Source organism: Artemia sp. Qi Xiang Cuo, chromosome 4, assembly GCF_049724085.1.
Source record: "Artemia sp. Qi Xiang Cuo chromosome 4, ASM4972408v1, whole genome shotgun sequence".
NCBI classification, from domain to species: Eukaryota; Metazoa; Arthropoda; class Branchiopoda; order Anostraca; family Artemiidae; genus Artemia; species Artemia sp. Qi Xiang Cuo.
In genome coordinates, this window is record NC_142797.1 from 36,333,100 (window position 1) to 36,618,165 (window position 285,066).

Below are 285,066 nucleotides of genomic sequence, written 5' to 3' on the forward strand. Positions count from 1 at the left end.
TGCCCCCAGGACATAACTTACAACCCTTGCCCTGAGGGCTGTGGGGGCGTTGTCATCCTCAAAGACTTAATTTCCGGTACTTAAAACTATGTTGAACAAAATGGCTATCTCAAAATTTTGATTGGATGTATTTGGGGATAAGGTGGACGTGAGAGGAGTGTTAGTTGCCCTCCAATCACTTTTGACTATTAAAAAGGGCACTAGCCCTTTGAATTTCCAATCAAATGAGCATTTTTTGAAGCATCTACGACAACGCTTTCTATAAAAACCTAATAAGGCCCGGGGCATAATTTACAACCCTTGCCGTGAGGTCTGTGGGGGAGTGTCCTCCTCAAAAACATAATTTCTATCTTGAAATCAACTGCGATGAAAAAATGGCTATCACAAGATTTTATTGGTTGTGTTTCGGGAAATAGTGGGCGTGGAAGGGATGTTAGTTGCCTTCCAATCACTTCCAACTATTAAAAAGGGCACAAGCCACTCCAATTTCCAATTGTTCGACAAGTTCTATGACAAGTTCTTCGATACGAAGTGCCCTGCTCTAAAGGATAAAAAAAAATAATACATTGTGCCAACATCGTTCTTATGTGCCCATAGGGCATAACTTAAAACCCTTGCCCTGAGGGTTGTGGGGGAGTGTCCTCCTCAAAAACATATTTTCTATCTGGAAATCAACAACGCTGAACAAAATGGCTATCTCAAAATTTTGATTGGATGTGTTGGGAGAAATGGTGGGCGTGGAAGGGGTGTTAGTTGCCTTCCAATCACTTTCGGCTATTAAAAAGGGCACAAACCACTCCAATTTGAAATCAAATGAGCTCTTTCCGAAGTTTCTACGACAACTCCTTTGATACGAAGTTCCCTGGTCTAAAACCAAGAAAAAAAGAGAAAAATAATACATTGTGCCAACATCGTTCTTTACTTAGGCAGTGCTATTGCGCTGCCTATAATGACCGTTCTCTTCGACTTAAGCTGCTGACGCGCATGACATACGAGATTAGCCGAGGAGAAAATTTTTTCATTGCCCAATTTGTCATTCTCGCAAGAACATCAGGTATATCGTCTTATCGTTTTTGGGTAAGAAGATATTTTACGAGCTTTGTAGCCAGGGTTGCCATCGAGGTTACGTTCGTACCATTTTTGGTACGTTTTAAATAAAACGGTATGTTTTACGTTACAGTCTTAAAAATGTTACATTTTGTTACGTTTTTGAATTTATGTTACGCTTTTGAATAATGAGTATTTTTTTCCCGCTTGAAAAAATCTGCTATTCCCATTTTAATTACACTGACATGAGTATCGACATTCTTTCACATTGCGGACATTTAATCTTATTACCAAATCACTCAGTTTTTAGGATGAGAAAATACCCACTTCGCTTACTCGCATAGTAAGTTAAGATAACATTCTCTCTCATGAGCATAAGATTATCATTTGTTTAGTGACAAGTGACAATAGTCAGTTAGTCACCTCACCAACTTTCAGTCTCATCAGTGTTGAGTTTGAATCTTGTTCCGTCAACAGTCATACTGAAACTATATGGAAAAGGAGCTAGCTGAAGTCAGGAAGGAAAATCTATAATTAAAACATGTAAATAATAATAAAACCTATTTTCTTTATAATTTCTTTTTAAAGTAGTGATTATAAGATGATTTGGTACTTGTCAATTAACCGGTACACACGCGAGAAGTCAAGTTTGGTTAATGCTAATGAAATAAAACAAAATAAGCTTATGATGAAAATATAATAGTTTAGAAACAAATTTTGGCTATATATTCGCAAATTAGGGGGTTTGGGGAAGGGTTAAAGCATAGTATATATTAAATACGTACCCTAACCTCGGTACTTTTTTTCTCCTAAACCCCAAAAAACAAAAGTTTAAATATTGTAAACGCAATGACAAACCACGCTTTGCGATCCAATTTTCTATTGACTGATACCCGTTTGACTAGTTTCCTTTAGCATCTATCTTGCGTGTGTACCAGCTAATTGACAAGTGCTGAGGATATATATATTATTCTTTGCGTAACAACCTCGCCCCACTCCTTCTGATTGGTTGGACATAATATGACGTTATATACAAAACTTGCTCTTTTTATATGGGATTATGAACAGCTGATATTGAGAAAATATTTGAAACTGTATAAATGAGCCATTTTTTGGTTATATCTAAGCGTTAGCATCAAGGAGCGGGGTGTGTTAGTTGAGCCGGAATTTTCGATTTTATGCTAGACTTTTTACAAATACCATGGTCCCTTTTTTGTCATCATACCCTCCTCCCCATCTGAGGTCCCAGATATAATTGTATAAATACATTTCATCGTTGTGTCGAATCTTGCGATGACATTCTTTCTTGTTGTATTCTTTCGTGTTCTTTCATATTGTAAAAATTGATCTTTTTTTAATATATTCCTAGAGCTATATCCTGAACCATCAGGGGGTGGGTGTATTTTCAGAAAAGGGCCCATGATATTTGGAAATAATATAAAATCAAGAATTTAATGGTACTGTTAGTGTGTTTAGCATGTTCTCTTCAGAAAAGGACAATCACTAAATATTTGGCTTTAGAAAAAGACAACTAGACTAATGGCTATATGTATGAAGAAGATAAACAGTCTTGTATCTGTATAGGGTAAGCTTACAGGCTACTTAAAAACTGATTCATAGGGATCATGCAGGTTTGACTGGGGCCCCAACCCCCTGAAAATGTAAATTTCTTCGAATTGCTCGGCATTTCTTTATTAAATTATAGGTTTTTTTAATATCCCCCCTAACTTTTTTTTATTAAATCATTTCCAGTTCACTTTTATTAACTCACTGATCTTTTTGTTCCATCTTCCATCAATTTCTTAGTCACAAGATTTTTTTTTAAGTTGTGAATTATTTTTCAACTACTTCTGAATGTTCAGTTACTTCCCACTTTTATGAGTATAGCACAATGGTAAGAGCACTTCCCGAGGCGGTGTTAACTTAGTTTGTAATCTTGGATGAGACATTATATATATTTTTTTTTAATTGGAAAATTAATATATTTAGACATTTTTTCCAAAATCTATAAATATAAGTGAAAATTTGGGGCAAAAATCAATTCGTTTTTGCATAATTTGATCTTTTTTATCGGTTTTCCTCAACTCATCGACTTTTTCTGTTTATGCATTTGAAACCTAGGTAAATTTGGTGTTTATGTTATGTAAAACCCAATGCTTTTTGTGCCCCTTGTGTTCGATTATATTCATATATTCTTTAGAAAAAAAAATAATTCTCTACTTTTTATTTCATTTTGAAAATGAGTTTTTTTTTATTGTTTGACCTCCTCCCCTAAAAACTCTATGTACGTGCCTGGACTAGTGAGACCCATCAAAACAGCTTTAGGATAACATTCCTGGGGTTGAATTGTGTGAACTATTTTTTTATTTCTTGCTTTCTTTCGGTTGGGAGTTACGATTCAAATTACAAACGGAAAAATGCATTTTATGTAAAATAACTGCTGTTTGGTATACGAACTGAAGACAACAATTGAAATATTTTTTGTTCGATAAAATAAAAACAAAAAAAAACTCTTTCACTCTGAATTGCTCAAATCTTCATTTTGGACCGATGCAAATTTGAAGTTTGAAGAGGTGATATTGAGACCAAGCCGGTTTAAAATACTAGACGGGAAGGGAGCGATTAAAATGATTTTTTGGGTGTTTTTAAGAAGCTGGATTAATTAAGATCGTTTTTATTGAAATTTAACAAAAAAAATCTAGTCGTTTATATTCTTTTCTGAAAAAACTCTAAATTGTCCTGTGTTTATTGATTTGCTTTTATCTTGTACGTATTACTCATCAACTTTAGGTTAAAACACCAATAATGGCAATTAAAAACAACAACAACAAAATAAGCAAAATAGTATCCTGTGTATACACACATCGGGGGGGGGGTGTATTTCTGTTGTGCAGGTAAACTGGAAGCAGCACTTACAGTTGAATAAATAAGAATTTCCTGAAGGTAAAGAAGCACGAATTGTTATTATTATATACTTTTTAGAAACATTTTAAAAGTTGGAGGGAGGATTTTTGATGACAGGCAACAAATTTCGCCTCCCCCCTTTAAATAAGGCTCTTGATAGTAAAATTAATGCACCCTGCCTTGAAAAGAGACTTTCCTATCAAAAGTTACGAAAACGTTATTTTGGAACCTAAGACGATCAGAAATCATTCTATGATACGTCAAACTTATGTCAAGCAAAAATTACTATTAATGAACAAATCAATCCTAAAACTAATATAAATTAGTTAACAATGGAGTCGAACTTAAAACAAGCAGATACTACTACCACTAATTTGGTCTGTACTTTCTTTACAGTACCCTAAAGGCTTAAGTATCATTTGTGCTTTACTAAAAGTTATAAACTAGGTGACGGCTTACGCCACAACCATGACGAATATATATTTTGAATATTTTCTTTGGAACGAATTTCCAAAATATCTTAAACCAAATATTTTTGCGAGATTTACTTTTATCATTTTAAAATTCTAGTCACTTTTGCCTCTATATTTTCGTTTCACACCTTTTTCACTCATATGCATAGAATATTTGGTATTTATGCATTATATGGTACACAACGCTATATGCTGTATAGGGAAATGCTACAGGAAACCAGTCAAACGGATATTTGCAGCAGATAAATTGATGGAAAAGCGGAGTTTGTCTTTGTTTTCACAATATTTAAATTATTGTTTTGGGAGTTTAGGGGGGGAAAGGTACCTAGGTTAGGTATTTAATATACCCCCACCCTCCTGTAATGTGCAAATATATAGCCCAAATTTGTTTCTAAACTATTATATTTTCATCCTGTTTTATTTTATTTCCCTAGCATTAACCAAACTTGACTTCTTTCGTGTGTACCATATAATGCATAAGTACCGAAAATTCATATCTAAATGAAACTTTTAAAACATGCAACGACGATTTTTAAATCGATAATTTCCTATCAAAGCACACACAGCGCAGTCTTTTTTAGTTTGGCATCAATAAGACCAACTTTCGTTGTTGGTAATTTTCATTCTTTTTAATCTTGACTTTATTAAATTTCTTATTTATATTCATGTAGGTTTGATTTGTTGATTTATATTAACTTCTGTTTGTCCACTTCGACATATTATGTGAACATTTGAGCACCTTTCGGGTTTAATATCACGCTGTTCTTTTATTTAAAACATTTGTTTTAAACAAGTTTTTTAAAATTAACTTCTGTATAGTGTTAATTAACATTTTGTTAATATGATCTAATTGCAGGAATAATTCACCATATTTATCATGTCACACCTGGAAACACATTTTCATGACCTTTAATAAAAATTGCTCAGTTGAAATTTTCATCTGATGCCTTGGGTTTTGTGGGGGCATGTGGGACAATTTTCTTTATTGTTTTTGTGGATTTATTTGCCTTTGTCCCCCTCTTCTCCATTTCATGCCCTAAAATATGAAGCATTTTTTTTTTTATAACAAATGACACTGAGATCAAGTTAGAGTAGCTCAGTGTACTTTTTCATGTAATAATTTCTAAAAAAAAAAAAAATACAAGTGGTAGCTTTTATTTTCTGTATTAATTACTCCCAGTAATCACCAGAGGTGCTAAAATAAACTATTCTAATTCTAGCATTAAGATATACTAAATTTTGAAGCTTTTCATAATCTATGCCACATACGAAAATAAGACACAGCAGCATTCAGTAAAACACTGTGAATTTTTGGGCAGTTTTTATTATCTAAGTACTCTAAGTAATAACGATAATATTGCCCGCTTAAAAATATTAGCACCTCTATTTTCGTTAAAATTGGGGAAACTCCTAGTTCGCTTTTATCTTGGGTCCAACACCTATTTGACTTACATTAAACACTTTCTTAAGAATGCCTTATGAGAATGATTCAATTATGTTTTTTTAGTGTTCCTGCATATAGTAAATACTTAAAATAAGTTATTGAATGGCTGAAAAAAAAAATCGTTAAAGCGAACAGAGCTGTTCTAAGTTTAGAAAAGTATCGTGTCCACTAACACCCTCTTTTCTGAGTATGCTTATTTTGGTTACTTACTTGGGCAATTGTGACAACCTACCTTTTTTATTTCGCATTTTTCCACCATCCTTAGCTTCAGTCACACTCAAATTTCTGCTGAAGACTGTTCCAAAGCAAGAGAGATATTTCTATCCAAACACAAAACTGTTGAATTAACTACGTTGAGATCTAGTAATCTCCAACTTGAGTTGGTCGATCGATAGCGATTGCCTCTCCCACAGGCAATTTTAATGTTTACTCTTTCGAAGAAGCAGAATACTTGATGAAAGAAAACAGACAAATTGATATTTGATAGAAGCAATGGAGATGTTCCCACCAGGGATATCACTTCTCAAAGCTCAGGGGAAAGCAAGTTAAATCCTGCAGCACGGAGTTTATTTCTTACCAAAGAAAGAAATTAAAAGGAAAACATAAAAACAGCAATGAATATGAATCTAGGATTACACCAGATTTACGAATAATTTAAACTAGTCAGAGCTTAGTTAACTCTTAAAAACGATGAAAAAAGTAGAAAAAACTGCGCAAAAAGCCCTTTACTGCCATTATGCACTGAAAATATAATACTAAAAAATAGTCTTTCAAATTATGGTCAAGGAGTGTCTAAGCTCTCTGAACCCTCCAGCTTGATAAGGCAATAACAACGGCGTTCAAAGTTAAGATTAATTTCAAAATTGATTTCGAAACAAAAACTTTTCAAAGAAAAGAAAAGAGAAACATGAAAACCTAAAATAAATTGATTTCACATATTATCCAATGTTAACTTCAGGTGAGTAATGACCAAGCTCAGAAGCCCTTCAATACCAATTTTGTTTGAAGTCAACTACAATTTTTGAAGTATTTACTTAGCATATTTAGCTTTGGCACTTATTCAACACTGTTATAAAATTTTGTTAACTATGTAGTTAACAGTTTTTGTAAAAACCTAACAGCCTTTGTGAAATACCCAGTTAGTGTCTCTTTATTTGGAACGTTCATCGTGCAATATTAGTTATTGCAGGTTTATACAATGACTAGCATATAATGACTTTGAAAAATTTGGTAAATTATTCCTGAACGATTATGAGTTGAAAGTCACACCGTACTTTATGTATGGAATATCAGGGCTTGGAAAGGCAACCCCCTTTATCGTGCATATTGAATATTCTTCTATGACTCTGATCTCACAAGGTTTAGTAATTCTCAACAATTGCTGTTTGATGGAAATCCAATGTTTGTGGAACATTTACTAAATGTGCTTCGATTCGAAACTCCTAGACTACAGTTATAGTCTCAGGTTTGTAATCAACAAGGTCCCCTTTACAACTTTGATAGCAGCCAAATTTTATTCCTGAAATACACACTTTATTTTAATTTAGGACATTCAGAAATTGATCCCGACCAAAAAGGGATGGAGAACTGCTTTGGTCGTTTTGCCAGACTTTTAACTAAAGGGAGTTGAATACATATTGCACACACTGTTAAAGACAGAGGGTCGGAGACGGATGATTAACACTGTTTACCAAAAGAAACCGTAGATGTAACATATTCACTGTTTACCAAAGGGGGTTGGAGGCGGAGAGGTCGCACTAAAGGCCAAAGGAGTTTGAAGACAAGAAAAATCAAACTTCCAATCAAAAGGGTCGAAGACAATGCGTACGAGCTGCTCCCATGGGGTCAGACATGGATCAAGCACTTTGTTTAAAAAAGGGTGTCGGAGACGCAGATTTAGCCCTTTTGATATCCTTTTCAGCCCATCTTCGAATTAATTTGAGCTATGCGAGCGTCTTCAGCTCCTGCTGGAGCCAGAACTAAATTATAAGAACTCATTAGAACTTACAAGCCCAACCCTTGAAGTTCTCACCGGGTATACCACTGAATTGAATCCTTTCCTCTCGAGAAGCTCCCCAACATACTTTCTGGGGTGTCCTTAATGTCTACACTGAGTTTCCCCATGACCTCCCCCTTCATGAAGAGTTTCGGTCATTAATGAGTTTCTCAGCTTTTCACATCCAAACTGAAGCATTAAGTTGTCCCAGAGTTGTCATTAAGTTTTCTTAATGAGTCTGGCTTATAATAATATTTGTAAAAGTACGTTTTTTAATGAAGCTTTAATCCAGGTCTAACAGTATTCAAAAATATTGCTTCTATTGTGCAATAAGGGTAGTTAGTGATTTTGTAAAGGATAATTCACCAAAAGTGTGTGCATCCTCTTTTCTTCATGTCTGACCTTTGTAGTCTAAAATCGAATACTAAATTCCAGCAGAAAGTCCTAAAATGAAAATACTAGGAAACACAGGCTACCTTGAAACATGTAAACAATACTGAACATACAATACTGAATTAGAGAAAAAAAAATCATAGTGAAACATGGAATTTTTTTTTTAATAAATACTTTGGGTAGTTGTACTAAACTGGGAAAATGGAGAGTAACGTAAGAAATATGTATATTGGTGGTTAAAAATAACACCCATACACTTTCTCCAGGTAAATAATACTAGCGTATTTTTCACAATAAAGTGATTATTTTTTTTTTTATGGAAAGACGGCTTGATTTTAGAGCCTGCTTAAATATTTAATACAATATATGCTTAACAACGGGATAATTTCCCAACGACAATAAATGATAAAATAAAGTAAGAAAATCAGATACTCCTCGATTAGTTCTAGAGCCTGTTTTCAATGTCAGAACCTTGATATAAAAAAAAGCCAGTTGATAAAGAATAAGAGAGCCAAGAAGAAGAAAACAATCATCAAACGAAAAGTAATTTATATGAAAAACTTAGTTCCAGAGCAACAAAAAGGCGTTTCCTCGACAGTAAAAGACTAATAAAGTAAGATAATCACGAATTTCTCACGATGGTCAAAGGATATGGTGTAAGTTACTGACAAACAATACTCAAAGCGCAAGTATCCTCTTCACTTTCAAATAGGTTTGTTTTTATTACAGAAACATTGTATAACCGTAAGTTTACATAAAAAATTAATTTAATCAAGTATTTTTTCTTTTTGAGTATACTTTCCTTGAAGATTACTTGCTAGAAAAAATTTGGCATCAGTTAATTTTTCTCAGAAACAAATAATGACAGATTCGTCAAGGAGAGAATCATAAACAAGCGTATCATTAACCATCTTGAGGCCAACTCACTTATCAGCAGTAGTCAGCATGGTTTTCGCTCAATGAGATCGGTGGACACAAACCTTCTTGAGTCATATAGTCTTGTAACTGACCTACTAGAGAGAGGATTACCTGTGGATGTAATACTGTTAGACCTAGCTAAAGCATTTGACAAGGTTTGTCACCGATACCTCATTCACAGGCTACATACTCTATCTGTTAGTCCACAAGTGGTCAGTTGGACAGAGGACTTTCTGAGGGACAGAACACAGCAAGTGAAAGTGATAACTGGACCAAATAGCCATGTCCTTTCTGACGAAATCAAAGTCACTAGTGGGGTTCCCCAGGGCAGTGTCCTGGGCCCCACCCTGTTTAACATCTACATAAATGAGCTACCCCTCATCACCAGCAACAAAACCACCCTATATGCGGATGATTCAAAACTCATAGGTCCTGCCAACACCTCTTCTTCCATCCAATCCCTCCAAACTGATCTCAACCACATGTGCTCCTGGGTCAAAAGATGGCTGCTGGAATTCAACGCAGAAAAATGCAAGGTCATACACTTCGGACACAAAAACACCAAACATCAGTACCTCATGACCCAAAATTCTGGAAGTCACCACATAATTGAGCCTGTCCAGGAGGAGAGTGACCTTGGCGTCATCGTTGACTCCCAGTTGAAATTCAGCTCCCACTCACAAAAAATCTCAGCCAATGCTAGTAGAGCCCTAGGCATCATCAAACACAGCATCACCAGTAGGAGTAAACACGTAATCACCAAACTCTACAAAGGATTAGTAAGACCTAGACTGGAGGTGGGGACGATACTGGCCACCCCTCGATTCAAAAAGGACAAGGCAGTTCTTGAGCAAATCCAACGAAGAGCCACTAAGATGATTGTCGGCATGGAAAACAAGACATACAGTGAACGGCTGAAGGAACTCAACCTCCCCTCCTTAGTATACAGACGGAAACGTGGAGACATGATCCAGGCGCACAAACTCCTCTCAACCAATTGAGAAAATGAGATCCTGGAGATCGACACGTCCCACAAAACACGAGGACACCTTAGACGAATCCGCAAACATCACGCTACAACTGGAGCAAGATGCAATTTCTTCTCGAATTGGATTGAGAACCTCTGGAATAACCTCAAGGAGGACACTGTTGCTGCTGAATCAACAGATGCTTTCAAACGCCATCTGGATGCTGAGTGGAAAGATACACCATGGAAGTTTGACTGGGAAGCACCAGAATCTTCCACCAGAACTTAACCAACTACAACAGTCATCATAAGGAGTGATTCAACAGGATCGAAAGTCCTTATTTCACTCCAAGCTGTGATTTAAGTTAATTTAAGGTAATTTTGAGGTTATTTATTTTATCTACCATCGATAGTATTTGCATTAAACCCCTAGGGTGTACCTGAAGTGACAGACTGCTACTACTAATACTACTTCTACTACTACTACCACCACTACTACTAACTGTCGGTCGATGCATCATTGATTGTTATTTATTTACTCAAACCTATCATAAACCTTAAAAGAAGACAAATCAGATCCCAAAAATTACTTAAACAGTTTCTTTGTTGCGACAAATAAATAACAATCTTCATATTCAAATCTGTCATAGCCATAATATGTGTCATGCGTCTTAATAAATAACAATCTTCAAATGTGTCATAGCTCCTTTTAATATCAAGATTCATTAAACAAAAGCTTGAAAAAGGAATATTTTTTCAAGAATGGGGGAAATATAGAGCTATGTTAGGTTTTCATCCTTTTGAAAAATTATTAGCTCCCTCCCCCTTCTTCCCTATTGAAGAGATTTGGATAGGGTTTTTCTGGTTGATAATTCGTATTCTCTATAATGTAAGGTTCTGATAGGCGGAAATCACAACCAACATTAAATGAACAAAATATAACATGATTCCATAATCAAAATTAAAGATTTATACCCGACACTTTAGACAATTAGAAACTACTAAAATTACTCAAGCTTCAAGCTGATGTAAATACTCAATTTGAAGGATTCATTTCTCCATTGACAATCTTGACGTTTCAGTTCAGTTCGTGCTTAGGTGGAAATGAAAAAGATTTATTGACGCTTCGAAGTTCACTGTCTAAAATTTGTTTAGTTTCAGTTCTTCGGCTTCTGAGTTTTCAATGACGCTAAATTGTGCTGATGCTCTTATCACTGTAACTCGTTTCAGTATTTACTTTGTGGTGAATAGAGAGACGCATTAAAGATTATTATGAAAATACTAAAAGGAAAATAGTTGCCAGAAGCTGTTATTAATTGTTTTTCAAGGCAAGTTGAAATTTTGAATGCGATTTTCTTTAATTTTTCACATGGTTTCTAAAAAAATTCTTATAAGGTTTAGCCTTGCCATTTCTCCCTAGGTTGTTGAGATTAAAGATAATTGATTTTTTTATATGCATCTAATAGAGAACTTTTGGCCGTGTAACTATTATACAATTAAACACTTCTTGGCATAAATAATTTCACAATTTCTATTTGTTCACTATATATGCTTTGAACTTGGAACCAAAGGCGTTGTAGTCTCAAGTCCCAAGTTTAAAAAACCTGTTTTATCACTTCACCAGGCGATTTATAAATTTAACTTAGCAAATTGTGTAGCGCAAAAGATGCTTAATAAACCCAAATTACCCTCCTATCTTCGTTCTGACACTATATATGTTTTAATTTTATCATCTCTCATTTTTCTTTTGTTACAGATATTACCCAGAAACTACTTTTAATGAAATTCCACAGCTTTTGTAACTTTTGTGATGCTTTTTGGATTCCTTCTTATAAGAATCAAGTCGTTTTGAGGCGATGTACGTATCAGCTCATTTTTTGGTTCACTGGCTTTGACAGTTGCCTGAAAGACCTTCAAAAGGATGTCTGCACTTGCATATGGCCAAGTTGTGACCCCGCTTGTTAAATTCAAGTTTTGAACTTGTAGGCCTTATAAGTGTCATTTCTAAATTCAGAGTAGTTGTTGATTGTTTTTAAAGAGCATTGGTATTTTTTCTGTTTTCCGAGCTAAGTGATTCTCGAATAATTCGAAGAAAGTGCAAAAATGAATGAAAAGTTTTATTACATTTATGTAATATTCTAATATAATATAATATTCTAAGCCGTTCTTGAGGTACTGCCGATGAGTCCTTTTGACAGTCTGCATTCACACAGCGTGTTTCAATTTAATTGAACACTCCCCTCAACATTTGCTGAAAATCTATTCGCAATAATCTCAGCCTTAGTAGCAGTATTAACAGTAGTAGTATGAATATAATGCCTTTTGGTTGGTTTAACATCCCCTCAATATCCAATGAAGTTTAGTGTGTTTTAATTTAGATCGACTTCCCCCTCAACATTTCCTAATATTTTGAATTTAGTACTCTTGGCCTTAGTATTAGTTGCAATAGAAGTAGTATTAAGAGTAGCAGTAGTAGTAGTAGCAGCAAGGTGCACATGTTGCCTTTTGATCAATTGATCTTCTCCCAAAGCATTTCCAGAAGGTTCCAACTTAATAGCGAAAGCCACTCTTAAAAGTTCCTGGGACATCGATGATACGTCCTTTTGACAACCTGCAATCACATAGTGTGTTTTGGTTTAGTTCAAAATCCTCTCAGCATTCCCTGAAATTTTCACCTTAATGTCCTTAACCTTATTAGTACCAGTACTAGTAGTAGAGTAGTATTAGTAGCACCTTTTTTAGTATTAGTAGCATTTAGCATTAGTGGCATTACTAGCACAAGGCACTTTTTTTTCAACTTCTCCCCCAACACGCACTAGAAGTGTCAACTTAATACCACAAACACTTCCTGGGACATTTCTGATACGCCCTTTTCACGACCTGCATGCACTGAGGGGTTTGAATTAGTTCAATTACCCTTCCAATGTCCCCTGAAATTTCCACCTTCATACCCTAAACCTTAGTGGCAGTACTAGGGACATTAGTAGAAGTAGGTGTATTAGTAGTAATAGTACTAGTGGCAGTAGAAGTACGCAGATATTGTCTTTTAGTGAGTTAAACACCCTTCTTATCAATCCCTGAAAGTTTCAACTGGATACTCTAAGCCGTTCCTAAGATATTGCTCATATGCCCTTTTTACAGCCTGTATGAATATAGGGTGTTGTAATTTAGTTCACCATCACCCTAAAGATTTGCATCTTAATACTCTTAGCCTTAATAGTAGTCACAAAAGAATTAGTAGTAGCGGAAGAGTTTATATTGCATCTTCGTCAATTCATCATTCCCTGAAGGTTCTGGCTTAATACCCTAAGCCATCCCTGAGATACGCCCTTTTGACAGCCTGCATATCCTCAGCCTTAGTACTAATTGCAATAGAAATAGTAGTTACAGTTCAGCAATAATAGTAGTGGTGATAGAAGTAGTAGTAGTAATAGAAATAGCACAGTGCATATATTGTCTTTCGGTCAATTGATCGTCCCCCTCAGCATTTTTCTAAAAGTTCCAGTTTAATACTACTCTAAGTCATTCCCGAGATATGCTCTTTTGACAGCCTGCATGCATATAGTATGTTTTGACTTAGTTCAACACCCCCCTCCATTTTTCCTGAAAAGCTTCACCTGAATACCCGTGTTCTTTTTGGATACAGAAGGTCAAACATGCCCCTCTTTCCCGATAGCAAATGCTATACGTAAACTGTGGGCGAATTTTATACCTTACAGCCCTTGCCCCAAAAGTTGTGTGTGTGTGAGGGGGAGGAGGGGTGCCACCTCCAGAGACATAGTTATCGGACCTCTCAACTATGCTGAACCATATAGCTATTTTAAAATTTTGATAGGAAGTCTTTGGGAAAAAAGGTGCACAGGAGGGGGACTGGTCACCCTCCAATCACTTTGGACTTTTTAAAAGGGCACTAGGCAAGACCGTATCCAGGGAGGGGGGTAGGCGTTTGGACCCCCCTAAATGTTTGTCTAACTCGTAAAAACGTAACAAAAATGGATATAAACAAATTTTTATGCCTACTTTTGTGTAGACCCCCCCCCATCCGAAAAAACTCCTTGTGTAAAACGTCCCCGAAAAAAAAATTCTGGGTATTGCCCTGGCCCTAGGACTTTCAATTTACAATCGACCCCTCCATAGTTTCTACGACAACGCCTTCCATACAAAGTGCCTTGGTGAAATAAGGAAGAAAATAATACATTGCGTCCACTTCGCTCTTTACTTAGGCAGTGCTATTGCCTAACTGATCTAACTGATGCGAAAGGTATCGTAACTAAACCAAGAGCGAAATTACGTACCCTTAGCTACGATCTGCTAAGAGACTGATCCCTCATAGTGAAGAACCGTAGTATATCAGAACCTGTACAATACGTACCAGTGCTACTGTATTAGTATACTGTGCTAGATGATTTCTCATCTCAGGAGTCGCACCTAATATCTCAAGGATATGTCAATAATTTTGTACATTACTTCATTTTGTCCAAACAACAGACACAACTTTAGGGCCCAATGTAAAAGGGACGGAATTTGCTTCAGCCAAAAACAAGCGCAAGGTAATTTTACAATCGAGACGAACGGTTAAATTATTTTTCACAATATGATGAGTTAGTATTTTGTAATAATGTTTATGGGGTATTGATTTCCTTGGATATAGAATATCCAGCAGAAGAGTGGCAGCTATTTGTCAATGATTTAAAAGTAAGTTTAAAGGCTGTTCTTTAGCATAACGGTAATGAATTTTCCTCTGTACCATTAGCTGAGGTTTCGAATATGAGAGTCTTTCGAAACTTTTCAGCTTATCTTGGCAAAAAAATAATATGACGACCATAACTTAAAATTTGAAGGTTATTGCCTTAATTTTGGTATAGCAGCTTTGGTACGCAAAACAACTGTTGTTTTATTTGTGAATGGGACAGCAGAGACTAGCAAAATCAGTATTTTTGAAAAACTGACAAAAAGATAATCTCTTACTCCGGGAGCAAAAAAACAAAGAAAATTGCTATATTACTTCACCTTGATAATACATTACGTCACCTTTGCAAATCTAAGGCTCATGAAGCACTTCGCGAAAGCCATGGAGATGACTGGTGGTTTTTAATATTAAAAAAAATGTATAAACTGAGTGGTGCAATAATTAAACGAGACACATTTGTTGGTTCTAAATCACAAAGTTGATGAAAGATAAAACTCAAATAAAATCTTAGTGTTTCGGAAAAATCATCGAGGGTATCTAACATGACAGTGGCTCCAAGTTTTCTCGGAAACCACCAACTAAGTGAATAGAAAAATATTGTCGCACAGGGGTTTTCTACCTTTACGATTTTCGGCTGTAATAATCGTAAAGGTACGTAATCGGATTACGTAAAGGTTACGATTTTGGGCTGTAATACGATTATGTCTTTGAAATAAAACTTCTATATTCACGTTTAGATTCCTTTCCTGAAAATTTGGGTGCCATGAGTGATGAAAATGGTAAATTTTGTTCACGATTTCTAAGATAGATCTTACTCCAAGATGTTTCTAAGATAAAAACAATATCAGGGCAAGTGGAGTCCACATACGCTGGTAGATTACTATTGGACGTCACAAGAGACTTCCCTGAAGCAAAATACAGACGCGGCGCTGCAAATTTACATCAGTACTAAAATAACAGTGTAAAGAAATAATTTCATTTTGTTGATAAAACAAAAAATTTTCAAAAAAAAAAGAAATACATTCTATACATTTTAATGTATCTAAAAGAATGAAGTTGTGAAGTTCAGTATTTTTCGGGAAAATTTTTTTTTTTTCCTCATGTTGTACATAATATCAAAAGAAAACCTATATGACAAAATAAACTTTTTCCGAGCAATTTTTATGTCATATACCTGCAGAACATTAAAATATCTCTCTGAGAACTACAGAACAAAATTCAGTATCTCTTCTAGATTTTTTGGAAATAATTCAGAAAAATTCGACCTTAAATGCCAAATTCTGATTTTATGGATCTGAAATTTTGGATTTGACACCTCTTATACTTTAATCGGGTAATACTATAAAAAGTACGCAAGATGACATGAACTTTCTTATATACGATATTGCTTCATTCACTTAGAAATAATTTTCATGGTTGTCATGACGCATGAAATTTTTAACATCCCAGAGGCAAATTTTTTCCTTGGAAAGCAGAATTTATTTTCCAACGCGGATAGGCAGATCTTGATCTTCTAAGAACTGGAGCTGACATTGGTTTTCTTGCAATAAAATTCTTTCTGGAACTGTTTCTATTTTGATCACTTTTTTAGTAACATGTTCAAGCTTCGAAGCTTTGAATATTGATATGCACTCGTATTATCTCTTCGAAAACCTCAGCTAAATTCCCGTATCTGTTATAATTTTTTGGCAAATAATACCGTTAATCCTGATTTTGAAACACTGAAGTATTTAATTTGTTTTCTTTTTCTCTCTAAAATCTACAATTTTGATGCATATTATATTTCAGACGTTTAATGCCATGAAAAGTATGCAAGAACACAAAGACGCTTCTATATATCCGAAAATGAACTGAAGAGTAAGGAATAATTTCTAAATTTGTCATCGCGCATCAATTTCCTTGACATCCTAAAGACAACTTTTTTCTAGACAAGTTTTCCACACGTACAGACAGATCTTGATCTTCTAAGAACTGGAGCTTAATTGGTTTTCCAGAAATAAAAGTCCCTCTGTGACAATTCCTATTTTCATTCTGCGAATTCCCAATTTTTTTCCCTAAAAAAAATGCCCTAGCTTCGAAGCTTAACTTTTTATAATAATATAATTTGACGTACCGATAAAGCTTCACAATATCTCTTCGCCAACCTCAGCCAAAATCTTTGTGTCTCTCATAAATTTTTGGAAAATAATACCGGAAATCCTGATTTCTTTCAGAATTTCCGATTTTTTTCTAAAACTCTTGATTTTGATGTTTATTATATTTTAGACATTTAAAGTCATGAAAAGTAAGCAAGAAGACATGCACTCTTCTATATCCGAAAGGGAACCGTAGACTAAGAAATAAAAGTTTACATAACTAACCGTTTTACGGATGTTCGTTAACCGCAGGAAATAGTACTCTGTCATAGTACAGGCATAAAGAGACCAGAAAAAACAAAAAACAGACGGGAACGCTTCTGATATCTAAGATGCTTTCTTTTAAGGAGGGTATTTTAAGTTTTTGTTGGACCTTCCAGGGGGTAGATAATTTTGAAGACCACACTACCATAAATAAAAGTTCAAATAGGGATAAAATCCTTTTGATCGATAGTGTGATTAAAATCCTTTTAATCACAAAAATGTGTCCAGAGGGGCCAGCAAAACCAAAATCAAGATATAAAAATAACTTTTAAAGATATAAAACATTAAGAGCAGGGAATACCAATTTGAAATGCTACTGGTAAGAACCATTTATAGAAGAAACCACAAAACAGGACATACCTAATCTCTTAAGAACTCATGTAAGAGCAGAAGTAATTTATTTTAAAGAAAGTAATAACAAAATTTGTCCTATGTTTTCGCTGTTCCTGTGCCTTGGGCTCCTGCTTTCTTCTTCGCTTTGACCATGTCCACAATATGCTGGAAGAAAAAGAAGAAATTTGAGTTCACTTATTTTTATAAAATACAAAACAGACAACAACAGGAACAAAAGCAAAAAGCCGCAGTTTTACCAGCCTTTTCGGAAGATGTAAAAATTACCTGTAAAGTGTTTTAAAAACAGAGATCGGACAATATCTAAACCCAAATTTAAGACGAACAACTTGTATAAGCCAAAATATATCCACGCAGAGCCATTAAATAGCGCAGGAGAAGAAGCAAAGCGAAGACATAAATAGGTTCCAAGACCGGAATGGCTATGAATTTTTGGTACTGATGCTGCCCAAGTTTTGTATTTGATTGCTTGTTTTGTCCCCCCCCCCTTTTTTTAGTGTTCCCTTTAATTTGTTATATGTATTTTTTTTTTTTATTGAGTTTTAATGGTTTTTGTCTTTTAACTTATTATGACAGTTTCCAGTTTAATTTTTAACAAACGAATGATCTTTCATTCTAATATTTTAAATTTTGACATTATTTACTTTGTTTTTTTTTAGTTTTCGTTTTTTTAATGATTTTTGTTTGTTGTGTTTTTATTTATGAACTCCTAAATATAAATTCGGCCTTTTGGGGCTTGTGATAGCAATTTTTTGAAATAACTATTTTATCTTAAAAAAAAAACAAAAAAAAATCACGAACGAGAAAATAATTTTATAAAATGAAAAAAAGGACATTCAAAACAATGGCTGAAAATTATTCCTGTTGTTGCCTTGTCCTTATTTTTTCACTTTTTTCGTCTTCGCTTCCCGTACGTAAAGCAAATACATTCTTCAGATAGCTAATAGTTAAAGGAGTTACTTGTCTTAGTAGTTTTAAAAGACACTTATCGATGAATGAAGAGCATAAATGCTACAATAAATTTATAGCACACCACAATGAGTTTTGTTAGAGTTGATTTTGAAAACAAAAATACGTTATCAAAGCAAAATAAAGTTCATTTCTAAAATTTGACAATTATTTTTTAAATATTGGTACAACCGTCGCAATTAGCTTTTTCGCATCAACCAGTATATTTCCACCAGCAGAAAAAAAAATTGTAAAGTACTTCGGAAATCAGTTTTTGCCCATTAGGATTTCCTTAATACGAGTGGGACGGAGGAGCGTTTGCAAAGTTGAAAACTTAAAAGAAACAAAAATCACCACTTGGCCGTTCATTGTGTATCTGTATCTCTCTGTGTGTTTCTGTGTGTCTTTGTGTGTCTATATTTGTCCCAGTTATAAAGAAACCTGGGGGTCCAAGGCGACGAACAATAGCCAAGGCGTCTTCAAAATGTTCAGCCAAGTAGCGTGTAGAGCTATAAACTTTGCCCATTGTTTCAGACCCAGGGAATATAAAAATCAATTTTGAAAAAATGCGACACACGCTAGGAACATAAAGACCACAACACTATACTACCTAGCTGTATTTGGGTTTAATTATAAACAAGTTGCATCTCACAACAGACCCAAAACTGCCCCCCCCCCTCTTGACTGGAAGATAATGCATAGCGTTCTCCTAACAATTTACTTTCAGCGAAGAATCCAGAGGACGTGACAATTCCCTGCCAAGCAATTTTCACTTTACTTAATATACGGTTGCACCTCACAAACTAATGCATTTAATTACCTAACATCATCTTTTTTTCTGTTAGGGATTCGTTGACACACCAGCAGATCTGAGTTCTGTAGATACTTAGTTTTAGATTATTTCTACTTAACAATAAAGAATTTCGGTGCAATTGCAAACGTATGACAAAAAAAAATGATAAAGAATACTTTTAGTACATTGTACAATCCAGTCGAAGCTTAGGTCCCAGAAACCTTTGCCTCCAACAATCATAAGATAGGCTAAGTACGAGTATAAATGAAAAAGGAGATGAAGATGCTATCAAAAGCGGACAATCAGACAATTTGACTTCTTTTTTTTAATACGAGTTCTAAGCATCCAGACATTTTCTAAAAGGAATCTTTATCGTTAAGAGAGAAATCTTTACTTATTTCCAGAATAATTACTTTTAAAAATTTACTTTAATTAGTCTCTTCTTTTAATTACTATACCTCATTATATATTACCAGACGAGAAAATAATTTTAAGTGAGACGATAAAAAGTTCCTAGGAATATTTTCTACATAAATAAACGATAATACCAAAATATGGTAAACACTTCTTTACCATTTAACACTGAATATTTTTAAAGCCAATTTGACAGCATCTATATTTGAAAATATTTAATAATAATCTTCTGGGTATTTTCCGTTCTAAAGCGTATGAGAAAACAACAAATTTTGGAACTTCTTTTCCACATTAAAATGAGACACTTAAAATAAGGGTAAAACAGAAGAGACTGAATAATCTATAATATTACGAAACTTCAAGATATGCAGGCCTTACCAAAATAAGCTAAGATAAAAACAGCAGTATCTGATAAATAAAAATACGAAGATAACAATAATAACAGACAGTAGAGTGCTGACGACTCATTGTTGATATAAAAATAGTTTTGTTGACCAAAACAGTAAAATACGACAACCATAAATTACAAAAGAGACTTTCAAACGTCATATGTTCAAAGTTGACGAACAAAACTTGATATTATATTATCTCTACAAAAGGAAGATTCGGTATTAATTTGGGAGAAATCTAAAATCAAGTAACTTTCAAAATATAATTTACCAAAACTTAAGTGGTTGAAACTGAATCCCTTACATTAATGTATTGACATGTATTAACCATCTATTAACTGTTTATATTAATTGATTGAATTTACATTACTTTGTATTAACTGAATTTATGTTAATTACTTTATATCAAGTAAACATTTATTATTTTAAAGAAACACTATTAATTAAACAATTAATATTACATATAATAATTATCGTATCAATGTTGCATAGACAAGCATGTTAACTGTCTGGAACGAGCTATCAACATAAAGTGAAAAACATATTCAGTTGGATTAAACATATTCAGTTGGTCCATAACTGCTATGAAAAGAAACACTTTAGGAGCCCTTCAGCAACTGTGGTAAATATTAGCTTTTAAGCGAAATAGAACTTAGCTTATGAACGCACTCAAAACTTCGCGTTTCAGCAAAGTGTCGATGCTTTTAAATTGTCAAAAAAGTGTTTTTTTTAGTTAACTGAATCATCCAAATGCTAATTGACTAGCGCCATCTCAGTAACAATCATTCAATTTGCGAACTACGATTTTTAATGATCTTTTAGTAGACGAAGGAACACTTAAAATAGATTAGACATAATAACTAAGATCCATTATAAAAACAAGTATGAAAAATGCCCACTATAAAAACAAAAATGATACCAAACTTGAATTTAAGAAATATGGTCCGAACTTTTATTTATGTTTTAGGATTCATATTTCATTCTTTGTATTTCCTACCGTAAGTTATATTTTTATGGTTCGTTTTAGCATAAAAAGAAATAACCTCAATATTGTAAACAGATTAAAAAGGTAAATGGTCAAAATGAATAACAGATGGATAAATCATCACGAAAATATTAATCGGAACTTGCTACTCACTTTTTGAAAAAAAAGAAAAAAAACCGGAGCAGAGAAAAAGGGATATTTTTGTCAAATTTGTCTTTCATTTAACTCAATTCTTTAAAACTCATAAAACAATTTCCATATAAATGAAACATACCTTATATCTAATCATACACTCTTTTTTGGTCCTAGTTTGAACAGACTCGGAGATCTTTTCCCATCGTTCTGGTTCGTTTGGGCCAAAGCTCCTCAAAGCCTGCTCAAGTCGCTTTTGCTCATCAGGCAGCCATTGCTTATCTATAAAAACAGTTCTTTTAGCCGGGCTAGTCAATTTTACAATCGTTAAGTATAGGTTAAATACACTGCAATTCTGAAGTATATGTATATGCTAATTATATGGCATAATACAATTTTAGCTAAAAAAATATCTCTCCACTTTTTGGAGATTGGTTTTCTTTGTGGAAAAGGCACAGAAACTCATCCTAGTTAGCCCTCCTAATTTTGCTGCTTAAAGAAAAGGACAAACGCAGAAAAAGAAGAAAAACAGCTGACAACACTGTCGTAGCTCTCTTTTCGTTGTTCTAATTATATGGCGAACTCGGTCGTCACAACTATAAGTAGCAGGTCAGTGAATAAGCGGTTGGAGCTAATTAACGGAGGCGCAGGGAGAAAATTTTTCAATACAATATCCTCAAGCAATAGGCTCCCCCCCCCCCTACACCCCACAAAAAAATTGAGTTGGTGTCCTTTTGTGCAGTGAAGTCAAATGCATGGTAGTTCTGGGAAATAATATAGCAGGCAGTTTTCCTCGGATGACCAAACACATTCATAGGTTCTTATTCTAGTAATGTTTTATTCGTCGATAACAAGGTAATTGTTTTCTCACACAAAGCATTTGATTCAGTTAATTCTTTTCGATTTGATTATCTCCTTAAGTTCAAAACTGTGAAAATTAGAAAATAAGCATACTATTACTTTTGGATTTCTTAAGAGTTTTTCAGTAGTACCACAACCCATACCCCCCCCCCCTACCAGTTAGGGTACAGAGTTGCTTGCATAACCGGGAAATATGTGGCCCAAAATCCATCTTTTTCGTGTTTCTGACCTCCAAAGAGAACACCTCCCCTCTTCTCAATGATTGGACATGCATTATTTGAATATACCAGTATTCATTCAGCGCACAAGCAGTGAACATCAAACGGATTATAGTTATTGCAATAGCCCCAAGGTATGACAGTAATTTTGCTTTCAAATGACCGAAGGATAGTGGACTGATTTTGAATTACGAAATAGATTTGATGCATCGGTATTTTGCCTGGATAGTGAAGATAGTGAACTGATTTTGGATTACGGAAAAGGCAAGTGACTTTTGCGTTAGGAAAGAAGAATCGTATGAGAGAGTGAGTGATCAAATGTGACAATATACAATACGGCAAATTAAATATACCTACGGCAAATAAACTATAGCTTTCAGAAAGTCTATTAAAACTTTATTGACCTAGCTAATTCGCTCGCATTGATCTCACGCAACTAATATAACATTCCAGAAAATTATTGTTTATCATATATTATATTACATAAACCCTTCTGAACTACCACGTCTATTGTGCTTTAAGTGTTTTTTTTTTTGTAAAGCAGAAATTTGACAGAGAATTCATTCAACGCTCAAGCAGTGAACATCAAACGGAGTATAGTTACTGCAATAGCCTCAAGGTAGGACAGTAATTTTGCTTTGAAACGACCGAAGGATAGTGGACTGACCTTGGATTAAGAAAAAGATTTGATGCATTGGTATTTTGCCTGAAAAAGACTGAACAATAGTGGACTGATTTTGGATTACGGAAAAGAGTTTGACGCGCAAGTGAGGAATCTGCGACAGTTAACCAGGCAAATCTGGCTAAAGTTATAAAGGACATTCATGCGAAGTGGCCAAATCTCGATTCAATATCCAGGCTTGTCTTGAACGTGTCACCCATTCAGCAGCAGCTGAATAAAGTTCAAGAAGATATCTCGGGTTACGGTGCTGTGCATACATCCTTGTCCTCAGAGGGCAGCGATCTCAGACAGCAGTTAGCTCTCTCGAACCTAAGAGTGAACGAATTTGAAGCAGAGCTGAAGAGAGCCAACATTATTCTCTAGGATTTGGCACGCAGGAGCTCCCCGCTGCGGAGCTTAAAAGACGAAGTTCTGGCTTTCTTGAATCACGCCCTACCTGTCCTTCAGCTCGAAAGGACACAGATAAGAGATGTGCACAGGCTTCGAGCAGGCCCCGTTATCGTCAAGTTGTACGACACGGAAACAAGAGACTGCATTTTAAGAAAAACCGGGCAGTTGAAAAGGTTCGGAGTTTCCGCTGCTCCCGATTACACACGAACTCAGCGTAAGGCACGGGAACACCTGAAACCGATCATGAAAAAAGCAATCGAAGAAGGTTAAAGCGTCAAATTACGAGGTGATAAATTGTACATCGAGAGCTTGCTCCTCGTTTTTGATCCAAAGGATAAACAGTGAAGTCAGTTAAAGCCGTCCAGCAACAACCAATACCCGACGCGCCTTCCGGGGCTCGAAATGAACACTTAAACCCCCCAACTCCGGTGCGGCCAAGCTACGAAAGCCGTGCAGACGTTTCTAAAACTGAGAGTGACGATAGCCTTGACACAGTTGTCGAATCTTCACCATCGCTTTTCAGTATGGGAAACAACTCCAGAACGCCAGCTAAGAGGAAAAGGAGCGAGATTATAAGTCCGGACGACAAAAGTCGTGCTTGTTACCGCAACGTACGAGGTGGGCCATCGTTCCAACCGAGAACATCCTCGGATGTGAGGAAGTTTTGAATTTAAGGAAAAGCGTGTAGTTAAAAAATAACGAGAAGAAACTTTTAGTTGTTTGTATAAATTTGTTTTTTTGTTTTTAATAGTTTAGTTGAAGTTCGTTATTTTTGTTTAGTTGATTGAATATTCAAGTATATGGCCTTTGGCCTTTAAATACATTGTCTATTTATCTATCTATCTATCTATACCTTAAGTTTATATTTGGGTTGTCCTAAATTACAAAATTTTTTATCTAACCTGTACGTGACTAGAGATAAATTATAACCAAATAGGTCTTAACAGTCACTTATCACATACAGGGTTACACTGGTACCCTATATTTGCCAACACACACGTTTTCACTAGTCTTAGAAAAAAGGAAAAATAAGACTAAGAATTTTTCCCGAGAGGACTGCTTTAACAATGTTACTGAATAAGAACTGAAACATTCCATCATCAGACGATGTGGATAGTGCAAGCTAAAAGCAAATCAGTATTGAAGAATGTAAAACCAAGGTACGGTTTTCACGTTATGAGCAACGACTCATTATATGGGTATGATTTATAGTTCTTCTTCTTTTGTCGGAAACTAGACAAAGAACAAATGTATACGGTAATAATCTGTTACAGTTTTGCTAGTACAATATACCCCTACTCTTACTCTTAGTATTTGCACTAATACCCCTACTCTGCGGTTTTATACAAGCTTATTTGGTAGTGGTACAGTGCCAGTAAAAGCAAAATCTTCAGATTGTTTTTTTTTTATCCTGGTTGCAACTTTAGGTTATAGGTGTGTTTAATTATTAGTATATTTTAACTGAACAATGACAATATAAAAATTTCAAAGTTGTCTAGACCATCACGAGGAGCTCAGATTATTTTTAACCGATAAATAAAAGTTCAAATAAGGATAAAATTCTTTTAATAGACAGTGATAAATTTCACAAAAATACTAGATATTTTGGTTACGTATGCAGTGACGGTCATCAGTAGTTATACTGCATACGTGACCGAAATATCTAGTATTTTTATGAAATTCATCACTGTCTATTAAAGGAATTTTATCTCTATTTGAACTTATATTTATCGTAATGGAAAGGCAGTGTGGTCTTCAAAATTATCTACGTCATATTTTAAACCGATTTTTTTTTTCAATTAAGGGATGGGGACAATACTAATAATATTAGAAAAGTTTGTGGGGTATAAAACGTCGCTTCCTAACATATTTAGTGCTGCAATCCCTCCTTTCTTTGAGAACCATAGGTTAACAATGATTTCAGTTACCTCACAATTTTCTAGGTAAATAGTAATTATTAGAACAATCGTAGCGCTTATCCTTTCACGAATACTAACCTTCTCTTTGTTCAGCGGAGCTAATTTCGGCTGAAATAGTAGCATCTCTATTCTTTGTAACGACTCCTTTCTGTTGACTTGCTGTTCGTCGGAGCATCTCCTGAGTTCCGTGATTTTGCAACATTTTTGCCATATAAAGTACTTCTTTTCCCGATCGAGATATTTTGTGATGAGTTTCCAAATAATTTGCTATAACTTCCCACCTGGAAATGAAGTGGATGATGCCATTCCAAAACATATAGAAATAAGTTTTTACTATTTGCTAGATAGTCTACATTACAATGAAGAAGAAGAAGAACAAAAATGACAAAAAATCAAACCAGTTGTCCCCGTGGCAAGAACAGAAAGTTCTAAAGAAATGGTTGATCAAAGTTCTATTAGGTTCTCAAGGTTTAAAGATCTATAAAAATAGTTATCAAAAAGAGGGGATAAAACCGATAAACTGTTTCCGTTTCTGTTATACTTCTCGGAGAAACAGGAAACAGCAATTTTTGAAGAAAAAACAGCTGATCGAAGAGCTGTTATTTGTTAAAAAATTGTTAAAGTAGGATCTATGCACCATTCTGCAGATAGATATAGAGCTTGTTAAGTACTAATGCCTATGCCTAACTGTTAAGCACTTATGCCTACATAATAGACATTGTATATATCGTTTAAAAGCTGATTGAATTAGCTTATTCCCGGGTTACAGTACACGGGAATAAGAATAACAAGATTGTACCTATTTAATCCATCGCGAGTCAGAGATGGCCTTTTAACCTAAATTGATGTTAAAACATTTATCGTAAATTGTGCGATCTCTAATTGACTAATTCTTTCCCTTCACATGTTTGCTTAGCTCCTGTATCTGTAAACAAATTTTTATTTAGTAAAGTTGCATATTCAACGAAATTGTATAAAAAGTATTTTTCTTGGAGTTTTCAAAAACTGTTTTTCTCATAAAGAAATACTGGATGAAAACAAGATGTTTTTCTTATTCCTGCATCATATACACATAAATAATATGAGACACGATGAATTTTCCACGGAGCGTCTTCCCCTCGGGATATTTGATCAAGCCAGAGTAAGAATACCTATTCGTTTCCAGAATACAAATTTGAAATGGTTCTGCAAAACGGATTAACTAGCCACTTTGTCATTCAGAACTCGTTGTTACTCTTTTCCATTTTTTTTTTTTTTTTTTTTTTTTTTTTTTACAAACATCACCTTTGAAACATCATTTATTTTAGAGAAGACACATTAAAAACTAGAAAAAAAAATGCACAGATTTGATACAGACGACCGTACTTAGAGACAATAGAGAGTATTCTGACATCAAAATTGCATACCGTATCTTTCGCAGCTCACACCATTTTGATCACACAGATGAAAAATAGAGTGAAATTTTTAAGTTTTGAAGATTGGACTTTTGTAATATAGGTCTATTTTTAAGGTTACTATTTTAGTAGCATTTAAAGTTATTTCTGATGCTTGCTATTTTGAAGTCGGAAAACTCTATTCGTGCGTATAGAGAACACTGATAAAAGGAAATAGCAAAGAACACTGTCAAAAAGAAGAAAAAAGCAACAGCAGAAAAAAAATAAAAAAGATAATCCGAAGCAGAAAAGAATATTCAGTAGTCTCGAACATTCAGCTCAATGTCTTGAGCCTGATGTAAGTTTCTCCGTATTATGTCTGATTGTTGCGTAAATCTGAATTTCATTTTTTTTTGGGGGGGGGGGGGCATTTCAAGCTTTTTTCAGTAGTTACTTCCTACTGTTAAAAATATAAATTTTTGCATTGATTTTATTATTTACTTTTTATTTTTTTCTGTATTATTTTTTTTTTTTCTTTATTATTTATTTTTTTTGTTGTATCAGCCATAAGAAAAAAAAAGAAAAAGAAACAGGTTATCCGTTCAAACACCCCATACAGTTTCATTTTGCTTTTCAAAAAAAAAAAAAAAAAAAATACTGTTGGTTAGTCTCAGGAGGCTTATTATTACCTACCTACCCATACTTTTATGGGTAGGTAAAACCCACCCATTCTGTTTTATTTTGTTTCCCGAAAAGAAAATACAATTTGTTACTTCCAGGAGGTCTATTTTTGCTGCCAGAAGTTTGACAGTAAAAACCCTCAAAGTGCTAATCTGTCTTGAGCTCAAGAAATTTTAGAAGCTTAAAAAAAAGAAATTCTTTGAAACCTTAAAATAAAGGGTCCTTTAAAAGTTATACAAGATGTTTCTCCAAGACAAAACAAAGAGAACCCATAACTATCTCAAGCTGGTAATCTTCGTGGAGCGTATAACAAATTAAAGTAATATACAAGCTAATATATCGCTCATATTTTCATCCTGGTTGCGTAACCAAATAACGATTCTTTTCGATAAGCATTGGGCTGATTGTGAAGAAAGGATTTTTAACATTTCAAAGCTTTGGGGAACGAAAATAACTATTTTCATAAAATCTTCGAACCAAAATTAAATAACTGTTTGATTATAACATTTTAGACGAACTGAATCCTACAAACAAGGGAGGAGGAATAGAGTACAATTACTTCCATAGAAACGTCTTTACTTTCACAGAACGCATGAAAACTTCAGGTTTCTAAGATTCTTTTTGGCGGGAAACGTCATGAAATGAGGCTTTTAACCTTCTTAAAATTATATCATTTTTCACCTTTGAACTTACTTTTCTGCTTTATTGGTCCAACTAGCACAGTACAAAAGATGAACGCGTTACAGTAAGATTTTGGTGTAACACTTGTGGATACAGGACTGATGTTTGATTGGGGCCTCAACGAAACTTGGGCCCCACCATTTAGTACAGGCAAGCTAGACTTTGACCCTAAACAAATTGCAACAGAAATAATTTTTACACCATGTTGTAGAGAGAAAAAAGCTGAACAACATATCCAAAGTTGCACATTCTAGGTCGACACAAAACTAGTTTTTTTTTGCCTTTCCCGTCAATCAAAAAATGAACCGTCGGTAAATGTTCGTTTTTCTATATATGAAGTATAGTCCCGATGTAAAATGAAGAGCTGAGCCCGAAAATGAAAGCAAATTTGATGTACAATGTACCAGAAAAAAGTTTCATAATCATCAATATCCGATTTAACCCTTCTCATCATTGTGACCTCTTTTTCCCATACTATCAAAGATTCTAACATAAAATGATGGGCTGAGTCCAAAAATCAAATTAACCTGATGTAATGTCTACTAGAAAACCCGTTTCATATTTATCAATATGCACTTTTTTATATCCGTTTGACACTTTTTTTTTAGCACTTATTGTCCCCCAATTCGTCCATTGCTGGTAAAAATAAATTGCAACAGAATTGATTTTTACACCACATTGTAGAGAAAAAAAAAAGCTGAACAACGTATCCAAAGTTGGACATTTTAGCTCAACGCAAAACTAATTTTCTTTGTGTACTTGAATTATAATCAACTATTTTGCAGGCATCAAGACAAGGCTAATTGTAGAAAAAGTCAAGATAGATAGTCCGAGTGATACAGTGGCAACCCTGGGATAGGTCCTGGTTAGGTCTGTATTAAAATGATAGCATTCTATTTGTTAACAGATAAGTTATCTATCATCCATCCATAGACCGTTCCTAGGATAGAACTGGAACAAATAAACATAGAATCAAGTAATAAAAAGATAGGTTGATTCTGGGTCGATACATGACGGACAATGTCCACTGGACTTGTATGCAAAATCTGGGACTGAATTTGCTTTTACTCACAGGCAGCGAACAAATGAAACCTAAGCCTAATAGGCTTGGTCACTTGTAGTCTAAAGGTACCAAAAAGTAAAGGTACCAGGGAACCAACAAGTTCCCTGGACTTGCTGGCTAAATTGTCGGTTTCAAGATCTAATAATTGGTTAGCCTGAATCTGATTCTCGCCGGCTCCGTCACCTTGATGTTTATTAAATTAATTAAAAAAAAACTCTCCGAAAAATAAGTTTTTAAAATAAAAGTAAAGTCCATTTTAAACTTAAGCTCAGCATATAAAAATACATGCTAAAGTTCAAACCAAAAACGAACAGAAACTCTTATAAAAGAATAAATGAAACCCAAAGAAAACATAAAATAAGGTAACATTCATAGCAAAAACATAGATTAAAGAATAACACAAATGAATTAATAAATATTAAAGCAAGTAATGCTTATATTGAATAGGGAAATCAAGCTTAAAACGGAAAAAACTATTTTGCTATTAAAGTATAAATGAAACTTAAAACGAACAGAAATTAAATAAACAATCAATGCGAACAAACATACAATATATATTAATGTAAATGAATAAATAAATCTTAAAACGAGTGAAACTTAAATTGAATATGCAAATCAAGTTTGAATCGAATAAAAATAACAACAAACAAGAGTTTGGGTATCGTCTCACTGCAGAAGCCTAAAACCTACTGCTCATCAGTTCAAAATTTTACTGTAATTTTAATATTTATTTTCAATATTAAGTACAAAAGAAAACATTTGTAATATAATTCGTTTTCAGTAAAACGCCAATGACGCAGTAGGTTTTAGGCTGCAGTGAGACGATACCCAAACTCTTGTTTGTAGTTATTTTTATTCGATTCAAACTTGATTTTCATTTTCAATTTAAGTTTTACTCGTTTTAAGATTTTTATTATTACTTGTTGTATGTTTTTTGCTATGATTGTTTATTTAATTTCTGTTCGTTTGGGTTTCATTTATTCTTTAATAGTAATTTCTGGTCATTTTGAGTTTGAATTTCAACAGTTAATTGTGTCTGCTGAGCTTAAGTTTAAAATGGCCTTTACTTTTCTTTGAGAAACTTATTTTTCGGGAAGTTTTTTTTTAATTTATTTTTCTTCGTTTTTGATTGCAAAAAGTTTCAAGTTTTTAGGGCATGGGGGGGGGTGCCTACTGTCCGATTATTCTTGACTTTAAAAAGCGGATCAAAAACTTTCAATTTAAATCGAATGAGGCTTTTTTCAAAGTCTATACAATTACCTCTTTGATAAAAACCTTATATATGAACAATTGACAGCTTGCATAACTTGTGGACAGCGATTGACAACAATGAATGGATTGAAAAAATAGCTCCAATAAGGGGGTTTAGACCATTTCACTTGCTGACACAAAGGGGTCACGACTGTTTTGAATTGACCTTAATAGGAATTTGTGTACCAAAGCAATTTTGCATCTATCACAGAGTATGTATTTTAACCTTATAATTGGATAATTATAATAGATTTCCTATATGTTCTTCCCATACAAAACCCCTTCCCATAAGTTATAAACCCCCCTTAATAAGTTAAGCCCCAGGGCATAACTTACAACGCCTACCCCTGGGCCCTGGTGGGCTGTGTCGACACCGGAGTTTTTTGTTATCAGAACTTTGAACTATTTTAACAAAATGTCTATCTCAAAATTTTTATCTGTGTATTTAGGGCGTTGAGGAGGGAGAGGGGTTAGTTACCCTTCAGTCTCTTTTGACTCTTAAAAAGTGAACAAGAACTTTCAGTTTTCAATCAAATGAACCCTCTCTAAAGTTTATACCAGCATCCCTTCCATAAGAAATAATATGAAGGATTCGGAGAATCCTTAAATTACAACCCTTGCCCCGAGGGCTTTGGGGGAGTTGTAATCCTCAAAGACCTAATTTCCAGAACTTAAAACTACGTTTAATAAAATGGCTGTCTTAAAATTTTGATTGGATGTGTTTGGGGAAAAGGTGGGCGTGTTGCCCTCAAATCACTTTCGACTATTACAAAGGGCACTAGCCCTCGGAATTTCCAACCGAATGAACCTTTTTTGAAGTTTCTACGACACCGCTTTCTATAAAAACCTCGGATGCCCCCAGAGCATAACTTAAAACCCTTGCCCTGAGGGTTGTGGGAGATTATCCTCCTCAAAAAAATATTTTCTATGTGAAAATCAGCTACGCCGAACAAAATGACTATCTAACAATTTCGATTGGATGTGTGTGGGGGAATAATGGGCGTGGGGAGGGGGGGTGCTAGTTGCCCACCAATAAATTTCGACTATTAAAAATGGCCCAAGTCCTGTGTATTTACAATTGAATGTGCCTGTTTTGAAGTTTCTACGACAACTCTTTCAATAAAAACCTTATATGCCCCCAGGGCACAACTTAAAACTCTTGCCCTGAGGTTTGTGGGGGAGTGTCCTCCTCAAAAACATATTTTCTATCTGGAAATGAACTACGCTGAACAAAATGGCTATCTCAAAGTTTTGATTGGATGTGTTTGGGGGAATGATGGGCGTGGGGGGGGGGGATAGCTGCCCTCCAATCCCTTTTGACTATTAAAAAAGGCACTATCCCGTTAATTTCCAATCGAATAAGCCTGTTTTGAAGTTTCTACGACAATGCCTTCTATAAAAACCTTATATGCCCCCAGGGCATAACTTAAAACCCTTGCCCTGAGGGTTGTGGGGTATTCTCCTCCTCAAAAACATATTTTCTATTTGAAAATTAACTACGATGAACAATATGGATATTTCAAAATTTTTATTCGATGTGTTTGGAGAACTGATGGGCCTGGGGGGGGGGGGGGCTAGGTTCCTTCCAATAACTTTCGACAAGTAACAAGGGTACTATCTCTTTGTATTTACAACTGAATGAGCCTATTTTGAAGTTTCTACGACAACGCCTTCTATAAAAACCTTATATGCCCCCAGGGCATAACTTAAAACTCTTGCCCTGAGGGTTGTGGGGGAGTGTCCTCCTCAAAAACATATTTTCTATCTGGAAATCAACTACACTGAACAAAATAGATATCTCAAAAGTTTGATTGGATGTGTTTGGGGAAATGATGGGCGTGGGGGGGGGGGGCTAGTTGCCCTCCAATCATTTTCGACTATTAAAAAGGGAATTAGCCGTTTAATTTCCAATCGAATGAGCCTGTTTTGAAGTTTCTACGACAACGCCTTCAATAAAAACCTTATATGCCCCAGGGCCCAACTTAAAACCCTTGCCCTGAGGGTTGTGGGGGAGTGTCCTCCTCAAAAACATATTTTAAATCTGGAATTCAACTGCGCTGAACAAAAATGGCTATCTCAAAATTTTGATTGGATGTGTTTGGGGAAATGATGGGCGTGGGGGGGGGGGGGGGCTAGTTTCCCACCAATAACTTTCGAATATTAAAAAGGGCACTATCCCTTTAAATTTCCAATCGAATGAACCTTTTTTGAAGTTTCTATGACAAAGCCTTCTAAAAAAGCCTTATATGCCCCCAGGGCATAACTTAAAACCCTTGCCCTGAGGGTTGTGGGGTATTCTCCTCCTCAAAAACATATTTTCTATTTGAAAATCAACTACGCTGAACAAAATGGCTATCTCAAAATTTTGATTGGATGTGTTTGGGAAAATGATGGGCGTGGGGGGGGGGGGGGCTAGTTGCCCTCCAACCAATTTCGACTATCAAAAAGGGCCCTAGCCCTTTAATTTCCAATCGAATGAGCATGTTTTGAAGTTTCTACGACAACACCTTCTTTAAAAACCTTCTATTATCCCTGGGCATATTTCAAAACCCTTTCTCTGAAGGATCTAGGGGATTGTCCTCCTCAAAAACATATTTTCTATCTGGAAATCTAATATGCTGAACAAAATGGCTATTTCAAAATTTTGATTGGATGTGTTTGGGGAAATGACGGGCGTGGGGGGGGGGGGGATAGTTGCACTCCAATCACTTTCGACTATTAAAAAGGGCACTAGCCCTTTAATTTCCAATCGAATGAGCCTGTTTTGAAGTTTCTACGACAACGCCTTCTATAAAAACTTTATATGCCCCAAGGGCATACCTTAAAACCCTTGCCCGGAGGGTTGTGGGGGAGTGTCCTCCGCAAAAACATATTTTCTATCTAGAAATCAACTACGTTGAACAAAATGGCTATCTCAAAATTTTGATTGGATTTGTTTGGGGGAATGATGAGGGTGGGGGGAGCTAGTTGCCCTCCAATAATTTTCGACTATTAAAAAGGGCACTAGCCCTTTAATTTCCAATCAAATGAGCCTGTTTGAAGTTTCTACGACAACGCCTTCTATAAAAACCTCATATACCCCCAGGGCATAACTTAAAACCCTTGCCCTGAGGGTTGTGGGGGAGTGTCCTCCTCAAAAATATATTTTATATCTGGAAATCAATTACGCTGAACAAAATGGCTAACTCAAAAATTTGATTGGATATTTTTGGGGGAATTGTGGGCGTGGGGGGGGGGGAGGGGGGCTAGTTACACTCCAATCACTTTCGACTATTAAAAAGGACACTAGCGCTTTAATTTCCAATCGAATGAGCCTTTTTTAAAGTTTCTACGACAACGCCTTCTAAAAAAAACTTATATGGCCCAAGGGCATAACTTAAAACCCTTGCCCTAAGGGTTGTGGGGGAGTGTCCTCCTCAAAAATATTTTTCTATCTGGAAATCAACTACGCTGAACAAAATGGCTATCTCAAAATTTTGATTGGATGTGTTTGGGGGAATAATGGGCGTGAGGAGGGGGGGGCTAGTTGCCCTCCAATCATTTTCGACTATTAAAAACGGCACAAGAACTCTCGATTTCCAATCGAATGAGCCCCCTTTGAAGCTTCTACGACGACCCCTTCCATATGAAGTGCCTCTGGGGGGGAAAAAAAAAATAATAAATAATAAAACATTGGAGCCGTATGGCCTTTACTATAGGCAACGCTACAGCGTTGCCTCTGAAAACATGAAAAATATTAGAAAAAGGGAATCTTTTAGGGAACTAGTTTTCAGCGGCCAACATTTAAAATCACTCTTAGAATAAACTATTATCAACAAACTGACTAGTCTTCAAAACTGATAAAATTGTCGAATCAACTTCATGAACATTTGAAAGATAGAATCAAACTCCGACTAATACTCACAACCTATTCTTTTGATTCAGATATATAAGATTCGACGTTCTCATCATCGTTATAGCTTTCAATTCTTGAAGAGTTAGAACATGCTGTCCCTTTGCACGTTTTACACGCTGCAGTACAAGCTAAGCCGTTTTTAAAGCAGCTACAGCTCGCTGAGCTACATTCCAGTTGACAGGAGCACTTCACGATTTTCAGAAGCAGACGAGGGGCTTGTGGGACATCAGTAGTCAATGGATACAATAAGTCATCTTTATTTTTACAACCACATTCCTCGGCTTTAAGTTCAGAATCAGAAACTGCACTCCATACCTGAAGTTGGTAGAAAACCTTGTAACTGTTGAATTTAGCCACATCAGAAATTGGTGATAACTGTTCTGGGTGGACGAACGTGCTAGCAGTAGTCACCTTCTTTTTAAAAACTTCCCTGCAGAGTTTATTCAGATTTCTACCTTTTGATGAGCCATATATCATGAGCAGAGCGTCTTCTCGAACAACCCTTATTTCCTCCTTCGAAGCTGACTTCAGCATGAGAGACCAGTTCGACTTTGGCTCAGGTGCAAAGAATAGTTTCTTGCTTGATAGGTAACCATGACAACACAATAGAACCAAAAGATCAGTATCATCTACAATGACGGCAGTGTCGTAATAGCGGGAAGAATCAACAGCAGATTGCACAATTGGGAATTTTGCATCACCTTGTGCCTTGACTACGACAAAGCCCATTGATCGGAGATAAACAGCCAACGTGCAGATAAACCTGGCCTTGTTTTTCCTGCAGGACAAGAACTCATCCTTACCTTCAGCTGCATATCTGCTGTCAAGAAGATCTCACGGCCGATTATATTACTTCTCTTCGACTGGGCCATATCCTTTATGGTAGCTCCGCCATCGTAGCCGTCGAACCCAATAGTGGCAGATGGATACTTTTGGGTCACGTAAATAGCATAAAGGTCAAGGATTTCGGAGTATCGTTCGCTTTTGGCCCATGGAATACTGTGCAGAAGAGCTCCACCGTCGATTATATATCGAATGCCTTTGGGAAGGGTAGTAGAGCACTCCTCAAGATTGCAAGCCTATGCTATAGCCTTGGCAAGCTTTGGCTTGTTCGGAGACTATCAAAAAGTGATACCCGTAGGAACACAGTTCGTGTTGAAAGTACTCAGTTTCCGCGAGATTGATTATCTTTTCTAGCGTGATGAATCTCTCAAAAGGGAGAGTGGGGTCCAGTCTTTTGCGATCTCCACCTGGGTTCTGCTATGTAGCAATTTAAACTGCTTGTTGTTTTCGTCGAAACACAAAATCAGCGACCAGCTTTCTGGACATGGAGTCAATGAATTTTAGGCCTTAAACTCTAGCAGAATCGAAGTTGGTCGATTCGTAGGCTGTCAGACCGTTGGTGATGTTTCTTAGATGAAGATCCCCATTAAATGGTGATCCTTTTTCTAAGAGATCGATAACGATCTGGGCATCTTCATAGTCTCTTAGCTGCCTCGGCTTGGACGTTTCCTTATGTTGTTCACTAGTTCCATAGAAAAACTGTGATATACCCTCCATCAGAAGGTTTAATGCAGAGCAGAGTGGTCGAGACAAAACCCATAAAAACCTTTGAACCTCTGTCATACCACTTTCATCGATAAGACCACCAGCCGTTTTGAGACAACACATGAGCTCTTGCTCAATGACAAGATCCGCGGAGGGCCCAGCCCAGAATCTATCAGAACGTCTGATCACATGCATCCCATTCTGGAAGGCTTGATAAAATGATGAAGCGAAACTTGATAAACATTCTCAGTTAACTTTTTAGCTTGTTAGGTGGCGGATATATCGAATGAATTTTTTGTATCTATAGCTGGCAAGATATCAAACACGGGCATCAACGTGAGTTAATGAATGATTGCTGGGTTTAATTTTCAATTGTCACTTTTTAGCTTACAGCTTTATCCAAGAAATCACTTGGACAAAGCGTGGGACGAAACGTTGAAATAATTTATTGCATAAGAAGGTAATGAAAGCGGTGTAACTGCCTTCTATGCGTTAACTGGTCTTTTAAACGAGCCAACCATAATTTATCAGCCCACTTATTTTTTTATTTTTATTTTTTACCAACAACCGACGAATTGAACATGTCAAATGAAAATAAAAAAGTGCATATTGATGTATATGAAACGGGTTTTCCAGTAGACAACTTTTTTCTTGTACACTTTACACCAAATTTGCTTACATTTTCGAGCTCAGTTCTTCATTTTACACCGGGACTATACTTCATATACAGAAAAACGAACATTTACTGGCAGTCCATTTTTTTTTTTTTTAAAAAAACTGAAAAAATTTAAAAGAAAAGCAAAAAAAAAAAAAACTAGTTTTGCGTCAACCTAGAACGTGCAACTTCGGATACGTTGTTGAGCTTTTTTTTTTCTCTGCAACATGGTATAAAAATCATTTCTGTTGAAATTTGTTTGGGGTCGACCCATATTTTTTGCTAGTTTGCCTGTACTAATTAGTATGTTTCGCCTGTCTACTCTCGTAATAAGCACAATTTTCAATTTTCTGGGGTATGCACGTGTTCCCAAAGCCGCTTCCTGGTCCCGCCCCTGCCGCTAAAATGACAAGCATAAAATTAACAGCAAAGATATATACGAGAAGAATAAAAATGAAAAACCGAGTCCAATCTAATTTGGTGCAAAACGAGCTTAGTAAAAGCTTCAAACTAACTCAGTATAAACTGAGGTAGGCCTTGCTTCAAAGCCAAAACATACTGTGAATTGACTCAGTACAAAAAAAGAAGCCCTAACTCTATGCAAAAACTAGCTGAATTTTATAAAGGCTGCTCTTTTAAATAGAATGCTAAGAATTCCCTGGCTTTAGAAAACAAAGTTAATTACCTTTGGCTTGTTCCAGCCGGGATTATATTGACAGCTTTTATCAGGTTTGTCGTCTCATCATAGGTCCACAGCTCCCCTGAAGATGTTACTTCCTCCTTCTGAGACTTACTCTGAATGGTAGCTTCTGTAGACCGAGCATGTTTCTGGTCAGCTGCTTTATCTTCCAAAGCAGATGTTTCTTGATCAAGTAGCAACCAAATTTTTTCGGAAGAATTTATTTTCTTTAGCTCCTCGCTGAGTGTCTCTAATCTGCAAACAAGAAAAGAATTTTTGTATTCTTTACTTGTATTTTGTATTCTCGACTGAGCACAACACTTCAGGCCCTTGTTTACATCCGATTCTTGTTATCGTAGTAACATAATCAGACCAGCAAGAAATTGTCTATCTTGCTTGAGCCAGTTTCCCAAGGATTGATTGCAATACGTGCAACTGGGTAGTCAAGTGTATGCTGCCGGGCCGTGTGCCAAACTCATGTCAAAAAAGCTTCTCATAGCACCCAGAAAAGACTAATCACCCAAATTCAGTATTGTATTGATCAGTTCAGTATTGATTCAGACTTCGTTGTGTTAACACCAAATTTTTTTTCGGATATAACCCTGCTAAAGCTGTGAAATTTCCCTGTGCACTTTCATTGAAATTTGTGAAATTTTCCCTGTGGACATAATCGGATTACCGTTTTGCTGGCTATTTCAAATTCCCTTCGAACATTAAATTTTCATTGCCAGTCTTCAGAGTGTAAGCACCTGTTTTTAGACTTATTAATTCACTAACAAGAACTTAATTAATTCAGTGACCTTCAGTAATTATAAAAGTTCACAATTAAGATCAAATTGGACATACGATTTTTGTAGGCAATTACGCTGCGATTGAGGTTGGGGAAGGAAAAGTAAGCAGAAGAGGGGTGGAGAGTTGTTAGCAAGAGCCATGGTACCCGTTGGGCTTGCCCCTTAAATTGCGGAGACAAGGTAGACAGCCTTCAACGTTTCACTTACTTCTCTCGCAGGGAAACCACCAGAAAAATATCGAATTAGTTCAATATTCGGATTAGATTAAGTCGTTTTATATAAGGAACATTTAGTGCTATTTTTTTTCGAATTGCGTAGTATAAGGGAAAAGCCGCACAGTGTTGCCACGACTGTTACAGTTCAATATGCCAGAAAACGGCGAAATAAATTTGACCGTATTATCGCGGAATAGCATTGGAAAACTTACGGTACCTTTTTTGGGTGTTCTTCTCGAAAAACATGGACTAGGTACGTCCGGGAAAAAGGCAGACCTTGAAGCACGAGTGAAATTATTGGCTGCCAAGCTACAAACGGATGGTGGCGATGGGAGAGGGCAGGCAACTCTTCCTCCCAGAAATGTGACGGATAAAGAGTTATTTTTATCCCCTAAATCTACCCGGAAAGAACCTGCAGCTAAGAAAAGTCTCGAACCGATGCTTTTAGACGACGGAGGCGACTGCTCTACAGATCAAGATTTTGCTCAGGTAGAGTTGATGCAGCTCCGCCTTGCTATGGCCGAAAAAGACAAAATCATTCAGCTTCAACAAAAGCAAATAGATCTATTGCTAAAGCTTGTGGTACCTGAGCTGAAAGAGGATGTTGCCAACCAGCTTAAACAACAAAGCGTTTCTAAACAAGGTCACTCACAATTTACTAGTCGACCACACAAAGAACAGAAACAGAAAAGGACGATTTGTAAATATTTGGTCACGGAAAATGCAATAAAGGTAAAGCTTGTACTTATGTTCATCCTTGCAAGTTTTATGCAGCTAATAAGTGCAAGAGTCAGAACTACAAGTTTGATCACCCGAACCAGTGCAAGCATGGTTCGCTGCGCCAGTGACCTAACAAACATAAATGCAACTTTGTCCACACCACGAAACAGGAACTGTCTCCAAAGCAGCAACCAGCGAGGTCTCCAAATACCAACTATCCTAGGCGTTTCCCATTGAATAATCATAGAAGACCGGTTTCTAACGAGAGAAATATTCCCCCTTTGTATTTAATGTACCCTAGCCAAAATTTTGTTCCTTCTTTCTTCTCAGGTAAAGGCCAAGTTGTTCAACCCAGCCCAGTTCTCCCTCCCAACTGGAGTATGGCGAGCCATTGGCCATCTCTTGGGGTCCCTGCAGCCCCCACGCCCTTTGTCCCAACAAGTTCTAATAATTTAGGAAACTTCCAGCATTTTTCGGCAATCTACCCCAGGTAGATAAAAAGAAAGAAATAGTTAGTTCCTACGATCTCCCCTCTTTTCTCCTTGTTAGTGCCCAGTGTCTAAGCAATAAAGTGATGGAACTTTCGACAAGACTTAATGACAATAGAATTGATATTTGCTGCATAACAGAGATGTGGTCTGCCAATGAGTTTAACGCCCAGAAAAGTAACTATAATTTTCTCGTCAAGAGTAGACGAAACAAGGAAGGTGCTGTCGTCACACATGGAGGAGGAGTAGGTATGTACATTCGAAACGATATACCGCATCAGATATATGGAGGCTCTCAGACTACCGACTAGGAGCTGTTGTGGGTAATATTGAGACCAAAAGTTCTTCCCCGTAAGTTTTCCTTGATCATAGTTGGAGTACTCTATTTTCCGCCGCGGTTAAGTTACAGGCGGGAGCTCATAGCCCATCTACAAGCATGTTTGGATGAGATTAAATTGAGACACCCAAACAGTTCTATGGTTCTTATGGGTGACTTCAACAACCTACTACCCAGCTGGATTGAACGATCGCTAAGCTTGAAGCAAGTTGTTCGTGAAAAGACAACTCAAAAATCTGTCATTGATCTTATCTTCACAGATATTTCCGATTTCTATAGTGATTCAGTGACATTGCCGGGTCTTGGTAAAAGTACACACTTTTGTATACACTAATGTCCCAGGGAGGAAAAGAGAATAGGAACCAAGCGAATTTTTTCGAGCCGGGCTCTGACTAAGTCTGGAAAACAGCTATTCGCTAAATGGGCTATTTCGAAAAGCTGGAAAATTATTTACGAATTCTGCAATGTCAGCGACATGTATTGAATATTTTCCACTAAATTACGGAGTGCTTATGATATGTATTTTCTAGAGAAAACAGTCACTGTAAACTCAGCTGACAAGCCCTGGGTTAGCTAGCACATGAAAACGCTGATACGCAAACGCAACAGGTTCCATAAACAGCAGAAGACAGGTGAAGCTTCCGAGCTGAGAAATCAAATGGTCTATGAATGTACATTGGCTGAGAAGTCATATGGCTCAAAAATGAACGAGCTTATGACCACAAACCCAACCGGTTACTATAAAGGAATACGGCTTCTCTCTGGCTCTGTAAGGCAAAGTGTAAGCGTATACGACGAATCTGGGAATAAGCTCGACACAAACGCTATTAATGAGTATTTTGCTAGTATTTGCAGAAGCAGTCCCCCAATTCTTTGTGTTCCCCTCTTGATTGTTTCAAGGGAAATACATGTGATTTTCCCGCATAGAGTTACGAGGTTTGTTCATAGACATGACCCCAATAAGGTAACCTACCCTGGAGACATTCAAGAAACTCAGTATAAAGAAAACGCAGCCTTTCTAGCTGAGCCTCTGACTGCCTTTTTAAATTAATGTATTTTGAGTGGTACCTTTCCGGATGATTTAAAAAAAGCAGTCGTAACGCCAATGCCTAAGATTTCGAATCCAAAAGGGGTGAGTGACCTACGACCTATATTTTTAACCCCTATTGTATCCAAAGTTTTCGAGCATGTTCTAAAGAAATGGTTACTAGAAGATTTCTGTGATAAATTAGATCCCTGTCAGTATGGATTTATCAAAGAATCAAGCAAAGTACATTATTTCATCAAAATTGTGGAAGAAGCCCTAGAGCATCTAGAAAATAAAGATGCATTTGTAGAAATATTGCAAGCAGACTTAGAAAAGGCTTTTGGCAAATCAAGCCATCTGGATATTCTTGAGTCAATGACAGATTTTAGAGCTTTTTTAATTCAGATAGTTTATAGTTTTTAATACGGACAGCAACAGTTTGTTAGTGCTGATGGGGTACAATCAGATTTTCTTGAGGTTTACTGTGGAATACCCCAAGGTACCAAAATGGGACCTGTTTTATTTTTAATACTGTGTAACAAAATTGCGACTTGGCATGAAAACAGAGCGGAGTTTGCAGATGATTTATTATTGCTGATATTTCATAAGCTAGAATCTATGATTAGTACGGATGGCATTATTCGCCGTCTGGAGGCTGACTGTGAAGAAAAACGGCTTTCAATTAATAGGAAAATGTCAGCACTTATGAGAGTCTCGTTTTTTAAAAAAAAGTTCCTAGTCAAAGTGATGTAAATGTGCCAATTGTAAATAATATGACAATTTTAGGTTTGAATTTTAACTCAAAAATGTCATGGATGGATCATGTAAATAATTGTACTAAGAAGGCGAATATAGCGTTGCGTAATCTAGTCACAATTCGGAGATTCGGTTTTAGTCGTTTTTCACTGTTGTATTTTTATAAACTGTACATTCGGAGTATTTTAGAGTATGCTTGTCCTGTGTGGCATCCGGGGCTAAGCAAAGAGCAAAGAAATGACCTTGAGAATGTGCAGGAACGAGCTACCCGTGTGATATTAGGTCCGGAATTCACGAATTATGATGATAGCCTTAAATTTCTAGGCCTCGATGGACTTGATGCCTGGCGACACCAGCTTACAATGGCCTTTGAACAATAGCTTTTGGAGTCAAGCAGGCATCGAGATTTGCTCACTGAACCGGCAAGAACGGGGTGTAATACAAGGCACCAGAATAAACTCAAGCCTTGTAAGCCCGTCGCTACCAACCGATACACTTTGTCTTTTCGACAGTATTTTGTCTCATTTTAATAAGTAAGTGACAAGGAAGAGTGATTATTTAAATTATATTGTGTCTCATTTAATTCTTGTTATTTGACATAATAAATTCGTATCGTACCGTATCGTATCGTATCGTAAATACCATCTGTAATATAATAAAATGATCAAGAATAAAGTAACAGTTTATACGAATGAAGGCACATAAAAGGTTTTTTTTTGGGGGGGGGGGAGGCTCGAAACAAATCTGCTGTATACAGACAGTAACGATGGAACACTTAAGACCCTGAACAGCAAATGTCACAAAATAAAAAGATGATACAGTAGAATAATGGTTTATATGAACGCAGGTACACACACAGGAGTAATTTGTTTTTTTGAGGAGAGGGGGCAAAACCTAAAAAAATAAATAAATAACAATCATAAGAAAAATATATAGAGTTTGAAAAATCACGAAAGTTCAATGTCTCACGAAGGGGGCTTTGTCGCGAAGCCCTCTCTTCTCTGCACAGATTGCAGAACCAATGAAAAAAAAAAAAAAGGAAAAACGGTTTACTTCATTTCTAATTTACAAAGAACAATGGTCAACATTAATTTCCTTCGACGTAAAGCATCGCTTCTATTTAATTTTAGAGATATAGGAAATTTATCACAAATATTAAAATCACTTGAAATATATCCAAGTCTAAGAAGACTAACGCTAATATTTAAATACAGTTTCTCACCTTTCAAGGGGAAGTGTATCAGCAATTTTATTTGCTTTTTCAAGCCCAACAACATCATCTGATTGTATATGTTCTTTCAATAACGCCCAAATATCAGCTCTCACTTTCTTCAACTTTTTCTTATGTTGCTCTTTAGCCTTTTTTGCTTCAGCCATTTTCTTCTTTTCCTCCTCTTCTGCTTTTTCCTTTGCTATCCTTTCTGCTTCTTTCGCCTGCTCTATTTCCTAAGACAATGGTCGGACTTAGTAACTACACTAACCATAAAACTGATAGACAGTTTTTGACTAAAGAGCTATGCACGTGATCCAAACATAAGTTTTTTTTTTAGCTGAAATGTAAATACAACTTAGAATTTTCCCATCAACCGCAAACTTCTGTAGAATAAATTTATAGTCAAAATTTTTTCTGGGAAATTGGAAAATCTGCGAAAATTGGGACTGTAAAAAAAAGTACTAAGTAAGGTTCACTAATGCAGATTTTCAGGCTCCCAAATTAAAAAAAAATAATCATGATTTTCTGGCACGCAGAGTATTTGTACAACGATTTATTGATTATATAATTCAAGTCAGTGATCCCCAAAGTGGGCACTACCGACCCTTGATGGGCGCTGGAGTGATTCAGGTGAAGAGTAAAAGCCACAGGTGCATAATAGTGATGGCAAATAGTGAATCACTGTAATTAAAGATAAATGCAGACAAAAATACAGCCGAGGATGATCTAATTGTTAGCAGCACGCCAAGTTCATCCTCCTCAGTAATGTGATTTCGAATGTATGAGCTTTTTTTCAATTACCTTTCTATTCTAAGGTCAATAAATGGTTTCATAATTTCGAATATCAATTTACACCTTTCTTTACTATATTTTACGAAAAAGGTAGAAACATTAGTACATAAGCCTTTCGTTTCAATTGCTATTAACATTTTAAAAAGAATTAATTTCTAGGGGGCACTCAGTGATATTTCTTCAGGAAAGGGGCCGATAGGTCAAATAATTTTTAGAACTACTAATTAAAATGAATAAATTATTCATTGCAGTATAGTAGATAGACTGATTCGTATGAATTATTTCACTTAAGCATTCTTTAAATCAAAATCAGTTCGTATGGGACCGAGATTATGGACCAGTAGGGTCACACAAAACCGTGTAAGCAGGCATATTTTTCAGCGCTATTCAGCTATTGAGGATACAGAGCATATTTAAAATTCACTAGACAGAAATGCAAATAGTACAGATACACTTCTTCATACCCCGAACATGCTATTGCAATTTAATTTTGACGATTCAGCCTCAGAATTTAAGCAGTCAGTTTCAAAACTGATAAACTTAACTAAATTTGGAAAAGTACAACTTCACAATAGTATGTTTTAAAATTCACTTTCACATTTTTTAATCAAAATCTCATCACCAGGTGTTCCTGAACAGAAAAATGGCCTGCTATAACACTAAAAAAATGCAACTAAGACGGGTTTGCTTAACAGTGCTGAAATACAGCTATAATTATTAACTTGGCTAAATTACAATTAATAGCTTGGTTAGTTTCAGACTTGTCACTTTGAGGACTTCAATAATCCTCGAGCGACTAAGAATCTGCTTCACGGGACTTTTTTTTTTTTTTTATTGATTAAGAGAGTAAGTAAATTTGGTACTCAAGTTGCGTAATTAAGGTTTCCAGAAGCTATTCTAACCGAGAAGACTTGTTACTCTTCCCCAGAAATGAGGTTTTGGCTGCGTCCCAGCTACAAATGGCCGAAATGCAGAGACTCTTTGTTATGACAAATATTTTGAAATGTTTTGCATTTCGACTATACACAGGTTAATAACGTCTCCGAAAAGGCATCATTTCACAAATACTTTTACATCAAGGCGGGTTTTCCTTCTTTCATTTACCCTCGTCATGTAATAAAAAGACACGCTAAAGTCACAAATTCAGAATGAGGACACAACAGCCAGATAAAAATAAAGACAAGAAAAAAAGATTACTCTTTGTTTTTCTTCAATTTTGGCTCTAGCGGCTTCTTCTTTTGCCAATTTTTTGGCTAGTTTTTCTTTCCTTAAATCTTCTCTAAATTTGGCTATTCTGGGGTCACAAGCGTATGCATTATCCACTAGTGAACGAATTCTTGCACTTTCTTCTTTTTTTCTTCTAGTTCGTTCCACCTTATTTTGTTTTTCTATCCATCTTCTCTCTTCTCGGCTAGAAGACAAATTTATTATACTCCAATAATAATAAATATTAAAAAAAGCTAGGCTTATTCCAATAAAAAATTCTTTTCCTATTCCGAAACATCTAGTCTTTTTTTTTCCGACCATATTTTCATATAACACTAGACAAAGTGTCATTATTGCTAGTAACTACCAAAAGTCTCAGGAATTTCAATATTGTGTTTTGGAAAGCTATGCAAAAAAACCTTGTTTGGGACCGAAAAGATGGATTTCGCTTGTCATTGAACCAGAACCTACAGTGTGAGAGCTAAAATGGAGTTTCTATTCTACGTCAGAGAGGACTATTTGAAGCTATTTTGTCAAGCTTCAGTTTCTTTGAAACTTGTTCCTTCTTTTGAGTGGGAACCAATGTTTAAGCAGACAAGCTAGCATTCAGTTAGATGTTCAATGATCGCAGGTCTCATCGCCAATATATTTTCTCGGGATCTTGAATTGAAAGATTACAGTTCAAAAATAAGCATTTTCCCAGTCTGACCATTGTCAGACTTACCAAGCACACTAACAGCATACGCGAGTCCAAATTCAGATCGGTGGGGAGCTCTCCTCGATGCTCCAAATTCATTTTAGTGTCCGACAGGGATGTATATTGTCTCCCGTCTTATTTAATTTAATAAATAAACAGGTTGATGACCAGAGCAATGACGACCTTCTCAGGCGTTTAAGTAAGTCCCAATTTTGTGATCACCGATCTGGACTACGCCGATGATATTTGCTTATTAGCTGAATCTCGTTCAGATGCCCAATCCATGCTATCGAGCGCAGCTGAAGAATCCTCCCTGAAGATGAGCTCCTCGAAGACCAAAGTCATGGTGTCTGGTATATAATCTCAAGAGTCCCCAATCTTACAAGAACAGTCACCCATAGACTAGATATTTAAATTCAACTGCGTAGGCTCTCTGGTAGACCCAATTGGAGGATGCACATCAAAAATTCGGTCGAGTATTGTTTCAGCAACTTGAGTCTTCACCCAGCTAAACCACTCTCTATGGAAACAGAGAAGTGCTTTTGAAGACAAGAATAAGGATATATCAGGCCCTAATTCGGTCTATCTTACTATACAGCTGTGAGATATGGGCTCTGAAAGAATCTGACATTCAAGTCCTCAACGCATTTGACGATTCGAAGGACATTGTCATTAAACTCCGTGATCGAGTCAGCAACGATGGACTCACCAAAATTTGCCATCAACGTTTTGATTTGGCTACTATAATTAAAAAAAGAAGACTCCGATGAAGACTCCAAATTTTTAGTAAAAAGGTGGGCATATTGCACATTCTTTAAACCGAACTTATGCAAGGATTTTCAATCAGTAGTACAAGGAACCACAAAGTAGTCCCATGGCCCGCCTAATATTTCACCTCCCTTCTCCAAAGATTTTTCGCAGATCGGCAAGTATATTGCAACTTGTTTACAGAGGAGTTATGCAAAGATTTTTATCTATATAATTAGAGGCGTAAAGTGGACCCATGACCCATACAACACCACCGCCACTCCCATCACAAACTGCTCAGCAGAAAGTTACGCATTTTACCCTTATCAACTTATTAGCACATTGCCAGACATATTGCACCTTGTCTCAAGAGAACCCCACAATGATGTTCAAACTATTCTGACGGTGGAGCAATGTGCCCCCCCCCCCTGGATACGCTCATGGTAGGCAGAGATTTCTTTTGTCATTGGTGGGATTAAAATTTACGAGTACCCGCGGCCAGTAGGACATGAGAATGATGAATTTTAAAGGCGTATTAGCCTTTTCCTCCCGTCAATCCACTTAGGACTTATGAGTAAGAATTGCTGACAAACAAATTAAATCGGAGGACTTTTGGAGGCATCCAACACATCTGAATCCCACCTATCTTCGCACTAAAGAGCCCACATTCACTTGAGATGTGGTAGGAGGGTACCTACAACCAAAGAGATATTAATCAAGAAATCTTATAGTAGGTTCTATTCTGCTTCAACGTTTCACTTTTGAAGGCTTCTCCCCTATAATAAAGAGCAGCTCATAAGCAAGAATCGTAAGGCTTGTTCGTCTTCAAGGACGGGAGGTCACACACTTGTACTGATTGGTCTAACTTTTACTCATTCCCGATATATTTGTCTTAACGCGAGCGGTTACGCATCGGTTATAAATAATAATGAATACAATGCATTGACTTAGTTTTTCAATTGTTAGCAAAGTGTTTACGCAGCATAGAATCAGAATGTTTTACCATCAATTACACAGGAATCCATTGGCAGGTGTTATGGTTTGAGGCAATTTGATTTACCCTTGGCTTGTACATACTGCAATTTTAGCAATAAAAACATACTGTATTAGGCTTTATGCTTTGATATAAAGTAACGGAAGGAAGTTCGGAAGTTCGCTTAAAAACTAAAAGCATTGATTGAGTGTGAGAAAATATAAAGTTAGGTTTAAGAACACAGCGTATTTTGAGACCATTCTTAAAGAACCCTATTATCTTTTTATATATTATTTTGTAAAGGGGAGGGGGATTCTTCTTGGGACATGCCATTTTTAATGTTATGATGTGTTGACAACCACGGGATTTAACTGATGGTAAAGAAATAAAATCAAAGTGTTGCTCCTGCATGGTAAATTTCCATGATAGAATGGCTTCATAGGCCTATTGTAACTCAAGGCTAATTTAGTGTATCCAATATTAAAGGGTATAATTAAATAAGAAATTGTTACAAGCTCGCAATTATAATACTTGTGTCGTTGCTCATCCTACAAAACTTCCTAACAACTATTTTTTTCTCTGAAGCAAGAAACAAAATTAATTGTAATATGTTTTCAATACTTTTACCAAAGAATAAACCCGCCGTTTTTTACATTTATTTTAGTTTTTACTGATTTTTCAGTGCTTTTGTGTTCCTTAACAAGTTCGTACAATTCAACATTTCACAGATGGGAAAAATGGGGAGGGGATGCAGGTTTTCTTCAAACTTCCTGGGCAGTTCATTTAAGCTAATTTTCGAGAGGAGATAACCAAAACCTTGCGTGCAAGTAGAGTTAGACTCAACTCCATCATTTATAAACTGGAATTTTATGCCTAAGCCTATAGCAGATTACCATCTCTATTGAGATGATTCTGTCTCTAGTTAATTGTTTATTTCAAATAGGCAAAATAGTCAATTATACCAACCTTTCACCTTTGGATTTATCTTCTTCATCTAAATAAGAATATTCTCTCCATGAATCAAAATTGTACCAAAAATCATAAAAATGTTCAACTTCTTCTCTTGGAGTTGAAGCCTTGCCTAATTTCGGAACTGGTTGAATATTTGACCATCTTGCATTTGCTTCAAACACAGGACCAAATTCCTAAAAATAAATATATATATATATATATATATATATATATATATATATATATATATATATATATATATATATATATATATATATATATATATATATATATATATATATATATATATATATATATATATATATATATATATATATATATATATTTATATATATGATTTTATATATATAAAGTCATGGTTTTATAGTTCATACACAATGGCAAAAAGGAATCCTAGCCAGTTAAAGCGACCAAGGATAATACTGTAGCATCAACACTTTAATGACGGATACTGGGCAACAGCGGTTTTGACGCCACGGCTTTTGTTGCTGATTATATGCGTATTTAATGAATTGAATTCAAACCCTACATTAGTTTTTGGCTATGAGCAAGGCCATATCCAGGGGGATTCCGGGTTTAAGCCCCCCCCCTCCCCGAAATTTTTTTCTGACTCTTAAAAAAGTAACAAAATGCATATAAACAAATTTTTGATGTATTTGTAAGTTTTTTGTAAAAACACCCCCCCCCCCCTGAACAAACATCCTGGATACGGCCTTGCCCAGGAGTCCAAAATTCTAATATATTCTAGATTAATATAACAACTATTTCAACACATTAGTAAACTATAATCGTGGACGATAGTGCTATATTTTAAACAATATAGCTAAAATAGAAAAGCTAAGATCAGATTAGGATTCAGCATTTCAAAGATATATTAGCAAAATATATTCAAAATGGATAAAAATGCAAGAACTAGCTATTATATAATTTTACATCATTTATATATAGTGACTTTATATTAAATTTAATTGTGAATTATAGTACTATATTTCAAAAAGTATAGCTGATAAAGAAAAGCTGATTTCATGTTTGGATTCACCATCCCAAAAATAACATGAGTAAGCCTAAAAACCTTGGCACCAAAAACATTTTTCTTTTCCTGTCGGTCGAATTGAATGACTGTCACGTGCAATAGAATAAAAAAAAACGTTGAATAATGGTTTATATGGATGTAAAAAAAAACAAATAAATAAATAGCTAAAAAAATTTCTGCTTAAAAAAAAACAAATCATAAAACCACTTTTAAAGACTGGGAAGTAAATTTTCCAGTATTGCTATAAAAATTATTCAATTAGATAGACTAAGAGAGAAAGGAAAATGATACCGATACTACTTAAATTGGACTGATGCTCACTATAATAACTGTGCCATGGGTGTTTCATGTCTCTTTTAAAAATGTTATAAATATTTAAAAGACAACTGATAAGCTGGCTAAGACTTTTTATTTCCATTAGAGCCATTACAAAAACCTGAAGTTCCAGCTTTTTTCACTTTCCTATATTCCTGGTTTTAAATAAGTGGTTGAATGATCTAATTTGTTGAGACCAATAGGCATACCAAAATGTATTTAAATAGCGAGAAAAGTGGGGATTTATGTGACCAAGTTGAGTTTGATTTAGCATTACAAAGCCGGCAGACAATCAACATCTCTTTGACTTAACAAACACTATCAACCCATCCTCCATTTCGAATTTGTCGCTTGAATTTATGATTATTATGTTGACAAGGAAAACAAAGGACCTTCTTTTCTGGCATCAAAAGACGGCAAAAAGTTAACATTTTACAAAACGAACGTCCACCGTGCCAACAGAGAACATAAAAAACGAAAGAATTCCTTGTTGACAAAGATGGCAATTCAGGGTATGCAGTCACATCTCATAGGCAACCAAATTTCGACAAAGGTGTGACCACTTCATACAGCAACAAAAATTGATCTTCCAGCAGCATTAGTAGATGACAAAACCGTATTTTGGACAATGGAAGAAAAGAGCTGCAGACAAAGGGCACCGAACTTTGGACAATGGAAGAAAAGAGCTGCAGACAAAGGGCACCGAACTTTGGACAATGGAAGAAAAGAGCTGCAGACAAAGGGCACCGAACTTCTGCACTAAAAATACTGATACTTTTCAAAGAGCACCGAACTTCTGCACTAAAAATACTGATACTTTTCAATATGATCGATCCATCAATCACAATTCGGAGTATCGATATTTTTGCTATAGTATGGGGAACCAATATTTGTAGTACATAGCGAGCGCTAAATTATCTGTATAGTAATATTATATTAAAAAGTAGTTCGATTTATTAAAATGTCGGAAACAAAAATCTTTGCTACTTTCGTAGATATTAAAGCTTATAGTACCAACGGACATACAAATATTTTCCATATCCCTTATCTTTAGCTTGCTATATGAGTTTGATTAGACATTTAGGAAAGTATTGTCCAAAAAGAGGTTTTCAATGCAGAATTTCTAAAAATATTTGCTATAAAGGTCGAAGCTCATCAAATGTGATTTACTGTGCTTATTGATTTTCTTACCAAACAAATTTTCGTCTTTGAATGTCCAAGTCTTACTAATTTAAAATACACATCAGGACAGCAGCTATCTTTTCTAGAGCTAATTCCTACAAGAAAAAACTTCTGTCGAGCCCTTTAAAAGGCAAACTCACCTTGAAAACAATGTCTTTTGATTCTTAGTTGACACTTGGTATATCATCGTCAAAAATTGGATCTACAGAATCATAAGAACGTCGACTAGCTGAACTCCCAAGAATATCAAAAGCCTTAGCAATAGACGTGAAATAATCATTTGAAACGTCAACTGTTTCACCTTTGGCTTTCCTCTTATCAGGATGATGCTTCAAAACCTTGCGTCGATCTAAAATTTGTGAAAAATTAAAAGAAATCAGTAAAATATAATTTTAAGGTTACTCTAGATGGACAATGGAATAAAAACAGGTAACCAAGGATTAAGAGAGTGAACAAGACGTGACGATGAAAAAAAGTAAACGTTCTCTTCAAATCTCAGACATTTAGACCTCTAACGGATTCAATTTTTTTATCATCAGTACTTCGTTTTTCTACCAGCGAACAAACATTATGAACTGTGTATCAAAAGAGGTTGTTATAATTGCTATAAAATAAACACGAACTTTACAAGTAAACTTGCATCTATTTTTTTTTTCAGAGATTCCCGCTTTAGAATCCAAATAAAGTTCTCGGACCGGGCTTCAAAATCCACCAAATGAAGCTTCTTGTTGGTTATGTATATGTTGTAGTGACATGACAAAGTCAATAATTTGTTAAATTATTGAATCAAATTGCTGTAACACATATGTATAGTTAGCAGAAGCAGTGCAGTAGCGCTAATTGAGTAAAAAGCCATAAGCCTTCAACATGTTACTCGTTTTGCACTTTACTGAAGTGCAAAATTACCGTTTTGCACTTTTATTTACAAAATTTGCACTTTACTGAAAAGAAATACAAATGAATGTGAATTGTCAGTTTAATATACATATACTGATATTTAGTAATCAAATGTTAATATTATTCGATTTATTACAGTTATAAAAGTAAAAACATTTATATTTTTTTTCAGTAAAGTGCAAATTTTGTTCTGGCCTTGGGAAGGCATAGGGGTTTTGAGCCCAGCTTATGTTAATTTCTGCTCGTTTTGAGTTTTAATCGGTTATTTATTGTAATTTCTGTTCGTTTTGGGTTTCATTTATTTATCGATGCTGATTTGTGGTAGTTTCACGCTTGGTAGATTATTTTATTTTTGCTCATTTTTTGTTTAATGGAGTTCTTTGCTTTTCTTTGAAAACCTTATTTTGTGGAACAATTTTTTAATTAATTTCTGTTCGTTTTATATTGACATAGTCTTTTCAGGGAAATATAAAATAATATTTTAAGTCTTTTCGTTTTCTTTAAGAATTTATAGTTTGGCCAGCTATTTGTAAGCTAGAGAAAAATTTTCAGCAATTTTTAACAACATGCACCCTTTTAAAAACCCGGACACAAATAGAAGAGTTTAATTTAGTTTCATACCTCCTCTAGTTGACTTGAAATGGAAAACTTGATACCATTCGCAAAAAAATCTGTTTACTTTCTTTGATAGCTTGGATACACTTACGATGTTTTGATTTGGTTAAATTTTAAGAGCAGAAATAGCCCCGAAAGTTTGAACATAATACGTTCAGTCGTTCTTGGGATACTGCTGAGATGCTTTATTGGGAATTAGCATTAACACAGTGCATTTTGATTTAATCTTAAGGCAACATTTAGTTTTTAAACATAATGGGCAAATGGGAGGGTGGGCATTAGAGGGGGATTAGTTGCCCTCCAATCACTTTCGGCTATTAAAAAGGGCATCAGCCCTTTCTATTTTTAATCAAATGAGCCATTTTCAAAGTTCCCACGACAACTCCTTTGATACAAAGTGCCCTGGTCTAAACAACTACAACAACAACAACAACAAAATACATTATACCCACATCGATCTTTACTATAAAAATGGCAAGCCTTCCAATCACTTCCGACTACTAAAAAAGACACTAGGCCTTTCGATTTCAAATCGAAAGAGTCCTTTTTGAAACGACAACGCTTTCTATAAACACCTTATATGCCCCCAGGGCATAAATTACAACCCTTACCCTAAAAGCTGTTAGGGTGGTTGTTATCCTCTAAGTCCTAATTTCCAGAACTTTCAGCTACGTTAAACAAAACAGCTATCTCAAAATTTTGATTGGATGTGTTTGGGGATATGGTGGGCATGAGAGGGGCAGTTAGAGAGGAGGGGAAAATTAAACATTTTGGAACCATTAGTGCTTTAGATTTTGTTTGATTATGTTACCATTGTTAAAAGCAATCAATGACCAAACACTAATGCTACATTGCATATGAGAAATGTTTCTGAAATGGACATTAAACAAGTCGGTCTCCAATCACTTTCAACTATTAAAAGTGGAACTAGCTCTATTCAATTTCCAATCAAATGAGCCCTTTTGAAGTTTCTACGACAAAACTTTCAATAAAAATCTTATATGCCCCCAGCGCATAACTTACAACCCATTCCCTGAGGGCTGGGGAGGGGGGTGTCATTCTCAAAGACCTAATTTAAAAGAACTTTCTAGTGCGTTGAACAAAACGGCTATCGGAAAATTTTGATTGGATGTGTTTGGAGGAATGGTGGCCGTGAGAGGGGGGTTATTTACCCCTCAATCACTTTCGACTATTAAAAAGGGCACTAGCCCTCTCAATTTCCAATTGAATGAACCCTTTGGAAGTTTCTCAACTTCAAAGAACTACTCCATCTATAAAACCTTATATGCCCCCAGGGCAGAACTTACAACCTTTGGCTTTGGGGCTCTGGGGGTTTGTCATCCTTAATTACATAATTTCCAGAACTAAACTTTGATTGACTGTTTTTGGGGAAATGGTGGGCATAAGAGGGGGGTTAATAACTCCACTCACTTTCGACTATTAAAAAAGGCAATTTCAATTTCTAATCCAATAAGCCCTTTTTGAAATTTTAACAACAACTTTCTACATAAACCTTATATGCCCCCAGGCCATAACTTACAACCCTTGCACTGAGGAATCTGAGGGGGTTATCATCCTAAAAGGCCTAATTTCAAGCACGTTCAAATACGTGCAGCAAACTAGCTATCTAAAAATTTTGATTGGATGTGATTGCAAAAATGGCCGGTGTGAGAGAGGTGTTATTTGCTATTATTTCCATTTCGGCAATCGGACAAGGCATTATCCCATTCAATTTCAGACTGACTAAGTTCATTTGAAGTTTCTACGACCGCGCTTTCAATAAAAACCTTATGTGCCCCAAGGGAATAACTTACAACCCTTGCTTAGCTTAGTAAAAAATTTTATTGGATGTGTTTGGGGAAATGGTGGGCGTAGAAGGGTGTTAGTTGCCTTCCGATCACTTTCCACTATTAAAAAGGGCACTAGCTATTTCAATTTCCAATCGAATGACCTCTTTTGAAGTTTCTACGACAACGCTTTCTATAAAAACCTCATATGTCCCCAGGGCATAACTTACAACACTTGCCCTGAGGGCTTTGGAGGAGTGTCCTCCCCAAAAGCATAATTTCTATCTGGAAATCAACTACGCTGAACAAAATGGCTATCTCAAAATTTTGATTGGATGTGTTTCGGGTAATGGTGGGTGTGGAAGGGGTGTTAGTTGCCATCCAATAACTTCGACCATTAAAAAGGGAACAAGCCACTCCAATTTCCAATGAATGAGCCTTTTTCGAAGTTTCTACGACAACTTCTTCGATACGATGTGCCCTGCTCTAAAGGAAAAAAAAATAATAAATAATACATTGTGCCAACATCGTTCTTATATGGCCCAAGGGCATAACTTAAAACCCTTGCCCAGAGGGTTGTGGGGGAGTGTCCTCCTCAAAAATATATTTTCTGTTTTTGAAATCAACTACGCTGAAGAAAATGGCTATCTCAAAATTTTGATTGGATGTGTTTGGGGGGATGATGGGCGTGGGGGGGGCTAGTTGCCCTCAATCACTTTCGACTATTAAAAAGGGCACTAGCCACTCCAATTTTCAATCGAATGAGCCGTTTTCGAAGTTTCTACGACAACTCCTTCGATACGAAGTGCCCTGGTATGGAAAAAACAATACAAAATAAATAAATAATACATTGTGCCAACATCGTTCTTTACTTAGGCCGCGCGATTGCACTGCCTATGATGGGCAAATGGGAGGGTGATTGTGGGAGGGGGATCAGTTGCCCTCCAATCACCTTCGACTATTAAAAAGGGCATCAGCCTTTTCCATTTTCAATCGAATGAGCCCTTTTCAAAGTTACCACGACAAATCTTTCGAAACGAAGTGCCCTGGTCTAAACAAAACAACAAAAAAATAATACATTATACCCACATCGATCTTTACAATAAAAAGGTTGTGAAGGAGTGTTCTCATCAAAAACATATTGTCAATCTGGAAATCGACTACGCTGAACAAAATGGCTATCTCAACATTTTTATCGGATGTGTTTGCGAGAATGATGGGCGTGGGGTGGGGGGCTAGTTGCCCTCCAATCCCTTTCGACTATTAAAAAGGACACTAGAACTCTCAATTTCCAATCGAATAAGCCCCTTTTGAAGTTTCTACGATGACCCCTTCCATATGAAGTGCCCAGCTCTAAAGGAAAAAATAATAAATAGTACATTTTGCCAACATCGTTCTTATATGCCCCCAGGGCATAACTTATAACCCTTGCCCCACGGGTTGTGGGGGACTGTCCTCCTCAAAAACATATTTTTATCTGGAAATCAACTACGCTATACAAAATGGCTATCTCAAAATTTTGATTGGATGAGTTTGTGGAAATGATGGGCGTTGGGGGTTGGCGAGATTCTATCCAATCACTGTTGCCTATTATAAAGTCTACTAGACATTTAAATTTCCATTCGAATTAGCATTTTTTTTGAAATTGCTACGACAGCGGCTTATATAAAAACCATAAATTCCCCCAGAGCATAACTTAAAACCCTTGCCCTGTGGGTTGTGGGGGAGTGTCCTCCTCAAAAACTGATTTTCTATCTGGAAATCAACTACGCTGAACAAAATGGCTATCTCAAAATTTTGATTGGATGTGTTTGGGGGAGTGATGGGCATGGGGGGGGCTAGTTGCCCTCCAATCATTTTCAACTATTAAAAAGGGCACTAGCCATTCTAATTTCCAATCGAATGAGCCTGTTTTGAAGTTTCTACGACAACGCCTTCTATAAAAACCTTATGTGCCCCCAGGGCATAATTTGAAACCCTTGCCCTAAGGGTTGTGGGGGAGTGTCCTCCTCAAAAACATATTTTCTATCTGGAAATCAACTACGCTGAACAAAATGGCTATCTCAAAATTTTAATTGCATGTATTTGGGGGAATGATGGGCGTGGGGGGCTAGTTGTCCTCCAATCACTTTCAACTATTAAAAAGGACACTAGAACTTTCAATTTCCAATCGAATGAGCCCCTTTTGAAGTTTCTAAGACGAACCGTTCAATATGAAGTGCCCTGCTCTAAAGGAAAAAAATAATACATAGTACATTGGGCCAACATCGTTCTTATATGCCCTCAGTGCATAACTTAAAACCCTTGCCCCGAGGGTTGTGGGGGAGTGTCCTCCTCAAAAACATATTTTCTATCTGGAAATGGCTATGGCTATCTACGCTGAACAAAATGGCTATCTCAAAATTTTGATTGGATGTGTTTGGGGGACGGCGGGGCGTGGGGGGGGCTAGTTGTCCTCCAGTCACTTTCGACTAGTAAAAAGGGCACTAGCAACTCCAATATCCAATCGAATGAGCCCTTTTCGAAATTTCTACGACAACTCCTTCGATACGAAGTGCCCGGGTATGGAGAAGAAGAAGAAAAAAGAAAAAGAAATAATACCTTGTACCCACATCGTTCTTTACTTAGGCAGTAAGAACGCAGTATAGAACGAAGTGGGCACAATGTGTTTTTTTTTTTTCTTCAGTCTGGCACTACGTATCGAAGGAGTTGTCATAGAAACTTCGAAAAGGGCTCATTCAATTGGAAATTGGAGTGGTTTGTGCCCTTTTTAGTAGCCGAAAGGGATTATAGGGCAACTAGCCCCCCTCCCACGCCCATAATTCCCCCAAACATATCCAATCAAAATTTTTAGATAGCTAATTTGTTCAGTGTAGTTGATTTCCAGATAGAAATTATGTTTTAGAAGATTAACTTCTCTCACAACCCTCAGGGCAAGAATTTTGAGCTATGTCATGAGGGCATATAAAAACGATGTTTGCACAATGTATAATTTATTTATTTTTTTCCTATAGAACAACTTACACTGCGTCGAATAAGTTGTCGTGGAAACTTTGAAAATGGCTCATTCGATTGGAAATTCAAAGGGCTAGTGCCCTTTTTAATAGTCGAAAGGGATTGGAGGGCAACTAGCTCCCCCTACGCCTATCATTCCCCCAAACATATCCAATCAAAATTTTGAGATAGCCATTTTGTTCAGCGTAGTTGATTTCCGGACAGAAAATATGTTTTTGAGGAGGACACTCCCCCACAACCCTCGGGGCAAGAGTTTTAAGTTATGTCCTGAGGGCATATAAGAACGATGTTGGCACAATGTATTATTTATTTATCATTTTTTCCTTTAGAGCAGGGCAGTTCGTATCGAAGAAATCGTAGAAATTTCGAAAAGAGCTCAGTCAATTGGAAATTGGAGTGGCTTGCGCCCTTTTTAATGGTCGAAGTTATTGGATGGCAACTAACACCCCTTCCACGCCCACCATTTCCCGAAACACATCCAATCAAAATTTTGAGATAGCCATTTTATTCAGTGTAGTTGATTTCCTAATAGAAATTATTTTTCTCGGGAAGAAACTCCCCCACGGCTTGCAAGGCAAGTTTTGTATATTAGGCCCTGGGGGCATATAATATTTTAAAAGAAAGCGCTGTTATAAAAAGTTCAAAAAAAGGGTACTTTGATTGAAGACACAAAGAGCTATTGTCTTTTTTAATAGTCGAAAGTGATTGGAGGGCAACTAACCCCCCTCTCACGCCCACCTCTTCCCCAAAACACATCGAATAAAAATTTTAAGATAGCCATTTTATTCAACGTAGTTTTAAGTTCTGTAAGCTACGTCTTGGAGGATGACAACCCCCTCACAGCCCTCAGGACAAGGGTTGTAAGTTATGCCCTGGGGGAATATAAAGTTTTTATAGAACGCTTTGTGGTAGAAACTTCAAAAAGGGCTCATTCGATTAGAAATTGAAATAGCCAGTGCCCTTTTTAATAGTCGAAAGTAATTGGAAGGCAACTAACACCCCTTCCACGCCCACCATTTCCCCAAATACATCCAATCCAAACTTTGAGATCGGCATTTTGTTCCACGCAGTTAAAGTTCATGAAATTATACCTTTGAACAGGACACTCCCCCCAGAGTCTTCAGGGCAAGGGTTATAAGTTATGCCCTGCCTTTTCCCCAAACACATCCAATCAAAATTTTCAGATAGCCATTTTGTTCAGTATTGCGGATTTCCAAATAGAAATTATGGCTTTTAGGAGGACACTCCCCCAGATCCCTCAGGGCCAGGGTTGTAAGTTAAGTACTGGGGGCATATAACGTTTTTATAGAACGCGTCGTCATAGATACTTCAAAAAGGGCTCATTCGATTGGAAATTGAAATGGCTAGTGCCCTTTTTAATGGTCAAAAATGATTGGAAAGGAGTTAACACCCTTTCAATGCCCATCATTTCCCCAAACATATCTAATCAAGATTTTGAGATAGCCATTTTTTCCATGAACTTTAAAGTTCAGGAAATTATACCTTTGAGCAGGACACTCCTCCCACAGTCTTCAGGGCAAGGGCTACAAGTTATGCCCTGGGGGCATGTATAGTTTTTATCAAAATCTTTGTCGTAGAAACTTGAAAAAGGGCTCATTCGATTGGAAATTCAAAGGGCTAGTGCCTTTTTAATAGTCAAAAGTGATTTGAGGGCAATTAACCCCCCGCCCACCTTTTCCCCAAACACATTCAATCAAAATTTTTAGATAACCATTTTACTCAACGTAGTTCAAAGTTTTGAATATTAGGTCTTTAAGGATGACAAACCATCCCCCCCCCCACAACCCTCAAGGCAAGGGTTGTAAGTTATGTCCTGGGAGCATGTAAGATTTTTATAGAAAGCGATGTTGTAAAAACATCAAAAAGGGCTCATTCAATTGAAAGGGCTAGTACCCTTTTAATAGTAGAATGTTAATGGAGGCCAAGTAACCCCCTTTTATACCCCCTATTTCTCGAAACATACCCAATCAAATTTTTGAGGTATCCATTTTGTTCGACTTAGTCGACAATTCCGGACATTAGGTTTTATAGGATAATAACCCCATCAGAGCCCTCAATTTAAGGGTTGTAATTTATTCCCTTTTTATATAGGGCGCATATAAAATTAATATAGAAAGTTGTTGTAGAAATTCCAAAAGGAGCTCATTTGACTGGAAATTGACCTCTTTAATAGTCGAAAGTTAGTGAAGAGTAATTAACGCCCACCTGTTCCCCAAACACGTTCAATCAAAGTTTAGAGATAGCCATTTTGTTCAACGTAGCTGAAAGTTCTGGAAATTATGTATTTAAGGGTGACAAATCCCCCAGAGTCCCCAGGGCAAAGGTTGTAAGTTATGCCCTAGGAGCATATAAGGTTTTTAATGATAGAGTTGTCGTAAGAACTTCAAAAGGGGCTCATTCAATTGGAATTTGAGAGGGCTAGTGCCCTTTTTAATAGTTTAAAGTGATTGGAGGGTAACTAACCCCCCCCCCCCTCTCACGCCAACCATTCCCCCAAACACATCTAATCGAAATTTTCAGATAGCCATTATGTTCAACATAGTAGAAGGTACTGGAATGAAGGTCTGGGAGGATGACAACCCCCCCCCCAGCCCTTAGGGTAAGGCTAGTAAGTCCTCCTCTGAGGGCATATAAGGTTTTTAATGAAAGCGTTGTCGTTGTAACTTCGAAAATGCTCATTTGATTGGAAATTGAAAGGTCTAGTGCCTTTTTTAATAGTTGAAAGTGATTGGAGAAAGAGTAACGCCCCTCTCACGTCAACCATTTTCCCAGACACATCCAATCAAATTTTTGAGATATCCACTTTGTTCAATGTAGTTTAAAGTTTGGAAATTAGGTCTTAGAGGATGACAACCACCCTCTTAGCCCTTAGGGTAAGGGTTGTAATTTATGCCCTGGGGGCATATAAGGTTTTTAAAGGAAGTGTTGTCGTAAAAGATCGAAAAGGGCTCATTCGATTGGAAATCGAAAGGCCTAGTGCCCTTTTTAATAGTCGGAAGTGATTGGAAGGCTTGACATTTTTATAGCAAAGATCGATGTGGGTATAATGTATTATTTTTTTATTGTTGTTGTTTAGACCAGGGCACTTTGTATCCCCCTCCCACACCAACCCTCCCATTTGACTTTATGTTTAAAAACTAAATGTTGCCATAAGATTAAATCAAAATGCACTGTGTTAATGCTAATTCCCAATAAGGCATCTCAGCAGTATCCCAAGAACGACTGAGTGTATTATGTTAAAACTTTCGGGGCTGCGTCCGTTCTTAAAATTTAACCAAATCAAAATAGCGTAAGTGTATCCAAGCTATTAAAGACAGTAAACAGATTTTTTTGCGAATGGTATCAAGTTTTCCCTTTCAGGTCAACTAGAGGAGGTATGAAACTAAATTAAACACTACTGTTTGTGTCCAGATTTTTAAGAAGGTGTATGTTGTTTAAAATTGCTGAAAATTTTTCTCCGGCATAGAAATAGCAGGACAAATTATAAATTCTTAAAAAAACGAAAAGATTTAAAGTATTATTTTCTTTTTCTCTGAAAAGGCTGTTCCAATCGTCAATATTCCGTTGTTGGTTGTAATTAATTAAAAAAAACTTTTTCCACAAAATACTTTTTCCACACTTTTTCCCAAAACCCCTTTTAAAATGGTGTATGTTGTTAAAAATTGCTGAAAATTTTTCTCCAGTTTACAAATAGCAGGCCAAACTATAAAGTCTTAAAAAAAACAAAAAGATTTAAAGTATTATTTTCTTTTTCCCTGAAAAGACTATGTCAATATAAAACGGACAGAAATTAATTAAAAAAACTTTTTCTGCAAAATAAGTTTTTCAAAGAAAAGTAAAGAACTCCATTAAACAAAAAATGAGCAAAAATAAAATAATCTACCAAGCGTGAAACTACCACAAATCAGCATCGATAAATAAATGAAACCCAAAACAAGCAGAAATTACAATAAATAACCGAGTCAAACACAAAACGAGCAGAAATTAACATAAGTTGGGCTCAAAACCCCTATGCCTTCCCAAGGCCAGAACAAAATTTGCACTTTACTGAAAAAAAAATACAAATGAATGTGCATTGTCAGTTTAATATACATATGCTGATATTTAGTAATCAAAATGTTAAAATTATTTGATTTATTAAAGTTATAAAAGTATAAACATTTATATTTTTTTCAGTAAAGTGCAAATTATGTTCTGGCCTTGGGAAGGCATAGGGGTTTTGAGCCCATACTATTTCTGTTTCTGTTCCGTTTCTTGTTTGCTTCATACCCCGTGTTCTGATTGTGAATAGCATCCTAAGACAGTCTAGCGACATGTGCGAAGCTTGCCATCTAGCGAACAGTGATTTCGGCCATTCAATCATTAAAAACAGTGCGTTACTCACCACTCCTTCCTGTTAACTTAGCGGATGCGTAATTATTCTTTTGTGACTTCGATGATTACAGAAGGAACTTTACTGTAGTTGTGTCTTTTACCCAAAGACGCTTAGAAAATTGATGCTGCTTGGTCACAGCTAATATATCTACTGATTCAGGAGCTAATATAGCAAAAGCTCTCAGATATGGTGACATGAGGTGAATAATCACCTTCTGATTAAATGGAGAAACCAGGCATATTTCATGAGTGCTTCCCACCTACGTAGTTCATAACCCATTTCAAAATCTGGTGATAACACATATACTACCGAGCAAGATGACTTTCATGACCTAATGACAAGAAATTATGACATTGAAGAAACTGGATTCACCTACTGCAACAATGAATGATAACTTTAGCTATTAATCAAAATGATCCGGACCCTCACAATAACAGTGAGAGCATTACCTAGAGGAAGAGGCCTCTATATCGAAGTATTAACGCTGGTAGCAGCACTGTTAAAAATACAAAAGCTGTTTATTATCCCGAATGTTTCTTCTAAGTCCCTCTTTTGAAGCTATCTGAAGACATATAATCTTAGCCCATCCATCATCAAGACCGTGGATATTCAACGGACCAGCACTTTGACCATTACAGAAATATATTGCTGATGGTTAAGCTGATGATCATAGGACTGTAGCTGCTTTTTCAGACCCCAGATACTAGTGTTAAGGCTCAATAAATGGTAATTTGGTTTGAGGGTACTACTAGCTGTTTAGCTCAGGATAAATTTTTTGTCTAGTTTTGAGTTCGATATGATGCTTTTCACATGAGCTGACTTTTTGGAGCAGCAAATTAAGAAAAAAAGACCAATAAAGATAGAGAATCAGTTTGTCAGTCCATCTCCTCACTACTCCAGCAATTCATTTCCCAGCAGAGAAGTACAGAAAAACTTGCTCAAACTCAATTGAGCCTCACATCTTTCCCTACTGACCTCCCTCCTGCCAAGGCAGGGACTGGCCAGAATCTATCATCAGCAACTCCTGATCAAGAAGACAGCTTGTTTTGTAAGTTTCTCGATACAACTGGTTTTGCAGATGAACTCTTTGAGACAAAAGGTGAAAAATATATGCATTACCTGTGTAGCAAAAAAAAAAAGAAAATAAAACATATAATCAGGGGTATGATGAAAGAGTTCCTGTATATTTAAGCGAGAAGAATTAGGGAAAAACCATTCTGATCCGCTAGAATAAGGAGTGACTACTTTTATATTTACCCGGAGTTAAGTGAAATAGCATGCATGCATCCCTCAGTGCGCGTAACTCCAGTGCCTCAAGAGAGTAAGCTTAGCATTGCTGGGTACTTACGGCGAAACCTTACTCTCATTAATCTAAAGAGACTAGAAGACAAAATATATCAGTTACAGCGGTTTAACCTTCTTTTTTTTACAGGTTGTTTCTATTTTTCAATAAAAAAAAACTGACTGACACAGATTTCCATTAATTACCATTTCTGTTTCTGTTCCGCTTTTTAATTGCCGTTGTTATATCCAGAAACGAAATGGTGTCGATACCTATTTTGAAAACTGCCCTTAACATACTTACGAATCTTGAGAATTAGCTGCTAAAAAAAATGAAATTTTAAAGCTTTCTTTTACGAATATCTTACAATCAACCTTCTCTGCAGCACATAAAGCTGGAATTCTTTTTTCAGCATATTCGTCATTATTGTTACCATAAAAGTTTCTCAATAGCTATTAATTTTTGAATAGGAATTTCCCTGTAGTTTGTGTATGATTGAAAGTTGATAAAATCCTATTATCACGTGCTTTAAAGACAATTGATACTAATATAAAGCCCAAATCACATTACTGGTAGGAGAATACTCACAAGCTCTCTTAATGTCCTCATCATTTGCATTGACACGTTTGCTGTCTAATCCTAGTACCTTGTAATGATCTTGATCCTAAAATTGAAAACGAAAATATATCTATGCAAAAGAATAAGACATTGAAAAGCATAAGTAATGAGTTTATCAGAAAACAAATAGCAACAAAACTGGCAGACAACAAAGAGTATTATGCATTATCACAGAGGCGTGATCTAGAAAGAACAAAATATGCGTATTTTGTAATCTATCAAAGTTTCATTTTGCAACGAATACAACGTATAAACACATTAATAAAATAAACGAGCAATTCGCCAGCAGATCTTAAATCACTTTAAATCGTGCCCCGTAAGAATTTCCTATGAATAAAACATAAACATTTTGAATACTGAGTTGTAAACACCCGTACATATTTTTTTCAAAGCACTCTAGACACCTTTCCCCCAGATAACACTTACTACCTCTTACGGGCACATGGAGGAATGTACAAAATTCTAGTAATTAGTAATATGTTTTCACTTTTATGTGATTTCGCGTAGGTACTATGAGGGTTGTCTGAAAACTTTCTTAGGTAAAAATGTCACAAGACGTTTATATTTCTACGAGTCACGTAATATGTCTTCACAGTTTTCCCAGTGATGCTCTCACATCTTTAGCCCGTTCTAAAAGTAATCCACGTCTTTCTCTGCAAAATGACTGCTTATTTTAAGCAGTCAAAGACAGATTTTCGTCAGAAGACGAAAATCTTTGTCTCCTGATTGCTATTTTAAGATTAGGGAACAAAAACATGGGCCTAGGTACAGTGAGTAAGGAGGCCGGTAAAAAAGCCCAAACCGTAATCAGTGGATTCTTACCATGGCAATCACACAGTTGTTATTGACGTGGCAGTACGTTGTCTTGGTGAAACATTTTTCCTTTTTTTTTGCAAATATGGCTGTTTTCTCGCAATTCTGGCTTCAGCTTGTCAAACAATGATGTGTAGTAGGCTCCCGTAAAGTTTTTTTTTCTCGTTGAAGATAACTCTATGACGATCCCGAAAAAACAGTCACCATTACTTCCCCGCTGGAAAAAAACAGCTTTTTTATAGTTGATTCCCCTCTGCATTCCGCTGTTATGACTATATTTTTGTGCCGTGCGTTCTCTTGAAGGTTGACGACTAATTCGACGGATGTTAAGAACCATTTGTTGAACTTCATGGATACTGTCATCTGTTGTTAAAATTTTTGGGCGTCGTAAACAATCTTTGTGTCCTAAGCTGGTACGCCATGTTTACATTAATCTACTCAAAGCTTCCCAGAGGTAAACGATGGTGCAGAGTCTCTACATACAGCATCTCACAAGTTGCGTAGGCATATTGCCTCCCCAAAAAAAAATATTTGATACCAGCTCGATACTAGATATTTTCCATTTTCACAAAATATTCTTATATCAACTCACTCATCCGATTGCCAAACGAGTGTTGTACATCCAAAATGGCAAAGACTTCGGTGCATACCTGTCTAAAGACGTGCAACCTTATTCCCTAGCTTTTGTTTGCAGGAGCTGCCATCTCCAATCAAAGGTCAGAAACATTCCAAGTCACCCTCGTAAATTTTTCTTTCACTTAGTCTAAAATTATTTTCTTCAAAATTTGCCCTTAAAAATCTCTACATACAGCATCTCACAAGTTGCGTAGGCATATTGCCTCCCAAAAAAAAAATATTTGATACCAGCTCGATACTAGATATTTTCCATTTTCACAAAATATTCTTATATCAACTCACTCATCCGGCGTGATTCAATAAAGCAGGCAGGTAATTCCCTTTATAAACTCTTGTTTTACTAAGAACAGATTTTATCTATTCTATTATTACATATGTTTTGTTTTTCTTTTTACCTTTTCCCCTCTTTTGCTATCAATATTTTTTGTGATTTTCTGATAGTTACAAAGATACATTCTTTTTAAGTAAATATTAGATCTGATCTATAATTATCAGTTCGGTTGCAAGTCCGATTCATCCACAATCTGATGTGCGAATTCTTATATGGTCAAGCACAAAAGACATTTTAGCCTAAAGAGGTTTTAAGGGGGCTGTATCCCCACTCCTATTTACGGTGATTTCAGTTCTTTTTAAGTTTGACTTGACTATTCATTAGCAATTCTTGTTTAACAGATTGCTTGACCTGTGTTAAGGTTAAGCACAATTGACATTATGGCCTAAAGGTATTAAGGGATTTGTATCCCCACTCGTATTCATGGTGATTTCTGTTCGTTTTAAATTTGACTTGATTATTCATTAAAATGTCCTAATTTTAACATTGACTTAAATGTTGAAGCTTCGAATAATGAGGTCTGACAATTTCTGAATTTGATGTTGGGATATCGAATGCACCCTGAGGGTAATATTTGTAGGCTACTCGTGTGACCAAAATTTTGGCAATATTAGTACATAATGTGTTCTTCTCCTACCTAATATTGTTATATTAAACAAGGATCATTTATATGCATTGGAGATTGTTCCTCGTGTTCTTAAACTCATTGTTAGTCCTTTTATTTCTACTAGATCAAAAACCCTCATTTCATTCGATTAGTGTATTAAAATTACAAAAATACATCACAGCCTCTTAATTTTGCAGATTTAAGTCAAGAGAGAAACATGAATCGAAAGTTTAAGGCTTGGAATTCTACTTTAATGAGACTATTGTTGAAACATTGTACGCCTAAGCCTGGCTAGGAAATTATTGCCGAATAAGCCTTGGACACCCAAGAGTCTTATTGCGTGTATTCTTTAAAGACGACATTTGTATAAAAGGAATCTCTTATCTTTAAGATTTTCGAGATAAAAGTAAAACGTTTACTTCAGTTGATCATGATATTCTAATTCGTAAGCTTTTTAGTTGTGGGATTCAAGTTCCTTTTTAATTTAATTGAATGGTTTTTAATTAATCACTCCAAGCATGTGATATTGAATGGAATCCCTTTAGATGTTTTGCATGTAGGCCTACATAATGGGGTTGCTAATGAATTAGTTTTGAGTCGATTGTTGTTTCACGCATACATAAATAATTTTTTGGTATATCTACTTCGAATATAATTAACAATCGTGTTGATGTTAGAACAATATTACCATGCTTTACTGATAGCTCTCATTTGACCATTGCTGCTAGGACTAAAGTTGAATCGTTACAACAATTTTGACTTAGGTCGGGAAAAACGATTAAGAGTTTGTTAAATATTCCACCTCTCCCCCAAAATTTTGTTAACAGACGTCTTTGTTTCTGAGCAAAATAAATCTTTCAAAAAGGGCAGTCTCAAAATTATTCCTTTAGGAATTTCTATATTATTTCCTTTAGGTTTAACACACATTTCAATAATTAATTGTGCTTACAAAGACCTTGGATGACTTGGCTAGCTTAGACGGAATGAGCGTGGTTCTATATGTTGCCTCTACATGCTTGAGTTATATATGCTGCCACCTATTGGGAAATATACTCTTCTAAGATAATTTATAAGTTGTTTTGTTGTTTGTCTGCTGTTTCTTTTTTGTTAATTTTTCAGTGCAGATATTACAAATTCCAGCACCCCGAGCCCTTTCTACAGTTAGAATGTTTTTTACGATATATACCAGAAGCTGACTTTCTAACACTTTTACTAAAAGATAAAATTGTAACTACATATGATCAATTATAGGTAAGTCATTTGTATATGTTTATTTTTGCCAATTAATAACTAAACAGCAGATATTCCTCATATATTTATAGGGAACGGTTAAGAACATGATTCCCCTCCCCCGTTATGGGAGGAGTTTTTTTGAAGGAGTTAATGAATGGCTTTTAGGTAAGTTGTTACTTTTCTTTTTACTGTAGTAAGTATCTTGGAGTTAATTCATTTTCTATTCAAGACCACAATGAAAGGTGTACATTTCCAATAGATCTATAAATAATTGAAATTTTAAAAAGTAAAATGTCCTGCTAATGATAAAGCTTTCCTTGATAAATATAGGCTTAATTGAATAGATATAAAGAATTATTTTTCTCTCTAAATATTCAAGACCAAAATTGATAAGAAGCAAGACTATGGCTCTAGAAATTCAACTGTTGGTGCGATCTGCTATCATGTGAACACCATGGGTCTGAACGACAATGAAGTTCTCTAATTGATTAAGGCAAACAGAAAACCTGCCATATACATGTAATAAATAAATGGATAAAAAAATCTGAGGATGAATTGCAGAATTGAATTTTTTCATGTATATGCATGGCTTGGTGCTGGACCTGCAACCTTTTAGAGGTTCACATATTCCAGTGCTCAGCCGATATTTTTCCTTTGCAAGACAGCATTGCGACTTGGAAAAAGGCCTAAGGGCAAGAGGCCTCTTGCCCTCTATTGTGCCCTTATGTACTCTAATATTGGATTTGAATTTTAGTTACAATAAAGTATGATTTACTCCTTCTTCTGGGGATTTGCTTGAGGTTTCTTATCATAAATATGCAATTTTTTAATTTTGTAAGTGGGAACACTACTATCAGGTCCTGCTGTCAAGCATTCAACCAGACAAAAATAAAGATTTTTTTGTTCTGTATAGTAGCTTACAGTACAATTATTGATGCTAAATCATATACTGGTACCTTATCAAAGCATGTGGATATTAAGAAAAAAAAAGAAACCATACCTTCCATTCTTTGGGATCTAAGCTATGCAAGTAAGAAAGATCTTCTTCATCTTCTAGTTCATCAATTTCATCTGATTCACCAGGTTTTTGAGAGATTGTCAAGCTAGAAAATTTTTCATCTAAAGTGCCAGTACAATTGTAATGTTTCCAGTATTTTAGAAATGCAGGTCCCACTGGCTCAATAAGAATCTCTTCAAACATTTTCACCTACAATCAATGATAATTTATTAGCTGAAGTTTTTTAATTACTCTGAGGATACAGTAAACTTTTGTATGTATTCTATTTTTTTATAAAGGGGTAATTTAACCGACATGTGCATAAATAATATTGGAATGATACAGAAAAGAAGGTTGAACCTTGCAAATTTCAAATAAAAATATTTCTTGGAGCAAAACATTTAGAAAAATCTAGTTAAAACATATTCAAAATCCATCCAAAACATTTTTCAGAATGTATCCTAAAATCTCCCCAGTGCTAGAGTTAGGGGAGAATTCAATTTTCCTGTTTAGCACTATTTTTTTCTTGAACTAGTTGCTTCCTCACACTGCTAGGTCTTGTTTTGTATTTAGGTATAGTAATAATAATAATAATTTATTTTTGCCCTCTATCGATACATTAAAAATGCACTAGAGGAGTACAAACAAAGAGAGAGAAAAAAGAGAAAAAAAACACAAAAAGTTAACGAATACAGTACCAACATGTCTAACGAAAAAAAAAGACAAACAAGTGGAAGCTTAAATCAACTGTGGGAACTTAAATCAACACTAAAATACTGGACCTAATAATCCATCCATCCATATATATTAAAACAATAATGCACTAGAGGAGTAATAAAGAGAAAAGAACAAAACACGGAAAATCATCAGCTATACAACAACGTGGCAACCACCACTGACGAGAAAAACAACCAAAACATAAAAGACTGCTCAGACCGGGGACTAAATTTCTATTCCACCGTATAAAGAAGATGGTTAAGCGGAAAATCTGATATTTTTTTGCAACAGTTTTAAAATCGGGCCGATAATTCTTGCATCTTCTCAGATATATCAAAGACATGATATTTTTTACCAATATATGAGTTACAGAACCATAGAGGAATATCAATAAAAAATTTATCAAACCGGTAAAATTGAACCCTAATTTGTTTCTTTTCTGTTAACGAAAAAAGTATCCAAAATGGAGTTAGAAAAAACACATGCGGTGCAAACATAGAGTTGTAGAGCTTTCCTAATGTATACTTGTCAAATTGCCCTTTAAATTTTGCTAGTAAACCATATGTTTTGCGAAGTTTCTTTTTCAACCCATTAATAACCAGATTGCGTGTCGCTCTTATCGATGACCTAAAATGAACACCTAAATACTTGAGTGAATCAGACTTAGGAAGAGTGATCGAGCCTATTTTAAGGGACTCTGAAGGTATCTTTTCCTTCTGGTTACTATCATAAACTTAGTTTTCAACGGTTCAATAGCAAATCCAATTTTAGACTAACTAGCCCGAAGAGTCTCAAAAGCCCTTTCCATTGATGACAGGTTATCAGCGAGAAGAAGTGTGTCATCTGCATAAGACAAGTGACTAATATCGATATGACTATCGATAATATAGGGTGGGATGTTTCTCGTCGCAGTTCTAAGTGCATTGTTGAATATATTTAATGGACTTAAAACTAAGCCCTGCTTTACCCCGCGCTTTACAGGATTGGGACATGTCAAACCGTCACTAGAACGAACCCGGACTATTGAATTCTGGTACCAATTCCAAAGGCACGCGCAAATAAAGCCGCAAGTTCCACTATTCAACTGAGTAACTGAAGACTGTGAATACAAAATTGAATCAAAAGCCTTAGCCATATCAACCGTGCATACATACAGACTCGTCTTCATCATCTTGTGACGTTCCATTATAGACAAGAACACAGAATGTGCATTTTTGACTGCTAAACCATTCCTTAAATCAAATTGATAACCCCCAAAATTACACTTTTCCTGTACAAATAGTTAAATTACTTTTTCGAGTAGCCTGCTAAGCACAGAGCATATTGTTATAGGTCTATATGAATTGCAAAGCGTGGAACCCTTATTCCTTTTAGGCTTGTGTGTAACTAGCCCTTCACATACAGTCTTAGGGACAAAATTATCTGAAATAGCAGAGCTAAGTGTTTGAACAGCACGTGTGTACCATACTTCAAATGCTCTACTTGCAGACCATCTACACCAGAGGCTTTGCCTATTTGAAGAAGACGAATGTGAGTTAATAGCATAGAAGGTTTAATAGTGATGTAATTTTTTTTGAGGATTCAGCTTTGACAATTGTTTCTGCAATATTCCATGGAAATCTGTGTCAATTGGTGGTGGGTTGCAAGCATATATATATTGATGAGAAATGAGTGTGCCATTCAGTGTTAGCAGTTTGATTTGTCAGGGTTGAAGTGGAACGTGCAAGTTTATTAACCTCTTTCCACAAAAGCTATGAATTATCTTGTATTGACTATGATAAATTTTCAAATTGTCATTTTTTCCAATTTTTCACAACTTTCTGAAAATTCTTCTACGCCCTTTTAACTCAACCAAAAACTACACCTGAATGACGTTTATCGATCTCCTTCTAAATCTCATATCGACACCAATAAGAAACTTTGGCTTCCTTTAACCCAGGAAAATCAAATCATCCCCTTTTACGCGTGCTAGGTTTTATTCATTCAATGGGGACAGCTGCATATGCGGCAACCTTTAGAGAATGTGATATTTCAGCAAGGTAAAAAAATCAACATCCAGGGGGTCCCCATGACGCGAAGAACAAAGAAGGTGATATGGTATCTTAATTTTACGCAACATAGAATTTAAATTTTCATGATACAACTCTGTATCTATTTTATCCCACGACCTCTTTGTGAACCGTTTTCTCACGCCTGATCCGCCACTTAAAGACGCTGGAAGAGAACAGGACAGTTCTAGATGTGAATGATCACTAATTAAAAAACCTTGTGATACATGTACATTAAGGCTTGCTGATTCTTGAAGATCTGAGGTATAGATTTGGATAAAATCCAAATCTGATGCTATAATAGTATTTGGCTCGTTAGGTATTAACGGCACATCCGATGGATCAAGAATGACGAATTTGGGCAAGGTTTCATTGGCTCTCATTCGGGTATCAAGCAAATCAAAAATATCATTGAAAAAGGCAATTGCTTAGTGGGTTCCTCTACGTTTCTCTGCGATATCTGTCTGAAAAACAATTTTGCACAATTCCATCGTTTCCCCTAGGGAATCTTTACTAAAAACCTTTGATGCATGCTTTATAATTGTATCTTTATCAAGTTTGCTCATTAACTGTCTTTGGAAAAAAATCAATAAAGGTGATATAAAAATATTATCCTCCATCACTATCCGGCTAAATCGAGTTCGCAATCACAATCCAAAATTCAGTCCAAGGTCAATTAAGATTCTTTCTGGCAGGCAAAATAATATGTAAGTCAATAAGTATATGTAGGGATTATACGTCACTATAATCCCTATTGCAAAATTTTTTGTTTCTTCACCTAAAACTTACTGAATTAATAATGTTCATGCAATATTCAATTTAGATGTTGGCACTTTGAACTCTGAATTGAAACTGATGTGGTATGTGGGTGTTCCGGTTTGGAACAGTCTTCCGGAAAGCACTAGGATGGCTGAGAGTGTATCCTTTTTTACAAGTAAGATAAAGAATTTCTTGATGAGTAAGGATGGGTGAGGGGAGGGGGCTGTCTTCTGTAAGTATTGGTTCGCGGTTCCCACGAGGTCTATTTTTATTTACTTATAAAATTGCATTTTTCTAAATTTTTTTTCTGATATTTATGTAGTAAGTGAGTAAAATATTGAGTCCTGCCACAAACAAATCTGTATAGATTTTCACGTGTTAGGTCTGTTTGATATGATTTTTTTTTGTCAATATTAGTCTTTAATTAGAAATAAATTTCTCTCTCTCTCGCTCTCTCTCTCTCTCTCTCTCTCTCTCTCTCTCTCTCTCTCTCTCTCTCTCTCTCTCTCTCTCTCTCTCTCTCTCTCTCTCTCTCTCTCTCTCTCTCTCTCTCTCTCTCTCTCTCTCTCACTCTCTCCTATCAAATCAAGCATAGTAAATTTCAAAATTTTGAAAAAAAGAATTTTCAATGACTTGCTAGTTTGCTAGTATGGCTCCATTGCTAATGTGAAGAGGTCAAGGGGGAAGGGGGGAATCAAGTTTTTATAAGGGAATTCTTTAGTCCCCTTTTTTGACTGAAGAGTTGATGTCTGCCAAATCTGACTTAGCAAGTTCAAATATCATGTTAGAAAAAAAGTCCCCCCACAAAAAAAAAAAAAATTTCCCCACCCTCTTGACTGTCCTGTTTTTGGCACCAAATAAAAGGTGTGTTTACGTGGAGCAATCTATTACCTTAGTTAAATGACCCTTGTATTTTCTGTTCTGCAGTTAATTATTTTTTTTTCTTCATAATACACAAAAGGTAAAAATGAATATTTTGCTATCAAAGAAAAATTCATAAGTCTTTGGCTTGCTATGTTCATCATAGAAAGCAATCAACAGTAACAGTTATTTCCTGTTTTTATGTCAATGTGCTTATGCTTTCTGCTGCTGATTTTCTTATCTTGCTGGCATTGGCAGTTGCAGCCTATTAAGGAAGGATCCTCTGTCCCTTGCAACTGTAGCTTAAAAAAAAAATGTTTTCTATTAATCTGACAGAGCATGCAAACTCTGAAGACAAAAATCACGCAGAAACCTTTACTTTGAGATTCACTAAAGGCCTGGCATAAGAGAAAATTTGTATATATATTAGACTACTGGCCCATTTCAGACACACTATTCAGGCATTGAGCATAGTAAAAAGTGTTGGCACACCACTATTTATACATACAGAGGACACCAAATCTGTTGGAAAAAAGATTTTGAAGGATATGGAGGGAAAAGATATTGAAATGAGTTTTCATAGAGAGAAACAGAGCTAAGAAGTCCTCTCTTGTGATCAAAAACGAGAGAATAAGCGTTTGTATAATTACAATATTCTAGAGTCTTGACAAAGGTAGTATGCACCATCAGATCTGATCAAAAAATGTTGCAATCCTTTGAGCCCTTTACATCCATTGCCACTGCATAGTTTGTTGGAGGTAATGCAAATAAAAGGCAAGTTGACATATGTATTTTCAGTAGGCAATATGAACGAGGTTCACAAAACTAGGCCACCATCTACATATTGTTCCATCGTGGATGGAATATTGCTAGTCCAAAAGCTAAATCAATAGTTCCACATATGCCGAACCAGCACAACCATATGTGGTGTAAGCTACCAGGAATTTCGGTGGGGCAACAGTACTTATGGACTTGTACACTGACATTAAAACAGCAAACAGAAGGTGATAAAAGCAACCTGATACAGGAAGTAGCTGAACATCTCCTTTTCAACCAAACAGTTTCCAGATGTGATATCACATCCAAACTGTACAACATTGGGGCACCAGCCTTGAATGCTTTGGTGATGAAAGACACAGCTATAAAAAATGCTAGTAGGTTTTTTTTACTCCAGGATTAAGCCAGGAGCAGACTTTTGAAGCTGGAGGGAAGGCATTGCTTAATATCTACAAAGCTTAAGTCAACAAGATAACCTTGAACAATGAACGGATGCGTCTATTTACTATACACATAGGAGCTGTAAATGGTTTTGTTCAGACAGAGTGACTTGCCTAATATTACAAGCTACAAAATGTCACATGCATTAATGTGTGAAAACAAGACTGGATGTCACTCTAAACTTGATCACTGTAAATCAGTGATTTGCAAAGTGGGCGCTACTGTCCCATGAGCACAGGTGCATTTGGGGGGCAATGATTAGCTGTAGGTCAAACATTTATTGTAAGACAAGTCTCTCATCTTTGTTACTGTCTTTGTAGCTCTCCTTTTCACCCCTTCCAGAAGCTATACATTACCTCTGTATCCTGGTGATGCTATGCACATTCCGAAATCAGACACTGGTCTGACAAGGGCCTTGTACAACCTCACAAAAACATGGGTGGAGCTGAAATTATCTAAACTAGTTTACCAACAACAAAGAGCTGATATGCTCATCATATACAAGCTTACTTCCCAAGACCCCCCCCCCCAATTCATTTATCAACTTCCCAAAATATTGGCACTAACAGTAGGGGACATTCAAAGAAGCCATTCAAGCCATCTATCAGAAATCAACCCCAACAACAGTTTTTATCCTGCCATGTAGTAAACAAATGGAATAGTCTCTCAAATACAACAGTCTCATCACCCAATGATGCAGCTTTCAAGAAGTTATTAGATGTCAAATGAATGGCGTTCCCTGGAAGTACCAGTGGGGTCAATTTGATGTTTGATTATTCACATCATCAAGTATGGAGCAATTAACAGGTCAAAATGGATCTTAATTTACTCCAAAGTGAAAAATAAGGTAATAGAAGACAAAATATCTCAAATAATTGTTTTCCAAGAAGTAAAGAACAATATTAACACCTAAAACAAGCAGAAATTAAGTCATATAATAACTATAACTTAAAATGAGGAGAAATTGCTAAGATGAACAAATGAAACATAAAAACAAACAGATATTAATACAACACATTTCTTTATTTTAACCTACTAGCAAGAGAAAAGTAAACAGTGAAATACAAAAATTAGAAAAAAAGAAGAAAAACCCCATTTACCAACAATGTATGCTTTCAAGACACTGGGATGGTTCAATTTCTATTCTCAATAAAAATTCCAATTTCTTGAACAAAATAAGTAACTTCTGCTCATTTTAGGTTCAAACATTACTCTTTACCTCTTAGGAAAAAAATTGAATATGGTATTCACTTCTGTAAACTTATTTAACACCTTGGAAAAATTTACAAAATTCAGCAGTCCATATTGTATGGGGACTGGGCAAGCACTCTGCAAAAAAAAAAAAATTAGATCATTAGGTAGTTGACACATTTTATTAATATACCAAAATACCAATTCTAAGTCTTCTCTCTCTGTCCCCCATGAATTATAGATCTTCTTATTCTTTTATTTATTCTTATTATTTTTGGAAAAATTTCTCTTTGTAGATTCCTCACTATGAGTGTTAAACTGGTATACTTCAAAAGAGGGAATCCTGCAATTTGATTCCGAAATTCAGGACTGTTTTTGAAACTCCAAGTGAATAATAAGTTTCATAATTAGCCTAAACTGAAGTTTATGCTGAATGCTCCAACAAAAAGTAATAATGCTAATGCTACTCCCAGTGTCCTACTGTATTTTTGCTCCTGTTCAAATTAAATTATCTATACTCTGTTTTGAATTACATCATGGGTGTAGGCAGCATTTTTTCTAGGGGGGGGGGGCAGTCAATAGTGTGATGGAGGGCCTTTTATCAACTGCTTTTTCAGCCATATCTAATGTAAATTTGAAGGTCTAGGGGGGGCAGCTTCCCCCCTCTGCCCCACTCCCTACGCCAATGAATTACATGCTTTTTGAATTGCATTGAATTCTCTATTATGTCTTGATGATTGGCCTGTATTCTTAATGCAGTTTCAATGTGCTATGCTTTTAAAGCAATAACACATTTACACATTACATAACAATGGTGATGATAGTTAAAAAATCCAGCTTTGATAAGATACAAAAGTTCGTCGCATACTCAGTAATTATCATTTAAATAGGATCATTTCACTGTTCAGTCAAAAAAGGCTAGGTATACAAATAGGGTAAAGTTCTAGTTGAGGGACTCCAGGTTATCTTGGAAAGTTGTTGAGCTAGATGAGTGAACTTTCAGGAAATAGTCCAGGGCCTAATATAGTCCCTGGGAAGATGATGTAAAACTGCTATTTCTATCCTTTCCTTATTTCCAAGGATTAGTAGATTTTATTTTTTACAAGTCCTATATCTATTCAAATTTTGACACAAAGCCTTTACTCTAATTTCAGGTTTTCACCCTCTTTTCAGTGACTAGTTTTTTAAAATGCCATTCCGTTATTTCAGCAGGATTTTTAGCTGTATCAAGACTTTATTCCCAAATTTAAGAAATAGATTTACACATTTTTAACATGTGATATGTCAGGATTCAGCAAAGCTACAAGACTCAAAACACTTTCTCAATGCCTCAAATGAGCAGTAGATCTATTTCTCAAGGTTTCATACTCATAGCACATAAAATCGTCTAAGGTCATCAAAGATCAGTGGCCTTTGGAGACAGTAAAGGTGGACCTTCCTGGGGATCATTGAGGCTCTTAATGAATCATAGGCAGCGCAATAGCGCTGCCTAAGTAAAGAATGATGTTGGCACACTGTATTATTTTTTTTTTTTTCTTGGTCTTAGACCAGGGCACTTCATATCAAAAGAGTTGTCATAGAAACTTCGAAAACAGCTCATTTGATTAGAAATTGGAGCGGCTTGTGCCCTTTTTAATAGTCGAAAGTGATTGGAAGGCCACTAACACCCCTTCCATGCCCACCAGTTCCCGAAGCACATCCAATTAAAATTTTGAGATAGCCATTTTGTTCAGCATAGCTGATTTCCAGATAGAAAACATTTTTTTGTGGATGACACTCCCCCACAACACTCGGGGCAAGGGTTTTAAGTTATGCCCTGGGGGCATATAAGAACGATGTTGGCGCAACGTATTATTTATAATTTTTTCCTTTAGACCAGGGCACTTTGTATTAAAGAATTTGTCATAGAAACATCAAAAAGGGCTCATTCAATTGGAAATTGGAGTCACTTGTGCCCTTTTTAATAGTCAAAAGTGATTGGAAGGCAACTAACACCCCTTCCATGCCCACCATTTCCCCAAACACATCCGATCAAAATTTTGAGATAGCCATTTTGTTCAGCATTGTTGATTTCTAGATAGAAAATATGTTTTTGAGGAGGACACTCCCCCACAACCCTCAGGACAAGGGCTGTAAGTTATGCCCTGGGGGCATATAAGATTTTTATAGAAAGCATTGTCATAGAAACTTCAAAAATACTTATTCAACTGGAAATTGAAAGGGCTAGTGCCCTTTTTAATAGTCAAAAGTGATTGGAGGGCGACTAACCCCCCTCTCACATCCACCATTTCCCCAAGCATATCCAATCAAAATTTTGAGAGATAGCCATTTTGTTCAACGTAGTTTTAAGTACTGGAACTAGGTCTTTGAGGATGACAACCCCCCCCAACAGCCCTCAGGACAAGGGTTGTAACTTATGCCCTGGGGGCATATAAAGTTTTTATAGAAAGTGTTGTAGTAGAAACTTCAAAAAGGGCTCATTCGATACGAAATTCAAAGGGCTAGTGCCCTTTTTAATAGTCGATAGTGATTGGAGGGCAACTAACCCCCCTGTCATGCTAACATTTTCCCCAAACACATCCAATAAAAATTTTTAGATAACCATTTTATTCAACGTGGTTGAAAGTTTTGGAAATTAGGTCCTTAAGGATGACAACCCAAAAATTTATCAAAATTTTTAGATAACTATTTTATTCAACGTGGTTGAAATTTTTGGAAATTAGGTCCTTAAGGATGACAACCCCTCCACCCCACAGCCCTTGGGGCAAGGGTTGTAAGTTAAGCTCTGAGGGCATATAAGGTTTTTATAGATAGCGATGTTGTAGAAACTTCAAAAAGGGCTCACTCAATTGGAAATTGAAAGGGTTAGTGCCCTTTTTAATAGTCAAAAGTGATTAAAGGGCAACTAACACCCCTCTCACACCCACCTTTTCCCCAAACACATTCAATCAAAATTTTGAGATAGCCATTTTGTTCAATGTAGTTTTAAGTACTGGAACTAGGTCTTTGAGGATGACAACCCCCCCCCCCCCAGCCCTCAGGACAAGGGTTGCAACTTATACCCTGGGGGCATATAAGGTTTTTTATAGAATGTGTTGTTGTTGAAACTTCAAAAAGGGCTCATTTGATTGGAAATTCAAAGAGCTAGTGCCCACCCCACAGCCCTTAGGGCAAGGGTTGTAAGTTATACCCTAGGGGTATATAAGGTTTTTATAGAAAGCGAAGTTGTAGAAACTTCAAAAAGGGCTAATTCAATTGGAAATTGAAAAAGCTAATGCCCTTTTTAATAGTGAAAAGTGATTAAAGGGCAACTAACCCCCCTCTCACACCCACCATTTTCCCAAACACATACAATCAAAATTTTGAGACATCCATTTTGTTCAAAGTAGTTGAAAGTTCTGGAAATTAGGTCTTAGAGGATGACAACCACTCTAACAGCCCTTAGGATAAGCACTGTAATTTATGCCCTGGGGGCATATAAGGTGTTTATAGAAAGCATTGTCATAGAAACTCAAAAAGGGCTCATTTGATTGGAAATTGAAAGGCCTAGTGCCCTTTTAATAGTCAAAAGTGATTGGAAGGCATAACATTTTTACAGTAAAGATTGATGTGGGTATAATGTATTATTTTTGTTTATGTTGTTGTTTAGACCAGGGCACTTTGTATCAAAGGAGTTGTCATAGGAACTTTGAAAAGAGCTCATTCAATTGAAAGGGCTGATGCCACAACTACCACAAAACAGCATCAATAAATAAATGAAACCCAAAACAAAAAGAAATTACAATAATAACCAAGTCAAACTCAAAACAAGCAGAAATTAACATAAGTTAGGCTCAAAACCCCTATGCCTTCCCAAGGCCAGAACATAATTTGTACTTTACTGAAAAAAATACAAACGAAAGTGCAATGTCAGTTTAATATACATTTACTGATATTTAATTATCAAAATGTTAATATTATTTTACTTATTAAAGTTAAAAAAGTAAAAACATTTATATTTTTTTTTCAGTAAAGTGCAAATTATGTTCTGGCCTTGGGGAGGCATATGGGTTTTGAGCCCAACTTATGTTAATTTCTGCTAGTTTTGAGTTTGACTTGGTTATTTATTGTAATTTCTGTTTGTTTGGATTCCATTTATTTATTGATGCTGATTTGTGGTAGTTACACGCCTGGTAGACTATTGTATTTTATTTTTGCTCATTTTTTGTTTAATGGAGTTCTTTACTTTTCTTTGAAAAACTTATTTTGTGGAAAAAAGTCTTTTTAATTAATTTCTGTTCATTTTATATTGACATAGTCTTTTCAGGGAAAAAGAAAACAATACTTTAAATCTTTTTTTTTTTTAAACTTTATAGTTTGGCCTGCAATTTGTATGCTTGAGAAAAATTTTCAGCAATTTTTAACAACATATACCCTTTTAAAAATGTGGACATAAATGGTAGTGTTTAATTTAGTTTCATATCTCCTCTAGTTGACCTGAAATGGAAAACTTGATACCATTTGCAAAAAAATCTGTTTACTTTCTTAGATAGCTTGAATACACTTATGCTATTTTGATTTGGTTAAATTTTAAGAGCAGAACTAAACCCAGAAGTTTGAACGTAATACCCTCAGTTGTTATTGGGATACTGCTGAGGTGCTTTATTGGGAATTAGCATTAACACAGTGCATTTTGACTTAATCTTAAGGCAATATTTAGTTGTTAAACATAATTGGCAAATGGGAGGGTGGGTGTGGGAGGGGATTAGTTGCCCTCCACTCACTTTTGATTATTAAAAAGGGCATCAGCCCTTTCTATTTTCAATCAAATGAGCCCTTTTTGAAGTTCCTATGACAACTCCTTCAATACAAAGTGCCCTGGTCTAAAGAACAACAACAACAAAATAATACACATTATACCCACATTGATCTTTACTATAAAAATGTCAAGCCTTCTAGTCACTTTGACTATTAAAAAGGGCACTAGGCCTTTCAATTTCCAATCAAATGATCTTTCACATTAGAAAAAAAAATGCAAAGTTTCTTTGCCATTTTTCTAGGATTTAATCAAATAATTTCAAGATGAATACTTTATTTGGAAAACCCAATTGAACCTTTCAAACATTTTGTGGTAACAAACTGTAAGTGGGGAGTGATGCTGCTCAATAGTAACCAAAATTCTAAAAAAAAGAATTATAAACAGAGTTTACAATGGTGATTCCAATTATATAAGTTTCTTTAAGTTTAGTGTCACCCATTAAAGGCTACAAGCCTGATAGAATTTGCCTGGTTTTCAAAAAAAGGGGAGAAACATCCCATAAAACTTAAAAAATCTTAACAAAAATCAAATTATCAGATTAAGCATTGTAATTAAATTAAGCTTCTTTTTTTCAAGCATAGGATATAATATTCCAGCTAAATTGTGTTTTTCTTTGGACAAAAATAAGCCTGCAATGAGTTCTGGTGACAGTGATGATAGTTGGTGTTGCATTTATTGCCATGAAGCTTGGAATGGTTGTGGGTGCTTTGGGTTACTCTTAATTGGTATGAGGGGCATATGCATTGGCAATGTATCCCTGAAGAGCTCTCAACCAATTACGCCAGACCAGCAATGGAGCTAAATGAGTTATTAAAGTCAAGAGAAACAACGTTTACTGCAAGATATGTTTGGAAGAGTAGAAGCTCTGTTTTATTAGTTAATACTGTTGCTTTTTTATATTTTTTACATTTTGATATTGAAATTTTATTTGTTTCATTATCAAGCACCTATCTAAAAAAAATATGGAATTTTGTATTTTTTGCCAGAAGAAAGATCATGCATGTGTGTTTATTGTTTTTTTCTAGTGGTGATTGTACTGGCCCAGAGGTCCAAGAATATTAGGAGAGGGTTGATTCAAACAGAGATTAAACGTTTTAGTGCCCATTTTAAGTGACAAAAAAGATTGTAGGGCAACTAGGCCCTCTTCCATGCATCTTTTTCCCCAAAATTGTCTGATCAAGATTTTATGCAGCATAGTTGAAAGTCCCATTAGCTATACCTTTGCCAGTAACATGCCCACCCCCCCCCCAGCCCAAGAGGAAAGCTCTATAAGTTATAAAATTTACCCTTTGTTTACATATAATATCTATGTATAGCATAAATGAAGAGGATTTCTATGGAAAGGATTTTCCATTGAGAGGGAAGTTTCTAGGAGGTAAAATTCTTAGGGGAAATTTTACTCTGGGTAAATTTGCCAAAATTAATACTTGAATTTTTTTTACAGATGGTACCACAATTTTCATTTGGTTAAAGAAAATGATGCAATTACATATACCAAAACCTCAATCTTGGTTGGTAAATCCAGTGGTTTTATTGACTTTTGCATTGATTTAATGTATCATCTTTAAACATATAATATGCTAATTATTGGTACAAAAAATAGTTGGTAAAAATAACCAGCCATTTGGTAAAATCCCTTGCTCTCACCCCAACCATTTTGGCTACTAACAATCTTTTACAAAACTGTAATCTTCTATCAGAATAAAGCTCTTATATCTGGAAAAAATAGCCACTTAGCCCTCCCCCCCCCCCCATAACAAATTGTGTGATAGGGCAAAACCAACAGAATTCAAGAAAAATGTAAGAAATAAATATATCACTAATTCATGCCTGAAACTGAAAAGATTTTTAGTCTGGAACTTTGAACTTCCTTCAGGTTTGCAGTTGTAATTAAATTTAGCTTTTTTTTTCAAGCATAGGATATAATACTTCAGCTAATTTGTTTGTTCTTCTTTAGGTAGAAATAAGCCTTCAACAAGTTCTGGGGATGGTGGTGACAGTTGGTGGTACATTTATTGTAATAAGGCTTGGAATGGTTGTGGATGCATTTGGGTCACTTGTGACTGGTGCAAGGGGCATATGAATTGGTGCAGTATCTCTGAAGACCTATCAACCAATTACACTGGGTCATTGAAAGAGTTAGATTACTTCTCTCTGTTTTCTAAGTTAATACTGTTTCTTTCTATATTTTTTACTTTGGAATATTATAATTTTGTCTGTTTTCAATACAAGTATCTGAAAATTTAAATGATTTTTGTCTACTTTTTGATATCTTTACTTTTATTTGTTTTCAATATAATAACCTGAAGGTTTTGTAAAGGAGCTGGTCTGATCCTGGTTGGAAAACCAGGTGTGTCCCATGTCAGCCTTCAGATTGACATGTCAGAGTATGTGAATAAATTATAGGTTGGAAAACTGGTTCAGCATGTTTATTGTAGTGAGTATAAGAAAAGTAGTTTCATATATTAGCAATGCTGCTTTTGTTATGCTTTTCAAAGCATGTGAAACAAGCAATGACAGAGCTTTCAGGTAATGTATAAATCATATCTGAGTCAGTTGTTTTGTGGTTTTTGTTCTGATTTCAGTACAGAATATTGTTCTAATGGTCAGCAAACTGGTTTAGTACCCTAGTGCCACCTAGAAATTTATAGGAAAACTTCATTCAAATTGTATCAGAAAAGGGTTTTAAGAAAGTTTAGACATGGTTCTTTTTTAAACTGGTCCATTAGATCATGGAACATTTTACCAGATTATGGTGTTTCAAGAAATAGGCTAATGTTACAGCTTTGGTTGGAACCTCTTTTTTATGAAGGGCAGTAAATAGAAACAAAATATTTATGGCATTTGTATGATTTGTTTTACTCAGTGCCCCTGAAAGGTTTAATTAACTTGTCTCTCTGTGTATTCTTATGTTAGGCTACCTTATTTATTATAATGTGTTCAGCCTAAGTAGTTTAATAGTTAAATTATTGTACCATCATTACCTATGGGTTCAGTTCTTGTATATTGTATTTAGTGTATTGTTGCTTTTGTTTTGTTTACTGTTAGTTTGTAACAAGACAAGCCTATGGCTTGCCCTGTTTTTGTTTAAAATAAATAAAATATAATTTGCTGTTATGTAAATCATTTTAGTCTTAAAATAATCAAGTAGCAGTGTGTCACATTAAAGATCTGGTGAAGTTCGACCAAATCATATTATTGAGTTAGGAATAAAGTGAATACACTATTCAATGCCTTTTTTTATGCTGATTACAAATATAATAATCATTTCTATCGGAAATGAATTTCAGCCCCCCCCCCCCGATATATGCCAGTTCAGGGGATAGGCTAGGCTATATTTCTACATTAGGGGAGGGGCAAATTTAGTTTCTGATGTAAATGGGAGGTGAGTTTAAACTTTACCCCCCCCCCGCTAATGTAGAAATATATACCCTGAATTGGCATATATAGGGGGGGGGCTGAAATTCATTTCCCATAAAAATGATTATTATAGGCCTATTTGTAATCAGCATAAAAAAGGCATCCAGTGGTATATTCACTTTATGCGTAAGTCCATAATATGATTTGGTAGAACTTTACCAAAGATCTTTCTTAGGTACAAAAATGGAAGCTAGGTCTATGTTTGTAAGGAAAATTGAATTTCGTGCTCATGTTTAACCATGCAAAGTGATTGAAAATTAACCAAAGAAATTACCTATTTCAGTAGAAACGATACAATGCAAAGCTGTATAATGAAAGCGTAACACTATTAATTTAGCCAACTTTCTGGAAGTGCATTTGACCGAAACTTCAATATTTGTGCTAAGAAAACGAAATCCTACACTAGAATCTTGAAAAAGAAAGACCTATAGGCAACTATCAGCTCTACTCATAGAGCAAAAATTTTAAATTTCAAAAATGCGTTAAACTTCTGTGTTTCATAAACTTGAACATGAATTAGCTATAAGATCATACACAAAAGGTTTTTTTATGGTAAAGTACGAAATTTTATCAAGAAGGGTAGTTGATTTGAGAGAATGAAATTTTCATAAATGAATTCTTGGATGGTGCTTTCAGGCTCCTAGGCCTACTTTTAGTCCTTTTTTATTTCTAGGCTAAGGACTAGCCTAAGATACAAGTAACATGCTTGTGTACAGCCTCTTTTAAAATAATTACTAGTATCAGTTCACTGCTATGCTCACTAGCCCTAATTACATATGTTCAATGCATTTTGCCATATAGGCTAGGCCTGTCACCTTTTTGTTCAAGTAGATTTAATGGTAAAGAAGCAATATACCTCCATACCAGTGATGCCAAACATGGTACAATTGTACCATATTGGTACATTTCACCTCTACTGGCACAATTTAGTACAATCCCACAAAATATGGTATATTTTACAAAATTATGGTACAATGTGGTACAGTTCAGTATTTTTGTACCTATGTTTGTATTCTTTCATCTACAAATATTTTATTTCACCCTGATCCATTCAGCATTGTCAAACAGTTCATGGTAACAAACTGTAAGTAAAGAGCAACCCAGCTCAATTGAAACCAAAACTCTAAAAAATAGAATTTTGGTACCAATAGATAGCCTACATCAATCAGATTTTAATTTTGATTTCAAATATATAAGTTTCATCAAGTTTAATCTTACCCATCAAAAGTTATGCGCCTGAGAAAATTTGGCTGATTTTTGAAAAAAGGGGGAAAGACCCCCTAAAAGTTAGCCTATAGAACCTTAATGAAAATCACACCATCATATTCAGCATATCAAAGAAACCTACTGTAGAGGTTTCAAGCTCCTATCTACAAAAATGTGGAATTTTCCATTTTTTGCCAGAAGAAAGATCAGGGATGCGTTTTTTTTATTCCCCAGGGTTGATTGTATCAACCCAGTGGTCCTAGACTATTGTGGGAGGGCTCATTCAAACATAAATTAAAAGTTCTTGTGCCCTTTTTAAGTGACTGAAAAATGGAGGGCAACTAGGTCCCCTCCCATGCTTATTTTTTTCCCAAAGTCACCCAATCAAAATTTTGAGATAGCCATTTTGTTCAGCGTGGTCGAAAATAGGATAACTATGTCTTTTAGGATGACTTAATCCTCTGAAGTCCTCGGGGGGGAGGGCTGAAAGTTATGAACTTTACCCAATGTTAACATATAGTATTGGTTATTGGGAAGTATACAGACGTTCTCAGGGGGGATTTTTTCTGGTGGTGGGGGGGGGGTGGGTCAGGGGTTATGTGGGAGGATCTTTCCATGAAGGAAGTTTTCATGGGGGAAGGGAAATTGCTATAAAGGGGATGCTTGATTTCCCAGCATTATTTAAAAAAAAAGATCAGAAATTAAGTAAAAAAAAAGTTTTTCAACTGAAAGTAAGCAGCAACATCAAAACTTAAAACAAACAGAAAATATTATGTATATGATTGGGTTCACCCCCTAGTTAATACCTCACTGTTTAAGCCAAAGATTTTTAGTACTTTCATAAGAGCTATTTATTCTAATTAATGGCCTTTGTGATTAAGCATTCATTTTAAAGAATTGGAACAAAATTCGAACTTTAGCTTAAAGAGCAAGGTATTGACTAGGGGACAAACCCTCTAATATATGTATTAAAAATATATGAATATAGAAGTTTGTTATGTAAATTAATTTGTAAGTTATGTATATCTATTACTAATAAGAACATTCATAAATAAAATTAAACAAGTTTCAAGAAAGCCATTTAACCAAATAAAAGTAAATTAATATGCACATTTTGTTTTGATTATTCATGTAAGGTGAGCCAAAATCAAAATCTGCATTAATTCACAAACGTTCAAAATTAAGTAAAAAAAAAAAAGTTTTTTTCTAACTGAAAGTAAGGAGCAACATTAAAACTTAAAATGAACAGAAATTATTCTGTATATGAAAGGGGCTGTCCCCTCCTCAATGCTTCACTCTTTATGCTAAAGTTTGACTTTCTCACAACTCTATTTTTTTAAACAATAAAAAACTTTAGCATAAAGAGCACGGCGTTGAGGAGGGGACAGCCCCTTTCATATATGGAATAATTTCTGTTCATTTTAAGTTTTAACGTTGTTCCTTACTTTCAGTTAAAAAAACCTGTTTTTTTTTATTTAATCAATATAAGAGACAGACAAGTTGTCACCTATTTTCCTTTTTTGTAAACAGACACTTCACTTCCAGCATCCAAAGGTCAACAAAAACATCTTTCTGTCTATCTAGTCTTACTGATTGAAAATGAAAAAACTAAAAATGAAGCTATAATGACACTTGGATTCATGATGTTTGAGAATCTAGTGGAATAAAAACAAAATCCAACCACCCAAGATGAATCTCCTCAGTTTGAAAATTTTTATTAAGGAAAAAGGAGCCTGCTGAGAGAAATGAAAAGTAAATAGAAATTCAAAATAAGGCAATCTAGCTAAACAATATATATATATAAATATATATATATATATATATATATATATATATATATATATATATATATATATATATATATATATATATATATATATATATATATATATATATATATATATATATATATATATATATATATATGAAAATGGTGAATGTAGTTACCAAACCTTGAAAGCAGTGAAAGTTATTTATTTTTTCGGAATTACATAAAATGATTCATTTTACTTGTAGATAGATAGTTTATCATTCTTTCATCCTAGAGTAGAACTAACTTAAATAGTAATATTTGTGGGTGGGGGCAATTGCGGGTGGAGCACTTGCAAAGTTGCTATTGAGTCAAGGTCTAAAGCTATGATATAGATTTGATACATTAATAAACATATATTGTTGTCAGATATTAAATAATCGTCCCTTTGTTTATATTTGAATCTCTTAACCATTACGGCTGTTGACAATTGCGTTAGAAGAATGCTGTGAACTTGAGTGCCTCTTCTCTTCTGAAAGATGACATATGGTTTCAGTCTTAATTTGATTACTCAGATTCTGCAACAGGAAAGGTGTCTTATTTCAGGCAAATCACAGACTCATGTAAAAATTTGGCTGTACCTGTATCAGTGATTAAATAAAAAAAAACAAGTTTTTTCTACTGAAAGTAAGGAGCAACATATAAAACTTAAAACGAACAGAAATTATCATTGATAGCACAATCGCGCTGCCTAAGTAAAGAACAATGTTGGTACAATGTATTATTATTTTTATTTTATTTTTATTTAGACCAGGGCACTTTGTATCAAAGGAGTTGTTGTAGAAACTTGGGAAGGGCTCTTTTGATTGGAAATTGGAATGGCTAATGCCCTTTTTAATAGTGGAAAGTGATTGGAGGGCAACTAATCCCCCTCCCAAGCCCACCCTCCCATTTGCCCATTATGTTTAAAAACTAAATTTTGCCTTTAGATAAAATCAAAAATGATTTGTGTAATGCTAATTCCCAATAAGGCATCTCAGCAGTATCTCAAGAATGACTGAGGGTATTATGTTCAAACTTTTGGGGCTGCTTGTGCTCTTAGAATTTAACCAAATCAAAATAGCGTAAGTGTATCCAAGTTATCAAGGAAAGTAAGCTGATTTTTTTGCAAATGGTATCAAGTTTTCTATTTCAGGTCGACTAGAGGAGGTATGAAACTAAATTAAACACTACTATTTGTGTCCAGATTTTTAAAAGGGTGAATGTTTTTATAAAAATTGCTGAAAATTTTTCTCCGGCATACAAATATGCTGGAGATTGTTTTCTCCGATACTATGCCTTGAGAAGGCATAGGGGTTTTGAGCCCTACTCATGTTAATTTCTGCTCGTTTTGAGTTTGAAAAATTTTGCCAAGATTATAAATGGCCAAAAAACAACAACTTTTGTTGGCCTGTAGTTAAATGTTTCTGTTGTAATATATGTTACTCCGAATAATTTCTTCAAGTACTGTCAAGAGTAATGTACTGTATTAGAAGAGACAAAAAAAAACAACGGAAAAAAAATTGGGATTTGGTACATTTTTTGTCTTTGGTACATTTTTAATGCAGTTTGTGGTACATTTTGTTTTGAGGTGTTGGTAACACTGATTCGGTATTTTTGAACCTATGTTTGTATTCTTTCATCTACAAGTATTTTATTTCATCCTGATCTGTTCAGCATAGTCAGGATAATTTAAAAATACAAAGTTTTTCCAAGGGAAGCAAAGAGCAAAGTTGAAACTTCAATGGACAAAAATTATTAATTCATAACCTATTTAATATATATTAATATAACTAGTACAAATAAACCAACTAATTATGTTTCCCTATGCTTTTATGATTATACAAAACTGCCGCTTTACCAAAAACACAAAAGTCAGGTGTAAAAAACGGGATTATTGATCTAAGATTTAAAAGTGAGTATGTAGCCTGACAACGCTAAACGATTCTATAAAGCTTTTCATAGTCTTACACCAGTCTTGACATTAGTAACTTTCAGTATACAATTAAAATTATCTTAAAAACATAAGCATAAAACTAACAACTTTTTATTTTCCGCAAAGTAATTGAACAGCATAGAGAAATATTGGATTGATTTATCAAGCAGCATTTTGCTCTCAACAGCTATAATACCAATAGTGGGTAATATACAGTCTTAAATTGTAAGAAATATAATTTTGTATCACTTGAAATGAAGATCAAATAAGACATAATATGAACTCTGGAAATCCAATTATTTCTCTACATACAAGAGTGAATTTCAAGCTATGATACAAATTCTAAAACTAGTCTATAGTCCTAATACTATCAAGATGGCCTTAATTTGAACATGTGTACAAACTAATCATGACATGTCCAAGAACCAAAACGATAGCCACTTATTAAACTGAGCCATTATATAGAAGTGATACCAAATTAAACGTAAAAAAATAAAGCAAAATCCTAAAATGGATTGTTGTTTTATCTTAAAAGGGATTGATCCTAAATGGGATTGATAATATTTTGATTTTATACAAAGTGTCCATAATTGGTTTGCTTTTACTGTTCCAAAACTCCTGTATTATTTTGTGGTTTCAATCAAGCGCTAGTTTTTTATGATACTAAAAGCGTAGGAAAGCGTAATTGATTAGTCTATTTGTACTTGGTATATATATACAGATCGGCTAGACGATGAAGTAAAAATTATTATCTATTTTAAAAGTCAATTTCACTATATACTTCCGTCGCAAAATCTTTGTTTTTTAAATTAATATTTGTACGTTTTTGATAAAATTTAATACAAAAAAAAGTTTTCTTTTGGTTTAGATTAATAAAACAAAAATTAACCACAAAAATCGGAATTGAAAAGTAACTAGTCCCCCTCAGAGAACCCTTTTTTCCCGGAAGGTGTCCAGTCAAAATGTTGAGATATCTATTTGAGCCAATATAGTTGAAAGGTCTTTCAACAATGCCCTTGGAGATGGTATTGACCCCAAAAGTCTCTGAAGCAAGGGCTGTAAGTTATGTAATTTGCCCATAGTTCATATGGCTATAGTATTTGTTATTGGGAAATATACATGTTTTTTGGTGGGGGAGGGGGTATTTTTCGTGGCGAAAAAGCTCCCAGGGGAATGAAAAGGAATTTCTTGGCATGATTTGACAGAGGATCAGAAATAAAAAAAAAAATTGATTTAAGGGTAAGGAGCTATACTAAAAATTAAAACTAACAGAAATTATTCTGCATATGAGGGTGACTGCTCCCTTACTCAATCCTCCTTTTTAAGTTGTACTTTTTGTCACTATTCTTCAAGAGAGATTGATCAAACAAAAGGACCGTTGAATTTTAATGGATGTATTTTTAGAGAACAATTAAGATTTTAGCATAAAGACCGAAGGTTGCGGAAGGGGCAGATACCTTCGTATTTTCGTAGTTTTAGCTAGCTCCCAAGTCCCCGGCACTTACTTTGAAGTGAGTATTATCTGATCAGCTAACAGGGGTATCACGAAGAAGACTATCTTTGTTCATTTCGCCTGGTTTTGCTAAAATTACCATTTTCTATGCCAAAATACATCTGGGAAGATGTTCTTTTTCTCTCTCTCTCTCTCTCTCTCTCTCTCTCTATATATATATATATATATATATATATATATATATATATCTAAATTTAAGGCAAAAAGATCATCTTAAAAAAAAACAAGCATAATATAAAAACTAACTTACAAAAAATTTAAAACTACCTTGAAGAAAAAGTAATTTTAAAATTCAGAAAACGAGAATTTTCCAAAGTGCAATCCTTTAAATTTTGTTGAAGTTGAAAAGAAAATTATTTTTTGTAAGCATGTCAGCATCGAAAGGAGAAAATTCTTATAAAACCTATGAGCTCCTCCAAAATGATTTTGGACCCTTGTATTTCCTAGCTCTTTCATAGCTGTCTTTTCTCCTATTTCTTGAAGAGCATGAGCTATCCCTATAGTTAGGCAGCTCAGGGCTATTGCCGCTTTTGAAACACTTTTGCTAAATTCATTGGTCTTGTCTTTTTTCGCATGCATGCATTGCATATTTTGCTGTCTTTGATCCTAGCTATTTTTGGTCTAATAAATACTGGTAGCATCTTTGCTACAATTCTTGGTTTCGTACATGCTGAGATTGGCTTTGGGACATGTCTCATAGACTCTGTCTGTTTTTCCAACTGGTGTTCTTCTATCAATTGTTCTGGCTCCCGCTTCAGTTTTTTCCAGTTCAAGCTCAATTAATAAAGGCCTTTTATTTTCCCTAAAAAACTGCTCCCACTCTTTAGTTACCACTGGTTAGACCTCCGTCATAGTGTATACGCTTTCCCTTCTCTTTCTTGCTGCCATTTCACGCAATATAGCGCTCTCGAAAGTAACCCCATCACTACCCGTTTGTGCAAATCTTCTATGAATGTTAATCGTTTTAATTCTCTTAGTTAAGTGTTTCACAACTAAAATCTATTTTAATGTTGCTTGATGGAAGTTTGTTTCACTGCTAAATTTTGACAAATTCATTTCGCTACATGCATGAACATGCATGTAACGCATGTTCACGCGTTATCAGCATGAACAACATGGCCCTTTAGATATTTGCACCAATCAATGCAAAGACAATTCATGACCTATGATCTTGTGCTGTTTCAATTGGGAATATTTCGTTGTTGGTTGGAATTAACTAAAAAACTTTTTTCATAAAATAAGTTTTCAAAGAAAAGTAAAGAAGTCCATTAAACAAAAAATGAGCAAAAACAAAATCAAATAATCTACCAAGCGTGAAACTACCACAAATCAGCATTGATAAATAAATGAAACCCAAAACTAACAGAAATTACAATAAATATGCGAGTCAAACTCAAAGCGAGCAGAAATTAACATGAATAGGGCCCAAAACCCCTATGCCTTCCCAAGGCCAGAACATAATTTACACTTTACTGAAAAAAATACAAATGAATGTGCATTGTCAGTTTAATGTACATATACTGATATTTAGTAATCAAAATTTTAATAATATTTGATTTATTAAAGTTATTAAAGTAAAAACATTTATATTTTTTCAGGAAAGTATAAGTTATGTTCTGGCCTTGTGGAGGCATAAGGGTTTTGAGCTCTACTCATGTTAATATCTGCTCATTTTGAGTTTGAAAAAGTTTGCTAAAGTTTGCCAAGTTTATAAATGGTCGTAAATGGCCAAAAAATACGACTTTTGTTTGGCCTGTAGTAAAATGTTTCTGTTGTAATATATGTTACTCCGAAAATTTTCTTCAAGTACTGTCAGGAATAATGTACTGCATGAGAAGAGAAAAAAAACAAAGGAACGGAGAAAGAAAGTGAATGAAAATGTCTTATTCGAAATTTTCATAGATATTACTTTGAGTCACCAACGATACGCGTGTTATGCGAAGCATAACACACGGAAAAAATTTGGGATATGGTACATTTTTTTTGTCTTTGGTACATTTTTCATGCAATTTGTGGTACATTTTGTTTTGAGGTGTTCTGGCTGTGTTACTGGCCTTTTAGCTAAGATCAAAGTGTAGTATCTGTTCTTGTCAGCTTAATATCTGATACGGTCCCTACATGCGGCCCAGAATATTAAACTGATTTTTGGAAACCGGAGGGATGTAGGGGCTTGCTCCGCTTCCTTCACGTGTTGGCCCGGTATTGCAGTACCTCCGGGATCGGCGCACCCCTTTCGAGGGGAAATCAAAGTCCATGAACCCTAATCAATGATGTATAATGCGCTCCTCAATTTTTATAGAAACTATACCTTTAGTTTCCTAGCCCTTGAATATATTGAAAATTTTTTTTTTTTCATCTGAAAAAAAGAAAAATTGTTTATAATTTACAAAATTTAATGGTGAAAAAGCCAATGATCACTCGCCGTAATTAAATTAAAATCCCCAACCTGGATTGAAGTCCCCATGCATCTTTTTCGAAAATAGTATGTAATTATTAAATGCTGAAATTTAAATTGAACCAAGATTCGAACAGAATTGTTGAAGTGATTGTTTTTGGCCTCGGAGGGCTTGGTTCTGTGGTATGGTTCTTGGTTCTGTGGTACTCTTGGTTCAATAATCTGTTCTCATTCCCCCTTCCAAATTCAAGAAAGTCTTTATGTGATTATTGATAAGGGGCTTGGTTTTTTTTTTGTATTTTTGTTAAAGAAATTGGAAAAACAACGAACTTTCCCTCCCTTGATTATGAAGAATACTCTTTCCTTCCCCAGGGCCGTGTCCAGAATTTCGCTTTGGAGGAGGGGGGGGGATAAAATGGTTAAAAACTCATCGAATTTTTTTTTTTAATGTATTGCGTTACGTTTTAACATGTCAGACAAAAATATTGGGAGGGGGGGGCACTGGATATTACCTAGCCTCTATAATTCTCGTGAATTGACAACGTTGATCGTCACCAGTGGTGTCGTTAGGGAAGAGAGGACATTTTTCTTGTAATATTTGCTCGGCTCATTTTGAATCCAGTTTGTGTGTCTATGTTTAGAGCAAATTTAATAATATCACAACATAACTTGCATTATTGTCAAGTAGGATATATCAACGTAAATGGCTTTTACGTTGGAAATTGAACTAAATCAAAATTCACTATTTGCATCCAATGTTGTCAAAAGGGTGTATTTGTGATGTTTACGGTAAAGTTAAGGAAGTTAAGTTGAAACTTTCAGGGTATGTGGAGGGTAATAGTTGCGTCATATTTGTCTATACTCAATCCTTGAAAACTATACTAAAATCCTTGAAAATAAAATTTACTGCTGATGTCACAAATCGATGCAATCTTATGTTTTATGAAAATGTTTTTTTTACGTTAAAATGTTCGTGGCTTAGCCAACGTGTAACGTTAAAGAAATTTTTAATATGAAAATTTAAAATTAAAATTAGAAGTTAATACAAAACTTCAGGGTATTTTTTGTGGGGATTTTAAACTAAACAAGAGACACTTCATTCTTTCAGTTTTGTCAAAAGGGCGATACCTCAGGAACGGCTAAGGGTACTACGTTGAAATTGTCAGGACATGTTCAATGGGAAATTGAAATAAATCAAAATACACCATTTTCAAATTATTTAATTTTTTTTTGCGTTTTTTTCTTTTTTTTAGTATGTCTTTGTCTGATTTTGGCTTTTTGAATGACAATTTTGTCCAAGTCTTGGTTGGCAAATTTTCTGTTTACCATTAAAATTTTGAGATAAACTTTGATATTATGGGAAATGTTTTATACTGTTAATAAAAATCTAAAGACAAAGTGATAAGTTAATTGAATGTCCTTTGTGTATTGTAACCGAAATTAAATTTGTGACAAACTTTTTTACTCGTATTCTTATATAGTCTTTGACAGTCCGTGTTGAATTATCGCTTCTCGGCAGTAATGCCAAACGTGGTACAATTGTACCATTTTGGTACATTTCACCTCAACTGGTACAATTTAGTACAATCCCACAAAATATGGTACATTTTACAAAATTATGATACAATGTGGTACAATTTGGTATTTTTGAAGCTATGTTTGTATTCTTTCATCTACAAATATTTTATTTCACCCTGATCTGTTCAGCATAGTCAAGATAATTTAAAAAAACAGTTTTTCCGAGGGAAGCAAAGTTGAAACTTAAACACACAAAAATTATTACTTCACAACCTATTTAATATATATTAATATAACTAGTACAAATAAACCAACTAATTATGTTTCCCTATGCTTTTATGATTATACAAAACTAGTGCTTTACTGAAAACACAAAAGTCAAGTATAAAAAACAGGATTATTGATTTATGAGTTAAAAGTGAGTATGTAGCCTGACAACACTAAATGAATCTATAAAGCTTTTCATAGTCTTACACCAGTTGTGACATTAGTAACTTTCAGTATACAATTAAAATTATCTTATAAACATAAGCGTAAAACTAAAAAAAAATTAATAACCGCGAAGTAATTGAACAGCATACAGAAATATTGGATTGATTTATCAAGCAGCATTTTGCTCTCACCAGCTATAATACTAATAGTGGGTAATACACAGTCTTAAATTGTAAGAAATATGCCTTAGTATCACTTGAAATGAAGATCAAATAAGACATAATATGAACTCTGGAAGTCTGATTATTTCTCTATACAAGAGTGAATTTCAAGCTATGATACAAATTCTAAAGCTAATCTATAGTCCTAATACTATCAATATGGCCTTAATTTGAACTTGTGTACAATCTAATCATGACATATCCTTTCACGAACCAAAACAAGAGCTAGTCATTGAACTGAGCCATTGTGCAGAAGTAATACCAAATTAAACGTTAAAAAAAATAAAGAACTTCCTAACATGGATTGTTGTTTTATTTAAATGGGATTGATAATATTTTGATTCTATAAAAGGTGTCGTTAATGGGTTTGTTTTTACTGTACCAAAACTCCTATATTATTTTGTGTTTGCAGTAAAGCGCTAGTTTTGTATAATCATTAAAACATAGGGAAACATAATTAGTTGGTTTATTTGTATTAGTTATAGTAATATAGATTAAAAAGGCTGTGAAGTAATAATTTTTGTCCGTTTTAAGTTTCAACTTCGCTCTTTGCTTCCCTTGGAAATTTTTTTTTTAAATTAATCTTTGTTCGTTGTTGATTAAAATTTAATGCAGAAACAAGCTTTCTTTTGGTTTAAATTAATTATAAAAAACTTATCCCCAAAAATCGGAATTGAAAAGCTTTAGTACCCTTTTTAAGTGACCAAAAAGATTGAAAATTGAAAGGTAATTAGTCCTCCTCACAGAACCCTCTTTTCCTAGAAGTCGTCCAGTCAAAATATTGAGATGTCTTTTTGAGCCAATATAGTTGAAAGGTCTTTTAACTTTCCCCTTGGACATGGTATTGACCCCAATAGTCCCTGAGGCAAGCGCTGTAAGTTATGTAATTTTTCCATAGTTCATACAGGCTATAGTATTTGTTATTGGGAAATATACATGTTTTTGGGAGGAGGGGGGGGTATTTTTCGTGGGGAAAAAGTTTCCAGGGGAATGAAAAGGGATTTCTTGGCACGATTTGACTAAGAATCAGAAATTTAAAAAAAAAATCGATTTAAGGGTAAGGAGCAATACTAAAAATTAAAACGAACAGAAATTATTCAGTATATGAGTGTGTCTGCGCCCTAACTAAATCCTCCTTTTTAAGTTTTACTTTTTATCACCATTCTCTAATATATATTGATAAAACAAAAGGACCGTATAATTTTAATGATTGCATTTTAAGAGAACATTAATATTCTATCATAAAGACTGAAGGTTGCTGAGGGGGCTAACGCTATCGTATTTTAGTAGTTTTAGCTAGCTCCCAAGTCCCCCTCATTTACTTTTAAGCGAGTATTATCTGCTCAGCTAACAGGGGTTTCACGAAAAAGACAATCTTCGCTCATGTCGCCTGGTTTTGCTAAAATTACCATTTTCTATGCCAAAATACAACTGAGAAGATGTTGTTTTTCTCTATATATATATTTATATATATCTAAATTTAAGGCAAAAAGATCATCTTTAAGAAACACAAGTATAATATATAAACTAACATACAAAAACAAATTAAAATTGGCTTGAAGAATAAGTAAATTTTGATATTCAGAAAATAAAACTTTTCCGAAGTTCAATTCTGTAAATTTCTTTAAAGTTGAAAAGAAAATAGTTTTTCCTAAGCATGTCAGCATCAAAAGGAGAAAATTCTTATAAAACCTATGAGCTCCACCAGAATGATTTTGGAGCCTTGTATTTCCTAGATTTCTCATAGCTGTCTTCTCTCCTATTCCTTGAAAACCGTGAGCTATCTCTGTAATTAGGCAGCTCAGGGCTATTACTACTTTCGAAACAGTTTTGCTATATGTATTGGGCTTGTCTTTTTTCGAATATATGCGTTGCATACTTCGTTGTGTTTGATCTTAGCTATTGGTGGTATAATAAATACTGGTAGCATCTTAGCTACGATACATGGTTCTGTGCATACTGAGTTTGGCTTAGGGGTATGTCTCATAGACTCTGTCTGTTTTTCGAACTGGTGTTCTTCTATCAACTGGCCTGGCTCCCGCTTCTGTTTTTCCAGTTCAAACTCAATTAATAAAGGCCTTTTATTTTCACTAATAAACTGCTCCCATTCTTTAATTACCACTGGTTAGACCTCCGTCATAGTGTATACGTTTTCCCTTCTCTTTCTTGCCGCCATTTCACGTAATATAGCTCTCTCAAAAGTAACCCCATCACTTCCCGTTTGTGCAAATCTTCTATCCATGTTAATCTTTTTTAATCTATTAGTTAAGTGTTTTACAACTAAAATTTATTATAATGTTGCTTGATGGAATTTAGTTTCACAACTAAATTTTTGACGAATTCATTTCGTTGCATGCATGAACATGCATGTAACGCATGTTCACGCGTTATATGCATGAACAACATGGCTCTTTAGATATTTGCACCAATCAATGGGCTGGTTAAATCGTAAATATTCCGATGTTGGTTGTAATTAATTAAAAAAAGTTTTTCACAAAACAAATTTTCAAAGAAAAGTAAAGAACTCCATTAAACAAAAATTAGCAAAAATAAAATCAAATAATCTAGCAAGCGTGAAACGACCTCGAAGCAGCATCTATAAATAAATGAAACCCGAAACGAACAGAAATTAAAATAAATAAGCTAGTAAATAGCTTATGTATTCTGGTGATGCTAATTTTAATACCCTATCAACAAAAGAAATAACCACACCCCTTTTTACCTGTATCGGATGATTTGATGTGAAAGACAAGTAACGGTTGTTATTAGTCGGTTTACGGTAAATTGAAAACGCTAGTTCGTTACTATTTCTATGGATCAAAATACCTAGAAACGGTAACTTATTCTCTGTTTCCTTTTCAATTGTAAAAATTAATTCTCCTCCCAGATTATTTAAATGTTCCAAAAAACCTTGTGATTCCCCGTAATTCCAAATAACTAAAATATCATCCATATATCTGCCCCAAAATTTAGGTTTTCAAAAATATGTTTCTATAGCTAAATTTTCTATATACTCTACATAAATATTTGCTAAACAACGGACTTAAAGCCAATCCCCTAATTTGATGGTAAAAATTATCTCTAAACGTGAAGTAATTAGTATACCTGCTAGTTATTCTGACTAAATTTAATATAGTTTCAAGTTCAATTCCCGAAGATAATTCTTCTATCTCATTTTTACGTTCCTCAAGTTTTTTGGATAAAATACTAAACGATTTATCGAAAGGAATATACGTATAGCCTACATGGATTTTATATCAAAACTGAACAATCTAGATTCTTCTGATATTTCTACACTTATAAGTTTATCTTTTAAAAATTCCAAGTTTTTTATATACAAATTTTGGAGATATAATAATGGTTTAAGTGTCGTTTCTGCCCATTTCTCGATTTTTTACTGGTGGTGTATTTGTTGTTGAAACAATATGTCATAAGGGGATACGTGTTTTATGTATTTTTGGCAAACCCTATATTCTAGGGCTAACTAATCACCTTGGAAAGAACTTATAATACATTGGGGGTGTGATGCTTCCGTTTGTTTTAAGGTCTTCTAAATCTCTTCTTAATCTTTTAACATACAATTCAGTTAGGTCTGAGTTAAGTTTTTTATATGTTGAAGTATCACTTAGAATTGTTTCTATTTTACTATCATAATCATCTTTTTCTAGGATTACTAGGCCTACTGTATTGCTCTTATCCGCTTTCGTTATTATTAGAGAATCATCTTTTTTTAAATCTTTTAAAACTTTAATATCTTTGTTCTTAACGTTTTCTTGATAACTACCAAAATGTGTTAAAATATTCACTACCCCTAGTCTTAACTCATCTACATTATTTATATCTGTTGGAAACTTATGAATCCCTGTTTCAATCTTTGAAATAATTTCCTCTATCGGTACATTTTTAGGATTTAGTCCGAATTTTATACCTCTTTCAAGGATTTCATTCTGTTCTTTGGTTAACTCCTTTTTGCTTAAATTAATCACCCCAGGGTCTGGGAAATAATTAGGCTTATACATTGATAGTTTTTGTTTTTGTTTTTCCCTATTTAACTGCAAAATTTTTTGGTTTAGTCTTTCCCTAGATAATCTTAGAACATGTTAAAAAGAATTTTTAAAGATTGATATAATTTTTTGGAAATCATTTGTATTAAGAAAATCACATAGGCTATGTTAAAAAGAATCTATTTGTTTTACAACTTGTGATCTCTGGAAACGTTTATCTTTCAGGACATGCTTTAAGTTTAGTAAATTTACCTTTCTCCTGTGCTTCTCTTCCTTATATGCATTTAAATGATACTTAAAACAGAAAGATTTTGGAATTATTTTATTTATTCTGCACTTTTCTAAAAACTTCTGTTGTGTAATTATATTGGTATGTTTTTTTGCTAAATTCAAAAATAATAAAATTGAATTGGTCTTTTGCCACCCGTAGGCTAGACGTAAATAATTTCTTAGACCACACTGCTTTTCCATTTACAAAAAATTAAACAGGAAAAACAGGTTTTAATTTCTATAAAGCAGTGAATACAAAACACTTAATTAAACAAAAATACTCCGAATATTTGGGCCCCACATCCGGGAGCCTTTCTCAACGGAAAAACAAAAAAAAATTCTTACATCAACATAAAAAACATACTAAACAAACAAAAAAAAATATAAATAAATAGGAAAAGAAAACTCACATATTAAATAAACAATTCCATTCACTGGCATATAAACAAAATCAAATGCTTATATTGATTGGAACACACCTTCCCATTGAATATAAATGAAAATCTGTCAAAAAATGAGAATATATTTATACTTAAACTAAAACAAAAAAGGTCAGCTAACCCCTAGCACATAACCATTAAATAGATCTCACAAGTTCAGCACCCAATGTTTGAACTTTAAATTTAGCAGATTCGTTTGCTTGCAAGCTTAGCTGCAGTTCGTTTACTTTTCCCAGCATTTAACCCAGTCTGACCTATGTCCGCAAGGTCATCATTCGTATCCGAACTATTATCACAAATAATACTGGTTGCAAATTTTACCTGCTTTTTAATTAAACTATTATAAATCGAATTGATCCTAAAATCCCCTTCATCTCTATTGATACTAATACCCCCATATAATATCTTTTTTATTTCCATAATTTCCCTGAAGCTTTGTAAATTCCTACAGACGTATCTACTATTTTTGTTTGATCAAATAAAATACTGTGATGAGGAAAATTATAAAGATGTTCTGCGACAGCTGACTCAAACGTTTCTGCTGTTTTGTTTTGTTTTAGAGCACAATCTATTGCATTCTTGTGTTGCTGTTGCCTATTTTCTAAAATCTGTTGTGTTCTTCCCACATAAAACTCACCATAAGAGCATGGAATTTTGTATACTCCCTTTTGCAAATTTCTCGGTACCTTGTCTTTCCCTTTTTTTAACAACGAGCTTATATTTTGTCCTGATTTAAATGCTGTATTTATATTATGGTTTTTTAATTCTCTTCTTAATTTTTGTGATAATATTGGGATAAAAGGCAAAGTTATGTAATTTGTTTCTTGATTTGACCCATATTCTTCCAATCTTTTTGGTTCCGTCAACTTTTTTTTTCCTTTTTTCAATTATTTGAGAAATCATATTTTCCGGATAGCCATTACCTATTAGAATATCCTTAATAAAAATTAGTTCATTGCTTATGTATTCTGGTGATGCTAATTTTAATGCCCTATCAACTAAAGAAATAACCACACCCCTTTTCACCCGGATCAGATGATTTGATGTGAAAGACAAGTAACGGTTGTTATTAGTCGGTTTACGGTAAATTGAAAACGCTAGTTCGTTACTATTTCTATGGATCAAAATATCTAGAAACGGTAACTTATTCTCTGTTTCCTTTACAATTGTAAAAATTAATTCCCCTCCCAGATTATTTAACTGTTCCAAAAAACCTTCAATTTGCGATTCCCCATAGTCCTAAATAACTAAAATATCATCCATATATCTGCCCCAAAATTTAGGTTTAAAAAAATATGTTTCTATAGCTAAATTTTTTTATACTCTACATAAATATTTGCTAACAACGGACTTAAAGGCCCTCCCATTGCCAATCCCCTAATTTGATGGTAAAAATTATCTCTGAACGTGAAGTAATTAGTATACCTGCTAGTTATTTTAAGTAAATTTAATATAGTTTCCAGTTCAATTCCCGAAGATAATTCTTCTATCTCATTTTTACGTTCCTCAAGTTTTTTGGATAAAATACTAAACGATTTATCGAAAGGAATATATATATACATGGATTTTATATCAAAACTGAACAATCTAGATTCTTCTGATATTTCTACACTTATCTTTTAAAAATTTATCTTTTACAAATTTTAAGTTTATCTTTTAAAAATTCCGAGTTTTTTATATACGAATTTTGGAGATATAATAATGGTTTAAGTGTCGTTGCTGCCCATTTCTCGATTTTTACCATTGGTGAATTGGTTGTTGAAACAATAGGTCTTAAAGGGATACCTGTTTTATGTATTTTTGGCAAACCCTATATTCTAGGGCTAACTGATCACCTTGGAAAGAACTTGTGATACATCTGGGGTGTGATGCTTCCGTTTGTTTTAAGGTCTTCTAAATCTTCTCTTAATCTTTTAACATACAATTCAGTTGGGTCTGAGTTAAGTTTTTTATATGTTGAAGTATCACTTAGAATTGTTTCTATTTTACTATCATAATCATCTTTTTCTAGGATTACTACTGTATTGCTCTCATCCGATTTCGTTATTATTAGAGAATCATCTTTTTTTAAATCTTTTAAAACTTTAATATCTTTGTTCTTAACGTTTTCTTGATAACTACCAAAATTTGTTAAAATATTCACTACACCTAGTCTTAACTCATCTACATTATTTATATCTGTTGGAAACTTATGAATCCCTGTTTCAATCTTTGAAATAATTTCCTCTATCGGTACATTTTTAGTATTTATTCCAAATTTTATACATCTTTCAATGATTTCATTTTGTTCTTTGTTTAAATCATTTTTGATTAAATTAATCACCCCAGGGCCAGGGAAATAATTAGGCTTATACATTGATAGTTTTTGTTTTTCTTGTTCCCTTTTTAACTGCAAAAATTTGTGCTTTAGTCTTTCCCTAGATAATCTTAGAACATGTTCAAAAGAATTTTTAAAGATTGATATAATTTGTTGGAAATCATTTGTATTAAGAAAATCACCAAGGCTATGTTTTAAAAAATCTATTTCTTTTACAACTTGTGATCTCTGGAAACGTTTATCTTTCAGCAAATGGTTTAAGTTTAGTAAATTTACCTTTCTCGTGTGCTTCTCCTCATTATATGTATTTAAATGATAATTAAAACAGAACGATTTTGGAATTATTTTATCTATTTTGCACTTTTCTAAAAACTTTTGTCGTGTAATTATATCGGCATGTCCCTTTGCTAAATTCAAAAATAATAAAATTGAATTTGTCTTTTGCCACCCATAGGCTAGACGTAAATAATTTCTTAGACCACACTGCTTTTCCATTTACAAAAAATTAAACAAGAAAAACGGGTAATTTTTACTTTAAGCTGTATTGTAAATTTTCTTATGGATAATTTTTTGGGGGTTACTTCCGTTTGAATCCTCTATTCCTCGACCTTTTACATAGTCTGTAGCTAAATTTTGCCTCATTAGGAGGGGGAGGGAGTTGTGCATTTTTTTATGGTAATAAGATCGTCTTTAGGGATAGTTCTTAGGAAGAAATAAATTATACAACATTTAAAAAAAAAAAAAATTTATCTCAGAAATAGCCTTCATACAGGGTTATTAATCGTTAAAGCATTAGAAGTTGTAAAGGTAGGCCTTTGATATTTAAACAAATTTACTTGGCTATCCCGAATTTGAGCAGAATATATTTTCCGTAAAATTTCCTTTGCCTATCTAACCGGTTTGCAAGACCGTAAAAAGCTCCTAAACCTGCAGTTCAAAATATTACGCCCACTTAAAATATTACACGGGTGAAGGGACCAGAATAATAATTGTGACGGAGTGCTGGGTGAATATGTTTGAGGATAAAGGGTGGTATGACAAATACAATTCTCAGATAAAAAGAAAAAACTTAAATTTTACACCGAATGAAACAAAACTTTAAATGGTAAGAATTCCTGGCAAAAAGATCAATTTCTTCAATATATTATGCGTTCAATTATTAAGTATTAAACATTAATACAGTATGTCCAAAACCTAAAATAGCAGAGGAAAACCAAGTTTAAGCTTATGATTCGGCATTCTAAGCAATTCTCTTTTTTTGGAAGCTTAGTTCTAAAATCCAGAATTTGACCGAGAGTTCCGTTAAACAACTTGAAGTATAATTATTGGCTAATTTTTTCAGGATACTTCACCACGAATGATGTAAATGTAAGAATCTTATAGAGTTTGGAATACTGCATTCGAAATTATTAAATCTAAATAAAAGAAAGTGATACTATTGTGATCATATAAAGAACCGTCTATAATTAAATTGTATCGGTCTGGTTCTTATGCAAAGTAACACAGGAGACGAAGATTGACGAACAAGAGAGTAGTGAAAAATTATGGTATGTAAAGTAATGTTTGCTAGGGATAGTCACAAGGGGTCAAGCCGTAGTTGAGTGATTTTCGGGGAAATTTCGGGGATTCGGGGAAAAATAAATTCTTTCAAGGAGACGCACAGATTTTCGGGGAAATCCCCGAAAATTCGGGGATAGTGGAAGCCCTGTGGAGACTACCGTCAGTATAGCTTGTATTGTAACAACGTAATGCGACTCCGGGTATACAGCAGTGTTACCAACACCTCAAAACAAAATGTACCACAAATTGCATGAAAAATGTACCAAAGACAAAAAAAATGTACCATATCCCAAATTTTTTCCGTGTGTTACGCTTCGCGTAACACGCGGATCGTCCGTGATGCAAAGTACTATCTATGAAAATTTTGAATAAGACATTTTCAATCACTTTCTTTCTCCATTACTTTGTTTTTTCTTTCTCTACTCATGCAGTACATTATTCCTGACAGTACTTGAAGAAATTGTTCGGAGTACCATATATTACAACAGAAACATTTTACTACAGGCCAACAAAAGTCGGTGTTTTTTGGCCATTTGCGACCATTTATAAACTTAGCAAACTTTAGCAAACTTTTTCAAACTCAAAACGAGCAGAAATTAACATGAGTAGAGCTCAAAACCCATATGTCTTCCCAAGGCTAGAACATAACTTGCACTTTACTGAAAAAATATAAATATTTTTACTTTAATAACTTTAATAAATCAAATGATATTAACATTTTGATTACTAAATATCAGTATATGTATATTAAACTGACAATGCACATTCATTTGAATTTTTTTTAGTAAAGTGTAAATTATGTTCTGGCCTTGGGAAGGCATAGGGGTTTTTGGCCCTACTCATGTTAATTTCTGCTCGCTTTGAGTTTGACTAGCTTATTTACAAAAATTAAACAAGAAAAACGGGTTTTAGTTTCTATAAAGCAGTGAATAAAAAACACTTAATTAAACAAAAATACTCCGAATATTTCGGCCCCACATCCGGGAGCCTTTTTCAACGAAAAAACAAAAAAAAATTCTTACATCAACATAAAAAACATACTAAACAAACAAAATATAAAACATAAATAAATAGGAAAAGAAAACTCACATATCAAATAAACAATTCCATTCACTGGCGTATAAACAAAATCAAATGCTTATATTGATTTGAACACGCCTTCTCACAGAATATAAATGCAAATCTATCAAAAAATGAAAATATATTTATACTTAAACTAAAACAAAAAAGGTCAGCTAACCCCCGGCCCATAACCCCTAAATGAATCTCACAGGTTCATCACCCAATGTTTGAATTATAAATTGAACAGATTCGTTTGCTTGCAAGCTTAGCTGCAGTTCGTTTACTTTTCCCAGCATTTAACCCAGTCTGACCTTTGTCCGCAAGGTCATCATTCGTATCCGAACTATTATCAAAAATAGTACTGGTTGCAAATTTTACCTGCTTTTTAATTAAACTATTATAAATCGAATTGATCCTAAAATCCCCTTCATCTCTATATATTATCTTTTTTATTTCTATAATTTCCCTGAAGCTTTGTAAAAGTCCTACAGACGTATCTACTATTTTTGTTTGATCAAATAAAATACTGTGATGAGGAAAATTTTAAAGATGTTCTGTAGCAGCTGACTCAAACTTTTTTGGTGTTTTGTTTTGTTTTAGAGCGCAATCTATTGCATTCTCGTGTTGCTGTAGCCTATTTTCTAAAATCTGTTGTGTTCTTCCCACATAAAATTTACAACAAGAGCATGGAATTTTGTATACTCCCTTTTGTAAGCTTCAGGAAAATTATAGAAATAAAAAAGATAATATATGGGGGTATTAGTATCAATAGAGATGAAGGGGATTTTAGGATCAATTCGATTTATAATAGTTTAATTAAAAAGCAGGTAAAATTTGCAACCAGTACTATTTTTGATAATAGTTCGGATACGAATGATGACCTTGCGGACAAAGGTCAGACTGGGTTAAATGCTGGGAAAGGTAAACGAACTGCAGCTAAGCTTGCAAGCAAACGAATCTGTTCAATTTATAATTGAAACATATGGGTGATGAACCTGTGAGATTTATTTAGGGGTTATGGGCCGGGGGTTAGCTGACCTTTTTTGTTTTAGTTTAAATATAAATATATTTTCATTTTTTGATAGATTTCCATTTATATTCTGTGAGAAGGCGTGTTCAAATCAATATAAGCATTCGATTTTGTTTATACGCCAGTGAATGGAATTGTTTATTTAATATGTGAGTTTTCTTTTCCTATTTATTTATATTTTTTCTTTTGTTTGTTTAGTATGTTTTTTATGTTGATGTAAGAATTTTTTTAAGCGAGGTGAAACTACCTCCAATTGAAGCTTTTTACAATTCACTGACTAACAGTGAATGCACAGCCGAGGAATATGAGTTTGCCAAAAAGGTGTGGTCCAAGGGGAATTGTAAAAATGGGTGGGATTATTGTAGACTGTACTTGGCCAGTGGCGTTCTAACTCTGTTGGATATAGTCTGTAAGAATACAGACCAAATTTATTCAGAGCTCGGGTTAGATATAGGATATTATTTTTCTACACCCCATTTAGTGATGGATTTAATTTTAAAAATTAGTAGTGAGGAAATAGGCCTAATCACAGATGTAGATCAACACCTTTTTGTAGAGCGTTCAATGAGGGGAGGGTATGTTTTTCACAGGGACCGCGTCTTATCAACCGATCCGAGCGGACAAAACACCGGTGTAAAGTCAAATGCAGTGTTCTTGGACATGAACTCGTTATACCCCTCGGCAACATCCCACTACTCTTAGCCGTATGAGAAATATCAATGGTTTGAGAATCCTTGTGACTTTCCCGACATTAACATCGTCGAGGAAAATGGACCAAAAGGATGGTTCTTTTAAATTGATGGTCACATTCCGCTGGCGCTTCACGACTCCGTCAAAGATTTTGTTTTTCCCTGTATCAATCGACCAGTGACCAGGGACTCGCTGAGCCCCTACAATCGATCATTGGTTGAGGATATGGGGATGCATTGGACCCCCTCTAAACAAAAACTGATTGCTGATTTGGACCCTAAGGAAAATATCGTTGTTCACCATGTGCTTTCGCAGTGGGGGGTGAACAATAGTTTCAAGATCAACAAAATACATAGGGTTCAGCAGTTAATCAGAAACTTTGTTTGAAAACATTTATCGATGCTTTTGTCGATAAATATCCTAGGACAAACTCCAAGGTAAAGAAGGACATGTACAAGCTCATTCTACATTCAGCGTTTGGCAAAATGTGTGAAAGTGTTCGTAACAGATCTCGCTGCGATGTCGTGACTGACCCTCTAGAGTGTGCACGAATTATTGCCGATCCCAATTTTACATCATTCACGAGCATAGAGGCTAACATGGTTCTTCTACACAGGAAAAAGCGAAATGTGGTACTGAACAAGAATATAGCGGGAGGTAGTTCAGTACTAGAAATTACAAAAAAGCTCATGTTGTCGTTTTTTACAATGTGTACGAGGTGCAATGGCCCCGGGAGGGGAAGGTTCAAGTTTAATATGGGGATATAGATTCTCTGCTGTTAAAGGTAAATAGGATTTATTGGGGGATTTAGAAAAGGGGGAATCCATAAGCTCGCGGATGGATATCACCAACTGGACTCCATCATTATACCCCGAACTGGTGAAATGTCAAGCCCCCAACCAGCTATGAATGTTAAAATCAGAGACGGGGAGCGATTTGATATCCAGGGGGTGTTCCCGGGTCCCAAAGTTTATTGCATTGAAACTCATAGTGGGGATGAAAAGAAGACGTGTAAAGGGGTGCCTAAACATTTTGTAAAGATCAAATTCAATATGAGCGAATACAGAAATTATTTAGAAAGTAGCCAAGTACGAAAAGCACAACTGCTTGCAATTCTCTCTCACAGTATATAAATTACACTGTTAGAGTGGAAAAGAATGCAATGTCATGTATATCTGACAAAGTTTGTGTGCTCGAGAATGGTGTGAGTGTCCTGCCTCATGGCCGCTAAAGTATTTCAGACCGAGTTGAATGCATAGACTATCGGAATCAACTTGGTCTGGATAAATTAACCTAATCTGGACTAACCACCACCACTGACCCAACTAACCCAACCACTAACCTGTAGCAGTAACGACAACTATTGTTTTCACCTCCGCGGCCCCCGGGGGGTGGGGGAGGGCCTTCCCACGGCCGGCTCCCGGGGGGTGGGGGGTCCCGCCCGCGGCCGGCCGGCCTTCGGCCCCGTGGCCCTGGGGACCCTATTTTTAAATTCATAATGTTCAACTGTGCTAGTTCATGTTCCAAGTGTTTTCTGTTGTTGTATAGAAAAGTGTTGTTGTACAGAAAAGTGTTTAAAGACAATAAGTGCTGTTGATGGACAAAAGTGTTGTACAGAAAAGTGTTATTGCTATTGATGGACAAAAGTGTTTTACAGAAAAGTGTTATTCATGTTGATGGACAAAAGTGTTTACTTATAAAGTGTTATCGATGTTCATGTTGAACAAATAGAGTTTTCATGTTGAGCATGAAATTTTGTCAGGTTCTTGTTAAACAAGTGTTATCATTGTTCATGTTGAACAAATATTTGTTTTCATATTGTCGTAATAAATGTTGCCATGAAATATTGTTTTTTTTGTTGTTCTTGAATAGATAGATCTATGGGAAAATTACTACTTATTCATTGGACACTTATGATTTACAGTTAGTTGTAGTCCGACTGTTGTCAACAGCATGTATCAATTTAAAACACCCTTCAGATCGTTTCTGTGTGGTACCTCCATGGCGGGGAAAACAACACTTTTAGCTAAAATAATTCAAAATTGCGAAAAAATGTTTTTGGAAAAACCGAAAAAAATCCACTATTGCTATAGTATTTGGCAGGAGTCCTATGATAAAATAAAAGCTATTGCCACAACCATACCAATACAATTCATACGAGGAATTGATGTTTTCAATAGTATTGAACCGAACTCCTGGCTAATTATTGATGATTTGGCTTAATCAATTGAACAATTCTCAAAGGAAATGCTGCAACTGTTCACTGTCCGATCTCATAATGAACACATTTCCATAACCCTGGTTCTACACAGTCTGTTTCATCAGAACGAATTTATGTAAGCCCTTGCTTTGAATTGCACTATCTATACTATCTATCAAGTTGTGCGTGATTATATCGCACGCAAAAAACTCAATAAAAAGATATACCCCGGCGCCCCCAAACTTATGTTATCAGCGTACACTCAGGCGACTAGCAAGCCCTATGGGTACATTTTGCTGGATCTTAATCAGAGCACGCCCGAGGATATACGTGTAGTCACCGACATTTTGGACAATGAAATTACCGTATATCTTCCGGTGAACAGTAGAAAAGACTATTAGTTGCCATTATCACACTGAAGAAACTGCATGAACAACGGCATTTATTTTCCGTTTTAATCACTTCAAAACCCTTGCTTAGGAAGGCTATGCTCAAACACGGTGTTGAAAATGATTTCATTAATCTAATATCTGAACTATGTTTAAACTTAACTGAGGGCAATGTTCAACTGCCAGAAGGTGTTAGACAACAGACAAAGCAACATCGTTCCACTGTACGTGCCTTGGCTTGTAAAAACAAGGGAAACAAATTTAAAAGAAAACAGCTCCTTCAAGCAGGTGGTAGCTTTTTCACACTTTTACTGCCAATAATTGCAGGACATGTAAACAGTTTTCTCTAGAGAATGGCACAACCCTATAAATTGACACCATTTCAACTTGTCATCTCGCCCGTCGAACATATTGAAAACAATCTAAGCAAATTCATTAATGATGAGACTATTGCCAATGACAAAAACTGCTTCTACTTCAAGATGCATTGCGACGTATGGACAAACATAAACCTTATAGTGAGAGACGCGCCGCCGATTCCTCTAAACAGGAAACATCTCTTCAAAATTCTGTACAATCAAAGGAGAAGGACTTGAATTCAATTGTAATGAAAATTGGAAACCTATTGCCAGTGACATATCGAGAACAGAGTAAAAGAATATTAGCATATCTCATGTTGGAAACTGGTGATCAAGTTAAGGTCGATAGCACAGGAAAACGAATTATAATTCGGGGAAAAAGTTATAATCTAGTTGATTTAATTTGTGATATGGTGACGAATTGTAAAGGACTCTTATCCTTTGACGATAATCTATACACCTTTCTAAGTGTATCAAACTTTCCCGAAAGTCTTATTGGCAATAAGCAAATTCTTAAGAAACTAAGAGAATATAGACCTCTAACAGCGCCAACACTATTTAAAAAAGAAGAAGAAGATTTATTATTCGAAAATACTAACACCACTGACTTTACAACACTTGTGGTTGCTGGTCAAAAGTAAAGACTAATAAATCCACTCTCCAGTGAGCAAAAAGGGAGTGAGCATTACACTGTGTGTTTGCGTTCAAAATGAATGAAGTTCTGAAAGGTGTCTATGAAAATATTGGTGAAGCGGGAAGTTTAAATTCTCCCAAAACGCTTTCTAGAGTTGTCTCCGGTACCACATTGAAAAATGCAAAAGAGTATCTAGAGAATTAACCAAGTTACACACTACATTGGAATCACATGCTTCGTGGCAAACAATATCGACAAACCAAAGCCTTTTCCCTCTGCATATAATGCAAATGGATCTTTTAACTGTAAACGCACTTCAACGGCGTCACAATGCACCCTATAAATATATGCTGGTGGCAATCAGTGTCTTTAGTCGTTATGCCTAAGCAATTCCACTGGGATCGAATAGAGGTGTTGAATTTGCTCGGGCCATTAAAAGTATTCTTGAACAGGATTCATATAGAAAAATTCAATCGGATCGTGGCAGTGAATTTGTTAATCCTCATGCGCAAAAGGTTCTATTGAAATATAATACAACACTTTATCATAGTCACAGCCCGATAAAGGCTGCATTGGCCGAACGATTATTAAGAACGATTCTTCTATTAATTTCAGGATATTGTACATTGAAAAATACATCGGCTTTTATTCATGATTTAGATAAAATCATGCAGATATACAACCATCGACCACATCGATCTCTATCCAACTCTAGCCCTCGGGATGTTCATTACAATGAAAATACATTTGATGTTTTTCTAAAGCAATACTTCAATTACAATGAGAAGAAAAAGAAGAAGAAATTTAATGTTGGTGATACTGTTCAAATTAATAGAACCACCAATATTTTTGAAAAAGGGAATTATTTATGGAGCACTGAACTTTTTAGAGTGTCCAAAATCCTGGACACCGAGCCCACGACATATCGACTGCGAGATACCAAAGATGATGAGATTCTCGGCGGTTTTTATGAATATGAACTGCAAAAAGTTAGAAACACTAGCGAAATTTATCAAATTGAAAATATATTAAAGATTCGTACTCGCAGGGGCAAGAGACAGTTGCTTGTTCGCTAGCTAGGATACAACTCGGATTTTTATTCTTGGGTCGGTGCTGAAGATATTGACAATGCCCAATTATTTCTTTGTGACTTTTATGTCCATTGTTTCCGATCCTCTCTACAACAACTTGAACAGAACAGGTGATTTTTGAACGAAATTCTCCCCCACCTTCAAATTCAACGGAAAGTATGAAGTGGCTCTTGTCGACTGTATTCTCAAAAATACCTATGACATCCTGAGAAAGGATCGTAAATATGATATAAAAATTAGACCCTATGATTGGTCGCCACCACCAGGTGATCAAGAACAAATTCAAAAAATCAATTGGATGGATTATCCATATATTGAATTACCCTACGGGGAACTCACCTGTATGAACGATTTATGTCGTTCTATTAATAAAAGAATTTCCGCTCGTAAAAAAGGAGCTTTTCATTTCAATTATTCAAAGCAGGAGGGCAATATTTGCATTAGTTCACCTTTTGCCTGTGAAAAGGTTATTTTCAATGATAAACTAAAGGATGTTCTTGGCTTTAAGCTCAATATAATCAATGGTAAAAGTGCCGGAAACACTAATTTCATTTTTTCTCACTATCCACCAGCCTTCTCCCCAGACACATGTATATTTTTCTGCGCTTCATTCCTGGAAACATCGAAAGTTGGTAATTTAAATGTTCCCCTCCTACGAGTTCTTGAACAAAAAACCAATCAAGAGCATATTCACCACTACAATATAAAGCATCTTCATTATATTTCCGTAAACACTTCCTATTTGGAACTCTGTCAGTTAACATTAAGAAACGATTTGGGGGATCCCATAGCAATTTCAAAAGGTTTGGCTGTGATTACATGCCATTTTCGTCCCATCGTTCAAAAGCAAGATGTCTAATAAAAAAGTGGTATTCACTTGTCCTGATATTGACTGCTATTTTAATACTCTTGGCACAAGACAACAGGGCAATGGAATTGACTATTACAAAGGTCGCTCATCAATGTCTGGCTATGGTCTTAGCAGTTGGTTTGCTAAGCTGTTTCGCTCTTCACTACCACTGGCTAGAAAATATCTTGTACCGGCTGCGACAGATTTTGCATCCTCTACACTATACGATTGGAGCTCTGGCAAGAATTTTAGAAAAAGTGCTACGAAAAATCTTAGGTCCAGTGCGTGAACCCTTGGCGAGAAATTAAAACAGAATGGTAAAGGTTTAAAAAGGTCAAGAAACACTGCATCACTCATCCGTTCTACCGAGGGTGGAAACAAAAGACATCATCCCTTTTGTCAAAGAAAAGAAGGAAAAAGCTGACACGTGACACAACCAGAATGTTCAGTACGAAAATTGTTAGGTTAAAACTCAATTGTTTCCCATATGATATCGTACCTGCCGCATAAGGACTCTCAACATTTATTAACCACCTCTTTGAATCTATTCAATGCTGAAAATATTGATGTCAGTGTCAAGCATGGATACTATGAACAATTCTATCCACTACAACCCCTCTCCAATAATATCCACTTTCAAATTTATTCCAATGAAGACTACTTTATGGACATGTCGTCGACATTTATAGATTTACAAATGAAAGTCAGGAAATCCGATAAGACAATGCCAGTTCGTGCTGTTGGAATATCCTACGAAAATTGTATACTACATAATTTATTTCGTCACATTAGTGTCTACATCAATGGCACGCTGGTTAGCACAAGCAACAATCTCTCAAACTATACAAGCTATATACAACTTATTTTGATGAAACCCTAGTCCTACAAGAACTTAAGAGGCGCATCCAGCGGATATGAATATACTACTAATACCGAGTGTACGGATTGGCTTAAAAATGCTAAAACAAGTGAATTAAACCTAGTTCGAAATATATATCATGAAATATTTAATATACCCCAATTGTTGCCATCCAATGTTAAAGTGGATATAAAATTGACGCTTGCACCATCCAATTTCATATTGAGAAAATAACTTGCTGCCAATCCCGATGTAAGTCTCTCCCTCACCTCAGCAATACTTCATGTACGCAAACAACAGGTCATGAGTTCTGTTGCTTTGGTCGTGGACAAACTGATAGCCAATGGAAATAATATTAAACTACTTATTCGTCATACGATCATCAATCAACGTCATACTGCAATAGGGTCTGGCGCCTTTATCGATTTATCCTTTATCAATGGCGAAATCCCCTCGAAAATTGCATTGGCATTTGTGAAAAGCGCCAGTGTAATAGGATCATGGACTGAATGCCCACATAAATTCGAGATGTTTGGACTTTCATCTCTTGTGTGCAAAGTAAATGGCATCCCACTCTACAATCTATCCTTTGATAAATCCTATAGAACATTGTATGAGTTGACCATGCAAACCCTAGATCATGATTCGCAACTATTTGAAAATGGTATAACCGAAGAAATGTTTGCTAAAACACATAGTCTCATTGTATTGGATTTTTCTGGCACACAGGATATGAGTATAGTACGTACGGGGACTATGAGTTTTGAGTGTACATTTGCCGACCCATTGGCTGAGAGTATTGCACTAATCTCACTAAATCAATATGAAACCTATTGGGAAATCACTCCCGAAGGCAGTGTTCTACTAGACTTGGCGCCATGAACACCAGTCAAATAATCAATGTATTTCATATGGACCCCTACATGTCCCATTAGAAATCCTATTCTATACCCTCAGACTATCTTAGAAGAATTAAAAGTGTGAATAATACCTTGATAATTGTTAATAGCAGTCAGTTGACTGCGCTGACGGGTCATTGGCTGTGCATCTATCAAATGATGAAAACGATTGAATTTTTTGATCCTCCTGACCTACCCTATACATTCTAAACACCTCATATCAGCAGCTATATTGAGAGCAGTGGTAAAACTATTATTCAAAATCAAAAGAGGGTGCAGGATCTAACGACTAAAAGCTGTGGCTTCCATGCACTACTATATTTTGTGTTCCGATGTCGTGGCTATACTTACAAGCAGTTTCTCCATATTTATGGTGACAATCCACGTCTGAACGACTTTCTAGTGGAAAATATCCTCTCGGACCTATACAGTATTGATTTCAGTGCCCTAAGAGTAAAGTGCTTAAAAAATGTTTGTGAATTTGTTTATTAATAAAATGTATATATATATATATATATACTACAATGTCTTTAAATCTTCACTTTTAGATTTCTTCATCGGTGTATAGGCAAGTGTCGTGAACCACTAATGCTGGTAAATCATTTGGATTCACTGTATATTGATCTTGATTGACTGCAAAGTCAGGGTCACATTTTCTGCAGTACAATGTAACTTCACTCTTGTCATATCTCTTTGTTTAGTCAATGATACTATTTGCATTCATATTATGAAATTCACGAGTTTCAATCTGTCTATTTGAAGCAATATCACATACAGTGTTTTCAAGTGGTGAATCACATTCGGTAACTGCCAAATAAAAATCATTTGGTTTATAGTCATAGTAGGCAGTGTCGTCACAGCGATGACGTAGAAACCCGATTGTCTTGTTACCCCAACAGTTGAATCGTAGACCAGATTCCTCTTCCCAGAAAAATTTAAATCTGCGACGTTACCAATCTCGTAGAAATAAACTAGAAGCATGTTTAGGACTCTTTCCAATCAGATCGGGGTAAGTTTTCTCCCACTGATCACATTTTTCATAGTGGCAATTGGAGCACAGGTGCCCTTTAGGGTCAGAGTCACACACCTCTTAAAGACTTGAATTACATCCTTTATTTTGTACTGCATAGCCTCCATGTAATTTAGAAGGATTACATAATTTACACTTTTCACTATAGTCATCAATAATTGTACAAGTCTCACATTGAGTCCAACTGCCAAGAGTGTACAAGCACAATGGACATATATAGAACATTTTTTGGTTTCCAATGTCAACTCTCTCACAGCTAAAACGAAACTGATCATCCTCGCTCGATAAATTCAAGTGGAGGAAAGGGGAGAGGAGTAACTCTGTAACGTTACCTCTTTCGAATGACGGAGGAGCCATCTACATTGAATCCATTGGCAATGATTTCAAAAGTATATCCACAATATGATTCTGCTTTGTTCCAATTAATATATCAATAAATTGAGTATAAGCATTTGAATCACATTTTAAAAGTTTCATACAATAGTCCCATGGGGGAGAATCAGTTTTCATTATATTGTCAAGTGGTCCCTGAGAGAATATACTGCGTTGAAGAGATAACTCGAGAAAATCATCATCCAAAATCAAATGTTTTTCCATAAACACTAGATTTGATGTAATTCTCTCTTTCTCAAATTTATTCATTTTTCGGTCCTTTCACTCTGATTGCTGACTCTAGACTGACCCTGATTCGTTAGCCCTAGCCAGAAAAGAAAGGGAACATTTTCGATTTCGAAACAATTTTATTGGATAGTTACAACAACATCAATAATACTATGCATGTACAGTTAAATTGAGAGTTTATTGTCTTCGATATGTGTCAATAATGCACTTAAAGAACATTGAAGTCTATTCACAAGTGCTATACCAACTTGTGAGGCGAAACATAATTGATCTTAGATTTTAAATTTGATTAAGGATATCATATGTCTCGCATTTACTCCATTCCATTTCAGACAAATCCACGATCCTTTTATAATTTCCACCGCAATGTTTAGTGCTCTTGTACTATTATCATCAACTCCACTATCAACTTCTAATAGGGTAAACATTCCATTCGCCATCAAAACAAATATATATCCAAATGAGTAAAGTCGAAACTGTTCTTCTCCCTCTTTTGAATTCTATTCAGAGACTAATAAAACTATAGCAAAAACCCTTTCTTTATATTCACTTCACCGCTACTATATAAGCAAGCCCTCTGATTGGCTGAGAAGGAAACATGTGATCTAATTGTTTCCTGGAAACTCATAACATTTGCATCGGAAACATACAACAAATATTATTTCTGGATCATAACATTCGCTGAGAGCGTGCACTTACAACAACAACAACAACATTGACCTTGACATTTGCCTCGGAAACAACAACAAATACTATTTGTGGATCATAACATTCGCTGAGAGCGTGCCAAAAACACACCTGGAGAAAGAGACCATGGAGAAAGAGGTCATTGACCCCATTAACCACGTGTTCTCCCTAGGGAGGCTATGCCCATATTTGGTGTTAAAAAAAGTTGTAGGTGGCAGCAGGGGTGAGGGATCGGAGCTTTAGGGTCATCTCTACTTATATAGTAATTATGAGGTAACCCAACGAAAGGAAAGCATAGTAGAAACAAGCAATTAAAAAAATGTATGTTCCGAAGGGGTATTTTCCGCACGGGGGTGGGTATTTTTCACAGGGGATATTTTCCGCTGGGGTATTTTCCGTGGGGAGTATTTTCAGCAGGGGAGCATTTTCTGCGGGGTGTATTTTTCTGAGGAAGGGGGGGATTTTCCGTTTTACCGGGGGAGGATTTTTTTTGGGGGGGCGGGGGTAAACACCTAAGTCCTTAGAAGCAGCATGAAAAACCAACAATGTCTCAATTGTCGTCAAAATTCACTTTTAAATTTTAGTTTAAATTTACTTGTTTAGTTTAGTTCTTGTTTGTTTTAAGTTTTAATATTACCCCGTACTTATAGGTTGAATTTGTCTATTTAATTTACATTTCTAGAAACCACAAACAATATTTGTTTTTATTTTTAAATATTATTAATGAATTTCTGAGTTTAATGACTTAATAAAAAATTGCTACTGGTATTTACAGTTCACATGTGTTCACTATTTTTCTTTCTTTTTTTCAGCTATAGTGTTTTCAGCTATGGCTTCCAATCCTGGGCTCTGGCTCTAAAACCTATTTTGTAAAATGCTTGATTTACTACGCAGATACAAGCCCTACTTGAGCCTGAAAACCAAGCTAAAACCAATTTTGGCTCCCAAATTTTCGCACCGAAATTCCATTTTGTTTTTTTCCCGAAAATCCCCGAATCTTGAAGACTTGTCCCAAAAACTCCCCGAATTTTTAAGACTTGTCCCCGAATTTCAATTTTCGAGAGTGGAAGCCCTGAGTCTCCAAGCTGAAATGGAAAGTTTCGTTTGGTATACATAATCTTAGCGCACTCTATGTTGTTCATGCCTTTGCTTATGTCAGACTTAAGCCTGCTCGTTCAGACGATTTTTGATACTTTTATAATACTGTCGTATTTTTGTATTGGTGCTGTATTGGTTTTTGTATTGGTTTTGAGTTATTTTATGACGCTGTTTTTGCTTGTCTTTGGCGTTAAAGTGGTTCTTTGCTTTTTTTCGAAAAACTTTTGGTGGCCTACTTGTCAAGAATCCAGTTAACACGCGATAAGTGAAGTTTCGTTAATGCTAATGAAATAAAACAGAATAGGATGAAAGTATAATAGTTCAGAAACAAATTTGGGCTATATATTTGCACATTGGGAGGAGGGGGGTTAAAACAGCATATATTAAATACGTAACCTAACCTAGGTACCTTTTTTGCCCCTTCAACCCCCCCCCCCCCCAAAAAAAAAAGTTTAAATCTTTGTCACGGAGTGAGCTTTACCTCACTATGCAGCAAAAACCTGTTTTTCATTAAGCATTTTTGGGATTTCGATGCGGTCTTTCCCGTCTGTTTACTGGATTCTTGGCAAGTACCAAACTTCTTTTACGAACGTTTAAAAAAAATCTCTCAAACAAGAAATTTGTTTTGCTTAGTTAGATTAGGAATTTATTAAGTGATGTGTTAGTACTTCAAACTTAAAATTTAGTGCCATGAGGCTTTAAGTATAGTAATTAACTTCTCCCTTTCTTCTGTGAGTCATTCAGTAACGTCCCCCCCCCTTCCACTCTAAAGATTTTTACTGTATGTATTTATGGGTTAAGTGCCGAATGTTAAATCTTAGTTATCTATAGCTTGGATAACTGTTGTTGCTATGGTTGGTTTTTAATTCTCTTTCAGGTATTTGTTTTCCATGGTAAAATGGTTCAGAAGATGAAGCTGCTTATCTATTTACCAAATAGTAAATTTTGGTCCAACTTGTACCTTGACCATTCAAGAAAAATCCACATATCAGGAATATCAAGAGTTTTTGATAAAGTTTATTGGGAAAACAGAAGTATAGGCTTGCCAAAGCAAAACTTCGGTGATGATTCATTTTTTCAAAAAAAACACAAAAGTGAAAATTTGCTTAATCTTTCTGTCTCACTACCTCTCTATGAGATGCAGGATGAACTATTGCAGAATATTTTGAACACAACTGAAATTGATGAGCTTATTCTATTATTAGCGAAAAATGATAATAGGTTAAACTATAAACATATAAGTCAAGTCGTTTGGTCAATTTATATCATAGCCAAAGGTTATATAATGGAGGAAAACCAAGGTATGGTTGACGAAAAAGAATATTCTGACCTGAGAAACGACATCGGCTCTAAAATAATGAGTAAAATGGACCATATGTACTTGCTCGATTTAGTCGAAGCCGTTTTGGAAAAGATGGATTTGGATAGTGTAGTCAGAGTGTTGCTGGCACTGAGTTGGTTGGCATCTCCGTTGACCGAAAGTTTGAACTCTAAGTTTGTTTCTTTGTTAATTAAAGATCTTGACCATTTAAATAGTGAAGGCCTTGCTGTCTTGTCGACGGCTATTAGATATAATAAAGAAACGATTGGCGAAGATAAAAACTATTTTCTTGGACATGTTCTAAATTCTGCGGCTAAGAAATTAGACTGCTGCAAAAATGTTGAGTGTTTACAAAATTTAGCCATTGTTTTCTATAGGACTTCACATCTTTTGCAAGAAGATGTTGTAGGAAAATTTAAAGATCGTCTTAAGCTATTCTTAGACAGTAATCAAGTGACAAAAAAACAGCCAAAATATCTGCTCCGTTTTCTTCAGTGCTTAGCCGTGCAGAAAGATAGAAATTTGCATGAAATGGGTGTGGTCATTCTTAAGCTTCTTGAGCCAGTAATAGACGAGCTGCATCCTTATGAACTTCTGTGGTTAAACACGGTCCTATCAAGAACATTTGAACCTATCTCACTGATTGAAAAGGTTGCCGAGAGATCATCTCGTTTGCTTGAAATGTCAAAATCTCTTACGCCGATGTCTCGGCTTAATTTACTCTCATGCGTTCGGTATGTACCGGCTCCAAGCAGACGAAAAGTTGAAGATCTTCTGGTTATAGCCCTTGAAGATACCAAATTTAAATTCAGGTTTCGTGACATACTACAAACAATCAAGCTTTCTCGAACAAGAAAACCGTCTATCTTGGACTCGTTTTGGTTGCGTATAATTGAAGCCTGTGACAACCATAAGTCTGAATATTATAAGTATATTGTGTTAAGTCAAGCTTGCACTTGGTACTTAGACCATGTGTATTTAAAGCACAGATCTAATCGGTGCAGAGAATTTGAGTGGTATGCCAGGACACAGCTTCTAAAAAATTCTGTTTACTCAAGGGCATATTTAAAGGGTGCACTTCCCTTCATAATAGCTACATCTGATTATGAAATACCTGACTGCATAGTTCAAGCTTTTCAAAATATGGTGCTAAATGACACATTTGTGATTAACCTGATTAAAGGAATAGATTCTTCCATATTTTGGCATTCGACTAAAGTCCCAAGAATTTTGGCAGAGCAGTTTTCAGATATCAAAAAACGTTTAGAGTCATATACAATGACAAGATGTGATGAAATTAAATCTATATACGATTGTAGTAGGGTTGTTTCCTCAGTCAGCCGAAAAAGTGAGCCAAATCGAGTGTTCATGGAAATTTGCCAAAGGTATTTATTTTAAGATAATTATTTTCAAAAATTGTTGCCGTTCATAAAACTAGGGGCTAGAATAAGAACTTGTGGGGGTCCTCGATCTAATAAAGCAAGAACTCAAGTAATATACTTTAAAGAATGGAGCCCTTTGTCTTGTTAGAAGGCCTCAATTTGGGCTCTGTATTTCAAGCAAGTAACCAAAAGGAGGCACTACTGCTCTAAAGAGCTTTCAGTATCCTAGGCTTTCTCCATTAAGATAAATTTTCTGACTAGACCTCAGACCTTAATCCAGGCTCTTTATCTTAAGTGAAGTTACGAAAGTAGGACAGGTGCTGTTTTGTGTCCTAAGTTTTCTGTATCAAAATGAAAGTTCTGACTAGAATCATATAATTTGTTCAGCAATGCTGATGCTTTTTTTTGTTTTTATGCTTTTGGCTTGGGAGGCTCTTCTTTTTTATGAAGTGGGCGTCCTGTCTTTTTGAGCGGACCGTTATTATCTAGGTCAAAGCTTATAGCTCAGTCATAATGAAAGTGGGTTTCGATTTTGAGAGCCATTAGAACTAGATGTTGCTTGAGCGTAGCAATGGCCTCTATCCCTTAAGAGAATGACCGTTTCCGAAATCCCTAGTCGAGCGATAAATTTTGACTAAGAATTAGTGGTTCCGCTTGCCATGGTCTAAAAAAAAGCAAGAGAGGTAAAAAAGTACCGTAAGTAGATTAGAAGTGAAAATGGTTTAACTACTTCTTCTAAAGTTTTGCCCTTTCTATACAGATTTCTTATATAGTAAGAACCTACAAATCCATCCCGAGTCTTGCTATGGTTATGTCTTTTTTTTTGCATTGACGGAATACCGAAACGAATCTCTATACTAAAGACAATCATCGTTTTTTCTGTCTGACTAGAAAACATTAAATTTTGTTTGCCCAGATTTTGGACGAAGTATCATACAATTGTCGTTTAGTAAGTAACCCTAGAAAGTGGACCAGATTACAGTTTTTAGGCTTGGCAAGATTCTTTTCGTATCCGCGACTTTAATATATAAAACCAGGACATGATACAACAGAACGTGATAGGACACTATCTAAGCTACATGAGTTGAATAAGAGTTGACAAATGAAAATTCTAAAGGACAAAGCTACAATGTGTGAATCTGATTCTACTTCAGACACATTCTACTAGCAATATATTCCCAGAACAAAACTGGGCCACACGGTTCAGTATTCATTTCGTCTGTAGAGAAAATTATAGCCAACTCTCACCATTCTCTTTCAGTGTTTACTTTGTTCCACGAAACAGGTCCATGGGATAAAAAAGTGGTTGTAGAGCTTTGCGTGACCTGAAACCGTGTAAAACAGATCCAGTAGCTCAAAAAATTTGTGAATTTCACCTGGAGAGGGGATTCCTTTTTTTTTGGATTTGTATGACAGCTTCCTTGTAGAATTCTTTGACTATATATGTCACTCCTTTGCTGTTTTCAGCGAATTTGGGATTAGACTTCAAATCGACAAGGTTTATCAGTGTTCAAAACTAGATACACTTGTTCCAGGTAAGATGATTAAATTATATGACCATGTCGCCATACCTAATGTTCTTTAGGCTCTTAAGGTAGGAATAAGCGGGGAAGCTGTTGCAGAAAGTCTTCAGTACTATTTCAACTTCTTTTTTCAGCCTTAAAAAACAGTTATTCACACTGGATATATATATTAAAAGCATATAATGTTCCAAGAGTGTCTTTGACAGCCTCCACTCCAGGTCAATACCGTGGTGATGGTCTTTAACTGCTAAGTCCGCCCATTAAAGTGTCAAGGCGTCCCGTTGCTCCAGCATATATCTTACAGTTTGAAAGAAAGAAAGCCAACGGGCTGGAGTCAGGCTCAAAATCCTTTGGAGAGTTGGGTGAATGCTTGAAATTGCTTATACACGTGCACTCGCTTGGCACCCTGCCTAAAAAACCAGTAACATTGCAACACAGATCCTCGAGACCTTTAGAGCAGCTTTTTAACGGTATAATGCACAAAAATGGCAAATATGACATGAACATTTGACAATCAAAACCGATGGCTATTTAGCTGCAATGAGTGTTACTTGTACTTGTTGCAAAACCAGACGTGTACGCCTCACCCGGCATGCAGAAGACTCTGTATGGTTGGCTCCCATTTTCGTGTTCTCATGCCAGCTCTTCAGCAAACTGAAGCCAGCAGATCTCCCACTTTTTGCCAAAATTTCGTAATCATGCTATGAGCGTTGACACACTATGAAAATTGCCCATCACAAAATTATTCCTATCTGCACAAAGTCAAACCCAGTTCCCTAGGTCAACTCCTTCTTTTTCAAGAGCTGTAATATTAGCTTTGAAGTGTGACCCAAATGTTTTTTGCAAGTCATTCGTCATTTTTTTTTTGCCCTGGCTTAGTCTGCTTAGTAACTCTGCTCCTAATAAGGAATTGGCTAAACTTGTGAAATCGTCGCATAGACTATAAGGCAGACCGTGCTTCACTAAGAAGCAAACAATTTAGCTGTTTAATTCTAACAAACGATCTTAAACTGACCTTTGCTGGAAATTAGGCCATATGAAATAGGTATGTCTTCAAAATAACCCAGTTCCCAAGTGTCCAGAAACACCGAGATACACAAAGGAATTGTCTGAGCTAAACTGCTTTGTCCGATCTAAATTGCTTCTAAAGGTCTTTTTAGGAGCAGTGAGAATTCTTTTAGGAGCGGGGGCGCGGGAGGGGGGATACGCTTTAAACATCATATTTATAGATTTTTGAAGTTTGAATTTTTTTCAGTGCCATTTTATTTTCAACCGTTGTTCGTGTTTTGAGAAATTGTGTTTTTCCTATCATTTGGCTTAATCCATATTTACCAGATATACAATGAAAGCAGAGTCGTTCCACTCTAGTTCTAACTAAGCTAACTCCTGTAATCAGTAATTGGACTGACACATTAAAACCGATCATAAAGGCTACGTAATCGTCTGAATTCCAACGCTTTTGGGTTTACATTTTACACTAAAAGGAAAAAAATAATGATCTTGCGGTTTTGTGCAGTTTGTTTTTAGCTGCCTTAAATTTAGTCTCATAATCTTTCTCGTGTTTTCAGGAAACTTGAAGATTCCGATGAGCCTCTGAATTCTGCGATAATCTGTGATATTCTGGACAGTTTTCTGCACAGGAATTGGGCTTTAAATAAAGCTTTCAATGCTTTCGTAAACTATGTCATAGAACAGAAAGAAAATATAGCCATAACTACTATCGGGAAAATTCTACGATCCCTTTATCATTTTGGTTTTGTGCCAGAAAAGTCGAAGGAATTAGCAGAACTTGCAGCAGATAAACTAATAAGGTAAATCGCTAGGAAATGTCCTTGTTTTGTTTCTTGGAAAATCAAAATGAAATGTCCATTGTTACAGATTTTTTTTTCTAAAAATGTGTTCATAAGTTATATTAGGATTTATAAATTGTCTTCGTAATTTTAAACAAAATAATGTGAAATGATGTTTTATTTTACAAACAAAAGAATTGTTTTCAAAATAATGTTTAAAACAATTCAATATGAAACAACAAATTTCATATTGTAACTTCTTGAGCGTGCTTCAACATACTCTAGATGCCATCGTTCGATTTGTCCAGCTTAAAACAAAAGTTCATTCCGAGTTAATCGGTCGCTCGCTTTATATTTGGTTTTGATGACAAGCAAACACATCCAAGCCAACTAGTTACTATTATTTTCCCAGCCAATCCCCCCTCTTCTCTTAGTTTTACCTAAGAGAGGGTAAAACTCTTACTTGTACCTAAGGGAACTCAATGATTGCCTGACTAAGCGGAAGAAAGTATGGTAAGTATTTCTTTCTTTCTCTCTATTCTTCAATGTTTTCCGTCTCTTTCTTTCGCTAAAGCCTGCTTTAAAGGCTAGATTACTATGATTCCAATTATTTGTCTTGCAATTGGGAAAGCCAAAATTTACTTGAAGCTGTTTCATTAATTGTTAATGATTTTATTTATTGCATAAAAAGACAGTTTTTTTTTTAATTTGTACATCCTAACAAAACCCCGTCCCCAACATGGTATGTACCACCATCTTCCTCTTGAAAAATACGAAAAAAGTAGCTAAAAATTTCCACTTTTCGTTTTGTGAGTCCTTGCCCTTGAAAAACTTCTCTGACCCTCTCCCCCCCCCCCTAGCCTAAATATATACCAGTCTAGAACTGTTATGTGTAAAGAAATAATGTTGAATTCCCTTGAAATTCTAAAGAACTGCCCTATATTTTATCGTAATCTAGTTCAGCCTTATCTTGGTCTGGATTAATCAGGTTTATTTTCTTTATAGGAGTACTGGTGAAGTTCAGGGATTGACCATACTCCAGGGAGCTTTAGCCTTGAATTTTCTTCAATATTTGCCTTTGGAGTTGGTCAAGAAAATCTTCAGTGCTTCTTTCTTAGACTACTTAGATGCTGAGATTGATTCTGAAAGTCTCTCGGTAAGTTATTTGTATGACTATTATTATTATGATTTTTATTTTGTTCTAAAGTTGTCGCACAAATAATAACTTTAAATATTTTATTTCTTCTCAGGCTCAATGAATCTATTAATTGATAAACCTGCCAAAATATGTTGTTTTTTTTTCTAATGCTTCAAGAGCCTATTGAATGAAACCTTTATCATTGGAGATGGCTGTTGCCTCCTCGAACTGTACAAAATGGTCTGAATTAAAAATATATGTTCTGCTAAAGCTGAAGTGAAGCTTTCGGGAGGTTTTGTAAATTTTAGAGCATTATCTGTTGGAATCCGGTTTTCAATAAATCATTCCACAAATTGCCGGTGAGTTTGACCGATGTAAAATTTTCCGCAAGAGCAATTGATGATAATACAAAGACCAATTGATAATTCAATTGATGTTGTAAACAAATTAAGAAATCGTCACATAGACGACAAGACAATTCTTTGTAGTTTTGATGTTGTATCTATGTACACAAATTGCGATGTTTAAAAATGAGGATTCATTTTAAAAAAATTAAATACAAAAACATTTTGAATTGATACAAGTTGTAACCTTGGCAAGCATTGATGTCGAAGTCATTATGGAGTTAATCTCGTTGGTCAACAAGTATTCCTTTTATTTCGGTTTTAGAGAAAAATTTTATCAACGGGTCTTCGGTTTAGCAATGGGTGCTCCTTTAATTCCAATTCTGGCTAATTTATTTTTGGATTCTATAAAATGTCCGCTATTCAGTGTTTTCCTCTGTCTCCTTGTCAAACAGTTCGTGGTAATGAACTCTAAGTAAGCAGCGACCCCGCTCAATAGTAACCGAAACTCTAAGAACGGAATTTTGATATCAATAGATACATCAAAAGAATCATATTCTTATGCTCATTTCAAATATATAAGTTTCTTGAACTTTAGCTATACCCATCAAAAGTCACGCGCCTGAGAAAATTCGCCTTATTTTCGAAAAAAAGTGGGAAACACCCCCTAAAATTCATAGAACTTTAATGAAAATCACATCATCAGATTCGGCGTATCAGAGTACCCTACTTGAGAATTTTTAAGCTCTTATCTGCAAAAATGTAAAATTTTGTGATTTTTTGCCAGAAGAAAGATCAAGGATGCGTGTTTTTTGTTGTTTTTTTATAGGGGTGATCGTATCGACCCAATGATCCTAAAATATCGTGTGAGGGCTCATTCGAATAGAAATTAAAAGTTCTAGTGCCCTTTTTAAGTAACCAAAAATAATGGAGGGCAACTAGGCCCCCTCCCACGCTCATTTTTTTCACAAAGTCGTCCGATTCAAATTTTGAGATAGCCATTTTGTTCAGCATGGTTAAAAAATACAATAACTATGTCTTTGAGGATGGTTTAATCTCCCACAGTCCCCGGGAGAAAGTCTGCAAGTTATGAACTTTGCCCAATGTTTACGTATAGTAAGTAGAGATGCCTCAGAAGGTCCCAGGACTCACCCCTGCTGCCACCTACAATTTAGTTTAATGCTGTCAGAACACCATATATGTGCATAGAGTCATTAGTGAGAATCGGTCAATGACCTCGTCTCCAGGTGTGTTTTTGGCACGCCCTCAGCGAATGTCAATGTTGTTTCCGAGCCAAATGTCAAGGTCAATGTTGTTGTTGTTATTCGAGCCAGATGTTATGAGGTTCCGGGAAACAGTTAATGACAGTTCTTTCCTGTTTGAGGCAGATGTTATGATCGGAAAATAGTATTTGTTATTGATATTTGAGCCAAATGTTGTTGTCGTTCGAAGCAAAGTTAATGACACTTCCTTCCTTTTCGAGGCAGATGTTATGATCCGGAAATAGAATTTGTTATTGTTATTCGAGCCAGATGTTGTTGTCGTTCGAAGCAAAGTTAATGAAATTTATTTCCTGTTTGAGGCAGATGTTATGATCCTAAAATAGTATCTGTTGTTGTTATTCGAGCCAGATGTTGTTGTCGTTCGAACCAAAGTTAATGACACTTAATTCCTTTTCGAGGCAGATGTTATGATCCGAAAATAGTATATGGTGTTGTTATTAGAACCAGATGTTGTTGTCTTTCGAAGCAAAGTTAATGACATTTCTTTCCTGTTTGAGGCAGATGTTATGATCCTGAAATAGAATTGTTGTTGTTATTTGAGCCAGATGTTGTTGTTATTGTTATTCGAGGCAGATGTTATGATCTGGAAATAGAATTTGTTTCCGAGCCAAATGTTACGAGTTCCCGGGAAACAGCTACATCCCTCTTCTCAACCAATCAGCGAGTCGGTTACATCCCCCTTCTCAGCCAATCAGAGGGCTCCTCCTTCGAAAGAGGCAACGTCACAGAGTTACTCCTCTCCCCTCTCCTACACTTTGAATTTATGGCGCGAGGACAATCAGTTTCGTTTTAGCTGTGAGAGAGTTGACATCAAAAAATGTTCTATATATGCCCATTGTGCCTGTACACTCTTGGCGGTTGGACTCAATGTGAGAATTGTACAATTATTGATGACTATAATGAAAAGTGTAAATTATGTAATCCTTGCAAATTACATAGAGGCTATGCAGTACAAATTAAAGGATGTAATTCATGTCTTGAGGAGGTGTGTGACTCTCACCCTAGAGGGCACCTATGCTCCGATAGTCTCAATGATAAATGTGATCAGTTGGACAATACATACACAACTACGATCGGAAAAAATCCCACATGTGATTTTAGTTTATTTCTACCATATTGGTCTCGTCTCGGCTTTAAATTATTAAGGGCAGATGAATCTGGCCTAAAATTCAACTTGAGGGCTAACAGGACAAATTTCCGACTGCATCACCGTCGTGATGACACAGCCTACTATGACTATAAAGCATCCGATTTTTATTTGGCAGTTACCGACTGTGATTCACCACTTGAAAACACTGTATGTGATATTGCTTCAAATAGACAGATTGAAACTCGGGAATTTCATAATATGAATGCAAATAGTATCATTGACTATACAAAGAGATATGACAAGAGTGAAGTTACATTGTACTGCAGAAAATGTGACCCTGACTTTGCAGTCAATCAAGATCAATATACAATGAATCCAAATGATTTACCAGCATTAGTGGTTCACGACAGTTACCTATACACCGATGAAGAAATCTAAAAGTGTAGACTTGAAGACAATGTTGTATATATACATTTCATTAATAAACAAATTCACAATCATTTTTTTTAAGCACTTTACTCTTAGGGCACTGAAATCAATATTAAATACATTTGTAAGTATATTTTCCACTAGAAAGTGGTTCAGACGTGGGTTTTCACGATAAATATAGAGAAACGGCTTGTAAGTATATCCACAAGATCGGAACACCAAATATAGTAGCGCATGGAAGCCACAGCTCTTAGTCGTTAGATCCTGCACCCTCTTTCGATTTTGAATAATAGTTTTCCCACTTCTCTCAATATAGTTGCTGACGTGTGGTGTGTAGAATGCGGAGAGTAGACCAAGAGGATCGAAAAATTTGACATTCCTCATTGTTTGAAAGATGCACAGCTCACTACCGGTCCGCAACGTCGAGGGGGTGCTCATGACAATAATCAAGGTATTGGTTACGCTTTGTGTTTACTCCAGACAGTCTGAAGGGAGGCACCAGGATATGTACTGAGACATATAGGGGTCTATATTAAATACATTAATTATTTGACTTGTGTTTATGGTATCTGGTCTATTAGAACACTACTGTTTGGAGTGATTTACCAAGATAGTTAATATTGATTTGATGATATTATTTAAACGCTAAAAAACAGAGATCCGGTGATAGTACACTCTAAGCTCCTACTCAACGAAAGTTCAGTACTCATATTCTTTTAAACAGACAAATCCAGTTCAATGCTACAAGGTGTTTTAGAAAACATATCTTCGGTTGTACCATTTTCAAATAGTTGCGAATCATGATCTAGGGTTTGCATGGTCAACTCGTACAATATTCTTTAGGATTTATCAAAAGATAGATTGTAGAGAGGGATACCATTTACTTTGCACACAAGAGATGAAAGTCCAAACATCTCAAATATATGTGGGCATTCAGTCCATGATCCTATTGCACTGGCGCTTTTTACAAATACCAAAGCCATTTTGGAGGGGATTTCACCATTGATAAAGGATGAATCGGTGAAGGTGCGTGACCCCATGGCAATATGACGGTGATTGGTGATTGTATGAGGAACAAGTAGTTTAATATTGTTACCATTGGCTCTCAATTTTTCCACGGCCAAAGCAACAGAACTCATAACCTGCTATTTGCGTACATGAAGTATTGCTGAGGTGAGGGAGAGACTTACGTCGGGATTTGCGGCAAGTTCCTATTCAATATGAAATTAGATGGTGCAAGCGTCAATGTTATATCCACCTTAACATTGGGCGGGATCCATTGGGATATATTAAATATTTCAATGATATATTTTTCCAACTAGGTATAATTCACTAGCTGTATCATTTTTAAGTGCGTATCTTCCCTCAACATTAGTAATATAATCATATCCACTGGAGGCGCCTCTCAAGTTCTGGTATGACATGGGTGTCATGAGCATGAATTGAATATAGCTTGCATAGTTGGAAGGATTGTTACTTGTGCTAACTAACGTGCCATTGATGTAGACACTAATTTGACGAAATAAATTATGTAGTATACAATTTTCATAGGATATCCCATCGGCTCGAATTGGCATTGTATTATCGGATTTCCGGACTTTCATTTGTAAATCTATAAATGTGGACGATAAATCTATGAAGTAGTCTTCATTGGAATAAATTTGAAAGTGGATATTATCGGAGAGGGGTTGTAGTGGATAAAATTGTTCATAGTATCCATGGTTGACACTCACATCAACATTTTCGGCATTGAACAGATTCAATGAGGCGGTGATTGAAGGTTGAGAATCCTTATGTGGTAGATAGGACATTTTAAGAGAAGAAATCTAGTTTCGATCGAACAATTTTCTTCCTGGGCCTTCTAGTAACACTACGTGTTGGTTTTCTTTTCTTTGACAAAAGGGATTTCTTACGTTTCCGTCCTGAGTAGAGACTGATGAGTGATGCATTGTTTCTTAACCTTTTTAAACCTTTACCATTCTGTTACAATTTCTCGCCTAGGGTTCGTGCACTGGACCTAAGATTTTCCATACCACTTTTCTTTAAATACTTGCCAGAACCCCAGTTATATAGTGTAGAGGCAGCAAAATCTGTCGCAGCCGGTACAAGATATTTTCTAGCCAATGGTAGTGAAAAGCGAAACAGCTTAGCAAACCAGCTGCCAAGACCGCAGCCAGACATTGTAGTACGCCCCTTGTAATAGTCCATTCCATTGCCCTGTTGTCTTGGGCCAAGAGTATTAACATAGCAGTCAATATCAGGACAAGTGAATACCACTTTTCTATTAGACATCTTGCTGTTGAACGATGGGCCGAAAATGAGATGTAATCACAGCCAAACCCTTTGAAATTGCTATTGGATCACTCAACTCAGTTCTTAGTGTAAACTGAAAGAGTTCCAAATAGGAAGTGTTTACTGGAATATACTGAAGATGCTTTATATTGTAGTGGTGATTATGTTCTTGATTGGTTTTTCATTCAAGAACCCGTAGGAGGGGAAAATTTGAATTACCAACCAGAGATGTTTCCACAAATGAGGCGTAGAGAAATATACAAGTGTTTGTGGAGAAGGCAGGTGGTTAGTCAGCAAAAATGAAATTAGTGTTTCCGGCACTTTTACCATTGATTATATTGAGCTTAAAGCCAAGAACATCTTTTAGATTATCATTGAGAATAACCTTTTCACTGGCAATAGGTGAACTAATGTAGATCTTGCCCTCTTCCTTTGAATAGTTGAAATGAAATGCTCCTTTCTTACGAGCGGAAACTCTTTTATTGATAGAACGACATAAATCATTCATACAGGTGAGTTCCTCGTAGGGTAATTCAATATATGGATAATCCATCCAATTGATTTTTTGAATTTGTTCTTGATCACCTGGTGGTGGTGGCCAATCATACGGTCTGATTTTTATTTCATATTTACGATCTTTTCTCAGGATGTCAGTGGTATTTTTGAGAATGCAATCGACAAGAGCCACTTCATACTTTCCGTCAAATTTAATGGTGGGGGAGTTTCGTCCAGAAATCACTTGTTTTATTCAAGTCATTGTAGAGAGGATCAGAAACATTGGACATGAAAGTCACATAGAAATCATTGGCCATTGTCAATATCTTCAGCACTGACCCAAGAATCAAAATCCGAGTTGTATCCTAGCCAGCGAACAAGTAACTGTTTCTTGCCCCTACGAGTACGACTCTTTAATATCTTTTCAATTTGATAAATTTCACTAGTGTTTCTAACTTTTTGCAGTTCATATTCATAAAAACCACCGAGAATCTCATCATCTTTGGTATCTCGTAGTCGATAAGCTATGGGTATAGTGTCTAGGATTTTGGACACTTTAAAAAGTTCGGTGCTCCATAAATAATTCCCCTTTTCAAAAATATTGCTGGTTCTATTAGTTCGAACACTATCGCCTATATGGAATTTCTTCTTTTTCTTCTCATTACCATGTGATTAATTTTTAAGAAAAGCATCACACGTAGTTTAATTGTATTGAAAATTACAAGGGGGAGAATTTGACAGGGATTGTTGTGGTTAGGGGTTATATAACTGCATGATTTTATCAAAATCGTGAATAAAAGCTGATGTATTTTTCAGTGTACAATATCTTGAAATTAATAGACGAATCGTTCTTATTAATCGTTCAGCCAACGCAGCCTTTATTGGACTGTGACTGTGATAGAGTGTTGTATTATATTTCAAAAGAACCTTTTGCACATGAGGGTTAACAAATTCACTACCACGATCCGATTGAATTTTTCTATAGGAATCCTGTTCGAGAATACTTTCAATGGCCCGAGCAACTTCAACACCTCTCTTTGATCGCAACGGAATGGCATAGGCATAGCGACTAAAAATACTGATTGCCACTAGAATATATTTGTAGGGTGTATTGTGACGTCGTTGAACTGCGTCTAAAGTTAAAAGATCCATTCGCATTATATGCAGAGGGGAAAAGGCTTTAGTTTGTCGATGTTGTTTACTGCAAAGTCTATGATTCCTATGTAGTGTGTAACTTGGTTCATTTTCTAGATACTCTTTTGCATTTTTCAATGTGGTGCCGGAGACAGCTCTAGAAAGGGTTTTGGGGGAACTTAAACTCCCCGCTTCGCCAATATTTTCATAAACACCATTCAAAACTTCATCCATTTTGAGCGTAAACACGTAGTGTAATGTCCTCTCCCCTTTTACACACTGGTGAGCGATTCAATTCGTCTCTGCTTATGACTAGCAGCCACAGGTGTTGTGAAATTAGTGGTGCTACTATCTTCTTCTTCTTCTTCTTTTTTAAATGGTGTTGTTGAATATTCATTTAATTTCTTTAGAATTTGCTTATTGCCAATAAGACTTTTGGGAAAGTTTTATACACTTAGAAAGGTGTATAGATTATCGTCAAAGGATAAGAGTCCTTTACGATTCGTCACCATATCACAAATTAAATCAACTAGATTATAACTTTTTCCCCGAATTATAATTCGTTTCCCTATGCTGTCGACTTGAACTTGATCACCAGAGTCCGACATGAGATAAGATAATACTCTTTTACTCTGTTCTCGATACGACAGTGGCAATAGGTTTCCAATTTTCAATACACTCGAATTCAATTCCTTCTCCTTTGATCGTGCAGAATCTTCAGATGTTTCTTGTTTAGAGGCGTTCGGGTCTCTCACGATAAGGTCTATGTTTTGCCATGCGTCGCAGTGCATCTTGAAGTAAAAGCAGTTTTTTGTCATCGGCAATATTCTCATCATTAATGAATTTGCTTAGATTGTCCTCAAAATGTTCGACGGGCGAGAGAACAAGTTCAAATGGAGTCAATTTATAGGGTTTTGCCATTCTCTAGAGAAAACTGTTTACAAGTCCTTCAATTATCGGCAGCAAAAGTGTGAAAAAACTACCGCCCGCTTGAAGGAGCCGTGTTCTTTTTAAATTGTTTCCCTTTTTTTTTAAAGCCAAAGCACGTAAACTGGAACGATGTTGCTTTGTCTGTTGTCTAAAACCTTCTGGCAGTTGAACATTGTCCTCAGTTAAATTTAAACAAAGTTCAGACGTTAGATTAATGAAATCATTGTCGACACCGTGTTCGAGTACGTCCTTCCTAAGCATTGGTTTTGAAGTGCTTAAAACAGAAAATAAATGCCGTTGTTCGTCTAATTTCTTTAGTGTCATGATAGCGACTAATAGCCTTTTCTACTGTTCACCGGAAGATACTGTAATTTCATTGTCAAAAATGTCGGTGACTACTCGAAGATCCTCGGGCATGCTCTTATTAATATCAAATAAAATGTAACCGGAGCGATTGCTTGGCGCTTTTGTTTACGCCTAAAAAAGAATTTTAGGAGTGCGGGTTTATATATTATTTTTTTTTTTTTTGAGTTTGATATAATCACGAACGACTCGATTTATAATATAGATAGTGCAATTCAAAGCAAGGGTTCGCATACATTTGCTCTGATGAAACAGATTGTGTAGAACCAGAGTAACGGAAATGTTTTCATGATGAGATCGGACAGTGAACAATTGCAGCATTTCCTGTGAGAAGTGTTCAATGGATTCAGCCGAATCATCAATAATCAGCCATTAGCTCTGTTCAAAACCATTGAAAACATCAAGTCCTGTTATGAATTGTATTGATACGGAGGAGGCACTAGCCCTTATTTTATCATAAGAATCCTGCCAAACATTATAGCAATAGTAGATTTTTCGGTTTTTCCCAAAACATTTTATCACAATTTTGAATTAATCTAGCTATAAGCGTTGTTTTCCCCGAAATTGAGGGTCCACACAGAAATGATCTGAAGGGCGTTTTAAATTTATACATGCTTTTGAAAACGGTCGGACCATGACTGACTGTCAATCACATGTGCCCAATGAATAAGTAGTAATTTTCCCGTCTATTCAAGAACAACAAAAACAATATTTCATGGCAACATTTATTACGATAAACACTTGTTCAACAAGAACAATTGACAAAATTTCATGGTCAACATGAAAACTTCTTCGACATGAACAATGGTAGCACTTTTGTACAACACTTTTTTACAACACTTTTGTCCATCTACAGCACTTTCTTTACAACACTTTTCTATACAACACTTTTCTCTACAACACTTGAAAAATACACTTGGAACTAGCACAGTTGAACAGTAGAGTGATTGGTGGCCCCCCCCCCCGGCGCCGGCCTTGGGAAGGGTCCCCCACCCCTGGGAGCCGCGATGGAAAAATAGTTGTCGTCACTGCTACGGGTTAGTGGATAGGTTAGTGGTTAAGGTAGTGAGATTGGGTTAGTTAATTCATGAACGGGTTGGGCGGTTAGTTAATTTATGAAAGGTTGAGTGGTGGTTAGTCAGATTAGTTTATCCAGACCAAGTTGATTACGATAGTCTACGCATTCAACTCGATCTGCAATACGATAATGGCCATGAGGCCGGACACTCACACCATTCTTGAGCACATAGACCTTGTCGGATATACATGACATTGCATTTTTTTCTACTCTCACAGTATAATTTCTATACTGTAGAGAGCGAATTGCAAGCACTTGTGCTCTTGGCACTAGGCTACTTTCTACACAGTCTTTGCATACGCTCATGTTAAAATTGCTCTTTACAAAGTGTGTAGGCACCCCTTTACATGTTTTCTTTTCATCCCCACTATGTGTTTCCACGCAATAAACTTTGGGACCCGGGAACACCCCCCTAGATATCAAATCACTCCCCGTTTCAGATTTTAATTTTAATAGTTGGTTGGGGGCTTGACGTTTCACCAGCTCGGGATAGAGGGATGGGTTCCAGTTGGTGAAATCCATCCGCGAGCTGATGTGCACCCCATTTTGCAAATTGCTCAATAAATCTTCAGTTTTTACTTTTAGCAGTAGAGAATCCGTATCCCCATAATATACTTGTACCTCCCCCTCCCGTGGCCATTGCACCTTGCACCCATTGTAAAATAATGACAACATGAGCTTCTTTGAAATTTCAAGTACTGAAATACCTCCTGCGATATTCTTGTTCAGTACTACATTTCGCTTTTTCCTGTGTAGAAGAACCATGCCAGCCTCTATGCTCGTAACTGATGTGAAATTAGGGTCGGCAATAATTCGTGCACACTCTAGAGGGTCAGTCAAGACGTCGCAGCGAGATCTATTACGCACGCTTTCTCACATTGTGCCAAACGCTGAATTTACAATTAGCTTATACAAGTTCTTCTCTACCATAGAATTTTCCTTAGAAAGTTTATCGACAAAAGTGTTGATAAACATTTTCAAATAAGGTTTCTGATTGAACTGCAGGACCCTATGTATTTTAGTGATTTTGAAGCCATTGTTCACCATCCAGTGCAAAAGCACATGGTGAACAACGATATTCTCTTTAGGGTCCAAATCAGCAATCAGTTTCTGTTTAGAGGGAGTCCAATGCATCCCCATATCCTCAACCATTGATCGATTGTAGGGGCTCAACGAGTCCCTGGTCACTGGTCGATTGATACAGGGAAAAAAAAAATCATTGACTGAGTCGTGAAGGGCTAGTGGAATGTGACCGTCAATTTCAAAGAACCATCCTTGTGGCCCGTTGTCCTCGACGGTGTTAATGTCGGGGAACTCACAAAGATTTTCAAGCCATTGATAGTTCCCACACGGCAAAGAGTAGTGGGACATTGCCGAGGGATACAACGAGTTCATGTCCAAGAACACTGCATTTGACTTTACACCGGTGCTTTGTCCGCTCGGATCGGTTGATAAGACCCGGTCCCCATGAAAAACATACCCTCCCCTCATTGAACGCTCTACTAAAAGGTGTTGGTCTACATCGGTGTTTAGGCCTATTTCCTCCCTGCTAATTTTTAAAATTAAATCCATTACTAAATGTGGTGTAGAAAAATTATATCCTAGATCTAGTCCAAACTCTGAATAGATCTGTTCTGTATTCTTACAGACTATATCCAAAAGAGTTAGAACGTCACTGGCCAAGTACAGTCTACAATAATCCCACCCATTCTTACAATCTCCCTTAGCCCACACCTTCTTGGCAAACTCATACTCCTCGACTGTGCATTCACTGTTGGTGAGTGAATTGTGAAAAGCTTCAATTGGAGGTAGTTTCTCCTCGCTTAAGCGAGCGCCAGAACAGTAATAATCATATGCATATACACCTTTGCTGGTTAATAAGTCATACATTTCACTGTCTGGAAAGTATTGGTGGATCTGTCTGGTACGTTGATTGGTGATTGTATGAGGAACAAGTAGTTTAATATTATTTCCATTGGCTCTCAGTTTTTCCACGGCCAAAGCAACAGAACTCATAACCTGCTGTTTGCGTACATGAAGTATTGCTGAGGTGAGGGAGAGGCTTACATCGGGATTGGCGGCAATTTCCTATCTAAATATAATATTAGAGGGTGCAAGCGTCAATTTTATATCCAACTTAACAAGGGGCGGCATCCAGTGGGATATATTCAATATTTCAATGATATATTTTACCAACGATGTATACTTCACTAATTGTAGCATTTTTAAGTACGTCTCTGCTATCAACATCTGTAACATAATCATATCCACTGGAGGTGCCTCTGAATTTTTTGTATGACATGGATGTCATGAGCATGAATTGGATATAGCTTGAATAGTTGGAGAGATTGTTGCTTGTGCTAACTAACGTACCATTGATGTAGACACTAATTTGACAAAATAAATTATGTAGTATACAATTTTCATAGGATATCCCATCGGCCCGAATTGGCATTGTATTATCGGATTTCCGGACTTTCATTTGCAAATCTATAAATGTGGACGATAAATCTATTAAGTAGTCTTCATTGGAATAAATTTGAAAGTGGATATTATCGGAGAGGGGTTGTAGTGGATAAAATTGTTCATAGTATCCATGGTTGACACTCACATCAACATTTTCAGCATTGAACAGATTCAATGAGGCGGTGATTGAAGGTTGAGAATCCTTATGTGGTAGATAGGACATCTTAAGCGAAGAAATCAAGTTTCAATCTAACAATTTTCTTCCTGGACCTTCTTTTTACGCTACCTGTCGGTTTTCTTTTCTTTGACAAAAGGGATGTCTTACGTTTCCGTCCTGAGTAGAGACTGATGAGTGATGCACTGTTTCTTGACCTTTTTAAACCTTTACCATTCTGTTTTAATTTCTCACCAAGGGTTCGCGCACTGGACCTAAGATTTTCCGTAGCACTTTTTTTAAAATCCTTGCCAGAACCCCAATCGTATAGTGTAGAGGCTGCAAAATCTGTCGCAGCCAGTACAAGATATTTTCTAGCCAGTGGTAGTGAAGAGCGAAACAGCTTAGCAAGCCAGCTGCCAAGACCGCAGCCAGAAATTGTAGTACGCCCCTTGTAATAGTTCATTCCATTGCCCTGTTGTCTTGGGCCAAGAGTATTAGCATAGCAGTCAATATAACGACAAGTGAATACCACTTTTCTATTAGACATCTTGCTGTTGAACGATGGGGCGAAAATGACATGTAATCACAGCCAAACCTTTTGAAATTGCTATTGGATTACCCAATTCGGTTCTTATTGTTAACTGACAGAGTTCTAAATAGGAAGTGTTTACTGGAATATACTGAAGATGCTTTATATTGTAGTGATGAATATGTTCTGGATTGGTTTTTCGTTCAAGAATTCGTAGGAGGGGGACATTTGAATTACCAACCCGAGATGTTTCCACAAATGAAGCGTAGAGAAATATACAAGTGTCCGTGAAGAAGGCAGGTGGGTAGTCGGCAAAAATGAAATTAGTGTTTCCGGCACTTTTACCATTGATTATATTGAGCTTAAAGCCAAGAACATCCTTTAGGTTATCATTGAGAATGACCTTTTCACTGGCAATAGGTGAACTAATGTAGATCTTGCCCTCTTCCTTTGAATAGTTGAAATAAAAGGCTCCTTTTTTACGAGTAGAAATGCTTTTATTGATATAACAACATAAATCATTAATACAAGTGAGTTCTTCGTAGGGTAATTCAATATATGGATAATCCAACCAATTGATTTTTTGAATTTGTTCTTGATTACCTGGTGGTTCTTAATCAGAGCACGCCCGAGGATCTTCGTGTAGTCACCGACATTTTCGACAATGAAATTACAGTATATCTTCCGGTGAATAGCAGAAAAGGCTATAAGTCGCTATCATGACACTGAAGAAACTACATGAACAACGGCATTTATTTTCTGTTTTAAGCACTTCAAAACCCTTGCTTAGGAAGGCTGTACTCGAACATGGTGTCGACAATGATTTCATTAATCTAATATCTGAACTTTGTTTAAATTTAACTGAGGGCAATGTTCAACTGCCAGAAGGTGTTAGACAACAGTCAAAGCAACATCGTTGCACTGTAGGTGCATTGGATTGTAAAAACAAGGGAAACAAATTTAAAAGAAAACGGCTCCTTCAAGCAGGCGGTAGCTTTTTCACACTTTTGCTGCCGATAATTGCAGGACTTGTAAACAGTTTTCTCTAAAGGGCAAAACCCTATAAATTGACTCCATTTGAACTTGTCCTCTCGCCGGTCGAACATTTTGAAGACAATCTAAGCAAATTCATTAATGATGAGAATATTGCCGATGATAAAAAAACTGCTTTTACTTCAAGATGCATTGCGACGCATGGCCAAACATAAACCTTATCGTGAGAGACCCGATCCCTCTAAACAAGAAGCATCTGAAGATTCTGCACAATCAAAGGAGAAGGAATTGAATTCGATTGTATTGAAAATTGGAAACCTATTGCCACTGTCCTCCATCCGCGAGCTGATGTGCACCCCATTTTGCAAATCGCACAATAAATCTTCAGTTTTTACTTTTAGCAGTAGAGAATCCGTATCCCCATAATATACTTGTACCTCCCCCTCCCGTGGCCAGTGCACCTTGCACACATTGTAAAAGAAGGACAACATGAGCTTTTTGGAAATTGCTAGTACTGAAATACCTCCTGCAATATTCTTGTTCAGTACTACGTTTTACTTTTTTCTGTGTCAAAGAACCATGCCAGCCTCTATGCTCGTAACTGATGTAAAATTGTGGTCGGCAATAATTCGTGCACACTCTAGAGGGTCAGTCACGACGTCGCAGCGAGATCTGTTACGTACGCTTTCGCACATTTTGCCAAACGCTGAATTTAGAATTAGCTTGTACAATTCCTTCTCCACCTTTGAATTTGCCCTAGAACGTTTATCGACAAAAGTATCGATAAACGTTTTCAAATAAGGTTTCTGATTAAACTGAAGGACCTTATGTATTTTGGTGATTTTGAAACCATTGTTCACCATCCAGTGCAAACGCACATGGTGAACAACGATATTCTCCTTAGGGTCCAAATCAGCAATCAGTGTCTGTTTAGAGGGGGTCCAATGCATCCCCATATCCTCGACCAATGATCGATTGTAGGGGCTCAACGAGTCCCTGGTCACTGGTCGATTGATACAGGGAAAAAAAAAATCTTTTACTGAGTCGTGAAGGGCCAGTGGAATGTGACCGTCAATTTCAAAGAACCATCCTTATGGCCCGTTGTCCTCGACGGTGTTAATGTCAGGGAACTCACAAGGATTCTCAAGCCATTGATAGTTCCCACACGGCAAAGAGTAGTGGGACATTGCTGAGGGATACAACGAGTTCATGTCCAAGAACACTGCATTTGACTTTACACCGGTGCTTTGTCCGCTCGGATCGGTTGATAAGACGCGGTCCCCGTGAAAAACATACCCTCCCCTCATTGAACGCTCTACAAAAAGGTGTTGGTCTACATCGGTGATTAGGCCTATTTCCTCCCTGCTAATTTTTAAAATTAAATCCATTACTAAATGTGGTGTAGAAAAATAATATCCTATATCTAGTCCAAACTCTGAATAGATCTGGTCTGTATTCTTACAGACTATATCCAACAGAGTTAGAACGTCACTGGCCAAGTACAGTGTGCAATAATCCCACCCATTTTTACAATCCCCCTTAGCCCACACCTTCTTGGCAAACTCGTACTCCTCGACTATGCATTCACTGTTGGTGAGTGAATTGTGAAAAGCTTCAATTGGAGGTAGTTTCTCCTCGCTTAAGCGACCGCCAGAACAGTAATAATCATATGCATATACACCTTTGCTGGTTAATAAGTCATACATTTCGCTGTCTGGAAAGTGCTGTTTAAGCAAGGGAAAGCTATCAAAATTGTCGCTTTTCTGCACTTGAATTAGTTGACTAAGGGATTTGGGGAAAAAACTAAAAGAATCTAAAAACCTGATTTTATTCCAACACGTACGCCCATTATCCACTACCTGCCATTTCAGTTCGAGAAGCAATAGCTTCTCGGCCGATTTGGGAATGATGTTGTAGGTAAATGAATTATTCACCCATGGACTATCTACTCCCCCTCCCTCCCTCTGCATACGTGCCAGTGCCGGTAAAATAAATTTTAAGTCATAATTAGAATTATGAATAAAAACTGGAATAAAAACTGTTGGCTAACGTTTAAATTACACGATTGATGCGCTACTCCTCTAAAATTACTTCCCCCAGATGATATTTCCTGCCACAAATGATCATGGTCTCTAACTTTTCCCCTCCCCCCTCTTGTACCTTTAGTCCCCTTATCCACTACTACAAACCCTCCCTGGACTCACCCAACTAGGTTTTTTTTTTTATTCGTAATCAGATAATATTAATACAATAACCTGTTATAAATGGTAAATATCACTAGAAACATATAGCAATAAGCTGTGTCACGCAGGGTAGTCAATGCCCTGACCATGAATTCCTCTCCCCCATCTAATGTTTCTACTATTTCTAACAACCGCATGGTATTAGAATTATCTCTTTGCGCATGGGCATAGGACACTGCAATGGCCTGGTGTTCTTTGATACGGTTTGGATATTGGGGGTCATTCACCTCCACCAGCTTAGCTTCACAGTCCAAAGATATTTTGTTGCATTGGAGAAGGGTGTTCTGAAAATTTTTAAAACCTAGAATGGCCCTATCCCCTGAAACAGTTTCCACTGTCTGGTACCCATGCCGTCTACAGTGTCTCATATGATTTCGCAGCTTTAGTTCAGTCCAAAATCGAGACAGGCATGTTGGACAGTAGAAACATACCCCCTTCTGCTTACCCTCCCCCAGAACTCTACTAATGTCAGTGATAGGGTTAAAATGACCGATAGTGTTCGGTTGACTAGGCGGTGTGTATAGCAACCAAACCCGGTGTTTAACCAAATGAACTGACGGGCCCCTTACGGGGAAAACCACCCCCTTCTTTTTTGAACGAACCCCATCTTCAAATTCTGTTTCGTATTGTACCACAGTAACGCCGATATTTAAATGAGCATTAGCCCTTTCAAACATGTCAATGGATTTTAGCGTTACTGGGTATTTTCCTTCTAAGCATGAAAAATCTACAACTGGGAAAAGGGAGCCTTCCTTCCCATGTACAGCCCAGTGATCTAAATTCTTCTTGGTGGCTTCATCTTTCAATGGTCGGAAAGCTGACATGAGGAAAGCATACTTGAAACACATTTGATCTGTTTCAAAACAAATCCGTTGGACACCACGACAACCTACTAGATCTGGATTATAATTTAAAACTGTATCCCTTTCATACCCACCTGCCCCCCCTCTTAAAATAAAATCTTTCTTAAATTTACATATATTTACACTTAAATTTTCAATGAATAAAACTACAGAGCCACTCCCATTTTCATTATAGTTCTCGAGAGGCGCGATAATTTGCCCCACCCACTCACAAAAAATTCCCTCAAAATTTTCTAAATTTGGATAAATTACACGCATCTCGGAATGTATAAAATGATAGTAAACCTCGCTTTTCCCCTCATTCAAATAAAAAACCTTTAAAACAATTGAAACCTTAATTGAATCCCTACCCCCCCACAACTGAATGGGTTTCTGCCGTCGTGCCCGAATTTTGTCTACGTAGGCATGTACTATCTCTACAGGATCAAAAACAAAATTTCCCCCCATAAGTGTATTAAAGGGATCCCCAAATGTTGCAGTGAAAACAACTATATTATTCAATATCGTATTGGACAAAAGAAAGTCTGGGAGTGTTGTATCCCCTCCCCCTACTTGTTCAACAATATTTGGACTCTGTTCCACTTCATTTGTTTGAAGCGGGTAATCGGAGGTTGGAGGGTTCCCTGCCAATTCCCGGGTAAAATTGTCTAAAATTTGCAAGGTATTTTGGCTCAAGTCTACCTGTTCAACTGTGCTATTATCTACTTTAAAAAAATCATCTAAAAACTCATCAATATTGTCAGGTACTTCAATAGAGTTGTCCCATGTTAAATTGTTGGGGGACTCCAAAGATGCATCTTCTTCCCCTTCTTCACTAGACGGCGAGTAGGGGACCAGGATAACCTATAAATGAAAAATAGCTTATTTCAAAGTGCTCAAATCATCCCTACTGCTTTTAAAATTTCGATTATTATTGCTTAATTCAACTGAAAGAAAATCTAAGATATGACATAGGATTTTTTTTTTTTTTTTTTTTTTTGGGGGGGGGGGGCATCCCTGTGGCGCTTCCCCCGGCGCTTTCCTGGCCCACGGCGCATCCCTGTGGCGCTTCTCAGGGTCCGCATCGCTTCCCGCGATGCTTCTCAAGCCCGTGGCGCTTCTCTGTCCCGTGGCGCTTCCCTGTGGCGCTTCTCGGGGCCTGCATCGCTTCCCGCGATGCTTCTCGACCCCCCGGCGCTTCCCAGACCAGTGGCGCTTCCCCCGGCGCTTCCCTGACTCGTGGCGCATCCCTGTGCTGCTTCTCGGGGGGTCGCATCGCTTCCCGCGATGCTTCTCGACCCCGTGGCGCTTCCCTGACCCGTGGCGCTTCCCCCGGCACTTCCCCCGGTGCTTCCTGGACCCACTGGCTCCGCGGCCAATTACATAATGCCCCAAAAAAATATTGTTAGATCATAAGTCATTTCTCTCTAATTCCATACAGGTTCAGTAAACACATGAGTTTAATTATGGAGGTTAGATGAACGAGTTTGAACTTCAAAATGTCGAGAACCGTTAACTCGGTTTCCCCTTGCTAAAATCTTTGGCATGATAGACTATTACGGAAATTACGGGATCCATATGTGACAAATAGAATAATCTCTCTCAGTTTCTTTTCTTAAAACTATGTGAATGGATTTTGAGTTTCAAAAGGTGAGCATTAATTTAAATTACCTAAAAATATTCGCTTATGAGTTATCGATGCGATAGCAAAGATTAGAAAAGAATGGTTTCTCTGCAAAAAAATATATTTAGATATCTCTGAGGGAGGGCCGAGAAAATAATGGTTGGGAGGGGGGTTAATAAATCACAGAGATATACTTTTACACAGTGTTGAAAAATCGGTTTGTTTAGATATTTCTTGGTCCTGAATGATAGAAAAAAGTGAAAAGACAAAAGTAAAGGCTCTCTAACAGCTAAAAAATAGCTTACTTGATTGAAAAAAAATACTCACGTCTTCAAATTGATCAACCACTTGACAGAAAGCTGCAGGCTTGACCATTACATGATAGGGAGCCATTGGTTGGTCTATGACTTGCTTGAAGGAGCCAACCCTTCTATCGTGCATGGAAGGCTCAGGACTTGACGGAGAGTGCACTGACGCTTGATGGGGAGCTGATAGCTCAGATATTAAGTGAGAAGGAGCCAAGGTTTGGTCTATGGCTTGTCTTGAAGTCCCAGGTAACGTCTGGTGGAGGGTGGGGGGACCGACAGTAATTTCTTGTATAGCCGGGACAGGGGCTTGCATGGATGGCTGCACTTGGGCAGGCAACACTTGTTTGGGGGGCTTCGGCCGAGGAGCATATTGTATAACTGAGGCTCGATTAAGAGTGGCTTGCGTAGGTGGCTGCACTTGGGCAGGCAGTGTGGAGCTGGGGGGGTTTTGGCCAGCGATCATATTGCATGGCAGGGGGCGCATTATTGGCCTTCGCTTTCTTGGATGGAGGGGGCACGCATTCTTCGCTATTTGCGTCAGCCATAGGGTCCGCAAATTCTTGATAATTTGCCTTAAAGAAGAGAAGAAAAATCAAATCAAAATAATTTGCCCCTTTTTACAGAAAGAAAGTTATTAACTACAATTTTGTTTAGTTTATCACTAAAAAAGCAAAAATTTCGCGAGAAATATAGTTGACTTAGAAATCAAACGTTTTTATTAGACAATCAGTAGTCTATATCCATAGGTTAGAAATCATTGTTTCTATTTTTACCATTGAAATGTTCCAGTCTATATGCTTTAAATCAGATCGTTAACCCATCGACCTGTAGGCCTATATTTCGCAAACATAGGTTAAAAATGCTATTCGATTTATGCATAATATAAGCTTTATGCAACTCCTACAGACTTTTCTTTCTAGCCTTGCATATCAAAGTTAAAAAGCATAATTTCACGCACCCCGCCTGGGAATAAAAGAAGTTTTAATGAAGGCTTGAAAAGATTATATATTTACGCAATAGTTTTCTTGTCAATGAGCGTATATGTCTACACACAGAATCCCCCTTCACATAATTTACTTACAATGAAGCTGTTAGAAGCAATGTATTGACACCTCTCACATAATATTCTATTGTTAGATCTTAATCTCTTTCTCTTCTCCAAAATAGCGAATTGCGTCTGTTCCTAATTATTTCTTAAAAGTGTTTTAATTTTGACGGAGAAACCCTTTGACTTGACCGTGTTTGTAAACCAGAAAAAGGGGTGCCAAACTATTTATATGCTTTTGCGGAAATGTATTGTCAAAACCAGAGCACCATTTTCATTAGAAATTGACGGAAGTCAATGGTTGCTTTTACCTGGGATATTGAAGGAAGGAATTTATTGAAATGCTATTTCTTTTTTGTGAGAATTTGGGGGTGGTGAGCTGGAAATATAGAGGGAATGGAATTTATTTACATTGAGTATAAAGATTGTATAGTTTGTTGTGGGGGGGGGGAGATTTAGCTGGAAATATAGAGGGAGGAATTTATCGAAAAAAGTATTTCTTTTTGCGAGAATTTGGGGTTGTATAGTTTGTTGGGGGGGGGGGGGATTTAGCTGGAAATATAGAGGGGAGGAATTTATCGAAAAAAGTATTTCTTTTTGCGAGAATTTGGGGTTGTATAGTTTGCTGTGGGGGGGGGGGATTTACCTGGGATATTGAAGGAAGGAATTTATTGAAATGCTATTTGTTTTTGTGAGAATTTGGGGGTGGTGAGCTGGAAATATAGAGGGAATGGAATTTATTTACATTGAGTATAAAGATTGTATAGTTTGTTGTGGGGGGGGAGATTTAGCTGGAAATATAGAGGGGAGGAATTTATCGAAAAAAGTATTTCTTTTTGCGAGAATTTGGGGTTGTATAGTTTGTTGGGGGGGGGGGGATTTAGCTGGAAATATAGAGGGGAGGAATTTATCTAAAAAAGTATTTCTTTTTGCGAGAATTTGGGGTTGTATAGTTTGTTGGGGGGGGGGATTTAGCTGGAAATATAGAGGGGAGGAATTTATCGAAAAAAGTATTTCTTTTTGCGAGAATTTGGGGTTGTATAGTTTGCTGTGGGGGGGGGGGATTTACCTGGGATATTGAAGGAAGGAATTTATTGAAATGCTATTTCTTTTTGTGAGAATTTGGGGGTGGTGAGCTGGAAATATAGAGGGAATGGAATTTATTTACATCGAGTATAAAGATTGTATAGTTTGTTGTGGGGGGGGATTTAGTTGGAAATATAGAGGGGAGGAATTTATCGAAAAAGTATTTCTTTTTGCGAGAATTTGGGGTTGTATAGTTTGTTGGGGGGGGGGATTTAGCCGGAAATATAGAGGGGAGGAATTTATCGAAAAAAGTATTTCTTTTTGCGAGAATTTGGGGTTGTATAGTTTGCTGTGGGGGGGGGATTTACCTGGGATATTGAAGGAAGGAATTTATTGAAATGCTATTTCTTTTTGTGAGAATTTGGGGGTGGTGAGCTGGAAATATAGAGGGAATGGAATTTATTTACATCGAGTATAAAGATTGTATAGTTTGTTGGGGGGGGGGGATTTAGTTGGAAATATGGAGGGGAGGAATTTATCGAAAAAATTATTTCTTTTTGCGAGAATTTGGGGTTGTATAGTTTGCTGGGGGGGGGGGATTTAGCTGGAAATATAGAGGGGAGGAATTTATCGAAAAAAGTATTTCTTTTTGCGAGAATTTGGGGTTGTATAGTTTGCTGTGGGGGGGATTTACCTGGGATATTGAAGGAAGGAATTTATTGAAATGCTATTTCTTTTTGTGAGAATTTGGAGTGGTGAGTTGGAAATATAAAGGGAAATGGAATTTATTTACATTGAGTATAAAGATTGTATGGTTTGTTGGGGGGGGGGGGATTTAGCTGGAAATATAGAGGGGAGGAATTTATGTTTTAGCTGAATATACTATAGGGTGGCCACGGAAAATTCTTTTGAAAATAAAAATGTACTGACATTGCTAATTGCGGTTGCCGAGGCCTCAAGCTCATAAAATTCATCCATTGTTATAACAATTGTGTCACAATAGTTTCTGATAATTGAATCGCATTGCATGCCTGATATATGCGAAATCTCTAGGTCGAATTACTATGTAAACAAAGCCCTCTGATTGGCTGAGAAGGGGGATGTAACCGAGTCGCTGATTGGCTCAGAAGAGGGATGTAACTGTTTCCCGGAAACTCGTAACAATTTGTTCGGAAACAAATACTATTTCCGGATCATAACATCTGCCTCGAATAACAATAACAACAACATCTGGCTCAAATAACAACAACAATTCTATTTCAGGATCATAACATCTGCCTCAAACAGGAAAGAAATGTCATTAACTTTGCTTCGAACGACAACAACATCTGGCTCAAATAACAACAACAGATACTATTTCAGGATCATAACATCTGCCTCAAACAGGAAGGAAATGTCATTAACTTTGCTTCGAACGACAACAACATCTGGCTCGAATAACAACAACAAATACTATTTTCCGATCATAACATCTGCCTCAAACAGGAAAGAAATGTCATTAACTTTGCTTCGAATGACAACAACATCTGGCTCGAATAACAACAACAGATACTATTTCCGGATCATAACATCTGCCTCGAACAGGAAGGAAGTGTCATTAACTTTGCTTCGAACGACAACAACATTTGGCTCGAATATCAATAACAAATACTATTTTCCGATCATAACATCTGCCTCAAACAGGAAAGAAATGTCATTAACTGTTTCCCGGAACCTCATAACATCTGGCTCGAATAACAACAACAACATTGACCTTGACATTTGGCTCGGAAACAACATTGACATTCGCTGAGGGCGTGCCAAAAACACACCTGGAGAAAGAGGTCATTAACCGATTACGCAATCATTCTCACTAATGACTCTATGCACATATATGGTGTTCTGACAGCATTAAACTAAATTGTAGGTGGCAGCAGGGGTGAGTCCTGGGACCTTCTGAGGCATCTCTACTATAGTATTGGTTATTGGGAAGCATACAGAAGTTTTCAGGGGGGGATTTTTTTCTGGTAGTTGGGGGGTCGGGGGTTACGTGGCAGGATCTTTTCTTGGAGGAAGTTTTCATGGGAGAAGGGACATTACTATGAAGAGGGCGCCGGATTTCCCAGCATTATTTAAAACAACGATCAGAAATTAGATAAAAAAAAACAACAATTTATTCAACTGAAAGTAAGGAGCAAAATCAAAACTTAAAACGAACAGAAATTATTACGTATATGATTGGGTTCACCCCCTAGTCATTACCTTGCTCTTTACACTAAATTTTTTTTTCTACTTTCGTCAGAGCTATTTATTCTAATTAACGGCCTTTGTGATTAAGGGTTTATTCTTAAAGAATTGGAACAAAATTTGAACTTTAGCGTAAAGAGCGAGGTATTTACTAGGGGGTGAACCCCCTGATTTACGTAATAAAAATATACGAATAGAGAACTTCGTTACGTAAGTTAATTCGTAAGTTACGTCAGAACAAATTTTCGAGAAAGCCATTTAGCCAAAAAAAAGTAAAATTAATATTCAAACTTCGTTTTGAGTATCATGTATGGTGACCCAAAATCAAAGCTGCATTAATTCAAAAACCTTCAGAAATTAAATTTAAAAAAAGAAGTTTTTTAACTGAAACTAAGTAGCGACATTAAAACTTAAAACGAACAGAAATAATTCCGTATATGAAAGGGGTTGTTCCCTCCTCAACGCCTCGCTCTTTACGCTAAAGTTTGACTCTGTCTCACAACTTTATTTTTTTTAATAAAAAACTTTAGCATAAAGAGGGAGGCGTTGAGGAGGGGACAGCCCCTTTTGTATACGGAATAATCTCTGTTCGTTTTAAGTTTTAATGTCGCTCCTTACTTTCAGTTAAAAAAAACTTGTTTTTTTTATTTAATTTCTGGGATAGGTTTATGGACGATGTTTTGTGTTTTTGGGAATTCCTTAAATTTGTTTCTTGCCAATTTAAACAGGTTTGACAAATATCTAGCGTATATAAATTTACACTAGAGCTCAAGACCAGAACACAATTTGCGCTTTACTGAAAAAAAAGAACATATGACCGTGGATTGACAGTTTAATTGATATACTGATATTTATTCCTTAAAGTTTTGATAATATTTTTATTTATGAAAGTAAGAAAAGTGAAAACATTTCAAACATATTTTGTTTTCAGTAAAGCACAAATTATTTTCAGCTCTCGAGAAGGAATGGGGGTTATCAGCAGTATTCATGTAAATTTTTTCTCGTTTTGAGTTTCACTCCGCTATTTATTGTAATTCCGGTTCGTTTTGAGTTTCATTTATTTATTGATACTGATTTGTGGTAATTTTCCGCTTGGAAGATTGTTTGACTTTATTTTTGCTCATTCTTGGCTTAATGGAGCTCTTTACTTTTCTTTGAAAAACTTGTTTTGAACAAAAAGTATTTTAAATTAATTTCTGCTCATTTTTTATTGACATAGTCTTTTACATGGAAAAAAATACTTTATATCTTTCCAGTTTTCTTCTGTATGAATCCATAGTATGGGTTGCTATTTGAATGTTGGAGAAACTTTTTCGACAGTTGTTAATCCTGACACAAACAGTATTTTTTAATTTAATTTTATAGCTTCTGAAGTTGACCTGAAAAATAAAAATTAAATCATTCCCAAAAGATTCTATGTATGCTCTTTGACAACCTGGATACACTTACACTCTTTTTGTTTATTTGAATTGTTAGAGCAGAAGTTGTAATAGTAGCATCCCCAAATGTTTCGACTTAATACCCTCAGTTGCAGGAACGGCTCTTGGGGTGAGCAAAGTAAGCGGTCACATAGGGCACCGAGTGACAGGGGGTGCCTTGAGCAAAGGGCTCTGTGGCAAAGGGTGTCGTATTCTGTGTCAGAGGGAGAGACCACCGCCGGGCGCCATGTGAATTAATCAAGATAAAAATTATAAGATAGTTACAGAGCCTCCAAAACCGATTTATATAACCTAAAGAATTGTGTGATTTTCTAGGCATGAAATTGCCAATTCCTCTTGTTGTAACGCATATCAGTTGCTAGTGATTTTACAGCGCAAATTTTTCAAGGAGATTCGTTTTTGCGTAGGGCAAGTGTAATGATAAATCTAATGAAGAACTTCGATGATGCCGACGACTAAATTTACCTTAAGTCCCTCTTATCGTGTATTGGTTCTAGTTTGAACCCCTTCTGATTCGCACAAGCGCACAAGCTTAATAGCCATAATTGCTATAATGTATAAATATCAGTTATTAATCTTATTTTAGAACAAACTTATCTTGTCTTGTGTTTTTTTTTTTTAACAAAAATATCTGTTTTGCGCTAACTTTCCCGTTGAAGACTCAAAAGCCTTTCTAATCCTTCCATCCTATGACATTAAACGAATAAAAAATAATTAAAACTTTAAGAAATATATATCAGTATAAGTATACTAAACGGAAAATCCACAGCCATTTTTTTTTTATTCAGTAAAGTACAACTTATGTTCTGGCCTTGAGAAGTTATGGGGCTGTCAAAGACATAATTTTCAGACCTTTCAACTACGCTGAACAAAATGCCTATCTCAAAATTTTGAGTAGATGTGTTTTGGGAATTGATGGGCGTTGGGGGGGGGGGAGGGCTTGTTGTCCTCTAATCACTTTTTGACTAATAAAAAGGGCGCTAGCCCTTTCAATTTCTAATCGAATGGGCCTTTTTTGAAGTTTCTACGACAACAAATGGCCATCCCAAAATTTCTATTAGATACATTTCAGGAAAATTTGAGGTGTGTGTGTGGGGGGGGGGGGAGGGTATGGTGTCCACCCTTCTATAACTCTCAATCTTAAAAATTACACTAGTACTTCCGATTACCAATCCAACGAGCCCCCTCCGAAGTTCACACGATCACCTTTTCTATATAAACCTTATAGGCCCCTAGGGCATAACTTACAACCCTTGCCCTGAGAGCTGTGGGGGGGAAGGGGGCTGTCATCCTCAAGGACATAATTCCCGAACCTTTCAATTACGTTGAACGAAATGGCTATCTCGAAAGTTTGACTGGATTTATTTAAGAAAATGGTGGGTGTGGGAGGGGGCTTAGTTTTCCTCTACTCACTTTTGACTAGTAAAAAGGGCACTAGCCCTTTCAATTTCCAATGGAATGAGCTCCTTTCGAAGTTTCTACGACAACAAATAGCCATCTCAAAGTTTCTATTACATGCTTTTCGGGAAAATACGAGGTATGTGGGGGGGGGGGGTATCCACCCTTGGTTCACTCTGAATCTTAAGAAGAGCACTAGAACTTCAGAAATCCACGTATTTTTAGGCTGAAGCTGTTCAGATCATTCAGGTTTTTTTGGGGGGGGGATTGAGTTTTCTAAGATTATTTTAGTGGTTGGAGTGGCTGATTTTCTTGTGTTCAGTAGATTGAGTTTCCTGACCAAACTTATTTTGGACCGAACTTTGACAGTTTCAATTACGTTTTGTCCTTTGAATTTACCAGGCTGAGTGTTTTTGGATTGACTTTTACGTAAGTTGAATTTTACTTGAGTTTAGTTCTGCCGGATTAATTTTTTTTTTTTTTTTGTATTGGTTGATCTTTACTAGGTTGTAATTGGCTGAGTTTTGTTGTATGAAATTTTGCCAGGTTAAGTTTAGCTGGTTGGAATTTTTCAGACTGAGTTTTGTGGGAACCATAACAGAGCTATGTAATAAGATAAACTGTTTTAGGCCAACATATCAGTAATCAAATGTTTTTATTTTAGTTTATATCATTTAGTTTCTTTAGTTAAATTTTGGAATTTATGGAAAAATTTTATTTTTATCCGTGTTTTTTAAGTATCCGGCCAATGTTAGAATGTCTCTGATGTTGCTGAATAGGGCGGTGTGCCTTGGTTCTCCTGAAGCGAATGTCCCCTGGTTCCATGAACAATACTGTCAGTCACTTTTACAAACTAAACAAGGTAAGTATTTTTATTATTTTGATAAATTTAACCACCCGTTGGGATTCTTTTATAAAGTCTATACGTCTTCTTGCACCTTCAGAAGGACTCTCATTCTGAATCAGCAGAAAGATTATCACAAAGTATTGTCGAACGTCCGCCTGAATTATCATCATGTTTTAATTTAAGGAATTTCAGCACATAAGCACGAATTTTTTTTTTTTCTAAGGAATATGGGAGGTATATATGAACTCGATTTTTATTCTCTATTTCAAAGGTGGTGCCAGAGAAAAACATCTTTGATGACATAAAGTAAAATATATATTTTTTTTCAAATATTAACATCAGCGCAGTAGAAAGGAAGAAAAAGAGATTTTAAATTCAGTTATGCAGTTATGGCACAGTGGTATTGACAATCCTGAAACTTTAAGATGCTATGCCAAAATAAATCAGATATATTTTATAGAGCTTTGCTTTAAGCTAAACTCAGTTCCTGATGCTTAGAAAACGTGGATTCAGGTCTGGGCGAACTTGATTTCGATAAAGTTTGGGAGTAAGGTTTGTGAGAGACAAAATGTGGCCTCGGTTCTAGAATACTCTTGTTCAAGGTTTGGGGCGGGGGAGGAAATTCTGCCATGCATTACGCCAGTGTGAGGCACTTAGTTTTGTCAGAACTGGTTTCTGATGGATGGTGATTCTCTGACTTTCTCATTAGTCTTGGAAACTGCTTCCGAAAGAACGAGTTAATTCGTCTTATTAAGGATGCAACGTATGAGAGATAGTAGCTATTTTTCTTCAGCTGTTTTTACCTCATTCTTTTTCAGTTAATACAGATGTTTCTCTTTTGTTAATATTTTGGACTTTGCTAAATCTTGCCGAGTTGTTGAAATGGGTTTTATGTATGATCCCTTTTTGGCTAATAAACAAGTCTAAATCTATGGTAAGTAGCTGCAGGCCGGGGCTTGGATTTTATCTGTTTTTTTTTTTTGTTTTTTTTTTTATGATAATTCAGATGCAATTTACTGGGGAAATTGTAGCCTACATTTAAGTTTGCCGGGTGTTGAAATTGGGATAATGAAATTGAATTGATGTCGGAATCGTAAAAAATTTTGGTATCCTTCCATCATTGATCGTAGTCAAATAATCTTTTTAATGTAGGGATTTATTTGCCATTGTTGCTCCTTTCTCTGATACTTGGACCACGTGTCCCTCCTACCCTTGACCCCAATAGTAAATTGAGTGTCGAAAGTGTCACTGGATAGTATTTTGATCACGTAGAAGTATATGAGAGAAATCCTTGAAGTTTGAACCAAGAAGAAATACATGAAGCAAAAACTGATTAAGAGCTCTCCAAGCATTTTGTAACTGCTTCTAATTAGATTGCAGCTACGGCACCAGGTAGTTGGCTTGTAATTGTTTATCTGTTCTCGTTTAGACCATGATATATGCACCCCCCCCCCCATTTTCTTTGGGGGGGGGGTGAAACAAGTTGGCTTTGAATTTTTTCCAAACAGACGTCCTTGGATGCTTCAAGAAAGTTTTGTCTCTCTTCTGACAGGGGGATGCTAGCCACAAAAATTGAATTCATGATTGTAATTGGTATTGAATATTTTTAGTGGAAACGTGCGCTTTCTGGGTAAAGCATGAAAACTGGCCTGGGGTGAGAAAATATATTAAAATGTCATCGATTCGTATTAATAGGGTCTTGGGCTACATTAATTTGTCGCTTAACGTCAGATGTTCTTTTATTCTGTCAGTTCTTAACGCATAAAGAAGCCCTGGGAAACAACTGGCCTTAGTTAGGACTGCTGATTGTAGAGGCTAAAGGAGTAAATGCATAGTAAAAAAAGAATTTTGATATAAGTGGAAGTAGATTTGAACTAATGAATTTGTTACTTTTATTTGCTTTTTTTGCCTTGATAATTTATTTCTTCTCCTTTCACTTTCATTCTTTTGTTTCTTATCCTTTCAGATGATAAAGGATGTAATTATTCGGTATTAAATCGGGAAATATACTTCTGTTTAATTCAGCTCCTTGGAGGAAGTCATTTTATCAAGAGCTCTTCGGTGTCTCCGTATTATCACAAAATTGGTAATTTCTTCTCTTTTTCATATAAAACCCCTTATGTTTTGTTTTTTTTACACTTGAAGCGATTATAAGCAACAAATATATTTTACAAGCAACGAAATAATTCTGTCTGTCTCTTTATCACTCTCTGTGCCTTTTCTCTCTCTTTATCTATCTCTTTATAGTTTTTTTCTTGTGATTTCGTTCTGTTCTGGTGTATATTGTCAGCGTTAACCTGAATGATACAGTTTAACCAGGTCTAGTACATTTTTGCCTTGTCTTTTCACCCGTGCTTAATTTACAAAATCTGGTATATTTTACCAAAAATAGGCACGATTTCAGAACATTTTTAAGTCTTAGAAGATTTTTAACTTATATTTTGGTCTTTTCAGTTTCCAAGATTTCATCTAAGGATTTTGCTTCACTAATCCTTGGGAGAATATTTTTCTATTATAAATCTATTGGTTTTCCTCTCAAATATAAAATCTTTTGAGATTCATCAAAATTCGAGTCTTTGGTACTCGACTCAGATACCGAAGCACCGATTTTAGTTTAACCAATTCTATGCCATAAAAGTTTTAATGTCTCTGAATAATTGAAGTATTTAATCCCCTAAATATATTCTAATTAGTTTAGAGCTAGGCTTAGACAGACAACGTCAATTTCTCCCTTGTAGTTAGCAGATTGCTGCCCTCTCCACCCTGGCTTTGTTCTAAACTTTAGTGCCATAGTGATGTTTTAAAGATGACCTTCACAGCTATTGGGGAAGTGTGAGAGAGAGAGAGAGAGAGAGAGAGAGAGAGAGAGAGAGAGAGAGAGAGATACTTCTGTTCAAGAAGTATATCTTAGTTAAATTGTTAGGCAGGTGAATCCACAGTTATGGATGCCGCTAGGGAGAAAGCAAGAGTGAGAAATTTTTGATTTCTAAATTTTTTTAGATCATCACTATATTTTTGGTACATTTTCTAAAACCGCTAGATGTTGCTAGTCAACAAAGTCTCTCTTGTGGCAGAATTGGGCTTGAGGCAAGCAATTCTATTGATGAAATTTACCCACAATTAGGAATTTTACATGTTAAATTTGCTGTTCGAATTAAACGACAAGTTTTGAAATTGAAAATACATGCAGTAAGTTTATACGGTTAATGAAGTCGTCAAACCTAAAAGGCAATCCCTATGTGTTGAAAGTTGTACTGTTTGTAAATAGCTAGTACAAAAACTCTGAACTAGAATAGTCAATTGAAGATTTTAATGATAGTGAAGTCATTGATCGGCACAAAATTTTGAAAGCATATCTTGAAAAATTGCCAGTTTCTTCCGACATTAACAACATAATGTTTTGTTTATGGAACTTTGGTGGATACTCATGCTATTGGCCAATAATCTGTCCTCGTGTTTATCGGGCCACCAACAGCAACACTTGTTTGAGTCCCGAGAAGTCCTCTTACGTTGCTCGTTTTTTCTTAGACAAAAATTAGAAAAAATCTTAAAACTCTTTGAAAGTGTGCTGTCCGTGACGCTAAAAGAAGAAACGAGATTGGGTGCTCTAAAGTTATTGCGAATCGATGAAAATTTCAAACGTATTGTCCTTGGTGAGCTTTATTCTACATTTTCTGATCGTTCTATTCTGTACCTTTCTGACCTTTACTGTATTTCTAAGAAAAGGTTTATTGCCTATATTTGATTTTCTTTTTGAAGAAGATATTGAAGATGTTTAAAGTTGATGTAGATATTAAAAGTAATGAAGATGTTAAAAGTAGAATAGCTAAGCCACGGTTTTTTTTTTTCACGGTTGAAAAAGTTTTGGAAGAACTGGAAGATAAGTTTGCAAACCATGATTTGAATATTAGAATGTACGGTGATGGCAGTGGTCAAGTAGGGTTTTGAAGCGTGGTCACTCCGAAAAGCAGAGGAGCATTTGCTAGAAGTTTTTATGAGAAATTGCCTACGGATTGTTTCTGGTACCCACCTGACTGATCGTGTCTAAAAACAGTACACTGTACGAAAATGTAGCTCAATCCCACTCTAGGGATATAATGAGAGAAAGGTTGAGGTGGCTTGGACACGTTCTATGGATGAAGAATGACCTTTTGCCAAAGATCGTCCTTGCCCGTCCAACGAAAAACAAGTCGTCCCAGAATGGGGTGGGAGGATGTCGTAAGGAAAGACTTGGGGAAATGGGAACTTCTGGGAGGGTGTTAAGAGTGAGACTTGGAATAAACTGGGATAACTGGGAGGAGTATTTGTAGCTGTGTGGTGCTTGTAGCTGAGTCGTGTGGCTTCAGGCTGTTTGGTGCTTCAGTGAGTTGTCAGTAGTAGTAAATGTTCTTTTTCTATTGCTATGACTTTCTCCTTTACCTGTCTCTTCAGCAGCGGAATTGAAAAATATCTAACAATTTTTGTCTTCTTAATATTGGGAAGCTAGCTGGTTGTCACAATAGACTGTCTGGTACAATAGATGAACGCCTGTTGCCTTGCTACTGCTGTGCCCCCTTCATTTTATTAACTTTTTGTAAAGCGTTTTGTGTTAACTTTGTCGTTTAGGAAATATATTCAAAATATATCAATGATACTATCAAGGAGCTTATGAATACTTCGAAAACTCGAACATTTTGTCCCACATCGCATTAAAGGTTGTCGTATTTTTCTATAATAAATTTGTATATTTTATGTTGTTCGTTGGTATGGTTTGTGATGTTTCCGTCACCAGTGAATCCAATTCGACCTTTCCAAAATAATGCGATCCGTTTACTTTGCAATAAATATTCCAGTGATTCTGGGAGATTGGTGCATGGAAAGCTAAATATTTCACCGGCTACTGGATTACCGGATGGTTATCACCTACTTCTTATGAATAAATGCAGGGTCGAATATAGGGGTGGGGGTAGAGGGGACAAGCCCCGGGTGCCTCGCCCGGGGGACGAAAACAAGCTTAAATTGTAATATTTTTGGGCAAAAATTGTAATATTTACAGTATTGATGGTGCGGCAGAGGGTGGCAAAGTGCATATTTAACCCCCTCCCCCTCTGAGAAAAAAAAATATCTCCGGCTCTGAATAAATACATCAATAATGATCTACCTTTATGTTTCTTAGGCATGTTTCAGAGTAGGTCTGATTGCCGCATTTATATTACTCGCGTGAGGAACGAGCTGTCAGCTCCAACTGCCATCACTGCTATGTCCAAGTTCTCTTTAATTTATCGAGGAATAACATTTTGAAATATTAATGGTGACACAATTAATAATATAAAAAATTGGAAGAATTTTGAAATAAATTTAAGGAAAAAATGTATTCTAAATATGAGTTTTAGTTTAAGACTTGATTTTCTTTTTCGATAATTGTTTGAAGTGTGAGGAGGAGTTTTGGGGAATGTTTGGATTTTTTTTTCTTCTTTTTTTTACGGTGACTCCAGTTACAGCTCAGCCAGGAAAGATGTATGTTTTGTTTGCATTATCAGCATTGGTTGTATAGTTAGTACATGCTTATAGCCAGCCTTGAGGGTTTTTTCCTTATATGCCCCTATGACACCTTGTTTTGCAAGTTAATGGGTAAGCCGAAAGACTTAGTTGAAAGAAATTGTTTTTCGACGCTAAAAATAAAAAAGGAAGTAATAACATGAAAGGGAAGTGAATTGATTTGTCATTTCTAGTGGGTGTAAATCAACTGGTTGTAATTATGGAGGCACACTTACTTCATAGAATTTATGCGAGAACCCTCTTGGTCCAAAAAGGCTTAACTACCTCGATGTCAAAAACTAACTAAAATAATATTATGCGCCATTAGAGCCATGATTTTTTTCTTAAAGCTAAAAATAATTGTTTTCTTTTTCTTGTAAATTATGAATATCTTTTATATTCAATTTCCTTTTGCATGAGAAAAATGAAAAATGCTTCCTTGGTGAGAAAAGTATATTACAAAAAAAAATAATATAACTAAATGGAATGAGAAAAATGAAATGTAAGGCTAAGAGGGGGATCATTTAGTTGTTTTCCATCTTATGGATGAACTTGATTTGAGGTCTACCAATTCATATTAAAAAGTCCTAGTAGACAACTGTTGGAGATCATATTGAATTTGCAGTACCTCTTTTGTTAACACTAAGTAGCTTTGGTTTGTATAAAGTGACAGTGTAACAACATATGTTTTACTGTTTTAACCTTGTAGAAGTAAGGAAGCTGCTGTCTTAAAATAAAATTTGTTTTCTTTTAGATTTTGAATTACGTCTAACAAGTCGGGGCCAGCCTTTATCAACGGATTCTTGTGATATATTTAGTCAAAAATACCAATTAGACAAAAACTACGAAAAACTTGCTTTACTGGCTGCCGAAGAAAAATTCTATCCTGTCAACAGCAAGAATATGAAGGGACAGTACCATTTAAAAATCAGAGAATTGGAAATGTTAGGATATCGTGTTATTGTGATTCCCTATTATGTATGGTATTCAATGGAACTAAGCCAACCGCAATCCAAGAAAGAGTATATGTCGAATTTATTATGGCCTGATAGGTAGCGCTAGAATTATTATAGATGACGTTAAATATATATATTCATATTTCGCCTTGTGTATTTTTAGTTCCTTTTTTTCGGTAATCTGATAGACGCGCATGCTTGATTTTGGATTCTGAGGCCAGAAATGAAATCTCATTATCATTCATTGATATCGTTATCATTCAATGACATATCAATCTCATTATCAAAATGAAATGGATTAAACTCACAGCCTTCCTGAAGGGGGATTACTCCTTGGAAGGTCTTATGAAAAAACATTCGGTAAGTTTGTGCTGTCTTGTTGAAACTGCGCCAGCGAACTATCTCCGGACTTCAAGATCAAGATAAGTTTAAGGGTTGCTTACCGAGAAATCTAATAAACAGGGCGCTGTCTGGGGATTCGATGTTCCATTGAGCTAAGTTCCCTGGTTATAAGATCAAGGTAAATTTAAGAGCTACCTGCTGTGAATACCCTTCTGAAAACAGGACTACCGTTTGGAAGGTTCGGTGCTAAGGTGAACCAGGTCAATTTTTTTTTAGATATGACCCCAAAGATAAATTGCTTGTAGAAGAAGTTTCTGAGGGGTAGGTCTTACGAGAATAAGAGGAAACTAAGGGAAGCAGAGAAGGTATTAAAGCGTAAAGTAAGTGACCTGGAAGATACAGAAAGACAGCATCAAAGGTAATCTTCTAGCGTTGCTTATAGTAAAGAACCATAAGGCTTCAATGTATTGTTTATTTGTTTTCCTTAAGGCATTTCATATGGAAGAGTTGGTCGTAGAAACTTTCTAGGGTACTCATTCGATCAGTAACTGAAACTTTTAGCTCTTTTAAGAGTGAAAACTGACCGAAAGGCAACTAGCCTCCCTCCCACGCCCTTTTTAGCTTTCTTTCCGATTCGATCAAAATTTTGAGAAAGCCATTTTGTTCAAAATAGTCTAAATGTCAAATAATTATGCCTCTAAGGATGACCTGAACCCCACAGCCCCTGGGGCAAGGGCTGAAAGCCGTACAAGTTGCTCATTGTTTACACATAGGATTTTCTTTGGGAAAGAGGGGGCACGTCTGATCGTTGGTCTCCAAAAGGCATAGGCTACTAAGATGAAACTTTCAGGAAATGTTTAGGGGGATGTTGAAAAAAATCAAAATGCATTTTCTGCATGCTGTTTGTCAAAAGAGTGTATTAGCAATATCTTCGGAACGACTGACGGTATTAAGTTGAAACTTTTAAGAGATATAAGGGAGATGATGAAAATTATCAGAGGGAAATAAGGCCCCTCGCCCTTTTATATGCCCCCCCCTCTCGCAACACTGATCAAAATTTGAGACAGTCATTTTTTAAAACAGTCAAAAGGTCCAATAACTTTGCCTCCTGGGACGACATACCCCCCCCCCCCACAGTCCCCGGGGCAAGGGTTTTAAAGTATGCAGTTTGCCTATTGTTTACATGCATTATTTACTATCGGAAAAGGGGGGGGGATGTTTGATTTTATGCGAGTCCGAAAAGGTTAGGAGAATTAAAGTGAAACTTCAGGGAATGCCGAGGGAAATGTTTAATTAAATCAAAATGTTTGGGAGGCGGGGAGTAAGGGATTGCACTGAATGGCTGGTTACTTTTGCCGATTTTCACCCTTTTGCCGACTGTTCTCGCCAAAAATTAATGTAACATTCGTTTCGATTGTGGAAATGGAGAGCGTAGTTTAGTCGAAATAAGAAGCATGTGTACAACTAGCTAGTGACCTAGTGGAGGATGAAGTAATACACGAAGAGAAGTGTAAGAATGTAATGTATATGTTGCCGCGAAAGCCCGAAATCTGGTGAATGCTGATATTCATCGGAAATAAGAATATTAAAGTCCGAAATAAGAATATTAGCAAATATATCGTACATACCAAGCAACTATGTATTTGTTGACCAGTCAGCTTTGTCAGTCTTATGCAAGGTTTGATGATGAGAGGTTAGGTGAGATTAGGTTATAAATCTCAGAAATGAGTTAGAAATTAGGTTAGAATGTTAGAAATATAGATCTCAGAAATGCTCTACATTCACCATTAGTGCATGGTGAATGTCAACAATCACGTAGTCAATTGGCGTATATTTGAAATATTTATTAAATATCCTTATTTTGGACTTATAACGTTGAATGTCAACATTCATCAAATTTTGATTTTTCACCGTAACATATATACAAACAGAACTCACAAGTGAGAAATTGATAATTTCAATTAAAAAACACGGATTAAACGCAGAATGAAGAAGTACAACTACAGAACTTCAGTTAAAAAGTGAAAAGTCTTGATTTGGCAGACAGCCAAACTTTCAGCAATTCGTCGAGTTCTAGCAATATCAGTAACGTCAGTATCACAGCCCATCATGACGAGGTGATTCAAACGGTCATCATCCATTGTTGTACTCAAATGTGTCATGACCACTTTTTGTTTGCTAAAAGTTGGCCCCAATTGGTGGTGCTGTCACAACCTGGTGGTAAACTAACCACGGAGTCAGAAATATCGACTTGACAGCATTAATTTCACAGGGCTATTAATTTCATATGGCCTTAAAGAGTCAAAGACCGATGGCTTTAGTACGTTCAACCTCTGTCCTGGCTACAAGGCGTTTGAATGCCTTTAGCTCTAATATGATTTCCGCGGGATCTAGGCCTTTTCCGGAAGCATCTTCGTTGCTTTGGATAGGCCTACATACCTGTCGTCCATTTTGACCAATAGAATTTGGTACACTGGCTTCAGAAAAGAAGGGTTATTATGGATTGCATCATCCAAGCCGTTGAGTAGGGCTCTGAAGATGCCGCATAGCTCTTTAGAATAGAGGGATTTTCAGTCATCCAGAAGATCGGCTCCAGAATTTGAAATTGCCTCTGAATAACAAGTAGGTGGATGCCTAAGACGGCATTTAAGTCAGAGCTTGTCTTTGGCGATTGAACAAAATTTTTTTGCTGCTGATCTAAATACCTCGATTTGCTCCTCCTTCTGATCTGGGACACGGAGGAGCGTGTCTAAGATGGCAAGCTTCACCCTGAGTCTCGTGTTTGCAATTACCAGCTTGAGTTGTTCAGCCTCAAGTTTTTCTGCAAGGTCCTTAGTTTTTAACATGACATGGTACATGAAAATAAGCGTCAGAAGATTTGGTCCACCATTAATGATATACTCTCAAAAAATAGAAAATCAAAGTCTATACCTATTCGCCTTAAAGACATAAATGGTAGATTAATTGATCCTTTAGATGCACCTGATGCATTTAATAATTATTTGTCTAATGTTCCTAATACTGACTCCCGCTCCTCCTTACAAGCTGTACTTCCTTGCTTCAATCCTAGATCCATGTTTTTCTGTCTAACTGATAGCAGTGAAGCTCTTCAATTCATTAGTTCTCTCCCTATTAGTTTTACACCTGACTGTCTTGAATTAAGTAATAAGCTCCTGAAGACCATATCTCCTTTTGTTTACGAGCCCATCAAGTATATTGCCAACCTTTGTCCGTGGGTTAAACCCACGGAGTTTTCCCTGATTTACTAAAGTCAGCCATTGTTATTCCAGTTCTTAAAAAGGGCAATCCAACTGAGATAGGTAATTATCATCCAATCTCAATTCTTCCTGTTATATCCAAAGTGCTCGAGAGAATCATCTTCAGACGTCTGTCTCCCTTTCTGTTTCACAGTCAGCACTCCGTTTCTTTGATTTCTCCTCACCAATATGGCTTTAGGCCGAAATTTTCAACTTCTCATGCTCTAATTGACGCCACACAGTTCATACGCTCACAATTCGACCTTAAAAAAGCTGTATTGGGATTATTTTTGGATTTTTCTAAGGCCTTTGACATGGTCGATCATAGTATTTTAATAAGTAAATTAAATAGTTCCGGTATTTGTGGTGTTCCCCTCTCTTGGTTTGATTCTTATCTATCTGGAAGGGTACAGAGTGTGAGCTTAGGTGGAGTATCCTCTCAGCCCTTACCTGTTCGGAGGGATGTCCCGCAAGGCTCCGTTCTTGACCCTATTTTATTTCTTCTATATATCAATGATCGTGTTATGGACCTGGGTCCTTCAGTATACCCTGTATTATTTGCTAATGACAGCAAATGCTTCATAACTGGCACCAATTTACCATTAGCAACAACCTCGGCCCAATTACTTCTCAACAGATTTCAGGTGTGAGGCCTTACGAATAAAATGACTAATGATAGCAAAAAAAAGCCCAGTAGTATTGTTAAGAGCCCCCCACAACGAAGAGGTAATCCAACCTCCTCTTGATCTGAGGTACTCCTCCGACATCCTCCCACAAGTGGAGGTTGCCAAGTTTCTTGGTGTATTTATTGACTCATGCTTATCATTCTCTAGTCATATTTCTTACATCACAGCAATAATTTTGAGACAAGTAGCTATTATTAACCGTGTGAATTATTTTCTTCCTCCTGACATCCTAGTTACCCTCTTATTATTCCTTTATTTTTCCTTACCTTTCTTATTGCGGATCAGTTTGGGGAAATACAAAACGGTCCTTCACTAAAAAACTTAAATTTGCCCAAAACCGTGCCATTAAAGCAGTTTTTCGGCTTCCCCGTCTATATCCAACCCGTGATTTGTATTCAGATTTTGGCATAGCTCCACTTGATCAAATCATACAAAAACTAAACTTATCGCTTGCTTACTCTGGTTTCCACAATAATCTTCCACCTCAACTACTAACCTATTATAATATTAATAATTCGGAAGCCCACTGTCTCCGTTCATCCAATAGAGCCTTTAAAATGCCTAAATGCGTTTCTAGTGCTGCCCAGCAATCTCCCATTTGCAAACCTATTATTCAATGGAACAAAATACCCTCCAGTGATGAACTAGCCACAAGTTTCTGCAAGTTGTATAAAATGTAACAAAACTTGATAATAAAATTTAATCTTTCCATTATTAACCAATTTGCTTTAATTACCCATGTTTTATTCTTCTATTTTTTTTCAGTATTACTTTAATTTTTCTTTTTTTGGTCCTTAACAAGTTATCTTCTAGGATCTTTATCATTATTGATATTTGTGTTATGTTTTTTCTCGAATAAAATTTAATTGAATAAAATCCAAGCAAGTTAAGTGGTTATGCAGAACTTGGAATTTACTTGTATTATCTTTTCCTCATTCTGTTCTATTAACTCTTCAAGAACTTTAATAATAGTGTCAAAGCTAGTCCACGGCTATGTCAAACTCTCCTATCTGGACGTCCACCTTGTCATTGACAGGTCCCTTAGCTTCAGTGCCGATTCAGCCCTCTCAAGTACTAGTTTGCAAGCAATAACTCGTGTCATTCCACCTTTAAATAAGACGTACAGTTCCTGAAATATTCAACATTTTTGAAGACCATGATGCAAGCGTGCTCTACGATAAGGATCTCTCTATGAGCCGTTTATCGAATATAGCATGTTTGTCTTCCCAGCTTGGCGGATATGCGCTCCTGGACATCCTGTTGGATACCAGACATGCTGCTTTCATAATCATAGTTTTGAAACACAAGTGCCTCTTTGCTTACGCCTTCATTTTCTAAGACTTTTAGATTTTTTCTCACGTTTCTTTATCTTTTTTTTATTCAACTGGTACCATGACTAAAAGTCTCTACTTAATGGTACCACCACAACCGATGTACCTGAGACAAATCACAAATCGTTTTTCGTGCGCACAGTATGGGGTGACATCTCCAATAACTGAATATGCACTCTTATTCTTCACAGTGGTTACAATCATGCGCTTTGATTTCGCTACCACGTACCTCAAGCAATGATTCTACGCAACACCACTAAGGTAGTTCACCGTATTCCCTTTTTTGTTCTTTCACACAACCAATTGCTGAAATGTGGACCACAGCGAACAATAAGGTTAACAATCTGGCGGAAGTTACCATCACTGTCATCAGCCGCACCACGGGGAGCTATCTGTTGCTTTTGCAGTGTATTTACTATATCCATAAGTACCTTGACCCCTCCTTAGTTGTCAATTAATTCCTTTTCTTTTTGCCTTTTCAAGGTCTTAGTCTGTTCATCCAAAATATACTAAATCCCACGCTTGAGTTTCTTATAAACTGTCTTGGCAGCGATTGCTGACTGATGAGCAATGCTTTAAAATGTCCCTTCATCTTACCATGATTTCCAGTCCCTCAACTCATCATCTTGTTCCAAGAATACCCTCCAATTTTAACCCACCTGCCTTCTACCTTCTCTCATTTTGTTGTAAAAGGAAACAGGGTGTATGCGATGCAGTACACTCGGTCCTTGCTGATGTTATACTCAAGGTACCCTTACTTTGTGTACCAACCAGCGTTCATTCTTTTCTGATGTCTCCTGCTCGTCGATGCATCTTTCCGGTTAGGAAAAGCTACTAGATATGGCTGGTTAGGACTCATGTTAAGCAAATAACGTTTCTGATACTCCTTAAGCGAGAATAGTCGCTGTCCAGGGTGGTGACCGACACGACAATCAAGAGGCTGGGAGGCAGGTTTTCGAAAATCATGCTGTTTTGTGTTTCAACTTCGAGTATAGCTTCTGGCAAAACTTCAAGTTGTTTTAGTTTATTCACCTACATATTCACGCATACTGGCGATATCAGTCGCCAGATTCTTTTTTGATTACCTGAGGCACTGTCAAAGTAGAACTTTACTCAGCACTCGCCAAATAAATTATTTGCAGCGTGTATCAGGCCAGACACTTTGCAATAATCTTCACTGTCCTCCGACATAGCACTATTTTATTTTTTTTTACCACTACCACTAACAGATTGTTCCCTTTGACAGACGTTTTGACCAAGTTCCTCTTCTTTTTATCTTCTTGGCAATCCTGGGCAACCTTTACTCGTTAAAGACTTTAATGGTACTTATTCACTCGACCATACCGAAGCAAAGTCTGTGGCTTCTTCTACTATTTCATCATCTAAGTCCATGGAAAATTCTTCAATTTCAATACAAAGTTTCTTATTTTCAAATGGCCACCAGCGTTTACAATTCATGCTTGAATGATACCTATTCCAATATTATACGACCGTTGATTAGACATTGAAGAAATTGGTTAGTATCTTGTGCTGCACGCTAATTGTTTTTTTTTTTTTTACAATTGTACAATTTTAGCAAAATTGTATTTTGCACTACTCAGTGTTAATAAAAAGTATTCTTGTATTCTTGCACTACACAGTGTTTATAAAAAATAACGGTTATCAAAGTAGATGGTTCAAAGTAAAACATTAAAACTAAGATTAAGGAAATCAATTAAAATTGTTTATTCAATATTTTTAATTTAATTTTGAACACTAAAAACTAATATATTTGACACCTTTATACTTCATAACTGTAAAAAATTAAAACTTTCAAAGTGACAACTAGATAAATATATCTTCAAAGATATAAATTTCAGGTTCTGGTCGTGAAGGATCTTTATTGGTGATCAATCCTGGTGGCTTTATTAATATGTCAGTAATAGTTAAAAACACAGTACCATCATCACCTAAAAGCACAGAGATTGACAGTATGAATTCGGATTTTGAGCAGCTTTACGGTGGTGAGCCTAGTATCTGGCAACACTTACACCCTAGGAAAAATTCATTCTTCATTTAACATCCAGGGGACCTATTCTTACTACCTGAAAATTTAATCCAAATCCGTCAAGCCTTTTGATTCTCATGAGTGCTACAAGAATCTGGAAATCTAGAGCAGCTAGGCGCCACATGTGCCATACAAAGCACAAGCATTCATCTATTCGGTTACTAAAAGCACAAGACGAGGTCTTCGACAGGATCCCATACTTCAAATCAGGCTAGATATTTAAAGACAGAAATCCTAGTGACATTAAAACTTCAATATCACTTGTAGCGCAGTCGAAAACCATGTTGTCGGTATTTTCACATCCAATTTTAAAAATCGACTTTCACGACGTGTCCCTTTTCCCCATAAGTTTCGGCAGATTGTAATTTTAAAAATGATCCTAACATTATCAGGAGTAAATATCATCAAAGCATAACTGCTGCGGATATCTTTCAAACTGGCCGAATTCCGCCAGAGAATCCTGTTAAGATGTAAGAATATCAAAGACAGATCGAAGACGTTCAAAACCCCCAATGCGCTAGTTTAGTCAAATAAGCTACATAAAATTTTTTCCCATCATCGTTTCTTGACTAGCAGGAGCCACTAATGCAGGTGGTGATTGCGTTAAAGCTTCGTAAAAGAACAAAAGGTTCATTTCTAGTCCGAGTGGAATTTTGTACCCTATACAGCCTACCGACAGGCCGATGGCCAGTGAACAATTTAAAAGTATATGTCTCACATTTCTTTGCGTTAAAATGTACGGCCCATTTGATTTTTTTGGGTGCTCATGTGGTAAACGGGTTGCCAAAAAACTGCTCAGTAGCTGAAATCAATTTAGGCTCGTTGTTTTTGTGAGAGATGGGATTGTGCCGCTTATGATAGTCTTTGTCAAATATATTCATGCACCCTAAGCACTTTATTTTAACTCGTTTCGTTCTTAAGCTTCACATATCTAGTTCCTTTCCTTAATCTGTTCTTTTCACTTAAGATCTATCATCCAACTGACGTAATTTACCAAGTTTGAAAGTGACACGTGGGTTCCTTGTGTGGACGTCACTCTCTTTACCACCCATAACTCATAATCCACTAACCACCTGGCCTGTGGTAACACATGAGTAGGACCTCGCCGGCTTGCAAAGTAACTGGCACTAGTTTCTACCGAATGAGGTTTTCATCAATTCTTTTCAGTTAGTAAAACCGCTGTATTAATCGATCAAGACCAGAATTTCGGAAGATGTCATGTCAGCATTTTCATGTTCTTTATTAAACCGAATGAAAAATTATGGCATCATCCGCAAAATAACTCACCAGTCGGTAAAAGCGTCGGTAATTTACCGACCGAGATTTCGGTAGATGTCATGTCTGTATTTTTATGTTCTTTATTCAACCGAATGGAAAATTTTGGCAGCCAACGTAAAGCCACTGCCCAAATTGCATTTACAAACTGAGATCGAGATTTTGGTAGATGTAATGTCAGTATTTTCATTTTCTTTATTTTATCAAATGAAAAATATTGGCATCGTCCATAGAATCACGGCATGAGTCGGTAAAACCACTACGCTTACCGACCACGATCGAGATTATGGTCTATATCTTTCAGTATTTTCGTGCTCTTTATTTAACCGAAAGGAATATTGTGGCGGTGTCGTAAAAATCGAGGCGCTTCGCGCTATTTTACAGGCTAATTTTTTACCAAGTGGCCGAAAACATGGGGGGAGTACCCTCTCCCCATATCTCATGCCTCTGCTTACAGTTATACTAATCTGTTGGAATAATTACTGTGGGCAACTTCAAGTTGTGAAATGCAGATTTTTGGCCATTTTTGCAAGAAAATAGTTTCCAAGGGTGTTGTGAAAAACGACGTAATTCCCAGCCCCAATAGCAAGAAACCAGTTATTTATGAATTCTTCGAAAATTTTAAACGTTATAACGGAATTGCATATGTAGCATACTGAAATTGAGTGTTTTAGCGTTTTTTAAAAGAGACCCCATAGCATCCAATAGAAGGAAGCTAAGTCTTTAATGAATTATTTCATGATCTTTTTTAGTTTTTTTTTCAAAACTTCGCATATAGCGTATTGAATGTGCGTATTTTAAGGATTTAACTTCCAATTCTCCAATAGACAGAATTAAAATGTCTAACAAATCCTTCAGAGATATTTTTAAATCTTTCCTATATTTGTATAAAGCGGGTTTAAACTTCCTTGTTTTGCAGATTTTGAAGAAGCCATCGCCAAGGCTCTAATATCAGGAAATGCGAGTTTTTATTGAATTCTTCCAAGATTTGTCCATGTTATTCCATAGTTTCTAATGTATCGTACTGAATTTGTATATTTTGGGTAAAGTTTTTACAAAAAAGTGCCCCTTAAAATAGTAAAATATAATTTAAAATATAAAATCTAAATATTATGAGAAAAGGGCTTTTCTTTTCCCTAATCTTGGTTATTATCGAGATTTTCGATTTTTTTTTTTCAATCTCCTAAAAAAGAAACCCACGCAGTTCAAAAAAGGGACTGTAGAGCGCTAAGGACAATAAGTGTTTTAGAGGGTTGGAGAGAGAAAGAAATAGAAGGGGCGGGGATTAGTTGTTTACAGTACGTCTTATTTGTAAAGTTTCATTGGCCTTGTGATTGATTAGCCTTGATCATATGACAAATAAAAAATAAATTGCTCAAAATACAGATCGTCTTCAGTAAATCCCAAATCAGGATCTGGTCTTCAGAGATTTTTCGAGGGCGGTAGCATCCTGTTTTGATAATTTCCATTCCTTTTAAGTCTTACTAAATTATTTATTTTGACATATGTTCATTTTCAGAATCATCCATAGTTCGTGTTCGTTTAGGATACAGTTCGTTTAGGATTTTATCTTTGATGTGCCTATTTATTTTAGTTCCTTTTCTTTTTTTTTATTTCAATTTCTATCGTTTAAGCTTGAATTATTACATGACTTTATTTCTGGTCGTTGTAGCTTTTCTTTTCTTTGAATAATTTTCCTGAAAGACATTTATAAGCTTACTATTTAGAAAGAAATACACTCAGGAACACTTTTTTTTTCAAATTTATAATATAGGATGCATGAAGAAACTAATTACTTTCATTTTTACTGATTATTCTCTTGAAAAATCGTTTACCACACACAAATGCCAGTACCAGCTATTTTATATAGAGATTAATTATTAAAAAAATTTCACCAAAACTAAATTTTTTAGAAGAAAAGTAAAGAGACGAGCAGGGCTAAAATCAAATATTAATTCAAACTTAAAACGAACAGCAATCACTATCAATGACTAAATGAAACCCATAACGAACAGAAATTACAATGAATAATCAAGTCAGGCTCAAACAAACAAAAATTAGCAAAAACAGGAGTAGGCCTAACGCCCCCTAAGCCTTCTAAAGACCAGATAATCATTTGCGCTATTCTGAAAAGTTTTTGTGCAGAGCAATGTGTTTTTATTTTTCATAAAATCAACAAAAAATAGGAAGAAAATCACCATAATAACCAAGATTACAGAAAAGAATTAATGAAAGCAGGCTGACTATTAAATATATAATGATGTTTATTCCTGGAAGTTTCAGCAGCTTTGGATTTTCCAAACGTATAGAAGAGAAAATGTTTAAAATACATTGCTACTTGTCCCTGTAAAAAGATACAGTAACTGAAATGTCGATTCGACGCCCTACGCGCCACGAATGGCACTGGAGGATCTTGATCCTCATTTTAAATATATTTCAGAAAAGTTTTTTTTTTAAATTAATTACTATATGAAATAAATGGTACAGTATTTGTGTGATAAATACTAATTTTTGAAGAGAATAATCAATTAAAATTAAAGTAATTAGATTTTTTCTTATTTATGTTCGTTCTAAGTTCAAATTACCATTTCACTTTATTTCTGTTTGTTTTTTGCTTTATTTAGCTCATTACTCTTCTTTGAGAAACCTTTAATATTAAAAAAATCTTTTTTTTAAGTTATATTCTGTTCGTTTTTAATTGACACCATTTTCTTATTGGCTAATGCGAGGAATATTTGCGCAAGTTTTCTAGTTTTTCTACTTAGAAATTAAGACTTTGGCGTGCTATTTATATTTTGAACAAAATTTAGCAACAAATTTTAATGATGGTTTACCTACAGCACATTAAATTGATGTGCAAGTTTATTATTCGAATAAGCAGTTAAAAAATCTACATTAAGCTTTACCTTCTATAAGTCTGAAGACATCTTAACCCCCCCCCCCCTCCCCTTATGTGGCAACCTTGATTTATCGATAATTTCATTATAAGAATCATATTGTTTAAACAAGTGCAGTCTGAGCTCATTTATTTAAAAGAGTTGATTTGTGGCTATGAAAATAAAAATACAGATAGGACGCGGAATCAATTCAACCAAATTTGTTTTCAGTTGAGGTTGCCTCGGTTCTGAAATTTTAATTGAGGTATTTTCATGGCCTGAAATTTTAAGCTGATCAACATAAAAAACAATAATTATTTCAACATAATAAAAAATATTTATTTAAAAAATATACCATGTTTATTTCAAACATTTATTATCCTTGATAAGCTCCCCTTGGTCTCGCCCCCAAGTCAAAATTTTAAAATCTCCTTGGTCCAATATTCCCTCAAAGTTTCAGCCGAGTCTCAGAAGCTGTTAATTCATGCCACTAACCGTACTAGAGATACTGCAGACGCTTCTTTTAAAAACCTGGATGCGCTCAGTACTTTTTGATTAGTCCAAACTCCCTAAAAGTTTCAACTGATTATCTTTATCTGTTTCTCAGACATTGCAGATACACTCTTTTAACAACATATATTCGAAGTGTCTTTTGATTTAGTTCAGCGCCCCCTGATGGTTTCAATTTAATGTTGATAGCCGTTCCCGAAATACTGCAGATACGTCCTTTTGACAACCTGGATGCACGTTGCATCTTTTGATTCAGCTCAAAATTCCCTTCAACTTCCCCTGAAAGTTTCAGTAAAACACGCTTAGGCATTCCTGAGATATTGCAGACATTCCATTTTGACCGCCTCGACGCACTTAGTGTATTATAATTTATTTCAATATGCCTCTCAACATTCCCTGATACTTTCAACTTAATACCCTTAGCCATTCCTAATATATTACAAATGAACCCCTGGATGCACATAGTGTTTTTTTCAATTTCCTGCCCCCCCCCCCTCCTCTCTGACTAAACATTGAATTTTTCAACTTTATACCCTTAGCCGTTCTAGAGATATTCCATATACACCCTTTTGACCAAGTGGATGCACATAGTGCCTTTTAACTTTGTTCAACAGCCCCATCAACATATCCTGAAAGGTTCCATTTAACATTCTTGGCAATTCCTGAGACATTGCAGACACGTCCCCTTTACAGCCTGGATGCACATGGTGTCTTTTGATTTAGTGCATCATCCCCAACAAAATGCCCTGAAAGTTTCAGTATAATACCCTCAACCGTTCCTGTAGTATTGCAGATACATCCTTTTGACAATCTGGGTATACATAGTATCGTTTGATTAACAGCCCCCTCAACATCCCTAGAAAGTTTTAATTTAATAACCTAAGCAGCTTTTGAGATATTGCAGATACGTCCCTTTGACAACCTGGATTCATATGGAGTGAAAGTTTCAACGCAATATCCCCAGCCATTGCTAAGGTATTGCAGATATACCCTTCTGACAATCAGCACCTGCATAGTGTCTTTTGACTTAGTTAAACATCCCCCTCAACACGGCCTGAAAGTTTCAACTTCAAATCCTTATCCGTTATAGAGGTACTGCATATACGCCATTTTGACAGCCATGATCCACACAGAGTCCGATATTTTGGTTCAACATCCCCCTAAGTTCCCTCAACCTTTTCCGCCACCCAAGATCCAGCATGCCCCCCTCCCAATAATAAGATCTATATGGACAACTTGCATATGGAAACTTGCATAGTTTACAACCCTTGTCGGAGCGGGTGTGGGGGTTAGGTCATCCTGGGAGGCATAGCTATTGGACATTACGACCATTTGAAACAAAATGGCTATTTCAACATTTTGGTCGGATGTCTTCTGGAGTTGAGGTGGAGGGCGGGTAACTAAAAAAGGCGTGGAAGATGGGCTGGTTGAACACACTCCGAAAGTTCTACGACCACTCCTTCCATATGAAGTGACAAGGGAAAAAAAATATATTGAAGCCATAACAGTGCTGCCTATGCTCTATATGCTTGCTTCAATTAAGTCCACGCTTCCTTTATTATCAAAAGCACTTGAAATAAGCCCACATAAAAAACGAAATTAATAAATAGAAAATACCCTATTAAAAAATTAAAAATAAAATCACACTATAGAAAGTTGAACATTCAAACTTTCATCACATCAGGCTCTAAAACCACTTTCGAAGGTTGGACAATCCAGTCTTGGTACAGATAGAAGGGCATAAGATCTAAGTATTCTCCACCACAGTCATTATGCAAATATTTGTTTTGTATTAATGAAAACAGATTCCAGCGACCAGACCTTTTCCGACTGAAAAACAAAGAAAGTTCACGATCAATTTGAAGTCATTGCAAGATACAAAAGACAAAGTAATTACAAAAGACAAAGTTTGACTATAAACAGACTAAAACCAAAAAAAAGGGTTTCCAACTGAGGGCAAGATAGAGTCTAGTTTAAGGTTTATAAAAAATTGTTTTTGAAATAAAAAAAAAAATTAAAAATTAATAAAAAATATTAATATGGCAACCATATAACGTTAAACAATAATATTGAGTTTGTTTTTGTTCTGCGTCCAAAAACAGAACTTTTAATCTTCCCAACCATAAAATGCAACAAATTTATCATCCGCTTATAACAGAATTGCGTTGTATGCGGTTCAACATGAAAGTTCACTTCAATTTCTCATTTTTCTTCTTCATTTAGGAAGTACTTTTTTCTTATTTCTTTTAATGTATACGCTATGTCATTGGCATCATTTTAGTCAAAAAGCAATTATTAATAGACATATTAAAATTTAGTAGGCTTAAATTTTATCTAAGGGTATTTTTCCAATGGCCAATCTAAATCATCTAAGACTTTCGTGAACCACTGGGCAAAATCGCTTTAAATATTAAATATAGCTTTTCTAGACCATCGTTTCGGACTGCAGGAGGGCCAACCCTAGTGGAGTCAGTGGCTCACTGGAGTTGTAATCCTATGTATATCGGGAACAAGGGTTCGAGTCTTGGTGAAGCAAATCCTTTGGCTTGAGGGGGGAGTCAGAGGTGTGACTGTGCATGCTCAGCCGTCGTAACACGCAGAGGGTGAAAGCCGAACGTATATTTCACTTCTCAACCTTTTCAATGTCATAATCCCCCCTCCCTGTCTTAAACATGCCAGAATGAAGTTAGTCACAGCGTAAACTCCTTATAATAAATAGTAATTTGAGTATAATTATTCATTTTACCAGTTTACAACAAGTTAAATCTTGGTAAACACTTGTTACAAGGTTTACAATGCGATAGCTCTACAGTTCTCAACATTCACTTTTGCTGAAATATAATAAAACAAAATACAGAACGGTACGACGGGCTTTCATTAAGTCTCACGAGAAGATTAGATGCTCATTTGGGTAGTTATAGAAGGCTATGTCTACCAAAAGAGGATGCAATGTTATACATAAACGTCATAAACAATATTTTGATGAGGAATGTTTGCTTTTCTGTTGCTTATTTTAGACAAGACGAGCACAGCCCACTTTAAGGAAATGATACATACGAATGTAGTAAAACTAAGCACTCAAGCAGTGTTTTAAGCACTTTTCCATGATTAATGGACAAGACTCTGTAAGTTTCGGGTCTGTAGTAGGCTAACTCTGAAACAATATCAATTACAGATCACCAAGTGACCAAATCTTTTATTCTAGTTAAATTTACTTTAAGTCTATGCTGTCTTTTAGTTGTACACGAAACCATAAATGGGAAATTAGCACAAGTACGAGGAAGGGCTGAACAGATAAAAGTGACCTGAGATAGTACTTACTACTGATTTATTGCCTTTGAGCAAGATTTACAGGCTTTTTCTGATGACTTTCCAAAAACACAAAACAAACCCTCCAATTTTCGGTTGTTTTGTATCATCTCTAGGACTGGACCAATTTTTTCGGATGATACGGCTCTTGAATTATATATAAGAGCGACACGCTCCAAATTAGATAATTTTGTCAAAGCACTGATCACTTCCGATGAATTTTTGGCGTATCCTTGGTCCCACCTGCAAAAAGCTTCAGATATATGTCAGGTAAGTATCCTTAGCCACAATTCAGATTAGCTCTTATAAGCCGTTCCTGTTCAATGTCATAAAGATTTTTATGGTTTCTCAAGGGTTGCCGTGTTTGAAAACCAATAAGTAATCAAAACAACACGATATTCAACCACCAATACAATTTACAACAGCACAAATGGCGAGACGTAATTTAATATCGAGGACTGCTGGAAACATTACAGCGATAAGACCCAATACGATACATCAATTAAGCCTGAGATACAGTCCCAACAACAAAAATGCCGGTATTCCATCTAATATTGAGGGCATCTCAGGATATAACGGTACAGTGCGATAAAAATATATACGTAACACCGAACCGAGACTCATACTTTAAATATCAAACTAAAGCTGAAAATTCATCGTATCTCCACTTACGACCTTACAACATCAAACTTGTAATGCGAGGAAATACCAATCAAATTACTTTTAGAATCTAAATTTACGGAAAGACACTTTTTTTAATAACCTATTTTAAAATTCAATTCTTGTCAGTAAAAGTGCATGAAACAATAATAGGGGTGGGATATGAGAAATAGTATGAGATATGAGATGCAATGTTTATATATTAAATGGGTTCTTCAACTAAATAGTGTCAGTTCCCTTGCTGACCAAAATCCGACGTTTACCCCCAAAATAAAAATACTAAATCTGCTTAACCCCCAATACTTCCTGAAAATTTCTAGTTGACCTCCCAAGATGTCCCTGAGATAATACAGATGCCCTCTTTTGACAGAATAGAACAACACAGTGTCGTCCTCTCTGCATCGCTACTTCGACAGAAATAGGTTCTAGTTCAATAGGGGCTAATTGTGCAAAATGTTTTAAATATATTAGAGACTGAAACTGATATAACACCTCCCCAAACTGAAAACTTGAGGTCCACTTGACCTACCAACAGCTGTAATCTTCAAATCAGTTTCCCAAGCCATTCTTAAGATATTGCGAACGCCCTATTTTATCAATCTGGGTATATAGTCGCTACTTAGCCGCGAATAGATTCTAGTCCCAAAAAGAAATTATGAGCCCAAACTTACTGACAAATTTTATAAGAAATATGTTTATCTTTTCTCTCCCCTACGCCCCGCTAGTTAAAATTCAAGGTTCACTAGGTCTCCCCCCCAAAAAAAAAACTCCCTAGGAGTTTCAAATTTATCTCCCGAGCCGTTCCCAAGATGTTACTGATACACTATATTGGTAACCAGGAACCACATAATCACACGTCCCAGGACCCAATTGGCCCATAGCCGGTTGTAAAACGCTGGGGACAACCAGAGACAAAACACATTTAGCCCCTCCTATAAACATAAAATGTGAAGTCCCCCTTTCCCCTCCTTTTCCTATATTACCTGGAAATTTCAACTCCATCCTCCGAGCCCGATTGCATATACCGTAGTTTTACAACCTGAATACACATAGAATCTCTGCTCTAGCCTCTCTGCAAATATGAGTTTAATATTGAACAATAAGCCTTCCCGAAATCAAAACACATCGAACTCATATTTGGTAATATTACGCATTGCAAAATCTGAGCCATATAAGGATTTTCAATATATACGATTATACGAAAAAATTGGAACTTTTCCCCTCCGGCAGCCACTCCCCCCTCCCAAACTTTGCATATGTAAAACACGTTTTGTCACTTTCAACTCAGAGTAAACTAGGAATGATTTAGGAAATGGTCACAACTGATTAAATGCAATTGATTAAAAATAATTCAGATCACATCATGGATATCCTGAGCTCTTCAGAATATTCAGAATATATTTGATATATTAGCTCAAGATTTCTTGAAAAGAAATCAAATCAAGAAATCAAGATTTATTGAAAAGAAATCAATCTTGAAAAGAAATCAAGAAAAAATAAAAGATTTCTAAGAAATATAGTACTTGAAGATTTCTGAAGATGTTGAATATAAATGTGGTACCAACATACGAACAAAACAAATCCATCTTTTGCAAAGGCGGTTGAAAATCAGAGTCACGCAGGGAATCAATCTATCTATAAGGAGGGCTCAACGTGGGGCCTTAGGAGCCATATCCGATTCAAGACCCCCATTCCAAACTTTGTTTATACAAACATGTTGCACCTGTAATTAGCTTATGTTTTATGCGGTTTTCGCAGAAAACGATCTACGTTAGACTGTCTGATTGCACAGTATCAAGAGTGGGTTGAGCTCCTTTCTCAGGGGCACGATATTCGCCTCCTCTCCTTTGACATCACAAAAACCTTTGATCGTGTATGGCACGAGGGACTTCTTTGTAAACTGAAAACCTATGGAATTCATGGTCGACTGTTTGACGTGCTTGCTGACTTTCTTCGTCAACGATCGTTACAAGTTGTCCTCGATGGCTTCATATCAAAAGAACACCCAATTTTATCAGGAGTACCACAAGAAAGTATTCTTGGCCCAACTCTTTTCTTGGTGTTCATAAATGACCTAGGGGACACCCTTGTGAAAAAGGACAACATGACCCACCAAAGCCCCTGGGAAAAGGTCTTTAAGTTATAAAATTTGACCATTATTTACGCGTAGTATTTGTTATTGGGAAGTATGCTTATATTGTTCGGGTGGGGAGGGGGAGAATTGTCTGCTGGGGGGATGTTCCACGGGGAAAATTTTCCATGGGGAGGGAAATTTTCAGGGGGTGAATTTTTCAGGGGAATTTTTACAGTGGGTTAATTTGCCAGAATTAATATACGTAATTTTTCTTATGTTTTTCTTTCTCTTTGGCGACTCAATTTTACGCGTGGAGATGTTAAAGGTAATTATCTGGGGTAAATTTTCACCAGGATTTAATTGTCTAGAGGATATATCCGCATGAAGGAGGGATTCTTCCATGGAGGTGGAGCCAGAATTCCGTTCATTATTTAAAAACGATTAGAAATTAATTTAAAAAAAAACAAGTTTTTTCAACTGAAAGTAAGGAGCAACATTAAAACTTATAACAAACAAAAATTATTACGTATATTATTACGTATATGAAGGGGCTTGCCCCCTCCTCAACACCTTGCTATTTACACTAAAGCTTGAATATTGTCCCAGTTCTTTAAAAACGACTCCTGAAACACAAGTATCTTTAAATTAGAACAGTAAGAAACTTTTTTAAAAAGTATTAAAATACTTTAGCGTGAAGAGCAAGCTGTCAAGGAGGGAACAACCCCCTTCATATGCGTAATAATTTCTGTTCGTTTTAAGTATTAATGTTGCTCCTTACTTTCAGTTCAAAAAAACTTGTTTTTTTATTTAATATTCGTAAGAACCAATCTGGTTTTATTAGTTAAATGTGTAGTACATTTCCATCAATGCTTTCTTCCTTTTAAATCCATTCCTTTCAAATGTACAGAAAAAACAATTGGCTAAAAAACACTTTTAGCGATCTATTAAGTTTTCAGTTAAACCTAAATGACACTTCAGTTAGAAAGAGCCCAAAGGAGTGCAGACCGAAGACAAGAAGGTTGGACGGTGACAATGTTGTGGCCTATTATAAGCATGCAAAGGTTAGTATCATTTATCACTGCTCCCCAGAGACAGAGATATAGACAAAATGTATGCAATACAGACACTAACTTCCCGTTCTGTTACGTTACCTCAATAGCAAACCCAGCGTTAATCCACTTATTTCAAATAAAATTCTAGATGGACGGATGGTGTCCAACTTTTCCCTTTGCACTGCCATCCCTCCCAAATTAAGGCTCTGGATCCGTGCCTTCCCTAAGAGGAAAAATATAACTGAGAAAGGAAGGATATCACCTTTTTTAGTACCCGAATAGTTTGTTATATGGTTGAATTTACAGCTTACTGATTTCGAATTAGAATGCTAGAAATGCCATTTTTCTACTTCCTCTGCAGTCCGGATACCAAATGTTATATATTAACTCAACAACCAAACACTGATAACTAGAAGATTATTAGGACTTTGAATCTTAACACGGAGATCCTAAAGGCTAAGGCTAAGGAGTTCATAAAAAATACGTGGTATGCTTTAGCTGCAAAACAAACTTACACAAGATGCTTTAATGCAATAAGATGGGGTAGAACTGGAAGCAAATGACGAGCAAAACGCTCGGTGTACGTTGCTTTGATGCCTTTCAGTGTTAAGGACTCGAACTTCTTACAGCTCATACTGACCTAAAAAAATTTGCAACAGTGAAATATATTGACTTAATTTTGACAACAAAAGATTTTATTATTCAGCGTTAAAAACGTCTTTTTCCTTTAATCCTTATTTTCGGGGAGGTCCCGTTGGATATATTAAGTTAAGAGTCAGTGCCATGTTCAGAATTTTCATTCGCTAGCTGAGTGTCGTTCAAATTTTTCGGTTGCTTATACTATTCATACTGTTTTTGAACATAAAAGAAAAAAACAAAAATGGAATTCATTAACTTGAATTTCAAAAGGATTGCTTCATGTTGCACAAACAGTCATGGCAGAAAAACTTGTCTTGAGTTATTAACTTTGTGCTTATATTATCAGATAATACTTTCAAATCAAATTTTATAGACTTCTACTTCAATCGAGTAAGCTACTGCTCAATTGAGAGAACAGCCTCAGCACAGTTTGGCTCAAAAGTACAGAATTAACTGGAAAGGAGAGCATGAGTACTTGTATTTACTTAAGTCATATACGGTATATAGCTTACCCAAACGTATTAGATTATCAGCGTTGCATACAGAAATGCGTTACACCTAACAGTAAAAGGCCTAATACGGCGCACTCCTCCACAACCCAATTTTTTTTTTGTCTAAATAACGGCGCGATCCTCCACAACCAATTTTTTTTTTTGTCTAAATAACCTCCTCTAGCCCTTCTTATGAATTCTCAAGAACAAATTGCGTTTGTGCCCCGTCGATGTGTTTCAAGGACAGGGTTCGAGTTCCTAAGTTTGACCAAATGGGGGAGTAAGGAAAAATTATCTTCAAGGCCAAGAATTTCAATGAAAAATAGAACCAATTATTTGTTAGTAGAGGCGAGGAAGAAGGGTGGGTATAGGAACTTGGAAACACGTTTCCATGCATTAATTTTCATTTTGGAACACTAACTGAACGCTTCGTTGATGTTGGACGAATTGCTTGAGGTCACTTGAAGCGTAACACTGGGTTTTGGTGTCAGTGGTTTTGGTGTCACGGCTTTTGGTGTTGATCCTATACGTATCCTTTACTGGACTACAGCTACCACTGCTACCATGATTTAATGAACTGAATTCAAATATGACACTAGTTTTTGGCAAAAAGCTCAAATTTTTATGATACGGGAAAAACAAATTATTAATTTTAAACCATTGTTTTTATTCTAAAGACAATAAACGAGAAAAAACAAAAAACAAAAAAAAAACAAAAAAAAACAACACAGAAATCATTTTAGAAACTAGACTGAATACATTGTGACATGTTAGTCGTAAAAACTTAATAATGTAAGAACAACTACTTGATACTTCGGAAGCTTCTTTTGCGTGATACTTTTGAATGCATTCTTTTGGAACATTCTCTTTTCGAATTCCTGCAGTAATCTGCCATAATATGAGTGTCCTATCTTTCTTCTCCATTGTCTTTATCTCTCCGTGAATTCCTTAATTCCTTCACCCTGTTTTTCACTAGTTGGAAAACAGTTCAAGTGGCATAGTAGATAGTGCACTTTAATGCTCATATTACAATCAAGATCTTTGAAACTTTGCGGCTGTTTTTTCTGTTACCCAAAAAATTGTTTAGGACTTCAAACAATGATACCCAAGCCTTTTTCTCAGCCTCATTCCTGTAGTATACAAAGGCATGATCTTTCGTGAGTTGTTATTTGCGGACCATAAAACATCCCACCTTTAATCTTTTCTGTGGTAACATGAGGCGTCTTTCTTCCTATATATGCAAAGCATGATCCAATTTTATTTAGGGGCTTTAGAAATAGCTTGCTTAGGCCCAGCTTAATATGCAGTGGAGGGAGGATGATAGTCAATCATGCAACTAAAAGTTCATTAATAATATTCGTGTTTCCAAGAATCATATTTTTATCTATGAGACCACTCCCTTTTCACCCAGTCGTTTTTTTTTTTTTTTTTTTTTTTCGTCTCTGCTGTCTCTACAAAGACACAAGAAACAAGGGAATTTTGCGTAGCCACTTTGCTGTCCAAGAAGAACATCGGCCATCTTTAAGTCCACACAAAACACCCACTGATGTTCAGAACACTTCATTTTTTCCGAAACTAAGACCACAGTGCCATATTCTTCTTTCATTTTTTTCGAGTAAGCAATTAGTATGAATCCAAATTTGCTGCCATTGTGTAAGAGAATACAATTCAGAATTCTATTGGAACTATCAAAGAATAAGCGCCATTCATTCGGAATTTTTTTAGAATACCCATTTTTCTAAAAGGCCTTTAATGTCTTATCCCGGTCAACAAGTTTGACACCTAACTACCCAAGGTAGGCTTTCTTTACAAAGTTAAAAATAGGTTTCCTGTTTCCTTGAAAAGTGTACTCTCTGCACACGTAGCATAACAAATCGGGATAATTGACACAGCTTCTTCTATTCGAATCGTAACTCATTTTTGCAATTTTAAACCAGAGTCACAATAAAAGCACATCAAGATATAATACTGTTAAAAAACTTTTACAAAAACTTTATCCTGATCAAAAATATTACTACCGAGACACATAACCCTCCTGGTGAGGATTCTCCAACTAAGCAATTTCAGTGTCACTCCTCCCTCCATTATCAAGATAAAATGCAAGAACTATTTATTATATCGTTTTACATCATTTATATATAACTAATTTAATAGTAAACTTAGTTATGGATGCTAATGCTATATTTCAAAAAGTATAGCTGACACAGTAAAACTAATATTATATTTGGACTTAGTTAATCCTTTATATTTGGGCAAGTTTGTCCTTTTTGATTTGAAAATTTTTACACTCTAGCGTCGTTTGTGAACACAACAACTTCAACCACTGCCCTTCAATCTCTATTCCAGCAGCTAAAATAATAGTCGAATTTAGAGATTTGTAATTTTCTTTTTATCTATCTCACAAAGATGATTCATTAAAAAAAAAGAAAAGAAAAATCTCATTTTCCATGGAGTGTATAAAGAAATATATGAATATCAAAGGTGCTGAAAGAAAAAATTTGACGTCAGAACAAGAACAAAAGAAAGTAATGGAAAAGGAATGTTTTTTGCTTCTTTTTTGGACCATATAATCATAATGTCGTCGGTTTTAAAGAACTGATTTTTGTTTTATTTTGTATTAATTCGTAATGTTCGATAGCAAAATACCACGGCATCAAAGGGGCGTCAAAAAAAAAAGAAAAAAAATCCCGTTGGCCAATTCTTTTAGAAGACATCAGTGGCTGCAGGGTATGGAAACATAATCTTAGATTCAAAGTTCAGTTTTAAACTGCATACTAAAAGTATTGCTATACTGAAGTAGCACCATGACAATAGAGAGTGGCGGGTACAAGTTTTTTTCGTAGGCCATCTACCAAATGCTATTTTTCTAATTTGTTAACATAGCTACTTTACTTACTGCACCGTTTTCCTTTAAGCGGCGATCAAATGTCTGTGAAGCTAGAATCCCATGTCTAGACATGTGTTTGGCCAGAAATTAAGGTCTAGACAACTACCATTCACAAGTAAAATTTTGTGCTTGGCTAGACAAGTTACAGCTAAGCATCCAGTTCCAGAATCTAGAACTCAAAGTCTAGGATTTTCGATTGACATTAATTTTTGTTTTCTCATTAATTGTTTGTTTTTTTCATTTTAGGCAAATATACAACACCAGACACAGTAGTGAAGCCCACTAAGGCAACTTTTTGAATTACAATTTGGATTGCAATGGACTACAAAGACAGGGATTACAATTTTGAAACTTTTGCCCGCATAAGCTGTCTTGATTGGCTAGAAATGAGAACTGTAATCCATTTGAAACTAAATTTGTAGTTTTAGCCACTGAATTCTTCTTGGGAACGGTAGTTGCCTAGACATTGATTTCTGGCCAGACACGTGTCTAGACATGAGATTCTAGCTAGACGCGCATATGCACGCCGCTTTAATAAAATGTTTGCAATGAATTTCAAGAATTTACGTGAGCAATCAATTTATAAAGGATTTAGTTTAGCAAAATTTTGACAAAATTCTAGCATAGTGGCTTTTCGATGTATCAGAAAGTATTGAGCTAGGAACTTCCCAAAAAGATTTGTCTGCTTCTCTTGGACTGTAAGTTGTTTGGCACACTGGTTTCAACGACTTGAGCTGGATTCTAAACCAAATCAGAATTTTATTCTAAGTTAGAACTGTTCTAATAGGTTCTGTCGAACAAAACAATTAGAGAGGGGGGCCGATCTTCTGAGGTAAAACACCTTCGCAGACTCGTATTCGGGCTATAGTCAGTTGTGAAAGAATTTCGTCACCAGGCTCAGCCTTTTTACAACTAAATTCAAAGTCAGTGTTCTGGACGAGGGGAAGGACACAGGAGGGAATCTGAAATTACATTTTCAGACTACATTCGATCGGACTACACCCTGCGTCCAAAGATTTTCCCCTCTTTTCACAAAAATTTCGAAAGGAATTACAGTAGCTATTGTCACACTAATTTGGTTGTAGGCATCTTCCCAAAAGCTTTATTGGCATAATGTCACCCTAAGTATGATTACCATAGAAAATAAATACAAGCTTCTTAGGGGTAGGTCTTGGGTAGTTGCACCAAAATGCTTCTTATAGAGTTAGCCCCTACATAACAAAATATTATTATCTTTGGAATTAGAGTGAGATTTTAATGTATCTTACTATTATTCTCCTCCCTTGCCAAACTCTGAATTCGAGCAAGCAGATTTACTCTTTACTAAGTGTAAATTAATGTGTAGACCTAGAGATTTATTTTCAAATGAAAAATTAAGCACGTCTTGGACAAACAGTTATACCGTAATTAAAATTAACAACATAATTGAATTGGGAAAATATAACTGTTACAGGACAAACTCGACAAGAAAGTAAGGAAAGAATTAAAATTTTATAACAGAGACTTGTAAGGACTCTATTATTTATAGGTACTTACTTCTCTAAAGAAACTGGCGTCGTATATAACCAAGTTTTGAAGGGTTAAGTGACGAAGATTTCGTAAATGTGCAAGGTCCCGACAAACGAATGAGAGCTCCACACTGCTGCATATACTACAGCAACTGCAAAAGGAAATTTGAACATCTTTAGAAATTATTGTCAAACCAGGATACTCACCAATAAAAACCAAATCTCAAAAGAAACGTATTTTGAAAAAAAAAAAAACATACGTACTTATATATATGAAAAGAATAGACTTTTCATAATCATTATAAATATATAAAGTTCATAAATTTTTAAGGTACCCATACAAAAATATTAATTTGGTTAATTAAAAAAAAAAAAAAAAAAAAAAAACGTTCCAAGTAGGTAGTACGATCTTGAGGAAAATTATCCCAAAAAATTCAAAACGTCTTATAGAGTCCCGTAAAGAGGAATCAGCCGTTAAAAAAAGAAAGAAAAATAATATTTTACCTAGAAGGACGGCCATGAATACATTTCTTTAGAATCGCTGCGCTAAGCCAGTGGCTATGACAATTTAAGAGAAAATCCGAGTTCTAGTGCCCTTATTAAGAAAAGAAAGATCAACAATCCACTGTTTGTTTTTGATTAACTTGTGTCCCAAAAAACGACTTTGGTCCGACCAGGACTAAAATACAGTAAAATAAAATTCTGAGATAGCCTGTCACTTTACAACTACCAGAAACCGTCGTATAAAACTCCGAGTTTCTAAGTATATACGGTCCCAAGGTGGCACATTCCTTCCTTAAAAACACAAAAAAAAGTATACATGAAATGAAGGGGTATTACAGACAGTTACTGCTTTAATTAAACACGCTGAATTATCCAGAGACTTTATTTATTTGTGAACGGTTTACAAAACTGCCTGGATAATTATAACCTGATATTTACTTTTTGAACAGCCAAACCCCCATTTCCACCTGAACTTCACCTAAGTTCCAGAAGAGCGTACCTCACTAGTACGTTGTAGCAGAGAACTAGTTAGGCAAACCAAGTGCTAAGTGCTTTTAGGGAAGACAAAAAAAAATAGTTGGCTAGCTACCCAAATATGTCTACGATAAGTAATAAAAAAAATAAAAATTGAAAACATACATTTTACGAATCCTGAAAAGGTTGGCAATTTGCCAACTAGAGTAAAGCTAGCCTTTCGAAAACAACAATGTCTGAAGAAACAAAAGGATCATTGGGTTTTTCAGTTTGAAAAACCACGAATCCACTGCTCTAATTCCACAGATTGGAAATCTTTAAATGACTCTAGTCAGAACAAGGTGCAACATTCCTACCTTTCTGCTACCAAGTTGAGATTGGGAAGAACTGAAGATGCCACGGATCAAATTTGCTCCTCCAGTCATACAGTAAAATCCTTGCCTTGTTCCTATTCAAAAAAGATGCACTATGCCTACCTTTCTGGTAAAAAACAAACTGGTTAGGAAGGGGGTTTGAAGGGATTAGAGGTCAACTGATGCCTCCAATCATATAGGAAAATCATAAGGACACACATAAATAACACAGGAGAGCTTAAGGCCAAAATCCAAGACAGCAGAAGTTGCTGAATCAACTGGCGATAGATTGTAGCAATGCATAAAAAAGTTGTGATTTGAAAAATGTTTCATCGATATGCGTATGATTGATCGATCGAGATAAACCACTTTCGTGGTAGTTTGCTGGGAAAGTGATCGAAAACTCAAAAGTACCAGGAATCGCTAAAAATCTGTTAGATCAACAGCAAAAGAGACTTTGCCAACAAAATTGTATTCCAGGCTTGAAATTTCACAGTTCGGGGCATCCCTGGCTTTTCAAACTTTGAAGCCTAGAAGCCATTGGCCTAGGGAAGGGGGGGGGGGGCAGGAGAGGGCAGATGCCCCCCCCCCCTACAACTTCAAATTTACACTAGCTATTAACGAAAACTTTTAATATGTTGGAATTTTTCTGTTGGATGTTACCTGGTAGATGGTTGAGAAAGCTTAAAATAAACAGAATTTTCCAAAAATCGTTTCCAATATCAATATTTACGTTTCGATAGTAGTATTGATGTTTGGTCCGATACATAGACAGGAGCCTGGCCCACGATCGCCAGGTTTTGACTCTTTTATTTCTCCAGGAATTGATTCAAGCGATAAGAAGTTGCTGAGCATGCCGAAGCAAAGGTAACCCATTCAATACCATCCTTGAAAAAGACAATTATAAATAGTCCGCCACTTTTCCACCTGGATGCCTCTCTATCCAAGTGGTCAAGAGTGCCTAACCTGGGCCACCCATGTACTGGTTCGGCGGTCTCTGGCTTACGTTTGGCTGTCTGACAAAAGAAACAGAAAAGAGGTCAGGGGAAAATTAAAACTTTTTTTTTCAGCTATAGAATTAAGAAAGAATATAGTCAGTATAAAAAACTACGAAATGAATTTCAGTAAGGTTAAAAAAACTAAAGAATATTAATTTCATATTAAAAATTGACTGATCAACACCAAAAATAGGCCGTTCCGCTAACCTTGGTGTTCCACTTGTCAGTGGTTGCAGTTTCATTTCAACTTCTGTCTTTGAGGCACTATCCGTGTCGTCAGTTAGCGCAAAGTCTCTTGCTCCAGTCTTCTTCAGAAAGTAAACCTTAAGTTCTTCAGCTTCTACTTTTTTGATAATGATAATATAGTGAGTAGGATTCCCTTTCTTGTTCTTCAGCTCACCCAGAATGTAATCACTAGCCTTGACTTTCTCAGTGTCAAATTGGAAGTTGGTGGTAGGGGGCTAGTCTTCAACGTCCATACTGGAGTCTGAAGGGTTGTTGTATACATGATCATCTAGGTCAAAATCGTAACTCCAACCGTAACTATTGTTACGAGAAATATGCCTTTTGCTGTTTAGCCTTTTTACTTCTCTGAATTTCTTCCTTTCCAGGACTAGGGCTTTCTTGGCAGATACGGCTTTTATCTCAGCAGTAATGCGTTCTTTCACGAGGGTGTCAGTGAGCACTTCTGGCTTTTTCATATTTTTTTTTCCTGGTGAGTTTTCGTGTAGAGCCTTTTGGAAAGGGGTTTACATCGACGATCTCTTTTAACAAATCATCTGCTGACCTTTGTTTCTTATTTAGAGACAGAACCTGTGCTGCGTCTATTTCGGGGTCTATGTTAAAGAAGGAGTCTAAATGTCACACAGGACACGCTGAGCATAGAAACTTCCCTGGTAAGTGCTTCACTAGATGTGGTAGGCATTCTATCTGATACATATGAAGAGAGTAACTCATAATCATTGAAGGCATCTCTGTTGGTGGGGGAGAGAGTGAAAGCCTTTGGACATGCGTTCAGAGAGTGAAAGCCTTTGGATATGCGTTCCCCAGCAACTCAGCGAAGTTATGCACTGATATAGTTTTTACACTTATGGACAGTCATAAAACTTGCGGCTTCCTGGTTGTGATAGGCCTCAAGGCGCCCCATGACTATCCTTTCTAGAGGCTGAAGTTTGTGAGTAGTGTGGGGAGGGACAGTTAGAAGTACAACACCATTTTGTTTATCTAGACTGAGTAATTCAATGGTGTATCAGCTGATCTGATTGTCAGTTTTCAGAAGTTCAGGTGACTGTTTGGAGAGTTTGACCTGGTTGATAAAATGCTGTAAGTAAAGTAAAGAATGAAAGGCAGTTATCCAGCCAGAAGTGTTTTCTGAGCCGATCACGATGGTTCCTGGTAAAGCTCCCTTGAGTAACATTTCCGGACACTGTTTTCCTAGGGAAATAAGTAGAGGAGGGACTGTGTTCCCAATGCATTAACGCCAGCACTAATCGTGGTCAGCAGACTTCTTTCTGCTGAAGTGACCTTCTCTACTTACTTCTGGCCTTAAAGCAATTGCCCGTCATAAGCTTGTACCTTCTGGCGTTCTTACTGACAGAGCTTTAAGGCAATCCATAAAACCAGGGTACCAATCTTTACCTGCAATTCCTCCATTGTCTCCACTACCTTTGCATTTCCTGTTATCCGGTACCTTTATACTCTTAATAATGGAATAAGTATATGCAAATTTACGTGCTTCTAGGGGAGTACAGTCGAAATGAATATCAGCTGTCGTTTTCAAGTAAGTTTTTAGTTCTTTTTCCTGTTCCTCTGTAAATATTTATAATGTGTTGTGATAGGGTGTAAAGAAACTCAGGTCCAGACTTTATAGGGAGATATTCAGCTTCTCAACTTTTTTTTATCTAGTCTTGCAGCATTCCTCTACGGACACCCATGGCACTTGTAAAGAATTCGTCTGACTTTTTGTCAACTAAGACAGAAAAAACTTCTGTTTTCTTTTCTTCTGGATCTGGTCTGACAAGATTAAATAACGCCAGAATTAATCAATTTTTTGGTTTTGAGCTTGCCTTCAGCCTTTAAATATGCTGTTTACACAGCTTTTACAAGCTGGCCCACTTTCAGACACCTTAGTACGGCAAGCCGAACCTACCCCGGGTATTGTGGTCAGACGTGGGAGTTCGCCATCCCACGGGATGAGAAAATACTAACAGCAAACCGGTGGAGATAGCACGTCTCGGAAGCTGACAAAAGACAGGGAAATAATAAGAGAATACAACGTGAGCCTACTTTTCTAGTGTTCGTAATTAGGCGTAGGCCTTCAGACAAAAATTGAACAAGATTCCAGATTAAGCATGGGCACTGTTCTGTTTTTCTGAAGAAACAGAAAAAAAATGAACAGGGCTTGAATAAAACAGAACAGAAACACAACAGGTCAACAAAAAACAGAAGACCTGTTACTGTTTCTGATCTGTTTTTTGGTAAAAACAGGAAACAGCTGTTGTTAATAAAAAAAAACAGCTGTTTAAACAGCTGTTTTTGATAAAAAACTACACGTGCCATGGGTAGCGCTTTTCTGTGGCGGTAACACTTTTGAGAAAACTTAGTACTCTTGGAGCATTTTTTCCACAAAAAAGAGCAGTTTTTCTAATATAGGGGCGAAAAATTGTCTGCGCACATAAATATTGCTTTCATTTTTTTCTTTATGGTTATTTTTTTTCCATTTTCCTATTCCAAAAATATACTTTTATGTTTATAATACATGCTAGTTATTCGAGACATTTGGAAAAAAAAAATTCAGCATGAAATTACGCAGTCAGCTCAAAGTCATTAGTATTTAAGCAGAGCATATAGTTGATTGGGGAGGATAAAATTTTCCCCTCCAGACCATGCTTCCCCCCCCCCACTCTCTCCTGATGTGTGGAAGTCATCTTCAACAAAAGTAAGAAAGAAGAAAAATGCGCGGGAGAATGACAATTCTTACTGTCAATTAAATTTTTTTTTGTTACCTTGCAGCTTAAAGCAGCCTTTTAAGATTAATTATTTTCAAGCCAATTTGTGTGGAAATTTTTCCAATAATACCCCTCAAATAAACCCCTATGCCTTCCCAAGGCCAGAAAAAAATTTGCACTCTACTGAAAAAATATAAACGTTTTTACTTTTATAACTTTAATAAATCAAATAATATAAAAATTTTGATTACCAAATAATAGCATATGTATATTAAACTGACAATGCACATTAATTTCTATTTTTTCAGTAAAATGAAAATTTTGTTCTGGCCCTGGGAAGGCATAGGGGCTTTGCGCCCAACTTATGTTAATTTCTGCTCGTTTTGAGTTTGACTCGGTTATTTATTGTAATTTCTGTTCGTTTTGGTGTTTCATTTATTTATCGATGCCGATTTGTGGTAGTTTCACGCTTGGTAGATTCTTTGATTTTATTTTTGCTCATTTTTTATTTAATGGAGTTCTTTACTTTTTTTGAAAAACTTATTTGGTGGAAAAAGTTTTTTAATTAATTTCTGTTCCTTTTACGAGATTTGTTTAATTCGTTTAATTTAATTCGTAATTCGTTTAATTTCTGCTCGTGTATTGACATAGTCTTTTCAGGGAAAAAGAAAATAATACTTTAAATCTTTTCGTTTTTTAAGACTATAGTTTGGCCTGCTATTTGTAAGCTGGAGAAAAATTTTCAGCAATTTTTAACAACCTACACACTTTTAAAAATCTGGACACAAATAGTACTATTTGATTTCATACCTCCTCTAGTTGATTGAAATGGAAAACTTGATACCATTTGCAAAAAAAATCAGTTTACTTTCTTTGATAGTTTGGATACACTTACGCTATTTTGATTTGGTTAAATTTCAAGAGCAGAAGCAGCCCCAAAAGTTTGAATATAATACCCTCAGTTGTTCTTGGGATACTGATGAGAAGCCTAATTGGGAATTGGCATTATCACAGTGCATTTTGATTTTATCTAAAGGCAGCATTTAGCTTTTAAACATAATGGGCAAATGGGAGGGTGGGCAGGGAGGGTGGGAGTGGAAGGAGGATTAGCTGCCCTCCAATCACTTTCGACTATTAAAAAGGGCATCTTTTGATGCCCTTTTGAAAGTCACCTTTTGAAAGGGAAAATTTGAAAGTCACCGAGAGGAGAGGAGGTGGGAATTTAATAAAAAAAAAAAAAAAAATAGCAATTTCTGTAAAAAAAAAAAAAGGGCATCAGCCCGTTCTATTTTCAATTAAATGAGTACTTTTTGGAGTTACCACTACAACTCCTTCGATAAAAACTACCCTGGTCTAAACAACAACAACAACAAAAATTACAAATTTTGCCCAAATCACCCTTTACCATGAAAATGTCCAGCTTTACAATCGCTGTCGACTATTAAAAAAGGAACTAGGCCTTCGATTTCCAATCGAATGAGCCTTTTTGGAAACGACAAAGCTTACTATAAACACGTTATATGCCCACAGGGCATAAATTACAACCCTTACCCTAAGGTCTGTTAGGGTGGTTGTCATCCTCTAACACCGAATTTCCAGAACTTTCAACTACGTTAAACAAAATGGCTATCTCAACTTTTGATTGGATGTGTTTCGGGAAATGGTGGGCGTGGAAGGGGTGTCAGTCTCCTTCCAATCACTATCGACTATTAAAAAGGGTACAAGCCACTCCAATTTCCAATTGAATGATCTCTTTTCGAAGTTTCTACGACAACTTCTTCGATACGAAGTTGCCTGCTCTAAAGGAAAAATTTATTAAATAATACATTGTGCCAACATCGTTCTTATATGCCCCCAGGGCATAACTTAAAACCCTTGCCCTGAGGGTTATGGGGGAGTGTTCCTCGTCTTTACTTAGTCCCCGTTTCTTGTCTCGTTCTCGAGTGTCCCCATTCTTTACTTAGGCAGCGCGATTGCGCTGCCTATGATTTATGCACCAACTTTCTATATAAACCTTATATGCCCCAGGGTATAACTTACAACCCTTGCACTGAGGGCTATGATGGGGCTATCATCCTAAAACACCTAATTTCTAGAACATTCAACTACGTTGAACAAAATGGATATCTCAAAATTTTAATTGGATGTGTTTTGGAAAATGGTGGGCGTGAGAGGGGCATTAGTCACTATCCAATCACTTTCAACTATCAAAAAAGGCACTAGCCCTTTTCAATTCCCAATTGAAAGAGCCCTTTTGAACTTTCTGCGACAACGCTTTCAATAAAAACTTTATATGCCCCCAGGGCATATATTACAACCCTTGCACTGAGGGCTCTGAGGGGGTTATCATCCTAAAAGACCTAATTTCCAGAACTTTTAACTACGTTGAACAAAATGGATATCTCAAAATTTTGATTGGATGTTTTTGGAGAAATGGTGGGCGTGAGAGGGGCGTAAGTCGCAATCCAATCACTTGCAACTATTAAAAAAGGCACTAGCCCTTTCAATTCCCAATTGAATGAGCCCTTTTGAAGTTTCTACGACAACGCTTTCAATAAAAACTTTATATGCCCCCAGGGCATAACACAACCCTTGCCCTGAGGGCTGTGGGGGGGGGGGGGGGTGTCATCCTTAAAGACCTAATTTCCAAAACTTTCAACTACGTTGAATAAAATGGCTATCTAAAAATTTTGATTGGATGTGTTTGGGGAAAAGGTGGGCTTGAGAGGAGGGTTAGTTGCCCTCAAATCTCTTTCGACTATTAAAAGAGTACTAGCCCTTTGAATTTTAAATCAAAAGAAGTCTTTTTCAAGTTTCTACGAAAAAGATTTCAATAAAAAACCTTAAATGCCCCAAGGCATAACTTAGTCCCTTGCCCTGAAGGTTATGGGAGAGTGTCCTCCTCAAAAACATTTTTTCTATCTAGAAATAAACTACGCTTAAAAAACGGGATATCTCAAATTTTTGTTTGTATGGTTTTGGGGGATTGTGGGGGGTGGGGGTGGGGCTAGTTGCCCTCCAATCACTTTCGATTATTAAAGAGGGCACTCAAAATTTTGAGATAGCCATTTTGTTCAGCGTAGTTGATTTCTAGATAGAAAATATGTTTTGAGGAGGACACTCTCCCATAATACTTTATTTCCAATAGAATGAGCCTGTTTTGCAGTTTCTACGACAACACCTTCTATAAAAAAAACCTTATCTGCCCCCAGGGCATAACTTAAAACCCTTGCCCTGAGGGTTGTGGGGGAGTGTCATCCTCAAAAACACATTTTCTATATCTGGAAATCAACTACGCTGAACAAAATGGCTATCTCAAAATTTTTATTGGATGTCTGGGGGGTCGATGGGTGTGGGGGGAGGGCCTAGTTGCCCTCCAATCACTTTCGACTACTAAAAACGGCACTAGAACTCTCGGTTTCCAATCAAATGAGCCCCTTTTGAAGTTTCTACAACAACCCTTTTCATATGAAGTGCCCTGCTCTAAAGGAAAAAAATAATAAATGATGCATTGTGCCATCATCGTTCTTATGTGCCCCCAGGGCATAACTTAAAACCTTCGCCCCGAGGGTTGTAATACGAAGTTTTGAAAAAAAAAAAAAACAATGTGCCCACATCGTTCTTTACTTAGGCAGCGCTATCGCGCAGCCTATGATTAGAAATAAGGAATGGTCGTATGTCTACTCTTCTTATTCTATATTTCACTAATTCATTATCCTCTGTGTCACTTGCTTTGCTATTGGGAGCTTTCTTTAGGGCCGCCGCCGGACTTGATATATATTTTTTTTTAGTTGGTTTGGGTTTGTTATTTACTGCACCAGCCGCCTACTTTATTTTTGTGCACATCAATTATATCCTTCCTTTTAAGATGGTATATTAATGTCGTGGTAGAGACTCCCTTAGCCTTTAGAGACACTTTGCAGAAATTATCCCTGATACTTTCTGTGATTCCTTTTTCAAATGGGATATCCAGAGAGATAGCTTAGAACTTTTAGTTAGAACATCCAAGTCGTCATCAGAAGATGACATCATGCTTTTCTTAGCACAAAGGTTGATTTTAGGATTTTTTACAAAGTTAGAAGCACCTTCCAGTAGCCTACTATTTTAAAAATTGCACCTCCACCCAAATATCTGACCTTTTTCACCTCACTGGCATAACTAGGGGGAAAGGGACCAATTTCCTCCTAAGCTGTTTTGTTGGCACAATAAGCCAAAGAATATGTCTGCTTATAAAAGCAAAATGACATATCCCAACTACGGTTTCATAACAACTTAGACCATTTGAAGCACAATATTAATTTTTACGGGAATTAGATTGTCTATAATTGGTATTTATGAGACTGATAAATCAAATAATTCACCGCTTAGTGTTAATTTTTTGAATTTCTTTTGCCGTATGGTAAAAAATACTATGTTCACCAGAAGATTGGTATCCTACTGAATGAGAAAAGTATATCAGCATTTTATAAGAATTTGTCCCTTCCAGAAAATGAGCTAGTTTCAACTCTAGACTTTTCCTTGAAAGGATTTCTATTGATTTTAGAGATGATTTTAGTAACATGAGAAAAAGTATTTTTGGCTATCTTGTTATGTTGATGTAATAAAGATTTGCTAGCAAAAAATTATATTTCTACTGGACAATACTTCAATACATTTACATTGCTCTCTGACTAAGCATTTAAGAGAATTTTACAAATAAATAATCAGTATTTATCATGCATAGGTCAGAACGGTAATCGTAGCAGGTCTATGTTTTTTAGCAGCATAAATTCCATAAAAACAGTTAGATTAAAGTTCTCGCGGCTAAAGGTGCAAATTATTTCCCATGTAATGTAGGAGACAGAGGCCCTACCACTAGAACCAGGATACACAGTAATAAGTGATTTGTGTGTATCCTGCTTCTCCTGGACAGTAGTTGTGCAACTTTCCTGCTCAATTGATGGAATAATATACTGTAAGCAATATGTCGTTTTAGTGGAAATAAACTGCACCTTTACCGTCTTAACATTCAGAGGCGGATCTAAAGTAAAATATCTGGTGAGGTCTAATGTGACAAGGCTACCAATGAGGAAAATCTTGGGGGGACTCAATGTGACAAAGGTACAAATAATTGACTAAATTGACAAATTTATTCTAAACAAAGGAGTGAAAAAAAAAAGTAAGGGTGTAGGAAAAAATCTTGGAGGGGGGAGCCGGGTCCTACCTGGATTCACCACTGCTAACACTTACGCAAGTACCTACAATTATCTGACTCCTAGTCCCTAATTCTGCTTAGCTGAAACAATCAAGCAGCACTATTTGATACGCTTGACAGACTGAGTTCCATCATTTTACTTACGTTCCAATTCTAGAAATCGTATGAGAGGTAACCACGCTTCTGCACAAATTCAAATTATGTTTTAAAAATCATTTTGCAAGTTCAAAATTCTCAAATATCTCATTCTCGTATCACTTTAATAAAATCAGAAACAGAAGAAAAACAGGTAGGAAAAAAAACAGATACAGGCCGAAATCCCTATCATAAAAAAAAAACAAAACAGAACCGGTAAATTTAAAACAGGTCATCTGTTTCGTTTCTGTTTCTGTTTTTTTGCATAAACAGAACAGAAACATATACTTTAAAAACAGAACAGAAACAGAAAACAGAAACAGTGCCCATGCTTATTCCAGATTTAATCACCATAGAACGTGATCCAATGTGATATTTTTGATAAAAGTATTAATCAAGGCCAGAGATTTTAAAAACAGGCACTGCCATCTGTCAGAGCTTTTATACTCCACCAGAAGTCCTAATAGGTTTTTTATATTGACATCATCTGCTTTGGCTAGACGTGGGCCGGTCTCCCAATACCAATTTTAGTGTTTAATTTTGCCCAACTGTAAACTTTCGAATTGAATTCTTAGAACAAGAAGCTGTTATCTAACCGTAATGTGATTTGTGTCAAATCGCTATTATGGTATTTATGTCTTCTGGAAATGGGAAGTAGGATAGTGGATATATTATATTACAGTATTGTAAGAAAAGTAGAACGTGGAAAATGCTAAAAGGCCAAGTTTTGGCGAAATATAGAATGACAAGTTTCTAAAGACCTATATTCAAAGGACCTCGGGAAGCATTAATAAGCCCCCCTCCATCGTAGAATCGGCTGCCCCCCTCTAGACAAGATGCTGCCTACGCCCATGCTAGAAGCGTAGGACTGTAAGAGACAGCGGTATAACATTCAGCTACCGTTCTGTTAAGAACTTAGTGGTAGGGGAAAGGATATAGTTGGATGGGTCACGGACCCACTTTGTGCTATCGATCATACAAACTGAAGGCCCTTGCGCAATTTTGGCTCAAACAAGGTGTCGGACGCATAGCTTTCTATTTAAAAGTTGACACTGAGGGGGGGGGGGGGCGTGAATACACTTTGGCTCTTAAATCATACATTGAAAATCCCGGAGGAATTCCGATTCAAAAATACTGCGGCGTGCCTACCTTTCTGCTAAAAAGTAGCAGTGGGAGTGTGGGGTTTCCAAAGGGCTAAAATCCATCTTTATAGCTCTGGTACATTGAAATTTTCAGTGTGTTAATCGGATACACATTGAAAAAATTGGCAGGGAGAAGAAGGATGATGAAAGGGTCATCAACCTTTGTGCCTCAAATTTTGCTATTTTAAAAATGTTTGCATTACTACGGTTAAAAAAAGTGCCAAATACATATATTCCTAATAGAAAGTTGGAAGTAAGGCAGAGGAGGGTGTAAGAGGGACCGGGCCTTACTTTGTTCCATCAATCAAACATATTTATAAGCCTCGCAACATTCTGGTTTCAAAAAAGATGAGACAAACAACCTCTACTCGAAAATTGGCAGTAAGAGGGACAGGGAGTGTTGAATGAGCTACTAGGGCCACCGTTGTCCACTTTGGTTCTCCAATCGCGTGATCCTGGTTCAAAGAAGGTGCAAAACGACCACCTTTCTGGTAAGAAGTAAGCATTGGGAGAGCAGGGCTGTTGGTGGAGCTATGAAGGTGCCTATTCTTCTACTAAAAAAAATATCAGCGGGAGATAATAAAGTGCAGCAAGGACTTACATCAGTTTTACATCATGCCAGAATTTGGTTCGTCTTTTAAGTCGAGTCAGAAATTCGTTTATTTTCGTACAGAATAAAGAGTTAGTTCGTTTTCGCAACAAATAAGGGCAGCTCATTTTTAGAAGGCAATAATTGTGCACAGCTTCTCAGTGTATGGTGTCATATTCACCAATGTCGCATGTGGCATTTCAGTAAAAACTACCGAGTCTAGAACCGTGTGACTTCCTCCAAATAGACCAAAACTTGGGCATTGAATTACAAAAACAAAAAAGACAGAATAACAAAATAGTATCGCTTTCCCACCACAATCATTCTAAATATGAGTTAGTGTGCCAATCGCTGGAAGTCAATAGGAGAATGAAACACTTGTAATTACAAAACTGGCTAAACATTTGTAACGACGGGGGGGAGGGGGGTAACCCCTTATATTGGGGAGGATTTATTTTTGTTTAAAATTCCAAAGCGCCTCTTTACTTTTATGCGAAAAAAAAAAAAATTTTAATTTCAAATTACAGAATGCATAATAGCAAGCTTAAGGCCGAGAGGCACTGCCACCTCAGCGTACTCTGGGAAAAACAGCAGATTATTACAAGGCGATTCGCTTAAGGCATTTTGGTCCTTTTACAGTAAGAGGCTATTTGATACCACGTTTATGTGTAGATCATTTAAACTTTTGGAAAATCAAAGTAACAAAGCTATAAAGCTTCTGGACAAATACTATCTCTCCGCCATGGTCAGAATAATTTTAAACTGACCACATATCCGACATAACATAATATTATCGAAGCAGCAGAAATGTAGATGGTTTTAAATTATGAGCAGTTTCATATGATAAATTATAAAATAAAAAACTTAATGAACAAACTGAAATTACTAATCAAGTTTTAATATGCGTCTATTCTCCAATAAATCCAGCACACTTAAATTCATACACGTAAGTGCATATTACACGATAGACAACTTTCACCACACACAGCTCCCCACTATACAAAGACCCAAATGCCTTATTTAGTATTTTTAAACAGAACGCAATTTTCTCAATATTTTTGATGTTAGAGCAAACTGGTCAAAAACGGGACATAGTTGAAACCCTGCAGCGCAATATGGTCAAACGAATTTTTTTGGGGTATTATATTCCGTCTGCTTAAAAAAATGCACGAGAGTTAATAAATTTTGGTTATATGAACCTTCTTTGTATTTGCAATGTGAGGGCAGCATTCGGCTTTTTCTTTTTTTTTTTTTTTTTTTTTTTTTTATGCTTAGCCATTTTTGTTTTATAAAGAGAAAGGAACAAGGGTTTCTCCTCTACAGTGTGAACACCAGGCAAGAGTGATTAATATGATATTACAGCTTGAAAAGATGTCTTTAATTATTGTCTTGGGGCCAAAAAGGGTGTTTTTTTTCTTTTTCTTGAGTCAGAGTCTACACTGTCTGTGTTGAAGTAGAGTTTTGCATTATATGTCAGAGAATCCTATCTAGTTTTTTGGCCAAGCTTTCGCTTCTTCGAGCCACATTTCTCTTTTGATGGGAAGCTTCACTTCAAACGGCAAATAAGCAGGCACTAGTTCTGAATTCATGTACTAAAATCCAAATATGCTTAAGATTTTTGGCGGCTCCCTGGCCCTTCACAATAAAAAATATTTCCTTATGATAACAAATAGAAAAACTAATAGATCTAAAAAAGAAGTATTTTTGCACGGGTTGGAAAATGCTATATCTATTGTTACTAGCCATACCAATTTTCATTAACTGTCTTTGAGACTGATACAGAGAAGTGGCATGACATGTGCCTCAAAACGTCAGGTAAAAGTAATCATCACATGAGCCTCCAAAACTTAACTATGTGTCTCGTTACTGAAGAAAGCTCTATATGGCTTTTTCCTAACACGAAAAGTCCTCTGAGAGGGTGGTATTTTGGTAAGTGCACATCACTGAGATGGCCATTAAGAGCTAACTGAAAACAACTCGGACCACACAATTAATAACAACCAACAATGAAATCTGGGTGCATCGTTCCAAGCCCTAATACCTTTATGCTTTTATGCGAGCAGTCTTGCTTCTTTTTTAATAGACCCTGTAGACCAATAGACCATATAAAACTTATGTCGGAGAGAGACGTTCACTCAAAACTGTTGTGTTGAGCAATAAACCTGTTTATTACAACTTAATTGATCAGGGTCGCTGTGCTAATTACTTTATACCAGGTATATTAACAACAAATATACGTTTAGATGAACACCACTTACTGCACGGATGGTACGATTTCGATTACTTCGAGGTCAGGAGTATTTTCACACAGGTCCTTCAGAAAACTGGAATATTCTTTCGAAGACCGTTCTATCCTAGGTTTCTTGAACGAAACAGATTCAGCTTCGCTTTCAACTGTCTTGTATTTATCTGAAATAAAAAAAGAATATGCCATAGTTTCGACGGCACACAAAACTACAGCAGCACCCATGATAAAACTGAACTGAAAACTTTTAAATTTGAAATTATTTGAGAGATTCCAGATTTGGGTATTAAAATTACCGAAATTTAAAATGAAAATATCTCATACTTATAACATGGAAGGTTAAAATCAAAACACCTCAAGCACTTTTTCACAAAATCTTTTATACTTTCACCAAAGTCGGGATTGACGATTTATGATTATATCAGTTATAAATCCAAGGTTAAAAAAGGCCAAATACAAAACAAACCAAAAATAAAAAAAAAAGGATGCTGCTGCTGCCGTCAAATTTCTAGACTGTAATTTGTACTTCACTAGAAACAAAATGTGTCTTGCTAGAGGAAAGTCCTGTGCCTATGCTGTGACTGATAGCCAACTGGCGAACATACAGAACCTGAAGATGCATAAGCAGATATTTCAGGTAAAGATTGAATCGGCTATGCATTATGGATCTGAAGTTTGGGGATACACAGCTGGTGAGAGGATGGAGGAGATTCAGCTTCAGTATTTTAAGAGTTTTAGGTCTACATTTTTCAACGAATAGTTTAGTATTGAGAGGAGATCTAGGTTTATTTTCTTTAAGAAGTGCTAGACTAGTAGGGATGATAAGACTATGGGAGAAAATCCTGAGTATGCCCAGAGTAAGGATAATAAAAGCAGCATATTTAGAATCTCTGACGATACGTGGCCATCTCAAATAGAGAAGCTATTGGATGATTGTGGATTTTCAGAGCTATGGAATGGTGGGCTAGGCATTGGATTAAAGGAAGGAGAAGTTGCAAGTAGGGTCAGGGAGAGGTTAAGGGACCATGAGATCCAGGTGTGGCATGCGCGAGTGAATGAGACCCGATCACTGGAGTTATATGCAAAGGCTACAGAGCAGTGGGGAAAAGAATTGTATTTTAAGGCGGGGCTTCAAAAGAAGCAGCTAAAGTTTATTATTTGTGTTAGGTCAGATGGGTTACCACTAGGTGAGAGAAGGAAGTACCTGGGATGGGTTAGGCAAGCTTCTGGTCCTTACTTCTCACTAGGTGAGAGAATGAAGTATCTGGGAGGGGTTAGGCATGCGCCTGGTCCGTACTTCTGTCCGATGTGCGGGAAAGAGGAAAATTTGGTTCATTTTGTGGGGAAGTGTAGTAAATTAATAGATTTAAGGAAAGAATTGTTTGGGGTTGAGGTTTGGGAGAGAGATGAGATAATAAGTTTATTAGCAAGGAAAGATATGGGAGGTATAAAGAGATTCGGAACGTTCCTGACGATGGGTATAGAGCATAGAGAAAGGATTTTGAAGATTAGGTGTGAGGGTTATATTTCACTAGCCTAGATTATACTTTTGTGCCAATTTATGTTTGTATGAAAGTGTCTTTGTTTTTGTGACCACGGCCCTTTGGGCTTTTGTGTCACTAAATTCTAAATTCTATTCAATTCTATTCTTAATAATCCATTTATTTTATTAGTCTAGTCTATTAAGTTTAAATGGTTCCTGGTTCCCGTACAACTGAACCCTCGTTTAACCGAGCTCAGTGCAACTGAACCCTCGTGCAACTCAATATCCGTTTAACTGAAGTCCCATGCAACTCAACCACCGTTTAACTCAACCCCCGTTTAACACAACCCCAGTTTAAATGAATCGCTATTCGACTAAACCCTCATTCAACTCAACTGAACCCCGTGCAGCTATACCCATTTTACTGAATCCTCGTGCAACAAACCCCCATTTATCTGAACCTTCATGCGACTTAGCCTCTGTTTAACTAAACCTCCGTTTAACTCAAACCACGTGCAACTCAACCCCCGTTTAGCTGAGCCCCCGTAAAACCAAGCCCCCATGCAACTCAGCCTTCGCTCACTCAACCCCAGTATAAGTTACCATCATTTGACTCAACCTCTTTTAACTCAGCTCTCATGCAACTCAACCTCTGTTTAACTCAACCCCCCTTCAGTTCAACTCCTGTACAATTCAGCCCTCACTTAAATCGATCCTCACGAAACTCAACCCCGTCTAATCCAGACCTGTTTGACTCAAAACCCATTTCAATTAAACCCATTCAGCTCAACCCTCCTGAAATCAGCAATATAACTAGAAAATGTAATCTAGCCCATTATGCCGGAAGTGATAAAAGTTGACGAAGGAAATTGCTTATACACATTGCTTAATCCTTATATAAATGTTTTTTCATTTTATTTTATTCTGCATGAATGCCAAGCTATTCCTCAGCACACACACCCCGTCCCTAAAAAACAACAGTTCATCCTTCTGTCTTACATACCTGAAATTAGCAAAACTGTTCACGCTCAGGGACGGAAAATACTTGAAACTCACATGGTCAGAGCAATAGATGCAACTGAGTACAAAGAAAATCACGGTCCATAGTATCCAAAAGCTTAAAAACACGTATAAAAAAAACCTCTGTATCAGAAGGAAAAAATGGTCGTTAATACTGATTCAGGAATGAGTTATTATTTAGATTCTTATAACAGTAAAAATTTACTGTGTAAACGAAATTGTGTAAACTTCAAACAAATTTATGGTAATTTTAAACGAATTTAAGGGCTGGAAACGCTGATAAGTCTCCTTTTTTTTCTCCAGTACTAATAAGGCACTGGAACACTTGAAATCCAAGGTCATTTGGAAGCTAATGCTCACATTTACGCGCTTTTTATAATTTCATCATGACAACACTATAATAAAATATCTTTTGGCACAAAAATGTGATTCTAGTGTCATTTCTACAGCGGAAAGGCTTGAAACCATAGAAGATCAACCATTGAAACATCCATGATCAAAAACCCTTAAAGGGGTGTTAGAAATCACCTTCTTAAACACTCCCTTTCTCGGTCCAATTTGTCAGTGGAAAATCAAAAACAAAAAAAAAAGTTTTGAAAAAAACTACTAAGTTAAAAAGTGAAATATTCAAGTGAACCAAGTGAAAAGTGAAAAACCAAGTGAAAAGGCTCATCCAAATTTGAAGCTGATTCGTTAGTTATAGATACTATTTTACACTAATTTATACAATTTATATACTAGTATAACAAAATTAATTTATGCACTAAAATTAATTATGAAACAAATTCCAGGGAATTTTGAAAAAGAGCTTGATACCCGTATATGTCTTCTTTCTCTTTCTTTTTTTCTCTAGAACTAGCGAGTCACAGGAACATTGTAAGAGCGTTGAAATGAGTAACCATCCAAGGTTCTCGGAATTAGGGCTTTATTTCTCCGCCCCATAAAGTCAGGTATTAGCTGGTCACTGGTTTTGGTGTTAAATAGCATACTTAACCCGAAACTTCCAAATAAAAAAGACTATTGATTCATTATTCAAAGAAGCTTCTAAGCATAATATTCGCTACTGTCGTAATTTTCTTTTAGGAACACTTTTTTGCAGCAGAAATTTTTGAGCCTGTAAAACTTTGGTTTCTTCCCTCAAATGTTTCTTCGAATTCTTTCATACTATAGAGCATTCCTAGACTAGAAACCACATCCTATTAAAACTGAAGCCCAACCAGAGAAAAAAAAAACTTTTTTGGTTTTGGAGCAAAGACCCAAATTCAATGACCTTCCCTCCTCCTTATTTACACATTTAAAAACAAGCTGACTATAATATTTAATCCGCGACCGAAGCGAAAAGCAAATTTTGAGCTTCTAATCAGCGCTAGTTCAAACTCATTATTACGCCTTGGTTTGAGTTGAGTCGAACAGGCTTGATTTAGATGTGGGTTGAGTTGCATGGAATTGATTTGAATGGGGGCTAAATTAAATGAATGTTGAGCTAGACGAGGTCGAGCTGCATGGGGGTTCAGTTAAACGGGAGCTCAGTTACACGAGGGTTCAGTTAAATGGGGTTGAGTTCAATGGGGGCTGAATTTGCACAAATATTGAGTTAATGGGAGTTGAGGAAATGTGCATTGAGTAGCACAGGGGTTTCAGTTGAACGAGGGTTCAATCGCATTAGAGGAGATTCAGTTACAGAGTGTCTTTCTTTTAAATTCTTACCCTTCAAACACATATGAAATTAGTTGGAAAGCAAAATTAAGCTTTCTATTCTAGCTATTTATTTGATTTTCAGAAAAGCACAAATGACAACCCAATTTTGGGGGGCTTCAGGGGCGACAACGCCTTTGTCGCATTGATAATGCCATGAATACAATGCATTTATTGTAAATATGTCTCAAAATGAAGAATTTGTCATAATTAATTTCTGTCCGCTACAGCTTTATTTCCTTGTTCGCAGAAGTTTCTACTTGTTCTATGTTTGACATTGTTTTGAACTAATTGCTTTTCGTTTTATATTCACTCTTTAAGTAAAGAACGATGTTGGCACAATGTATTATTTTTTTCTTCTTTTTTTTTGGTTGGTTTTAGACCAGGGCACATCATATCGAAGGAGTTGTCGTAGAAACTTCGAAAAGGGCTGACTCGATCGGAAATTGGAAGGGCTAGTGCCCTTTTCAATACACGGAAGTGATTTGGAAGGCAACTAACACCCCTTCCACGCCCACCATTTCCCCAAACACATCAAAATTTTGAGATAGCCATTTTGTTCAACGAAGTTGAAAGATTGGAAATTATGCCTTTGAGGAGGACACTCCCCCCAACCCTCAGGGCAAGGGCTGTAAGTTATGCCCTGGGAGCTTTAAGATTTTATAGATAGCGTTGTCGTAGAAAATTCAAAGGGCTAGTCCCCTTTTTAATGGTCGAAAGCGATAGGAGAGCAGCTAGCCCCCCGTCACGCTCACCTTTTCCCCAAACACATCTAATCAAAATTATTTGATGGACATTTTGTTCAACGTAATTGAAAGTTCTAGAAATTAGGTCTTTGAGGATGATAACCCCCCACAGCCCTCAGGACAAGGGTTGTAAGTTATGCCCTGGGGACATATAAGGTTTTGTAGAAAACGTTGCCGTAAAAACTTCAAAAAGGGCTCATTCAATTGGAAATTCAAAAGGACAAGGGCTGTAAGTTATGCCCAGGGAGCATATAAGGTTTTTATAGAAAGCGCTGTCGTAAAAACTTCAAAAAAGGCTCATTTGATTGGAAATTGAAAGGGCTAGTGCCCCTTTTTAATAGTCGAAAGTGATTGGAGAGCAGCTAATCCCCCTCTCACACCCACCATTTCCCCAAACACATCCAATCAAAATTTTGAGATAGCCATTTTGTTCAACGTAGTTGAAAGTTCTGGGAAAAAATGTCTTTGAGGGTGACAAACCCCCCACACCCCTCAGGACAAGGGTTGTAAGTTACGCCCTTGGAGCACATAAGGTTTCTATAGATAGCGTTGTCGTAGAAACTTCAAAAAGGGATCATTCGATAGGAAACTGAAATTGGGGAAACCATTTCCCCAAAAACATCCAATCAAAATTTTGAGACAGCCATTATCTTAAACGTAGGCGAAAGTTCTGGAAATTAGTTCTTTGAGGATGACAACCCCCCCCCCCCCCCATAGCCCTCAGGGCAAGGGTTGTAAGTTATGCCCTTGGGGTACACAAGGTTTTATAGAAAGGGTTGTCGTAGAAACTTCAAAAAGGACTCATTCGATTGGAATTTGAAAGGGCTATTGCCCTTTTTAGTAGTAGAAAGTGATTGGAGGGCAACTAAACCCCTCTCACGCACATAATTTCCCCAAACACATCCAATAAAAATTTTGAGATAGTCATTTGTTCAACGTAGTTAAAAGTTCTGGAAATTATGTCTTTGAGGATGACGACCCCCTCAAAACCCTCATGGAAAGGGTTGTAAGTATGCCCTGGGGGCATACAAGGTTTTTACAGAAAGTATTGTCGTAGAAACTTCAAAAACGGCTCATTCGATTGGAAATTAAAAGGCCTAGCGCCCTTTTTAAAAGTCGAAAGTGATGGGAGGGCAACTAACCCCCGTCTCACGCCCACCATTTCCCCCAAACACATCCAATCAAAATTTTGAGATAGATATTTGTTTAACTCAGTTGAAAGTTCTGGAAATTAGGTCTTTGAGGATGATACCCACCCCCCCCCCCAGGGTAAGGGTTGTAACTTATGCCCTGGGGGCATACAAGGTTTTTAAAGAAATCGTTGTTGTAGAAACTTCAAAAAGGGTTCATTCGACTTGAAATTGAAAGGGCTAGTGCCCTTTTTAATAGTAAAAAGTGACTGAAAGGCAACTAACCCCCCTCTCACGCCCAACATTTCCCCGAACACATTCAATCAAAATTTGAGATAGCCATTTTGTTCAACGTAGTTGAAAAGTCCGGAAATTATGTCTTTGAGGATGACAAACCCCCGACCACCCCCAGGGCAAAGGTTGTAAGTTATGCTCTGAGGGCATATACGGTTTTTATAGAAAGCACTGTCGTAGAAAGTTCAAAAAGGGCTAATTCAATTGGTAATTGAGAGGGCTAGTGCCCTTATTAATAGTCAAAAGCGATCGAAGACGAATCCCCCCCCCCCGACGCCCATCATTTCCCCTAACACTTCCAATCAACATTTTGGTATAGCCATTTTATTGAACGTAGTGGCAGGTTCTGGAAATTATGTCTTTGAGGATGACAACCTCCCACAGCCCTCAGGGTGAGGGTTGTTAGTTATGCCCTGGGGGCATATAAGGTTTTTTATAGAAAGCGTTGTTGTGGAAACTTCAAAATGAGCTCATTCGATTGGAAATTGAAAGGGCTAGTGCTCTTTTTAATAGTCGAGAGTGATTAAAGGGCACCTAACCCCCCTCTCACGCCCACCATTTCCCCAAACATTTTGATAAGGCTTTTATAGGAAGCATGGTCACATAAACTTCGAAGGGGGCTCATTGGATTGGTAATCAGACGCTCTAGTGATCGCAAGTGAACGCAAAGTGATCGTAGGGGAGCTATCCTTCCCCCCCCCCAACATACACTTCTTATTGTCCCGAAATGCATCTAATAGAAATTTTATGATAGCTATTCTATTCAAAATAGTCTAAATATCATATAACAAGGCTTTTGTGGCTGAAACAATCCCCAGAGACTAGGGGCAAGAGTTGTAAGTTATGCCCAGGGGGTGTTTAAGATTTTTATGGAAGGGATGGTTGTTTAACTTGAAGAGGCTCAGTTTTTTTCCATGAAAAAGACTGTGTCAATATAAAACGAGTAGAAATTAATTAAAAAACTTTTTCCACAAAATGAGTTTTTCAAAAAAAGTAAAAGACTCCATTAAATCTAAAATGAAAAAAAATTTAATCAAATAATCTACGAAGCATACAACTACCACAAATCAGTATAAAAAAATAAATGAAACCCAAAACGAACAGAAATTAAAATAAATAACACAGTCAAACTCAAAACGAGCAGAAATTAATAAGAGTAGGATCCAAAACCCCTATGCTTTCTAAAAGCCAGAATATAATTCGTACTTTACTGAAAAAAAATTATTTTAAGTGTTTTCACTTTTATAACTTTAAGAAATAAAAAATTAATTAAGATTTTAAGGAATGAATATCAGCATATGTATATTAAACTGACAATGCGCATTTTTTTCAGTAAAGTTATTTTAATTTTTTCAGTAAAGTACAAATTATTTTCTGGCTTTTAGAAAGCATAGAGGTTTGGCTCCCTACTCATATTAATGATGTAGGACCTATGCAGATTGTAGAACCTTGCGTGATTCTGATTTGAACAAGGTGTGACATGTCCAGTTGATTAATAAAATGTATCTATAGGAAGCCTTCGTTTTTAAGTGGACTTTTTGCAGAATTTGGCAGCCTTGCCCCACGAGGCTGCACCACTCATGGCGTTTGGAGGTATATTTTAAGGGTTTTCAACGATTTCAATAAAAATTACATATTAAAATGCTAGTTCGTTGCTATGTGGGGCCAAAGGGGTGCTCAGAAGTAGAAAGGGGACAAAAAGGGTGGTTGGGAGCCCTAAAATCCATTTCTTGACGTTTAGAGGGCAATAGATTTCAGAATTTATGATCGAGTAAGCCCTCTTCTAGCCTTTTACAATCACAAGTTTTGCTTTAAGATGCTTGGAAAGAAGAAAAAACTAGATAGACTATAATCCTCGCTCTTTATTATAAGGCAATTATTATTTAAGCAAACAAGATATTCAGTGAACATTGATATCCTGCCCGTAGCTCTCCACTCGTTCACACCGTTGCTTAGCCAAAAGGATCAAAAAGATTTAATGTCCTAACTTATCCTGTTAGAAAGATGTACTTTAGGATTAGTCCTGCTAAGTAGTCCCTTATTTCTGACAGATAATGCGCAATAGAACAGAATTATTTGAAGAATCAAAACGACTTTCTTGAAAGTAGGTTGTAGTATGGCTTACTTTTAGCTAAATTAATGCTCCAAATGAAGCTAATCATTAAATAGTTCAAAGACTTGTAAGATATTTAAAGTTTACACTGCCATAATGAGTGGTAGCATAACAGGAACTAACAGTACAATGGAGCATTCCAGGATTACTTGTCCGACAAGCCCGATTACTTATCGTTAGCGTTTCACAAGATGTAAATGGTGTCAGAGGTAGTAGGATTACTACATGAAACGGGTTAGAAGAGCTGTCGGATAAGTGACATTATATATAAATAAAAAATTCAATCTTTATAAAACGGAAAAAATATGTGAAATTATATGCAGAAACTTTAAGAAACGGAGCTTCGATAACAGTTTATACATAAAAAATATGTTTTAATCGCTTATTCTAAATAAGTAAGATCCATAAATTTCAAATCTACTTATTAAAATTTATTAGAAAAAAAATTGCTTTTTTGTAAATTAATCAAAATGACATACAAACCCACAGAGGGATTTGATCCTAGAGAGAATTGATCAAAATGCAAAGACTTTTGATACTCAGCATACAATTTTAAATCTCTGTGCAAAAGCAAGCTAAGTCTAGGTTGTGGAGTCCAGACTAAGTACAAAACGAGCAAAATCTTGACTTGGCGCCAACACGAGCTCAGTTCTGACTCTGTGAAAAAATAACTTTGTCCTGACTTGGTGTAAAAACAAGACAAGTTCTGATTCAGTTCCAAAACGGGCTGTGACCAAAATGCAGACTGACTTGGTTGGGAAAAGAGATACATCCAAGCTGCAGAACTTCCATGACACAGTAAAACCGAGCTAGGCCTAGAATCAGTTCTAAAACGAGCAAAGTCTTGATTCGGTTCAAAAACGAGCTCAGTCCTGACTCAGAACAAAAACAAGCCATGTTCAAGCTACGGACTAACTTGGAGTAAAAAGGCATGCTTCACCTTCATTTAGTCCTAGTCAAGTTACTTAGTCTTCTTAACATTAATTTTCAAACCTATTCTTGCACCCTAAATTCAAAAACCTCAAAAATCCATTCATTCTGCTTAACATTTTTTATCCCGGAAGCTCAAATTATCTGAATAATCTAAATCTAGAAGAGATTTAGATTATGGGAAACCTTCCCATTTGATTCCATGCTCACCCACAGCTTTCGCGGTGTTCCTTAGAACAAACTCCATAAAAATACATGTAAACGGGAATCGGAAACAACCCTGCTTCCCTCCTGATCCCACAGGAAGCCTCACTTCCTACCTTAGCCGCGGTAGTTTTCTTATCACACATAGCACTAAGCACTTTGCTTTACTTGTCCGGTATACCACACAAGGATAGAACTTTCGCTAAATCTTTTCAGTTGGCTAAATCAAATGCCTTTTCATAAGCTATAAAACTGAGGACTAAAACGGTCTGTTGAATCCCACTTCTCAATTATCAATGAAGTGTGGAAATTTGATGGAAGCATCCTCTCCCCTTCCTAAAATTACACTATTCTTCCCTTTAGACTTTATCTATAGCATCTCTTAGTCTAATAAGTGTCATGATGCAAAGCAATTTGCTTCCTCCAGAAATCAAGCTAAAGCCTTTATTATTACCATACCCACACTTATTATCTTTATTACAAAGATATTTAATTAAAATTTCCAAAGATCACTAAGTACTTCTCCTTTTTCAAAAATCATGTTCATAAGCTTCAGTAATTTATCTCCAACTTTACAACCCCCATAGTTCGTAAACGCATTTACCGCGTTACCAGCACCCGAAGCCTTATTGTTTTTTAATCTTTTTAGTACTGTCTCTAACTCCTCATCACAATAGAAATGTTCCTTCACTTCTAGACTATCGGAAAATTTCCCATTCGTTTCCATATCATTTCCTATAACTTTATCGCAGTTTAACGCAGTCTAAAAATTTTCTGCTCATCTCTGTTTAACACTTTCCAGCCTTGGCTTGAAAACGAGATAAGCTTTCATTCGATGCACAAACGGGCTAAGTCCAATCTATGTCATTGGCGGAATCTTTTAACCCCGTCCCCCTTCCAAGACCCCCAGCTCCACTTCCATTGCCAAATTGTTTTGTGGAAAGGTAGGTCTTTTTACATTGCTTGAACCGGACTCATGCAAGGATTTGATATTTGAGCAATTCTGAGAGGAAACCCCTTCTCTAACTTTTGCGTAAAAGGGTTCATATCCGCTTGAAACATACAAGGCAAGAGCTTTGGGCCAAGAGGACAATTTTCAGAGGTCGGAGCCCCTTTCAGCCCCCTCCCCCCATAGTTTCCACAAGAAAGTACATTCACTTGCAATTTATTAGGCACGCAGTTACAATCAGGACGGCTGCTCCCAAGTAAATTTAGACTACTGACTTTTTTTCGGTGGAAGGGCTGTCAGGTTTAAAATTTTAAAAATCAGGCATTTCCCAAATTATAAAAATTAAAAGCCAGCAAGCGCCTGAACTGAAAACGTCCGTGGTTAATGACTTAGCAACTACGCTGCGTCATACCTCGGCCAAAAGCTCTTGCATGGAAGCGTGAATGTGAACTTGAAATAAGCTCTCCTTATTATCAAGAAAAATAAACAGCGATGTTAAAACCCTAAATGCGCAAAATTAAAGTCATATGATAAGCGAACTTTACAGGGGAAGGGATTAGGGGGGTTTACCAATTTACGAATAGAGGAGGGTTTTTGGCTATTTATTTATCACCAAAGATCACTTGCTATCTTGATATGTCTCAACTTTTAGTGATTATGATGAAATAATGTGGGTCAAACTGAAATCTCTGAAACGAGATGAATTATATTCTTTTGTGCAATTTTTATTTTTTCCCTGGCCAAATTACCCAAATTCGAAATTATTTTTCAAAAAAACTGAGTCGACTACTGACTTTATGTCTGGAATATCCACAACTTGATATAATGTTTACAGATCTTTCTGAATGTTATCAAGAACCCACAACGTGGCTGCCTCTTAAGGAGATTATCACTTCACTCTTGACTAATCATTCAAAGAAATTGTAACCATCTAACACACAACCACAGTTATTACCCATAGACAAATTACAATCGACGGACTTTTCGATTATTATTGCCCCTGGATAACATCAGGATTAAAAAAAAGATATGGCTGCACAGAAAGAAATTCCTTAAGGAAGTTAAAAGAGAAGAACACAAGAAAAAAAAAATGAAGATGGAAACCCTAAAAACAGCTAAAGACTACTATAATAATAAGGTAAATCATTTTCCACAAATTCACAAAGGACAGATAAAAAACAAATAATCAAATTTACGACGAATAAGCTGAACGCTTTTAGGCCAAATTGTTAATCAAAGCTTTTCCACAGTTTACTTGCCTCTAGCTAATATAGATAATATTATTAGTCAGAATGGTGAATAGTCAATCCTATGGAAGGTCGAATATATAGCCCCAATATTTGACGAAAATAGATTCAAAACAATTTACACGTGCCCGTCGTATACCAATGACCCCAATTTTAAGTAAAGGGCATGAAAAACTTCTCACTCAATGGCCAGAAGCTAGAATTCTTCCGCTTATGGATGACGCCAAATTTGGAAACCAGCCCTCCACATCTATACCACATTACCTGGTGAATTTCCTCGATGAGATTCTAAGAGTACTGTATTTCGGGAGCACGGTTAAACCTATCGCAAATGATCTTCGTAACGCATTTGGCCCGAATAGACACACTGTTTTTCTGATGAAACTATTTGAAGAAAATGGTGTTGAGACTTTTTAAATGAAAACACACCAGGGCTCATCTAACTTCTGACCTTTGTTGGGAAAAACAAGCAAACACTATACTGAAAAATTCTTCGAAGGTACAGGGTCCCTTCCCGAGACCTTCTACCCTCTTACTTTTATCCTTCCCTTCCTTGGGTATTGGTGCTCGGTATGGCGGTTCAGTCTGTCATCCCGAGAGTCTCTCTCGTTGATCACGATTCTGCTTAGGGCCTTTGTGCCTGCATCTAGGGAGCATAAGGTTCCTCATACAGGGTTGCTCTGAGAGTTTAAGCTTGAAGATTTATCTGACTTCCATCAGAATCTTTTCTGAAACTTTAGGGTTGTTTCTTTAGAACCATCCTATTCATCAAAAAACCCTTACCCCCTTTTATCATTTCCTCAGATCTATACTCTCTTGTCAAGCAGGAGCACCTGTTCGCAAACTACAGCCAAGTGTCCCGCGACAGGGGGGACAAGGACATAGTTTCATTCACCTTTATGTACAATTAATTAAAAAAACTTTTTCCTCAAAATAAGTTTTTTAAAATAGTAAAGAACTCTACTAAACCAAAAATGAACAAAAATAGAGTCAAATAACCTCCCAAGCATACAACTACCACAAATCAGTATCAATAAATAAATGAAACCCAAAACAAATAGAAATTAAAATAAATAACAGAGTAAAACTCAAAACGAGCAGAAATTAATATGAGCAGGGTTCAAAACCCCTATGCTTTCTAAAAGCCAAAATATAGTTTGCACTTTACTGAAAAAATTCAAATGAATGTGCATTGTAGGTTTAATATACATATGCTGATATTTATTCCTTAAAACATTAACTAATTTTTTATTTCTTAAAGTTATAAAAGTGAAAACATTTAGGCTAAAAGAATTTTTTCAGAAAAGGACAAACTATGTTCTGGCTTTTAGAAAGCATAGGGTGTTTTGAACCCTACTCATACTAGTTTCTGCTCGTTTTGAGCTTAACTCTGTTATTTATTTTAATTTCTGTTCGTTTTGGGTTTCATTTATTTATTGATACTGATTTGTGGTAGTTTTATGCTTGGTAGATTATTTGATTCTATTTTTGTTCATTTTTGGTTTCCCTCTAAATAATAAGTTCCCTCTAAAGCATATACGGCCACTCTTTTTATAAGAACCTCATATGCCCCAATGGCATAACTTACAACCCTTCCCTGAGAGCTGTAGGGGGGGGGGTGTCTTCCTGACATACATAATTTCTGAAACCTTCAACTACGATAAATATAATTGTTATTTCCAAATTTTGATTGGAAGTGCTAAGGCAAATACTGAGCGTGGAGGGATTAGAATTATGAGGTGTGAGCGGGATTATGTCATATAGCTTGTTAACTTGTGCGGCTTTAATATTGAATTGACGGAATAGCCAAATAAACTGCTTTGTTTCTCTTTTTGTTCTTTTTTTTATCAAGTATTATGACAGAAGAAAATAAGCTTCGGTGTGTTGCCAGTTTTGTGCGTTTTTTTGAATAAAAAAGATTTGGACTTACAACAAATAAATGAAATCTATAATGAAAACAAATTAAAATGAATTACCAAGTCAAACTGAAAACATTGAATAAGATTTATGGTATATTACGCTGATTTGTTTGTTTCAAATCAATTTTTAAATTGTATGAAATGGATTTTACTGAATGGAATGGTTAGCATTGAGGAGCTGGTAGCTTTACCCTAATTTGATGCAATTTCACTTTATGTATCCTGACTATTCATTTAATTTCAATTCATTTTGGGTTTCACTTATTTGTTAAAGGTAATTTACACTCGTCTTCATTTTGATTTCATGATTCCTTTTAGTTTGTATTCCCTTTTAGGATCCATCCATTCACTCAAAGTAACTCCTGTTCGTTTTGAGTATTGTCTGTTCGTTTTAATTTTTAATTTTGCATTTTCCAATCCTATGAAAACTCTTTTTTTGGATTTTTTTTTTATTAATTTGCTTTAAATAACTGAATTGTTTGCTCAAATGCTTTGAAAGGCAATGGCTAAACAACATATTTTAAATTACTACCTGGCTACATTTGTTAAATAAGAGAATGCTTTGAGGAAAACACATGTCAAACTTTGCATAAAGAGAAGAGGATTGAGGAGGCGGCAGTCCCTCTCGTATTTACAGGATTATTTGAAGATTAAGGTCACTCATTAATTTAGTTAGAAAACCCTATTTTTATCTAACGTTTTCAAGGAGCTAAATGTATTCATGTACATATAATGGTCTGACGTAGGCCAGAGATTTGATTTCTAAAGCAACAGAACGCTTTGAATATCGTTTGTTCTTTTTATTGAGGGCGAAGGTGCTTCAACCAAAATTTTTGCAACCTAATTAAGCCTATAGCGCATGGTATATGATAAGCAATGATACTTACCAACTAAAATGCAAGGCACAATTCGAAGTCTTTTCAAATTGCTTAGGCATTTCAAGGCATGAATCATCCCTTCCAGCCATAGTGAGTGAGAAAAGGTAAGTTCCAGCGCTATGATATTTGTCAGACGACATAGAGAATTGGTCAGTAGCTAGAAAGTACACAATTAGTATTACTGTGATAAGAGACTCAGTTACAAGAGGAAAAAGTAGTACATACATTTGCCACATAACAAACAGTACGGAATGGAACTCACTTGCGGACGACCCAAGTCACCAATATTTTATATATCCTGTATGCTCCGTTAAGTCGAGCATCATGGAATTAGACAACTTCAGAAATAAGTGTCGAACGCACTAACAAAAGACAAGTCGGATATACTGAGGACTGCTTTTTGCGGATATTTGTATATACGGAGATTATGTTTTGATTAGTTATGTGACAACCCTGAACGAATTCCTACGGCTACGGAAAATCTGCGAAACGGTTGCTCCATGGATATGAAGAAGTATTCTATCCAGGAATGCTATCAGACATACGTCTGATCCAATGCTATCCAGACATACGTCCGATCCAAATGACAAATTTTCAACCCTGAGGAGACTTACAACATTGTGGACATGTTGCTATACCACAACCAGTTGTCAGCGTCAGCATCAGAGGGATATTTTGGGCAATCATACTTTTTTACAGCTGCTAATTCAAGAAACCATTCTGAGTCACTCACCTGCCATCAGTGATACCTGTGACCTTAAGTCTCAGGAGGCACTGCAATAAAATTTCATGCTTATCCTGACTGACTGATATCTAGACTGATATTTTTTTTTCTTATCGGAGGGAGAGTTTGAGATGTCAATAGCTATTAACATGACGAACTATGGAAAGCAGTATTCAATTTCAACTGAAATTTATGGACATTTACTATTTCAAGAATAGAAACATTTCTAACGCCTAAACATACTCCTGTCTTCGAAAATGCTGTTGTTAGAATCATTGATAGAATCTAACATGATAGAATATTAATAGAATCGGGTCTTCAAAATTTTTATATATTTTCATTGCTTACCTTTGACATGCCAAGGGTAACTTTTCGTGATCCTACTGTACTGTTGCTATAACAACCAAACTAACCTTGATTTTTATATTTTTTTCGGATTATGTAACGATAGATAGTTCATTGTAATGCTTACATCACGTCCTTTAAAAAAAGGCAACAGAAAAAGTAAAAACATATCTTGGGTCCCGACAGGATTCCGCCTTGTATACTACACTACAGAAAGAGATTCAATTTTGCACGAACTGAGCGCTTGAAATTTTTTAAACTGGGCAGTTGACAAAAGCCATATGATGGCATTCTCCGATTGTTTATGAATATGATTGATCCGGAAAATGTTTTGGATCAATCTACTAGAAAATTTATTCTACCAGGCGCGACACTCTTGACGCGAAATCTAAACGCAGTAAAAATACCAGTAAACATTATGATGAAGGTTCCAATGGAGAAGGTTCCAATTGCTCTTCCTTCCCCAAAAAGAACAAAGAGATTTGTTCTATATGTTTCAAGCCTCGGTGAAAAATACATGCCTACCTTTCTGCTGAAACGTTGGCAGTGGGATGTGGTGTTGGACTGGCCATGGGCCATTTATGCCTCTAGTACAGAATGAAAATCCGTGTGTGATTTGGGTTAAAAAATGGCGCAACATACCTATCTTTAGACTGAAAATCTGTTTGTGAGGGTGAGTTGCTAAAGGTTCTTGCTAAAGGTTGGAGACAAAAGGGGTGTTTAATTTATTCTACCAGGCGCGACACTCTTGACACGAAATCTAAACGCAGTAAAAATGCCAGTAAACATTATGATGAAGGTTCCAATGAAGAAGCTCTTCAACTTTTATACTAGCTCTTTGATAACCAAACTGTGGAATCCATAAGCACCTTCACAAATACTGAAACTTTGCATGTTTTTCGTCATTTCAACACAAATGCGGCTACAACAAAAAGAAAACTAGGACAAGTGTAGATCCTGTTGAAATAAGAGTGCTTTTTGGTGTACTGTTCATTGCTTTTAACTCCTGCCTTGGCATGAAGCAGATATTCCTCCATCCTTCTATTTATCTGGCTCGGCTATAAATAACACACGCTTCACGGAAAGCAACCGATAAGCTTGGAGATATCCTTGAAGTGTTGGGATTAGATTGAAAAAATTGCAAGAAACTTTTCGAACCATTTGAAACCTTCTAGTAGATGAGCAGCTTTTCACATTGCATGGCAGACCTTCGGTGAGGAGAGTACCTCCCGTTTGTACAGGCCACATGACTACACTGGGAAGCTTCAAGAAGATGCACGAGAGAAAAACACTCACCCTTTAGGGGGTGTTTTACCCTTTTTCGGAAATGGGGAAAATTTCCTCAGGCTGGAAACTTTTCATGGATATCTTTAACATAACGAAATTTACATATCTAGAATCAGCGTAAAAAGACAATTCTTCTGATATAAATATATATATATATATATATATATATATATATATATATATATATATATATATATATATATATATATATATATATATATATATATATATATATATATATATATATATATATATATATATATATATATATATATATATATTTATATATATATATATATATATATATATATATATATATATATATATATATATATATATATATATATATATATATATATATATATATATATATATATATATACATATATGTGTGTGTATATTGTCATGACGTCCAAATCGACCTCAAATTAAAAGTGGTGCCTTTGTAAAAAAAAAAAAATCTTTTTTTATTGGACCTTTAACTTTTGCTTCGGCTTGTCTTGTCATTATGAAAGACATATCGCCGAACCTTTGTTCCTTTCAATTGTTCAGGTGGTGGGACACAAATTTCTTTTTCTTCCAACGATTTATCTAGTCCAGGTTTTTTAAATTTACAAGGAATATGAAAATATGAAACTAGGAATTTTGAATATGAAAGGCATTGACGACCACCTTTATTTCTTTTAATTGTTCAAGTGGTGGGATAAAAACTTTCTTCTTTTACCTTGGCTTGTCTTTCGTTATTATGAAAGACATGTCGCTGAACCTTTGTTTCTTTTAATTGTTCGGGTGGTGGGAAAAAAACTTCTTTATCTTCCAACGATTAGTTCAGTCCATATTTTTGATTTTTAAAAGTACAGTAGGTATTGATGACTTTATCCATGTCAAAATCCTAAACCCAATCATCAGCGCTATCATTTTCAATTTGTTCTGATCGTTGAACCTCGGATCGTCATTACGAAATACATATCGCCGAACCTTTGTTTTGTTTAACAAAGGTATGGGGCATGCGGCCTATGGTACCTTTCCAATCCCTTCGAACTTAGGTGGGTTTACATGGCAATGTGCATTCCTGCTTGTTGCGGCGGTTGTGGGCTGCAATGAGCGGGCTCAAGCATTTCTGCCTCAGTCCTTACGTCCGTTCGGGAAATCCTAGGTGCACCTCAAAGTGGTGGAAGAGTGGACCTCTCTTAAACTGCCTAACTCAGTTTAAAAGTGCTAGCGCACCAGGGCAACCGATGGCCTGGGGAACCGTCGGTCAACAAAATTCCCACGAAACACCATTGAATAATGTCAGACCAAAGAAAAATAACCTGTGCTACGGCGTCCCCGACAAGCGACGCGTCAAGGGTTCCAACGACCTTGGCGAAAATAGGCGAGTCGGTACAACAAGGACATCGTTGATTATAATGAAGAGGACTTTAAGAATTGCGACCTTGAATGTATGTTCGCTAAAATGTGACGTGACGCAGGCTTTTACAGCTAAAGAATTCTACCGATACAACCTAGACACCCTGTGCATCACTGAAACAGGATTGAATGACCAAGGTAAAACCACGATCAATGACCCAGAAATGGCTGACGTATGTCATTTTTATAACTATGGCTGCAGCGACGGCTCCGGACGTCATGATGTCGGATTCATCCTCAGTGAGAAGACCGAATCATCAGCGCTAGACTGGGATCCAGTCTCCAACCGAATAGCGAAAATCTGACTACATGGATACCCTTTCAAAGTGACTGTAGTAGCAGCGTATGAACCTACACGAGACTCCCCTGGCCACCTGAAAGATCACTTATACGACGAATTACAGGCGGTCCTTGACAACTGTTCTAGCCGAGATCAGATTCTGATTGGGGGGGGGGGATTTCAATGGAAGGGTAGGACCCCGTTCTGACCCGGCAGAACATGGTAGTATTGGACCACACGGCCACGGAGAACGTTGTGTGAATGGTACAAGATTGCTTCAGTTTGCAATACATAACTAGCTATCCCTTATGAACATTTTTTTTTAACACAAACATGCTCATACGTTCACATGGAGATCACGAGATGGCCGCACACTTGCACATCTTGATTATCTAATGATAAGACAAAGATGGCGTTCCTCTGTCCTTGACTGCAGGGCATTCAGAGGGGCAGATACTGGCTCGAAAAATGGGTCCGACCATTACCTTATCGCAGCCGCACTACACCGGAAACTGTCAGCCAGGAGCAGAACACGCCCCGCGTATAAATATGATACAAAGAATCTAGAAATGCCAGCGATTAAGGCTGGGTTGGATCTCGAGCTAAGCAACAGGTTCGAAGCTCTCACCGTCCTCCAAGATCAGAATGACGATTCGGATGCCGTAATATAGAATGATCGTGGCAAAAAATCAAAGCAACAACACAAGAAGCAGCCTTAAAGATACTCGGAAAACGAGTGAAAAACCAGAAGATGTGGCGCACGGTTGGGACACTTCAGGCACTCTCGGACAAGTCAAAAGCTTCCAAAGATCGGGAAGAGGAAAGCTCACTGACTAGCTAGGAGGGGCAAGAACAGATAATGGGCGAATGTTGCAACAGAACTGGAAGAAGCGGCCAGAAGAAATGATACCCGTAAGCAATACCAGATCCTTAAGGACCTCAAGAGAACAGGGAAATCTAACAGCTGAAAACGTAAAGAGGACGGACGGTACAGTAATAACCGACAGACGAGAAAAGAATGAATGGATGGGTAGAACACTTCCAAGACCTTCTAAATAGACCTAACCAGCTCCCCCCGCCTCCTCTACCACCGGACAGTGGACCTGAACCCTCCCAACCGCAAAATCAGTACCCCGCCGACATTTCCCCCACCTACGTTTGAAGAAGTAATGAAAGCGGTAAAATCGATCAAGAACCATAAAGCGCAGGAGAAGATACGCTACCACCAGAGCTCTATAAAGCAATCCTATCCCAGGTCAGCACACTCCCGGACCTCCTCAAGAAGACCTGGAAGAGCGAGTACTTCCCCCAAAATTTGAGGGATGGAACTATCATTCCAGAGTTGAAGAAGGTTGACAGGAGCGACTGCAAAACTATCGAGGCATCTCGCTCATGGACATGGCCGGAGAGATTTCCGTCATCGTCGTCGTAAACAGATTTAGATCCGAAAGAGAGCGAAGAACTAGAGAATATCAAGCAGGCTTCAACCAAGGATTGGGAAGCGTTGACCACATTTTCTCACTTTGGACCCTCCTATACCAGCGCTCTATCCACAACCGAGAAACCACACTATCTTTTTGGATTTTATAGCGGCATTCGACCCAGTGCTTCGCCCGCTACTATGGAAAATCCTGCTGGAAGACGGAGTACCACCGAAGCTGGTGAGCCTGATGAAAGCATACTATGAGAACACGCGTAGCAGTATCCGCATTTACGGGAGGCTCACTGAGCTCATCGAAATCACGTACGGCGTGCGACAAGGCTGCCCAGCTTCCCCAATCCTCTTCAACTACATAATTGATTGGGTTTCAAAAATTCCATAAGTTCGGAAGACGGGATTGAGATTTCCAGCAATGAGAAGTTAGGGGGCCTTGAATACGCAGACGATGGCGCACTCCTCCTTGAACCAAGCACCCAAGCCATGGACATGTTGCAGAGAGGGGCAAATAGCGCTAGCCTGACAGGCCTGGCCATCAGTGTCCCCAAAACCAAGCGCCTTTCCACAGATAGAAATTCGTCAGTCTCCGTAAACGGACAACAGCTTGAACAGGTACAAGAATTAAGATACCTCGGGTCACTGATTGATATCAAGGGTGGGACCTCGTACGAGATCAAGGCCAGATTAAGCAGGGCATGGAGCACCTTTGGCCAACTGTCTTGACCATTATGGTCCAGAAGAGAAATCAGCCTGAAGACCGAACTTCGAGTATACCTGGCGTGTACTCGCTCTATCCTGATGTATGGATGCGAAACCTGGCCACTAAAGGCAGAGGAAGAACGCTCACTCGACATCTTGGACCGGAAGTGCCGGAAGAGCCATCTGTAACCTCAAACTTAGCCAAAGGGTGAGCAACGAGCAACTAATGCAAATTTGTAATCCGAAGCAATCATTATCCGCTATCGTCTAGAGCAGAAGGCTCAGATGGTTTGGGTACGTTATGCAGCACCCAAGTGAGTATCTGATCCGCAAATCCCTTGAATCTAAGCCCCTCCCCCACTGGAAGAAACGGCTAGGTGGCCAAACTAAATCTTGGCATGCCACAATGAAGAAAGACCTCGAGCCTTTCGGAGGTTTCAGGAAGTACGGACGCAATTGGTATAAATCGTGGTTGGAAATCATCCTCCCCCAAACAGAAGACCTAAGTCAGAGGCAGAATATGGTTCATAATATTCTCGGTGCCAATTTGAGCTGAACAGCCTGTGCCTCGCCACAAGTACAAGTAAGAGGCACGCGCCAGGCTGCTATTTATAGATTCTCACTGTCGCTTGTCTTCTAAACGCAGATAGTTTGAGCCTTTTTTTGATGTCATGACGTTCGAATGAACCTTAAATTAGAAGTGGTGCCTTTGTAAAATTACATTTTTTTTTTATCAGAGCTTTAACTTTTGCCTCTGCTTGTTTTTGTCATTATGAAAGACTTTTCGCTCAGGCCCTTTGTTCCTTTTAATTGTTCAGATTGTGAGAAAAAACTTATTTTTCTTCCAACGATTGATCCAGTCCATAATTTTTATTTTCAATTGTATGGTTGGTATTCATGACCTTAGCTATGTCAAAATCCAAAACCCAATCATTATCGCTATCATTTTCAAGTTGTTTGGTTCGTTACACCTCGGCTTATCTTTCGTCATTATGAAATACATATTGCCAAACCTTTCTTTTTTAACAAAGATATAGTAGGCATAGATGACCTTATCTATGTCAAAATACCAGACTAAATCATCGTTATTATAATTTTTAATTTCGATACCTTTTGAGTCTCGTAGTCCAGGTTGATTTTTATTGAATTGCTATTCTTCATTTTCGTTTTTGATTCGCTCACTTGTACGCTATCGTATGTGTTCTAACTGCATGTGTTTTTGCACTTCAGTTTCACTTTTAACATGCTTTAATTGTCGTTTTCACCTACCTTAGAACCACCCGTGTCTTGCTCTTCATTGTCATTTATGATACGCTTTTGGATTTCGAACACTTCAGACAATTTATCAATGGCCTTTGCCTTAGATGTCCGTATTGATGTTTTCACAATTGATGGTCCAGGTTGTCGAATTTCACATCCTATCACGTTCAATAGTTCAGGTGTTGGTTCCAAAGAATCATCATTTATAGTAATTGCATATATATATATATATATATATATATATATATATATATATATATATATATATATATATATATATATATATATATATATATTTATATTATATATTATATACGTGTGTGTGTGTGTGTGTGTGTGTGTGTGTGTGTGTGTGTGTGTGTGTGTGTGTGTGTGTGTGTGTGTGTGTGTGTGTGTGTGTGTGTGTGTGTGTGTGTGTGTGTGTGTGTGTGTGTGTGTGTGTGTGTGTATATATATATATATATATATATATATATATATATATATATATATATATATATATGTAGATTATGTATAGTACTGCTTAATAATGTAAAACGGCTTTTGGGAAACTTGCCGCCCAAACTATGAAACTTTGATGCCTGCTTATTGTAGACCTTAAACGTCCAGGCGGTTTAAATGCTCTTGGCTAAATTCTCCTTAGCTTTCGCTATGATGTTATCAAATTCAAATTAAATTTCGGCACTTCGGTGCGTAAGGTAGATAGATGGGACTCGTGAGTTTCTTAAGCCTCAGATTTGCACTTCCTTCCCCAAAAAGAACAAAGAGATTTGTTGTATATGTTTCAAGCCTCGGTGAAAAATACATGCCTACCTTTCTGCTGAAACGTTGGCAGTGGGATGTGGTGTTGGACTGGCCATGGGCCATTTATGCCTCTAGTACACAATGAAAATCCGTGTGTGATTTGGGTTAAAAAATGGCGCAACATACCTATCTTTAGACTGAAAATCTGTTTGTGAAGGTGAGTGTTTGATGGGTCGCTAAAAAAATTGAATATGCTTTTATGATTCTGGTGCAAACAAGGTTCAACAATACCTACCCTCTTGCTAAAGGTTGGTGACAAAAGGGGCGTTATAGGGACCATTAGCCCACTTTGCCACATTCAAGATTATCGAAGCATTACTATTAAGAAGTTAGATTTTGACCTAGAAAGTTGAGGGAGAGTGGGGCAGCCCCCTTGACATGTATATTTTCTTCAATATGATCTTAAAATGAACATAAATTGGCAGAAACTTCATGTTTAGGGGGAGAGATAAGCGGCTGATATCCATGATCATCTTTAGCCATGACGAGTTTCTAACTACTGCTGGTAGACGCGCCTATTATTGGCTTCTAATATGCATTTGAGGCTAAGAAACCTTTGTTTCTCCTCTGTATCACGGTGAGTGACTTTTAGTCCCAAACCTTAGTGTAGGTTGAAATAAAGAGGGGTAGTTGTGCATTATAGCGACCACACTCAAGACGTGAAGTTAGGTTAATCATAATGAAACATACCAAAATATGATGAAAATATAATACTTTAGTAAAAAAATTATGGAAACTACAATAGAGAATTATGGAAAGCAGGCCGTCCAGAACGCATTATATTAAATACCTAACACAGCCTCATCAACTCTATATATATTAAATATTTAATTAAAATATACCTGTATAGTAGTTTATCTCTCTCGACGGCTAAATTGATTATCTTCAAGTAAACACAGAGAAACCGGTTTCGCAACAGATCAAGAACAACAGTGTGGTCGTTATAATACACAAATACCTAAAAACGATAAGGATTAGATACTTGTGCCATACATGTGTTGGATAACTTTCGATGTGTATTTCATGCTACAAAAGCTTCTTTCAGGAATCATATTGTCTTTGCCATTCAATAAATCAAATTCAAGGATTGGCTTTATGTTTTGGGCGATGATAACTCGAGTATTAGCTTGGTTGTATTTTTTTTTTTTTTTTTTTTTTTTTTTTTTTTTGGCAAAGTTAAAATTGCATATAGAAGACGGTCTACTCTATCATATTCTTAAAACTATACCTGAAGACATTTCAGAAGGGTTTATATAACAATACCTGTGTATTGCATGTGTTTCGATTCTTTTGGTGAATTGTTGGACTGTTTTGGATGAATGGGTTGAGTTTTAGGTGTGAATAGAAGCCTGTATCTTGCAGTACTTGTCATGTTGTCCTTGGTTGATTTATCTGCATTGGGATCTCTATATTGAGGCGTCGGTTAGTTTTGTCTGTCTCTGCCATATGCTGAATTGTCTGTTTGACGAGTTGTCTGTGTTGATTTGTCGGTTTTTCAGATATGTGCAACATTGATTCGTCTTTGCTGAGCTTACCATTTATGAGAATTTACTGAGCTGAGTTCATTTATATCTTTATTATTCGTCAGGTTGAATAGGTTATTCTTTCTGCCTTTCATCCTGCGTTGAGTAGTTCTGTGGTATGTTATTCATATTGAGTTCGATTAGTTGCTTCTATCAAGTTGTATGTGAAAGTTTGTCTATGCTTAGTTTTCTGTATAGTCTTGTCGGGACCTAGTTCCTCTGAGTTGAGTTTCAGATGCTGAGTTAAATGTTCAATGTGGTGAGCGGGATATTTTTGAGTTGTTCTAAGCTGATCTGTCCGGGTTTAATGATTGGAGTTTTATTTGTAGATATCAATATGCTTGGGCTGAGTTGATTGGGTTTAGTTACCATTGTTGGGTTTCTGGTGTGCTAAGTTTCTGTGAAGGTGCTATTTCCCCTGTTGAGCTGACTGCATTGACCTTTTTTTGTGTTAAGTTGCATCTGTTGAGTTATCCTTGGTTGAATTACTTTTGTGGAGTAGGCCTGGGTTCACTTGCATGTTTTGAATTGCCTATTTTCAGATGTCGAAATTAGGTAAACTACGATGAGTTGTCTGTGTTGTTTCCTGTTGCAGCCAATTTGGTTGCGCTGTTCATGATCTTTCTGGGTAAAATCGATTATTAGTGCATTAAGTTTTCTTTTTCATGTCAAATGAGTTGGATTTTCCATTTTTCTTTTTTGGATTTCGAGCTGAATGAATTGAGCTGTCTGTTCAGTTTCTTGTTTTAAGTTAAAAAAAAAGGTTGAGTTGTCTGTAATCGAATTCCTCTGCTGTGCTGCCTATGTTGGATATCGTGTTTGTATTGACTGGATGGTATTTTTTGTCATGTTCCCTGTTGTTAGTTTTCTAGACAAAGTTGCCTGCATTCAGTTGACTGGATTGAATTTCGTCTCTGTTGAGTTTCAAATTTTGAGTTGATTGGGTTGTGCTCTTTATGTTGGGTTTCCTTTGTTGAGCATGGGCGTATATAGCTTGTCTAGGGGAGGGGGGTGCAGCCGATTCTGTGATGAAGCTCGGGGGGGGGGAGCTGAATTTATATTGGCAGTTCACAAAACCTTACATTGCCAGCAACTTCTATCATACCTATGAAATCTTTATTAATAGGCAATTACCAAAAATCATCAATAAGCTTCAGCATTAATCTTCTTGGATTAGAGCTAAAATTTCCAAACCATTTTGGATAATAGATTCTTGTTTGAATTTTATTGTGTTATTCCAGCTGTTTGTTTCCAGCTTTTTCAACAATCTACCTTTTATCAACTGCTTTTTTGGCCATCTACCTTTTTTCAACTGCTTTTTCAACCATCTGGTTTTTCAGCCATATCTAGTGTAAATTTGAAGTTCCAGGGAGGGCAGTTGTCCCCCTCCGTACGCCCATGGTGTTGAGCTATTTATTTCGAGTTGTGGCATTCTGAAACTGCACCGAGTAGAGGCATCAACGAGAGCTGGCCCAATATCTGAATGATGGCTTTTTTTTTACCACAAACTAGAAAAAGTTGTGGCTCGTTAAATTTTTGGCCGTTTTGTACCCCTTCCTTAAGATAATTCAACCATGAGCCCCTTAAAGGTTTAGCCTTATTATAAAGGAGTGCACCATGCGGACAAGATCCACGTCTTTTTGTCTCAAATCTAACTGCACCTCCTATGTATCTACTAAATTATCAATGTATAAAAAATTGTACCTCATGATCAAAAAACAACAACGCTGGCGCATTAGAAGAAGACTGCATTCTAGAGGTCAAGCGTAACTGCTCCAAATGCGTATGGTGTGACAGAAGCTGAAATAAATACACGTGCTCTGAGTTATTATGGAGGCACAAGGAAAGAATTTTGCCGATGAATTCTTTATTTTCGTTGTAACGGTTGACAGGTGGGATTGACAAAACACAAAACGCAGCTGCCCGAGTCTCTGTTCCATATGTTCCTTGATCTGAAAAAGAACAACAATCCAACTAACAATACAAAAAATTACTAACCTGTCCTAAGATACGTAGTGAAAGTTTCTAAAGGACTGTGCTATATGAATACAATTTTAAACTGATTTCAGAGTCAAAACCTGCGTACGTTCGAATCCAGAATCAAAGCATATTCATTACGTTTAAAAATAAAACTTATCACGCAAGTTTTCAGTTAGACGCATTATATATTTATTGAAGCTGCTTTCAGAGAATTTAACAAAATATCCCCCCCCCCCCCCCAACAAAAAATACAATCTGACTTCATTGACTAAATTTTCAAACCAGATAAACACTCTGAGACGGAAAGTAGCTGTTACAATTTTACCAACCGGAACTAATAAGGTATCATGTTATTTGTACACAACTAAGTAGTGCACAACAATGTAAGTGATAAATGTTTAGTTTTATCGTAATATACTTTTCGAGCTCCCTTTTCTCTTTTTTTTTTGCATGCAAGTTTGTTTTTGTTTTTCTGTGTAATTTTGTTCGGGTTCTACCCTTTTATTACTGAATATATTTAAGAGAATCCTAATTTGTTGGGAAGGGCAATTACGACTTAATGGGCCCTTATTATCGGGGCACAGAATAAAAAAATAAACTCTAGCATAAAGAGGTAATCCTCAAATTCACAGCATCCTTCTATAATTGACACAACTGAATATAAAAATGAACAGAAATTAGAAACAAAAACTGGCATTTTAAAATGAAGGTAAAAAAAACGGTGTTAAATTTTTAGATTGAACAGGAACTGTTCATTATACAAGGGGACTGCCAGTCTTGAAACACTTTCTCAACTCTAGACTCTTACAATACCTACTGTTCTGAGCTCGGTGCTTCAAGAATTAATGTCCTAACAAAAGCGCAATATCATAGACATTATTTTATCTCAATGCTTCGAGAATGAAAGGAGTTATTTAGTTGTATTTGATTAGCCCATGACAATATAACTTCTGTTCATACGTTTTCAGAGGCAATCGGTAAATTCAGTGCTGACGGTCACCAGCTGGTCATATTTGTTGCATTCCGAAATACTCTCAGGAAAGGATTTGCCAACTTTAGCGTAAAGAGTAGGAAGCTGCGGGGTCGATAGTCTCTGTCACATATAGGATTACTTCTGTTCGTTTTAAGTTTTAACATCCCTTATTACTTTCATTCGAAGGAACCTACTCTTTCGTTTACAAATACTTACATAGAACAATATGATTATCTGTTTGAACTAAATACAGTCGTTTTTATCTCTTAGGGAGTACGCAAGAGCCTATCTACTCTCAGAAGAACCTACAAAGAAACTACTCTCAAAGTGAACAAAATAAGTCGGAAATTAATACAAACCAATTTTGGAACCTTTTTTTTTACAATATCCAAAATCCCCTAACCTCACTAAACAAATTTGAAAAATTTTGAATTTGAGCTTTTGAACTTTTAAGGTTATTGCTTAAAATTCGACCTTTAATTGTGGCTGTCTTCCCTTTTCGTCCCATTTTGGACTAGTAAAATTCTTTGTTTGAAAAAAAAACTGACGCTACAAAAGGAACACAAAGTCGTAGTTTGACATGAGTAAGGTCTGATAAAAGATATCTTAGAGAAAATTCCACCCTCAAATTGGTCTGAAAGACTCATGCCCTGGAAAAACTTCCATGTAATGGCCTGAAAATATAGCTTCCGTACTTTTGACCCACGCCCCCTCTAACAAATGATACAAACTTTATACGTCAATGTTCAATACTGAAAAAGTCAACGGTTTACCATTTTTTTGGGGGGGGGGGGGTTTGGCACTGATTATGTTATATCAAAAGCCCTTGCTTGGGTAAATAAGTTTCTGCTCTTGATCACATTTTAAAGGATCCAAAAGCATTTTAATACTCATTCTTGTCTACAGAAGACTTAAGAATTTGTCTCACAAGTCATCTTACACAGTAATCCTTTGAACGTATGAGGGGGAGGGGATTTCTATATGCCTTATTTGCGTATAATGAGAGTCAAAAGGCTTAATATCCAATCCCCTTTTCTCTGTGGATTGATGACTTCCTGGCTCCTGCAACACTGAAGGTCCGCCTAAAATGAACAAGAGCATGATTTGAGAAAAAAGAGGACGTCATTGACATATTAATTCAAGACAATAGCGTTGAATATGAAGGAACAACAGTAAAATCCAGTATAAACATCGTGTTCCTTTTTAACAACGTTTGAACTAGGGATCGGTTAAAATAGCACAGGTTCTGACTTACGAGGTAGTCAAGAAACCCTACTTATTACTATTATTATATTTTTTTTAAAGCAGAGCATCCTTTGGTTTGTGGTGCTATAGTGTGCTAGTTATTTACTCTTGTTTATCAAACATAGCTATACCCACACTCAAGGGCCTTTTGTTGCTAAAAATTGATAGATAATGGAAGCCCACAGCAAAATAAAATTCACGATATTGGGAGTTAATCCCAAACGACCTCCTGTGTACTAGATAGGGTACTCTAACAACATAGTTACGACGATCCACGGACTAAAACTCCATGATAAACGTCACTTGTTTACGAAAATTTGCCAGGCATAATGATATTTGCTATTTCGACATGCAATACGGTACTTTAAGCAACACGGTACGGTGTAGCGATAGATTCCGAAGTACATTTGCGTGTGGTCACGAAAAATTTCAGTGCATTCAATTTATTTCAATTTACAAGTATTTTAAAATAATCTAATCTCTTTTGGAAATATGTTCAAGAGTCACCTTTGCATTGCCATTCTTTACACCACGAGGCAGGTCCTTTTTTACATATTGTTATTTTTTTTCAGTAGTTAGTATTAACTCTCTAACATCTTCTGTCAAAGAAACGAAAGTAAAAATCGAGCTGCCACCTAATATCTATGCTAGTAAATTGAAAAAAAGAACATCAAAGAATTTCCTATCTTCTGAGGACAAATTTACCTTACTTGATAATTTTTAGTATAAGTTTTAAGAATGTTAAACATTTGTGGGTTACTTAGAATAATGTGCCTTTATGGGGATGCCTATTACATATTTTTCTGATTATTGTATATATTACTCTATGCCAGGCGCGACAATTGGGCGGAGGGGGGGGGGGGGGGAATTGTCCCTCCTTAAACTGTTATGTTCAGCCCACTCTAGATTTTGAGAGATGTATTTTTTGGTATTTTTATTGAAAAATATACTTTTCCTATTTTCATTTGAAAAATCAAAAACAACAAAATTGTCCTCCTAGATTTTGAAAAATACATTTGTTTTCCCCCCTCCCCCGACATTTTCGTCAATTGATGCCCCTGTTATATATGGCAGACGAAGTATTTTTTTTCGCATCTCTGATCAGAAGTTAAAATTTAATGCCATTTTTAGTTCTTTAGTACATCGAACTACCATCAAAAATCTATGTATGTGGAAGCATTATTTACTCACAACAGGCGTCGCGAATCTGTTCATCCGCCAAGATTGAAGTGCATGGTTCGTTCCAAAGGCATCGAAAAACTCCTCTATCAGCAAGTGAAGTGGAATTCTCAAAATGTGCGCTTGGTAAACATGATGCTATAATTTTATCAACAAATATGGCACCTAGCATGCCACTATAGAGAGTGGCAGTACAAGTAACAACCTTAAGCACACCTAGTTTCAAATTTGCTCCTAAAATTCTTTCCATGGCTCTTACATGCTGAAGAGAGATGCCAGTAATTCCTTTTACAGCATAATTTAAGTAAAAACTTCTCAATTCCTTGCAGCACAACATTAGTTCAACAAAAACTTCAATAAATTCAACGAAGTAATACGTATAAATACATAAAACTTGAATTTTACTCAACGATTTGCTAAGATCCATTGCTTCAGTCTGTTGATCTTTCCGCAAGTTACAGGTCCACGAAAGGTGAGTCAGCTAAAGAGAAAAAAGAAGATTTAGAAATCAACCAGGTTCCTCTGGGCATTTTCTAAGACACATGGTGTTGCTGCACAATACTACTGCGAGTGTAGGTTTTATTCTTTTTTTCATCGATAGTCTGTAGATCAGTAACAGCAAGAGATAGAAATTCAAAATACTTTGCAGTAAGATGATCGTTAAATAAGGAATAACAACTCTTATAGAGTTTGCGTCGATTTTTATCAAGCATTTTTCGAAAAACTTATTTGTTTGTCTCTAGACAATTAAACAGTTTAAGCAATAAGCAGAAATACTACTACTATTATTAACAACTCACTACAGCACCAAGCCGTCTGAGGCCAACACAGATGCGCAAGCTCCTCCTTCATCCCAATCTATTCAAAGCCTCCCTCTTTACACCCTCCCATAAAGCTCCTGTTTCCCTTAAATTTTTCCTGACGATATCTTCCCACCCCATTCCGGGACGACCAGCTTTTCATTTGGCCCTAGACGGTTGGCAGACAAGGACAATCTTTGGCAATCTATCATCTTTCATCATTTCCCTCAAAATAGCCCTAGAAACCAGGATTGAACCACATTTTTCGTACATCTTACTGTTTGCGATATGGTCAGTCAGTCGGGTACCCAAAACAATCCATTGACAATTTCTCTGGAAAACATCTAGCAAATCCTACTCCATTTTTTGGAGAGCCCAAGCTTTCAGAACCAAGCTTGACCATTAGCCTACTCGAGCTTTAAAAAAAGCAACAAAATAGGAATACCGTCTTTAGTAGTAATACTACCTGGGTAAGAGAGGCTGTTCACTTAACATACGGTATGTTTTCCTACCGTATGTTGACCTTGAAGAACACATTCTTGGAGTACAATTCCACGTGAATCGAAAAAACAAACATCAGCATGGACTTGATTTTCAATTTTGACATTCTTTTTCTTTTTTTTTCCGTGGCTAATCTGAATTTCTACATTCCAATGTTCTGCTTTAGTCTCAGGATCGTACTTGTAGATCCGAGTTTTATCTCCGAAAATCACATTTAGGGAGATATCTGGATTCCCCATCCAATATTGACAAACATGTAAACGCTTTTCCTTTTGTCCAACAGAAACGCTTTTGGAACGATCTTCGAACACTGTTTGGACATCCCCAACTTTTGAGTTAGGATGAGAGGCACTGTTTCTCTGTTGATTCCGGTACCCTCAACGAAATCTCTAACCGTAAGGCGACGGTTTAAGTTGACAGTTTTTCAACTTCTGGCGCAAAACAGTGGAGGGGCGTCCCAAATGGTCATCGTTCTTCGTTGAGAATTTGCCATAACTGGACCTCGCTAGCCGCTTGAAGAACGAACTTCTTTACAGAAAACGATCTCAGTAAACTGTTTTCATCAGCTCAAGAATTTCGCAGTTCCTTTTTCCTGCTTCCACAAGGAATTCATCGCAACTCTTTGCTCTTCAAAATCACTATCGCCTCCCATCGTCACAATAGCAAAACACACGTCTACAAAAATAGAGCTATACTCAAGATGGAGTGGTTGAAACAACTAAACTAATTGCACTTCTGCGTTGAATGTATACACAGACTGTGCCACTGCTATCACTCCCATAATGCGGCATCCTCTTTCGCAATAAAATGAGTCCGCGAATTTTATTGTCAAACTTTATATGCCGTAATTACGTCATGCTAAGTTTCTAGTAACAATAATGGTTCAATCATTACAAGGTTCTTCTTACATCAGGAAAAATATTAATAAAAAGACGTGACTCGATCATCAACTATACGTTTCCATAGCTAACAATCGACATGCCATTACACCAGGAACTAATAAAGGATCAAACACAGGAGCAAAAACGGGAAAAAAAACATGAATATGAGAAGAAAGCAACACAGGATAGAAGGAGCAAAGGAATGAACACAGGGAAGAATGCGGGAGCAAATATGGGAATACAAACAGGAATAAAAAAGCAAAGGAATACACCAACAAAGACGTGTATAGACACAGGACCGAACACTGGAACAATGTAACATAGAAAAAAACCCACAAGAAAGAGCACAGGAACAAACACTGTAATGAGCACAAGAAGGATCAGAGGAACGAACCCATGACAAAACACAGGAGCCTACATAGGAACAAATAACTTAGGAGATGGCCCATTTGATTGAAAATTTACAGTTTTAGTGCTCTTTTTAGGAGTCGAAAGTGACAGCACTAAAATAACAGGAAATTTTTTACACAACCTGCATTTTTGGCAGCACAGATAGTATTGAAACCTGCAGTTCTTTTTTTTACAAGGTCCAGCTATATTAATAAACAACGTTACTGAACTATCTACTGTGCTTTTCGTGGCAATAAAAAAAAGTATCAATCCTAATACAAATCACATCACGAGACAGGCTGCATCGAAAGCCTTGGAAAGAATTCATGTCCAATCAAATTTTTTAACAGGGTTTTATTTGCGTTTTGTATCTGCTTTGCCTCCGTTAGGTTTGATTCCAAAAGTTACTTCTTTCTTTTATGATAAAAATAAAACCAACAAAAAGTAGATTATCCATCTGCCTCTTCCTTGTCGTAACATAAAACTTATCAGAAAACACCTCGAGACAGATATTGTTCGTGTTTTTATTTATTATACGCTAAACTTGTTGGGGATGTTTCTCTTAGGTATGTAGTGCTTTCACTGACTGATCCTTATCTATTTGCGAAAGTGCTTAATTATATTGATCTAAGGTTTAATTTTTTCATTTTGTATTTTCTACTTAACCTCTGTCTTGCGGGTAATAAACTAAATCTTATAATCATCAGCTTAATGTTTAATCATCAAAAGTCAAATATATTCTTAAGCATTTTCTTCCTTACACTGAACTTAGGAATTGAGCCATTTAGACAAAGATCAAACCAATTAAATTTAATCAAGACAATTCACCCGAAATTTTATTGACAATTAGTAGTTATTCAAAATTGACAGTTTTTGGCATCTTAGTTAAGCACCTAGATCTTTAGAGATTATAGATCACCAAAGGACTGGAGAAGAGGCGGAACCAACATAATTCTTTGTGAGAAGCAACTACAACCATTTAACTTGCTAAACTGGATATTGAAAAAATTACTTATCTTACATGTTTCATATAATAAATGCTTGAGAAAAAAAACATATAGTTCCCTACCCGTCTTACAACTCTGCTGGTCGATCTATATATATAAAAAAAAAAATCCATTCCTTCATTCTGAAGAATCTGAAGTAATTTTATACGTGTCCTTTAGGCATTGACAGTGGTAGTTCTAGGTCTGGACAGGTGGGGGGGGGCAGCTGCCCTCCTCCTCAATTTTTCCGATATCTGACATCAAATCCTTTTATTTTATATTTTTACACTCCTATGGTATACTTTGCCCCCCCCCCCCCAATTATGAGGCCTAAAACCACAACTAAGTATTGATATAAAGAATTGTGCAATAACTAAGAGGATTTGATACCTTAATCATCATTTTGTGAGCCTCAACGTCGGCTCACTGTCTCAAAGACAAAGGATTCATTAGCGAATTCCCCTAGGGGACTATTTTATAATTAAAACCTATTGAGAATTTGTGATTTGGCTGTCAAATTTGATTGAAAGACAATAAATTGTGTCAGCAAAAATTTCAGTCAAAGCGGGTTGCAACACAGGAAACTCGCTAAGTTGCCATATTGACCAAATGGCATTTCTTCTTAGGAACTAGCCTTTCCTGAATTTAAAATGAAAATTCTGCCCCTTTAATCGAAAAAACCAAACTCACACTTTATAATGATATCAGCTTCACTAAAACTGAATATCTCTATCTCCGGCACAAAACAAGAGGAGTTATAAAGTTTTTCTAATATTTCAGGAAAAGAAGGTGTCCGCTTCTAGTTTTCTGCCGTTTGTTCAGATTGCTTATCCAAGCTCTAGAAGATATGGCAAGATCGCCCAATCAATTCTAAATAGTTTGGCCACACAAACTAATAAAGTTTATAATGGACAAGATTTGCTGATTATTTATGGTGTCGAATCCCCTTAAGAAGCGATTAAAATATGGTGAATCATTAAAAAATCAAAATAAAAAAATGTTTTTCTATCAATTTATGTACCCAGAATTTGCAAATGTTCTTCTTTTACATGTCTAGTGTGGATTTGAAACTAGAAGAGCGGAACAAGAAAAAAAAACTTAAGTAACAGTATGAATTGACTGCACGGATTTGAAATATTTTTGCACAGGTACCTGAGCTGCCACAATATTCTACAAGACATCAGAGAATTTGATCGAGTCCCCTAAACTTGGATCTCTTGAACAAATCCTTGAAATCTTCTATGCTTTCTACCATTTTTTCCATACCTTGTCGTCATGAGGCGCAACTTATAAATCCAAGTTAGTACTTGTACTTGTTTCATATTGCAAGCCCGTGGCTCTGCATAGGAGTCTAGATGTATTGGCATATGTGACTCCAGGAGGTTCTGTCCGCAATTCATGGCACGATGATCAACAACCATTCTCTATCCCAGCATCTTCCGTAATTTCTGAGCCCACTAAGTGGCTCCAAGTAAGACTCAATGGTAGATAACCGAGTTGCTGTTTTTTTACCATTGGCTCGGCTTCCTCTAACGCATCCAACTTAGAGCATAAGTCATCAGGGTGACGTAGTACGCGGCCGGTTTGCAGCTCTACATAGGATGGTATCATTCCTAATTATTTCACACTGCCTGACCTTCAGAACATACGGAAGCGGAAGACATCTGTGGAACAAAACCATCCATATATCGGGTGTCCGAGGTCTTTATAGGGTATAAACGAGCCAACTCCTTATTCGATTAAAAACTGAGCTAAGTTCTGACTTGCTGCAAAATTGAGTCGGAAAACTGATGCAAAAGAAAGTTAAGTCGAGAATACAGAGTTTTGCTAACGCAATGCAAAAACGAGCGATGTCCCGAATCAGTGCAAAAACGAACCAAGTCCAAGTAGCAGACTGACTCGGTAGACATCGGAAAAGAGGGCTTAAAAAGGCATTCTGGAAGGTTTAAACTTGCTCCACTGCCAATGAACCTAACCAAGCATGGTATATGCACCATTTAGGAGAAGGCTGAAAGAGACGAGCAGCCACTACATACTCTACAATTCATAGTCTGCATCAGTTTTATCACAGAAGATCCCACGAATCTGTTGCTACGTAGCCGTTTTACCGAATTCAAACAGGTACCAGGTTAATTCTAGGAGGTTGAAACCAAACTGTACAAAGGGTTTACTGTCAAATGCCCTTTCTTATGCTCAACAGTTCTTTTTTTACCTAAAATTTTCATGCAACCCAGATTTTCTGCGGAGGGCTATGAAATCACTCCAAACAAAAAGTGTGAAAGATTCAGGAGTAGCAAGAGGAATAAATAAAGTAAATTGAATTAAAAGTGTCATACATGGGAGCCAAAGAAAAAAAAGGTTTCAAAATGAAGTCAAGGGTGTTTGCCAAAAAAAACTGTAAATTTTGGCTGATAAAAGAGTAAAAAAAAACTTCAGAAATAAACAGACAAGAAGAAGAAGAAGAAGATGAAAGCTACATATTCAACCGAGTATATTCCTAAATTTACTATCAAATACTAGGCTACTTTTAAGTTAAATGGTGTTATTTGATTCGTACTTCCTATAAGCATTGATAATAGAAATATTTCCTCCCAGGGAGAAAAAAAAAAAGATAAATATGCAGATATTTTGGTCAAAATCTCCACTCCACCGTTCTCAGTGGACAAAAGTAAATACAGAGCGAAAAATACAGGTAAAAGCCCTTAACGACAAAATAAAAGCAAAACGAGTCTCAAAACAAAGAATTGATTCAGAATAGACCCTTTCTGAGCAACATTGAAAGGGTAACTAAATAAAAGCATCAAACATTGAATGGTTATACAAACCAGGGAAATCATTTTATGCAAAGCTTTATTGAATGGTAATCGCTAACCAGGTATGGTATTCTTTAACATTGGTTGTGAAATAGCAGTTTACAAATAATATAGATAATATAATCACAGGCAGCGCAATAGCGCTGCCTAAGTAAAGAACGATGTTGGCACACAGGGTTGCCACCGTCAGTAGGATTTTACTAGATCTAGTAAAAAAAATCTAGTAAATTTCCCAAAATCTAGTAAAAACTAGTAAAAAGTCATGATTTAGCATAAAACTGTAAGGAAGGATTTTCAGCTCCATTTTTTAAATTGGCACCACACTTCCAAAAATTAACTTCCTATAAGAAACGGCATTTTTATTAATATTTGGCTTTTTAGCAGTAGCAATCTAGGTTAATTTCAAATATATCCATGGGTTGGCTAGTTAAAAGACATTACTGCAGAAGTGTAAAAAAAATGGTTCTAGGCGAATACCCCTACCCCGGAAAATACCCCTTGCAGAAAATACCCCCCGCGGAAAATACCCCCCCCCACCAAAAAAAAACTTGGAAAATAAGGCTTTCCAAATTTGAGAATTTTATTTTTTTGATTTGCGTAGGGGGATGGAATTTTGGTACTTGTGTATTACACGCCACTCACTCAAGTTTATGCTGTGTAAAATTCAAGAACACACCGTTTTTTTTTGTTAGTTTCTTCGGTACTTTAAAAATAAATTTGCGCTATAGATTTGCACTTTATGGGGGGGGGGGGGTGAGCATAGCGGGTCTGCATGCAAAATGTGTTTGGTACAATTATTCTGCATATTAGATAGATAGACAAGTAAGTGCATTTTAAAGCCAAATATACGGCCATGAACACAGTAAAATAAACAAATGAATATAGTAAATGGGAGGGGGGTGTTTAACCCCCCGGAAAGTCAACTCCGTAGAAAATATCCTCCCCCATTTGGAAAGTAAGGTTTCTAAATTTGAAACTTTTTTTTTTTTTCGTTGAAAAGTGCTAAGGAACGGGAAAAAGAGGAATTTACACACCAGAAGTATCTTAAAAACTTGAAAAAAAAACACAAATCCATTTGTGTTGAGAAGACTTCCATATGATTTTCTGCAATTTTTGGCAGTAGCGGGTGCCAAATTAAAGAAAATTGAATAAGAAAAACAATTTAGGTAAACAATTGGGAGCCAACACATTCTAAATTGTTTAAGTTTTTATGGACAAAAGCGTTGTCAAATTCTAGTTTGTTTTTCTTATCTTCCAAGTCTAAAACTACCACAAATCCCCATTAACAAATAAATGAAACCCAAAACTAACAGAAATTATAATAGATAGCCAAATAAAACTCAAAACGAGCAAAAAGTAAAAGGAGTATGGCTGACAACACCAATGTCTTCTTCAGACCAGAAAATAATTTTCAATTTACTTAAAAAAAAAAAAAAACGTGTATAGTCAGTCTGATATACTTATTCTGATATCTATTCCTTATAGTCTTAATACTTCTTTATTTGTTGAAGTCAAAAAAGTGAAAACATTTAAAATGTATTTTGTTTTCAGTAAAGTGCAAATTACTTTCTTGTCTTGAGGAGGTGTGGGGGTGTCAGCCCTACTCATGCTAATTGTTGCTATTTTGAGTTTGAATAGATTATGTATTGTTATTTCTGTTCGTTTTGGGTTCAATTCATTTATTTATGTTGATTTGTGGTAGTTTTACGCCTGGAAAATAATTTGAATTTATTTCTACTCATTTTTGGCTTAACGAGGCCATGGGCACCGACAAGGGCGGGGAGGGGGTCACTGCCCTCACCTGGGAATTTGGGACTATATAGTAATTATAAGGAAACCAAAGGAAAAAGCAGAATAGGGAAAAACCATGGAAAACATGTTTGTTGCCCCATTGTTGGCTGCCTTCCAATAGATTTTGACCCATAATAAGGAAAAATATAAGTTCTAATTTGTGACCGAGTGACCCCTTACAAGTTTCCCAGAAATAACAATAAATAACCTATTCAAACTCAAAATAGCAACAATTAGCATAAGTAGGACTGACAATCGCCACACCTCCTTAAGACCAGTAAGTAATTTGCACTTCACTGAAAACAAAATATTTTAAATGTTTTCACTTTTTTGACTTCAACAAATAAAGAAGTATTAAGACTATATGGAATAGATATCAGAATATGTATGTCAAACTGACAATACAAGGTTTTTTTTTGTTTTTTGTTTTAAGTAAAGTGCAAATTAATTTCTGGTCTGAAGAAGATATGGGTGTTGTTAGCCATACTCCTTTTAATTTTTGCTAGTTTTGAGTTCGACTAGGCTATCTGTTGTAATTTCTGTTAGTTTTGGGTTTATCATTTATTTATTAATGGTGATTTGTGGTATTTTTACACTTGGAAGATAAGAAAAACAAACTCGTAGAATTTAACAGTGCTTTCGTCCGTAAGAACTTAAACAATTTAGAATTTGTTAGTTCCCGAAGCCAACCATCCTTTCAAAGGAAAGCTAATCCTTCTTAAACTTTTTGGTGCCCTATGTTTTAGCTTAATTTTTATGATGTTTGCCCAAATTTTTTTTTTCTTCTTCAATTTTTTTTTAAATTTGGCACCCACTACTGCAAAAAAATTGCAGAAGTTCATATGGAAGTCTTTTCACCACAAATGGATTTGTATTTTTTTTTTTTATAATTTTTTAAGACACTTCTGGTGTGTAAATTCCTCTTTTTCCCGTTCCTTACCACTTTTCAACAAAACTATAAAAAAACTCAAAAACTCGAGGATATTTTCCACGAGGCTATTTTTTGCGGGGTTACTTTCCGAAGGAAGAGGGGGGATTTTCGCGGGGGAGGGCATTTTTCGGAGGGGGGGGGGGGTAAACACCCTCCCCCATTCCCTATATTCATTTATGTTATTTTGCTGTGTTCATGGCCATATATTTGGCTTTAAAATACACTTATTTGTCTATCTATCTAATATGCAGAATAATTGTACCAAACACATTTTGCATGCAGACCCGTTTTGCTTACCTCCTCCCCCCCTAATGTGCAAATTTATTTCTAAAGTAACAAAGAAACGAACAAAAACACCGGTGTGTTCTCGAATTTTACACAGCGTAAACTTGAGTGAGTGGCGCATAATACACAAGTAACAAAATTCCATCTCCATACGAAAAATTAAAAAATGAAAATCAAATAAAATTCTCAAACTTGGAAAGCCTTATTTTCCACGGGGGGTATTTTTTTGGGTGGGGGTATTTTTTTGTGTGTGGGGGGTATTTTCCACGGGGGTATTTTCCGGGGGGGGGGGGGGTTAGACGCCGGCCACCTTAAAAAATACCAATCAATCTTCCATTCGTTTATTATGACTGGTGAATTTATAGTGTTATATTTTTTCTGTCATTTTTGGAGGGGAGGGGATCATTCAATTCTAAAAATATAAAATCACAGCGAGTTTTTTTTCCTGTAATAAATAAAGGCAACAAGAAAACATTCATCAAATAGTTGGGCCAATCAAAATAAATGTTGATGCTAAATAAAATGTTACATGCAAGTATAGCAACTCACATTTGGACAGGCATCTACAATGGCTTTTAAATCCCGTTGTGTCAGCAAAGTACCGTGAACATCTAAAACTTTTAGATTTGTCATTTTTGTGAGAAGCGTTTTCAATGTCTTTGATTTGATCCAGAATAAACTGCTTATGTTCAAATCACGGACCAGCTTTGACCTTACTTTGTCTTGCAGACTCTTCTCTACAAAGTGTGGAGAGCTTGGAACTCCACTTCTAAAGTCTAGCTTCCTAGAAAATTAACTAGAATGAATAATAAATTATAAACAATTAATACAGCAAACCTTAAATAAGCTGTTTTGATGTATTCATACACTGCTTGACCTTTTTTTCATAAAGACTGCTGAACAACATGCTTTAAAATTTACGTCAATCAAACTGTGAAGAAGATAGCTGAAACTATTATGATGGTGTAATCTACAATTAACAAAGAGGAAGGGGCGAGAATTACCATTCTTTAAAAATGGTTCAAAAATTCCTTCCTACGAAACAGATTTAGAAAAAGAACATACCACATCACATAAAGATTCATGTATGATCGCTATGAAACACAATAATACTTATAGACGCACTCTGTTTTTACTGAGATTTGAATCATGAATGAAAAATGAAGCAAATAGTGAAGAAGAAAAACGAGAATATTTCCGCCCAGGGAGAAAAAAACGATAAATATGCAGATATTTTGGTCAAAATCTCCACTCGACCGCTCTCAGTGCACAATAGTAAATACAGAGCAAAAAATACAGGTAAAAGTCCTTAAGGACAAAATAAAAGCAAATTGAATCTCAAAACAAAGAATTGATTCAGAATAGACCCTCTGTGGGCAACATTGAAAGGGTAACTAAATAAAAGCATCAAACATTGAATGGTTATACAAACCTGAGAAATCATTTTATGCAAAGCTTTATGGAATGGTAATAGCTAACCAGGTATTGTATCCTTTAACATTGGTTGTGAAACAGCAGTTCGCAAATAATATAGATAGTTTAATCATAGGCAGCGCAATAGCGCTGCCTGAGTAAAGAACAATGTTGGCACAATGTATCATTTGGGCTATTTTTTTTTTTTCTAGACCACAGCACGTTGTACAGAAGGAATTGTCGTAGAAACTTCGACAAGGGCTCATTTTATTGGACATTGAAGGGGCTAGTGCCCTTTTAATAGTCAAAAATGATTGGAGGGCAACCACCCAACCATCATTTTCCCAAACACATCCAGTCGAAATTTGAGATAGCCATATTGTTCAGCACAGTTGAAAGGTCCGAAAATTATGTCTTTGAGGATGACCCCACCCACAGCCCTCAGGGCATGGGTTGTAAGTTATTTATAATGAACATATCCTGGAGGAAAACCTCTCTCCAGGGCCGGGTGCCTTTACTTCACTATCAAAAGTGACACTTAGAGGGGGGGGGGAGGCCATTGCCCTGTTATTTCAAAAAACATATTTTTATGAAATCAAATTTTAAGAAATAGCTTTTTTGAATTTTAATGAAAAATTTTTTAATATTGTTTAGTGCCTGGTATTATGTCCAACCATTTGGAAAGGGGGGGGGGGGGGGTTACCCAAAGAACAATACATTCCTTAACTTATAAGTTCTTACTTAAAATTACCTACATTTAGGCCCTAGTGATCATTGATCAGTCCCTGGAGTTTTGTTTTATTTGTGTGTTTAGATTGAATAAAGTCAAAGTTCTAAGTAAATAAATTAAAAGGAAAATATATTCTATTATTTTTTACCTACCCTGTTTATATCATTAATTTAGTTTGTGACTTCAAATCACTCCTTCCTATAATATATGTGTAACTATTGACTGAACAAGATTCAACTGATACAAAACATTGATTGCAAAGACTTAATTCAGGTCTGTATGAAATTAATGAAAGCAAAATCTGTTTGCTATCTCATATCACTGCAAATGATAATACCACAAAAAAGAAAATTATTGTAATTTACCATCCAATTGAGCAAAGGGGTGTATTCTCATCCTAATAGTTGAATGATTGTGACATTATTACCCAATCTCAAGGTGAAAAAATGTTGCTACTTATGTCAGTGAAACTAAACTGGAAAGAGTTGAGTTTTTTCACAGGAAAAAATATTTTGCTCAGAAAATGTGCAATTCATTCATTATTCAAAAATGTACCATAAATGTAAAGTTTTTAAGACTGTAACATAGCAAGTAACCATTTATTTAAAACATAAAAAAATGTTACAAACATAACCTTCATAGCACACCCACCTGCAATAACTGATTAATCACTTTCCCAAAGTCTAGAAACATTTCAAGGCCAAATAAATTTTCAAAGTAACATTCAAGAGACATATTTATTTGTTTCACTTGGGGAAACTACATGTTTGAGTCAAAACAGAAGACTCTTGTGTCTAGTAGAAATCAAGCTGAGACAGAGAATCTATTTTTATTTCAAAATAGTTGAACTAAATACAAGGTAAGGAGTTTGTTTATTTCTCATTTGCGTTGTTTGCCTACTTTTTGACACATTGGGAAGGAAGGGACAGCCCCCCCCCCTGTTTAACTCCATACTCATTATACTAAAGTTTATAACTGATTTAAAAAAGTTTCTTATTCCAATTCAATTATAAAATAGAGTCAAAAAGCCAAACTTTATCCTAAAGAGTGAGGGGTTGATGAGGGGACAGCCCCCCTCCTATATAGAAAAAATTTCTGTCCATTTTAAGTTTTAATGTTATTCCTTATTTTCATTTGAAAAAACTAGATTTTCTTATTTAATCTCTGATCCTTTTTCAAATCATGCCCAGGCCTAACCAAAAAATGATGTGGGCTATTGAGCCCCATAAACCCCCCATTTCTTGCTGTTAAATTGTATAGCAGCAATTATAGACTGATTGGTAATGCCCTACTTTTTCAGTTTTTCTGCCTAATAATTTGAAATTTTGGATTGCAATTAAGATTATAAATATTGAGTCAAAATTAGGCCACCATCATTAATTTGAACACTTTAGCCATATAGTCTACAACATTACCTATTGTAAATGCACTGATTGTTAAAACTAGAGGCAAATCACAAATACACATTTTAACTTGAGCCTAGTCTTGGAAAAACCTGTTCAATCCTAGATACAAGATCTTATGGTTGAAACAAAATCAAACTATCTCAAAAGTTAGAACACACAATCTTAATCATAGACAGGCTCACTTGTGGACAGATTCAATCATAGTCTATTAAATGCTAATTGTACATGATTTGTTCTATGCTTTTAGTATATGAAGTATTGTGAAGAAGAATAAACCAACAAAATCATAAGTTATAATATAGCCTAGGGTTGTATCTAGGCATTTAATGGAGAAGGGTGGGACCAGGATACAATTCTTATAGCAGAAATTATCATAACCTATTTGGACAGACTATTGACTAGGGAATCAATTAGCATTGTGGTACTGTTTGGTTGTTATTGTAGCTAGCTCAGAAAAAAGAATCTATCACCAAGATCTAGACCACTATCAAGTGTTCCTAAATTAAACAGTTGTAAAAAAAGCCATCCTGACATCCTAGCCTATTTAAACAATTTTATTCTACTTAAGAACACTTGGATAAATAAGGAGCAGTTTAAAATTACTGACCTAGGATTAAGGTGAACATACCACTCAATGCTTTTTTTATGCCCTTTCCAAATTTAATAATTGCTTTACTCACAAATTCAATTTTAAGCCCTCTGCAGACCCTCAAAGATGATATCTTTCTTATTTTACATACTGCTTATAAGTGTCTCTCTTGTTTGAAACTGTTTATCTGTAAATTCAATTGACTTGACAGAATTGAAAACCAGAAAATGTATGGAAAATATATAATTTAGGCCTACACTATATATTTGTACATGAAGGGGGTTAGGGGTAAAGAATAGCAGAGCTGTAGTTGGAATGCATTAACAATAATTATTCTGCATATGACAAAGGAAGAATTGTTGTTTCTAATCCTTTTATATAGCTAAAAATGAGAGAATAAGGGTATCATGTTTGAAGGACAATAATGGGCTTAAAATTTAATCTTCAAGTAAAGCAATTATTACTCTTGGAAAGAGCATAAAAAAGACATTGAGAGGAATGTTAACCTTATTCCTAGGTCAGTAATTTGAACAGCCCCATATTTACCAACACTTGTGGAAGACTGAATATATTTAGTATTTTAAGATCTTGTGTTTAAAATTTGGCAACATTTTATAACTTCAGTTGTAAAATGTTTTTGTAAAATGTGGAAACATTTTTGCATTGTCTGAAAATATGATATTTGGAAATAGTATAAGATAAGGAATTTGATGGTAGGCTACTACTTTCATTTTTATTAAGGCATTTCCTTCAGAAGAGCTGTAATCAGCACCAGATTACAGCTTTGACACTCCTATGCCCAAGCCCTTTTGCTACTCTGTTTTACAAGATTTTTGGGGAAATCCCTGAAAATTCAGGGATAGGGGAAGCACTGAACAGATCACAACTGGTGAGCCAAAAGTAATGAAAGAGAGAGGTGATACCAAACTATCAGCAGGCATTCTTGGGAGACACCTGGCAGTTTATAAATGGCCATGGACCCCCTGTTGTTTTAAAATCACTCTTCTGAGAATATGCACTGCAGTGGTGGAATGAACCTGGCAATTTAACAATAAATCATATCAGTCCAGTTTTTATTAGCCTAAGAAAAAAATGCTCAGTAATAATTTATTGCATCCTCTGGCATAGGCTAGTGTGCCCCCTAGGCCTGGGCCTATTGGTAAATCCAGGCCTGGCTGTGACTCCCCACTACCACTACCTAATGATTTTGCATAACTAGGTCCTACTGGGTATCTTATCCTAGGCACATTAGAATTATTCAAGTCTAGTGTAGGGACTTGGCAGTCTTGTCTGCAAGATATGTTTCTGCTTTACTAAATCAAAATACACATGAAAGACCAGCAAAACACCTATAGCTGAATATACATGTCTGACCAGGCACTTGTTAGGGCACTGAAATCAAGCCAGACATCCATGTGAATATCACTCACTGAAAACTGCTAGAAAAAACTAGTCTACTCAACCTGTTTAGCAAAGGGCTGTAGCTAAGGCTTTGAAACCGCTTGCAGACATAACTAAGAGAAATAAAGTCGCATGTGTCCAACCAGCTCATTATCAGAAATAGCACATCATTTGGTAACTTATCCATTTTGGGGGAAACCAATTCATAGCAGGAATGACCAGTGTTGCCACTTGATCGGCATACTAAAACGGTTCTGGTTGGTGGTCGAGTGAAAAAAGTAGTGTTTTTGCGATAAGGTTCCTATCGAAATGGAGAATATTTTGCGGTGAATTTTGATGATAATCAAAGTTTAATAATAATCAAAATTCATCAAAATGTCTATTATATCAAAGTTTCACACCGATGCCGCGCCAGTCTTCTTTACGGCGGCAAAATTCTAATTTTCAGGGAAAACGGTGGAACGCGACCAGCAGACTCTACTGTTAATTATAATCTATTCAAAAACCACGAGTGACGTGTCGTTCTAGTCGAAATAAACCTACGAGTCGGTTATAGCCCTGTACAACTCAGAAGGCACGTACTACATAATGACACACGTAAATTCGAGGACAAAGCGGCGCAAGCAACAACACTTTAAAACATACAAGATCTAGAGTCTTTTTTCAGACTTTTTAATCTTTTTGTTATTCAATAAATCGTAGCATTTGCTACCCTCCGTGTCTGTGGTTTCATAATACCTGCTGTTGTACTTAGTGAAACTGAACAATCACAGTGTCATAAATTTCAACCCGGGATGTCTCTTAATAATAAAGTAGCTTTTATTCTTCGTGTGCAACTGAATACAAAAGAAGTTAAGCATTTTCATAAGAACTCCTGTGAAAAGAAAAAATCCGAAAAAGCAGTTTTTCAAAGAAACGTAAAGGCCATATTAAATTTAAGGTTAGTAGAAATGAGAGCTTATAATCATTCGAACTGAAAGCGACCAGAAATTACTATTTAAGAATAAATGAAACCCAAAACAAACAGAAATTAAACAAAACAATCATATTAAACAAACATACGACAAGTACTAATATTGAAAGATCTTAAGCCGAAGTGGCCAGCCATGAAAAAAACCAAAAAATATAAAAATCTAAAAAAAAACAAAAACAAACGAGACTGTGGCCAGTGGAGAGAAAAGAAAACAACAAATGCAAAACAACGTGGATATTTCGCCTGTATCCAAACAAGGCGTCTTCAGCACGAAAGAAACGCAAGAAGAACAGGATAACGAAAAAAACAATATAAAACTAAAAACCAATAAAACCACCACCACCAAAAAAAAAAAAAATGTACAATTGGCGCAAACTGATCCACGTAGGGAAAAGATGCTATTATAGAGTTGCTTCAGGGAGGACACCAGAGTAACTGAGGAAAAATAAAAAAAAATGTAAATTACTTTAATTATTCTGTTGCGAAATAATCCTTTTGTTAGCTATTAAAGAAGCAAATCGTTTTGGTCTAGCAGGTAAAATAGTCCCCTGGTGATTATTTAAAATCTTAACTCCCTTATTGACTGTTGATTCACTCTTTGGAAGATTATCATAAATTGGGTCAATATTTAAATTACCTGTGTCCCTATTTTTCGAAAGGTTAGCAAACATATGTTTTTTAATTTCTATGGCTTTTTCGCCCATTGAGTGTAACCCTTATCATTTGAAATAGCTAAGGCTTCATCAAATTTTACAAAATGATCTAGTTGAAGCCAAATATGCTCTGCTAAAGCTGAAACAAAAGTTTCTAGAGGCTTGCTTAATTGTAGGGTTTTTTCTATTGAGTTTCGGTGTTCAATAAACCTTTCAACAAATTATTGGTGAGCCCCACCAATATAGAACTTCCCACAAGAACGCGGAATTTTATACTAACCCACTTACTAAATTTCCCCGAGTTAAATCCTTACCAGAACTAAAAAAAAACTACCCATTGCCCTCAAGGTTTGGAAACATAAAATTTATGTTTCCAATTGTTGAGGCTATTGGGTAGTTTTTTTTAGTTCTGGTAAGGATTTAACTCGGGGAAATTTAGTAAGTGGGGTGTATAAAATTCTGTGTTCTTGTGGGAAGTTCTATATTGGTAGGACACACCAACAATTAGTTGAAAGGTTTATTGAACACCGAAACTCCATAGAAAAAACCCTACAATTATGCAACCCTCCAGAAACTTTTGTTCCAGCTATAGCAGAGCATATTTGGCTTCAACCAGATCATTTTGTAAAATTTGATGAAGCCCTAGCTATTTCAAATGATTAGGGTTACACTCAATGGGTGAGGGAAGCCATAGAAATTAAAAAACATATGTTTGCTAACCTTTCCATAAATAGGGACACAGGTAATTTAAATATTGACCCAATTTATGACAACCTTCTAAAGAGTGAATCAACAGTCAATAAGGGAGTTAAGATTTTAAATAATCACCAGGGGACTATTTTACCTGCTCGACCAAAACGATTTGCTTTTGTAATAGCTAACAAAAGGATTATTTCGCAACAGAATAATTAAAGTAATTTACAGTTTTTTTTTTATTTTTCCTCAGTTACTCTGGTGTCCTCACTGAAGTAGCTCTATAATAGCATCTTTTCCCTACGTGGATCAGTTTGCGCTAATTGTACATTTTTTTTTTTTTTTGGTGGTGGTTTTATTGGTTTTTAGTTTTATCTTGTTTTTTTTTATCCTGTTTTTCTTGTGTTTCTTTCGTGCTGAAGACACCTTGTTTGGATACAGGCGAAATAACCGCGTTGTTTTGCATTTGTTGTTCCCTTTTCTCTCCACTGGCCACAGTCTGGTTTTTTTTTTTTTTTTTTTTTTTCTTTTTTTTTGAGATTTTTCTCTTTATTGGTTTTAGTACTAATATTAATGAATAGATGAATCTTAAAACGAGTAAAACTTATATTGAATATGCAAATCAAGCTCAAAACGAACAAAAATCACTAAAGACAAGAGTTTGGCTGTTCCCCCCTTCGACACTGTGAAAGTCTAATGCCTACTGCGTCATTGGCGCTTTACTGAAAACGAATTACATGGCAAATATTTGTTTTTGTACTTATTGCAACATTGAAAATAAAAATAAAGGTATTTGTTAGTTATTCAAAACACACTCAAGTTCTTAATCTGAATGTGAGATATGAGAAAACCAGTTTCATAGCCACAAAGACAAATGGCGGTTGACAAAATGCATTGGACTTTTATAATTTGGGTTATATATTTGCACTTTAGGAGGAATGGGGGAAAATTATTTGGACTGCGTGAAGTTAGAAGACAGTTCCTGCTTCATAATATGCAGAATAACTGTAGCTAACGCATATTACATGCAGACCCGATATACTTTACCCCCCCCCCTAGTGTACAAATATATAGCCCAAGTTATATAAGTCCAATGTATCCTGTCATTCGTCACTTGTTCGTTCGTGTTACTGGTCATTTTTGTTAACATAGAATTTCATTTATTTTTTAACACCAAAGGATATTTGTTCGTTTTAAGCTTGGTTTGCATACTCAATTTCATTTTACACGTTTTAAAATTTATTGATTCTTTTATATTAGTACCTGTTGCATGTTCAATTTCTGTTCGTTTGGGTTTCATTTATTATTTAATAGTAATTTCTGGTCGTATTGAGTTAGAATTACTATAGGTTTTTATTTCTGCTGATCTTAAATTTAACATGTCCTTTACTTTTCTTTGAAAAGCTCCTTTTTCAAAAATTTGTTTAAATTAAATTTCTGTTCGTTTTTGATAGCCAAAGTTTCAATCTTTCGACATTCCCCAATTCAAATCATTTTATTTTTTTCAATATCAAAGTTTCATCGAAGTATCGAAATTAGTATCGAAGTAACAATGCCATAGGCAGTGCAATAGCGCTGCCGAAGTAAAGAGCGATGTGGGCACAATGTATTATTCATCATTTTTTTTTTTTTTTTTTTAGACCAGGGCACTTCGTATAGAAGGAATTGTCACAGAAACTTTGAAAGGGGCTCATTTCAATCGAAATTGAAAGGGTTAGTACCCTTTTTAACAATCAGAAGTGATTGGAGGGCAACAAGCCTCCACTCCCCACGCCCATCATTTCCCCAAACACGTTCAATAAAAATTTTGAGATAGCCATTTTGTTCAGTGTAGTTGAAAGGTCTGGAAGTTATGTTTTTGAGGATGACAACCCCCCAAAGCCTTCAGGGCAAACACCTTATTTGCCATGGGGTCACATAAGGCTTTTATAAAAAGGATGGCCGTATAAAATTCGGAGGATGCTCATTAGACTGGTAATTAGAAGTTCTAGGGCCACTTTTAAGATTCAAAATGATCGGAGGGCAGCTAACCCCCTTTTTTGGTTTTATAACCGGGCACTTCGTAGAGAAGTGGTAATCGTAGAAACTTTGAAAGAGGCTCATTCGATTGGAAGTTGGAATGTCTAGTGCCCTTTTTGACAGTGGAAAATGATTGGATACATCTAATGTTATAGTTTTCAGAAATTTTTTAGTTTTCAGTAACATTAGGCTAACAGAATGTAGCACAGACAAGATGAACTACTGAAAAGATAAGTCATACGTTTTAACGAAACAATTCCAAAATGCACTTTAACTGAGAAGCCTAAAATATAGTTATTGATACTTTTAAATCAATTAGATTCTCATAATTTTAAATTGGTTGCAAATTCGTCCTCTTGGGGGTAAAGTCGTAGTTTGGTGCCCTAAAATAGCAAGTAAATAAGACTTTTATTCCTTAAGAAGTCATCATAAGTAAAAATTTCCCATACCGGGAATCGAATTCGAGCTAACTTGTTGAGAGCCAGCTATCCCAACCACTAGACCCTGTAGGATATATCCGGGTTGAAGCGGTAGCTTGCGACCTAGTAAGAGACAATCAATTTCAATGTTAGGAAATAATAATAATAATAACATTTATTCACCCACCATCTACAAAAATAGATTTTTGTGGATCACTACAAAAAGAAAAATTAAAAGAAAAAGAATCCAGCTTTATAAAGATAAAGATACAACACTCAGTGTAATTCACGACACTCAAGTAAATGCAGGTGAGAAATGTTGTCAATCTAAATTAACTTTTAGCACTGGATTATTTCGATTGCTAGACCCTTGTTGTGATGGCTCATTAAGACCATATTTTTGAAGGCGGGAATTCGGGTTATCAAATATGATAACTTGTAACTCCTAAAAATAGAATCAGATCAAAACAAAAAGTACACCATTAGAACCGCCTAGTCCGAACCCTACATATAGGAAACTTTCTGTCCCTTGGCTTGAACAGCAAGGGAAATATATTGGCTTGAAAAATAAGAAAAGTGAAAGCTACTACAGCATTCTGCCTAAACGGCGTCTTTTTGTTTTGACTGATAGCTTTACACTGGGACATGGCAGAGAGCTGTTCAATGGCTTATATTACAAGAAATTGATGGGGTTAAAAATCTTTTGTAATTAAAACAAATTATTTTTAAATATAAAATACGTAGCAATCCGGGTTGCAGTGCTAGCTAGGAACTTAGTAAGGGACGATCACGCCCCCTAGTAAAAATTAAATAGACTCAGATGAAAACAAAAAATACACCATTGGAACAACCTTGTTTGAAACCCTTACATAGGAAACTTACTCTACTTTGGCTTGAACAACAAGGGATATATATTGGCTTGAAAATGAAGAAAAATAGCAGCTACTACATCATTCTGCCTAAACGGTATCTTTTTTCTTTTCTTTTTTTCCACAGATAGCTTGGCACTGGAATATCGTAGAGTCGTTCAATGGCTCGTTTTAAAAGAAATTACTAGATTTATTGCCATTTGTAAACAAATTTTTATTTTAAATAAAATCAATTTTTCAACTAATAACTGCATTTTTATGGCCAATCTTGATGAATGACGTCATAATCATAGGTAGTAACCATATATGAAGTTATGAGGGAAGGCCATATTTATTCGCGCTTATCTTTCGACAAGATAATATAAGACATACATATTGGAAGAAAATAAGCCGTAAGGACTTAGCTAACTAAGTCCGGTGTATGCAATGGTTTGTTATTCCAATGATCGTCTTTTAATGTAATTCACGAATATGATTAAAATAATCATCTATATAATGATTCCTATTATTTTCGAAAATAAGACGAACATTCTCAGGCTCTTAACTTTTGATGTGTACGCCTAAACTTGATGAAATCTACATATTTAAAATTAGTATACAAATCTGATTCTTTTGATCTATATATCGGTACACAAATTCCGTTTTTTAGAGTTTTGGTTAATGTCGAGACGAGTCGCTCTTACTATATAGTTCATTACCACGAACTGTTTGATATTCTAATGATCGTCTTTTAGTGTAAATATCATAAATATTTTTGCAGTTTACATAATAACTTCAAGGATTCTGAACCGAAAAATAAAAAAAAAAAAAATTTTCAGTGTGAAAATATACATTATTCTAGTTTGGTATTTTTATAGTTAGAACTGAAAGATTCAAATTCTTGCTCGGATACCATAAATATTTTTGCATTTTGCATAATAGCTTCTGTGACCCAGAACAGAGAACAAAAGTAAAATAAAAACTTCTTGTCGAAAGATAAACGTGTATAAATATTGCATTCACTTATTACGTCATATAAGTGTTTAACTCGCTTAGAAGTCATCTTATTGCTATTTGATCTATGTTCTAAATACTACTTTTATTTTTCTAAACGTTGACGCCATAACTTCTTGTATTATGACATCATATTTATAGCCATTTTCATCTTAGGTAATGTCAAAATATGTGTTTTTCTATTTACGTCATAGTCCTAATGAATCGGTAGCTAGCAACCTAGTAAGAGACGATCATGTCCAATGTTAAAAAATATAACAACCCACAAATCCTAAAAGTAGATTCAGATCAGAACAAAAAGTACACCATAAGAACCGCCTTGTCCAAAACCCCTATATAGCAAAGTTTCTGTACCTTGGTTTGAACAGCAAGGGAAATATATTGCCTTGAAAATCAAGAAAAGTGGCAGCTACTACAGCATTCTGCCTAAACGGCATCTTTTTTTTCTTTTTTTTTTTCCACAGATAGCTTGGCACTGGAAGGAAAAATTAATAAAGTAATATCTATTCTAATTTATAATGTAGCAGCCCTGTGAGGGAAACAATAGAATAATGTCTTTTGAAAAGTATTGCTTAGTATTAGGGTATGCATAAAGTTGAAATTAATAAAGTAATATCTACTCTCTGCGAGTATATGACAGCCCTATGACATAAACGATAGAATAATGTCTTTTGAAAAGTACTGTTTAGTATCGGGATATTTATAAAGTCGAAATTAATAAATTAATATCTATTCTAAGTGATAATATGACAGTCCTATAAAAGAAATTAAAGAATAATGTCTTTTGAAAAGTTTTGCTTAGTATTGGGGTATGCATAAAGTCAAAATTAATAAATTAATATCTATTCTAAGTGATGATATGACAACCCTATGATGGAAATGATAGAATAATGTCATTTGAAAAGTATTGCTTCTTATTGGGATATGTATAAAGTTGAAATCAATAAAGTAATATCTATTCTAAGTGATGATATGACATCCCAATGGGAGAAATGATAGAACAACGTCTTTTTAAAAGTTTTAACTTCTCAGTGTTCAAAATAAACTAGTTAAGCATTTTTGAATCAGTTATACGCTTCTGAACCAGTTAAAAACGTTTGGGACTTGTATCATTTCCCTCATAGTACCACCGTAACATTGCTCAAAATTTATTTGACTTTATTAATTTCATTAGAATATTTTAAGAAGCTTATTTCAGTTTTCAAAAAAATGTGCCTTTATGTTTCAAATGGTATCCTTGAGCTAAATATCTCTTGTAACTTCTTAGAGTTCAAAATAAACCAGTTAAGCACTTTTGAACCAGTAAAAATGTTCGAGACTTGTATCTTTTCCCTCATAGTACTATGTCTCTCCAACTATGAGTGTGTGGCTCTTTGTTAGACGAAAAAAACCCTATTATTGATATTAAATTATTACGAAGGATATTTTTATTGAAATACACCTTTTTTGGTATAATTTTTCTGTCAATAGTTCCTCAATTGTCATAAATGATTTGGACATTAGATAGCTCTGACTGTAATAGTCAATTTGAAGTGTAGCGATGAAATTTTTTACTGTGGTTATAAAAGAATAGGGACTGGACTTAATTTCGTTCATAAAAATTGACTGCGTTGAATGTAATATCAGTCCTTTAAGCACAGAAATGACAACTTGTAGGTTCCACGACATTGCGACTTATAATACTAAATAATGCGTTAATTAGGCTCGTGCCACCCACGATTAATGGGAGGAAATAGAATATGTAGAAACGTAAATGTGACCTCTTTTTCTTGAGCGATCTGGAGATTAGATTACCTGGGAACGTCCTTGAAATTTTGCGAACTAATTGCCTGTTACTAGACTAGATGCAGACATATAAAGTGAAATAAACACAGGTAAAAAACAATAGATTTATTGGGACTTACATATTTAGGTGCACAGTAGTGAGTCACTTCAAACGACAACAATGGTGACAGAGATATAACAATCAAAGAATTGCCCAGATCGTACGCCGAGTAATTCTGTCTAAGTGGTCCTGATTCTCAAATACGAATATCTTCAAAAAGCACTTCTACCCCACTATAAAACTTAGCTCTTTAGTCTTGCGCTGTGAGAACTGGCTCACAATTGGCTCGAGTGGCCCCAAGGATGCGAACCCTTCGTCCAATAATACGTCTTAAATATTTTTGATGATTTAGACGTTCACACGGTTCTTATCGTTTAAGCTTCCAGTGAAATTGACCGCACCTTTTCTCTTTGCTGTATAAGGACTTTTCAGTTTTGAAACTAGATTTAACTTAATTAGAGGAAGTCAGAATAAACTTTAGAAAGAAGGATCTGTATTTTGGTATTTTAAATATATCGCATTTTGCTCACAGTAAATATTACCCTTCCCATCAATTAATGACGTCCCGTCATTAGTATTTGCTTGCCTTTGGGCTTTTAAAATGTTCGCCATTTATTAACTATTTCTTCTACATAATTATTTTATATTTATGTTATGGCCTAATCAGGAGTACTAAAAATTTTCTCTATTACTTTTCCTATTTTATTCTACATCCCTATCTAAAATGCATCTACCGGACTAAGATTATTCATGGTTCTAGGCTAACTACTATACTAAAGATTTTTTTTTCCTACACCTAACACTAATTACTTTTACATTTCCAACAAGGTTGGGGCTATTCTACCTTCACATAAGATTTTTTTTTTTCTTTGAATTCACTTTTTACAAGGCTTTTTTTTTTTGCTGTCTATATAGCACACTACTTTCTATCTACGCTACATTAAAGGAATAGCTCTAAAACGCTACACATAACTCTATCTGGACATCCAACACTACATACAAAAACGATTTAAAACACACAATATTGGGTTTACCATATTCACTGGTAAAATTAAAACACTTTCACTGAGGTTGTTTTGCTACGCAACGTTAATGATGAGATATTGGGATTTTTGAGTTATCAAAGTTATTAAGAAGTAACATATGTAAATTCACATCTATTTCAGTACCTTCGAGTCTTTTTAGCGTACTCAATCCTTCTGTTGTAAATTAATTTCCTTTACTCTTTTCGTCTTGGCAAAATTTTCGAAGCACTTACGTTATGGTTTCTTCATGGGACAGTTCAAGCACGATTGTGTTCACACGACAGGCTTTCTCTAATTGTCAACTGGGAAATGATGCTTCCAACTACAGGTGTGGGAATATACCATCAGAGTTCATTCTCACCTGCTTTTCGATAGTTCATAAGGTGCCTTATCTTTTGGGATATTTTGAGGCACATAGAGAATGTATTCTCGTATAAAATTGTTCTTTTGTGTCTCTTATAAAATTGTTAGCTCATGGCTTGCGTCTATTAACCTTTGCGGTGATTCCTAGGTTAATCACGGGGGAATTGAAGTTTGGATTTGGACGGGTTGACATCAAACTATAGTGACTCCTTCAACATATTGTCTTTAACTTGTGAGAGGGGCATATTGTCACTGGCTTGGTCACTGGGGTTAATTTTGGTTTCTAGGTCCTTTTTTCAGAAATTATCTCATACATTTATGGCATAACAGAGATATGAACTTTCCACACAGAGGGGATAGGATGGATTCTGAGAGATGGTCGAAAGGGATTCGACGCGTGAATCTGCGTCATATAGATAATTTTCGGGATCATCAAACATCATCACTATACAGTCAAATGGTTCTGAGGTCCATAATGATTGTCAAAGGCGATATTTATGTATTTATATCTTGTACTGATCGATGGGGTTCTCAGCATTTATGTGATTATATAGTTCGATAAAGAACTGGATACTGAGATTCAAATATAATGTTACCTGATACGTAATATGGTTTGTGGTCAAAGAAACGATGATCAAAGGTAACTGTTGTTTTCGTAGACGAAGCTGGGATGAAAATTGCCTGGAGTGTATATTGAGTATTCTTCGTTGGTTGAGGTATGATGAAAATAGATGCTACTAGGTTGTATCTGCACTGGGTAACTCATTGTAATGCTCGATATCCAATGTGTCAATCCGCTTCCTGTAATAAAAATAACGAGGCAGAATCACACGTTCTTTAAAGTAAATACTCATATTACAAGTAAGTCACGTATTGATGAGGTACATGAATTTTACGCTATGAGACAGAGTTAAATAAATACAATAATATTAGTAGAGAAAACTAAATTTTTATCGTGTTCAACACTCTTTCAACACTTAGTTAATTTTACATTAGATTTAAAATAATCATTTAAACAGAGTTTATGCTACATGGTTAATTTTGAGGTCTAATTTTTACAACATATTTCATGCCTGCATTCTTCACGAACGTCCGTGCTGTTTAAGAAACGCATGTTGCACCGTCATACCCGCATGGTTTTACGTAAACGATACTACAATGAGGGAACAAGACATAGCAAGGACGAGTGGAGACCTCTATACCCACTCGTTTTCTAATGTCTTCCCTATTTCTTGGCTTAGACGTTCTCATTGGATTCCGAGTTTAGCCTATGCGTTTCTGCTATTTCTCCTTGTACTTCTTTTGGTTTTCACCTTCTTAGTCTCAAAAATTTTTCCGTAATTACAAGTCAATATGGTTCTTATGGTCAGGGAAGTCGCGAATACGAAACATACGGCCGATTTCATGTTCCACCAAAAATTGGTTGAGAACAATCCGTATCTATTATCGACACACGTTAATATTTGGTTTTCATTTGTAAATAAGGGAATCTGGGAATCTAATGCTTCTCATATATTTGTAAGCTTTATTGTCCCTTTATTCTTTTCTATTTTTGACCATATCAAGGTTCTTATTTCCTCGTTTTCTATATTGGGAATAGTGTACGACAGATTGATCGCCTTGAAGTTAGTTATTTTGGGACTTATTATTTTTGTGCTCGTGGTAATTAACGGCGTTCGGACAGTTGACTCTTTAGTTACGAATCGACACCCTTGTTTTATGGTTATCGTACCCACATTTTGAAACAGTAATTCTGTTTTGTAACTTGGGTCTATTCTTTCTGTATTATTGTAACAAGACAAAGTTCCAACAGATTCTCCTGGAACAAAAATCATGATAGTGTTCATAAATATGAACAGGATCAGCTCATAATTAGACGCTTCTGTAATGGTAGTTTTTTTTTGATTTTATAAAGCTGCCAGATAGAAGGGTATAGCCTACTGAATTGCATAGTTTAAAAGCTAAACTTCTTTTCAAAATACCCGACACTCCGAACTAGTCGTGTTTACTTCAGCTAATAAAAACAAGTTCGCTCTATCAAAATATACTGAAAACTGGCTGGAATTTGTACGGGTATAATGGGGATAAAGAAATATAGGTTTCAAGAGGAAATCTCTTTAGTAGTCACTATATCAGAATTGTATAATTTAATATACATGTTGCTCAAATAAATTTCGCATAAACTAAAAAAAAGGGAGGAACATGAAAAAATTGACAAAAATAAACGTTTTTCACTAAATGAAGCACAATCTTTTCAAATTAAACATAAACCTTAGTCTAACTTAAATAAATTATCAGGTTCTAATTAGTTTAATTGAGATAATTGAGTTTTAATTAATAACTTATTGAGAAATTATATTTTAATAAATAATTAAAGTAAAAAATTGGGTACGGATTGATTATTAGAATAATTAAATAAGAATTTGACTGATATTTTCAGCAAGAAAAACGAACAAAACGGCAAGTAAAAAAAAGGAAGATTAAACACTTAGAACCTAAAAATCAGAGCAAAACACGATTCAGATCAAGCTCTAGCAATAAATAGTGTCAGATTATCGAATTTTTAAGTCAAGTTAGGCATATTTGATCTACTTTTGATTAATTTTCTTCATAGTTTAACTTTCTTAATTTTTCAATCTTCACGTGGAAGACAATTTCATACAAATGAACTTAAGAAAGGGGTAGATACCAAAGCAGTACTGCAAAACATACACAAAAAGCCCTGTCTTAATGAGTTTAGTAATGGTTGTAGGGATTCTACATTTTAGAAAGCTCTTATGCCCATTGTAGAGAGGAGATTTCACCTCGTCTTAATCCATGTATAAGACCATTAGTAAAGATATCACCGTCATCACCTTTGAAGTCTTCTTATTGGTAGAAATTAAACGATTAGTAAAAAAAACCACGAATTTCTCTCCTCTAAACCAATAGCTGTCATGAGCCTTTTATCGGGTATTGCTTCCATAACAAGATGAATAAGAAGAATCTCGGCGTTCAGACGCTGGATTCTGTCTGAAACTCTATTTTTCATGACATCAATCTTTGTTAGGACCTGGGTCGATTTTTCATAGGAAATCCGAGGGGACCGCCAAAACCCAGTAAATTAAACGCCGCGTGGGCCTTGAGTTCCTCCCCAGGCTTCCCACAACACCAGCTGTCGTCCTCAGTAGACCACGAGCTTCCTACCTTTGGGCCTTTCTCCCTGATCACCGACGTTTTGACATCACTTGTATTATATATTTTATTTTTTCATTAATATTTACTTGGTTAACTTTACTTGCACACTGTTAAATTTATTATGGTGTTGAATTTATTATATTTGAAATTTGTCTTTACGTTAATTAGGGATATTTCCATCTGTCAGATTTTTTAAACGTTCTGCCTGACTGTGTCGTCATTTTCTCCTCTATTTCTTGCGGTTTTTTCTTTTTGGTTTTTCTAGCGAAATAAGATAAAACTTTTTGTATTCTTTTTTCAAAAATTCTTGCCCTTTTAATTTCGTTTGTTTCCCGTGTGCGGCTGCTGAGGTCGGTCTTAACTTTCCTATTTCTTTAGCTACTCTATGGTCTGATTTGCCATCAGACTCTTCGGAACTAGTTTCCGACGAATCCGGATCAGAACTTTTAGAGGTGGCACTTTTTGAGGTATCACCTGCCCTTCCTTCGTAAATTTCTACTCCTTTGGAAGTAGAAGGTTTATTCTCTAAGTCCTCGCTATGAGTTTTCAACTCGGGAGATTTGAAAGATTCTTGAGAGCTTTGGGAGGAATCAATAGTTTTTGCGGGGTTCCTCCACTGTTTGAATGCCATGTCTTCAGAAGGATGGGGCATTTTTTGCACTAAAGTTTCCCTCCATGAAGTCCACTGTTTAGTCTTGACCTTGAACACAGTTATATCACGATATTGACCTTGATGGTCATCCTTGGGAGTTTTATTCTCGGGCAATGTATTTTGACTCGTTTTTATGGGGAAATTTATTAAATCCATAGGTTCTCGTAGGTTTGTTTTAGTTGAATCTTTGGGAGGAGTTTTCTTTACGGTAATACCAGGGGTTTCTACAGCTCTGTTTTATTCTTCCTGCAATGGCAGGGACCTTTCTATTGGTGTTGCAGGGGAAACCATATCGTCTGGAAATCTTTTGGGGGGACATGAGGTCGAAATTCTATCGGGGAAAAATTGGGTTTTTGGAGATAATGTATAATCTAATTCTCCCGCACTCTCTGTTGATGAACTTTTTGAGCTTTTTGGCGTTTTTATTCTCACTGGTATTAGGGATTTTTTCTTTGGAATAACTAGATTTTTCATAGCTAAGAATTCTTCAAAATTTTCCTCATCACTGTCATTCTCGAAATAGTCTTGCTTGAAATTAAAGGGTTTTAGCTCTGTCAATCTTGATCTAGGGGGCTCATTTTCTGCATCTGACGAATCAGTAGAGGAGGGATGTGATACCCATCTGTCTGGAAAATTGGCTCTTTTTATTCGGCTAACATGCGCCTTGTAAGTTCTTCCGCTATCGGGGTTCTCCATTTTAAAAGTATATTCGTTATCGTACTTTTTGACTATTATGTACGGTCCAGAATATTTGTTGGAAAGTTTTTTGCCTTCCGTTTTTGCTTCGTTCTTTAGGTAGACGCAGTCTCCTACTTTGAAATCTATACTCCCCTTGACTTTGGGGTGGTTTCTTAGCTCTGGGTTTATTTTACATTTTTCCAACTCTTGCTTAACTATTTTATAAGTTTTCCTCATCCTATTTATGAATTCTTGTTTGTAATCTTCCGAGCTATTATAATACTGCCAAGATTCAATAATCTCATTATACGGGATTCTAAAATCACGACCAAAAAGTAAATAAAATGGATTGTCTTTGGTTGTTTCTGAATAAGCAGTGTTGATTACGTTAGTTAAATAAGGTAAGAACTGATGCCAGTCGCTCCTATTGTCTTTTGGATAAATACTTAATAAGTTCGAAAAAATTTTATTCCTCTTTTATATTTTAACATTAGCTTGTGGGTGGTACGGCGCTGTCACCATCTTCTCTATATTAAGAAAATTCATTAAGTCTTTTGTTACTTTTGAAACAAAATTACCTCCGTTGTCGCTCAAAATTTTATTAGGAATGCCAAATTTTAAAAACAATTTTGCTAACGCCTTACTTGTGGCGTAAGCACCTTGATTTTTCAATGCTTTTGCAAAAGTTAATCCTGAAAAATGGTCTTTAACCGAAAGAATACAAGTATGGCCTCTGCTGGAAACAGGCAAGCCTCCGCTCGTTCTGTGTAAGTGAATTGACATAATCTCGAAGGGTAATTTTGCTACCAGGATTCTTTCCACTAGTGGATTAGAAGAAGCTTGGAATATTTTTCTTAAGTTGCACGCTTCACATATACTTACATACTCTTTAAGTTTTTTTATTGCTGATAGCATGTAAAAATATTGTTCTAATTTTTGGAACGTTTTCATTACTCCTGAATTCCTACCTATCTCTGAATGAAAATATTCAAATGCAGGCTGTATTAAGTTTTATTGTAAGACGGGCTTTATTGAAGTGTTATTTCTTTTTGTCTCAGACGTCACGATTTTACGCACCATCTAATCCTCAAGAACATAGTAAAAATTATCTATCTCTTTTCTAAAAGTTTTGAATTTATTCGGTAACGCATCGTCATTCACAAAATAATAAATAAGCACCGAACATTTTTCGTCCTTTTTTTGCTTTCTTTTTATATTTTCTATCGACAAGGGACAATAGTTAACCTTATTTTCCTTTACTGCGTCTTTGACTTTGTTTTTCTTACATTCATGTTTGCTCTTAGCATTGATAGAATTAACTTTATTTTCCTCAGTTTCTGACGGAATATTTTCTTTGTATGTACTCAGAAAGCCACAAGCTGCGTTTTGTTTACCTTTTAAATTTTCAAATTCGTAATCTAGGTCTTGGATTTTCATAATTCATCTATCTAGAATGCCCGTGGGGTTTTTAAATGTGCGCAGGTACAGCAAGCTTTTATGGTCCGATCGTAGTATAAATTTTCTACCAATTAAATAGTGTCTAAGTTTGTCCAAGTGGTGGATTATAGATAATAATTCTAAGTTTGTGGCGGGATAACTACTTTCGCCTTTTGATAAAGTTCTACTCGAATAGCATATAACTTTTTATAATTTTTTTTTTATTAGATGGTCCTTGTAAAGGATCAGGGTTTCCCATGGGAATTATTTGCGAAAGAATATCCCCAATACCTTTTGAACTAGCATCGGTCGTAACCACAAATCCTCCGTTTTCGAAATCAGGAAGTGATAAAATTGGTTCAGAAGTGAGCGTCTTTTTTGAGACGGTCTAGGAAAGTTTGAGCTTCCTGGGACCAGGTAATATTATGGGAGTTCTGTTTAGGCAAGTCCGTGAGTGACTTTGCAATTTGGATGTAATTGCGTACAAATTTTCTAAAGTAGTCAGTAAGACCCAAAATTCCTCTTAATTCTTTCGTAGTCCTGTGGAGGCTGATCTTTTCGGCACATTTTATTTTATAAGGGTCTGGGGATATCTCTCCTTGTGTCACTACTACTCCCAAACACTTAGTTTGAAGTTGAAATAAATTCACTTTCTCGGGTAGGCATTTTAAATTGCCCTGTCTGATCTTCTCGAACACATTGGCTAGCGTTACTAAGTTCATTTCAGTGTTTTCCCCCAGGTACATTACATCGTCGTTATAAAAAATGACTTTCTTTAATCCTTTTAAGAGGTGCAATAGGGGTCTACATAGCGCGCGTGAACTTGTTTTCAGTCCGAATGGTACCCTTAAGTATTCATAGAAACCACATTCAGATGCTGAAAATGCAGTTTTATGGACATCCTTTTCGGCTATTTTCACTTGGTGGTAGCCTTGGGTAAGGTCCAAAGAAGTAAAAATTTTGTTATTGCTTAAAATTAATTCAAGAATTTCATCTATTCACGGTAAAGGAAATTTATCGATAACTAATTATTTGTTATGGGATCTATGGTTTACCACAAGTTTAAGATCACCATTCTTCTTTGGTACTAATATCACTGGTGCACTATACGGACTTATACTCGGGCGTATAATTTCATTTTTCTCTAAGTCCTGAATTTTATTCTTTAAAAATTCTTTGTGCTTATATGGCACACGATATGGCTGTTTCGCTACGGGATTACCAGTCGTTAAAATTGAATGTTGATAAAATGGTATCAGCCCGATGTCATCTTCAGATTCAGAAAACACATCTTTAAAATTCCATAATAATTCGCATAATTTTTTATTAATTTACAAGTCCGTAATATGATCCGTATTAAATTTGTTTAAAAATTGCGATTTAGTTAAAGGATATATGTTATTTGAAGTTTTGAAACCGTTAACTAGGCTTCTTTTAGAATTTTCTCATGAACTTAAATCATTATCCGTTAAAACCTGGATTTGAACTAAACACGTCCCCTTTTTAATTGTAATTGTATCATTTTCGTGGTTATTAGTTACCCAAATAAAACCTTCTCCTTTGTCATAAGATATAATCTGTTCCTCGCATAGCAGATTTTCGGTAATTTCAGACGGGGTCGCAAACTATATTTCGCATTTGCTAACCACTGGCTCAATCATCTGTGATATTTGAATTTTTAGCATCGTTTTGGGAGGGACTTTTGTTTTCCTTATCGCGAATCCGTAATATTGCTCTTTATTTTCATTATTTATTAGATTCATACTGGCGCTATGCTGCGCCATTGTAGCCTCTTGTGGCCTCACGTTGGGTTTTACTATGTTTTTCCATAGTTCCACTATTTTCTTGATTTCGTTTGACCTGTACTGTCGCATATCTCCTAATTTTATTTTTGCGAATTCAATACTTTCATTATTTAAATTTACTTCATCTCTGCAATGTCTTTCAGAATAATTGGACGAGTTTCTGATTATTCCTTTTTCTCCTTGCGAGACATGAGGTTCAAAAGATTGCGACATTATACCGTCAGAAATTTTGTTTACTGTTATGTTGCCTTCGTATCTTCTGTTACGATTTCTTAAGGTAGAAATTTCTTCCCCCACCTTGGCCGGGTAGAAAAGCCTCTCATTTGCTACGTCTAATAGTACTCTGTTAGACCTTAAAAAATTTATGCCTATGATTGCTTCATATCGAAAGATATCGCATATTATAAAATTTCTCATAACGATCTATTGTCTCTTTTTACGGTTAGGCTAATGGAACCTCTTGCTTCCAATTTAAGGCCTTTCACACTAAATAAATTGGGATTATTAAGGTTCCTCTGTCTCCTAATATGCAGAGGCAAAATATTTAATACACAAGAGATTATGATAATAATTGTTGCACCAGAGTCAGTCAAACCCTTAAAATAAACATTTTCTACACAAAAATCATTAAATATAGGTAACCTGTTATTATCATGACTACAACACGGCATTACCATTGTTTTGGACCTATTAAATATTCCGAGCACCCTCTGGGTCCAATTTATATTTCTGAGGGGCCTGAAACGTTTCCCTGAGGATTTATTTCATTTGTCGGTGCCTTTAATAGATATTCAGACGTATGAGTTTCCGAATGCATTTGTAATTGACTTACGTCTGTCTGTCTTAGCCATTTATTCTTATGGTAACCTTGATGTCCTGTGTCGGTGCTGTTTGCTGGCGCTGACTGCCATATTGGCTTATATTGGCTTTGGTGAGCATTTGAGTTTTAAATCGGTAATTAATTTGTCTGTTGGGGGGAGGGTTATACAAGCTTTGTTTGTACGTGTTGTAAGATACTGATTGGCGCAATCCCCCCTGGCTATAGCCTAGTGCACGACCGGTGCTAAAATTTGTTCTTCCGAACAAAGGGTTGCCGTAATTTTGCGTATTACCGACAGCAATTCTTGGTATGCGATTGGGAACATAACGGCACTCTCTCGCGATATGCCCAGCAAGATTACAATTATAGCACCTTATTATTGTAGGGTTATTTTCGTAATTGGATTGTTTGATAGGCTGAAAACGTACTGTTTTCTGCCTAGCGAGTTCTTGCGTATTTTTTCTTTGTGGTACTGGGGAGTTATCCCTTGAAAAGAAATTGGGGGACACCTGATCACTCTTGAACTTTTTGTTTGCATTTCAGTTGCTTAGGCTATTTATTTTTGCTTTACTGTGATTTGCGACCATCGTGTCGACTTCGATCAATCGCTCTACCTCCTGAACTACGAGATCCAACGTCTGAATATTTTTGGAAATTACCACTCTATATAGTTTTGGGGGTAGCCCTTGCAAAAAGGTATTTAGTATGACTTTTTCATACAGTTGCCCCGAACCACTTCCGTATTTTTCTTCTATAGAAATGTGTATATTATCAGGGTATTCTCTTATATTTTGTGAAAAGTCTAAGCTCACTGTTCCGTGTTTTAATTTATTTATGGAACTGGTTTCTATAAACCTATCTTTAAATGCTTTTAACAAGTTATCAACCGTAGTTATTGGCAAGTTGGCGTTATATCCTACGGTATGTTCAGTCTCTTTTAGAAAGGTTAAGGCCTGGCCTTTTAATCGTAGTAGGAGCATGTTGACTAACGGTTCTAGCTCTGTTTTTGTTAGTTGTACAAACTGGGCCAATTGGATATTAAATTCGTCAATATCTGATTGACCATTGTACTCCGTGATAGATTTTGCCATTTCTATATTTCTTACGACCACCTTTTCTACCATTAATTGTTCTTCTAAATTTTCAGACATTTTTTTTTGTATAAATTTTTTTATCCCTTAACCTATTCTGGGGGAGGTTTTTATCCTCTAAGAGATATTTTATAGGGTTTCCTGTCATAGTTTAACGGTTTAAGGCATACTCACTTTATTTATAGGTCTGTATCTCTCTAATATTTACATTTAAATGGAATAGTTTATAGCTTAATTAGTTTACAAGTTTTCTTCCAATTTCTGGCCGCATCAGTTGTAGCAACAAAATTTTTACTATGACTATAAAAGAAAAGAGACTGGGCTTAATTGTGATCATAAATATTGACCATGTCGAATATAATATTGTACCCTAAAAGCTGAGAACTTACACCTTATATGTTCTCCGATAGCGCCGCTTATAGCGCTAAAGATTGTGTCAACTAGGCTAGTGCCGCCCACGATTAATGGGAGAAAATAGAATAGGTAGACATGTAAATGTGGCCTTTTTTTCTTAAGCGATATGGAGATCAGATTCCCTGGGAACATCCTTGGAAATTTTGCGAACTAATTGCCTATTACTAGACTAGATGCAGACATATAAAGTGAAATAAACACAGGTAAAAAACAATAGATTTATTGGGACTTACATATATAGGTGCACAGCAGTGAGTCACTTCAAACGACAACAATGGTGACAGAGATATAACAATCAAAGAATTGCCCAGATCGTACGCCGAGTAATTCTGTCTAAGCGGTCCTGATTCTCAAATACGAATATCTTCAAAAAGCACTTCTACCCCACTATCAAACGTAGCTCTTTAGTCTTGCACTGTAAGAACTGGCTCACAATTGTCACGAGTGGCCCCAAGGATGCGAACCCTTCGTCCAATAATACGTCTCAAATATTTTTGATTATTTACAAGTTCACACGGTTCTTATCGTTTAAACGTCCTGCGAAAGTGACTGCACTTTTTCTCTTTGCTGATTAAGGACTTTTCATTTTTGAAACTAGATTTAACTTAATTAGAGGAAGTCGGAATTATTTTTAGAAAGAAGGAACTTTATTTTGGTATTTTAAATATATCGCATTTTGCTCACAGTAGAGAAGGATGCAGGCTGCTCTTTACTAACATTTTGTTATACCAAACTATTTGAAGATAAGAAAATTAGATAAACCTATTTTCAGTATTGTCAGACGAAAAAAACCCCTATTATTAATATTAAAATATTACGAAGATTATTTTTATTGAAATACACTTCTTTTTTATAATTTTTGTGTCAATAGTTCCTCAATTGTCATAAATGATTTAGACATTAGATAGTTCTGAACGCAATAGTCAATTTGAAGGATGCGGGATGCCCTTTACTAACATTTTGTTATACCGAATTGTTCGAAGATAAAATAATTATATAAACCTATTCATATTTTCCGTACTGTCAGACGAAAAAACCCCTGTTACTGATATTAAATTATTACGAAAGTTATTTTTATTGAAATACACCTTTTTTGTTATAATTTTTGTGTCAATAGTTCCTCCATTGTCATAAATGATTTAGGCATTAGATAGTTATGAATGTAATAGTCAATTTGAAGGATGCGGGTTGCTCTTTACTAACATTTTGTTATACCGAACTGTTTGAAGATAAAAAATTAGATAAACATATACATATTTTCCTTATGGTCAGACGAAAAAACCCCCTGTTATGGATACTAAATTATTACGAAGGATATTTTTATTGAAATACACCTTTTTTGTTATATAACCTATATAAACCTATTCATATTTTCCATACTGTCAGACGAAAAAACCCCTGTTACTGATATTAAATTATTACGAAAGTTATTTTTATTGAGATACACCTTTTTTGTTATAATTTTTGTGTCAATAGTTCCTCCATTGTCATAAATGATTTGGAAATTAGATAGTTCTGAATGTAATAGTCAATTTGAAGCATTCGGGTTGCTCTTTACTAAAATTTTGCTATACCAAACTATTTGAAGATAAGAAAATTAGATAAACCTATTTTCAGTATTGTCAGACGAAAAAAAACCCTGTTATGAGTATTAAAATATTACGAAGGTTATTTTTATTGAAATACACCTTTTTTGTTATATTTTTTGTGTCAATAGGTCCTCAATTGTCATAAATGATTCAGACAGTAGATAGTCCTGAATGTAATAGTCAATTTGAAGGACGCAGGTTGCCCTTTACTAACATTTTGTTATACCAAATTTTTTGAAGATAAGAAATTAGATAAACCGATTCCTATTTTCCGTACTGTTAGACGAAAAAACCCTGTTATTGATAATAAATTATTACTATGGTTGTTTCATTGAAATGCACCTTTTTTGTTATAATTTTTGTGTCAACATATTCTCCATTGTCATAATGATTTAGACATTAGATACTGAATGTAACAGTCAATAGTCATTAGAACTATGACGTAAATAGAAAAACACATATTATGACGTTACCTGAGATAAAAACGGCTATAAATATGACGTCATAATACAAGAAGTTATTACGTCAACGTTTAATAAAAATAAAAGTAGTATTTAGAACATAGATCAAATAGCAATAAGATGCCTTCTAAGCGAGTTATATGCTTATACGATGTAATAAGGGAATGTAATTTTTAAACAAGTTTATCTATCAACAAGAAATTTTATTTTACTTTTGTTTTCAGTGCTGGGTCACTGAAGCTATTATGTGAAACGACAAAATGTTTATTTTATCCGAGCAATAATTTGAATCTTTCAATTCAAACTAGAAAAATACCTTAAACTTTTTAAACTAGTTTTATTTTTGGTTAGGTTCTAACTACCCGACTCTTTTATCACGTAAAATGCGCCATTGAACAACTCCACGATGTTCCAGTGCCAAGCTATTTGTGGAAAAGAAAAAAAAGATTTCATTTAGGCAGAATGCTGTAGTAGCTGTCACTTTTCCTTGGTTTTCAAGCCAATATATTTTCCTTGCTATTCAATCCAAGGGATCGAAAGTTTCCTATTTAGGGGTTTCGGACGGGGTGGTTCTAATGGTGTATTTTTTGTCTTGATTTTACTCTATTTTTAGGAGTTACGGGTTATTATTTTTCTTAACGTTGGACGTGATCGTCTCTTTACTAGTTTGCTAGCTACCGCTGCAATCCCGATCTTCTAATGATCATCTTTTAATATAATTGAAAAATAATTTGTTTTAAATAAAAAAGGTTTTCAACCCTATTAATTTCCTTTAAAATGAGCCATTGCACAACTCTCTACGATTTTTTAGTGCCAAGCTGTCTTTGGAAGAAAACAAGAAATAAAAGATACCGTTTAGGAAGAATGCTATAGTAGCTGCCACTTTTCTTGATTTTCAAGTCAATATATTTTCCTTGATTTTCAAGACAAGAAACAGAAAGTTTCTGTATAGGGGTTTCGGAAAAGGCGATTGTAATGGTGTACTTTTTGTTTTGATCTGATTTTTTAGGAGTTATGACTTTTAGGAGTTATGATCTGACTATTTTTAGGAGTTATGGGTTTTATATTTCTTAACATTGGACGTGATTGTCTCTTACTAGGTTGCTAGCTAGCACTGCAACCCGGATAATCAGCTAACTAAGTCTAATGTATGCAATGGTTTGTTATTCCAATGGATTTCTTTTAATGTAATATTGTAAACAGTAACCTTTTCAATGTGATTATAATAGCTTTGTATTCGTTCTTTATTATAAAAATAGGAAAAAGCCTATGGCTTTTTCTTAGTTTAAATAGCAAGAGACGAACCTTAACGAATCAGGAAGCTAAGTAAGTTAGGTAGCTAGTAATGCATAATACTTCAGTTGCTGTAGTTCGTTCTTTAATTTAAATATTACAAAAGGCACTAGATGTAGCGATTTCCTTTAAAATGAGCCATTATACAGCTCTCTATGATTTTTTAGTGCCCAGCTAGCTGAGGAAGAAAAAAAATGGAAAAAAGATGCCTTATGTGGAGAATATCGTGGTTTCAGTCAATTTTCTTGATTTTCAAGCCAATATATTTTCCTTGTTATTCAAGCCAAGGGACGGTGTTTTTGCTATATAGAGGTTTTGGACAAGGCGGTTCTAATAGTGTATTTCATGTTTTGATCTGTATCTATTTTTAGGAGTTATGGGTTAGTTTTGTTTTTACTATGGGGCGTGATCGTCTCTTACTAGGTTGCTAGCTACCGCCGCAACCCGGATAATTGGCAAATACCATTTATGATGAACTATATCGGTCCTTTATATAAATTTGTTTTCATCTGACTCTATTTTTAGGATATATGGATTATTATATTTCTTCACATTGGACGTAATAGTCTCCTGCTAGGTTGGTAGATACCGCTGCAACTTAGATCAGTTGAAAAAATCCTATATGTCTTTGTCAAAAAGTGATTTTCTGGCCACAGGCCAACTTTCTAATAACACTATTTAAAAAAGGAGTAAATGAAAAGATCTATCTTTTGTTGACAACTTACTAGGCTAAGGCTTTTTCTTATTTAGAATAGTAAGGGATGAGCCTCAAAGAATCCGGCAGCTAATTAATTCCAATATATGCAATGGTTTGTTTTTCGAATGATCGTCTTTTAATATAATAGTATTTTATACCAAAGCAAACATCTTATTTTAGTTACTATGGGCTGGAAGTTTGTTCTCTACTGTAAAACATATTATATATGCCTTTATATATTATGACGGCATGCGTCATCAATATAAAAGGATGCAAAGAGTCAAGTTATCTGAGTATGATAAAATTAAAAACAGGAAAAAGCCTATGGCTTTTTCTTAATTGGAATAATAAGAGACGGTCTGGCTACATCCTACGATTATGACATCATTGATCAATCTTTAACACGAAATATGCTTTTTTTCGTAAAAAATTGATTCTATTTTAAAAATAATTTGATTTAAATACAAAAAGTTTTTAACCCCAATAATTTCCTTTAAAATGAGCCATTTAAAAACTCTCTACGATGTTCCAGTGCCAAGCTATCTGTGGAAGAAAAAATGAAAAAAAGATGCCTTTTAGGCAGAATGTCGTAGTAGCTGTCACTTTTCTTGATTTTCAAGCCAAAATATTTCCCTTGCTGTTCAAGCCAAGGAACAGAAAGTCTCCTATATAGGGGTTTCGGACAAAGTGATGCTAATGGTGTACTTTTTGCTTTGATCTGACTTTTTTTTTAGGAGTTATGGGTTTTTATATTTCTTCAATGATACTATTTGCATTCATATTGTGAAATTCATGTGTTTCAATTTGTCTATTTGAAGCAATTCACATACAGTGTTTTCAAATGGTGAATCACATTTTGTAAGAGCCCAATAAAAATCAGTAGGTTTATAGTCACACTATTTATTGATGTTACAGCTCTGAAGTGGACACCAAATTGTCTTTCTAATCAAGCAATTGAATCGTATCCTTGATTCTTCCCCCCAAGGTAATTTGAAACCGCGACAGTACTTACAGCATATAAATAAACCAAAATTACATTTGGGGTTCTTTTCAATCATACCGGGATAGGTATTCTCCCACTGTTCACATTTGTCATAGTGGCGATTGGAGCATAGTTGCCCTCTAGGGTGAGTCACAAATCTCTTCAAGACATGAATTACAGCCTTTAGTTTGCACTGCATATCCTTTCTGTAATTTATATTGATTGAATAATTTGCACTTTTCATTATACTCATCAATAATTGTACAATTCTCACATGATGACCAACTGCCAAAAGTGTATATACATAGAAGACATGTATAGAACATTTTTGGTTTCTGATGTCAAATCTCTCACAGCTAAAAAGAAACTGATCCTCATTCGATAAAAGCAGAGGGGGATGGGAGAGGAGCAACTCTGTGATGTTACACACCCTGTTTCGAAGAGAGAGCCCTCTACATAGAATCTATGACGATGTTTTCAAAAGTATATCCACGATATTATTCTACTTTTGTTTCAATTAATATATCAATAAATTGAGTAAAAGCATTTGAGTCACATCGTAAATGCTTTATACAATAGTCCAATGGGGGAGAATCAATTTTCACTATATTGTCAAGTGTTTCCAGAGAAAATATATTCCGTTGAAGAGATAACTCGAGAAAATCGTCATTCAGAATCAAATGTTTTTTCATAATCACAAGATTCGACCTAATTATCTCTTTCTCAAATTTATTCATTTTTCAATCCTAACATTCTCACTGCTGACTCTAGACTAACCATGATTCATTCTACTTCAAAGATATTCGATAACTTAAAAAATTTAACAAAAAAAGAAAGGGAACATTTTCGATTTCAAAACAACTTTATTGTGTGTCTATAATTACATCTATAATATATATCACACACAATTACCGATATAATTTACTGTCCTCTATATACTTCACTATTGCATTTAAAGCACTTTGAAGTCTATATCAACTTTTGCAGCGAAGCATAATTGGTCCTCCAATTTAAATTTACTGAATGATAACACGTATCTTTTATATACTTCATCCCATTCAAGACAAAGCCGTGATCCTCTCGTGATGTCTACCGCAATGTTCGGTGCTCTTGTATCATTGTTGCTGCTACCAACTCCACTAGAGATATGAAAAGAGTGAAGTTACATTGTACTGTAGAAAATGTGATCCTGACTTTGCATTGAATCAAGAGCAATATACAGTGAATTCAAATGATCTACCAGCATTAGTGGTTCTCGACAATCGCCTATACACCGAAGAATAAGAAATCTAAAGTGTACAATAAAGACATTGTTGTTGTATACATTTTTTTTATTAATAAACAAATTCACATACATTTTTATGCACTTTACTCGTAGGGCACTAAAATCAATATTATACAGGTCTGAGAGGAAATTTTCAAACATAAAGTCGTTCAGACGTGGATTGCGTACGTAAATGTTGACAAACTGCTTGTAAGTATAGCCGCGACATCTGAACACGAATTATAGTAGCGCATGGAAACCGCAACTTTTAGTCGTCAGATCCTGCACTTTCTTTCAATTTTTAATAATAGTTTTCCTACTGCTATCAATATAGCTGTTGAAGTGTGGAGTGTAGAATGTATAGGGTAGGCCGAGAGGATCAAAAAATTCAATCGTCTTCATATTTTGAAAAATGCACAATCAATGGCCAGTATTCACAGTCGACGAACTGCTATTAACAATGATTAGGGTATTGCTTGCACTTTCGATTTTTCAAAGGAAGTCCGAGGGTAGACAATAGGATCTGAATTTGGACATGTAGGGGTCCATATTAAGTACATTGATTATTTGACTTGTGTTCATGGTACAAGGTCTAGTAGAACACTGCCTTCGGGAGTGATTTCCCATTAGGTTTCAAATTGATTTAACGAGATTAGTGCAATACTCTCAGGTAATGGCTCGGCAAATGTACACTCTAAACGCACACTCCGCGTTCGTACTATACTTATATCTTGAGTGCCAGACAGGTCTAGTACAATGATACCATATGTTTTAGCGAACATTTCTTCGGTTATATCATTTTAAAATAGTTGTGAATCATGATCTAGGGTTTGCATTGTCAACTCATACAATGTCCTATAGGATTTATCAAAAGATAGATTGTAGAGCGGGATTCCATTTACTTTGCAGACAAGCGATGAAAGCCCAAAATTCTCGAATTTATGTGGGCAGCCAGTCCACGATCCTATTGCACTAGCGCTTTTTACAAATGCCAATGCTTATTTTGACGAAATTTCGCCACTGATAAATGATGAGTCGATGAAGGTGCGTAAGCCTGTGGCAAAATGACGTTGATTGGTGATTGTATGAGGAATAAGTAGTTTGATATTATTTCCACTGGCTCTAAGTTTTTCCACTGCCAAAGCAAGAGAACTCATAACCTGCCTGCTGCTTTCTTACATGTAGTATTGCCGAGGTGAGCGAGAGAGTTACATCTGGATTGGCAGGAAGTTCTTTTCGTAAAATGAAATTGGATGGAGCAGGCGTCAATTTTATATCCACTTTAATATTTGGTGGTAGCCATTGGGGTATATTACATGTTTCATGGTATAGTTTTCCAACCAGATGTATTCCACTAGTTGTAGTATTTTTAAGTGCATCTATACTATTAGTATCTGTAATATATTCATATACATTGGAGGTGCCTCTCAATTCCTTGTATGACTTGGGTGTCATCAACATGAACTATATATAACTTGTATAATTTGAGAGATTGTTGCTTGTGCTCACCAAAGTGCCATTTATTTATACACTGATTTGACGAAATAAATTATGTAATATACAATTTCCATAGGATATTCCATCAGCCCGAACAGTCATTCGATTGTCGGATTTCTTGACTTTCATATGTAAATCTATAAATGTTGCAGACATGACCATAAAGTAGTCTTCATTGGAATAAATTTGAAAGTTAATATTATCGGAGAGGGGATGTTGTAGATAAAATTGTTCATAGTATCCATGTTTTACACTCACATCAACATTTTTTACATTGAATAGATTTAAAGATAAAGTGATTGAATATTGGGAATCCTTATGCGGTAGATATGCCATTGTTTAGTCTATGAAAAGAAATCCAGTTTCGATCTAACAATTCTCTTCCTGGGGCTTCTTCTTCTTCTGCTTATTGTACTTGTCGTCTTTTCCCTTCTTTTCTTTGACAGGAGTGATGTCTTTCGTTTCTGACCTGACTAGAGACTAATGAATGGTGCACTGTTTCTCAACCTTTTTAAACCTTTTCCATTTCGTTGGGATTTCAATTGTTCGCCAAGGGTTCGCGCACTGGCCCTAAGATTTTCCGAAGCACTTGTTTTTAAAATCCTTGCCAGAGCTCCAATAGTATAGTGTAGAGGATGAAAAATCTGTCGAAGCCGATAAAATATATTTTCTAGCCAGAGGTAGTGCAGAGCGAAACAGCTTAGAAAACCAACTGCCAATACCATAGCCAGGCATTGATGAACAACCTTTGTAATATTCCATTCCATTGCCCAGTTGTCTTGGGCCAAGAATATAAACATAGCAGTCATTACAAGGACAAATGAATACCACATTTCTATTAGATATCTTGTTTGTTTTGAACACCGACAAACATGGGTCGAAAATGACATGTAATTACAGCCAAACCTTTTGATATTGCTAGGGAGTCACCTAATTCAGTTATTAGCGTTAACTCGCAGAATTCTAAATAGGAAGTGTTTATGGGGATATGGTGAAGATGTTTTATATTGTATTGATGAATATGATCTTGATTGGTTTTTTACTCAAGAACTCGTAGGAGGGGGACATTGCTATTGCCAACTCTTGATTTTTCAACAAATGAAGTATAGAGAAATATACAAGTGTCCGTGGAGAAGGCTGGCGGGTAGTCAGCAAAAATAAAATTATTGTTTCCGGCACTTTTACCTTTGATTATAATGAGTTTAAACCCAAGAGCACCTTTTAGATTATCATTGAGAATAACATTTTCACTGGCAATGGGTGAACTAAAGTAGATCTTGCCCTCTTCCTTTGATCAGTTGAAATGAAAGGCTCCTTTTTTACGAGCGGAAATTCTTTTATTGATAGAACGACATAAATCATTCATACAAGTGAGTTCTTCATATGGCAATTCAACATATGGAATATCCATCCAATTGATCATTTGAATTTTATGCTGTTGGCAATCGGGTGGTGGCGGCCAATCATAGGGTCTAATTTTTATATCATATTTGCGATCTTTTCTCAGGATATCATAGGTATTTTTGAGAATAGAGTCGATAACAGCCACTTCATACGCGCCGTCAAATTTGATAGTGGGAGAGAGTTTCGTCCAAAAATTACTTGTTTTATTCAAATCATTGTAGAGAGGATTGGAGACATTGGACATGAATGTCACATAGAAATCATTGGGCATTGTTAATGTCTTCAACTGCAACCCAAGCACCAAAATCTGAGTTGTACCCTAGCCAACGAACAAGCAACTGTCTCTTGCCCCTGCGAGTACGGCTCTTTAATATCTTTTCAATTTAATAAATTTCACTACTGTTTCTAACTTTTTTTAGTTCATATACATAAAAACCGCCTAGGATCTCATCATCTTTGGTGTCTCGCAGCCGATAGGTCGTGGGTTCAGTGTCAAGGATTTTGGAAACTTTAAAAATTTCAGTGCTCCATAAATAATTCCCTATTTCAAAAATTTTAGTGTCTCTATTATTTCGAACAGTATCACCAACATTGAATTTTTCCTTCACATTTTTTTTGTTGTTTTTTCACTGGAATATTGTTTAAGAAAAGTGTCAAATATATTTTAACTGCAATGAATTTCCTGAGGGCTAGCACTGGACAGTGTTCGATGTGGTCGTTGGTTATATATTAGCATTATTTGATCTAAATTATGAATAAAAGCAGCAGTATTTTTCAGCGTGCAATATCTCGAAATTAATAGACGAACTGTTCTTATCAATCGTTCAGCCAATGCAGCCTATCGGACTGTGACTATGATATAGATTTGTATTATATTTCAATACAACCTTTTGCACATGAGGATTAACAAATTCGCTACCGCGATCACTTTGAATTTTTCTATAGCAATCTTGTTCAAGAATTCTTTCTAAAGCCTGAGCAAAGTGGCCCGTCACCCCCAGGGCCGCGTGGGAGGGGGAAGGCTTCCCACGTAGCTCTGGGTGTGGGGGGCCCCACCAGTGGTCGGCTTTCGGCCTCGAAGAGGCTTTGGGGGGTTTCTCATCTTTTAAATGTTGAAATTAGTGTTTTCTCATATTTTTTCTATTAGTCTACGAATGTGTTCAACTGTTCTTCTGCTATTGTTGCTGTTCTTGCTGTATTTTAAGTTGTTTTTTGTCAATAAATTAAAAATATTAAATTGTTGTTGTTCTGTTTGTACAAATTTTGTACACTTTTTGTACAACAACAATAGCAATAATAACAGAAAAACAACAATTTAACATTTTTCATTTATTGACTAAAAATCATCTTAAAATACAGCAAGAACAGCAACAATAGAAAAATATGAACAACATTTAAAAGATGAGAATCCCCCCCAAGGCCATCCCGGGGCCGAAGGCCGGCCGGGGGCCAAAGGCCCACCGCGGGTGGGGAGAGGCCCCCCCTCGAATAACTAACTAGGTAGATCTAAGGGAAAATTATTATTATTTATTCATTAGACAAGTATGGTTTACAGTTAGTTGTAGTCCAACTGTTGTCAGCAGCAGCAGTATGTATCAATTTAAAACACCAATAAGATCGATCCTTGGTTGTCCGTCAATGTCGGGGAAAATGATACTTTTATCTAAAATAATTAAAAATTGTACTAAATTTTTTTTGGAAAAACCAAAGAAAATTTACTATTGGTATAGTATTTGGCAGGAGTCCTATGATCAAATAAAAGCTATTGCCACTGCTACATCCATGCCAATACAATTCATACGGGAACTTGACGTTTTCAATAGTATTGAGCCAAACTCATGGTTGATTATTTAGCTAAATCCATTGAACAGTTCTCACAGGAAATGCTACAACTGTTTACAGTTCGCTCTCATCATGAACACATTTCCATAACCTAGTTATACACAATCTGTTTCATCAGAGCAAGTGTATGAGGACCCTTGCTTTGAAATGCACCATCTATATTATCTACCGAGTTGTTCGGGATTCAAGTTCTCTAATATCTCCCAACAAGCAAATATATCCCGGTGCCCCCAAATTTCTACTGTCAGCGTACTTTCAGGCGACAAATAAGCCCTAAGGGTACATTTTGCTTGATCTTAATCAGAATACACCCGAGGATCTACGTGAAGTCAAAGATATTTTCGAAAAAGAAATTACTGTCTATATTCCGGTGAACAGTAGAAAAGGCTATTAGTTGTCATCATGACACTGAAGATACAATACGAAAATAGAAACTTGTTTTCCGTTCTAAGCACTTCAAAACCCCTACTCAGGAAGGCCATACTCAAACACGGTGTTGACAACGAATTTATAAATCTAATATAGGAACTTTGTCTAAATTTAACTGAGGGCAATGTACACTTTCCAGAAGGTGTTAGACAACAGACAAATCAACATCGTTCCGCTGTGCGTGCCTTGGCTTGCAAAAACAAAGGAAAAGATTTTAAAAGAAAACGTCTCCTTCAAGCGGGCGGTAGCTTTTTTACACTTTTACTACCAATAATCAGAGGACTTGTAAACAGTTTTCTCTAGATGGCTAAACCCTATAAATTGACTTCAATAGAACTTGTCCTCTCACCAGTGGAACACTTCGAAGACAATCTAAGCAAATTCATTAATGATGAAAATGTTGCCGATGATAAGAAGCTAGTTTTACTTCAAGATTCACTGCGTCGTGTGGACAAATATAGACCTTATCGTGAGAGACCCGTCGTCGTCACAGATCCCCACCCCCCAAACAGGAAACATCTCCTCAGGATTTTGCAACAACAGCACAATCGAAGGAGAAGGAATTGAATTCAACAGGGACATTAATTGAAAACCTATTGCCATTGACCTATCGGGAACAGAGTATTAACAAGAGTATTAACATATCTCATATTGGAAAGTGGTGGTGGTGATAATTATCATCAAGTTCAAGTCGATAGCACTGGGAAACGAATTATAATTCTGGAAAAAAGTTAGAATCTACTCGATTTAATTTGTGATATGGTTACGAATCGTAAGGGACTTTTATCATTTGACAATAATCTATACAACTTTCTAAATACAGCAAACTTCCCCAAAAGTCTTATTGGCAATAAGAAAATTCTAAAAAAATTAAGGGAATATAGTAGAGGTGTCAGCCCTCTAACAAAAGCACCATTTAAAAAAGAAGAAGAAGATTTTAAATCAATCTTGGAAAATGCTAGCACTCCTAATAGCAGCAGCAATGATTTGACAACATCAATGATGACGGTTAGATAAAAGCGGAGACGTATTGATATCAACTCACCGTCACAAACACTAGCCTCCAGTGTGGAAAAGGGGAGTGGACATTACACTACGTGTTTACGTTCAAAATAGATGAAGTTTTAAAACATGTCTAAGAAATATTGGTGAAGTGAGAAGTCTAAGTTGTTCCACAACACTTTCTAAAGTTGCCTCTGACGTAAGTGGCAGCACATTAAAAAGTGCAATATATTATCTACAAAATGAACCGAGTTACACTCTGCATGGGAATCATAGGCTTCTTGGCAAACAATATCGACATTCTAAAGCCTCCCTCTGCATATAATTCAAACAGATCTTTTAACTCTAGATGAGATTCAAAGATGTCACAATACACCCTACAAATGTGTTCTAGTAGCAATCAGTGTCTTTAGTCGCTATGCATATGCCATTCCATTGCGATCAAAGAAAGGTGTTGAAGTTGCTCAGGCTTTAAAAAGTATTATTGAACAAGATTGCTATAGAAAAGTTCAAAGTGACCAAGGTAGCGACTTTGTTAATCCTCATATGCAAAAGGTTCTATTGAAATATAATACAAAGCTATATCATAGTCACAGTCCGATAAAGGCTGCATTGGCTGAATGACTGATAAGAACGATTCGTGTATTAATTTCGAGATATTGCACGCTGAAAAATACTGCTGCTTTTAATCATGATTTAGGTAAAATCATGCAGACATATAACCAACGACCACGTCGATCACTGTCCAGTGTTAGCCCCCAGAAAGTTCATTGCAGTAAAAATACATTTGACACTTTTCTTGAACAATATTCCAGTGAAAAAACAAAAAAAAATGTGAAGAAACAATTCAATGTTGGTGATACTGTTCGAATTAATAGAACCACCAATATTTTTGAAAAGGGGAATTATTTATGGAGCACAGAGCTTTTTAAAGTGTCCAAAATCCTAGACACTGAACCCACGACATATCGGCTGCGAGAAAATTCATGAGATCCTTGGTGGTTTTTATGAATATGAACCACAAAAAAATAGAAACAGTAGTGAAATTTATTAAATTGAAAAGATATTAAAGAGCCAAACTCGCAGGGGCAAGAGACAGTTGCTTGTTCGTTAGCTAGGATACAACTCTGATTTTCATTCTTGGGTTGCAGTTGATGACAATAACAATGCCCAATGATTTCTATGTTACGTTTATGTCCAATGTCTCCGATCCTCTCTACAATGATTTGAATAAAACAAGTGATTTTTGGACGAAACTCTCTCCCGCTATCAAATTCGACGGCGCATATGAAGTGGCTCTTGTCGACTGTATTCTCAAAATTACCTATGATATCCTGAGAAAAGATTGAAAATATGATATAAAAATTAGACCCTATGATTGGCGGCCACCACCCGATAGCGAACAGCATAAAATTCAAATGATCAATTGGATGGATTATCCATATGCTGAATTATCATATGAATTACTCACTTGCATGAATGATTTTTGTCGTTCTATCAATAAAAGAGTTTCCGCTTGTAAAAAAGGAGCCTTTCATTTTAACTATTCAAAGGAAGAGGGCAAGATCTACATTAGTTCACCCATTGCCGGTGAAAAGGTTAGTCTCAATGATAATCTAAAAGATGTTCTTGGCTTTAAACTCAAGATAATCAGTGGTAAAAGTGCCGGAAACACTAATTTTATTTTTTCTATGACTATCCGCCAGCCTTCTCCACGGACACTTGTACATTTCTCTTTGCTTCATTTTGTGAAACATCCAGAGTTAGCAATAGTAATTTCCCCCTCCTACGAGCTCTTGAACAAAAACCAATCAAGATCATACTCATCATTAAAATATAAAGCACCTTCAGTCTATCCCCGTAAACAATTTCTATTTGGAACTCTGCCTGTTAACACTAAGAACTGAATTAGGTGACCCCCTAGTAAAATCAAAAGCTTTGGTTGTGATAACATGCCATTTTCGACCCATCGTTGTCGGTGTTCAAAACAAGCAAGATGTCTAATAAAAAAGTGGTATTCGTTTGTCCTGATATTGACTGCAATGTTAATACTCTTGGCCTAAGACAACTGGGCGATAGAATGGACTATTACAAAGGTCGTTCATCAATGTCTGGCTATGGTCTTGGCATTTGGTTTGCTAAGCTGTTTCGCTCTGCACTACCTCTGGCTAGAAAATATATTGTACCGGCTGCGACAGATTTTGCATCCTCTACACTATACGATTGGAGCTCTGGCAAGGATTTAAAAAAAAGTGCTTCGGAAAATCTTAGGTCCAGTGCACGAACCCTTCGCGAACAAGTGAAATCTCAACAAAATAGAAAAGGTTTAAAAAGGTCAAGAAACAGTGCACCGCTCATCAGTCTGTGTGATCACTCATCAAGTGGATATAAAATTGACGCTTGCTCCATCCAATTTCATTTTACGAAAGGAACTTCCTGCCAATCCAGATGTAACTTTTTCGCTCACCTCGGCAATACTACATGTACGAAACCAGCAGGTTATGAGTTCTGTTGCTTTGCCAGTGGAAAAACTGGGAGCCAGTAGAAATAGCCCTAATATTGAACTACTTGTTCCTCATACAATCACCAATCAACGTCATATTGCCTCAGGCTTGCGCACCTTCACCGACTCATCCTTTATCAGTGGCGAAATTCCGTCAAAATTAGCATTGGCATATGTAAAAAGCGCTAGTGCAATAGGATCGTGGACTGGCTGCTCACATAAAGTTGAGATGTTTGGGCTTTCATCGCTTGTCTGCAAATTAAATGGAATCCAACTCTACAATCTATCTTTTGATAAATCCTATAGGACATTGTATGAGTTGAGAATGTAAACCCTAGATCATGATTCACAACTATTTTAAAATGGTATAACCGAAGAAATTTTCGCTAAAACACATGGTATCATTGTACTAGACTTGTCCGGCACTCAATATATGAGTATAGTACGAACGGGGAGTGTGCGTTTAGAGTGTACATTTGCCGACCCATTACCTGAGACTATCGCACTAATCTCGTTAAATCAATTTGAAACCTATTGGCAAATCACTCCCCTAGGCAGTGTTCTACTAGACCTTGCACCATGACCACTAGTCAAATAATCAATGTATTTAATATAGATCCCTAAATGTCCAAATACAGATTCTATTGTATACCATCGGACTTCATTGGAAAAATTGACAGTGCAAACACTACCCTGTCGTACTCTGTCGTACAATTCAGAAGTGCAAACAACGACAGATTTTGCATCCTCTACACTATACGATTGGAGCTCTGGCAAGGATTTTAAAAAAACTGCCTCGGAAAATCTTAGGTCTAGTGCGCGAACCCTTGGCGAACAATTGAAATCTCAACAAAATGAAAAAGGTTTAAAAAGGTCGAGAAACAGTGCACCACTCATCAGTCTCTACTCAGGTCAAAAACGAAAGACATTACCCCTGTCAACGAAAAGAATGAAAAAGATGAAACGTACAGTAAACAGAAGAAGAAGAAGCCCCAGGAAGAGAATTGTTAGATCGAAACTGGATTTCTTTTCATAGACTGAACAATGGCATATCTAACGCATAAGGATTCCCAACCTTCAATCACTTCATCTTTCAATTTATTCAATGCAGAAAATGTTGATGTGAGTGTAAAACACGGATACTAGGAACAATTTTATCCATAACAACCCCATGTCCGATAATATCCACTTTCATATTTATTCCAATGAAGACTACTTTATGGACACGTCTTCAACATTTAAGGATTTACTTATAAAAGTCAAGAAATTTGACAATGGAATTCCAATTCGTGCTGATGGAATATAATATGAAAATTGTATATTACATAATTTATTTCGTCAAATCAGTGTCTACATAAATGGCACTTTGGTGAGCACAAGCAACAATCTCTCAAATTGTACAAGCTGTATGCAGTTCATGTTGATGACACCCACGTCATACAAGGAATTGAGAGGCACATCCAATGGATATGAATATATTACAGATACTAATATTACAGAATCACTTAAAAATGCTACAACTAGTGAATTACATCTAGTTGGAAAAATATATCATGAAACATTTAATATACCCCAATGGCTACCACCAAATATTAAAGTGTATATAAAATTGACGCTTGCTCCATCCAATTTCATTTTACGAAAAGAACTTCCTGCCAATCCAGATGTGAACTCTCTCGCTCACCTCGGCAATATTACATTTAAGAAATCAGCAGGTTATGAGTTCTGTTGCTTTGGCAGTGGAAAAACTGAGAGCCAGTGGAAATAATATTAAACTACTTAGTCCTCATACAAACAGCAATCAACTTCATATCGCCACAGGCTCACGCACCTTCACGAACCCATCCTTTATCAGTTGCAAAATTCCGTCAAAATTAGCATTGGCATTTGTAAAAAGCGCTACTGCAATAGGATCGTGGACTGGCGTCCCACATAAATTTGAGATGTTTGGGCTTTCATCACTTGTCTGCAAAGTAAATGGAATCCCACTCTACAATCTATCTTTTGATAAATCCTATAGGACATTGTTAGAGTTGACAATACAAACCCTAGATCATGATTCACAAGTATTTGAAAACGGTATAACCAAATAAATATTCGCTAAACACATGGTATCACTGTACTAGACCTGTCAGGCACTCAATATATGAGTAGAGTACGAATGGGGAGTGTGCGTTTAGAGTGTACATTTGCCGACCCATTACCTGAGAGTATTGCACTAATCTCATATAATCAATTTGAAACCTATTGGGTGATCACTCCCGAAGGCAGTGTTCCACTAGACCTTGCGCCATGAATACCAGTCAAATAATCAATGTATTTAATATGGACCCTAACATGTCCAAATTCATATCCTATTGTCTACCCTCGGACTTCCTTTGAAAAATTCAAAGTGCAAACAATACCTAATCATTGTTAATAGCAGTCCGTCGACTGTGAATACTGGCCATTGATTGTGCATCTTTCAAACAATGAAGACGATTGCATTTTTTGATCCTCTCGGCCTACCCTATACATTCTACACTCCACACTTCAACAGCTATATTGAAAGCAGTGGGAAAACTATTATTCAAAATCGGAAGAGAGTGCAGGATCTTACGACTAAAAGTTGTGGTTTCCATGCGCTACTATATTTCGTGTTCAGATGTCACGGCTTTGCTTACAAGCAGTTTCTCAACATTTACGTAGGCAATTCACGTCTGAACGACTTTATGGTTGAAAATATCCTCTCAGACCTGTATAATATTGATTTTTCTGCACTATGAGTAAAGTGCTTAAAAAATGTATGTGAATTTGTTTCTTAATAAAAAAAATGCATACAACAACAATGTCTTTATTCCACACTTTAGATTTCTTCTTCTTCGGTATATAGGCAACTGTCGAGAACCACTTATGCTGGTAAATCATTTGAATTCACTGTATATTGATCTTGATTGGCTGCAAAGTCAGGATCACATTTTCTACAGTACAATGTAACATCACTCTTGTCATATCTCTGTATATCAGTGATACTATTTGCATTCATATTGTGAAATTCACGTGTTTCAATTAGTCTATTTGAAGCAATATCACATACAGGGTTTTCAAGTGGTGAATCACATTCGGTAACTGCCAAATGAAAATCACTAGGTTTATAGTCATAATAGGCAGTGTCGTCACGACGATGACGTAGAAACCAAATTGTCTTGTTACCCCAACAGTTGAATCGTAGACCCAATTTTTCCTCCCAAAATAATTTAAAGCCACGACAATACCAATCTTTTAGAAATAAACTAAAGTCAATTTTAGGGCTCTTCCCGATCATACCAGGATATGCATTCTCCCACTGATGACATTTGTCATAGTGGCAATTGGAGCATAGTTGCACTCTAGGGTGAGAGTCACAAATCTCTTCAAGACATGAATTACAGTCTTTAATTTGTACTGCATATCCTCTATGTAATTTACATGGATTGCATAATTTGCACTTTTTATTATACTCATCAATAATTGTACAATTCTCACATGATGACCAACTGCCAAGAGTGTACATACATAGTGGACATGTATAAAACATTTTTGGTATCCGATGTTAAATCTCTAACAGCTAAAAAGAAACTGATCCACGTTCGAAAAAATTCAGAGGGGGATAGAAGAGGAGTAACTCTATGACGTTACATAACCTCTTTCGAAGGGGGAGCCATCTATATAGAATCTATGGTAGTGTTTTCAAAAGAATATCCACGATATTATTCTACTTTTTTTCAATTAATATATTAATAAATTGAGTAAAAGCATTTGAGTCACATCGTAAAAGCTTCATTCAATTGTCCAATGGGGGAGAATCAGTTTTCATTATATTGTAAAGTGTTCCCAGAGAGATTATCTTCAGTTGAAGAGATAACTCGAGAAAATCGTCATTCAGAATCAAATGTTTTTCCATAATCACAAGATTCGACCTAATTCTCTCTTTCTCAAATTTATTCATTTTTCAGTCCTAACACTTTCACTGGTGACTCTAGACCAACCATGATTCGTTTTACTTCAAGAATACTCGATAACTTAAAAAATCGAACAAAAACAGAAAAGGAACATTTTAGATTTCGAAACAATTTTATTGTGTGTCTATATTACATCTATAATTTATATCAAACATATACAGTAACCGATATAACTTATTGTTCTCTATATACTTCACTATTGTTTTTAAAGCACTTTGAAGTCGATTCACATGTACTATACCAACTTTTGCAGCGAAGCATAATTATAGACAAAGCCGTGATCCTCTCGTAATTTCTACCGCAATGTTTGGTGCTCTTGTATCATTGCTGCTGCTACCAAATCCACTACTAACGTCTAATAGTGTAAACATTCCACTAATTATTGCAAATATATCTCAATGAATAAATAAACGAGTAAAGTTAAACTGTTCTCACTCCTTGAATTCTATTGCCACACTAATTTCAACTATACTGAAAATCCTTCCTTATATCAGTTGCGCTTGCTAAGACCTCTTGGTATTATTAAGCGGATCCAATGTTGAAATTCTCAGAAGTCTGGTGATGTCACCATGTTAGCCCAGTATTTCTAACCGGTGATTGGCCTCGAAAGAGGCAAGTGATCTTTTCCTGGTTGTATTCACTGAGTGTAATGCGTCACTCCCATTAGTAGGTCAATAATCTTGGTCGCTCTGTGCTGGTACTTTGCTCTCTACTCTAATGCCTTTTTTAATAGTTGAAAGTGATTGGATAGCGACTAACGCCCCTCTCTCACCCAATATTTTCCAAAACACATCGAATCAAAATTTTGATATATTCATTTTATTCCAGGTAATTTAAAGTTTTAAATACTAGTCCTTTTCGGAATACAGCCACCTCGAACCCCTTGACGGTATAGTTGTAAGTTATACCATGGGGGCAAATGAAGTTTATGTAGACATTTGCTACACAAATAATTGGTAGCGCGATCGCGCTGCATAAGTATGATCGCGCGGCCAGAAATTTGCACTTTACTGAAAAAATACAAATGAATGTGCATTGCCAGTTTAATATGCATATACTGATATTTAGTAATAAAAAGGTTAATATTATTTGATATATTGAAGTTATAAAAGTAAAAACATTAAAATTTTGTGAGTAAAGTGCATTTTGTTTTCTGGCCTTGGGAAGTCATAGGGGTTTTGCGCCCGACTTATGTTAATTTCTGCTAGTTTTGAGTTTGACTCGGGTAATTATTGTAATTTCTGTTCGTTTTGGGTTTCATTTATTTATCGATGCTGATTTGTGGTAGTTTCACGCTTGGTAGATTATTTGATTTTATTTTTGCTCATTTTTTGTTTAATAGAGTTTTATACTCTTCTTTGAAAAACGTATTCCGTGGAAAAAGTTTTTTAAATTAATTTTTGTAAAAAGTGATACTAGTTGCCCTCCAGTTTTTTGATCACTTAAAAAGGGCACTATAACTTTTAATTTTCATTTGAACGGCCCTCTCGCAACATTCTAGAGCCACTGGGTCAATACGATCACCCCTGGATCCATGATCTTTATTCTGGCGAAAAATACAAAACTTCGTATTTTTGCAGATAGGAACTTTAACCTCTAAAGTAAGGTTCTTTGATACACTGAATCTGATGGTGTGATTGTCATTAAGATTCTATGACTTTAGATTCTATGAAAAGGGGGTGTTTCCCCTTTTTCATAGGCAGCGCAATCGTGCTGCCTAAGTAAAGAACGATGTTGGCAAAATGTGTTATTTATTTATTTTTTCTTTAGACCAGGGCACTTCGTATCGAAGGAGTTGTAGTAGAAACTTCGAAAAGGGCTCATTCGATCGGAACTTGGGGTGACTTATGCCCTTTTTAATAGTCGAAAGTGATTGGAAGGCAACTAACACCCTTTCCACACCCACCATTTCCCCAAATTCATCCAATCAAAATTTTTAGATAGCTATTTTGTTCAGCGTAGTTGATTTCAAGATAGAAATTATGTTTTTGAGGAGGACACTCCCCCACAGCCCTCAGGGAAAGGGTTGTAATTTATGCCCTATGGGCATATAAGATTTTTATAGAAAGTGTTGTTGTAGAAATTTCAAAAAAAGCTGATTCAATAGGAAATTCAAAGGGCTAGTGCCCTTTTTAATAGTCGAAAGTGATTGGAAGGCAACTAACACCCCTTCCACGCCCACCATTTATCGAAGCACTTTTAATCAAAATTTTGAGATAGCCATTCTGTTCAAAGTAGATGAAAGGTCCGGAAGTTATATCTTTGAGGATGACACTCCCCCCAAAGCCCTCAGGGTAAAGGTTTTAAGTTATGCCCGGGGGGCATATAAGGTTTTTATTGAAAGCTTTGTCGTAGAAACTTGAAAAAGGGCTCATTCAATTGAAAATTCAAACTGTTCTCACTCCTTGAATTCTATTCTCACACTAATATCAACTATACTGAAATTCCTTCCTTATATCAGTTGCGCTTCCTAAGACCTCTTGGATCTATTGTGCGAATCCAATGTTGAAATTCTCAGAAGTCTGGTGATGTCACCATATTAGCCCAGTATTTCTAACTGGTGATTGGCCAAGAAAGGGGCAAGTGATCTTTTCCTGGTTGTATTCACTGAGCGTGTTGCGTCACTCCCATTAGTAGGTCAATGATCATGTTTGTCCTGTGCTGGTACTTCGCTCTCTACTCACTAGCCCTTTCAATTTCCAATTGAATAAGCCCTTATGAATTTTCTACGATAACGCTTTCAATAAAAAATTTATATGCCCCAGGACAAAACTTACAACCCTTGCTTTGAGGACTGTGGGGGGGGGGGGGGTGTCATCCTTAAAGACCTTATTTCCAAAAATTTAAACTAAATTGAATAAAATAGCTGTCTAAAAATTTTGATTGGATGTGTTTGGGGAAAAGGTTGGTGTTAGTTGCCCTCCAATCACTTTCGACTATTAAAAAGGGTACTATCCCTTTGAATTTCAAATCGAATGAGCCATTTTTCAAGTTTCTATGTCAAAAATTTCAATAAAAACCTTATACGCCTGCAGGGTACAACTTATAATCCTCTCCCTGAGGGTTGTGGGTGAGTGTCCTCCTCAAAAATATATTTTCTATCTGGAAATAAATTTCTATCTGGATATCTTAAAACATATTTTCTATCTCGAAATCAACTGCGCTTAACAAAATGGCTATCTCAAAATTTGGATTGGATGTGTGTGAGGGAATGATGGGCTTGGGGGGGGGGGGGTGAGCTAGGTTACCTCAAATCACTTTCTAATATTAAAAAGGGCACTAGAACTCCCAATTTCCAATCGAATGAGCCCCTTTTGAAGTTTCTACGACGACCCCTTCCATAAGAAGTGCCCTGCTCTAAAGGAAAAAAATTATACATAGTACATTGTGCCAACATCGTTCTTATATGTCCTCAGGGCATAACTTAAAACTCTTCCCCCGATGGTTGTGGGAGAGTGTCCTCCTCAAAAACATATTTTCTGTCTGGAAATCAACTATGCTGAACAAAATGGCTATCTCAAAATTTTAATTGAATGGGTTTGGAGGAATGATGGGCGGGGGGGGGGAGGCTAATTGCCCTCCAATAACTTTCGACTATTAAAAAGGGTACTAGCCACTCCAATTTACAACCAAATTAGCCCTTTTTGAAGTTTCTACGACAACGTTTTCTTTAAAAACCTTATATGCCCCTAGGGCATAACTTAAAAGTAGTAATGGTTCAATCTATTCGAGCGGGGTGTCTTCCCATGTAGCTATAATATAAGAGAGCACACAGTCCCCCCACCATACCAGCACACAGCCCCCTCATAATGCTACAATTAAAGGTAGCGCACAGTCCCACAATATAGCTTTAATATATACAAGCGCACAGTCCCACCATATAGCTTTAATATATACAAGCGCACAGTCCCCTCATATTGCTACAATTAAAGGAAGAGGGCATGTGGGAGATTACTGTGTCAATTAAAGGAAGAGGGAAGGTAGGAAATTACTGTGTACAATTAAAGGTAGCAGACAGATAGGAAATTACTACAGTACAATGATCGGATTCAACCACCATGAAAATTCGTGCTGATCTCTGTTAAAAGTGCGTGATGTTTCTGTTAAAAGTCATGCGTGTTTTCATGGTACTTGAATCCGATCATTGTACTGTAGTAATTTCCTATCTGTCTGCTACCTTTAATTGTACACAGTAATTTTAACATTGAACACGGATATAAGAACTCTGACAATCAGTTATTTCCTCAGTTCAGAATTGGCATTTGAAATATAATGATGCATTCAAACAAGAGGAATATTGATGAAAGCTACACGTAAGAAGTAAGTTATTCTTTTATATTCTTAGTGGGTAAAGAAATTAATTCTAATAAAATTTTTACAGACCCTATTATAGTTAACAGATTGTTAAATATTTTTTGAACCTGGATCTCCAGAGGTCGGTAAAGAGCAATATCAAAACAAGAAAAAAGTATGTAAACACTGCATTTAAATGACTTGCGAGCTTAGTATATGAGTGTCAATACGGGTGCCAATGACACTCAAGCAAAATGTTGGGAGGAGGTGTTGGTATTGCTTTCGTCAGGCCAGACGGTTGGGTGTAGGCATTTATCCCCGCCAGCAAATACTATCCCGGAAAATAACCCCCCATGGAAAAATCATACCTATTTTTTATTCCGGCCCAAAGTTCCCCACCCTCAACTATGCCACAATCGTCCACTCCCCACTCCACCACCAACACCCCTCCCCCTCCCTCCAACCCCCTCCCTCCACCCCCCCCCTCCCTCCACCCCCCCCTCCAACATTTTATTTTTATTTTTTATTTATTTTTTTTTATTTTTTTTATCTTTTTTTAACTTTTTTTTACATCTCTTAGAATGTCATGAAACACTTAAAACACAAAAAATTCATATTTAATATTTTCCAACTTCAAAATGGGAATGATATAGATATATTTGTCGCAACTTTTACTATTAGAAAAATAATGTTTGTAGTGACCAATTTTTTTTAACTTTTTTTAACTTTTTTTAACTTTTTTTCAACTTTTTTTTACATCTCTTAGAATGTCATGAAAAACCCTTAAAACATAAGAAATTCACATTTAATATTTTCCAACTTCAAAATGGAAATCATATAGATATGTGTGTTGCGCCTTTTACTATTAGAAAAATAATGTTTGTAGTGAACATTTTTTTCTGTTTTTTTTTTTTAACTTTTTTTAACTTTTTTTTTACATCTCTTAGAATGTCATGAAACAAACTTAAAACACAAAAAATTAATTTTTAATATTTTCCAACTTCAAAATGGGAATGATATAGATGTGTTTGTCGCAACTTTTACTATTAGAAAAATAATGTTTGTAGTGACGATTTTTTTTTTAACTTTTTTTTAACTTTTTTTTCTTTTTTTTCAACTTTTTTTTCATCTCTTAGAATGTCATGAAACACATTTAAAACATAAGAAATTCACATTTAATATTCTCCGACTTCAAAATGGGAAGAATATAGATATGTGTGTTGCAACCTTTACTATTAGAAAAATAATGTTTGTAGTGACTATTTTTTTTTTGTTTTTTTTCTGACAGTTTTTTTTTAATTTTTTTTTCAACTTTTTTTTTACATCTCTAAATCATATCAGAAAAATAGAATGACACTTTTAATTTAAATTTTAAAAACTTATTCTTGTGCATACTATTGATGAGGACTGATGGTTCTCTTTCAAGATTTTTTTCATGAAAAACAACCTTTTTTTTTAGGATTTTCCAGAGCTCCCCCTACCCATTAAGAAGATAAGAAGGGGTGAAGTGACTCCAGTGGTCATTACAAACAGACCGACGGCTATACAACATGGTCATAGGTCAAATCCATTAATA

At 36.0% G+C, this 285,066-nt stretch overlaps 5 protein-coding genes and 1 non-coding gene across 8 annotated transcripts in view; 2 read left to right on the forward strand and 4 right to left on the reverse strand.

The window, feature by feature from the left end:
• The window catches only part of LOC148953062 (sodium/potassium/calcium exchanger 5-like), a 64,420-nt gene extending 58,193 nt beyond the window's left edge, over positions 1-6,227 (reverse strand). The window contains exon 1 of the mRNA XM_089087856.1: positions 6,101-6,227. Within this exon, the coding sequence (XP_088943982.1) occupies positions 6,101-6,127 (27 nt within the window). The 5' untranslated portion in view covers positions 6,128-6,227. The remainder of the gene's footprint in view (positions 1-6,100) is intronic.
• Positions 6,228-17,612: 11,385 nt separating this feature from the next.
• On the reverse strand, positions 17,613-83,233 carry LOC148953063 (dnaJ homolog subfamily C member 2). Its single transcript, XM_089087514.1, is given in 11 exon segments — positions 17,613-17,729; positions 21,386-21,525; positions 25,392-25,594; positions 37,146-37,394; positions 42,696-42,919; positions 44,676-44,889; positions 48,068-48,246; positions 50,744-50,952; positions 63,184-63,259; positions 67,834-68,040; positions 83,117-83,233. Coding segments are annotated over 10 exon segments (1,764 nt in total). The 5' UTR covers positions 68,035-68,040; positions 83,117-83,233; the 3' UTR covers positions 17,613-17,660.
• Positions 69,320-69,733, reverse strand: LOC148953064 (uncharacterized). Its single transcript, XM_089087857.1, has one exon. It carries the CDS (start codon positions 69,731-69,733, stop codon positions 69,320-69,322), a length of 414 nt encoding a protein of 137 aa, XP_088943983.1.
• Positions 83,234-83,307: 74 nt separating the features above from the next.
• Positions 83,308-156,295, forward strand: LOC148953065 (uncharacterized). Of its 2 annotated transcripts, none has more exons than XM_089087515.1 (7): positions 83,308-83,394; positions 116,820-118,648; positions 121,737-121,979; positions 122,964-123,114; positions 149,569-149,692; positions 151,644-151,763; positions 155,949-156,295. In XM_089087515.1, the coding sequence occupies exons 1-7, from the start codon at positions 83,392-83,394 to the stop codon at positions 156,248-156,250; spliced, it is 2,772 nt and encodes a 923-aa protein (XP_088943641.1). In that variant the 5' UTR covers positions 83,308-83,391; the 3' UTR covers positions 156,251-156,295. The 2 variants fall into 2 exon arrangements, with proteins under 2 accessions (XP_088943641.1, XP_088943642.1); XM_089087516.1 differs by having other exon boundaries at positions 83,333-83,399.
• On the forward strand, positions 91,328-91,519 carry LOC148953066 (U2 spliceosomal RNA). The gene has a single exon (XR_016141734.1). It is a non-coding gene; the product is annotated as a U2 spliceosomal RNA (small nuclear RNA).
• Positions 156,296-170,018: 13,723 nt separating the features above from the next.
• On the reverse strand, positions 170,019-240,716 carry LOC148953067 (uncharacterized). 2 transcript variants are annotated; one of them, XM_089088274.1, is made up of 10 exons: positions 240,411-240,716; positions 235,359-235,593; positions 225,444-225,912; positions 221,759-222,006; positions 210,294-210,441; positions 195,690-195,840; positions 181,123-181,246; positions 176,085-176,209; positions 171,796-172,026; positions 170,019-170,304 (listed from the first exon to the last, which is right to left on the reverse strand). In XM_089088274.1, exons 1-10 carry the CDS (start codon positions 240,533-240,535, stop codon positions 170,139-170,141), a joined length of 2,022 nt encoding a protein of 673 aa, XP_088944400.1. In that variant the 5' UTR covers positions 240,536-240,716; the 3' UTR covers positions 170,019-170,138. The 2 variants fall into 2 exon arrangements, with proteins under 2 accessions (XP_088944400.1, XP_088944402.1); XM_089088276.1 differs by having other exon boundaries at positions 225,837-225,912; positions 240,411-240,712.
• Positions 240,717-285,066: the final 44,350 nt, after the last annotated feature.

What these genes read in the sequence shown, in the direction of transcription:
- LOC148953064 (XM_089087857.1), bottom strand. Translation starts at nt 69,733, where the DNA reads ATGGAACGTCACAAGATGATGAAGACGAGTCTGTATGTATGCACGGTT.
- LOC148953065 (XM_089087515.1), top strand. An exon ending in GCAGCAGATAAACTAATAAG is followed by an intron (nt 121,980 to 122,963) that starts GTAAATCGCTAG and finishes TTTTCTTTATAG; the next exon opens with GAGTACTGGTGAAGTTCAGG. An exon ending in ACTTTTACAAACTAAACAAG is followed by an intron (nt 149,693 to 151,643) that starts GTAAGTATTTTT and finishes TTATCCTTTCAG; the next exon opens with ATGATAAAGGATGTAATTAT.
- LOC148953067 (XM_089088274.1), bottom strand. Translation starts at nt 240,535, where the DNA reads ATGGATAAGTTACCAAATGATGTGCTATTTCTGATAATGAGCTGGTTG. An exon ending in TGTTGTTTTTTGATCATGAG is followed by an intron (nt 210,442 to 221,758) that starts GTACAATTTTTT and finishes TGTACTTTCTAG; the next exon opens with CTACTGACCAATTCTCTATG. An exon ending in ACGCCAGTTTCTTTAGAGAA is followed by an intron (nt 176,210 to 181,122) that starts GTAAGTACCTAT and finishes AAATTTTTTTAG; the next exon opens with GTCAGTATGAGCTGTAAGAA.